Genomic DNA, 288,358 nt, shown 5'->3' on the forward strand with positions numbered 1-288,358 from the left:
TTATTACAACAGAGATGAAGAACATTTAAGATAAGGCAATATAGAAGTCTAGGCATCTACAGGGCTTATTTATGACCTGTCAATGGCTGGTTTAAGTGGCCACTTTGTGTAACATTCACCATTCTGCCTATATTTGAACATCTATATTCCTTCCATTCTTTCATCTGTTGATGTTTGTGAAGTTAAAGAGCTGAAACCTTTATTTATGCGGGTGAGATTCATCTAATTAAATTATTTCACCTACATACTAGGCAACGCCTGAAAATATTATTTTTTCAATTTCTATACTTCTTCATGGACCAGGTAATTTATCAACAATATTTTGAGTTTGTCCAAATTTTTGTAGACAAGGACTGGATTCAACTCCCTGGGGAGCTGTTTATATTAACATATTACAACAGAGATGAAGAACATTTAAGAGAAGGCAATATGGAAGTCTAGGCATCTACAGGGCTTATGACCTGTCAATGGCTGGTTTAAGTGGCTACTTTGCACACTGTGTAACATTCACCATTCTGCCTATATTTGAACATCTATATTCCTTCAATTCTTTCATCTGTTGATGTTTGTGAAGTTAAAGAGCTGAAACCTTTTTAAAAGCTGAAACCTTTTTTAAGTTAAGGACGGTCACACATCTCAACAGGGAAAAATACGCAAGGGTTTGTCATGTGCATAATACTGGACACTCCAATAAGGATTAGATTCTACAGAGAGGCGTTAATACTTTTTCGGCTCAAAGGCAGCAATGTTATTTCTGGCGCCCTACCCTAACGCCGCTACTGCTTGTAAATAAAAAAAACTATTTTGGTACATAGGACACTGCCTAGTACACCAAACAAGTGTTATTAACACATCCGCAGTTATGCCGGCTATAACCATCAGTTCAAAAACAGAAGTAATTACAGTAAAACCTGGTTTTTACACTCCTCAATTTTACGTTTTCCGCTTTTTACGCCGAAACGTTTAGGTCCCATTTTTTCCATACATTCTCATTCAAATATCCCAACATTTGCGTAAAATTGAGGAACGCAAAGACGAGCTTTTACTCTAAATGAAAAATAACTAAAAACTTTGTACGTACGTTGCTACTAAGCGCAACGACTAGAGTGTATGGATCGTGCGCCATGAGGGATGAAGCGCGTCGCATTCTCTCTTTCTTGGCCACAATGGCGCCGCCTCTCTGGTACACGGGGATCTGGAAAGATTTGCATATTAGCAATTTCAAGCAAGGCATTAAAAATGTTGGGCTTTATTTTGAGAAACACAAAAAATTTCAAGTCCATCCGATAGTTGAAAATATTATACTGTTCTCTTGTAAGAAGTAATTTAGATTTTAATTCATCAATATGGTCACCCTGCTATAATGCTCATGTTTATAATATAGAAAACATTCAACATAAATTTCAACGATATATAAACTACAAACTAAACATTCCAATACAAAATGTGAATTATGACTATTTATTTACAATGCTTAACCTAACAACACTTTCTGAAAGAAGAACTATTAATGATCTCATTGTACTGTATAAAATTGTAAACTCTCTTTTTGACGCACCAAAAATACTTGAATTGATTAATTTTAGAGTACCCGCTGTCAACACTAGGAGTACTTTATTGTTTCATTGCTCCAGTACTTCTTCCAACCAACAAAACAGTTAATTGCTACCGAGACTGCATGGTGCGTAGGTTAGGTAACACTTATGGAACGGCTGCAGACATTCTGTCCAATTCTTTACTATCTTATAAGTCCACAATATCTTGTATTAAATCTAATAATATTGTATTAAAATAGTTTGTTTTGAATTTTTTTATTTTTGCATTACAACAGGCCAGGAGGCCCAATCACAGTGGTGAATTACATCACAGAACACCCAGGCTTGAGAAAAATCACATTGAATTTTAGTGTTCTCACCGGGAATTGAACCCGGAACCTTCCGTGCGTGAGTCAAGCGTCTTGACCACTACACCACGGAGGCCGCAAGCCTAAATAGTGTAGAATAAAGCTACGTTTATCGCGAATTTAATAATAATTGTTGTTTGAGTCGATTTTCACAGAACCACAGAAAAAAATCATCATCATCATTATTCCCTTTCCGCACCTAATGGTGCATAGGGCACTGCATTGGTACACCAATCGCAGCGTATCTAGATTATTTTTTTTACATGCAGGTAAGATGATCCATAGGGCGCTGCATTGGTACACCGATCGCAGCGTATCTAGATTATTTTTTTTACATGAAGGTAAGATTATCAGTCTTACGCTTTAGCTACCAGTCCAGGGACTATGAAATATTCTGGTGTGAAAACACGCTTTTTAAAAAAATATTTCATATCAACCATGTCGGGAATCGAGCCCGAGACCTCTAGCATGGTAGGCGAACGCGCTGACCATTTCACCACGAGGCCGACCAAATATAGTACTTATATAACATGTAATAATATGTAGGTACGAAATGATGGTCATTTTTTGTAGATTACCGATAAAAAAAAACACCGCTCGCCACTGGCGGCTACACAATTTTTTTTTTTTTTGTTGTAGTTTAACAGTTCATTAACAAACAAAAAAAATTAAAAGAACCTCCTCATCAGTACCTTGGATATGGTGACAGTTTGGCTGAACTTGCCCGCCTTGATGGGCTGATACGTGTCCACATCGTACCACAGTTGGTCCGACTCTCCGGGCAGAATTACACTCACAGAGGTGGCGCCCTCGTCCGTGACTGGGCATACGAGGAGCGAGTCGCCTGAAATCAAAATACACGCCTATATGACGACGCCGCAGACCCATGGATACACGGATGGACAAGGGCTCATCGGAAAAAACTTAAAATCCACTTGTTCTCTAAATCATTTGAATAAATCCGTAGCACGTGATAACCAAGTAAATTGTTTTACTTAAATTCATCATCATCATTCCCTTGCAGCACCTAATGGTGCATAGGGCATTGCATTGGTACAACAATATTTTTTTGTTAAATAAAGGTAAGATGATCAGTCTTACGCTTCGGGTACCAGTCCAGGGACAATGAAATATTCTAGTGTAAAAACACCCTTTTAAATAAATAATTCATATCAACCACGTCAGGAATCAAACCCGGGACCTCTAGCATGGTAGACAAACAAATTAAAAAAGTTTAAATTAAATTTATTTATTTAAAGAATCATCTTTGTAAAGCGCCCTTGAGGTATTGTATTGACGCTATATACGTTCACCTACACTTTTTTCTCGTGGGATCCAAATCAGCAGACACTTTTTTCTCACAGAATTCGCTCATATGGACACTTTTTTCTCATAGAATCCACTCATATGGACACTTTTTTCTCATAGAATCCACTCATCTGGACACTTTTTTCTCATAGAATCCACTCATATGGACACTTTTTTCTCATAGAATCCACTCATATGGACACTTTTTTCTCATAGAATCCACTCATCTGGACACTTTTTTCTCATAGAATCCACTCATATGGACCCTTTTTTCTAATAGAATCCACTCATCTGGACACTTTTTTCTCATAGAATCCACTCATCTGGACACTTTTTTCTCATAGAATCCACTCATATGGACACTTTTTTCTCATAGAATCCACTCATCTGGACACTTTTTTCTCATAGAATCCACTCATATGGACACTTTTTTCTCATAGAATCCACTCATATGGACACTTTTTTCTCATAGAATCCACTCATCTGGACACTTTTTTTCTCATAGAATCCACTCATATGGACCCTTTTTTCTAATAGAATCCACTCATCTGGACACTTTTTTCTCATAGAATCCACTCATCTGGACACTTTTTTCTCATAGAATCCACTCATATGGACACTTTTTTCTCATAGAATCCACTCATCTGGACACTTTTTTCTCATAGAATCCACTCATATGGACACTTTTTTCTCATAGAATCCACTCATATGGACACTTTTTTCTCATAGAATCCACTCATCTGGACACTTTTTTCTCATAGAATCCACTCATATGGACACTTTTTTCTCATAGAATCCACTCATCTGGACACTTTTTTCTCATAGAATCCACTCATATGGACACTTTTTTCTCATAGAATCCACTCATCTGGACACTTTTTTCTCATAGAATCCACTCATATGGACACTTTTTTCTCATAGAATCCACTCATCTGGACACTTTTTTCTCATAGAATCCACTCATATGGACACTTTTTTCTCATAGAATCCACTCATATGGACACTTTTTTCTCATAGAATCCACTCATCTGGACACTTTTTCTCATAGAATCCACTCATATGGACACCTTTTTCTTATAGAATCCACTTATCTGGACACTTTTTTCTCATAGAATCCTCTTATATGGACACTTTTTTCTTATAGAATTCACTTATCTGGACACTTTTTTCTCATAGAATCCACTCATATGGACACTTTTTTCTCATAGAATCCACTCATCTGGACACTTTTTTCTCATAGAATCCACTCATATGGACACCTTTTTCTCATAGAATCCACTTATCTGGACACTTTTTTCTCATAGAATCCTCTTATATGGACACTTTTTTCTTTAGAATTCACTTATCTGGACACTTTTTTCTCATAGAATCCTCTTATATGGACACTTTTTTCTTATAGAATTCACTTATCTGGACACTTTTTTCTCATAAAATCCACTCATATGGACACCTTTTTCTCATAGAATCCACTTATCTGGACACTTTTTTCTCATAGAATCCTCTTATATGGACACTTTTTTCTTATAGAATTCACTTATCTGGACACTTTTTTCTCATAGAATCCACTCATATGGACACCTTTTTCTCATAGAATCCTCTTATATGGACACTTTTTTCTTATAGAATTCACTTATCTGGACACTTTTTTCTCATAGAATCCACTCATATGGACACTTTTTTCTCATAGAATCCACTCATCTGGACACTTTTTTCTCATAGAATCCACTCATATGGACACCTTTTTCTCATAGAATCCACTTATCTGGACACTTTTTTCTCATAGAATCCTCATATATGGACACTTTTTTCTTATAGAATTCACTTATCTGGACACTTTTTTCTCATAGAATCCTCTTATATGGACACTTTTTTCTTATAGAATTCACTTATCTGGACACTTTTTTCTCATAGAATCCACTCATATGGACACCTTTTTCTCATAGAATCCACTTATCTGGACACTTTTTTCTCATAGAATCCTCTTATATGGACACTTTTTTCTTATAGAATTCACTTATCTGGACACTTTTTTCTCAAAGAATGGACTCAGTAGACACTTAGTAACGCCATATGGGTGATATTTAGATAATCCTAAAAATACAACTCGTACAAATATGCATTTTTTCCTTACATAAACAAACCATCACGCCGTTTCCCCGTAAGGGTAGGCAGAGAGGATAGAACGCCACAACACTCTATCTTTGCATACAGATCTCGCTTCCTCTACATTCATACATCTTCTCATGCACGCGCGCCGATTATTCCGACTTTTGACATGTCCATCTTTAAGTATTTGTTGGATTTGGTCATGCCATGTCTTTCTCGGTCTTCCTCTATTTCTGCATCCATCAACATTCGCATTTCCTTACATACATTTTCAAAATACTCAATGCTTCTTTTCATGTTCCCAACCGTGTCACCGGAAGTCAAAATCTGCCATTTAATAAATCTTCTAAGAGCAACCTTTGTTTCTATGCCCCAATGTCCAGAATGTGGAGATTAGTCAATTCGTCACACAACTTGGAATTCTTCGGGATAGATCTTCCGGCTTTTCGTAGAGCTCTTCGCCATCGACATAGTGTGGGATGAAGATGGGTTGGCGTGGGTTAGCTCGACGTCTTATATGTTGATTGTGTTTGTGAATATATTGTATACCATTGTTTTGTTGCCCTGTTTCTTTGCTAGATAATTGTCTTCTTTTTGTGCAGTTTCTTGTACATATGCTTTTTCGTACAACAGTTGTAATTGGCTTAGGCCGTATATTTAATAAATAAAAAAATACCTAAGAGGTACTGGGTGTCCAGAGAGAAGAGATCCTTCTGTTGGGGGAAGTGCATAAAGCACGGTCTCATGACTGGCAGTCCGCTGATGGAGTGTTCGTGGAACAGGGTGTACCTGGAAAAAAAAAGACAATGCATTAATTTATACAAATTAAATTTAACTTATACAAATTAATTTAAATTTATACAAACTAATTTTAATTTGTATAAATTATTTTAATTTATCCAAATTAATTTTAATTTGTGCATGGTTAAAAATACCTAAATCACATATGCTCGTTAATCTACTACCTCTCCTTAAATCACTTTGTTAAATTGTAAATTTTTTTGTATTTAAAAAAATATTTTACTTATTTACACAAAAATTAACAGATCTAGATCGCACCAAACTAATAATAAATAAAGGTTTATTAACACGTTTTAAATTACAGTAAAACCCCCTTTTTACGTTTTTTCACTCATCAAATAAATTACGAAAAATTTTAAGCATAAAACCGGGGTAATAAAAAATGTGAAAAACATTCATTTGGGAATATTAACATTTTACAACAGAGATGAAGAACATTTTAGAGAAGGTAATATAGAAGTCATCTACAGGGCTTATGACCTGTCATTGGCTGGTTTAAGTGGCCACTTTACACACTGTGTAACATTCACCATTCTGCCCACATTTGAACATACACATTCCTTCAATTCTTTCATATGTTGATGTTTGTGAAGTTAAAGAGCTGAAACCTTTATTCATGCGGGTGAGATTCATCTAATTGAATTATTTCACCTACACACTAGGCAACGCCTGAAAATTTATATTTTTTTCAATTTCTATACTTCACGGACCAGGTGGATTTATCAACAATATTTTGAGTTTGTCCAAATTTTTGTAGACAAGGACTGGATTCAACTCCCTGGGGAGCTGTTAACATTAACATATTACAACAGAGATGAAGAAATTTAAAAAAAAAAAGGTAATATAGAAGTCTAGGCACCTACAGGGCTTATGACTTATCTTGGGGGAATATTTGTATGTGAATGTAAGAAGAAAAAAGGGTCCTGAACATTTCGGTGTAAAAAACTGAAAAACGTAAAATTGAGGAATGTAAAAACGAGGTTTTACTGTATCATAAAAAAACAAATAAACACAAAAATAAAACTGTTAACTCGTAGATATGTTGTTGTTACCATCAACATACCTGCACTTTTCACAAATAAATATGAAATGGTCTCACCAGAGAGGGAGATACGAATATCTCCTCCTGATGGCTTCGCGGATAAGGCCTGTGGTATCAGGGTCGTATAGCCAGGGTTCCCTCCTCTTGGTGTCGATGTGAGAATGGGCTCGGAAAAATGGCTGGAAGGCAGCGGCCTAGAAATCATGTTAAAACAATACTGATAATGAAATTTCCGTGTCCGGGCGGATAAAGAATACAGTCGTGTTCAGACTTGGTTGAGAATGGTAGGAATTTCAGATTTGTGGATCCGTGGCTAATGCCGCGGTCTCACAGATCGGGAGTCTGAGATTCGAACCCTATTCTACCACAATATGATATCCAGTTTTTGAGTTTATTTATTTATTTAATAAACGCCCAAAGGGCTCTTACAATATACAGTTAAAAGTACATAAAGCAATTTTGAAAATAACATTACACTAAACATGTAAAATTAACATATTACAACAGAGATGAAGAACATTTAAGAGAAGGTAATATAGACGTCTAGGCATCTACAGGGCTTATGACCTGTCAATGGCTGGTTTAAGGGCCACTTTACACACTGTGTAACATTCACCATTCTGCCCATATTTGAACATCTATATTCCTTCAATTCTTTCATCTGTTGATATTAATTAAAATATCAATTTTAAACAAACGCTTCTTCTTTCTCACCTGGTACCATCTCGTCATCAGCTCCTTCTCCGGATACTTGAAGAATCCGCCCACATCAGCGCCACAGAAGCTGATTCCGGCCACGGATAAAGACAGACACATAGGGATGGTTATCTTGAGGTGGCCCCATTCCGCCATATTGTCACCAGTCCAAACCGCTGCGTACCTGCAGCAAAATCATTTATTTATTCGTTTCAAATTAATTAGCAGTTTATATAAGCACAACTGACTAAAAATATCAATACCCTTAAAACTCTCTTCTGTGTCCTAGTTCGCCCGCACCTAGAGTATTCCTCTGTTATCTGGTCTCCGTATTATGATATTCACAACGAAAATATTGAATCCGTTCAACATCGATTTTTGAGAAAGATAGGCTGGAAGATTGGGCTTATCCAGAAACCAATATACGTGTAATGAGTTAGAAACTAACTTAAGTATATCTTTTCTTCAAGACTGTCGAAATAAATCCGACCTTCTAGTCCTGTTTAAAATTCTCAACTCACTCTTTGATGCGCCTGAACTACTGAGCTCGATAAAATTAAATATCCCAACTAGAAACCTCAGACAAAACTTACTCTTTCACACCGATAACCATAGAACTAACTATGGTTTTCATTCCCCTATGCCCAGAATTCTCAGGTCTGCCAACAAACATACCAGTCTTGATTTCTTTGATAACGAGTTGTCTTCTTTCAAACGTTCACTGAATCGAATTCAATTATAAACACCTCTCTCCCGCTTCCACTCCCACCGAGTCTACTATATACCATTGTATCTTTCTACTTTCCTCTATAATAATTTTCTGTGTAATAAATATGTCCTTAAAAATGCCCATTGGGCGTATATATAAATAAATATAAGTACGCAATTAAAAAATAATAATACAATGTGAATTAGATCCCTTAGTTGGTCGCCATGTTTTATTCCTAAGAAAAACGACTACATTAAAACCCCTGTTTTACGTTTTTCAAGGGAGCAACAAAAAAAGTGTAAAACTGGGGTAAACTTTAAAGTGAGGAAATGAAAAATGTATGGAAAAAATCAAATTTCATTAAAATATAATTATTGTACAAGACTATACTAAATTTACTGCAGAAAAATTGTGAGAAATGTCTGATTGGGGATTATTCATATTTACCAATGATTCAATTAAAAATATTTTGTATTTTTTCAAACAAAACTGCAATGTGTTATTTTTTATTCAACTTTGAAAAAATACATGCATAAATAATTTTATCTAGGTACTTACCATTAAAAACATGAAAATAAAATTTTGAATTTGCATAAAATGCATATAACGATTTTTTCCCTGGGAAATTTTATTTTTATGGTATCACTTTTTTTAGTATGGCACCACAAAATTTCAACTGTCATTTACATCGCGGACTGTTTCATACTTTTATGATAACTGTTTAAACTAAGTACTTTTAACATCAAATTATATTTATGTTGCCATTTTGCAAATTTTCTGCATCGTAATTTATTGATGTAAGACTTTATTCTTCCATGTCACTATTTAGTAAAACGTCAAAATTAGACCTACTTTGAATTTTGAGACAATGATTTACACATTTTTTTACTTACCTTGATTTTATTCTCCATCCACGCGGCTTGTCTTTTGACAGATCGAATGAGTTTTGAAAAAAATTCGACGTAAAACCGGGATTATAAAAAAACTTTAATTGGAGGGAAAATTGAATGAGAATGTATGGCAAAAAATGAGACCTCAATATTTCTGTGTAAAAAGGGGAAAAATGTAAAATTGAGGAACATAAAAACGAGTTTTGACTGTATGTCACTTTGGCTTAGTTAGAATGTACGTTTACGGATACAATTAAACAGCGCCTTTGAGGTGATTAATCACAAAAATAGCGCTGTTTAAACCGGCCAAATATATAATACGAATAATTCAATAAATTTTAAGATCTTTTTACCTCTGGGTGCCAGCGAAGTGCGATCGTGTCAGAACAAAGGGCCTGACAGCAGCGGACGAACGGTCTATGAGTCCGCTGTAGGTCGCCATGGTGTGAACAAGTCCGTACGTGTTGTGTACGTGACGGTGTTCCCATCCTCCGTGGTGGAGGCAATCCTTGGGCATTGTCACTTCGGGACCATTGAACACCTGGAGAAGCCGATATTATCTAGTGAATTTTTGTTGGCTGCACTTTTTCTTTGTAAAAAGCGGGAAAATGAAAAATTTAAGAATGTCTACAGTACTAATGGGAAAAACGTTGACTAATGTATCAACGGAGGCATAAGATTTCCTTATACCGAGCTTGTACTATGGAATAACTACGAAGGTTGTTATTCCATTTCAAGTTTTGCGTTTCGAGAAATGTTTTTTTAAATTTATTTATTTAACTTTTTGTACATAATGTTATTTGTACATTGGCGGGCTTATTGCCAAATGGCAATTTCTTCCAACCGACCAATAAAATAAAAGTTTTATTTTTATAATTCAAGTTACAGAACATATTCAATAGAAAAAAAAAAAAGATTAAAAAGTTAAAAATATATAAAAATAGAAATAAATGTATTTGTTTATAAATTACCTTAAATCAAAACTATTACTCAATGGGAAAAAGGAAAAAGCGGAAAGAGGAAAAAGGAAAGGAGGAGAGATTAAGGAAGAGAAAGGAGATGTTTCTTCAGACGTGATTTAAACAGAGATAATGTAGTAACATCTCTGATGGTGGATGGGAGATGATTCCACAGTCGAGCCGCATGGACACTATATGAGTTAGAGAAGAAAGAGGAATTGTGTATGGGTATTAAGAGAGTGCCTTGAGAATGAGAACGAAGAGGTAAACCATGAACTGATAAGCGTTGAAATTTTTCACAAAATGTTATTATAGTTCTTTAAATATAGCTTGATTAGAATGACAGTAGTCAGCAAAAGTGACGACATAACTTTGTAGTAACGTCTAAGGAGTGATTTATATTGACACACGAAAAATCATTTGTATCTGGCATGTTAATTTATTTTCTTAATACGATTCTTGACATATAAATCAACATAATTATATAAAATCAGCTTTAAAACTAAAAAAGACTTCCATTCCGTGTGCCATCTAGACCGACAAGACAAAATCTTCTGTTTTATACTGAAAACGCGTCGACAAACTATTTTAAACAATCTACAATACCTAGAATATGCGACCAATATAACAATATATTTACCGAGGCTGATATTTTTTGTGACAATGTATGTAAATTTAGGTCAAAAATTATAGAAATTTTGAGAGAAGCAGACATTCAACTTTATTTTTATTATTATATGCATATTTTTTAATTTCGTTTCTTTTACATTTATTATATTGAGCATAATTTAAATTATTGTATTAAGTGTAAACAATTTTTTTGGTGTGTGCATGAGTTTCTTACACTAATATACAAAGAAATTGGCAATATTTGTGTACATACTGTTTGTTTACCTAATAAAATAAATAAATAAATCTTTTTTTTTTTAAATAAACCTAATTATTAACGACGTTCTTACAATGTTATATCAATTTTGCAAAAATATTAGAGATGGGACAAATTGATTGTTGATGATGATGTAAATCGATCGAATAAAAAAATAATTCCTTTGATGTCGTTCATGAAAAAAAGTATAAAATGTCTTATTTTTGGCAAATAATTGTCTTGAACACACTATTATAAGCTTGTTTTTGCATTTTTATATCAATTTTCGGAAACAGAGTTTCAGTTTGCATGAAAAAACTGATGAAATCAATTTGATCGGTACATGGTCAGTGATCAGTAATTTCCCATCACTAGTGAGATTAGTTTGGCAGCTGTCATTTTAATCAGGTTATATTTGAAGGACTATAGTAATATTTTGAGTTTGTCCAAATTTTTGTAGACAAGGACTGGATTCAACTCCCTGGGGAGCTGTTTATATTAATATATTACAACAGAGATGAAGAACATTTAAGAGAAGGTAATATGGAAGTCTAGGCATCTACAGGGCTTATGACCTGTCAATGGCTGGTTTAAGTGGCCACTTTACACACTGTGTAACATTCACCATTCTGCCTATATTTGAACATCCATATTCCTTCAATTCTTTCATCTGTTGATGTTTGTGAAGTTAAAGAGCTGAAACCTTTATTTATGCGGGTGAGATTCATCTAATTGAATTATTTCACCTACATACTAGGCAACGCCTGAAAATGTTATTTTTTCAATTTCTATACTTCTTCATGGACTAGGTGGATTTATCAACAATATTTTGAGTTTGTCCAAATTTTTGTAGACAAGGACTGGATTCAACTCCCTGGGGAGCTGTTTATATTAATATATTACAACAGAGATGAAGAACATTTAAGAGAAGGTAATATGGAAGTCTAGGCATCTACAGGGCTTATGACCTGTCAATGGCTGGTTTATATAGGCAGAATGGTGAATGTTACACAGTGTGTAAAGTGGCCACTTAAACCAGCCATTGGCAGGTCATAAGCCCTGTAGATGCCTAGACTTCCATATTACCTTCTCTTAAATGTTCTTCATCTCTGTTGTAATATATTACTATGGTAATAGATTCTTTCCATTTGATACGACTTACCGATGGCTCATTCATATCGTTCCAGATCTGCACGTTGTCCGAGGTGCCTGGGAACTTGTCAAATTTGAAGTTGGAGGAATAGTAATCACGCACCACGGGGTTGAAGAAGTCCAGGTAGCTCGACGACCCGGGCCAGCACCAACCTAAGGGAAGTTAAGGCTTGGCAGTCTTGACCAGTATTCACGTATGTTTATTTGTTTTTATTTTTTGTAAATGAATGAATAAACTATAGCCGGCATTCGGTCTTCGCCGAGTAAGAATCCGATCTCTGGACTGACCTTCGTAATCCTTGCCGTCCTTGTCCTTGACGTAGTACCCGCGGTCGGTGGCCTCGTCGTGCACGAAGTAGCCGACCTCGCGCTTGATGTGCGGGTCGATGATGACCACCATCTTGCGCCCCTTGGCCGTCATGTTGGCCACCATCTCGCTCGGGTGGCTGAACTTCATGGAGTCCCAGGTGAAGTATCTGGCGACGGGATATTATTATACTGACAATGTTTCGAGCTCGTCCAAATGTTTGCAGACAAGGCTCATCGAGATTTAAATTTATTGCAAAAGAGAGGGAAAACATTTGAGGGAATGTGGCTGGTTTAAGTAGCCACTTTACACTTTGTAAAATTCACCATTTTGCCTATGTTTGAACATCCAATTTCCTCAACTCTTCCATCTGTTGACTTTTGTGAAATAAAAGTATAAAACAAAAAAAAAGAATCTGGCATTGCCTAGTTGGTGAAATATCACATACATATTACAAATACCGATTAAAATATGTGAAATGGATTTGGAAAAATTAATTGTATTTTCAAAAATCAATATGGATATTGTGGAGAAATTTTTTCATACATAACATTCAAAATCAAATTGTTAAAAAATATGTCTCTACAAAAACGCGACATTTTTAGCCCCGAAAATAGTGACAGCATGAATCATGAGAATGTTCTATTTAAATTGAAACGGTCACAATCAAAGTTCTAAATTTAACCGAATCATGACATATTAGAGAGGCATGGACCATTTTAGCGGGAATTTCAACTTGTAAATTGAATTCTTTAACGAATTCCCACGCGGATGCGGGGCGAGAAATAGCGGGGGCGAAGCCCTAGGGCTTCTACGATATAATAGACTGTATTTTAAATTTAATATAATTTAAATTTTATTTATTCATATATATGTACATTACAAAATGGAATATCTTAATTCATACATATAGAAATAATTAAAGTAATAATGTAAAATTAGGTGTATATAAAAATAACACATAATTATACATAATATCCAGAGAAGAATATGTTAAAGAAGTAAGAAAATCTTGAAATGAAAAACTCCCTCAGAGACGTGAAAAATGTCAATGTCCAAAGTAACTTTTAACTTAATTTTAATTTAAACTTTTCATTTTAATTTTAACTTTTACTTTTAATAATTTGATTTGATTAGCTCCATTTTTAACAGATTTATTTAATACATCCATGGAGCGCAGCATTGTTCCGAGAGCCATAAAAAAAGCAAATGTAACTCCACTTTTAAAAAATTCCCAACTAGATGTGGAAGATCTTTCCAGTTTTCGCCCTATTTCAAATCTTCCCATCGTATCAAAAATACTAGAAAAAATAGTTTCTCACAGGCTCGTTAACTATATCGAGCGGAATTCTTTATTTTCGGTAAGGCAATCGGCATACCGACGTTTTCATTCCACGGAGACGGGAGTGATAAGAGTACTGTCTGACATTATAACGTCGGTGGACTCTGGTAATCTGGTGTTGATGGCTCTTCTGGACATGAGTGCTGCATTTGATACTGTAGACCATACTATTTTGCTTGAACGTCTGGAGAAAACTTATGGTATCCGTGATCAGGCACATATGTGGTTCAGTTCATATCTTAATAAAAGAGAATATGCAGTCGTGTTCCAGGGTAAAAGCTCAACCAACTTTCGGGTGTCTACAGGAGTGCCTCAAGGGTCAGTACTCGGACCACTTCTCTATCTCCTTTACACTAAAGATATAGAGAACATTATCAAAGAATGTGGATTGTGGTCGCACTGCTATGCAGATGATACGCAGATTTATTTTTATTGCAAACCAGGCGAGAGAAGTGTGCTTGTCAATTTAATTGATGGATGCATCAAGAAAATAGGAAACTGGATGGCTGAAAACAGACTAACATTAAACCCATCAAAAACTGAACAACTGTGGGTGGCTTCAGACAGACGACAGAATTTGATCCAGGATACGGCTCTACCCAATGTAGGGAGTGCCGTTTTACCCACCGTTAAACTACTGGGAGTTTTACTCAATTCTGACCTATCTCTTGACGCTCAAATTAGTAGAACGATAAGTTCATGCTTCTACCAGCTGAGACAAATTAAATGCATACGCAAAAATTTGCCGGTTGATGCCGCCCGTCAATTAATAAATGCGTTTGTAGTGTCTAGAGTCGATTATTGTAATGGTATCTATGCAGGTCTACCAATGAACAAAATGACTCGCCTACAATCTGTATTGAATGCCGCAGCGAGACTTATTTTCGGAATCTCTAAGTTCAGTCATATCACTCCACTACTTCGGGAACTACACTGGCTACGTTTTCCACAGAGGGTCGAATACAAACTCTGTTGGCTTATGTATAAGTCACTGCACAACTCGGCTCCGGAATATCTAAGGGAACTATGCATTCCAGATGAACTAGCTGACAGGCGTCTCACGCTTAGATCAGCTACGTCTACGGCGAGAGGAAAAGTTATTATACCTCTACGCAAACAGCGCACTAAATTTGGTGAGCGCGCATTTGCGGTCGCAGGCCCTATGGCATGGAATGCTCTCCCAGCAGAGGTGCGAGGCTGTGAAAGTGAAGTGATGTTTCGGAAAAAACTTAAAACCCACTTGTTCTCTAAATCATTTGAATAAATCCGTACCACGTGACAACAAAATAAATTATTTTAATCAAATTACAAATTTAAAGCTTCAATTAAATTAACTTAACAGTAGAATCACCATGTAAAGCGCCCTTGAGGTATTTTATTACGAAAATGGCGCTATATAAGTTATCCACAATAAATAAATAAAATAAATTCAACTCTTAATTTATACTTACCTACATCTACTACCTGCATCGAATAATTTATTGTTAGTTGTGATTTTTTTACAATTAAATTGAAATGTTCATGGAAGCAGAGAGAGAGGGAGGAAAGTAGAGTAGCTTTACAATGTCTTCTCCTTTTTATGAACTTTTTATGTAATATTTTTATTTTTACTTTTTTAGAATTAAATTATTTTTCCCCTCTCCTCCTGCATTCATTAGTGTGAAATCTGTAATTGGTCTTACTTTTTAAAATTGTTCTTTTGTACCTTGTTTTTTATATAAAGACTGTATGATTTCATTAATAAATAAATAAATAAGTAATATTGTTCAACATAGAGATAGCCTAAGATATATATAAGTGAATTTCGTCGATATGCGGTATGCAGTGTCAATCGGTCACAACCCCAACAAATGAGATGGATTAGGAATGGATGCCACTAACCTGGTTCGTTCTTGATGGAAATGCGGTGGTCCGACTGGTCGATTGCGAGCGGCACCAACACTAGGACAGGCCCCCGATCTGGAGCTGAACACTGGTGGTTGGTGGAACCAAGGTCTATGATGCGGCACACGTTCAACAAAATAAACGCGCGATTCACTGCCCGAGGTCTTGCTGGGGCAGGTTATCAAAGGATACTGAAGGCGGGAAGTGAACAGATGTTGTGGGTAAAAGTAAAGGATGTAGAAATTGTGACAATAATTGACAAATGCACACCCACATAATTTGCAACCAAATGTTATGTATGAAAACATTTCTCCACAATATCCATATTAATTTTTGTAAATCCATTTCATGTATTTTTATTGGTATTCATAGTTTCTTATATTTCCCTATTATTTAAATAAATAAAGATAATTCGGGTTGGTTTGATATGGGAGTTTTGGAGCGGAGACGACATAGTGACTTGATCGAAACATTGAGCAGCGTTGAATTTTCTTACTTTTTCTGATCTGTGTATTCAATGTCCAACCAGATAACATCCATGGGTATGTCGTGCTGGTCAAATCCTGCGTCAATTCCTGCCACATCCTCTTCATCATTGTAGTTCCATCTACTTTGGTGGTACGCCAGCGCAAACATCTATGAACAAAAAATATATATAATTACTAACTCTCCCATCTTACTCACTCTTCCATTCTTGTTCTCACTTACTTCTCTTCTACTCCTAATTTTCTCTCCCTTTCCTCTTGCCCTGCTCTCTCTCTTATCTCTCTCTCTCCATAATCTCTCTCTCTCTCCATAATCTCTCTCTCTCCATAATCTCTTTCTCCCATACATCTCATCAAGCTCTCTCTCCCGTTCCTCTCCCTACTCTCTCTCTCCGTTCCTCTCCCTACTCTCTCTCTCCGTTCCTCTGCCTACTCTCTCGCTCTTCTCCTCTCCTACCACCCCCCACCTGCGGAAGCGGCGCGGCGCCCGTCAGCGCAGCGTACTGGCGGAAGCAGTCGGCGGGGCGCGCGCCCAGCAGCACATACGCCTCCAGCGCGCCCGCCTCGGCCATGAAACGCGCGCGGGCGCCCGCCCCGGCGCGCGCGCCCGACACAAAGCTCACGATGGAGGAGACCATGTCCGCGTCGCGCTCCGTCTCCACGTCCACCCAGGTCTCGGCCGCGTTCAGGAAGAACACGCCCACCGTGCGCTCCGCCCTGGAAAGTAAATATACCTCATTTTATTTTAGAAATATTTATGCTTTAACTTATATGCTAATTACACTCATATATTTACTATTAATATCATTTTACATACTCACTCTCTCTCTCTCTTTTCCGTTCCTCTCTCACTCTCTCCCTCTTTTGTTCCTCTCTCTCTCTTTTGTTCCTCTCTCTCCCATTCCTCTCTCTCTCCCATTCCCCTCTCTCTCCCATTCCTCTCTCTCTTCCATTCCTCTCTCTCCCACCTTCATCAGGGATGGAACATTTCTAATTACCTAACCTGAAGATGTATCGACAGTGTTCAGGTTCATGGCTTAAAACCACAGTTCTAAAATAAGGAGTTTTGCGATTTTAAAATCAATTGCGTGGGTCTTATACACATTCTCGCAAAACGATTTAAGTCAATAGAAGTTTGTATTTCAAATCGTTTTGCTAGAATATGTATAAGATCTACATATTTAGTCTTCGACCTGAACACAGTGGATATATTTTAGGCGTTTCTTAAAGCTGATTAAACAAACTGCATTATACACATGAAGAGGTACTACTACTACTAATACCATCACGCCATTTCCCCGTAGGGGTAGGCAGAGAGAATGGACCGCCACACACGTCTATCCTGGCATACAATCCAAGCCTCTTCCACATTCATACATCTTGTCATACATGCCCTTCGGTTATGTCTGCTTTTGACATGACCAGACTTAAGATTTTGGTTTATTTGATCATGCCACGTCTTCCTCGGTCTTCCTCGGTCGTCCTCGTCTCACGTTGCCGTTCATTTTCGCCATATATACTTGTTTTGCCATTCTTTCGTCGTCCATTCGTTCTACGTGACCAAACCATCTCAGAGACTCTTTCTTAATCTTATTAATTATACTTGACTCAGATTTACACTCTCGCCTGATTTCATCATTTGTAACCCTGTCATACATTGATTTCCCACACATTTGTCTAAGAGATCGCATTTCAACCGCGTTCGCATGAAGAGGTAGCGTAATCCAAAGTCTGGCGCTTTGGACAGAAAGGGAATTGACGAAGAATGCTGATTTGACAATTTCACCTTCATCTAACACCAAGAGTCTACCGCATATTTACAGAACAACATACCCGTGAGCGTAGATCACGGGAACGGCACCATAGAGAGCCATGGTCTGCTGAAGTTCGTACTCGAAAACGTCCAAGTTGTAGAGTCTGTACGGGTCTGCCCCTTTGGTTGACCTAAGGGCAAAACTGTCCGCGTGCTCGGGGATACCTGGAAAAGAAAATAATACTTATAATAATAGTAATGTTTGGATAATTTATATAGCGCCATTTTTGTGAAAATCACCTCAAGGGCACTGTACAATAAATAAATATCCCAACACGTCTTGCGGCTACAGAGCGCCTGGACGGTTGGGATTCTAGTTCCTTGTCTCCAATTATGATATATATGGGCTAGATAACAGAACGTCTTGCAGCTACAGAGCGCATGGACAGTAAGAAATTTAGCCCCTATTTACATTTTTATTTTTTTATTTGAAAATGAAGTTTAGAGTTTAAGTGATATTTTAAAAACGAAATAAAAAGCAAATGCATAAAATTAAAATTTAGAAGAATTTTACGAAGAGTTGACATATTTAGTGTACATAATAAATTATCGTAATCAATATTTTCAGTGGGTATATTAAGTTTGTAATTGATGAATCTAAGGAATTTACGTTGTACTCTTTCTAACTTAAAAATATGAACATTGTAATAAGGTGACCAATTTTGACTGAGTTCAGCCTGCTTTCGTCATTATTTTTAAAATTTCATAATAGTAACGGTAGGCACCAGGACTCCATTGTGAACTGCAAATTTTGTCTGGTTGAAAAGGTTGATTCAAGTGCATCGTGGATATCCTAAATAAATAAAACAAATTAATAAATGATCTCACCATACAAGTGTGTTGCCTTGGGGAAGGTGATATCAAGAGACAGTCCTTCTGGACCACGGAGTTTACTATCATGATGGGACTTGTAATTTTCTTCCCACGCACCGGGATCCTTTTCTTCGGGCTAAAAATATTAGAAAGTTCTATTTCACACACAGAACGGTATTTAAGAGTATAATTATAAATAACTAAATATTGGGAAATTTCATTTATATGGTATCACTTTTTTTAGTATATGGCACCACAAAATTACAGCTGTCATTTACATCGCGGCAAAACTGATTCACACTTTTATAATAACTGTTTAAACTATCTCCTTTTCACATTATGTTTATAACATCAAATAATATTTCTATTGCCAATTTTTAAAACTTTCTGCATCGTAATTTATTGATGTAGACTTTATTCTTCCTAAACATGCGTCCACCGCATGTCACTATTTAGTAAAATGTCAAAATTAGACACTTGAACAAAATGGTCAATTACACTGCACCTACTTTGAATTTAGTTTGAGACAATAATTTACGCATTTTTTTATTTACCTCGATTTTATTCTCCATTCACGCGGCGGCGCGCGGCTCGTCTTTCGACAGATCAAATGAGTTGTGAAAAAATTTCGACGTAAAACCGGGGTTATGAAGAACGCAAGAAACGTTGATTGGGGGGAATATTTGAATGAGAATATATGGAAAAAAATAGAACCTAACTATTTCGGTGTAAAAAGCGGGAAAACGTAAAATCAAGGAACTTAAAAACGATGTTTTACTGTATCTCATACATGGACATAAAAGGTCATTTAATTTTCTTGAAGTCTCCTATGTTTTCAAATGAATGTGCTAGTCTTTTTGCAACTGCAACTACTACCACTACCACTACCACTACCACTACCACTACCACTACCACTACCACTACCACTACCACTACCACTACCACTACCACTACCACTACCACTACCACTATCACTACCACTACCACTACCACTATCACTACCACTACCACTACCACTACTACTACTACTACCATCACGCCATTTCTCCGTAGGGGTAGGCAGAGTAAATGGACCGCCACACATGTCTATCTTGGCATACATTCCTAGCTTCTTCCACATTCATACATCTTGTCATACATGCCCTTCGGTTCTGTCTGCTTTTGACATGACCAGACTTAAGATTTTGGTTTATCTGATCATGCCACGTTGCCGTTCATTTTCGCCATATATACTTGTTTTACCATTCTTTCGTTGTCCATTCGTTCTACGTGACCAAACTAACTCAGATACCTTTTCTTAATCTTATCAATTATACTTGACACAGATTTACACTCTCGCCTGATTTCATCATTCGTAACCCTGTCATACATTGATTTCCCACACATTCGTCTAAGAGATCGCATTTCAACCACGTTCACTCGGCTTTCATCCTTCCTCTGCCAGTTCCATGTTTCACTTCCATACATAAGAAAGTCTTATTGCAAAGTATTTAGTAATACGTCTTTTGTCTGAATCTTACCCCATTATTGGCGTTCTCGTCCTCTTCAGCTCCCTCGTGAGGTTCCTTCTTCTCCCGCAGATGTTCCATGGTGGTAAGTCCCCTGTCGTTGATGATGGCCGCCAGACCCCCGTCGGCGTCGAAGAACTCGGCCCTGAAGGGCTGGGCGCGAAGGACAACGGCATTGCCCAGAGTATTTGAAACGCGAACGAAGCCCTTCTCCAGGTCTGTCTCCAAGATGGTTAACCTGAAATAATCATCATCAACATTTCATTATTCAACTACTCCAATGAGGAAATTCAGTGCTACGGGAAAAAAATTCTTACACACGGCATTTAATTGTACGGCGAAGTATCTCGAAAATGTGCAAAAAAAAAAAATATAAAAATAAATTACATCACAAATTCTTCCGAATCAAGCAATGATAGTGTTGTGATAGATTTCCGACTAACGGGAAGCCAACTGACCAATCAGCAGAACTCACCAAAGAGAACTTGTGACGTCACACGCGGAGTAATCATAAAACCATAGAATCAAGAATAGTCCAGAAGGAGCGTAGAATCATATTTGAATACATCGGACTGTGTCCAATAATACCCCCACTATGCCCCACTTTCGCCGCGCGCATTCGTGATGTCACCACGATGGGAAAAAATATCATCATAACACGAATGTAAGGTATAAATGAAGCAATTTGTTAATTTCTCTAAAATTTTATTGTGCACACGGAAACATTGATTGACAAACCATGAAAATATATAAATATGTCTATAAAAATATTTTGAAACTCAGTAAAATGCGAAATAAAAACAGAATACATAGTAAGAAACATATTTAAAGTCATAATAAAAAAATAAAAATGTATGTTGTATAGCAAAAAGCATATTTAAAGAAAGATTATTAAAAAATAAAGTAAAAGATGTAATAAATTAATTTTTTTTTAAATACATAGTTAAAACAAGTTAAAAAGTCATGAGGATCTTAAAAATTAAATCAGTAAAAAAACTAAAAATATATAATAACAATTTAAATTAAAACATGTGTCGGCCATCTAACAGCCACCATTAACCCCTCAGACTCCCTGCGACCAATTTCTCCAAGGAAAGTAGTCAGCAACCTCTTTAGCTTGTGGTTCTTGCAACGTTTCCATGACTCTGGCATTATATTATATGGCTTTTGTCCTATGTAGGAGTATTGTCTCTGTGCTAAGGAAGTTCTAACCATTTGTCGAGAAATCGGATCGTTACTGGAACTCCGAGTCTCACATTGATAGGCAACTGATGGATGTATATCTCTGTTGATGTGAGTGACCACCACTGCTCTCAGTAAATATCGCTGTCTAATATCAAGCACTGCAAACTCCTTGAATAAAGAAGCACTCTGATATCTGCATAATATTTTTCAGTCTACACTCACTTAGAAGGTTGCAAAAATTCTTACCCATTAATACTAAATGCACTCTCGTACAAGCATTACTACTGCCCATTCTAGATTACGCTGATGTTTCCATGACTGATTTAAGCTGTGAGCAACTCGATAAACTTGAACGACTTCAGAATACATGCAAAAGGTACATTTTTGGTCTTAGGAAATATGACCACATTTCTGATTATCGTAGGCAACTGAAATGGCTTAAAATTAGACAGCGGAGAGACTATCACTCCCTCTCACTTCTGTTCAATGTACTTCATAGTCCTAACGCTCCTATATACCTGTGTGAAAAATTTCAACGCTTATCAGTTCATGGTTTACCTCTTCGTTCTCATTCTCAAGGCACTCTCTTAATACCCATACACAATTCCTCTTTCTTCTCTAACTCATATAGTGTCCGTGCGGCTCGACTGTGGAATCATCTCCCATCCACCATCAAAGATGTTACTACATTATCTCTGTTTAAATCACGTCTGAAGAAACATCTCCTTTCTCTTCCTTAATCTCTCCTCCTTTCGTTTTTCCCATTGAGTAATAGTTTTGATTTAAGGTAATTTATAAACAAATACGTTTATTTCTATTTTTATATATTTTTAACTTTTTAATCTTTTTTTTTTCTATTGAATATGTTCTGTAACTTGAATTATAAAAATAAAACTTTTATTTTATTGGTTGGTTGGAAGAAATTGCCATTTGGCAATAAGCCCGCCAATGTACAAATAACATTATGTACAAACAGTTAAATAAATAAATAAATCTAAAAGGCTTTTTTAGAATGGTTCTTATCAAACTGTACTGTATGTTTCCTAAATAAAAAAAAAACAACACGGCATAGTTGAATTCAAATTGGGAGTTGCGTACTGAGCGACGCCTACAAAGAAACTAATGGTCAAAACGTAAAACTACTCATTTATGAGTAATTTAGTCGCCTTCAGTTTGATGTGCGTATGCGGTTTCTAAACTATTCTTAATTCTATGGATTTGAATTTAACTTACACATCTGTTTTGGGTTCCCCGTCAAGGGCATGCTCCACTCGGTAGCGTGGTTTAAGTGGCTGCTTTTCGTCCACCAAGAACCTGAAGGTGCTATCAGCTAGGGCCGTCAGCTTCAAGATGAAGGAAACCTAAAAAAAAATATAAATTAACACTACTTCTCTAAATCAAACAAATTTACTTGTGATATAGACATTTTTAATACGACAATTATCCATTTTGAAACGTTCTTAAATGCACTGTTTAAAACTAATTATCAATGTCGTAATAAAACTTTCTTTTTCATACAATTTTTTCTCTGTTTTTGATGTGTATTATTATTTATTATTTTTTTTCTGAAATTAATGTATCAATTAATTTTACAAGTCATTCTACAGGGAAAGATTGAAGGGAGACGCAGTGCAGGTAGAAGGCGCATCTCTTGGCTTAAAAACTTGCGCGACTGGTTCCATTGCAGCACTCGGTCCTTGTTCAGGGCAGTTGCCAATAAAGTAAGAATCGCAATGATGATTTCCAACCTCCATCGGGGAGAGGAACCATTAGAAGAAGAAGAAATGTATCAAATATTTTTGTGTACCAGATATTATGTTATTATATATACTTACTGTAAACTAATTTTTATTATTTGTTTTTAATAATAATTTGTTAATACCTTTTTTTTATACGTATAAGTATATGTATATATTTATATATTTTTTTGTTTAAATTCTTTACAAGTTATTAACAATTTGCTTTTTAATTCAATTACTTTTCTTATATCCATATTTTTTTTTTCTTTTTTTCTATGTAAAGTTTCACTTTTTATTTTGCATGGCAGTATGCTTTTTATTGTTTCTACATGTATGCAAAAAAGCGTTGTTTATCTTTGAAATTATTACTTACTTTGTTTGTACTTACCTGTATATTTTTGTAAATGCCCCTTGGGCGTATTGTAAAATTAAATAAAAATAAATAAATAAATCATTTGAATAAATCCTTAGCATGTGATGACAAAGTACATTGTTTTTTTTTAAATTAGAAATTAAAGAGGCTGAAATTTAATTTATTTCTCAGTATAATCACTTTGTAAAGCGCCCTTGAGGTATTAATATTACGAAAACGGCTCTATATAAGTTATCCATAATAATAATAATTGAATCCAGTTCTCGCCTACAAAAATTTGGACCAACTCAAAACATTGCTGGTATAATATATTGTTCTGATATTTATTTATTTAATTGGGTAAACAAACAGTACGTACAGAAATATTGACAATTTCTTTGTATATTAGTGTAGGACACTCATGCACACACCAAAAAATAGTTTTAATTATGAAAAAAAGACAATAATATTATGTCAAATACAGTCGAACTCGGTTATAGCGATCACGGAAATAGCAAAATCTCGGATGTAACGAGGAAACATTAGTTGACATTTTAGTTCATGGTTTTTTCCATACAATTATTTACTGTTATAACGAGCTACTTCTCCGACATACCGTACAAAAGTATTGTCAAAAATTACACAAAAAATCTTCAGTTGTTAAAAACATCATTCTCAAAATAAGGACCTAAGTAATAAGATCTAAACGGCCGGCTAATTAATATTTTATTTATTTATTTATGCTTTATTAAGTTAGTTCATAACATCTTAAGAACTAATATAAACTTTTAATAATATTACAATTTTTTTATCAAAATTTCTCAATAACATATTTTTTCAAATTAATTTTAAATATTTAAATTTTTTCTATTTCCTTTATTTCTTCAGGTAACTCATTGTACAGCTTCAATCCCTTGTACAATGAGTTTTGAGATTCTGTTTTTCTCCTCATTGGTAATCTTATCTTTTTTTTACCCCTTGTTTCATATGTATGGCATTGTTGGTTAAATTTTATTATTGTTTTTATTTTATTCATCCCCTTAATTATTTTATGTATAAATAAAATATATATTTATGCTTATTTCAAAACACAAAAAATATTACAAGTGGGTGATATCAAATTAATTCTAGAGCAGATCAGTTAAAAGTTTTTACAATTAAATTGAAATGTTCATGGAAGCAGAGAGAGAGGGAGGAAAGTAGAGTAGCTTTACAATGTCTTCTCCTTTTTATGAACTTTTTATGTAATATTTTTATTATTACTATAAAAATATTATATAAAAAGTTGTGGTATAGTGGGGTTCCCAACCCAATTTGAATATTAAACTTATTTGGTGCATTTATTTTTTTTTTCTTTAGGAAACAATTTTAAGAAAGAAAATATCATTAGAAGGTCGTGGATGTTTTTAAATAACATATTTTTTTGGATTACTGATAAGCATGCATCGTTGCGCTTGATTAAAATTAATTTAGATTAGCTGATATTATTTAATTTATAAAAATCAACTTTGTTGATTGAACAACTTAGCATGAAAATAGATTCAATTGATTGATGGGAGTTCGTTATTGATTAGCTGAAAAGCGTCAGAAGAAATTGATAAGCAGTGAGGGGAGAAATGAAGCGACCGAACCAAACCGAAATCAAAGTAAAAAAAACTAACTGGCATAAGCAGCATAAATATTAAAAAATCGTTTCCAGGGCCCCGATGACAATGGGAAGTTAACATTTATCTTCAATTTTATCTACAAAGTAAAATTAAGATTTCTGTATGAAAAGCAGAATATGCATACACTTTTTTCTTTAAAATCCCCCTTCCCGGTGATTTGTAGCCACTACACATTGCATCTAATAACTTTAATATCTCCATAAATATAATTAATTAGGGGTTGAGATTTTCGTTATTCCTTCGTTATACATTTACGAAAATATTGTTGATAAATTACCCGGTCCATGAAGAAGTATAGAAATTGAAAAAATAATATTTTCAGGCGTTGCCTAGTATGTAGGTGAAATAATTCAATTAGAGGAATCTCACCCGCATAAATAAAGGTTTCAGCTCTTTAACTTCACAAACATCAACAGATGAAAGAATCGAAGGAATATAGATGTTCAAATATGGGCAGAATGGTGAATGTTACACAGTGTGTAAAGTGGCCACTTAAATCAGCCATCAACAGGTCATAAGCCCTGTAGATGCCTAGACTTCTATAATACCTTCTCTTAAATGTTCTTCATCTCTGTTGTAATATGTTAATATAAACAGCTCCCCAGGGAGTTGAATCCAGTCCTTGTCTACAAAAATTTGGACAAACTCAAAATATTGTTAATGTAATAGGTACTGTAGATCAAATGATTAAATAACTTTTTTAATTAAAAAATAATAACATTTCACACAATGTGACTTCAATTTGAATTTCTTACTGTGGTATTATGTACAGCGAAAATGCAGTCATGTCAATCAACTATTATTTTGAAAAAAATGTTATAAAAGTTCAGTTATTATTTGTTAAACTATTGAATAAAATGTAGTAAATAGATCAATTTACCATTTTTTCAAGATGGCTTAGTAATGTTTAGGATTTAAAAAAAAAATATTTCGTTACGAACTTTGAACTTCAATTATCTCAGACGTAGTAATTTTGACTCGGTGCTTTTTCGCAGAATACCCATGATATGTTTGTCCACTCCCAGACAGTGGCGAGCGGTGAGTTTTTAAGTTGGTAAGCTATGAAAATTCTGATAAAATGTCCATAGCGGTAGAACGGCATATAAAAAACAAGTCTATTTTATATTTAATAAATAATTCCCAACAAATTTAAAAAAATATAATTGCAAAAAAAAAATTGGAACCCCTATGGACTCGAACCCCCGCCTACGTCATTAGGAAGCAACGACCCATCCGCGCAACTATTTCGCGTTTTGGGCTAAGCGTCGAAAAAGTAATTAATTAACTGGATAATTCATTAGCGCACCGGTGCATCTTTGGTTAAGTCAGACTATTATAACTTGTCTTGAAAGAAAACACTATTTCTTAATAAATTATAATAATTAAATAATTTAAATGTATACCTTACCAAGTACGATAGTTCACCAAACAAAACATAAATTACGTTTTAAGAATCATTGTTTCATCGACTTTTATATCACATTATTATTCACAAAACGACATAAGTTATACATATTACAATTCTTCATATATATTTATTCTTAACACTATACACTAGTAACGTTTTTATCATAACTCTAACTAAATTTTAAAAGTTTAAATGGATACTGAAGAATAACCTACAATATTCAACTGTAATCGTATGCACAAAAACGAATTACAATTAAAAAACAATTAGCGAATCTTTGTTTTTTAAAACCCACTAAAGGATTTATACTATATTATGGATTAAAATATCAATTCGTTTCGATTAAAATATCTCAATATTGATTTATTTTAAAGCAAATTTACTTTCAAACCACCGAAACATAAGTATGCTAAATTACTTACTTATTATTGTAACGACATACAAAATATATTCGTTATCTCTATCTTACACATAATGAGTGCGTATATTGTCACCTCCCTTAGACTGTCGTAAGTCAAATTAATGTAATTTAAAGAATACTAGCTTTATTGTTTATTGTGGATAACTTATATAGCGCCATTTTCGTAATAAAATACCTCAAGGGCGCTTTACATTATGATTCTATTGTTAAGTTAATTTAATTGAAGCTTTTAAATTTGTAATTTAATTAAAATAATTTATTTTGTTGTCACGTGCTACGGATTTATTCAAATGATTTAGAGAACAAGTGGGTTTTAAGTTTTTTCCGAAACATCACTTCACTTTCACAGCCTCGCACCTCTGCTGGGAGAGCATTCCATGCCATAGGGCCTGCGACCGCAAATGCGCGCTCACCAAATTTAGTGCGCTGTTTGCGTAGAGGTATAATAACTTTTCCTCTCGCCGTAGACGTAGCTGATCTAAGCGTGAGACGCCTGTCAGCTAGTTCATCTGGAATGCATAGTTCCCTTAGATATTCCGGAGCCGAGTTGTGCAGTGACTTATACATAAGCCAACAGAGTTTGTATTCGACCCTCTGTGGAAAACGTAGCCAGTGTAGTTCCCGAAGTAGTGGAGTGATATGACTGAACTTAGAGATTCCGAAAATAAGTCTATGCTCTTATGAAAAAGTATTGAAAGACTAAATTGCATTAATGAAAGCTGCAAGATTTTACTGTAATCGCAAGTGTAATTTTTCGAACGAGATTCTAAAGTTTTAGGTTAAAGACGTATTTGAATTAGTGATTTTAAAGGGAGCAGAGTAATCTCGTGTAATCCAGTAGTAATAATTTTGGCCAATAGAGGCGCAACTGGTCGCTGTATGGAATAAAGGAATATGATATAAATTTAACAACCAAAGAAAAGTAATATATTTTTTTGGTGATGTGTTTTTTCCTAATAATACTACAGTATTATAAAACATTACTTACGATGTCAAAAAAATATGGTAAGCTGCATGTAATCGATTATAAGGAGCATTCGCCCCTGCTCCCGGAGTACGCCTACCAAATCTGGAGTCCCTATTTTAAAAAGACAGAGTTGTCGGAGAAAGTCCAGAGAAGAGCAACTAAAATGGCAGTTTCTCTAAGAAATAAATCATATGAGGACCGCTTAAGGGAGCTCGGGTTAAGTTCACTGGAAGAGCGGAGGCAGCGTGGTGACTTGATCTTAACTGAGCAATATAATGTACCCGAGTTGAAATCAATGTTCACTATGAATGAAAACCGCCATCTCAGAGGTCATTCATTGAAACTAAACACTGCCTCCTTCTCATCCAACCCCGGGAAGAACTTCCTGACAAACCGAGTTGTGGAGAAATGGAATGGCCTTCCCGAGAAAGCGATCGTTGCTAGTTCAGTTAATGTTAACTAGATGCACACATCAATTTATAATGTTTAATAACCATGTACACTTGGTATGCACGCATCAGCTTAATAGCTGCTCGCGTATTATTAATAATAATAACAATACCTGGTATTCATTATTGACTAGTTCAGCCTGCAGGGTGTGTTTATTTTCTAAGCTGATGGACTTCAGGAGCAGTTCGTAGGGAGATTTGTCCGGAGTCATGGCCCTCAGGCGTCTACAGAAGCTGCTCTGATCGCAGGTCTTGAAGATATTGTGGTCCACGGAAGAGCAATACTCCAGCAGCATCAGGCCGCAGAGCACTGTAAAGACGGAACGCGGAGACCCCATCTGTAAAATACATATGTATTTGAGACATTATTTGAAATGATCTTTTTCATTACAATAAATACATTTTAATATGCTAATCTAGTTGGGTTTACGAGTAAGGCAACTTACTCGTAAACCCTAGGCACGCTACTGTGTCTAAAAATCTAATTGGTGTTTCACCGACAGCATTGACAAAGTACCACACATATGGATGAAATTGCAAGTAAAAAATCCAAGCTTTGTCAATTTAGTAAGTATGGGCTCGGCACCTCATTACAATTTACAACTTCTTTTGTAGTTTATGAACGACATCCTTGTTTCGGGGGTTTTTTAAATGTTTTTCTTTTTTTAATGTTCTATCATCATCAGTGGCGCTACAGCCCGTTGTGGGCCCTGGCCTCCTCCAGAATGAGGAACTTCAGCCCTACGGGAAATCGGATACAAAAAATGTTTTCTGGCGCGCGGTAAAAATTAGAGCATTTATTTATTTATTTAGTATTTCACAGTTTTAAAATGTACAGAGTTTATTTGTTTCAGGTCCCGACTAGCTAGGAAATTCCTGTGTTTAGGAAGGACCTTATTTTATTCATGTGTTTTTTTTATTTTTAATTTCATTAAATGATGCTTAATAAATTCAAAGAATAATAATAACATTATAAAAAATCAATATAAATTTAAATTAGAAAACATGCAAGTAATAATAATAAAAATTGAATCATAAAAATAGATTAGAAAATATGCCATTAATAGTAAATAAATGAGACACAATTATTATAAATTATAAAACATACCGATAATAATAAAAATTGAACCACAAATACACATTATAATATATAAAATGAGTAATTAAGAAATTAAACAAAAATATAAATTGGAAAACATACCGATAATAATAAAAATTGAAGAACAAAAATAAATTACAGAATATACCATTTATAATTTTTTTTTAAAATAAGATACGGTTAAAATACTAGTTTTAAAAAGAAAAAAAAAACATATGTAAATGAATAAACATAAAAAGTAAAAATGAAATATACATAAAAACAATAAGAGATTTTTTTCAATTAAAAGCAACACAATTTTTAGTCATGAAAATAATTACAGGATATAAAAAATCGTACGGCAAAGTTTCTTGAAAATGTACAAGTAAAAAATAAAAACGCACTACTTTGATTGACGTCACTGGTTCATATGAACCAACCAATGATGTGGCAGCTGTGAAGGATATCCGGTTAGCTTACCGTAAACGGACCAATAGGAAGAACAAACAGTGAACAAACTCTGACGTCACACGCGGAGTTATTTCAGAAATACAAAACTTTAAAAAATCATAGCGCTGATAATACAATATGTAAAAAAAATATTTTTTTTTTGCTTAATTTAATAGCCTATTAACAAACAAAAAAAAGACACTGAACTTCCTCGTTTGTCTCTATTCATCCCTTTGGCTCTTCTCCAGTTCGTCAGGCCAATCGCTCTTATGTCACTTTCCACATTATCCAGCCATCTTAATTTTGGCCTGCCTCTGCTTCGTCTGCCTTCCGGAGTGGTATAAAGAATCTTTTTTGGGGTGCGGTTATCATTTATTCTGTGCACATGGCCCAACCATTGTAATCGTCTTATTTTGATGAATTGTGTAATGTTGGCTTCGCCATTCAGTACCTCTAATTCATGATTAAACTGTCTCCTCCACGCTCTAATTAATGTTCTATGGTCAATGCATAATGAACATTACAAGTGGGTGATGTCAGATAAGTTCAAACCTAACCCTTGAATTGTAAACATGACTACTAACAAGCGGAAGTGTTTCAAAAGTGGCAATTATTTGTAAAATGGAACGTTGCAAGAAAATTTTTGAAGTGTGTAAAAAGTTTTCTCAATCCTTATCCTCAGTGTCAACATTGTAAAAGAATACAAAAGTTTATTTATCTGCAATTGAAATTTAGAAAGTGGTATGTTGTAAGCATTCATTATAATTTTCAATAGTGACAATATGCAATGGCGATTGGATTTAAAAAACCTTCCTCTGGTATAACGAGTAATTTTTTTATTTTATTTTATTTCATTGGAAAGCCAACAGATATTTATACATTTATAAGAATCAATTATACCTTAAATACATATCATAAAGTCCAATTAGAGGCTTCCACATAATATTGTTATTGTAAATGTTGTCACATAAAAATTATACATAACATAAAATAACTAATCATACAAAACTTATAATATTACTAGAAATGTCAACGAATATTGGTCACACAGTTGCACATTACAATAAATAATACAACTATAGTTGACCATACAGCGTTCATTTATTATGTGCCTACATACAGAACTGCACATCACCTGCATAATATAGGCTGCGGATTCAAGGCTCAACATCATAACTTGAATTATTTTTGGAAATTTCACTTTTAAAGGAAGTTAAAGATATGTTATTAATATCAATACAATTTAATTTTTGATTACACATATGGCAGGTTCTTATTTACAAATGAATTTTGAAAAGATTTAGTTTTACATTTAGAAATTTCAAAAAGAGTTTGGTTTCTGGTCTGCGTTACTGGGACTCTAAAATTAATAAGTGACAGAATCTTAGGGCAATCTATCATGTTATTCAAAGTTTTATACATAAAAATGGCATCAGCCATGTTCCTTCGAGTTTGGAGTTTAGGTAAGTTTATAGACTCATCTGGACCTGTATTCTGAGTCAACCGTCTTAAATTGCAATACGATAAAAAATTTTATTTTATAGATTCAATTCGGTTAATGTATTTTTTGTAGTAATGCTAATAACGAGCAAATTCAGTCTTCCCGTCCTTCTCCCGTCCCGTCTTCCTCGTAATAACCAAGTTTGACTGTATATATAATAATTGTTTCCTTTGAATCTGGAGGTTCAGCGACCATCTGCAAACCACCTAAAAAGAAGGCATTCCTCTGTTATTGGTGGCGTCCGTCTACTCCCAACTGAAGGAATGTCTCGATCGAATATTAAACAAATCACTTTAAATGCTCTTCTTGATGCTTGGCAATCGCGATGGGAATCTTCCCTTTCAGGGAGGGTTACCTTTCTTTTTTTTCCTTCAATCCGTCAGCGCTTAGAATCTTCTCGGATTATCCCCGATCACTGGACTACGCAGTTTTTATCAGGTCATGGTAAATTTAATAAAAAAATATTTGTTTTTAATATTGTTGACTCCCCTTCGTGCTGCTGCGGATATCCTAACCAATCTTCTGAACACATCCTATGGTCTTGTTCCTTTCCCCTTCTCAATGATTACCGAATGGAGCTTCTCGCTACTATCCGTGGCCCTGTTATAGGTCCTGTCGGATATACAGATCTGGTGACTTCCAAAAAAAATTTCGTAATCATTTCGGCGAATTGATCATGTCCGATCAATTTAATCCCAGTCAGTGAAGAATTCACTTCCCTCTTTTCTCAATCCAATGAAATACATATTATGTACTTCTGGATTACTTTCTTTCAGCACAAAGATGCTAAGGCTACCAGATTTCAGAGAGCTCCTTCGGGCAGCTTTTCTCGTTTGGCAACGAGCAAATTTTCCGTGTGTGTGGGCTCCGCCAAGGAGACTTGGAGATGTCCTCAGATGCGGTGTGCGGTATGTGGTGGGTAAGCTGTATATGTAATAATTTCACAGATATTCAACACAAAAATTCGAATGCGCGCTTGTACGAATATCACTGTGAGTCATTGTATATTATGCTATAAATATTACAAATATTTCGTATGTATATAAACCCTTTATCATTATTTTAATAAAATAACAAATGCTGTCGTTCGACTGCAATAAAAAGATTTAAACGGAGTGATAAAGTTACGAAACAATACACCGTAAAAGATTCATAAAATCCAGTATTTTCTAGAAGCAATAACTGAAAATCTCGATAAATTTTCGAGATATCTGAAATAAAAAAGGTTATTGTCACAGACAATGTTATAAGTCAATATGTAATATATATTTTACGCGTAAGCTATTGATTTACAAGAGATTGAAGTCTGATCTGTTCCGTACACAAATAAACACATATTTTATTAATAAATATTATGAAAACACATCAAAATGCAAACTCAGAACGCCGGTGGAGCGATGAAGGTTCGTGAAATTATATCAAAATACCTACCTTAAAAGTTTAAGAGACAGACCGAATCGAAGTATTATTTTCTCCGATGTTTAAACTATTATTCAAACACCGTTTTACGTAGGAGTTTCTGCATCTAATTGAGAAAATACAAGATTTTCCTTGTGATAAATGCGCAATGACACGCTGGAGTTTTATACGTTTTGTAACTTTCCGACAAGTGCCAAGATACTAGATGTATAAAAAATATAAATACTTCAAGGGAAAATGATATTCGATATCACCTCATTGCTTAATTCAATAGGTGTTATTTTTGAATGGAGATTCGAGGTGACATTGAAATTCAGTAAAGTACTGTCAAACATATGGGATGTATTTTTTCAAATAACCACACTGCGTATGATAGTGATGTCCATAAATAGATACTAATCGATAGGTACTATCACGGCACAATATTTTTATTTATTTATTTTGAATCTTTAAGTAGAGCACACAAGCATATTATGATATGTGCTATACTAATAAAATTTATATGTATGGCGTCTATAATTTTTTTAACCAATACCTACTGTGTTGAACAAATATTCATGTCATTTATGTTTGAAATTTTATATATTTTTTATTTTCATCTTTTAATGTGTTTTTCTATGTGCAGGTGCAGATAAGTCCGCCTCGTAGCATAGTGGTTGTGCGTTCGTTAACCATGCTTTAGATTTTGGGTTCGACTCCTGAGAGGGCTGCTGAAGTGATTTTACACTGCTATATTTTTATTGTCCCCGGGCTGGCGCTTAAAGAGTAAAACTGATCACGGTTACCTTCCTGTAACAGATAATTGAGATACGCTAAATTCATTTTACCAATGCAGCTGCATAGGCAACATGATGTGAAGATAAGTGTCTTTTCTTCTTCTTCTTCGTTTTTCAATGGCTTTTTCACCTCTCAACTCGGGTGTTCTGGCCAGTGTCGAGTTTTTTTTTTATATTTTATGTTTTTACACATGTGTTAGTAATATAATATATACAAGTTATTATGTAATATAATATATACATATAAGGATATATCATATTTACAGCTCAACACCATTTATTTCTTGCGAATGGTTTTCGAACGCTTCGTGATTGGTTGTCGTGTTTATGACGTCATTTATCTTGTTCTACACCTGGTACGCCAAGAAAAAGTCGATAATTTCTTTCAATACCCGTTACAGTAGCTTGTCGTAAAATAACATTAAGTTTTTGAGTTTCAAAAACATCAGCATTATTGTCAGTCAGTAAAAAGTTCTAGTCATCGGAAGTGCTTTTCCATTCTAGCATTTCATCATTATCTGGCATAACTGAAGCATAGCCTGTTGTTAGATCTTTCACTGGTGAAGGAAAAATGATAGGAGATGTAGCTCTCGTCACCATTAGAAACATGGTGTCAGTTGATGTTCCCTTGCTGCGAACAATGACTTTATTTGCCCTTAGACTTGCTTGAGTCATCTTACTAACTTTTTCAACTGCGGAAGAGGACAAGGCAAATTGGAGATCAACTGCCTCCGTTACTTCTTAGATGAAGATGTGCAGGGTTCTTCCTCCGTGACTTCAGCCGTCCTTGCTCTTTTAAGAATTTCTAAATAGTTTCTTCTGCGTCCCGTTTGTCGTGAAAAAATAATGTTTTTCTTTTGACACTCGAAAAGGTGTGGAACAACATTTTTTTAGAGACACTCTTCCTCCCATAAGCTTAAATCTGATAATTATCAGCATCTTCTTCAAGCTGTGAAATGACATAAACATAATTAGAGTAATATTTTGAGTTTGTCCAAATTTATTAATTTACACGCCCTACGGGCTTTTACATTTATTAGAAATACATTCAAGTGCAATAGTGAAACATAAGTATGTACCAATAATATTTTGATTTTGTCCAAATTCCTGTAGACAAGGACTGGATTCAACTCCCTGGGGAGCTGTTTATATTAACATATTACAACAGAGATGAAGAACGTGTTCTTCAGATGTTCTTCATCTCTGTTGTAATATGTTAATATAAACAGGTCCCCAGGGAGTTGAATCCAGTCCTTGTCTACAGGAATTTGAACAAAATCAAAATATTGTTGATAAATCCACCTGGTCCATGAAGAAGTATGGTAATTGAAAAAATAACATTTTCAGGCGTTGCCTAGTATGTAGGTGAAATAATTCAATTAGATGTATCTCACCCGCATAAATAAAGGTTTCAGCTCTTTAACTTCATAAACATCAACAGATGAAAGAAGTGAAGGAATATAGATATTCAAATATGGGCAGAATGGTGAATGTTACACAGTGTGTAAAGTGGCCCTTAAACCAGCCATTGACAGGTCATAAGCCTTGTAGATGCCTAGACTTGTATATAACCTTCTCTTAAATGTTCTTCATCTCTGTTGTAATATGTTAATAATAAGAATACTTTTATCAACAAATGGCTAACCATCAAAATAAGTTTACGCTTTGATTACAATTATCTATTGTACTTATTAAACAAATAATATTTATTATAATATGTAAATATTATGTATTACCAATTAATAAATAAAAGTATAGAATGAATAAAATATAAATTTGAACGAACGTTGAAATGGTCCTCGCAACAATAAATTCCAGATTGACAGCTGAATTTGTAAAACTGTCTTTTCATCGCCACAAACCATTTCCGTCTCAGCTTAGTGTCTCGTGGAATAGTGACAAACTTCTTTCCCAGTGTTGTACGCGCCGTATTAACATATCTGGGAACTGAACAATATTTGTACCCAGCCATTGTTCGATAATTACAACACAGTAAGCTTTCATTTTAATATCACGGCAGTAAAAACAAAACAACTCGACTGTACTCAACAACTCCCAGGCAAATAGTTCCGTTTTTAGTTTTGACGGATACGATGATACGATACAACACGCGATAAATGACGTCACACAACGAAAATTTGCAAAAGTGTCCGTTTCGGAGCGAAATCAAAAATATTAAATTTTAAACCGCGGTACGTTGCTAAAAGTAATACAAAAAAAAAGTATACCCTTAGAGTATCGATGGATATACTCTTAGAGTATGCCCGTGTTTTTCTTTTTCCCCCCTCTTTTTTATTGATAAAAAAAAATATCTGCATAGAGCCCTAGAGTATAATCTCTAAACATAGAGCCCATTCGTGTTTGTGTTTCTATGCATTTCAACGTTTCTATGGTAAAGAAACTAAAAAATCTGACTTGTGAAATAGCGGTATTTCAGTTTGGGCTGTCAATTTTGATTTTCTTTATAGCGGGCTGGATATCTCGTTCGGTGTAATTGTGTAGTTATATAAATAATGCGTGTGATACTGTCAATGCTATTAATGTAATCCTTAGCGCATAATTTACTGCCCGAAATGGCGGCCAAAATAGACCAAAAGGCATATTTACAAAAATATCTGAGCGGTTCCTCCAAAACTGAAAAAAAGAAGAAAAAGAAGCACTCGAAAGCGAAGGGTACCGGGTGAGCATCGCTGTATTGATCGTATTCTCTTCCCAGTGTCAAGATTGACTTTATAATCTGAATTAAAGTGTTTTTGAAACGTTTTCAATGTGCCATACATAATGTGTTTTTTTCAGTATCAAAATTATTGACGACGATGTTGATATTAGCAAGCTGCGGTCTCTCGATGAGGACGAATTAGATTTGTTGGGTTACAGCGAAGATGCCCCACAGATAGCGGGAATTATCGACGAAAGACCGGATGAAGTTAAACGATTGGAACAATTCAGCAAGGAGAAGTGGAAAGTCATCGCCGAGGTAGGATTTTTTAAATTTTTTTGACGTACTTTCGCCATTTTCTTGTCCGCCATGTTTTTTGAAAATTCAGTCTAGTACTGAGCCGACGCCGACGCCGGGCGGCCAGACTTTGCTTCTAGTTCGAAATTATAGTAAAGTTGCAAAGTGGATCGGGTATTTGAATATGTGTGTGATGTTTTAAACAAACGTTTGAGCTTTGCCATTGTTTATAGGTTTAGCCACATTAGTACTTGAGAGGATATATCGAAATGTCTACGCCTTCATTGGAAAAAAAATTCCTCAACTCTTATCACTTTTGGATCAGTGTTTCTCTGGTATGTTCCAAGCGGTTTTTTAGTATTTGCAGAAGTGCAATGCACTTAGGGTTACAATCTGACCGGATTTTAAGAGCTTAGACTGGACTCTGCCCGGATTTCATTAGAGATCGGATTTTTTACTGACAAGACTTAACACAAAGCAAACTGACTTTTGCGAAGAACTAGCCGAACAGCAATGGGCCTAGCGATGAGACCACGCCGTGCGTATTGCAAAATTGTAGTACTACAGTGTGTGTGAATGAGCTCCACGCACACTTTTTACTATGCGGACACTACAAACGTGCTTTAACACACCGACACAGTTTGTTATCAGACACATTGGCACAATTGTAGCTTTCACGGAGTGTGGCATATGAAGATAGCTCCAATTTAACATGTTTTGAAAAGTTTGCCTGAGTCTTTTGTTTAGTTTTAGTCTGGTAGTTTATTGTATAATTTCAGTCCCCGGTTTATTAGTCTCTACTGTCCTTGTCTCGTTTTATAAGATTGTATATATCTATTTTGGCGAGATCGAGGTATATCAATAAACACAAAAAAGCAGTTGATGGAAGCCCTGGTATTCTCCGTTTTCCTATATGGGGCTGAAACGTGGACAATGCGTGCCTACGAGAGGAAGAGGATCGATGCATTCAAGATGTGGTGTTGGAGAAGGCTGATGCGAGTGCCTTGGACAGCCAGAAGGGCGAATGCATCGATACTGGAAGAGCTCCATATTACAACTCGTCTATCAGTGGTGTGTTTGAGAAGGATACTGTCCTTCTTTGGACATATTGCTAGACGTGAGCCAGACAATCTAGAAAAGACAATAATGTCTGGCCGAGTTGAAGGTAGGAGAAGCCGGGGTAGAACCCCATATAGATGGACTGACCAAATAAAGGTGGCTACGGGGCTAAAATTTGATGAGTCAGTACGTCGGGCTGAGGACAGACTGGAGTGGAACAGACTAATCAGAAGTGTTCATGGTGATCACGATCCTCAGCATTGAGGGACCGACTTGGAAGAAGAAGATATTTATTTATTTGACGGACTTATGCAGTCCATTCTAACGATGGTAAATACAATTTCTTATAATAAATACAGGCACTAATCAAATAAAATACAACTAAATAAAATTAAATCTAGGACAAAAAAAATAAAACTTACTACCTCAAGGCAAGATCCGGCCTATCTTAGTGAATTTTTAAATCTTTAGAGACTTGCACCAAAAAAGTCCAAATCTTGTCTCGAGTTTACAATACGACACAATCAGGACATTGGTGCATGCAAGCCATAGTCTGTGCCGTGTTGATCGAGGAACAGCACATTATTATTTCGCAACCGCCGGATTGAAACATTGAATGCCACTTGTTCCAGTAACGAAGGTACATCAATTAAGCCATTCAGCAAATTAAACATAAATATGGAGCCAATGTTATTTCTATGTTTTTGTAGACTTGAGATTTATAACATTGACTCCATTTCTCCGTAAGCGAGTCTCCTCTCTCGAGGCCAATCATCCATGCTACTTTTCTTAGCAAACAATGTTGCACCGATTCGATATGATTTATCTGGCCTACATATTGTTCTGATATTCTCGTATTGTATCCATGTTTACTACAATATTTTTCAAGTTTTAGTTATTCGTCTACAATTACATCAGTGGCCAATTTATGAATAAATTTTAAGGATTCTAGTTAAAAGAGTTCGGTTATATTGACATATTAATTAATGATATAAGAGAATTATTTGAAAACAGTTTTAAAAGAAAAGTTATTGCTGTGTTAGTTTGAACGTACATAAGGTTTCAAAGGATGTTTTTTTTTATAATATAAATAAATACCATTGTTTTGAGTATGTCCAAATGCTTGCAGACTAGCTGGATTATCTCCCTAGGGAGTTGTTCATATTTAAATTAGTTGCAACAGAGAGGGAAAACATTTTCGAGAAGGGAATATGGGAGGCATTTACTGGGCTTATGACCTGTCATTGGCTAGTTTAAGTGTGTAAAGTGGCCACTTAAATCAGCCAATGACAGGTCATAAGCTTTGTAAATGCCTATACTACCATATTCCCTTCTCGAAAATGTTTTCCCTCTCTGTTGCAACTAATTTAAATATGAACAACTCCCTAGGGAGAAAATCCAGCTAGTCTGCAAGCATTTGGACATACTCAAAACAATGGTATTTATTTATATTATAAAAAAAAACATCCTTTGAAACCTTATTTATGTTCAAACTAACACAGCAATAACTTTTCTTTTAAAACTGTTTTTAAATAATTCTCTTATATCATTAATTAATATGTCAATATAACCGAACTCTTTTAACTAGAATCCTTAAAATTTATTCATAAATTGGCCACTGATGTAATTGTAGACGAATAACTAAAACTTGTAATAAATTGTAGTCAACATGGACATAATACGAGAATATCTGAAAAATATCACATGTAACTTTCTAAAACAAGACAAGGACAGTCGAGACTAATGGACCAGGGACTGAAGTTATACAATAAACTACCAGACAAAACTAAACAAAAGACTCAGACAAACTTTTCGAAAGATGTAAAAAATATTATTTTGAACAACAGAGTATGAATAAAAAATGTAGAAATATTATTTTTTGAAAAATGGGTATTATAATATAAATGAATTTTCAAATAAAAAAACTATGTTTTATTTCTAAAAATTAATAGATTAATTTTGGGGTGCGTCTTACGGTCCGATGCGTCTTCTCATCCGCAAAATACCGTACATACGGTCTCAAAGCATTGAAACAGTTTTTAGGTATGTGGAGGGGATACAGTAGGGGGTGCAGTATTTCACTGTCTTCGGACTGGCCACCTGAAAGTCCAGGTCTGAATCATCATAATCCCCGATCTGCACCCAGTGGGGCACTAGTACCCTATGCTCCTTGAAATATGGTGATGATTTGTAATATTTTTTTTTTAGGATGATGGCTTTACTTCCACACTCTCAGTTCAACAAACAAATAGAAAAATTCCGAATATTGCAAATAAAAACTCAGATGGAAGTGACTCAGATTTAAATCCATCGAGGGACACTCGGGATGTTGACTCAGATCTGAGTCCCCCTAGAAATAGTAAAAAAGATAACTCAGACTCTAATAATTTTCGTAAACAACATGACAGTGATTCTAGTCCGCAACGCCTCCGTAAAAAACATCATTCAGACTCAGATTTGAGTCCCTCTAGAAACAATAGTAAGAGAAGTACTGTTTCAGATTCCAGAGCATCTCGTAAAACAAAAGACGATGATTCTGACTTGAGTCCACCTAGAAAAACCAAGCACTACGACTCAGATTTAAGTCCCCCGAGGAACAAAAGAGATATTCCTAATTCAAAACTAGAAAATGATGACTCAGATTTGAGTCCTCCAAGAGAAAGAGGGGACATTTCTAATTCAAGAAATAAATATAGTAAAAAAAATGACTCCGACATGAGTCCTACTAGACAAAGAGGTGGTGTTTCTAATTCGAGGAATAAATACGGTAAAAATTATGACTCAGATTTGAGTCCTAGGAACAAAAAAGATGTTCATAATTCAAGAATGAGAGACAACAACTCTGATTTGAGTCCTCCTAGAGAAAAAGATGACGTTTCTAACTCGAGAAATAGACATGGTAAAACTTATGACTCAGATTTGAGTTTTCATAAGAATAAACATAAAGTCAGTAGTTCGAGACTGCACAACAGTAAAAATTACGACTCGGACTTAAATCCACCTAGGAATAACGATGCTTCTAACTCGAGAAAGAATGATGCGTTTGACTCGCAAAAAAGTAAATCAAGTGATACTATTTGGAGAATAAAAAGCGCAAAAAAATACGATTCTGATTTGATTCCGCCTGGAGACAGTAAGAGAATTGATTTAAATAGCCGAGAACATGATTCTGATTCTTATAAAGTTCAGAAGAAAAAGAGCCGTTGGTCCGATCCCGATGAGGAACTCGGAGAAAAAATCCTCAAAAACCTGGGCAAAAGCGAGCGTAAAAGCAAAGACGATCGCAGCAGTAGACGAAGCAGCGACCGAAACGATAGATACGGCAGCAAGAAATTCATCGACGAACGGTCGTCTACCAATCGCCAGAGAGCCGACAGAAGTCTAGGGAGGAACGACGAAGAAGGCCGACTGCCGAAGAGGATGGAGCGCACGCTGGATGGGAAGAAAGCCGGGCTGCAGAATGCGAAGCAGATGATGGAGGAAAATTTGGAATTCAAAAGAAGGGAAGCGGAAGTCTTCGATAATCTTTCTGAGGAAGTTTCCGGGAAAAACGCCCAAACCGTGAAAAGAAATCTAGGTAAGTCATTGACTCTCAACCTTAATACCTTAAATACTGTATTAAGGTTCATTCCACGTGTTTGTCGTGACCAGACCAACACAGTGTCCTAAGTGTATCGTACATAGTTTTACCACACATTCGCCTGTGTGATCGATGATTTTGACAGCATTCAGCCTACTTTCATCCCTGTTTTTCCAAGTTCATACTTCGCTCCCATGCATCAAGGTCGGGACCAGGACTCCACTTTGAACTGCTAACTTTGCCTCTTGCGATAAACTTTTCAAAAAAAATTTAAAGCTTTCCTAGTGTGAAATATTTCCACATTATTTACTTTTTTTCTTTATTATTTGAATGTAAGATTTTAACTCCTGTATCTTTATAAAAGCCGTGACTGAAATTGATTAGATGATTTGCAAATTTGAAGAAATCGTAACTGTGACGAAGAGACGGGTATGTCTCAAAACTGGTAGACATGTATACAAATGTTTACCATTTATTGATTGATTTGGTGTTTATTTTGTAGAACTCCATATTTAAACTTATTATAATGCGATCCCTCAGGCGAATGTGTGGTAAAACGATGTATGATAGGTGCACAAATGTCGAGATCCGTGATGTGTGTAAGGCTGAGACATGCATTATTGACAGAATCAAGAAAGGGGTGCTGCGTTGGTTTGGACATGTAGAGCGAATGGACAGCGAAAGAACGGCTGAAAGGATCTACGATGCAAATGTTGATGGATGCAGAAAACGAGGAAGACCGAGAAAGACATGGCACGGTCAAGTCCATCAAATACTTGAAGATGGACATGTCAAAAGCAGGAATAATCGGCATGCGTGCATGAGAAGATGTATGAATGTAGAGGAAGCGAGATCTGTATGCCAAGATAGAGTGTTATGGCGTTCTATCCTCTCTGCCTACCCCTACGGGGAAACGGCGTGATGGTTTGTTTTTTTTTTTTTTTTAAATATATTTGGACCCCTGTATTTAGTAGCCTTACGTGTCATGTACAAGGCTAAGGTACTCGGAAAAAATCGTTTTTGTTTGTCTTGGAAATGGGATGTTCGATCACTGATTTTGGTTTATTGCCTTTATGAGTCCAATCACCATTGTTGCAAAGTTCAAGAACAATGGCGCGTGATAACTACTTTTTACTACAGTGTGGATATCTGTTAAGGATATTCCATCTTTCCTGCATTCTGCTTCAAGATTATGGCGTTGCAAACTGAAAAATGGGCACTGAAATAACAGATGTTCTATACTCTGTGAAGAAATATCATCGCATGGACAATAGTCATCATTCCTTAATTTAAACCTATATAGGTAACTTCTCATAGCTCCGTGTCCGGTAAAAATTTGGGTCGTTTCGAAAGTACTTTGGTGATGATGACGGAAGTTTGCTGCATCAGCCAGCGTTGGGAAAAACATTTTAGTGATTTTACCTGCAGAAGAAGCGCGGTAATGATCCTCCCAACGCTGCTGATGGTTTGTTGTTGTTATATTAGAAATCAGACACTGATTTTTTTGAGACAAAAATTTCGTGACAGTTGTTTTTTGAAAATGCCCTAACAAGGCGAAACAATTGTCACGAAATTTGTTTTTATATTTGTAAAAATAAAATAAAGTGTTCAGTAGACTCAAATCAGTGTTTGATTTCTAATATTATAAACCATTTATTTTTACTTTTGGTACTCATTTTTAAATTTGGAAAAAAACGGACACAACTTATATTAATACCCAATAGGTTCATTCCGAATTTGACATAACCTAATAGAGTCGCCCATATGGAGAAAAACCATTCTATGATTATTGAACACGAAGTTGGCTACAGACTACGGCAAAACAACGGGCCGTAGGTACATGCGTTGAGAACTGCGAGCGCAAACCGAAACCGTCCATTACACATTTGTTGTTAAACTAAAAACCAAACTTAAACCAAACCAAAAATTTGGTTCTATGCAATAGAGCTTAAGGGCATCTCTAGAGAATTATTACCCTGAGGAAAATACCCTATTATTATGATATAACTTTGTCAATCAAATTTTAATGTTTAAATATTTTATGTCTTGGGTTTTTACCCCTTTTTTAGGTAAAAAGGAAACAGAAGAGGACAAGCAGAAAAGGATAGAAAAAGAAGCCAAGGATAAAGAATTAGCGGCTAAATATCACCAGTGGGGAAAAGGGTGAGGCCATTTTTTTGCCATTTGACACGGAAATTTGTCAACCACGCTTTAACTTTTGAGATCTGAGACAAATTTGGGGTGTATTCTGAATGGTGTTATTATTATCATTCGTAATAGGCAGGCAGCCTTTGCTGATGCGCCCATATCTCGTGTACTGCTTTTTGTCCAAGTTCTTCTTCCATCAAAAAAGCATCCAAACGTTCGCCCGCATCTCCCAAATTTTTTCCTCAAAATTTATAAAACATGTTTGTCCACTCAATTTTTTTAAAACTATACGAGTAATTAACCATTTTTTTTTAAGTGTCTAATTTTGACGTTTTACTAAATAGTAACATGCAGTTGACGCATGTTTAGGGAGAACAGTCTTTACATCAATAAATTATGATGCAGAAAGTTTAAAAAAATGGGAATATAAATATTATAACACACATAATGTGAAAAGGAGATAGTTTAAACAGTTATCATAAAAGTGTGAAACAGTCCGCGATGTAGATGACAGTTGAAATTTTGTGGTGCCATGCTAAAAAAAGTGATACCATATAAATAAAATTTCCCAATATTTAAGGGAAAAAATCATTGTATGCATTTTATGCAAATTCAAATTTACATTTTCATTTCAATATTTTTTTTTTCATTAAATTTTTTTGCACCACAACAGGCCAGGAGGCCCAATTACAGTGGTGAATTACATTACAGACCAACCAGGCTTGAGAAAAATCACATTTTAATTTTTTGTGTTCTCACCGGGAATCGAACCCGGAACCTTCCGTGCGTGAGTCAAGCGTCTTGACCACTACACCACGGAGGCCGCATTTTCGTGATTTCAAGGTTAAGTACCTAGATAAAATTATTTAAATATGTGTTTTTTTAACTTCAATAAAAAATAGCACATTGTAGTATTGCTTGAAAAAATGCAAAATATTTTTAATGAAATCATTTGTAAATATGAGTAATCCTCAATCATGATAGTTCTTACAATATTTCTGCAGTATATTGTAACGTTGTAGAAAACAAGTCCAACGTACCCCGTTTTGAAAGCATTTTAGTACTAGATTATAATTCTATGTTGCCTGATTTAGCGCCATCTGACGGCCGCGGTAGTAACTCATCCATACGATATCCGTGCGTTAAAAATAAATTCCTTTTCCATTTGAAAACTCGGGACGAACAGTCCAGCTGTCGCGCAAGGACTCGAAGAGAGGCGACCGCACATTTCAAAAATGTAGTCCTTCACGAAAGGGAACGTTCAACGTAACGTAAGCCTGTTTGTTTTAAATTTATTAGCGAAATTCTTGTAGAGAGAGATATCATATTCTAATGAGATTGTATTTTATACAGGTTCCCCTTTTTCTACCTTTTTTAAATCTTTTTCCATTTTTCCACCTTATTCTATTTTTATTTATTCCACCTTTTATCTTCTTTGTCCGATGACAAAGATTTTACGATGTAGTATATTTACTCCATGATTTGAATGGATCACTAATTATTACGAAGTTTATTCGTAAATACTTGGAAAAGTCGGTGTCAGACTTTAAAGTTTTCTTCAAGATCATGAGACACAAATTAACAAATGCAATGAAGCAGACGATCATTTACTGAATTAAAATGTCGACAAACAATCTTCTGGGAAATCATCAGCTGAGCCAACCATGAGTCCAAATTATATCAACCGAAGACGTCGCATATCGAGTTCCATCTGCGGATTTTATTTTGTAAAATCAACATTATTTCATATCATCTCGAGAAGAAAACAATCAAGAATATATTTCAGTTGTCATTATTATCACGAATATTTTTTTATTTTTTTATTTATTTAAATATTAAAGTAGGGCACACACATCATACATATTGTTATGTGTGTTCTAATAATAACATTGCAAATATATTTAATTTATAAATTGTTTATCACATATGTCTTGACCATTATTTTAAATTTTGATATGTTTTTTTCTTCATAAATATTTTTTTCCATTTCGTAATACTTTTTAATTGTCTAGGCATCTACAGGGTTTATGACCTGTCAATGGCTGGTTTAAGTGGCCGGTTTAAATAAATGTTTCAGCTCTTTAACTTCACAAACATCAACAGATGAAAGAATTGAAGGAATATAGATGTTCAAATATAGGCAGAATGGTGAATGTTACACAGTGTGTAAAGTGGCCGCTTAAACCAGCCATTGACAGGTCATAAGCCCTGTAGATGCCTAGACTTCTATATTACCTTCTCTTAAATGTTCTTCATCTCTGTTGTAATATGTTAATTTAAACAGCTCCCCAGGGAGTTGAATCCAGTCCTTGTCTACAAAAATTTGGACAAACTCAAAATATTGCTGTCAAAGAGTGAGTTGAGAATTTTAAATAGGACTATAAGGTCGGATTTATTTCGACGGTCTTGAAGAAAAGATATATTCAATATATGGCGGCCTCCGTGGTGTAGTGGTCAAGACGCTTGACTCACACACGAAAGGTTCCGGGTTCGATTCCCGGTGAGAACACAAAAATTAAAGTGTGTAATTTCTTAAGCCTGGGTGTTCTGTGATGTAATTCACCACTGTAATTGGGCCTCCTGGCCTGTTGTGGTGCAAAAATAAATAAAATAAAAAATAAACTCTTATAAAAAACAATAAACAACTACAACAGTGTAAGTCACTCTCCAAGAACAAGAGTTAGTCTCTATTTTTGGAGAGTTACAGTGATAACATTTACTAGATGTGTAAAAGTAGATACACCGCAAGACAAATAAATTTACGAGTTCTCAAAAAAAACTAAAATTGACATATAATGAATTATTCTTGATATTTAATTAGTTTTTTTTATATTGTTTGACATATGTGATGACTACTCGTTATTTCAAGGTTAAAATAAAAAATCTTACTCATGAATTGTACTTAGAAATTGCCATTATATATCAGGTATCAGATTACCCGAACCTTAGAGACCCATAACGGTTCATTTATGGTCGAGTGTTTGTGATGGAATAATAAAAGACATGTTATTTTTTAATTCATATTTAAGAAGTAGGTTCTTATCGCTTTATTTTAAATTAAAGTATTTTACATTTAAACATATTTATAACATTTAAAAATATTTAGTACTTAGTGAATTCACCTTTATTTTTTATAACATGTAAAATTCTATTATTTAGAGAAGCGTTAAGCGAATCTAAAATTTCTGATGTTATTTCTTCTTCCCAAACATGAATTAAGTTTTTTTTTAATTCCTCAATGTTTTTTGATTTTTTTTTCCCGACTTTTTTTTTCATAATCGCCCATAAATTTTCTATCGGGTTCAAATCAGGGCTATTCCCGGGCCACGTCAACGATTTTAAGCCAATTTTCTCCTTGAATTCATTGATCTATAAAAAAACAATAAATTATTTATCATGTGGTCACAAAATGCATTTAAATATATATATATTTGTACTCACAGTGCGGGCTCTATGGCACGGCGCAGAATCGTCCTGAAAAATTGGGTCCGCGGTATACTGCGTAATGTCCTCGATTGTTGGAATAATATGTTTTTTTAACACTTTTTTGTACTGAATGGCATTCATCGTACCCTGTACAAAATTTAGAGGTCCTAAACCGTATGCTGTCATGCACCCCCAAATCATCACGTAGGGTGAATGTTTAACGGTTCGAGTGACGCACGACGGATGATATCTTTCCCCACGTTTTCGTCGAACTATCTTTCTGCCGTCTGGACCAAAAAGGTTGAATTTTGATTCATCAGAGAAAACAACATTTTGCCAATCCTCCAAGGTCCAATTCTGGTGCTCTTTCGCCCAATCCAGTCTAGCCTTCTTCATTTTGTCCGTGAGTAATGGTTTCTTTGCGGGACTCCGTGCTTGGAAACCATGCTCCAACAGCCGCCTGGACACTGTTTTTACTGAAAATGTTGATGTGCTGGTAGACTGCACCTCTGCGTGTATTTCAGGTGCCGTTAAAAATCGATCGCGCATAACAATTTTTTTTATTAAGCGATCATCTCGGGCAGATGTCACGCGCCCCCGTCCGCTTCCTTTTTTCCGTTCTATGGATCCAGTTTCTTGGATTTTTTAAAATAAAAACCTCACTGCACCTTCTGAATACCCAACTCGACGAGATATTTCACAATTAGATATGTTTTCTTGCGACAATGTGATTATTTTGGATTTTATCGCAATCGACATTTGCTTTGCACTTTCCATGATTGTTGTGTTATGTTCACTCAAACGCGGGTAAAACAAGACTGTTGAGACATTTAAAAATGTAAATATTGTAGAAAGGTGACACATAGTGTCCTTAATTTATTAAACAAAAGAAAGAGGTATCGATAAAGGATTTCTTAGAAAAAGGGTTCAGTAAAGTCAAGGGGCGCGGTAGCAGGTAAACTCGTATTTTTTTTTGTCTTGCGGTGTATGTGTAGAATTTTTAAAAAACGTACTTTTTATTAAATTTATTGATATATATATATTTTTTTTTTAATGTGCGATATGTGTACTCGGGGACGCCGGAGATTATACGGCTTCTACTATAGCGGCAATTAAAATGCTATTATTTATTCCAGATTGAAGCAAGTGGAAGATCACGAGGCCAATGTTCGCGACTACATGCACGAAGCGGCCAAGCCCCTGGCCAGGCACAGGGACGATCGCGACTTGGAAGACGCCCTGCGCCAGAAGGAGAGGGACGGGGACCCGATGCTCGAGTACATGAGGAAGAAGGAGATGGAGAAAGGGACGCGGGAAGGAGCGCCAGGTATGTATTGTCATATTTTACGTACTGTGAATCCCCTAAATTACGTTTTTTAAGGGAGGACAAACAAAAATGTAAATGGAGGGTTGTGAAAAAAATTAATTCAACAAATTTTTTAAAAATTTATTTTTATTTATTACAACAGCGAGGGAAAACATTTTTGAAGGGTAAATGGAAGTCTAGGCATTTACAGGGCTTATTGACCTGTCATTGGCGGGTTTAAGTGGCGACAGGCGCCGTGGCGCAGTTGGTTAAACGGCCAACTGTGAAACTGGCGTTGCGGGTTCGATTCCCGCCAGTTGCAAGAAAAAAAGTCCAAGAAAGATTTTTTTCTCAATTGGTCTGGGTGTTGTGGTGTATTTTTCATTACCTCCTTCCAAATCCCCTCTATCCCACCTGCTGACAAGCCTCAAAGTAGAGGCTTAGAGGGTTATTCCTTTTGAAAAGAAAAAGTGGTTACTTAACACACTGTGTAACATTCACCATTCTGCCCATGTTTCAACATCCACATTTCCTCAACTCTTCCATCTGTTGACTTTTGTGAAGTAAAAGAGCTGAAACCTTTATCACGTGGGTGAGATTTATCCGACTGAACCAAATCACCTACTAGGCAACGCCTGAATACGCCCTGTAAATAAATGTCTAGACTTCCATATTCCCTTCTCAAAAATGTTTTCCCTCTCTGTTGTAATAAATTTAAATATGAATAACTCCCTAGGAAGGAAACCCAGCCAGTCTGCAAGCATTTGGACATACTCAAACATTGTTGAATTATTTTTTGTTAAAAACATTATGGAGCACTGTTTGAACCATTTTTTTATTGCAACATTTTGAATATCATATTCACAAATAATAAATGGCTGTAAAATGCCCGTCGGCCTCGTGGTGTAATGGTCAGCGCGTTTGCCTAGCAAGCAAGAGGTTGGTAGAGACGTTGGTTGATATGAAATATTTATTTTTAAATCCGCGTTTTCACACTAGAATATTTCATCGTCCCTGGACTGGTACGTTAAGCGTAGGACTGATTACCTTACCTTGTAACAAAATTGATCGAGATATGCCGCGATTGGTGTGCCAATCCAGTGCCCTATGCACCATTAGGTGTGGAAAGGAAATGATGATGAAACAACTTAACACAAGAATGAGAAATAATATACATTAAACCGTTTGTAAAATTAAAATTAAAAATACACAAAAAGGGCGACGATAATTTTGTTTATCAATTTAACTAACCGACAAGTTGGTATAATGATAGAGACTAACTTCAGACTCTTGTGCTGTCAGTTTTCAGTGGGGATTGCAATTTTTTCCGACCAACAAGTTGGTATAATGATTAGAGACTAACTTCAGACTCTTGAGCTGTCAGTTTTTAGTGCGGATTTCAAATTTCTCTGACGTTAATTGCAGGAAATTTTTTTTTTTTTTTTTTTTAAATGTACTAAAAAATTCCAAATTCAATGGGACGACAATCATTATACGTGAATCTTTGTGTGAATGTAGAATAAAATCGAAGTAAATGAGAAAAATGTGTAAATTATTGTCTCACACTAAATTTAAAGTACGTGCAGTGTAATTGACTATTTTGTTTAAGTGTCTAATTTTGACGTTTTACTAAATAGTAACATGCAGTTGACGCATGTTCAGGAAGAATAGTCTTTACATCAATAAATTACAATGCAGAAAGTCTAAAAAAATGGGAATATAAATATAATAACACACATAATGTGAAAAGGAGATAGTTTAAACGGTTATCATAAAAGTGTGAAACAGTCCGCGATGTAAATGACAGTTGAAATTTTGTGGTGCCATACTAAAAAAAGTGATACCATACAAATAAAATTTCCCAATATTTAGGGAAAAATAGTTGTATGCATTTTATACAAATTCAAATTTTTATTTTCGTGTTTTTAAGGTTAAGTACCTAGATAAAATTATTTATGCATGAATTTTTTTAAAATTCAATAAAAAAATAACACATTACTGTTTTGTTTGAAAAAATACAAAATATTTTTAATTATGTCATTGGTAAATATGAATAATCCCCAATCATGACAGTTCTTACAATTTTCTTGCAGTAAATTTAGTATAGTCTTGTACAATAATTATATTTTAACGAAGCTAAATTTTTTTCCATCCATTTTTCATTTTATCACTTCAAAGTTTTCTTCAGTTTTACACTATTTTTGTTGCTCCCTTAAAAAACGTAAAACGGGGGTTTCACTGTATATCATTAATTTTTAACAAAAATAAGTAACTACTGCAGTCCATTAATCTTGCCGCACCTTTCCAGCCCGACCCGCGTACAAGGGCCCCTTCCCCCCGAACCGGTACAACATCCCCCCCGGCCACCGCTGGGACGGGGTGGACCGGTCCAACGGCCACGAGAAGGCCGTGTTCCAGGCCCGCAGCGCCCAGCAGGCCCAGGACAGCGAGCGCTACAAGTGGAGCACCGAAGACATGTAGCCGCCGAGCCGGCTCTGTCGGTCTGCCTGGAAAATACGAATCAAATTGAAACACAATTACGGGTCAGATGTTAGAAGCATCACTTCGCATCGGTCCAACAGAAGCAGTACTACTGATGATCTGATCAATAATTGTATATGGCTATTTAGGTAAATATCATGGTATAAAGGTATATACAGTGATTGAAATTTTTAAATCCCACGAGAAATAAATGCAGGAACTTACCTAAAAACTTGCAAATATGCCTTTTCTGTTATCCATTCCATTCCACTTTTAAGTCAATTTAAAAAAATTTTAAACATGGTTTGTTGATATAAATGTATACTAAAATAACAGGTAATAGTAAAAACTATCCATCTAGCTCGCTTGGGCTATGTATAGCGTGTGAGCTCGCCAATACATGACAGTAAAAAAATTATTGTCTTTGAATTTCCTAGAGTTTTAACCATCGAAAAAAAAGAAGATTGGAAATCAAAGCAACAGACAATTGAAATTTGATGAGTATTATTTTAATAGATTGTCTATTACGGAAAAAATACATCGAGAAATACGCATTTTTATTTATTGTAATAAAAACAGTACAGTAAATTAGAATAAATCATAATATGCTTTATAATGACAATATTAATTAAAATGCAAAAATAACACAAATGTAAAAAACGGGTAGCGATTAAAAATAAAAAATTCCGATAATTTTATTTTCATTTTAAAATAGGAAAATTACAGATATACAAAAAAAAAATTGTAACTAGGCAGCTACCAACACTGTTAAATTTCGAAACACCACGCAAATTTGTATCTCGGCTACGCCATGAATTTCTTATTAAATAATTTCTCACGTCACAAACTCGCCCCTGGGTAGCGCCTGCTAACGTCACTTAACAAAAACATCCTCGTTTTTATTACAATATTTCGGCTACGCCATGAATTTCTTTTTAAATAATTTCTCACGTCACAAAGTCGCCCCTGGGTAGCGCCTGCTAACGTCACTTAACAAAAACATCCTCGTTTTTATTACAATATTTCGGCTACGCCATGAATTTCTTTTTAAATAATTTCGTACGTCACAAAGTCGCCCCTGAGTAGCCCCTGCTAACGCCACTTAACAAAAACATGCTCGTTTTTATTACAATATTTCGGCTACGCCATGAATTTCTTTTTAAATAATTTCGTACGTCACAAAGTCGCCCCTGGGTAGCGCCTGCTCACGTCACTCAACAAACATTCTCTTTTTATTGCAGTATTTCGGCTACGCCATGAATTTCTCATAAAAAATGTCGTGTCACTTTTTGAATCGTCTGCTGACATCATCAACAAAAACATAGTTATTTTAGCTTTTTTCAGATACACAACAAACTTTTAAAAATACAGCGCTCCAGAAACCAAACCTATTTAAACAGTTCTCATATCAAACCTTTTGAATGAAATAATTAAATAGTTTATAATTCAATGATTATCTTTGAAACGTACTCTGCACAATTTATGGTCATTAAATTCAGTAACTTCTTGTCTATTGTAAATGTTAACTAGTGTTGTGGTGGTCAAACTGACATTTGGAAAACAATGTGACCAACCACACCCGATCACACCTAAGAACGAATTTCAAAAATATGAATTTTATTTTACAAATTTCTTGTAAGGAATACAACAATCTTCAATAATTTCTCGTATCAATCAACAAAAAAATATTGTCATGCGTTTAAATATGAAATTACATTTATTTAAAGACTGGTAGTCTACTAATGAAAAGAATAAGGTAGGTACTTTTTATTTTTGCCAATTCACTACTGTAATGTTGGCCAACATGCTTGGCAGTATAGTCACCAATTAGCGCACGAATTTTAAACGGGATATACTTATTGGACTCGCAAAACATTTACAATTTCATAGTTTACGATAACCACTGTTGTTAGCGTTTTAGTTTTTGTATTTAACCTTTATACCATGAATATAAAACGTGCAAAAAATCGCTCGCAAATCTATTATGTTAAATAAATTACGCATTTGTGTGCTCAAACTAATACCTAGCGAGCACTTTTGTTTTCGCAACGTCTTTAATTTAATTAAGCGAAGCGTCGTTCTTATTTTGTCGATCAAAACATTTATAACCTATGAAAAATTAAATGTTAACAAAACTAAATACATGAATATAGGAAACAAAAGAATAGAAATTACACCATCAATTGTAATAGAAAATGAAAAACTTAATGAAGTCACTGAAATTAAATATTTAGGTGTAATGTTGGATTCAAAACTTACATTTCACCAAAACGCTAAGATGGTAATAAATAAGATTGCAAAAAAATGGCCCGATGGAGCTCAGCATTTTCCAGCTCCCCGGCCGACCGTTCGCCGACTTCGCGGGCGCCGTCTCCTCGGCGGCGTTTTCTCACGAAGCGTAGTACCCACGCCGTTGTCCTTATCGAGCGATTCCACGATGAGAATCGCCGTGGCGTGGGTAGCGCCTCGCTGGTGGTTATCGCCAGTACCACTCGCTCGGCTTTCTTCTTCAGCATCGCGTCGTCCGGAGGGGGCGTCATCTTTTCTCGAGGCCAGGATTCTTCTCTGTGCCGGAGGTAGTCTGGCCCCTGGAACCATACTCCTTCGAGGGACAGGTCGAGCGGGCGGCCATCTTTCGCACCGATGTCGGCGGGGTTAAGTTTTGTCGGCACTCATTTCCAGTCCGCGGCGTTGGTGAGTTCGTCTATCTCACCTGACCGATTGGCCACGAACGTTGAGTAAGCGCGCGGCTCCGACCGGATCCAGCACAGGACCGTTGTGGAGTCAGTCCAGTACACCACCTTTTCTATGGCGCACTGGGTTTCTTTCCTGACGGTGGCCGCCAGTCTGGCCGCCCGCCATGAGTGCGCGCTGTAGCTCAAGGCCCGGTATCGACATCACTTTTAACGGTGTCATTTTGCATTTACTACTGATGAAGGTGGTCTTCTTGCCCTCGGTCGTGTTCTCCGCGTAGTAAGCCATTGCGCAGATCGCCACTTCAGAGGCGTCGCTGAATAAATGCAGTTCTCGGCAATTTTCAATATAGCCATTTTAAGGCAGACCTTATTCTCGTTTACAAATGCCTTTTTTAAGGCAGTCCTCGTCTCGTTAACTAAATGCAAATGCCCTTTTTAGGGCAATAATTGGTCAAACGTTAAGCTTCAGGCCCTTTTTAGGGCCTGTAACATAAAATTCTACTCTAAAGTACCCCGGTATCGCTAAAGTCAGACCCGAAAGTGGAACAATTATCCTTTATTGTAGATCCAACATTTAGCATTTATATTTATAATATTAACATATTTGAATAGAGAGAGCGACTCTTGCTGGATGAAATGTACAATTCACATATTACAGCAATGAATGCGCTTTATGTCGAAATTGTGGTTCCGTTTGCTGCAGACAGCTCATAGACTTTTTTGTGCGGTCTTCCTATTTTTCATTTGGAAACCCACAAAGGTCGGCGGCAGTTTCTACAAGGAACTGCCCACGTGTTTGTATGTTAGGGATGTTAGGAAATCTTGAAGTTTGGCGTTTGGTCATTATTTCCCAGGCAATACTTGCAAGGACCGCTTTTGAGAGACTCTTTATTGATGAAATGTACAATTCACATATTACAGCAATGAAGGCGCTATATTTTATTTTTATTTTATTTTATTAACATAAACGGCAAATCTGCCTTTTACAAATATTTATAATATTAACATATTTGAATAGAGAGAGAGACTCTTGCTGGATGAAATGTACAATTCACATATTACAGCAATGAATGCGCTTTATGTCGAAATTGTGGTTCCGTTTGCTGCAGACAGCTCATAGACTTTTTTGTGCGGTCTTCATATTTTTCATTTTGAAACCCACAAAGGTCGGCGGCAGTTTCTACAAGGAACTGCCCACGTGTTTAAAAGTTAGGGATGTTAGGAAGTCTTGAAGTTTGGCGTTTGGTCATTATTTCCCAGGCAATACTTGCAAGAACCGCTTTTGAGAGACTCTTTATTGATGAAATGTACAATTCACATATTACAGCAATGAATGCGCTTTATGTCGAAATTGTGGTTCCGTTTGCTGCAGACAGCTCATAGACTTTTTTGTGCGGTCTTCCTATTTTTCATTTGGAAACCCACAAAGGTCGGCGGCAGTTTCTACAAGGAACTGCCCACGTGTTTGTATGTTAGGGATGTTAGGAAATCTTGAAGTTTGGCGTTTGGTCATTATTTCCCAGGCAATACTTGCAAGGACCGCTTTTGAGAGACTCTTTATTGATGAAATGTACAATTCACATATTACAGCAATGAAGGCGCTATATTTTATTTTTATTTTATTTTATTAACATAAACGGCAAATCTGCCTTTTACAAATATTTATAATATTAACATATTTGAATAGAGAGAGAGACTCTTGCTGGATGAAATGTACAATTCACATATTACAGCAATGAATGCGCTTTATGTCGAAATTGTGGTTCCGTTTGCTGCAGACAGCTCATAGACTTTTTTGTGCGGTCTTCATATTTTTCATTTTGAAACCCACAAAGGTCGGCGGCAGTTTCTACAAGGAACTGCCCACGTGTTTAAAAGTTAGGGATGTTAGGAAGTCTTGAAGTTTGGCGTTTGGTCATTATTTCCCAGGCAATACTTGCAAGAACCGCTTTTGAGAGACTCTTTATTGATGAAATGTACAATTCACATATTACAGCAATTAATGCGCTTTATGTCGAAATTGTGGTTCCGTTTGCTGCAGACAGCTCGTAGACTTTTTTGTGCGGTCTTCCTATTTTTCATTTGGAAACCCACAAAGGTCGGCGGCAGTTTCTACAAGGAACTGCCCACGTGTTTGTATGTTAGGGATGTTAGGAAATCTTGAAGTTTGGCGTTTGGTCATTATTTCCCAGGCAATACTTGCAAGGACCGCTTTTGAGAGACTCTTTATTGATGAAATGTACAATTCACATATTACAGCAATGAAGGCGCTATATTTTATTTTTATTTTATTTTATTAACATAAACGGCAAATCTGCCTTTTACAAATATTTATAATATTAACATATTTGAATCGAGAGAGCGACTCTTGCTGGATGAAATGTACAATTCACATATTACAGCAATGAATGCGCTTTATGTCGAAATTGTGGTTCCGTTTGCTGCAGACAGCTCATAGACTTTTTTGTGCGGTCTTCATATTTTTCATTTTGAAACCCACAAAGGTCGGCGGCAGTTTCTACAAGGAACTGCCCACGTGTTTAAAAGCTAGGGATGTTAGGAAGTCTTGAAGTTTGGCGTTTGGTCATAATTTCCCAGGCAATACTTGCAAGGACCGCTTTTGAGAGACTCTTTATTGATGAAATGTACAATTCACATATTACAGCAATGAAGGCGCTTTATGTCGAAATTGTGGTTCTGTTTGCTGCAGACAGCTCATAGACTTTTTTGTGCGGTCTTCATATTTTTCATTTTGAAACCCACAAAGGTCGGCGGCAGTTTCTACAAGGAACTGCCCACGTGTTTGTATGTTAGGGATGTTAGGAAATCTTGAAGTTTGGCGTTTGGTCATAATTTCCCAGGCAATACTTGCAAGGACCGCTTTTGAGAGACTTTATTGATGAAATGTACAATTCACATATTACAGCAATGAAGGCGCTATATTTTATTTTTTATTTTATTTTATTAACATAAACGGCAAATCTGCCTTTTACAAATATTTATAATATTAACATATTTGAATAGAGAGAGAGACTCTTGCTGGATGAAATGTACAATTCACATATTACAGCAATGAATGCGCTTTATGTCGAAATTGTGATTCCGTTTGCTGCAGACAGCTCATAGACTTTTTTGTGCGTTCTTCATATTTTTCATTTTGAAACCCACAAAGGTCGGCGGCAGTTTCTACAAGGAACTGCCCACGTGTTTGTACGTTAGGGATTTTCGGAAATCTTGAAGTTTGGCGTTTGGTCATTATTTCCCAGGCAATACTTGCAAGGACCGCTTTTGAGAGACTCTTTATTGATGAAATGAACAATTCACAAATTACAGCAATAAATGAGCTATATGTCGAAATCGTGGTTCCGTTTGCTGCAGACAGCTCATAGACTTTTTTGTGCGGTCTTCATATTTTTCATTTTGAAACCCACAAAGGTCGGCGGCAGTTTCTACAAGGAACTGCCCACGTGTTTGTCTGTCAGTGATGAAGAGAGATCTTGAAGTTTGGCGTTTGGTCATAATTTCCCAGGCAATACTTGCAAGGACCGCTTTTGAGAGACTCTTTATTGATGAAATGTACAATTCACATATTACAGCAATGAAGGCGCTATATTTTATTTTTATTTTATTTTATTAACATAAACGGCAAATCTGCCTTTTACAAATATTTATAATATTAACATATTTGAAAAGAGAGAGAGACTCTTGCTGGATGAAATGTACAATTCACATATTACAGCAATGAATGCGCTTTATGTCGAAATTGTGGTTCCGTTTGCTGCAGACAGCTCGTAGACTTTTTTGTGCGGTCTTCATATTTTTCATTTTGAAACCCACAAAGGTCGGCGGCAGTTTCTACAAGGAACTGCCCACGTGTTTGAAGGTTAGGGATGTTAGGAAGTCTTGAAGTTTGGCGTTTGGTCATTATTTCCCAGGCAATACTTGCAAGGACCGCTTTTGAGAGACTCTTTATTGATGAAATGTACAATTCACATATTACAGCAATAAATGCGCTTTATGTCGAAATTGTGGTTCCGTTTGCTGCAGACAGCTCGTAGACTTTTTTGTGCGGTCTTCATATTTTTCATTTTGAAACCCACAAAGGTCGGCGGCAGTTTCTACAAGGAACTGCCCACGTGTTTGAAGGTTAGGGATGTTAGGAAGTCTTGAAGTTTGGCGTTTGGTCATTATTTCCCAGGCAATACTTGCAAGCACCGCTTTTGAGAGACTCTTTATTGATGAAATGTACAATTCACATATTACAGCAATGAATGCGCTTTATGTCGAAATTGTGGTTCCGTTTGCTGCAGACAGCTCGTAGACTTTTTTGTGCGGTCTTCATATTTTTCATTTTGAAACCCACAAAGGTCGACGGCAGTTTCTACAAGGAACTGCCCACGTGTTTGAATGTTAGGGATGTTAGGAAGTCTTGAAGTTTGGCGTTTGGTCATTATTTCCCAGGCAATACTTGCAAGGACCGCTTTTGAGAGACTCTTTATTGATGAAATGTACAATTCACATATTACAGCAATAAATGCGCTTTATGTCGAAATTGTGGTTCCGTTTGCTGCAGACAGCTCATAGACTTTTTTGTGCGGTCTTCATATTTTTCATTTTGAAACCCACAAAGGTCGGCGGCAGTTTCTACAAGGAACTGCCCACGTGTTTGAAGGTTAGGGATGTTAGGAAGTCTTGAAGTTTGGCGTTTGGTCATTATTTCCCAGGCAATACTTGCAAGAACCGCTTTTGAGAGACTCTTTATTGATGAAATGTACAATTCACATATTACAGCAATGAATGCGCTTTATGTCGAAATTGTGGTTCCGTTTGCTGCAGACAGCTCGTAGACTTTTTTGTGCGGTCTTCATATTTTTCATTTTGAAACCCAAAAAGGTCGGCGGCAGTTTCTACAAGGAACTGCCCACGTGTTTGAAGGTTAGGGATGTTAGGAAGTCTTGAAGTTTGGCGTTTGGTCATTATTTCCCAGGCAATACTTGCAAGGACCGCTTTTGAGAGACTCTTTATTGATGAAATGTACAATTCACATATTACAGCAATGAATGCGCTTTATGTCGAAATTGTGGTTCCGTTTGCTGCAGACAGCTCATAGACTTTTTTGTGCGGTCTTCATATTTTTCATTTTGAAACCCACAAAGGTTGGCGGCAGTTTCTACAAGGAACTGCCCACGTGTTTAAAAGTTAGGGATGTTAGGAAGTCTTGAAGTTTGGCGTTTGGTCATTATTTCCCAGGCAATACTTGCAAGGACCGCTTTTGAGAGACTCTTTATTGATGAAATGTACAATTCACATATTACAGCAATGAATGCGCTTTATGTCGAAATTGTGGTTCCGTTTGCTGCAGACAGCTCATAGACTTTTTTGTGCGGTCTTCATATTTTTCATTTTGAAACCCACAAAGGTCAGCGGCAGTTTCTACAAGGAACTGCCCACGTGTTTGTACGTCAGGGATGTTAGGAAATCTTGAAGTTTGGCGTTTGGTCATTATTTCCCAGGCAATACTTGCAAGGACCGCTTTTGAGAGACTCTTTATTGATGAAATGTACAATTCACAAATTACAGCAATGAAGGCGCTTTATTTTATTTTTATTTTATTTTATTAACATAAACGGCAAATCTGCCTTTTACAAATATTTATAATATTAACATATTTGAATAGAGAGAGCGACTCTTGCTGGATGAAATGTACAATTCACATATTACAGCAATGAATGCGCTTTATGTCGAAATTGTGGTTCCGTTTGCTGCAGACAGCTCATAGACTTTTTTGTGCGGTCTTCATATTTTTCATTTTGAAACCCACAAAGGTCGGCGGCAGTTTCTACAAGGAACTGCCCACGTGTTTGTCTGTCAGTGATGAAGAGAGATCTTGAAGTTTGGCGTTTGGTCATAATTTCCCAGGCAATACTTGCAAGGACCGCTTTTGAGAGACTCTTTATTGATGAAATGTACAATTCACATATTACAGCAATAAATGCGCTTTATGTCGAAATTGTGGTTCCGTTTGCTGCAGACAGCTCGTAGACTTTTTTGTGCGGTCTTCATATTTTTCATTTTGAAACCCACAAAGGTCGGCGGCAGTTTCTACAAGGAACTGCCCACGTGTTTGAAGGTTAGGGATGTTAGGAAGTCTTGAAGTTTGGCGTTTGGTCATTATTTCCCAGGCAATACTTGCAAGAACCGCTTTTGAGAGACTCTTTATTGATGAAATGTACAATTCACATATTACAGCAATGAATGCGCTTTATGTCGAAATTGTGGTTCCGTTTGCTGCAGACAGCTCGTAGACTTTTTTGTGCGGTCTTCATATTTTTCATTTTGAAACCCACAAAGGTCGACGGCAGTTTCTACAAGGAACTGCCCACGTGTTTGAATGTTAGGGATGTTAGGAAGTCTTGAAGTTTGGCGTTTGGTCATTATTTCCCAGGCAATACTTGCAAGGACCGCTTTTGAGAGACTCTTTATTGATGAAATGTACAATTCACATATTACAGCAATAAATGCGCTTTATGTCGAAATTGTGGTTCCGTTTGCTGCAGACAGCTCGTAGACTTTTTTGTGCGGTCTTCATATTTTTCATTTTGAAACCCACAAAGGTCGGCGGCAGTTTCTACAAGGAACTGCCCACGTGTTTGTCTGTCAGTGATGAAGAGAGATCTTGAAGTTTGGCGTTTGGTCATAATTTCCCAGGCAATACTTGCAAGGACCGCTTTTGAGAGACTCTTTATTGATGAAATGTACAATTCACATATTACAGCAATAAATGCGCTTTATGTCGAAATTGTGGTTCCGTTTGCTGCAGACAGCTCGTAGACTTTTTTGTGCGGTCTTCATATTTTTCATTTTGAAACCCACAAAGGTCGGCGGCAGTTTCTACAAGGAACTGCCCACGTGTTTGAAGGTTAGGGATGTTAGGAAGTCTTGAAGTTTGGCGTTTGGTCATTATTTCCCAGGCAATACTTGCAAGAACCGCTTTTGAGAGACTCTTTATTGATGAAATGTACAATTCACATATTACAGCAATGAATGCGCTTTATGTCGAAATTGTGGTTCCGTTTGCTGCAGACAGCTCGTAGACTTTTTTGTGCGGTCTTCATATTTTTCATTTTGAAACCCACAAAGGTCGACGGCAGTTTCTACAAGGAACTGCCCACGTGTTTGAATGTTAGGGATGTTAGGAAGTCTTGAAGTTTGGCGTTTGGTCATTATTTCCCAGGCAATACTTGCAAGGACCGCTTTTGAGAGACTCTTTATTGATGAAATGTACAATTCACATATTACAGCAATAAATGCGCTTTATGTCGAAATTGTGGTTCCGTTTGCTGCAGACAGCTCATAGACTTTTTTGTGCGGTCTTCATATTTTTCATTTTGAAACCCACAAAGGTCGGCGGCAGTTTCTACAAGGAACTGCCCACGTGTTTGAAGGTTAGGGATGTTAGGAAGTCTTGAAGTTTGGCGTTTGGTCATTATTTCCCAGGCAATACTTGCAAGAACCGCTTTTGAGAGACTCTTTATTGATGAAATGTACAATTCACATATTACAGCAATGAATGCGCTTTATGTCGAAATTGTGGTTCCGTTTGCTGCAGACAGCTCGTAGACTTTTTTGTGCGGTCTTCATATTTTTCATTTTGAAACCCAAAAAGGTCGGCGGCAGTTTCTACAAGGAACTGCCCACGTGTTTGAAGGTTAGGGATGTTAGGAAGTCTTGAAGTTTGGCGTTTGGTCATTATTTCCCAGGCAATACTTGCAAGGACCGCTTTTGAGAGACTCTTTATTGATGAAATGTACAATTCACATATTACAGCAATGAATGCGCTTTATGTCGAAATTGTGGTTCCGTTTGCTGCAGACAGCTCATAGACTTTTTTGTGCGGTCTTCATATTTTTCATTTTGAAACCCACAAAGGTTGGCGGCAGTTTCTACAAGGAACTGCCCACGTGTTTAAAAGTTAGGGATGTTAGGAAGTCTTGAAGTTTGGCGTTTGGTCATTATTTCCCAGGCAATACTTGCAAGGACCGCTTTTGAGAGACTCTTTATTGATGAAATGTACAATTCACATATTACAGCAATGAATGCGCTTTATGTCGAAATTGTGGTTCCGTTTGCTGCAGACAGCTCATAGACTTTTTTGTGCGGTCTTCATATTTTTCATTTTGAAACCCACAAAGGTCAGCGGCAGTTTCTACAAGGAACTGCCCACGTGTTTGTACGTCAGGGATGTTAGGAAATCTTGAAGTTTGGCGTTTGGTCATTATTTCCCAGGCAATACTTGCAAGGACCGCTTTTGAGAGACTCTTTATTGATGAAATGTACAATTCACAAATTACAGCAATGAAGGCGCTTTATTTTATTTTTATTTTATTTTATTAACATAAACGGCAAATCTGCCTTTTACAAATATTTATAATATTAACATATTTGAATAGAGAGAGCGACTCTTGCTGGATGAAATGTACAATTCACATATTACAGCAATGAATGCGCTTTATGTCGAAATTGTGGTTCCGTTTGCTGCAGACAGCTCATAGACTTTTTTGTGCGGTCTTCATATTTTTCATTTTGAAACCCACAAAGGTCGGCGGCAGTTTCTACAAGGAACTGCCCACGTGTTTGTCTGTCAGTGATGAAGAGAGATCTTGAAGTTTGGCGTTTGGTCATAATTTCCCAGGCAATACTTGCAAGGACCGCTTTTGAGAGACTCTTTATTGATGAAATGTACAATTCACATATTACAGCAATAAATGCGCTTTATGTCGAAATTGTGGTTCCGTTTGCTGCAGACAGCTCGTAGACTTTTTTGTGCGGTCTTCATATTTTTCATTTTGAAACCCACAAAGGTCGGCGGCAGTTTCTACAAGGAACTGCCCACGTGTTTGAAGGTTAGGGATGTTAGGAAGTCTTGAAGTTTGGCGTTTGGTCATTATTTCCCAGGCAATACTTGCAAGAACCGCTTTTGAGAGACTCTTTATTGATGAAATGTACAATTCACATATTACAGCAATGAATGCGCTTTATGTCGAAATTGTGGTTCCGTTTGCTGCAGACAGCTCGTAGACTTTTTTGTGCGGTCTTCATATTTTTCATTTTGAAACCCACAAAGGTCGGCGGCAGTTTCTACAAGGAACTGCCCACGTGTTTGTACGTCAGGGATGTTAGGAAATCTTGAAGTTTGGCGTTTGGTCATTATTTCCCAGGCAATACTTGCAAGGACCGCTTTTGAGAGACTCTTTATTGATGAAATGTACAATTCACATATTACAGCAATGAATGCGCTTTATGTCGAAATTGTGGTTCTGTTTGCTGCAGACAGCTCATAGACTTTTTTGTGCGGTCTTCATATTTTTCATTTTGAAACCCACAAAGGTCGGCGGCAGTTTCTACAAGGAACTGCCCACGTGTTTGTATGTTAGGGATGTTAGGAAATCTTGAAGTTTGGCGCTTGGTCATTATTTCCCAGGCAATACTTGCAAGGACCGCTTTTGAGAGACTCTTTATTGATGAAATGTACAATTCACATATTACAGCAATGAATGCGCTTTATTTTATTTTTATTTTATTTTATTAACATAAACGGCAAATCTGCCTTTTACAAATATTTATAATATTAACATATTTGAATAGAGAGAGCGACTCTTGCTGGATGAAATGTACAATTCACATATTACAGCAATGAATGCGCTTTATGTCGAAATTGTGGTTCCGTTTGCTGCAGACAGCTCGTAGACTTTTTTGTGCGGTCTTCATATTTTTCATTTTGAAACCCACAAAGGTCGGCGGCAGTTTCTACAAGGAACTGCCCACGTGTTTGTCTGTCAGTGATGAAGAGAGATCTTGAAGTTTGGCGTTTGGTCATAATTTCCCAGGCAATACTTGCAAGGACCGCTTTTGAGAGACTCTTTATTGATGAAATGTACAATTCACATATTACAGCAATAAATGCGCTTTATGTCGAAATTGTGGTTCCGTTTGCTGCAGACAGCTCGTAGACTTTTTTGTGCGGTCTTCATATTTTTCATTTTGAAACCCACAAAGGTCGGCGGCAGTTTCTACAAGGAACTGCCCACGTGTTTGAAGGTTAGGGATGTTAGGAAGTCTTGAAGTTTGGCGTTTGGTCATTATTTCCCAGGCAATACTTGCAAGAACCGCTTTTGAGAGACTCTTTATTGATGAAATGTACAATTCACATATTACAGCAATGAATGCGCTTTATGTTGAAATTGTGGTTCCGTTTGCTGCAGACAGCTCGTAGACTTTTTTGTGCGGTCTTCATATTTTTCATTTTGAAACCCACAAAGGTCGGCGGCAGTTTCTACAAGGAACTGCCCACGTGTTTGAAGGTTAGGGATGTTAGGAAGTCTTGAAGTTTGGCGTTTGGTCATTATTTCCCAGGCAATACTTGCAAGAACCGCTTTTGAGAGACTCTTTATTGATGAAATGTACAATTCACATATTACAGCAATGAATGCGCTTTATGTCGAAATCGTGGTTCCGTTTGCTGCAGACAGCTCGTAGACTTTTTTGTGCGGTCTTCATATTTTTCATTTTGAAACCCACAAAGGTCGGCGGCAGTTTCTACAAGGAACTGCCCACGTGTTTGTATGTTAGGGATGTTAGGAAATCTTGAAGTTTGGCGTTTGGTCATTATTTCCCAGGCAATACTTGCAAGGACCGCTTTTGAGAGACTCTTTATTGATGAAATGTACAATTCACAAATTACAGCAATGAAGGCGCTTTATTTTATTTTATTAACATAAACGGCAAATCTGCCTTTTACAAATATTTATAATATTAACATATTTGAATAGAGAGAGCGACTCTTGCTGGATGAAATGTACAATTCACATATTACAGCAATGAATGCGCTTTATGTCGAAATTGTGGTTCCGTTTGCTGCAGACAGCTCGTAGACTTTTTTGTGCGGTCTTCATATTTTTCATTTTGAAACCCACAAAGGTCGGCGGCAGTTTCTACAAGGAACTGCCCACGTGTTTGTCTGTCAGTGATGAAGAGAGATCTTGAAGTTTGGCGTTTGGTCATAATTTCCCAGGCAATACTTGCAAGGACCGCTTTTGAGAGACTCTTTATTGATGAAATGTACAATTCACATATTACAGCAATAAATGCGCTTTATGTCGAAATTGTGGTTCCGTTTGCTGCAGACAGCTCGTAGACTTTTTTGTGCGGTCTTCATATTTTTCATTTTGAAACCCACAAAGTTCGGCGGCAGTTTCTACAAGGAACTGCCCACGTGTTTGAAGGTTAGGGATGTTAGGAAGTCTTGAAGTTTGGCGTTTGGTCATTATTTCCCAGGCAATACTTGCAAGAACCGCTTTTGAGAGACTCTTTATTGATGAAATGTACAATTCACATATTACAGCAATGAATGCGCTTTATGTTGAAATTGTGGTTCCGTTTGCTGCAGACAGCTCGTAGACTTTTTTGTGCGGTCTTCATATTTTTCATTTTGAAACCCACAAAGGTCGGCGGCAGTTTCTACAAGGAACTGCCCACGTGTTTGAAGGTTAGGGATGTTAGGAAGTCTTGAAGTTTGGCGTTTGGTCATTATTTCCCAGGCAATACTTGCAAGAACCGCTTTTGAGAGACTCTTTATTGATGAAATGTACAATTCACATATTACAGCAATGAATGCGCTTTATGTCGAAATCGTGGTTCCGTTTGCTGCAGACAGCTCGTAGACTTTTTTGTGCGGTCTTCATATTTTTCATTTTGAAACCCACAAAGGTCGGCGGCAGTTTCTACAAGGAACTGCCCACGTGTTTGTATGTTAGGGATGTTAGGAAATCTTGAAGTTTGGCGTTTGGTCATTATTTCCCAGGCAATACTTGCAAGGACCGCTTTTGAGAGACTCTTTATTGATGAAATGTACAATTCACAAATTACAGCAATGAAGGCGCTTTATTTTATTTTATTAACATAAACGGCAAATCTGCCTTTTACAAATATTTATAATATTAACATATTTGAATAGAAAGAGCGACTCTTGCTGGATGAAATGTACAATTCACATATTACAGCAATGAATGCGCTTTATGTCGAAATTGTGGTTCCGTTTGCTGCAGACAGCTCGTAGACTTTTTTGTGCGGTCTTCATATTTTTCATTTTGAAACCCACAAAGGTCGGCGGCAGTTTCTACAAGGAACTGCCCACGTGTTTGTCTGTCAGTGATGAAGAGAGATCTTGAAGTTTGGCGTTTGGTCATAATTTCCCAGGCAATACTTGCAAGGACCGCTTTTGAGAGACTCTTTATTGATGAAATGTACAATTCACATATTACAGCAATAAATGCGCTTTATGTCGGAATTGTGGTTCCGTTTGCTGCAGACAGCTCGTAGACTTTTTTGTGCGGTCTTCATATTTTTCATTTTGAAACCCACAAAGGTCGGCGGCAGTTTCTACAAGGAACTGCCCACGTGTTTGAAGGTTAGGGATGTTAGGAAGTCTTGAAGTTTGGCGTTTGGTCATTATTTCCCAGGCAATACTTGCAAGAACCGCTTTTGAGAGACTCTTTATTGATGAAATGTACAATTCACATATTACAGCAATGAATGCGCTTTATGTCGAAATTGTGGTTCCGTTTGCTGCAGACTGCTCGTAGACTTTTTTGTGCGGTCTTCATATTTTTCATTTTGAAACCCACAAAGGTCGGCGGCAGTTTCTACAAGGAACTGCCCACGTGTTTGAAGGTTAGGGATGTTAGGAAGTCTTGAAGTTTGGCGTTTGGTCATTATTTCCCAGGCAATACTTGCAAGAACCGCTTTTGAGAGACTCTTTATTGATGAAATGTACAATTCACATATTACAGCAATGAATGCGCTTTATGTCGAAATTGTGGTTCCGTTTGCTGCAGACAGCTCGTAGACTTTTTTGTGCGGTCTTCATATTTTTCATTTTGAAACCCACAAAGGTCGGCGGCAGTTTCTACAAGGAACTGCCCACGTGTTTGAAGGTTAGGGATGTTAGGAAGTCTTGAAGTTTGGCGTTTGGTCATTATTTCCCAGGCAATACTTGCAAGGACCGCTTTTGAGAGACTCTTTATTGATGAAATGTACAATTCACATATTACAGCAATAAATGCGCTTTATGTCGAAATTGTGGTTCCGTTTGCTGCAGACAGCTCATAGACTTTTTTGTGCGGTCTTCATATTTTTCATTTTGAAACCCACAAAGGTCGGCGGCAGTTTCTACAAGGAACTGCCCACGTGTTTGAAGGTTAGGGATGTTAGGAAGTCTTGAAGTTTGGCGTTTGGTCATTATTTCCCAGGCAATACTTGCAAGAACCGCTTTTGAGAGACTCTTTATTGATGAAATGTACAATTCACATATTACAGCAATGAATGCGCTTTATGTCGAAATTGTGGTTCCGTTTGCTGCAGACAGCTCGTAGACTTTTTTGTGCGGTCTTCATATTTTTCATTTTGAAACCCACAAAGGTCGGCGGCAGTTTCTACAAGGATCTGCCCACGTGTTTGAAGGTTAGGGATGTTAGGAAGTCTTGAAGTTTGGCGTTTGGTCATTATTTCCCAGGCAATACTTGCAAGGACCGCTTTTGAGAGACTCTTTATTGATGAAATGTACAATTCACATATTACAGCAATGAATGCGCTTTATGTCGAAATTGTGGTTCCGTTTGCTGCAGACAGCTCATAGACTTTTTTGTGCGGTCTTCATATTTTTCATTTTGAAACCCACAAAGGTTGGCGGCAGTTTCTACAAGGAACTGCCCACGTGTTTAAAAGTTAGGGATGTTAGGAAGTCTTGAAGTTTGGCGTTTGGTCATTATTTCCCAGGCAATACTTGCAAGGACCGCTTTTGAGAGACTCTTTATTGATGAAATGTACAATTCACAAATTACAGCAATGAAGGCGCTTTATTTTATTTTATTAACATAAACGGCAAATCTGCCTTTTACAAATATTTATAATATTAACATATTTGAATAGAGAGAGCGACTCTTGCTGGATGAAATGTACAATTCACATATTACAGCAATGAATGCGCTTTATGTCGAAATTGTGGTTCCGTTTGCTGCAGACAGCTCGTAGACTTTTTTGTGCGGTCTTCATATTTTTCATTTTGAAACCCACAAAGGTCGGCGGCAGTTTCTACAAGGAACTGCCCACGTGTTTGTCTGTCAGTGATGAAGAGAGATCTTGAAGTTTGGCGTTTGGTCATAATTTCCCAGGCAATACTTGCAAGGACCGCTTTTGAGAGACTCTTTATTGATGAAATGTACAATTCACATATTACAGCAATAAATGCGCTTTATGTCGAAATTGTGGTTCCGTTTGCTGCAGACAGCTCGTAGACTTTTTTGTGCGGTCTTCATATTTTTCATTTTGAAACCCACAAAGGTCGGCGGCAGTTTCTACAAGGAACTGCCCACGTGTTTGAAGGTTAGGGATGTTAGGAAGTCTTGAAGTTTGGCGTTTGGTCATTATTTCCCAGGCAATACTTGCAAGAACCGCTTTTGAGAGACTCTTTATTGATGAAATGTACAATTCACATATTACAGCAATGAATGCGCTTTATGTTGAAATTGTGGTTCCGTTTGCTGCAGACAGCTCGTAGACTTTTTTGTGCGGTCTTCATATTTTTCATTTTGAAACCCACAAAGGTCGGCGGCAGTTTCTACAAGGAACTGCCCACGTGTTTGAAGGTTAGGGATGTTAGGAAGTCTTGAAGTTTGGCGTTTGGTCATTATTTCCCAGGCAATACTTGCAAGAACCGCTTTTGAGAGACTCTTTATTGATGAAATGTACAATTCACATATTACAGCAATGAATGCGCTTTATGTCGAAATCGTGGTTCCGTTTGCTGCAGACAGCTCGTAGACTTTTTTGTGCGGTCTTCATATTTTTCATTTTGAAACCCACAAAGGTTGGCGGCAGTTTCTACAAGGAACTGCCCACGTGTTTAAAAGTTAGGGATGTTAGGAAGTCTTGAAGTTTGGCGTTTGGTCATTATTTCCCAGGCAATACTTGCAAGGACCGCTTTTGAGAGACTCTTTATTGATGAAATGTACAATTCACATATTACAGCAATGAATGCGCTTTATGTCGAAATTGTGGTTCCGTTTGCTGCAGACAGCTCATAGACTTTTTTGTGCGGTCTTCATATTTTTCATTTTGAAACCCACAAAGGTCAGCGGCAGTTTCTACAAGGAACTGCCCACGTGTTTGTACGTCAGGGATGTTAGGAAATCTTGAAGTTTGGCGTTTGGTCATTATTTCCCAGGCAATACTTGCAAGGACCGCTTTTGAGAGACTCTTTATTGATGAAATGTACAATTCACAAATTACAGCAATGAAGGCGCTTTATTTTATTTTTATTTTATTTTATTAACATAAACGGCAAATCTGCCTTTTACAAATATTTATAATATTAACATATTTGAATAGAGAGAGCGACTCTTGCTGGATGAAATGTACAATTCACATATTACAGCAATGAATGCGCTTTATGTCGAAATTGTGGTTCCGTTTGCTGCAGACAGCTCATAGACTTTTTTGTGCGGTCTTCATATTTTTCATTTTGAAACCCACAAAGGTCGGCGGCAGTTTCTACAAGGAACTGCCCACGTGTTTGTCTGTCAGTGATGAAGAGAGATCTTGAAGTTTGGCGTTTGGTCATAATTTCCCAGGCAATACTTGCAAGGACCGCTTTTGAGAGACTCTTTATTGATGAAATGTACAATTCACATATTACAGCAATAAATGCGCTTTATGTCGAAATTGTGGTTCCGTTTGCTGCAGACAGCTCGTAGACTTTTTTGTGCGGTCTTCATATTTTTCATTTTGAAACCCACAAAGGTCGGCGGCAGTTTCTACAAGGAACTGCCCACGTGTTTGAAGGTTAGGGATGTTAGGAAGTCTTGAAGTTTGGCGTTTGGTCATTATTTCCCAGGCAATACTTGCAAGAACCGCTTTTGAGAGACTCTTTATTGATGAAATGTACAATTCACATATTACAGCAATGAATGCGCTTTATGTCGAAATTGTGGTTCCGTTTGCTGCAGACAGCTCGTAGACTTTTTTGTGCGGTCTTCATATTTTTCATTTTGAAACCCACAAAGGTCGGCGGCAGTTTCTACAAGGAACTGCCCACGTGTTTGTACGTCAGGGATGTTAGGAAATCTTGAAGTTTGGCGTTTGGTCATTATTTCCCAGGCAATACTTGCAAGGACCGCTTTTGAGAGACTCTTTATTGATAAAACTAACTAACTAACCATCACGCCATTTCCCCAGAGGGGTAGGCAGAGAGGATAGAACGCCACACCACTCTGTCCTGGCACACTTCCTTTGCTTCCTTCACATTCATACATCTTCTCATGCACGCACGTCGATTATTCCGACTTTTCACATGACCACTTTCAAGAATTTGTTGTACTTGATCATGCCATGTCTTTCTCGGCCTTCCTCGACTTCTACAACCAGACACATTCGCATCATAAATCTTTTTAGTTTAGGTCTCTTTATTGATGAAATGTACAATTCACATATTACAGCAATGAATGCGCTTTATGTCGAAATTGTGGTTCTGTTTGCTGCAGACAGCTCATAGACTTTTTTGTGCGGTCTTCATATTTTTCATTTTGAAACCCACAAAGGTCGGCGGCAGTTTCTACAAGGAACTGCCCACGTGTTTGTATGTTAGGGATGTTAGGAAATCTTGAAGTTTGGCGCTTGGTCATTATTTCCCAGGCAATACTTGCAAGGACCGCTTTTGAGAGACTCTTTATTGATGAAATGTACAATTCACATATTACAGCAATGAATGCGCTTTATTTTATTTTTATTTTATTTTATTAACATAAACGGCAAATCTGCCTTTTACAAATATTTATAATATTAACATATTTGAATAGAGAGAGCGACTCTTGCTGGATGAAATGTACAATTCACATATTACAGCAATGAATGCGCTTTATGTCGAAATTGTGGTTCCGTTTGCTGCAGACAGCTCGTAGACTTTTTTGTGCGGTCTTCATATTTTTCATTTTGAAACCCACAAAGGTCGGCGGCAGTTTCTACAAGGAACTGCCCACGTGTTTGTCTGTCAGTGATGAAGAGAGATCTTGAAGTTTGGCGTTTGGTCATAATTTCCCAGGCAATACTTGCAAGGACCGCTTTTGAGAGACTCTTTATTGATGAAATGTACAATTCACATATTACAGCAATAAATGCGCTTTATGTCGAAATTGTGGTTCCGTTTGCTGCAGACAGCTCGTAGACTTTTTTGTGCGGTCTTCATATTTTTCATTTTGAAACCCACAAAGGTCGGCGGCAGTTTCTACAAGGAACTGCCCACGTGTTTGAAGGTTAGGGATGTTAGGAAGTCTTGAAGTTTGGCGTTTGGTCATTATTTCCCAGGCAATACTTGCAAGAACCGCTTTTGAGAGACTCTTTATTGATGAAATGTACAATTCACATATTACAGCAATGAATGCGCTTTATGTTGAAATTGTGGTTCCGTTTGCTGCAGACAGCTCGTAGACTTTTTTGTGCGGTCTTCATATTTTTCATTTTGAAACCCACAAAGGTCGGCGGCAGTTTCTACAAGGAACTGCCCACGTGTTTGAAGGTTAGGGATGTTAGGAAGTCTTGAAGTTTGGCGTTTGGTCATTATTTCCCAGGCAATACTTGCAAGAACCGCTTTTGAGAGACTCTTTATTGATGAAATGTACAATTCACATATTACAGCAATGAATGCGCTTTATGTCGAAATCGTGGTTCCGTTTGCTGCAGACAGCTCGTAGACTTTTTTGTGCGGTCTTCATATTTTTCATTTTGAAACCCACAAAGGTCGGCGGCAGTTTCTACAAGGAACTGCCCACGTGTTTGTATGTTAGGGATGTTAGGAAATCTTGAAGTTTGGCGTTTGGTCATTATTTCCCAGGCAATACTTGCAAGGACCGCTTTTGAGAGACTCTTTATTGATGAAATGTACAATTCACAAATTACAGCAATGAAGGCGCTTTATTTTATTTTATTAACATAAACGGCAAATCTGCCTTTTACAAATATTTATAATATTAACATATTTGAATAGAGAGAGCGACTCTTGCTGGATGAAATGTACAATTCACATATTACAGCAATGAATGCGCTTTATGTCGAAATTGTGGTTCCGTTTGCTGCAGACAGCTCGTAGACTTTTTTGTGCGGTCTTCATATTTTTCATTTTGAAACCCACAAAGGTCGGCGGCAGTTTCTACAAGGAACTGCCCACGTGTTTGTCTGTCAGTGATGAAGAGAGATCTTGAAGTTTGGCGTTTGGTCATAATTTCCCAGGCAATACTTGCAAGGACCGCTTTTGAGAGACTCTTTATTGATGAAATGTACAATTCACATATTACAGCAATAAATGCGCTTTATGTCGAAATTGTGGTTCCGTTTGCTGCAGACAGCTCGTAGACTTTTTTGTGCGGTCTTCATATTTTTCATTTTGAAACCCACAAAGGTCGGCGGCAGTTTCTACAAGGAACTGCCCACGTGTTTGAAGGTTAGGGATGTTAGGAAGTCTTGAAGTTTGGCGTTTGGTCATTATTTCCCAGGCAATACTTGCAAGAACCGCTTTTGAGAGACTCTTTATTGATGAAATGTACAATTCACATATTACAGCAATGAATGCGCTTTATGTTGAAATTGTGGTTCCGTTTGCTGCAGACAGCTCGTAGACTTTTTTGTGCGGTCTTCATATTTTTCATTTTGAAACCCACAAAGGTCGGCGGCAGTTTCTACAAGGAACTGCCCACGTGTTTGAAGGTTAGGGATGTTAGGAAGTCTTGAAGTTTGGCGTTTGGTCATTATTTCCCAGGCAATACTTGCAAGAACCGCTTTTGAGAGACTCTTTATTGATGAAATGTACAATTCACATATTACAGCAATGAATGCGCTTTATGTCGAAATCGTGGTTCCGTTTGCTGCAGACAGCTCGTAGACTTTTTTGTGCGGTCTTCATATTTTTCATTTTGAAACCCACAAAGGTCGGCGGCAGTTTCTACAAGGAACTGCCCACGTGTTTGTATGTTAGGGATGTTAGGAAATCTTGAAGTTTGGCGTTTGGTCATTATTTCCCAGGCAATACTTGCAAGGACCGCTTTTGAGAGACTCTTTATTGATGAAATGTACAATTCACAAATTACAGCAATGAAGGCGCTTTATTTTATTTTATTAACATAAACGGCAAATCTGCCTTTTACAAATATTTATAATATTAACATATTTGAATAGAGAGAGCGACTCTTGCTGGATGAAATGTACAATTCACATATTACAGCAATGAATGCGCTTTATGTCGAAATTGTGGTTCCGTTTGCTGCAGACAGCTCGTAGACTTTTTTGTGCGGTCTTCATATTTTTCATTTTGAAACCCACAAAGGTCGGCGGCAGTTTCTACAAGGAACTGCCCACGTGTTTGTCTGTCAGTGATGAAGAGAGATCTTGAAGTTTGGCGTTTGGTCATAATTTCCCAGGCAATACTTGCAAGGACCGCTTTTGAGAGACTCTTTATTGATGAAATGTACAATTCACATATTACAGCAATAAATGCGCTTTATGTCGGAATTGTGGTTCCGTTTGCTGCAGACAGCTCGTAGACTTTTTTGTGCGGTCTTCATATTTTTCATTTTGAAACCCACAAAGGTCGGCGGCAGTTTCTACAAGGAACTGCCCACGTGTTTGAAGGTTAGGGATGTTAGGAAGTCTTGAAGTTTGGCGTTTGGTCATTATTTCCCAGGCAATACTTGCAAGAACCGCTTTTGAGAGACTCTTTATTGATGAAATGTACAATTCACATATTACAGCAATGAATGCGCTTTATGTCGAAATTGTGGTTCCGTTTGCTGCAGACTGCTCGTAGACTTTTTTGTGCGGTCTTCATATTTTTCATTTTGAAACCCACAAAGGTCGGCGGCAGTTTCTACAAGGAACTGCCCACGTGTTTGAAGGTTAGGGATGTTAGGAAGTCTTGAAGTTTGGCGTTTGGTCATTATTTCCCAGGCAATACTTGCAAGAACCGCTTTTGAGAGACTCTTTATTGATGAAATGTACAATTCACATATTACAGCAATGAATGCGCTTTATGTCGAAATCGTGGTTCCGTTTGCTGCAGACAGCTCGTAGACTTTTTTGTGCGGTCTTCATATTTTTCATTTTGAAACCCACAAAGGTCGGCGGCAGTTTCTACAAGGAACTGCCCACGTGTTTGAAGGTTAGGGATGTTAGGAAGTCTTGAAGTTTGGCGTTTGGTCATTATTTCCCAGGCAATACTTGCAAGGACCGCTTTTGAGAGACTCTTTATTGATGAAATGTACAATTCACATATTACAGCAATAAATGCGCTTTATGTCGAAATTGTGGTTCCGTTTGCTGCAGACAGCTCATAGACTTTTTTGTGCGGTCTTCATATTTTTCATTTTGAAACCCACAAAGGTCGGCGGCAGTTTCTACAAGGAACTGCCCACGTGTTTGAAGGTTAGGGATGTTAGGAAGTCTTGAAGTTTGGCGTTTGGTCATTATTTCCCAGGCAATACTTGCAAGAACCGCTTTTGAGAGACTCTTTATTGATGAAATGTACAATTCACATATTACAGCAATGAATGCGCTTTATGTCGAAATTGTGGTTCCGTTTGCTGCAGACAGCTCGTAGACTTTTTTGTGCGGTCTTCATATTTTTCATTTTGAAACCCACAAAGGTCGGCGGCAGTTTCTACAAGGATCTGCCCACGTGTTTGAAGGTTAGGGATGTTAGGAAGTCTTGAAGTTTGGCGTTTGGTCATTATTTCCCAGGCAATACTTGCAAGGACCGCTTTTGAGAGACTCTTTATTGATGAAATGTACAATTCACATATTACAGCAATGAATGCGCTTTATGTCGAAATTGTGGTTCCGTTTGCTGCAGACAGCTCATAGACTTTTTTGTGCGGTCTTCATATTTTTCATTTTGAAACCCACAAAGGTTGGCGGCAGTTTCTACAAGGAACTGCCCACGTGTTTAAAAGTTAGGGATGTTAGGAAGTCTTGAAGTTTGGCGTTTGGTCATTATTTCCCAGGCAATACTTGCAAGGACCGCTTTTGAGAGACTCTTTATTGATGAAATGTACAATTCACAAATTACAGCAATGAAGGCGCTTTATTTTATTTTATTAACATAAACGGCAAATCTGCCTTTTACAAATATTTATAATATTAACATATTTGAATAGAGAGAGCGACTCTTGCTGGATGAAATGTACAATTCACATATTACAGCAATGAATGCGCTTTATGTCGAAATTGTGGTTCCGTTTGCTGCAGACAGCTCGTAGACTTTTTTGTGCGGTCTTCATATTTTTCATTTTGAAACCCACAAAGGTCGGCGGCAGTTTCTACAAGGAACTGCCCACGTGTTTGTCTGTCAGTGATGAAGAGAGATCTTGAAGTTTGGCGTTTGGTCATAATTTCCCAGGCAATACTTGCAAGGACCGCTTTTGAGAGACTCTTTATTGATGAAATGTACAATTCACATATTACAGCAATAAATGCGCTTTATGTCGAAATTGTGGTTCCGTTTGCTGCAGACAGCTCGTAGACTTTTTTGTGCGGTCTTCATATTTTTCATTTTGAAACCCACAAAGGTCGGCGGCAGTTTCTACAAGGAACTGCCCACGTGTTTGAAGGTTAGGGATGTTAGGAAGTCTTGAAGTTTGGCGTTTGGTCATTATTTCCCAGGCAATACTTGCAAGAACCGCTTTTGAGAGACTCTTTATTGATGAAATGTACAATTCACATATTACAGCAATGAATGCGCTTTATGTTGAAATTGTGGTTCCGTTTGCTGCAGACAGCTCGTAGACTTTTTTGTGCGGTCTTCATATTTTTCATTTTGAAACCCACAAAGGTCGGCGGCAGTTTCTACAAGGAACTGCCCACGTGTTTGAAGGTTAGGGATGTTAGGAAGTCTTGAAGTTTGGCGTTTGGTCATTATTTCCCAGGCAATACTTGCAAGAACCGCTTTTGAGAGACTCTTTATTGATGAAATGTACAATTCACATATTACAGCAATGAATGCGCTTTATGTCGAAATCGTGGTTCCGTTTGCTGCAGACAGCTCGTAGACTTTTTTGTGCGGTCTTCATATTTTTCATTTTGAAACCCACAAAGGTCGGCGGCAGTTTCTACAAGGAACTGCCCACGTGTTTGTATGTTAGGGATGTTAGGAAATCTTGAAGTTTGGCGTTTGGTCATTATTTCCCAGGCAATACTTGCAAGGACCGCTTTTGAGAGACTCTTTATTGATGAAATGTACAATTCACAAATTACAGCAATGAAGGCGCTTTATTTTATTTTATTAACATAAACGGCAAATCTGCCTTTTACAAATATTTATAATATTAACATATTTGAATAGAGAGAGCGACTCTTGCTGGATGAAATGTACAATTCACATATTACAGCAATGAATGCGCTTTATGTCGAAATTGTGGTTCCGTTTGCTGCAGACAGCTCGTAGACTTTTTTGTGCGGTCTTCATATTTTTCATTTTGAAACCCACAAAGGTCGGCGGCAGTTTCTACAAGGAACTGCCCACGTGTTTGTCTGTCAGTGATGAAGAGAGATCTTGAAGTTTGGCGTTTGGTCATAATTTCCCAGGCAATACTTGCAAGGACCGCTTTTGAGAGACTCTTTATTGATGAAATGTACAATTCACATATTACAGCAATAAATGCGCTTTATGTCGGAATTGTGGTTCCGTTTGCTGCAGACAGCTCGTAGACTTTTTTGTGCGGTCTTCATATTTTTCATTTTGAAACCCACAAAGGTCGGCGGCAGTTTCTACAAGGAACTGCCCACGTGTTTGAAGGTTAGGGATGTTAGGAAGTCTTGAAGTTTGGCGTTTGGTCATTATTTCCCAGGCAATACTTGCAAGAACCGCTTTTGAGAGACTCTTTATTGATGAAATGTACAATTCACATATTACAGCAATGAATGCGCTTTATGTCGAAATTGTGGTTCCGTTTGCTGCAGACAGCTCATAGACTTTTTTGTGCGGTCTTCATATTTTTCATTTTGAAACCCACAAAGGTCAGCGGCAGTTTCTACAAGGAACTGCCCACGTGTTTGTACGTCAGGGATGTTAGGAAATCTTGAAGTTTGGCGTTTGGTCATTATTTCCCAGGCAATACTTGCAAGGACCGCTTTTGAGAGACTCTTTATTGATGAAATGTACAATTCACATATTACAGCAATGAATGCGCTTTATGTCGAAATTGTGGTTCTGTTTGCTGCAGACAGCTCATAGACTTTTTTGTGCGGTCTTCATATTTTTCATTTTGAAACCCACAAAGGTCAGCGGCAGTTTCTACAAGGAACTGCCCACGTGTTTGTACGTCAGGGATGTTAGGAAATCTTGAAGTTTGGCGTTTGGTCATTATTTCCCAGGCAATACTTGCAAGGACCGCTTTTGAGAGACTCTTTATTGATGAAATGTACAATTCACAAATTACAGCAATGAAGGCGCTTTATTTTATTTTTATTTTATTTTATTAACATAAACGGCAAATCTGCCTTTTACAAATATTTATAATATTAACATATTTGAATAGAGAGAGCGACTCTTGCTGGATGAAATGTACAATTCACATATTACAGCAATGAATGCGCTTTATGTCGAAATTGTGGTTCCGTTTGCTGCAGACAGCTCATAGACTTTTTTGTGCGGTCTTCATATTTTTCATTTTGAAACCCACAAAGGTCGGCGGCAGTTTCTACAAGGAACTGCCCACGTGTTTGTCTGTCAGTGATGAAGAGAGATCTTGAAGTTTGGCGTTTGGTCATAATTTCCCAGGCAATACTTGCAAGGACCGCTTTTGAGAGACTCTTTATTGATGAAATGTACAATTCACATATTACAGCAATAAATGCGCTTTATGTCGAAATTGTGGTTCCGTTTGCTGCAGACAGCTCGTAGACTTTTTTGTGCGGTCTTCATATTTTTCATTTTGAAACCCACAAAGGTCGGCGGCAGTTTCTACAAGGAACTGCCCACGTGTTTGAAGGTTAGGGATGTTAGGAAGTCTTGAAGTTTGGCGTTTGGTCATTATTTCCCAGGCAATACTTGCAAGAACCGCTTTTGAGAGACTCTTTATTGATGAAATGTACAATTCACATATTACAGCAATGAATGCGCTTTATGTCGAAATTGTGGTTCCGTTTGCTGCAGACAGCTCGTAGACTTTTTTGTGCGGTCTTCATATTTTTCATTTTGAAACCCACAAAGGTCGGCGGCAGTTTCTACAAGGAACTGCCCACGTGTTTGAAGGTTAGGGATGTTAGGAAGTCTTGAAGTTTGGCGTTTGGTCATTATTTCCCAGGCAATACTTGCAAGAACCGCTTTTGAGAGACTCTTTATTGATGAAATGTACAATTCACATATTACAGCAATGAATGCGCTTTATGTCGAAATCGTGGTTCCGTTTGCTGCAGACAGCTCGTAGACTTTTTTGTGCGGTCTTCATATTTTTCATTTTGAAACCCACAAAGGTCGGCGGCAGTTTCTACAAGGAACTGCCCACGTGTTTGAAGGTTAGGGATGTTAGGAAGTCTTGAAGTTTGGCGTTTGGTCATTATTTCCCAGGCAATACTTGCAAGAACCGCTTTTGAGAGACTCTTTATTGATGAAATGTACAATTCACATATTACAGCAATGAATGCGCTTTATGTCGAAATTGTGGTTCCGTTTGCTGCAGACAGCTCGTAGACTTTTTTGTGCGGTCTTCATATTTTTCATTTTGAAACCCACAAAGGTCGGCGGCAGTTTCTACAAGGAACTGCCCACGTGTTTGAAGGTTAGGGATGTTAGGAAGTCTTGAAGTTTGGCGTTTGGTCATTATTTCCCAGGCAATACTTGCAAGAACCGCTTTTGAGAGACTCTTTATTGATGAAATGTACAATTCACATATTACAGCAATGAATGCGCTTTATGTCGAAATCGTGGTTCCGTTTGCTGCAGACAGCTCGTAGACTTTTTTGTGCGGTCTTCATATTTTTCATTTTGAAACCCACAAAGGTCGGCGGCAGTTTCTACAAGGAACTGCCCACGTGTTTGAAGGTTAGGGATGTTAGGAAGTCTTGAAGTTTGGCGTTTGGTCATTATTTCCCAGGCAATACTTGCAAGAACCGCTTTTGAGAGACTCTTTATTGATGAAATGTACAATTCACATATTACAGCAATAAATGCGCTTTATGTCGAAATTGTGGTTCCGTTTGCTGCAGACAGCTCATAGACTTTTTTGTGCGGTCTTCATATTTTTCATTTTGAAACCCACAAAGGTCAGCGGCAGTTTCTACAAGGAACTGCCCACGTGTTTGTACGTCAGGGATGTTAGGAAATCTTGAAGTTTGGCGTTTGGTCATTATTTCCCAGGCAATACTTGCAAGGACCGCTTTTGAGAGACTCTTTATTGATGAAATGTACAATTCACATATTACAGCAATAAATGCGCTTTATGTCGAAATTGTGGTTCCATTTGCTGCAGACAGCTCATAGACTTTTTTGTGCGGTCTTCATATTTTTCATTTTGAAACCCACAAAGGTCGGCGGCAGTTTCTACAAGGAACTGCCCACGTGTTTGAAGGTTAGGGATGTTAGGAAGTCTTGAAGTTTGGCGTTTGGTCATTATTTCCCAGGCAATACTTGCAAGAACCGCTTTTGAGAGACTCTTTATTGATGAAATGTACAATTCACATATTACAGCAATGAAGGCGCTATATTTTATTTTTATTTTATTTTATTAACATAAACGGCAAATCTGCCTTTTACAAATATTTATAATATTAACATATTTGAAAAGAGAGAGAGACTCTTGCTGGATGAAATGTACAATTCACATATTACAGCAATGAATGCGCTTTATGTCGAAATTGTGGTTCCGTTTGCTGCAGACAGCTCAAATACTTTTTTGTGCTGTCTTCATATTTTTCATTTTGAAACCCACAAAGGTCAGCGGCAGTTTCTACAAGGAACTGCCCACGTGTTTGAAGGTTAGGGATGTTAGGAAGTCTTGAAGTTTGGCGTTTGGTCATTATTTCCCAGGCAATACTTGCAAGAACCGCTTTTGAGAGACTCTTTATTGATGAAATGTACAATTCACATATTACAGCAATGAATGCGCTTTATGTCGAAATTGTGGTTCCGTTTGCTGCAGACAGCTCGTAGACTTTTTTGTGCGGTCTTCATATTTTTCATTTTGAAACCCACAAAGGTCGGCGGCAGTTTCTACAAGGAACTGCCCACGTGTTCGAATGTTAGGGATGTTAGGAAGTCTTGAAGTTTGGCGTTTGGTCATTATTTCCCAGGCAATACTTGCAAGGACCGCTTTTGAGAGACTCTTTATTGATGAAATGTACAATTCACATATTACAGCAATGAATGCGCTTTATGTCGAAATTGTGGTTCCGTTTGCTGCAGACAGCTCGTAGACTTTTTTGTGCGGTCTTCATATTTTTCATTTTGAAACCCACAAAGGTCGGCGGCAGTTTCTACAAGGAACTGCCCACGTGTTTGAAGGTTAGGGATGTTAGGAAGTCTTGAAGTTTGGCGTTTGGTCATTATTTCCCAGGCAATACTTGCAAGAACCGCTTTTGAGAGACTCTTTATTGATGAAATGTACAATTCACATATTACAGCAATGAATGCGCTTTATGTCGAAATTGTGATTCCGTTTGCTGCAGACAGCTCGTAGACTTTTTTGTGCGGTCTTCATATTTTTCATTTTGAAACCCACAAAGGTCGGCGGCAGTTTCTACAAGGAACTGCCCACGTGTTTGAAGGTTAGGGATGTTAAGAAGTCTTGAAGTTTGGCGTTTGGTCATTATTTCCCAGGCAATACTTGCAAGAACCGCTTTTGAGAGACTCTTTATTGATGAAATGTACAATTCACATATTACAGCAATGAATGCGCTTTATGTCGAAATTGTGGTTCCGTTTGCTGCAGACAGCTCATAGACTTTTTTGTGCGGTCTTCATATTTTTCATTTTGAAACCCACAAAGGTCAGCGGCAGTTTCTACAAGGAACTGCCCACGTGTTTGTACGTCAGGGATGTTAGGAAATCTTGAAGTTTGGCGTTTGGTCATTATTTCCCAGGCAATACTTGCAAGGACCGCTTTTGAGAGACTCTTTATTGATGAAATGTACAATTCACATATTACAGCAATGAATGCGCTTTATGTCGAAATTGTGGTTCTGTTTGCTGCAGACAGCTCATAGACTTTTTTGTGCGGTCTTCATATTTTTCATTTTGAAACCCACAAAGGTCAGCGGCAGTTTCTACAAGGAACTGCCCACGTGTTTGTACGTCAGGGATGTTAGGAAATCTTGAAGTTTGGCGTTTGGTCATTATTTCCCAGGCAATACTTGCAAGGACCGCTTTTGAGAGACTCTTTATTGATGAAATGTACAATTCACAAATTACAGCAATGAAGGCGCTTTATTTTATTTTTATTTTATTTTATTAACATAAACGGCAAATCTGCCTTTTACAAATATTTATAATATTAACATATTTGAATAGAGAGAGCGACTCTTGCTGGATGAAATGTACAATTCACATATTACAGCAATGAATGCGCTTTATGTCGAAATTGTGGTTCCGTTTGCTGCAGACAGCTCATAGACTTTTTTGTGCGGTCTTCATATTTTTCATTTTGAAACCCACAAAGGTCGGCGGCAGTTTCTACAAGGAACTGCCCACGTGTTTGTCTGTCAGTGATGAAGAGAGATCTTGAAGTTTGGCGTTTGGTCATAATTTCCCAGGCAATACTTGCAAGGACCGCTTTTGAGAGACTCTTTATTGATGAAATGTACAATTCACATATTACAGCAATAAATGCGCTTTATGTCGAAATTGTGGTTCCGTTTGCTGCAGACAGCTCGTAGACTTTTTTGTGCGGTCTTCATATTTTTCATTTTGAAACCCACAAAGGTCGGCGGCAGTTTCTACAAGGAACTGCCCACGTGTTTGAAGGTTAGGGATGTTAGGAAGTCTTGAAGTTTGGCGTTTGGTCATTATTTCCCAGGCAATACTTGCAAGAACCGCTTTTGAGAGACTCTTTATTGATGAAATGTACAATTCACATATTACAGCAATGAATGCGCTTTATGTCGAAATTGTGGTTCCGTTTGCTGCAGACAGCTCGTAGACTTTTTTGTGCGGTCTTCATATTTTTCATTTTGAAACCCACAAAGGTCGGGGGCAGTTTCTACAAGGAACTGCCCACGTGTTTGAAGGTTAGGGATGTTAGGAAGTCTTGAAGTTTGGCGTTTGGTCATTATTTCCCAGGCAATACTTGCAAGAACCGCTTTTGAGAGACTCTTTATTGATGAAATGTACAATTCACATATTACAGCAATGAATGCGCTTTATGTCGAAATCGTGGTTCCGTTTGCTGCAGACAGCTCGTAGACTTTTTTGTGCGGTCTTCATATTTTTCATTTTGAAACCCACAAAGGTCGGCGGCAGTTTCTACAAGGAACTGCCCACGTGTTTGAAGGTTAGGGATGTTAGGAAGTCTTGAAGTTTGGCGTTTGGTCATTATTTCCCAGGCAATACTTGCAAGAACCGCTTTTGAGAGACTCTTTATTGATGAAATGTACAATTCACATATTACAGCAATGAATGCGCTTTATGTCGAAATTGTGGTTCCGTTTGCTGCAGACAGCTCGTAGACTTTTTTGTGCGGTCTTCATATTTTTCATTTTGAAACCCACAAAGGTCGGCGGCAGTTTCTACAAGGAACTGCCCACGTGTTTGAAGGTTAGGGATGTTAGGAAGTCTTGAAGTTTGGCGTTTGGTCATTATTTCCCAGGCAATACTTGCAAGAACCGCTTTTGAGAGACTCTTTATTGATGAAATGTACAATTCACATATTACAGCAATGAATGCGCTTTATGTCGAAATCGTGGTTCCGTTTGCTGCAGACAGCTCGTAGACTTTTTTGTGCGGTCTTCATATTTTTCATTTTGAAACCCACAAAGGTCGGCGGCAGTTTCTACAAGGAACTGCCCACGTGTTTGAAGGTTAGGGATGTTAGGAAGTCTTGAAGTTTGGCGTTTGGTCATTTTTTCCCAGGCAATACTTGCAAGAACCGCTTTTGAGAGACTCTTTATTGATGAAATGTACAATTCACATATTACAGCAATAAATGCGCTTTATGTCGAAATTGTGGTTCCGTTTGCTGCAGACAGCTCATAGACTTTTTTGTGCGGTCTTCATATTTTTCATTTTGAAACCCACAAAGGTCAGCGGCAGTTTCTACAAGGAACTGCCCACGTGTTTGTACGTCAGGGATGTTAGGAAATCTTGAAGTTTGGCGTTTGGTCATTATTTCCCAGGCAATACTTGCAAGGACCGCTTTTGAGAGACTCTTTATTGATGAAATGTACAATTCACATATTACAGCAATAAATGCGCTTTATGTCGAAATTGTGGTTCCATTTGCTGCAGACAGCTCATAGACTTTTTTGTGCGGTCTTCATATTTTTCATTTTGAAACCCACAAAGGTCGGCGGCAGTTTCTACAAGGAACTGCCCACGTGTTTGAAGGTTAGGGATGTTAGGAAGTCTTGAAGTTTGGCGTTTGGTCATTATTTCCCAGGCAATACTTGCAAGAACCGCTTTTAAGAGACTCTTTATTGATGAAATGTACAATTCACATATTACAGCAATGAAGGCGCTATATTTTATTTTTATTTTATTTTATTAACATAAACGGCAAATCTGCCTTTTACAAATATTTATAATATTAACATATTTGAAAAGAGAGAGAGACTCTTGCTGGATGAAATGTACAATTCACATATTACAGCAATGAATGCGCTTTATGTCGAAATTGTGGTTCTGTTTGCTGCAGACAGCTCATAGACTTTTTTGTGCGGTCTTCATATTTTTCATTTTGAAACCCACAAAGGTCGGCGGCAGTTTCTACAAGGAACTGCCCACGTGTTTGTATGTTAGGGATGTTAGGAAATCTTGAAGTTTGGCGCTTGGTCATTATTTCCCAGGCAATACTTGCAAGGACCGCTTTTGAGAGACTCTTTATTGATGAAATGTACAATTCACATATTACAGCAATGAATGCGCTTTATTTTATTTTTATTTTATTTTATTAACATAAACGGCAAATCTGCCTTTTACAAATATTTATAATATTAACATATTTGAATAGAGAGAGCGACTCTTGCTGGATGAAATGTACAATTCACATATTACAGCAATGAATGCGCTTTATGTCGAAATTGTGGTTCCGTTTGCTGCAGACAGATCGTAGACTTTTTTGTGCGGTCTTCATATTTTTCATTTTGAAACCCACAAAGGTCGGCGGCAGTTTCTACAAGGAACTGCCCACGTGTTTGTCTGTCAGTGATGAAGAGAGATCTTGAAGTTTGGCGTTTGGTCATAATTTCCCAGGCAATACTTGCAAGGACCGCTTTTGAGAGACTCTTTATTGATGAAATGTACAATTCACATATTACAGCAATAAATGCGCTTTATGTCGAAATTGTGGTTCCGTTTGCTGCAGACAGCTCGTAGACTTTTTTGTGCGGTCTTCATATTTTTCATTTTGAAACCCACAAAGGTCGGCGGCAGTTTCTACAAGGAACTGCCCACGTGTTTGAAGGTTAGGGATGTTAGGAAGTCTTGAAGTTTGGCGTTTGGTCATTATTTCCCAGGCAATACTTGCAAGAACCGCTTTTGAGAGACTCTTTATTGATGAAATGTACAATTCACATATTACAGCAATGAATGCGCTTTATGTTGAAATTGTGGTTCCGTTTGCTGCAGACAGCTCGTAGACTTTTTTGTGCGGTCTTCATATTTTTCATTTTGAAACCCACAAAGGTCGGCGGCAGTTTCTACAAGGAACTGCCCACGTGTTTGAAGGTTAGGGATGTTAGGAAGTCTTGAAGTTTGGCGTTTGGTCATTATTTCCCAGGCAATACTTGCAAGAACCGCTTTTGAGAGACTCTTTATTGATGAAATGTACAATTCACATATTACAGCAATGAATGCGCTTTATGTCGAAATCGTGGTTCCGTTTGCTGCAGACAGCTCGTAGACTTTTTTGTGCGGTCTTCATATTTTTCATTTTGAAACCCACAAAGGTCGGCGGCAGTTTCTACAAGGAACTGCCCACGTGTTTGTATGTTAGGGATGTTAGGAAATCTTGAAGTTTGGCGTTTGGTCATTATTTCCCAGGCAATACTTGCAAGGACCGCTTTTGAGAGACTCTTTATTGATGAAATGTACAATTCACAAATTACAGCAATGAAGGCGCTTTATTTTATTTTATTAACATAAACGGCAAATCTGCCTTTTACAAATATTTATAATATTAACATATTTGAATAGAGAGAGCGACTCTTGCTGGATGAAATGTACAATTCACATATTACAGCAATGAATGCGCTTTATGTCGAAATTGTGGTTCCGTTTGCTGCAGACAGCTCGTAGACTTTTTTGTGCGGTCTTCATATTTTTCATTTTGAAACCCACAAAGGTCGGCGGCAGTTTCTACAAGGAACTGCCCACGTGTTTGTCTGTCAGTGATGAAGAGAGATCTTGAAGTTTGGCGTTTGGTCATAATTTCCCAGGCAATACTTGCAAGGACCGCTTTTGAGAGACTCTTTATTGATGAAATGTACAATTCACATATTACAGCAATAAATGCGCTTTATGTCGGAATTGTGGTTCCGTTTGCTGCAGACAGCTCGTAGACTTTTTTGTGCGGTCTTCATATTTTTCATTTTGAAACCCACAAAGGTCGGCGGCAGTTTCTACAAGGAACTGCCCACGTGTTTGAAGGTTAGGGATGTTAGGAAGTCTTGAAGTTTGGCGTTTGGTCATTATTTCCCAGGCAATACTTGCAAGAACCGCTTTTGAGAGACTCTTTATTGATGAAATGTACAATTCACATATTACAGCAATGAATGCGCTTTATGTCGAAATTGTGGTTCCGTTTGCTGCAGACAGCTCGTAGACTTTTTTGTGCGGTCTTCATATTTTTCATTTTGAAACCCACAAAGGTCGGCGGCAGTTTCTACAAGGAACTGCCCACGTGTTTGAAGGTTAGGGATGTTAGGAAGTCTTGAAGTTTGGCGTTTGGTCATTATTTCCCAGGCAATACTTGCAAGAACCGCTTTTGAGAGACTCTTTATTGATGAAATGTACAATTCACATATTACAGCAATGAATGCGCTTTATGTCGAAATCGTGGTTCCGTTTGCTGCAGACAGCTCGTAGACTTTTTTGTGCGGTCTTCATATTTTTCATTTTGAAACCCACAAAGGTCGGCGGCAGTTTCTACAAGGAACTGCCCACGTGTTTGAAGGTTAGGGATGTTAGGAAGTCTTGAAGTTTGGCGTTTGGTCATTATTTCCCAGGCAATACTTGCAAGGACCGCTTTTGAGAGACTCTTTATTGATGAAATGTACAATTCACATATTACAGCAATAAATGCGCTTTATGTCGAAATTGTGGTTCCGTTTGCTGCAGACAGCTCATAGACTTTTTTGTGCGGTCTTCATATTTTTCATTTTGAAACCCACAAAGGTCGGCGGCAGTTTCTACAAGGAACTGCCCACGTGTTTGAAGGTTAGGGATGTTAGGAAGTCTTGAAGTTTGGCGTTTGGTCATTATTTCCCAGGCAATACTTGCAAGAACCGCTTTTGAGAGACTCTTTATTGATGAAATGTACAATTCACATATTACAGCAATGAATGCGCTTTATGTCGAAATTGTGGTTCCGTTTGCTGCAGACAGCTCATAGACTTTTTTGTGCGGTCTTCATATTTTTCATTTTGAAACCCACAAAGGTTGGCGGCAGTTTCTACAAGGAACTGCCCACGTGTTTAAAAGTTAGGGATGTTAGGAAGTCTTGAAGTTTGGCGTTTGGTCATTATTTCCCAGGCAATACTTGCAAGGACCGCTTTTGAGAGACTCTTTATTGATGAAATGTACAATTCACATATTACAGCAATGAATGCGCTTTATGTCGAAATTGTGGTTCCGTTTGCTGCAGACAGCTCATAGACTTTTTTGTGCGGTCTTCATATTTTTCATTTTGAAACCCACAAAGGTCAGCGGCAGTTTCTACAAGGAACTGCCCACGTGTTTGTACGTCAGGGATGTTAGGAAATCTTGAAGTTTGGCGTTTGGTCATTATTTCCCAGGCAATACTTGCAAGGACCGCTTTTGAGAGACTCTTTATTGATGAAATGTACAATTCACATATTACAGCAATGAATGCGCTTTATGTCGAAATTGTGGTTCTGTTTGCTGCAGACAGCTCATAGACTTTTTTGTGCGGTCTTCATATTTTTCATTTTGAAACCCACAAAGGTCAGCGGCAGTTTCTACAAGGAACTGCCCACGTGTTTGTACGTCAGGGATGTTAGGAAATCTTGAAGTTTGGCGTTTGGTCATTATTTCCCAGGCAATACTTGCAAGGACCGCTTTTGAGAGACTCTTTATTGATGAAATGTACAATTCACAAATTACAGCAATGAAGGCGCTTTATTTTATTTTTATTTTATTTTATTAACATAAACGGCAAATCTGCCTTTTACAAATATTTATAATATTAACATATTTGAATAGAGAGAGCGACTCTTGCTGGATGAAATGTACAATTCACATATTACAGCAATGAATGCGCTTTATGTCGAAATTGTGGTTCCGTTTGCTGCAGACAGCTCATAGACTTTTTTGTGCGGTCTTCATATTTTTCATTTTGAAACCCACAAAGGTCGGCGGCAGTTTCTACAAGGAACTGCCCACGTGTTTGTCTGTCAGTGATGAAGAGAGATCTTGAAGTTTGGCGTTTGGTCATAATTTCCCAGGCAATACTTGCAAGGACCGCTTTTGAGAGACTCTTTATTGATGAAATGTACAATTCACATATTACAGCAATAAATGCGCTTTATGTCGAAATTCTGGTTCCGTTTGCTGCAGACAGCTCGTAGACTTTTTTGTGCGGTCTTCATATTTTTCATTTTGAAACCCACAAAGGTCGGCGGCAGTTTCTACAAGGAACTGCCCACGTGTTTGAAGGTTAGGGATGTTAGGAAGTCTTGAAGTTTGGCGTTTGGTCATTATTTCCCAGGCAATACTTGCAAGAACCGCTTTTGAGAGACTCTTTATTGATGAAATGTACAATTCACATATTACAGCAATGAATGCGCTTTATGTCGAAATCGTGGTTCCGTTTGCTGCAGACAGCTCGTAGACTTTTTTGTGCGGTCTTTATATTTTTCATTTTGAAACCCACAAAGGTCGGCGGCAGTTTCTACAAGGAACTGCCCACGTGTTTGAAGGTTAGGGATGTTAGGAAGTCTTGAAGTTTGGCGTTTGGTCATTATTTCCCAGGCAATACTTGCAAGAACCGCTTTTGAGAGACTCTTTATTGATGAAATGTACAATTCACATATTACAGCAATGAATGCGCTTTATGTCGAAATTGTGGTTCCGTTTGCTGCAGACAGCTCGTAGACTTTTTTGTGCGGTCTTCATATTTTTCATTTTGAAACCCACAAAGGTCGGCGGCAGTTTCTACAAGGAACTGCCCACGTGTTTGAAGGTTAGGGATGTTAGGAAGTCTTGAAGTTTGGCGTTTGGTCATTATTTCCCAGGCAATACTTGCAAGAACCGCTTTTGAGAGACTCTTTATTGATGAAATGTACAATTCACATATTACAGCAATGAATGCGCTTTATGTCGAAATCGTGGTTCCGTTTGCTGCAGACAGCTCGTAGACTTTTTTGTGCGGTCTTCATATTTTTCATTTTGAAACCCACAAAGGTCGGCGGCAGTTTCTACAAGGAACTGCCCACGTGTTTGAAGGTTAGGGATGTTAGGAAGTCTTGAAGTTTGGCGTTTGGTCATTATTTCCCAGGCAATACTTGCAAGAACCGCTTTTGAGAGACTCTTTATTGATGAAATGTACAATTCACATATTACAGCAATAAATGCGCTTTATGTCGAAATTGTGGTTCCGTTTGCTGCAGACAGCTCATAGACTTTTTTGTGCGGTCTTCATATTTTTCATTTTGAAACCCACAAAGGTCAGCGGCAGTTTCTACAAGGAACTGCCCACGTGTTTGTACGTCAGGGATGTTAGGAAATCTTGAAGTTTGGCGTTTGGTCATTATTTCCCAGGCAATACTTGCAAGGACCGCTTTTGAGAGACTCTTTATTGATGAAATGTACAATTCACATATTACAGCAATAAATGCGCTTTATGTCGAAATTGTGGTTCCATTTGCTGCAGACAGCTCATAGACTTTTTTGTGCGGTCTTCATATTTTTCATTTTGAAACCCACAAAGGTCGGCGGCAGTTTCTACAAGGAACTGCCCACGTGTTTGTATGTTAGGGATGTTAGGAAATCTTGAAGTTTGGCGTTTGGTCATTATTTCCCAGGCAATACTCGCAAGAACCGCTTTTGAGAGACTCTTTATTGATGAAATGTACAATTCACATATTACAGCAATGAAGGCGCTATATTTTATTTTTATTTTATTTTATTAACATAAACGGCAAATCTGCCTTTTACAAATATTTATAATATTAACATATTTGAAAAGAGAGAGAGACTCTTGCTGGATGAAATGTACAATTCACATATTACAGCAATGAATGCGCTTTATGTCGAAATTGTGGTTCCGTTTGCTGCAGACAGCTCAAATACTTTTTTGTGCGGTCTTCATATTTTTCATTTTGAAACCCACAAAGGTCAGCGGCAGTTTCTACAAGGAACTGCCCACGTGTTTGAAGGTTAGGGATGTTAGGAAGTCTTGAAGTTTGGCGTTTGGTCATTATTTCCCAGGCAATACTTGCAAGAACCGCTTTTGAGAGACTCTTTATTGATGAAATGTACAATTCACATATTACAGCAATGAATGCGCTTTATGTCGAAATTGTGGTTCCGTTTGCTGCAGACAGCTCGTAGACTTTTTTGTGCGGTCTTCATATTTTTCATTTTGAAACCCACAAAGGTCGGCGGCATTTTCTACAAGGAACTGCCCACGTGTTCGAATGTTAGGGATGTTAGGAAGTCTTGAAGTTTGGCGTTTGGTCATTATTTCCCAGGCAATACTTGCAAGGACCGCTTTTGAGAGACTCTTTATTGATGAAATGTACAATTCACATATTACAGCAATGAATGCGCTTTATGTCGAAATTGTGGTTCCGTTTGCTGCAGACAGCTCGTAGACTTTTTTGTGCGGTCTTCATATTTTTCATTTTGAAACCCACAAAGGTCGGCGGCAGTTTCTACAAGGAACTGCCCACGTGTTTGAAGGTTAGGGATGTTAGGAAGTCTTGAAGTTTGGCGTTTGGTCATTATTTCCCAGGCAATACTTGCAAGAACCGCTTTTGAGAGACTCTTTATTGATGAAATGTACAATTCACATATTACAGCAATGAATGCGCTTTATGTCGAAATTGTGATTCCGTTTGCTGCAGACAGCTCGTAGACTTTTTTGTGCGGTCTTCATATTTTTCATTTTGAAACCCACAAAGGTCGGCGGCAGTTTCTACAAGGAACTGCCCACGTGTTTGAAGGTTAGGGATGTTAAGAAGTCTTGAAGTTTGGCGTTTGGTCATTATTTCCCAGGCAATACTTGCAAGAACCGCTTTTGAGAGACTCTTTATTGATGAAATGTACAATTCACATATTACAGCAATGAATGCGCTTTATGTCGAAATTGTGGTTCCGTTTGCTGCAGACAGCTCATATACTTTTTTGTGCGGTCTTCATATTTTTCATTTTGAAACCCACAAAGGTCAGCGGCAGTTTCTACAAGGAACTGCCCACGTGTTTGTACGTCAGGGATGTTAGGAAATCTTGAAGTTTGGCGTTTGGTCATTATTTCCCAGGCAATACTTGCAAGGACCGCTTTTGAGAGACTCTTTATTGATGAAATGTACAATTCACATATTACAGCAATGAATGCGCTTTATGTCGAAATTGTGGTTCTGTTTGCTGCAGACAGCTCATAGACTTTTTTGTGCGGTCTTCATATTTTTCATTTTGAAACCCACAAAGGTCAGCGGCAGTTTCTACAAGGAACTGCCCACGTGTTTGTACGTCAGGGATGTTAGGAAATCTTGAAGTTTGGCGTTTGGTCATTATTTCCCAGGCAATACTTGCAAGGACCGCTTTTGAGAGACTCTTTATTGATGAAATGTACAATTCACAAATTACAGCAATGAAGGCGCTTTATTTTATTTTTATTTTATTTTATTAACATAAACGGCAAATCTGCCTTTTACAAATATTTATAATATTAACATATTTGAATAGAGAGAGCGACTCTTGCTGGATGAAATGTACAATTCACATATTACAGCAATGAATGCGCTTTATGTCGAAATTGTGGTTCCGTTTGCTGCAGACAGCTCATAGACTTTTTTGTGCGGTCTTCATATTTTTCATTTTGAAACCCACAAAGGTCGGCGGCAGTTTCTACAAGGAACTGCCCACGTGTTTGTCTGTCAGTGATGAAGAGAGATCTTGAAGTTTGGCGTTTGGTCATAATTTCCCAGGCAATACTTGCAAGGACCGCTTTTGAGAGACTCTTTATTGATGAAATGTACAATTCACATATTACAGCAATAAATGCGCTTTATGTCGAAATTGTGGTTCCGTTTGCTGCAGACAGCTCGTAGACTTTTTTGTGCGGTCTTCATATTTTTCATTTTGAAACCCACAAAGGTCGGCGGCAGTTTCTACAAGGAACTGCCCACGTGTTTGAAGGTTAGGGATGTTAGGAAGTCTTGAAGTTTGGCGTTTGGTCATTATTTCCCAGGCAATACTTGCAAGAACCGCTTTTGAGAGACTCTTTATTGATGAAATGTACAATTCACATATTACAGCAATGAATGCGCTTTATGTCGAAATTGTGGTTCCGTTTGCTGCAGACAGCTCGTAGACTTTTTTGTGCGGTCTTCATATTTTTCATTTTGAAACCCACAAAGGTCGGCGGCAGTTTCTACAAGGAACTGCCCACGTGTTCGAATGTTAGGGATGTTAGGAAGTCTTGAAGTTTGGCGTTTGGTCATTATTTCCCAGGCAATACTTGCAAGGACCGCTTTTGAGAGACTCTTTATTGATGAAATGTACAATTCACATATTACAGCAATGAATGCGCTTTATGTCGAAATTGTGGTTCCGTTTGCTGCAGACAGCTCGTAGACTTTTTTGTGCGGTCTTCATATTTTTCATTTTGAAACCCACAAAGGTCGGCGGCAGTTTCTACAAGGAACTGCCCACGTGTTTGAAGGTTAGGGATGTTAGGAAGTCTTGAAGTTTGGCGTTTGGTCATTATTTCCCAGGCAATACTTGCAAGAACCGCTTTTGAGAGACTCTTTATTGATGAAATGTACAATTCACATATTACAGCAATGAATGCGCTTTATGTCGAAATTGTGATTCCGTTTGCTGCAGACAGCTCGTAGACTTTTTTGTGCGGTCTTCATATTTTTCATTTTGAAACCCACAAAGGTCGGCGGCAGTTTCTACAAGGAACTGCCCACGTGTTTGAAGGTTAGGGATGTTAGGAAGTCTTGAAGTTTGGCGTTTGGTCATTATTTCCCAGGCAATACTTGCAAGAACCGCTTTTGAGAGACTCTTTATTGATGAAATGTACAATTCACATATTACAGCAATAAATGCGCTTTATGTCGAAATTGTGGTTCCGTTTGCTGCAGACAGCTCATAGACTTTTTTGTGCGGTCTTCATATTTTTCATTTTGAAACCCACAAAGGTCAGCGGCAGTTTCTACAAGGAACTGCCCACGTGTTTGTACGTCAGGGATGTTAGGAAATCTTGAAGTTTGGCGTTTGGTCATTATTTCCCAGGCAATACTTGCAAGGACCGCTTTTGAGAGACTCTTTATTGATGAAATGTACAATTCACATATTACAGCAATAAATGCGCTTTATGTCGAAATTGTGGTTCCATTTGCTGCAGACAGCTCATAGACTTTTTTGTGCGGTCTTCATATTTTTCATTTTGAAACCCACAAAGGTCGGCGGCAGTTTCTACAAGGAACTGCCCACGTGTTTGTATGTTAGGGATGTTAGGAAATCTTGAAGTTTGGCGTTTGGTCATTATTTCCCAGGCAATACTCGCAAGAACCGCTTTTGAGAGACTCTTTATTGATGAAATGTACAATTCACATATTACAGCAATGAAGGCGCTATATTTTATTTTTATTTTATTTTATTAACATAAACGGCAAATCTGCCTTTTACAAATATTTATAATATTAACATATTTGAAAAGAGAGAGAGACTCTTGCTGGATGAAATGTACAATTCACATATTACAGCAATGAATGCGCTTTATGTCGAAATTGTGGTTCCGTTTGCTGCAGACAGCTCAAATACTTTTTTGTGCGGTCTTCATATTTTTCATTTTGAAACCCACAAAGGTCAGCGGCAGTTTCTACAAGGAACTGCCCACGTGTTTGAAGGTTAGGGATGTTAGGAAGTCTTGAAGTTTGGCGTTTGGTCATTATTTCCCAGGCAATACTTGCAAGAACCGCTTTTGAGAGACTCTTTATTGATGAAATGTACAATTCACATATTACAGCAATGAATGCGCTTTATGTCGAAATTGTGGTTCCGTTTGCTGCAGACAGCTCGTAGACTTTTTTGTGCGGTCTTCATATTTTTCATTTTGAAACCCACAAAGGTCGGCGGCATTTTCTACAAGGAACTGCCCACGTGTTCGAATGTTAGGGATGTTAGGAAGTCTTGAAGTTTGGCGTTTGGTCATTATTTCCCAGGCAATACTTGCAAGGACCGCTTTTGAGAGACTCTTTATTGATGAAATGTACAATTCACATATTACAGCAATGAATGCGCTTTATGTCGAAATTGTGGTTCCGTTTGCTGCAGACAGCTCGTAGACTTTTTTGTGCGGTCTTCATATTTTTCATTTTGAAACCCACAAAGGTCGGCGGCAGTTTCTACAAGGAACTGCCCACGTGTTTGAAGGTTAGGGATGTTAGGAAGTCTTGAAGTTTGGCGTTTGGTCATTATTTCCCAGGCAATACTTGCAAGAACCGCTTTTGAGAGACTCTTTATTGATGAAATGTACAATTCACATATTACAGCAATGAATGCGCTTTATGTCGAAATTGTGATTCCGTTTGCTGCAGACAGCTCGTAGACTTTTTTGTGCGGTCTTCATATTTTTCATTTTGAAACCCACAAAGGTCGGCGGCAGTTTCTACAAGGAACTGCCCACGTGTTTGAAGGTTAGGGATGTTAAGAAGTCTTGAAGTTTGGCGTTTGGTCATTATTTCCCAGGCAATACTTGCAAGAACCGCTTTTGAGAGACTCTTTATTGATGAAATGTACAATTCACATATTACAGCAATGAATGCGCTTTATGTCGAAATTGTGGTTCCGTTTGCTGCAGACAGCTCATATACTTTTTTGTGCGGTCTTCATATTTTTCATTTTGAAACCCACAAAGGTCAGCGGCAGTTTCTACAAGGAACTGCCCACGTGTTTGTACGTCAGGGATGTTAGGAAATCTTGAAGTTTGGCGTTTGGTCATTATTTCCCAGGCAATACTTGCAAGGACCGCTTTTGAGAGACTCTTTATTGATGAAATGTACAATTCACATATTACAGCAATGAATGCGCTTTATGTCGAAATTGTGGTTCTGTTTGCTGCAGACAGCTCATAGACTTTTTTGTGCGGTCTTCATATTTTTCATTTTGAAACCCACAAAGGTCAGCGGCAGTTTCTACAAGGAACTGCCCACGTGTTTGTACGTCAGGGATGTTAGGAAATCTTGAAGTTTGGCGTTTGGTCATTATTTCCCAGGCAATACTTGCAAGGACCGCTTTTGAGAGACTCTTTATTGATGAAATGTACAATTCACAAATTACAGCAATGAAGGCGCTTTATTTTATTTTTATTTTATTTTATTAACATAAACGGCAAATCTGCCTTTTACAAATATTTATAATATTAACATATTTGAATAGAGAGAGCGACTCTTGCTGGATGAAATGTACAATTCACATATTACAGCAATGAATGCGCTTTATGTCGAAATTGTGGTTCCGTTTGCTGCAGACAGCTCATAGACTTTTTTGTGCGGTCTTCATATTTTTCATTTTGAAACCCACAAAGGTCGGCGGCAGTTTCTACAAGGAACTGCCCACGTGTTTGTCTGTCAGTGATGAAGAGAGATCTTGAAGTTTGGCGTTTGGTCATAATTTCCCAGGCAATACTTGCAAGGACCGCTTTTGAGAGACTCTTTATTGATGAAATGTACAATTCACATATTACAGCAATAAATGCGCTTTATGTCGAAATTGTGGTTCCGTTTGCTGCAGACAGCTCGTAGACTTTTTTGTGCGGTCTTCATATTTTTCATTTTGAAACCCACAAAGGTCGGCGGCAGTTTCTACAAGGAACTGCCCACGTGTTTGAAGGTTAGGGATGTTAGGAAGTCTTGAAGTTTGGCGTTTGGTCATTATTTCCCAGGCAATACTTGCAAGAACCGCTTTTGAGAGACTCTTTATTGATGAAATGTACAATTCACATATTACAGCAATGAATGCGCTTTATGTCGAAATTGTGGTTCCGTTTGCTGCAGACAGCTCGTAGACTTTTTTGTGCGGTCTTCATATTTTTCATTTTGAAACCCACAAAGGTCGGCGGCAGTTTCTACAAGGAACTGCCCACGTGTTCGAATGTTAGGGATGTTAGGAAGTCTTGAAGTTTGGCGTTTGGTCATTATTTCCCAGGCAATACTTGCAAGGACCGCTTTTGAGAGACTCTTTATTGATGAAATGTACAATTCACATATTACAGCAATGAATGCGCTTTATGTCGAAATTGTGGTTCCGTTTGCTGCAGACAGCTCGTAGACTTTTTTGTGCGGTCTTCATATTTTTCATTTTGAAACCCACAAAGGTCGGCGGCAGTTTCTACAAGGAACTGCCCACGTGTTTGAAGGTTAGGGATGTTAGGAAGTCTTGAAGTTTGGCGTTTGGTCATTATTTCCCAGGCAATACTTGCAAGAACCGCTTTTGAGAGACTCTTTATTGATGAAATGTACAATTCACATATTACAGCAATGAATGCGCTTTATGTCGAAATTGTGATTCCGTTTGCTGCAGACAGCTCGTAGACTTTTTTGTGCGGTCTTCATATTTTTCATTTTGAAACCCACAAAGGTCGGCGGCAGTTTCTACAAGGAACTGCCCACGTGTTTGAAGGTTAGGGATGTTAAGAAGTCTTGAAGTTTGGCGTTTGGTCATTATTTCCCAGGCAATACTTGCAAGAACCGCTTTTGAGAGACTCTTTATTGATGAAATGTACAATTCACATATTACAGCAATAAATGCGCTTTATGTCGAAATTGTGGTTCCGTTTGCTGCAGACAGCTCATAGACTTTTTTGTGCGGTCTTCATATTTTTCATTTTGAAACCCACAAAGGTCAGCGGCAGTTTCTACAAGGAACTGCCCACGTGTTTGTACGTCAGGGATGTTAGGAAATCTTGAAGTTTGGCGTTTGGTCATTATTTCCCAGGCAATACTTGCAAGGACCGCTTTTGAGAGACTCTTTATTGATGAAATGTACAATTCACATATTACAGCAATAAATGCGCTTTATGTCGAAATTGTGGTTCCATTTGCTGCAGACAGCTCATAGACTTTTTTGTGCGGTCTTCATATTTTTCATTTTGAAACCCACAAAGGTCGGCGGCAGTTTCTACAAGGAACTGCCCACGTGTTTGAAGGTTAGGGATGTTAGGAAGTCTTGAAGTTTGGCGTTTGGTCATTATTTCCCAGGCAATACTTGCAAGAACCGCTTTTGAGAGACTCTTTATTGATGAAATGTACAATTCACATATTACAGCAATGAAGGCGCTATATTTTATTTTTATTTTATTTTATTAACATAAACGGCAAATCTGCCTTTTACAAATATTTATAATATTAACATATTTGAAAAGAGAGAGAGACTCTTGCTGGATGAAATGTACAATTCACATATTACAGCAATGAATGCGCTTTATGTCGAAATTGTGGTTCCGTTTGCTGCAGACAGCTCATATACTTTTTTGTGCGGTCTTCATATTTTTCATTTTGAAACCCACAAAGGTCAGCGGCAGTTTCTACAAGGAACTGCCCACGTGTTTGAAGGTTAGGGATGTTAGGAAGTCTTGAAGTTTGGCGTTTGGTCATTATTTCCCAGGCAATACTTGCAAGAACCGCTTTTGAGAGACTCTTTATTGATGAAATGTACAATTCACATATTACAGCAATGAATGCGCTTTATGTCGAAATTGTGGTTCCGTTTGCTGCAGACAGCTCGTAGACTTTTTTGTGCGGTCTTCATATTTTTCATTTTGAAACCCACAAAGGTCGGCGGCAGTTTCTACAAGGAACTGCCCACGTGTTTGTATGTTAGGGATGTTAGGAAATCTTGAAGTTTGGCGTTTGGTCATTATTTCCCAGGCAATACTTGCAAGGACCGCTTTTGAGAGACTCTTTATTGATGAAATGTACAATTCACATATTACAGCAATGAAGGCGCTATATTTTATTTTTATTTTATTTTATTAACATAAACGGCAAATCTGCCTTTTACAAATATTTATAATATTAACATATTTGAAAAGAGAGAGAGACTCTTGCTGGATGAAATGTACAATTCACATATTACAGCAATGAATGCGCTTTATGTCGAAATTGTGGTTCCGTTTGCTGCAGACAGCTCAAATACTTTTTTGTGCGGTCTTCATATTTTTCATTTTGAAACCCACAAAGGTCAGCGGCAGTTTCTACAAGGAACTGCCCACGTGTTTGAAGGTTAGGGATGTTAGGAAGTCTTGAAGTTTGGCGTTTGGTCATTATTTCCCAGGCAATACTTGCAAGAACCGCTTTTGAGAGACTCTTTATTGATGAAATGTACAATTCACATATTACAGCAATGAATGCGCTTTATGTCGAAATTGTGGTTCCGTTTGCTGCAGACAGCTCGTAGACTTTTTTGTGCGGTCTTCATATTTTTCATTTTGAAACCCACAAAGGTCGGCGGCAGTTTCTACAAGGAACTGCCCACGTGTTTGAAGGTTAGGGATGTTAGGAAGTCTTGAAGTTTGGCGTTTGGTCATTATTTCCCAGGCAATACTTGCAAGGACCGCTTTTGAGAGACTCTTTATTGATGAAATGAACAATTCACATATTACAGCAATAAATGCGCTTTATGTCGAAATTGTGGTTCCATTTGCTGCAGACAGCTCATAGACTTTTTTGTGCGGTCTTCATATTTTTCATTTTGAAACCCACAAAGGTCGGCGGCAGTTTCTACAAGGAACTGCCCACGTGTTTGAAGGTTAGGGATGTTAAGAAGTCTTGAAGTTTGGCGTTTGGTCATTATTTCCCAGGCAATACTTGCAAGAACCGCTTTTGAGAGACTCTTTATTGATGAAATGTACAATTCACATATTACAGCAATAAATGCGCTTTATGTCGAAATTGTGGTTCCGTTTGCTGCAGACAGCTCATAGACTTTTTTGTGCGGTCTTCATATTTTTCATTTTGAAACCCACAAAGGTCAGCGGCAGTTTCTACAAGGAACTGCCCACGTGTTTGTACGTCAGGGATGTTAGGAAATCTTGAAGTTTGGCGTTTGGTCATTATTTCCCAGGCAATACTTGCAAGGACCGCTTTTGAGAGACTCTTTATTGATGAAATGTACAATTCACATATTACAGCAATAAATGCGCTTTATGTCGAAATTGTGGTTCCATTTGCTGCAGACAGCTCATAGACTTTTTTGTGCGGTCTTCATATTTTTCATTTTGAAACCCACAAAGGTCGGCGGCAGTTTCTACAAGGAACTGCCCACGTGTTTGAAGGTTAGGGATGTTAGGAAGTCTTGAAGTTTGGCGTTTGGTCATTATTTCCCAGGCAATACTTGCAAGAACCGCTTTTGAGAGACTCTTTATTGATGAAATGTACAATTCACATATTACAGCAATGAAGGCGCTATATTTTATTTTTATTTTATTTTATTAACATAAACGGCAAATCTGCCTTTTACAAATATTTATAATATTAACATATTTGAAAAGAGAGAGAGACTCTTGCTGGATGAAATGTACAATTCACATATTACAGCAATGAATGCGCTTTATGTCGAAATTGTGGTTCCGTTTGCTGCAGACAGCTCATATACTTTTTTGTGCGGTCTTCATATTTTTCATTTTGAAACCCACAAAGGTCAGCGGCAGTTTCTACAAGGAACTGCCCACGTGTTTGAAGGTTAGGGATGTTAGGAAGTCTTGAAGTTTGGCGTTTGGTCATTATTTCCCAGGCAATACTTGCAAGAACCGCTTTTGAGAGACTCTTTATTGATGAAATGTACAATTCACATATTACAGCAATGAATGCGCTTTATGTCGAAATTGTGGTTCCGTTTGCTGCAGACAGCTCGTAGACTTTTTTGTGCGGTCTTCATATTTTTCATTTTGAAACCCACAAAGGTCGGCGGCAGTTTCTACAAGGAACTGCCCACGTGTTTGAAGGTTAGGGATGTTAGGAAGTCTTGAAGTTTGGCGTTTGGTCATTATTTCCCAGGCAATACTTGCAAGAACCGCTTTTGAGAGACTCTTTATTGATGAAATGTACAATTCACATATTACAGCAATGAATGCGCTTTATGTCGAAATTGTGGTTCCGTTTGCTGCAGACAGCTCGTAGACTTTTTTGTGCGGTCTTCATATTTTTCATTTTGAAACCCACAAAGGTCGGCGGCAGTTTCTACAAGGAACTGCCCACGTGTTTGAATGTTAGGGATGTTAGGAAGTCTTGAAGTTTGGCGTTTGGTCATTATTTCCCAGGCAATACTTGCAAGGACCGCTTTTGAGAGACTCTTTATTGATGAAATGTACAATTCACATATTACAGCAATGAATGCGCTTTATGTCGAAATTGTGGTTCCGTTTGCTGCAGACAGCTCGTAGACTTTTTTGTGCGGTCTTCATATTTTTCATTTTGAAACCCACAAAGGTCGGCGGCAGTTTCTACAAGGAACTGCCCACGTGTTTGAAGGTTAGGGATGTTAGGAAGTCTTGAAGTTTGGCGTTTGGTCATTATTTCCCAGGCAATACTTGCAAGAACCGCTTTTGAGAGACTCTTTATTGATGAAATGTACAATTCACATATTACAGCAATGAATGCGCTTTATGTCGAATTTGTGATTCCGTTTGCTGCAGACAGCTCGTAGACTTTTTTGTGCGGTCTTCATATTTTTCATTTTGAAACCCACAAAGGTCGGCGGCAGTTTCTACAAGGAACTGCCCACGTGTTTGAAGGTTAGGGATGTTAGGAAGTCTTGAAGTTTGGCGTTTGGTCATTATTTCCCAGGCAATACTTGCAAGGACCGCTTTTGAGAGACTCTTTATTGATGAAATGAACAATTCACATATTACAGCAATAAATGCGCTTTATGTCGAAATTGTGGTTCCATTTGCTGCAGACAGCTCATAGACTTTTTTGTGCGGTCTTCATATTTTTCATTTTGAAACCCACAAAGGTCGGCGGCAGTTTCTACAAGGAACTGCCCACGTGTTTGAAGGTTAGGGATGTTAGGAAGTCTTGAAGTTTGGCGTTTGGTCATTATTTCCCAGGCAATACTTGCAAGGACCGCTTTTGAGAGACTCTTGCTGGATGAAATGTACAATTCACATATTACAGCAATGAATGCGCTTTATGTCGAAATTGTGGTTCCGTTTGCTGCAGACAGCTCATAGACTTTTTTGTGCGGTCTTCATATTTTTCATTTTGAAACCCACAAAGGTCGGCGGCAGTTTCTACAAGGAACTGCCCACGTGTTTGTCTGTCAGTGATGAAGAGAGGACTTGAAATTAGGCATCTGGTTATGAAATACAACAAAGGAAATTAAACTGTTGAATTTAATTTTTCTTTCTAATCCTTCTACAATGGCGAAAGCTTATTCTTCACTTAGTTGGAGATTTGCGTTATGATCTAGTATACAAATCTATGAAGGTAATATGGAAGTCTAGGCATCTACAGGGCTTATGACCTGTCAATGGCTGGTTTTAGTGGCCACTTTACACACTGTGTAACATTCACCATTCTGCCTATATTTGAACATCTATATTCCTTCAATTCTTTCATCCGTTGATGTTTGTGAAGTTAAAGAGCTGAAACCTTTATTTATGCGGGTGAGATTCATCTAATTGAATTATTTCACCTACGTACTAGGCAACGCCTGGAAATATTATTTTTTGAATTTCTATACTTCTTCATGGACCAGGTCATTCATCAACAAATACAAACAGCTCCCCGGGGAATTGAATCCAGTCCTTGTCTACGAAAATTTGTACAAGCTCAAAATATTGTCAAGTAATATCACATAATATCGTTTTGTTATAAGTAATTACATGTCATATTAATGACAAAAATATTTAATTTTAATAAAATATACTTTAAATCTCTTTCTTCCCATTCCTTTTTATATATTTTCGGAATATAATTTCTATATCTCAAGTGATTCCATTTTTACTTTAACTTTTGACAGATCGTTTAAAAGTAGCTAGTATTTATTTGTCAATAAAAAAGTTGTTTAATCTAGCGACAAAGTCGCTAAATTGGCAACACTGGGGAGACCAGTTCTCTAAAAGTTTTGCTCCCACGAGAGAGAGCGAATTGTTCCGTTAGGTTGTTCACCCTTAGTTCGTAATGGACAGTTCTGACGACCTAGCAAATGCTTCGGAATTAATTTGTTACAAAATACAGGTAAACGCCGTTTCACGCCGGGGTTCCGTTCCGAGAGACGGTGTAAAATGAACACAAATATAATGCAAGATATAGGGTTAGGTTCCGTGTCAAAATCCTAAGAACAATCTAAGATGTTTATTATATTCCAAATAAATTATAAATGTATTTAATAAATAAAACAGAATTTTGGAAAAAAATTGATTGGAACCAGCATGAACACGATCACAATACTAGAGAAAAGAACAAAATTAGACTTCCATTTAGGAAAAAGGCAAAGTCACAAAATTCCATTTTATTTAAAGCAATTAAAAAGTATTACGAAATGGAAAAAAATATTTATGAAGAAAAAAACATATCAATATTTAAAATAATGGTCAAGACATATGTGATAAACAGTTTATAAATTAAATATATTTGCAATGTTATTATTAGAACACGCATAACAATATGTATGATATGTGTGCCCTACTTTAAGATTAAAAAAAAAAAAAAAATACAGTTTAAATTCATTTACAAATTAAATAATAATATTTTGATGTAAATAATGTTTTTTTTATAATAAATACTAACCTCACCAGTTCGTAGGTACTAAAAATGTCACACGTTTTTGAAAAAAACATCCAATTTCATTTGCTTTGATTGTTGCTTCCTTTCTTGATTATGATTATTCACACACACAATAGGCTGCTCGCGTACACGGTAATAGAATAAAACAACGTGTAAAAGTGTGTCTGCTATCAGAATCGCGGCGCCTACTGTCGTCTGGTGTCGGCCGGACCGGGGAATCCCACGCCGGCACCAATCGGCGTAAATCGAACCGGTGCCAAACGACGTTTACCTGTACATTGAAAATTCAATTACCTTGAAGTGGTTTTGATGCATTTTGATTCATTATTCGACTGATTATATTTAAAAGGATTTTCTAACAAAACGTCTAGACTTTGTATTTTCATCATTGGGTGGAAAAAATCTGGGGGCGTGCCGGAGCAATAAATTCTGTAAAATCTCAATGTATCGCTCTGTGTCGACTGTTAGTCTGATCTTCATAAAAATATGGACCAATGATTCCTAATGTAGTTGCAAGGACTGCTTCTGAGCGGCGGCTGCTGGATAAAATTCAGCCAATAAAATAACACACGTTAAACCGAATATGACGATTTTCATTCAGAACATTGCGACTTTGCAAATTTCTACCGAGACAGGCGACTTTAGCGTTATAAAATATTCCCAAAGTCTGAAATACAGTGAAAACTCAATTACTTTGAAACAAACAAACAAACCATCACGCCGTTTCCCCGTATGGGTAGGCAGAGAGGATAGAACGCCATATCAATCTGTCTTTGCATACAGACCTCGCTTCCTCTACATTCATACATCTTCTCATGCACGCACGCCGATTATTCCTACTTTTGACATGTCCATCTTCAAGTGGACTCGATCGTGCCGTGTCTTTCTCGTTCTTCCTCGTTTTCTGCATCCATCAACATTCGCATCGTAGATCCTTTTAGCCGTTCGTTCGCTGTCCGTTCGCTCTACGTGTCCAAACCAACGCAGCGCCCCTTTCTTGATTCCGTCGATAATGCATGTCTCAGCCTTTACACGTTCACGGATCTCGACATTTGGCACTTACCGTACATCGTTTTAACACACATTTGCCTGAGGGATCGCATTTCGACAGCATTTAACATAGTTTCATCATTATTTGTTCAATTCCATACATTGGAGTTGGCACTAGAACTCCATTGTGAACTGCTAGTTTTGCCTCCTGCGATAAACATTTGTTTGCCAATCAGTGCACCATTCACCCTGCTCCCGGCACTCACTCTCCTTTCCATCCCTGGTAAACATACTTCCCAAATACACAAATTCTTCTACCTGATTCAGAATATCTCCGTTCTCGCTGATCTCACATTTAGTCATATTTTAATTCCTTTCAAAAACCATCACTTTGGATTTATCAACATTCATAAGCAAATGCCTTTAGTACTTTCATCTCTGACGTTCTGAGCAGTTATTTGGTTTTTCTATTTAGTTTTTCTACTTGGTTTTTCGTATTTTTTTTTATCTCTATCTATCCTCGCCTCTGTTGTATACACCATGATTTGGTCTGACACACGTTTTGTATATCCGAATTATGTTTCCAATAATCATGTGTTCATTGTACTATACGACATTTCTTGGGCATCCAGAAGTTTACTAACTGAGATGGATACGTTCTCATCATCACTATGGCAGCATCATCTGCATGGCATGTGATGTTAATGACCTTATCTCCCTTAGTAGATTCACATTTTTTTTTTAAATCTTAAAAGCGTTTTTTTTAAATATATTTATTCTGCTTGTGTAAGAAAAGGTTTTAGGCGTATACAAGGTGTTCTTTAAACCCTGTCACATCCGAAACCACAATGATCAGTATGGGCAAGAAGACATATTAGCGTATTTAAAAAATATTTTAATGTGCCAATATGTCTTCTTGCTCATACTGATCATCGTGGTTTCGGATGTGACAGGGTTTAAAGAACACCCTGTAAATTGTTGTGCTATATTTAGTTATAGAGGTGCTAAACTTGCTTTGTTTCTTTGTTGTTCTCAATATGTGTTATTTTCTAAATGCTAATATTATTTATGTCCCGAATTGAGTTGTTGTAACTCCTGGGAATGTAATTCAACGTATTACACTTGTAAAATACTTTGTGTTATATGATTTATAAATAGAAAAAAAAAAATATCTTTTCTTGCATACATCGTAGACTTTTGTTAGCAAGAATAGCGAGTCTTCTTTGCTTGAATACAATTTCTAATAAGTTCCTGCATTTATTTCTTGTGCGATTGAAATTAAATTAAATTTGAGATTTCAATCACCTAAGATATTTACCTGACTATATGTATAGAACCAACAGTTCAATCATCAGTAATATTGCTTCTGTCGGAATGATGCAAAATGATGTTTCTAATATCTGGGGTGCTATTCTGAACCGCTCTCGTGGCACGAGAAGACAGTTTTTACACAAAATACGCGAGATAATACGGCCGCGAGAGCGTTTGGAATACCACAGATCCTTAAAGGGCTAAAAGAATGGTTATTTTGAACGACTTTCTCGTGCGTACCTCATTTTGATCAAAATCCCAAAGGCGCTACACTATGTTCCTTAAAATGTAAGATGATTAGAATGTCAGTTTTCAGAAAAACTGACGACATAACTTTGTAGTAACGTCTAAGGATTGATTTATATTGACACACGAAAAATCATTCGTATTTGGTAAGTTTATTTCATCACCGCATCGTTCCCTTTCCGCACCTAATGGTACATAGGGCACTGCATTGGTACACCAATCGCAGCGTATCTTGATCATTTTTGTTGCATGAAGGTAAGATGATCAGTCTTACGCTTCAGGTACCAGTCCAGGGACTATGAAATATTATAATGTGAAAACACCCTTTTAAATAAATATTTCATATGAACCATGTCGGGAATCGAACCCGAGACCTCTTGCATGGCAGGCTAACGCACTGACCATTACACCACGAGGCCGACAAATTAAGTTAATTTATTTTTTTAATACAATTCTTGACATAAATCAACATAAATATATAAAATCCGCTTTAAAACTATTAACAATGTAAATTGATCGAATAAAAAAATAACTAGTTTGATAATGTTCACGAAAAAAGTATAAATGTCTTATTTTTGTGAATAATTGTATTCAACACACTATGATAGGCTTGTTTTTGCGTTTTTTTAATCAATTTTCGGAAACAGAGTTTAATGTTTGCATGTAAAAACTGACAAAATCGATTTGATCGGTACATGATCGGTGATCAGTAATTTCCCATCACTATTGATTTGAGTTTGACAGCTGTCATTCTAATCGTCTTACATTTTAAGGACTTTAGGGTAAATTCCCCCGGAAATAAATAAAAAACAAAATGATTCAAAGCCCTGCCCTACGGGTGTTTATAAATTCTAAGTTAATTTTACATTCCTGAAGATTGTAAATAATATATCAAATAATAAAAAAGTTCAATGTTTTTTTATTTATTTGTTTATACGCATATGTATGTATAATAATAAAACAACGTATATAGCATAGAATTAAGAATAGTCCAGAAGGAGCGTAGAATCATATTTGAATACATCGGACTGTGTCCAACAATTCCCCCACTTAGACACACTTTCGCCGCGCGCATACTTGAAGTCACCGAGTAATATTGCCAGATCGCGAAGAAAATAACCATAACACAAATGTAAAGTAAAAAAAAAGCAATTTGTTAATTTTTCTAAAATTTTATTGCGCACTCGAAAATATTGATTGACACAACAGAGTAGATAATCAAAGGGTCATTTAATAAGAGTAATTGAATTAATTAACTTTGAACTTAAAATATAAAACAAATTTTATTTTACATAAAACGGATATTTTTATATCATGTTAAATAATATTTTATGTTTTAGAGATAATGTCGGCCAAATGTCCACCACGGCTTTGTTTAATCCGAGGTTCAATTTTTATTATTTCTCTTATTATATGAGAAAAGTAGGGTAAATTTTTTTACTACTCTGGCAACACTTGCAAAATTTCCATTTTGTTTCTTCGACAATCTGACAGATGGAAAAATAATTCAATTTTTAAGTGATGCATTTGTGACAAACACATTCATTTGATAATTACACATGAAATATGATTGCATCCTGTTTCTTTAAGATCCTAGCAGTATTTCTACACTTTAAAAGGACACAACACGGCATGGTTAAATTCCAATCAGGAGTTGCGTACTGAGCGACGTCTACAAAGAAACTAATGGGTCAAAATGTAAACCTACTCATTTATGAGTAGTTGAGTCGCTTTCTGTTTAATGTGCGTATGCGGTTTCTGGACTATTCTTAATTCTATGGTATATAGTTTTATTCCACTTTTATTTCATATAATTTATAGTAAGTAAGCATAATTTTTCAGTAAGCTGCTTGTTGTATGCTGATGATGCAGTTCTGTTAGCAAGCAGCAAGGATGATTTGGTTCAAAGAGGATTGGCCTACTACTCGGTTTAAGTGTACAATCTACTTCCATTATCCGTAAGGATAATTAGTAAGTTTTCATAATATAAAATTGCTATTAAGAAATGGATAGTGGAGGTGGGTTGCGCACGGATCGATGAGTGGATCAAGCCAAATAGTTAAAATGTGTGTACTATTTATGAAATTTGTTCTATTGGTCTATATAAATTGGTTATGTTTTTTATGATTATTTTAGTTTTATATTGTTTATTATGTTAATTATAATTAGGTGAATTGGATTAATTACATTTTTTTTATTGTTATTATTATGTTAACTTTGTTAAATAGCTAATCTTAGGCATGTTTCACATTTTGTAAAATGTTTCCCTCGGCACGGGACACCCCAGTGACGGAACATTCTGTATAAAAAAGAATACTATGTAAAAGTATTGTTCCGGACGCGTAAAATCGAATAAATTAAAATAATACAATAATTAGAAAGGATCCCCGGTAAATGTATAGAACTGATGGCTGGGCTCTCAATAAAGATAAAATGGTCACTTTCGAGCCTGGCCTCAGTATTACCGGGGAAAAATAGCTAGGTTAAAATGAATAAAATGTATAAAAATATATTATGTAAATGTCATGTTGCGCGCGTCGCGGCTGCCGACGAAATGGCCCGTACGGGCATTGAGCGCCCGTATTTACGCCACCTGCGGCCGGCGGCATGTAGCGAGTGGCGGGGAAAGATTACCCCCACCACTCCGAGGCAGCCGGCGCGGGTGGGATGGCCGACTCACGGAGCTCGACGCGCACCGCTTTATAAGGCGGTCAAATGGAAATATTAAATCAGTTGAGTTCCTAACTCTGAACAGTTCACACGTGTTTTATTCCGTTCTCCGTCCTGTTCGCCTTCCTGCACTTCGCTCTTCGCTCCGCTCTGCCTGCTGACTGCCTTCGCCTCTCTGCACCACTTGGACCGGGTGGAAAGTCCTTTTCAGGGCTATTGAGGTTGACTTGCGGTCGGCGCAGCTGTGCTCCTACCTTCCGACTTTGTCTTTGGCTCTGTCTGGGAGGGCGGCTTCCCACTTACGCCGGGAAGCTTGACTGCGGCAGACGCGGGTGACGAACCGGCGAAACTTTCATCGTGGTAACGCGTACGTTACATTTGGTCCTTCGGAGCTAAGGATCGTCGCCAGTGGTCTCCAGTCTACAACACACCTACAGCATGCCGGTCAACAGATCGCCTGTGTCGACGCGTTCGGGAACGCGTCGAGACGCCGGCACGGAGCACGAAGAGGAGCTTCAGGAGCCCCAACCGGGGTCTGTACGAGCACATCAGGAGGAGCCCCAGCCAGGGCCTTCACACGACTGCCAGGAGGAGCCTCATCAAGGACTTCTGGAGGAACAAAAGGACTCGGACGAGGGATCCGCACCCTCGGAGCGGTCCATCTCATCGGCGACATTTCGCCGACAGATGGAGGAACGCGAGGCGCATCACGAGAGGCAGGTGAGCAGCCTCAACGAGATCATCGCCGCGCTGAAGGCCGCCAACGCGAGAGAGGACGCCAGACGAGACATGGCAACCCCCCTCACGCCCACCATCGAGAGGGACCTCACATCGCACGGGACGTCGGAACCGGCTCACAAGCCGCTGCCGCTGACGTCAGACGCGTCTAGGACCGACGCAGCCCTCAGTACGAGGGAGGCTGCCGCCGCACGCCACGCCGCACGCTACGCCGCTGATCCGGAGGATACCGGAGCGGCGTACATCCAGCAGCCGAGCCACTACGACAGCAGCCGGGCGAGAGACGGGGCCGCTTGGAAGCGCCCTGTCACCGACGCGGAAGCAGCCTTCAGCACAAGGGAGGCCGCCGCCGCACGCCACACCACACGCTACGCCGCTGATCCGGAGGACACCGGAGCGGCGTACATCCATCCACCGAGCCACTACGACAGCGGCCGGGTGAGAGACGGGGCCGCATGGAAGCGCCCTGTCACCGACACGGAAGCAGCCTTCAGAGCAAGGGAGGCCGCCACCGCACGCTACGCCGCTGATCCGGAGGACACCGGAGCGGCGTACACACTTCCGCCGAGCCACTACGACAGCGGCCGGGTGAGAGACGGGGTGCCACGGAGGCACCCGGTCGCAGAGGCGGACTCCAGGACGAAGGAGGCCGCCAACACACGCTACGCCGCTGATCCGGAGGACACCGGAGCGGCGTACACATTTCCGCCGAGCCACTACGACAGCGGCCGGGTGAGAGACGGGGTGCCACGGAGGCACCCGGTCGCAGAGACGGACTCCAGGATGAAGGAGCCCGCCAACACACGCTACGCCGCTGAGCCGGCCTACGCCGGAGCGACAAACGCACATTTACAAGGCCGCTACAATGAGCGGCATCGGGACAATGAGGCGCCACCCGCACACAGCCGAAGGGAGGACGCCGACGTACGCTACGCCGCCGGGCCAGGCGAGCCCGTAGCGGCACGTACTATACCACTGGGGGGCTACGAGTTTCGTGACCCGGTGAGCGCGTGGGTACAAGAGGGGCTACCCACGGAATACATGCCGCCGGGTGCCACCGGCGAGCCTGTGACGAAATACAGACAGCCGCCGGAGTGGCACACGTTCATGGCGAGGCAAACCGGCGCTAGGGATCTACCGCAATTCTCCGGCGACCCGCTAGAATGGCGAATATTTAAGGCGCAATTTGATCAATCGACACAGATGTGCTCCCTTACAAACGCGGAGAACATTCTCCGTCTGCAACGAGCCCTCACAGGACGGGCCAAGGCCACAGTGTCGTCTTTGCTGGTAGATCCCCGAAATGTGCCGGACATTGTGAAGATGTTAGAGGCCGCCTTTGGACACCCGGAGATCGTCGTGGACAGAGTACTGGAGCGGATAAGAAAACTCCCTAAACTGGCCGACAACGCATCCCTGGAGGCCCTGACGGACTACGCGGTCGCGATAAGAAACGTCGTATCGACCGTAGAGGGCCTCGATGGAAGCCACCTCTCCTCCCCGAAGCTTCTGTCCGAGATGACTCAGAAGCTGCCACGAGTCGAGAGGATGATGTGGATTATGTCACGAGCGGATACCGTGAGAAAAGCTACCCCCAGGGATCTGGCACTGTGGCTAGCGAGACTGACCGGTGCAATACCGAATGCGGGTTGCATCGGGATCAGCACGGAACCCGCCCGAGTGGAGAAAAGGCGTACCCAAGAAAGGCACGTGTTTCTCACTCAGGACAAAAAATGCCTGTTCTGCGACATGAGTGGACACGCATTCGGACAATGCCGGAAGTTTCTCCGGAAAACGGTAGAGGAGAGGTGGACAATTGTGCGTGCCAAGTTCGTGTGCTACGGATGCCTAGAACCGGGACACAAAACGACCACCTGTGAAGCGGCGAAGTGCGACGAGTGCCACGGGCGGCATCATCGGTCACTACACCGCGAGAGAGTGGACAGTACGCCGAACGAGCAAGTCTTATTGACAAGGCGAACGGAAGTCCCAGTGACCTTCAAGGTAGTGCCAGTAACCTTGAAGGGCCCGCGTGGGTCAATGGAGATCCACGCACTACTAGACGAGGGTTCATCGGTAACTCTCCTCGAGGAGGATGTCGCCCGTGCAGTGGGCGCCACCGGGGCCTGCGAGGAGTTGAGACTCATCGGTGCCAGTGGGAACACGGACACGCTACAGTCACAGCGTGTATCCGTAATCCTCGTTAAAGGAAACAAAGAATTTGGTGTCCAGGCACAGACGGTGCGGGTCATGGATCTGCCGCACCGCAACCGAAAGAGCACCAAGACACACGGGCCAGGCATCAAGCCGAAGATGTTAATCGGTCTTGATTACGCCACCCTAATGGTATCTACAGGCCCGCCAGTCCTACAAGAGGACGGGCGGCTAACCATCGAGACGGCCCTAGGAGCCGTCACCTACGGCGGGGCTGTGCACCCCGCCTTTGAATTACCCCCAGACGGCCAGGGTGAAAGGGACTTAGCGGAACTGGTAAAGAAGAGCTTCGCCGTTGACTCGCTAGGTGTAACCACCCTGGAACGTTGCCGCGCCGCAGATGTGCGAGCGGCGGAGCTCATGAGCAGCTCAACCACACAACTACCATCCGGACGATGGGAGACCGGTTTACTGTGGGCGAAAGACGGAGATTCTTTGCCCTGCAACCGGCAAGCAGCCATGAAGCGGCTGCACTCCCTGGAAAATAAACTACGGAAGGATCCGATACTGGCGATCGCATATCGCGCCAAGATGGCGGACTACATTGAAAAGGGATACGCCGTCAAACTAAGCCGCGAGGAGGTAGACGCCCACCATTCGCGCAAATGGTACCTGCCCCACTTCGCGGTGACAAACCCCAACAAGCCTGGCAAGATAAGGGTCGTGTTCGACGCCGCCGCCCAGTTCCAGAGGACGGCGTTGAACGACCATCTACTGACGGGACCTGACCTGCTTTCATCCCTCCTCGGAAACGTGATCCGCTTCAGAGAGGGACGAGTAGCCATCGCGGCCGACATACGGGAGATGTTCCTGCGGATAAGAATCCGGGAAGCCGACCAGCAATCGCAGCGGTTCCTATGGCGGACGCAGGACGGGCAGGAGCCCGACACGTTTGTCTTCGCGTCCATGATGTTTGGAGCGAAGTGCTCACCCAGCAGCGCGCAATTCGTGCGAAACACAGTCGCACGAGCACACGCGAAAGAATTTCCCGCCGCAGCAGAGGCGATCGAGCACAATATGTACATGGATGACTACCTAGACGCCACAGACAGCGAAGAAACAGCTGCAAGCCTGGTACGAGATGTTACCCTCGTACTCGGCAATGGCGGGTTCCGGCTCACCGGGTGGGCTTCAAACAAACCAGATGTCCTGGAAGAAGTAAAGGCCGACGACCGGGCCAATACAGCAGTCACCATAGGGGAAGAAGTAATGACGGAGCGGGTCCTCGGGATCGTATGGGATCCCAAGAGCGACCTATTTATATTTCGGCACGGAGCCGAAAGTGCAGCCATCCCGGAGCGACCCACCAAGCGCGGCATGTTGAGCGCCGCCATGAGTATCTTCGACCCAGTAGGCTTCATTGCGTGCCTCACGATACGGGCGAAGATATTGCTGCAAGCCATCTGGAGGACAAACACAGGTTGGGACCAACCGCTGCAACCGGACCACGCCGAAAAGTGGTTGGAATGGCGCGACCTGCTGGCAGCGAACGGCTGTACAATACCGAGATGCTCGCTGCAAGGGCAGAAAGAACCCGTGACACTGCACGTGTTCTGCGACGCGTCAGAGCAGGCATGCTGCACAGTGGCATACTTTGTGGGGGCCGATACCACAAGTTTCGCAATGGCGAAGTGCAAGGTGGCCCCCCTAAAGCCTCTGTCAGTGCCTAGACTAGAACTCCAGGCAGCGCTACTAGCGGCAAGGATGGCCGCCACCATAAAAAAAGAGAGTCGAGCTCTCATCACCCAAACCGTGTTCTGGACGGACTCGAGCACGGTCCTGTGTTGGCTGCGAACCGACCCACTGCGGTACAGCACGTTCGTCGCAAACAGGCTGGGCGAGATTGACGAGCTCACAGACGTACGGGACTGGAAATGGGTCCCCACCAAGGACAACCCAGCCGACATAGGGACCCGCGACAAGGGCCCACCCGACCTTGCGAGGTCGGGACTATGGTTCGGAGGCCCCGGCTTCCTGAGAAAAGGGGAAGCCGACTGGCCGAAAGAGAAGAAGTTACTACAACAACCGGACGAGAAGACGCTGGAGCGGAAACAACCCCGCCACTTCGTGGGCCACATCAGACGGACGGAGGCCCTACCCCAGGTGCAGCGCTTCTCGTCGTGGACCCGACTCGTCAGGGCGACGGCATGGGTGCTGCGATTCATCGCACGATGCCGCCGCCACGAGTCCCTACCGTCCCCAGGGGGGACCTTTGAACTTCACGCCTCAGAAACACGGGCCGCAGAAATCATGCTGCTGAAGCGGTCCCAGGAGACGGCTTTCGGAGAAGAGCTGGAGCTCCTGAGACGAAAGGCGCCTATCCCGCCGCACAGCCGCCTCCATGCAGCGGCACCCTTCTTAGACAAAGAGGGAGTCATCCGGATGGGAACGCGCATCCAAGCGGCACAGAGCTTCGCAGAGGACTGCAGCGCGCCGCCTATCATGGACGGGACCTGCCCATACACCCGGCTGCTGATCACGCACAGCCACCGGAAGGGTGGCCACCCGGGAGTCGAGAGGACGATCGCCGACCTGAGAGCCAGCTACCTCATCCTGCGACTCCGCGGGGCTGTGAGGAAGATAACACGATGGTGCCCGCTGTGTAAAATGCTGCGCAGCCGGCCCCAACCCCCGCTGATGGGGCAACTGCCTGAGGCCCGACTGGCCTTCAGGACGCCGCCGTTCACGCACTGCGGGCTTGACTTCTTCGGGCCGATGATGATCACCAACGGCCGAAGAAAAGAAAAGCGCTATGGGGCACTGTTCACCTGCCTCACCACACGCGCGATCCACCTGGAGCTAGCGTCGTCCCTCGAAAGCGACTCCGCCATAATGGCCATAAGAAGGATGGCCGCCCGCAGAGGCTGCCCACACGCGTTATACTCGGACAACGCTACCAACTTCAGGGGAGCGGACAAAGAGCTGAAACAGGCCGTAGACGAGCTCCTGGCGGACCCCAGAATGCTCGCCGAACTTACAGTTCGCAAAATTGAGTGGAAATTCATTCCGCCCTCATCACCTCATATGGGGGGAGCGTGGGAAAGACTCGTGAGATCTGTAAAACGAGCCCTCCACGCAACCCTCAACGAGCAGGCTCCAAGAGAGGAGACCCTCAAAACCATATTGGCTGAAGCAGAGTACACCGTGAACAATCACCCGCTCACGCATGTGTCAACCAAGCCCAACGACGAAGCACCGCTGACCCCGAACCACTTCTTGCTCGGGTCAGCCAATACACAGCCAACTCTGGCATATTATAACAAAAAGGAAGAAGGGGCCTGCCTTCATAAGCAATGGAGGATCGCCCAGAAAATGGCCGACATGTTTTGGCGCCGATGGCTGAAGGAGTACCTTCCCACCTTGGCGCACAGGAAGAAATGGCGCGAGCCCGCGCCTCCAATACAGGTCGGGGACCTCGCGCTCATCATGGACCCAAATCTGCCGCGGAATTCTTGGCCTCGCGGCAGAGTCACCCGTGCAGAACCAGCAGCTGACGGACAAGTACGAGTCGTCGAGGTGCGGACCACCAACGGCACCTACACCAGACCAGCGGTGAAGATCGCCGTACTAATGAAGGAAGAGGAACAACGCGCCCAGCAGGAAAATAGTACAGACTAGCTGCACGGGGGGAGTGTTCCGGACGCGTAAAATCGAATAAATTAAAATAATACAATAATTAGAAAGGATCCCCGGTAAATGTATAGAACTGATGGCTGGGCTCTCAATAAAGATAAAATGGTCACTTTCGAGCCTGGCCTCAGTATTACCGGGGAAAAATAGCTAGGTTAAAATGAATAAAATGTATAAAAATATATTATGTAAATGTCATGTTGCGCGCGTCGCGGCTGCCGACGAAATGGCCCGTACGGGCATTGAGCGCCCGTATTTACGCCACCTGCGGCCGGCGGCATGTAGCGAGTGGCGGGGAAAGATTACCCCCACCACTCCGAGGCAGCCGGCGCGGGTGGGATGGCCGACTCACGGAGCTCGACGCGCACCGCTTTATAAGGCGGTCAAATGGAAATATTAAATCAGTTGAGTTCCTAACTCTGAACAGTTCACACGTGTTTTATTCCGTTCTCCGTCCTGTTCGCCTTCCTGCACTTCGCTCTTCGCTCCGCTCTGCCTGCTGACTGCCTTCGCCTCTCTGCACCACTTGGACCGGGTGGAAAGTCCTTTTCAGGGCTATTGAGGTTGACTTGCGGTCGGCGCAGCTGTGCTCCTACCTTCCGACTTTGTCTTTGGCTCTGTCTGGGAGGGCGGCTTCCCACTTACGCCGGGAAGCTTGACTGCGGCAGACGCGGGTGACGAACCGGCGAAACTTTCATCGTGGTAACGCGTACGTTACAAGTATAAATAAAAAAAAATCATTCCAGGGCGTAATAAATTAAATACAGCCTTAATTTGAACACAATGTTAGTAATTGTTTTCTGTATTTGAGATTATTTCCAACGTACAATGGCATCTCTCTCTGTCGTTCAAATCAAGATATTGTTTACGAAAGAGATAACACATTTTTCGAGTATGCCCAAAGAAGATGTATATTCCTTTGAATACATCGTAAGTCAGTAGTTTACATTTGTTTGGATAAAACATTTATAAATTAACGTAGATTAAATGAACATATAGTTTTTTTACTTTGACAAATGATAAATAATGCATGCATTCTTTTTTTTATAATTCAAAAAACAACTTAATTATGTATTTGACCAATTTTAATGATTTTTAAAGTCTGGCGACCGCACAGCCTAAGATGAGCATTTTGCGGAAAACAGCCAGCCCTTGTAAAAGTCTGATGTATGTTGTGTCATTATGTATTGAATGTGTTATTTTATACAGGTGTTCTTAAAACCCTGTCACATCCGGAACCACGATGATCAGTATGAGCAAGAAGACACTGGCACATTAAAATATTTTTTTAGAACGAATAAAATTTTTTAAAATAAAATATTTAAAAAACAAATGGTCGCTAACTTCTGCAGGGGTGAAACAAGGAGGGGGAGGGGGGAGTCTGATACACCGTTAACTGCGCGTCCGCGCCCCCCTCGCTTCTCCCCTGCAGAAGTAAGCAACCATTTGTTCTTTTTAATATTTGATTTTTACAAATTTTCTTCTTTCTAAATATTTTTTTAAATATGCCAATATGTCTTCTTGCCCATACTGATCATCGTGGTTTCGTATGTGACAGGGTTTAAAGAACACCCTGTATTTACATTAGGGTACTTAATTGCAAATAATAAACTAACTTTATATTTAATATGTGAATAATAAACTTACTTTATATTTAATATGTGAATAATAAACTTACTTTATATTTATATTACGGTACTTAATTGTAAAGAAATTAATTCGATAGTGTGCTGGATTTGTTTAGAATTTCTACAAAAGAACAATCTGTAAATAAACTATATTCTCTGGGCGTCATAGACTTTTGAAAGAGGATATTCAATGTAATTAATCGGAGAAAGACGATTCATAGATATTACTATTATTAAGTTTAGACTCAAATTACGTTCTCCGACTCATTACTTGCAGGAAGAACCATGCCGTATTCTTTTTGTCTATTTTCAATCAAAACAAAGCACTTCAATAACAAAAAAAAACACATCAGTTGTCGACGCAATATTCGACAGATGACAGGTAGCATTGCATTTAATATTTGTTTTATTTTCGAAGGGCTAGCCGGCTAGCTTTTAACCAATGTTGACCTATTTCAATTCATTCAACAAACGGCCGAGCCATTCGATGGAATGCCGCCATTTCATGAACAAGCAGCCACACGATTGAGTGGCCGATTTGACGGCAACATCCACATAAAGTATTTTCAAACCTTGCCGGGAATCAAACCGGAAACCTTTTGCATGGTAGGCAAATGCACCAGCCATTAACGCGTGGAGTTGTATTGAAATAAAACTCATTTTGATATTGTTAACATTTAATTTTTTTTGTACTACATAATTATACATAAAAACAGTATTGGTAATTAGAATTTGTACAATATAAAATTTAAATCTGAACTGATCGTTAGCCAAAAGGAGCTGAATAAGGGAAAAAGAATGACAGATAAAAACTGACAATATTTTTAGTATATCCAAATGTTTGCAGACTAATACAAGGTTATCTTAACAGAGATGAAAGAATTATATGAACTGTCATTGGCCAGTTTAAGTGGTCATTTTTACCTGAGAGCAATTTTTAGCATACTTCAGGGGCATGTACACCAACATAATAAAAATTCGACAATCAGACTCCCCAAACCCGCAAAGAAATCGAAAAATTCCCGTTATTTTCTTAACACACTTCAACAATATTTTGAGTTTGTCCAAATTTTTGTAGACAGCCATTGACAGGTCATAAGCCCTGTAGATGCCTAGACTTCTATATTACCTTCTCTTAAATGTTCTTCATCTCTGTTGTAATATGTTAATATAAACAGCTCCCCAGGGAGATAAATCCAGTCCTTGTCTACAAAAATTTGGACAAACTCAAAATATTGTTGATAAATTACCTGGTCCATGAAGTATAGAAATTGAAAAAAATAACATTTTCAGGTGTTGCCTAGTATGTAGGGGAAATAATTCAATCAGATGAATCTCACCCGCATAAATAAAGGTTTAAGCTCTTTAACTTCACAAACATCAACAGATAAAAGAATTGAAGGAATATGGATGTTCAAATATAGGCAGAATGGTGAATGTTACACAGTGTGTGAAGTGGCCACTTAAACCAGCCATTGACAGGTCATAAGCCCTGTAGATGCCTAGACTTCTATATTATCTTCTCTTAAATGTTCTTCATCTCTGTTGTAATATGTTAATAATTAACACACTTCATTTGTGAATGAAATAAAACCTTTAGGAATTTGTCCATAGTGTTGTAGAAGCGTTACCTGTATGTACATGATCTAGGGCAGTGATAAGTAACCTTTTTAGCTCGAGTGCCGTGTCACGTCTAGGAATATTAATATCAATGGCAAAGGACAGCAATACTTAGAAATGATAAAAAAAGTCTCCAAAGATATGAATGTTTTAAATATCTTAACTAAGGAACATGACAAACTATATTTCTGTATGCGAGAGGTAAACTACAGTATCTGTGAAAACCCAACTTTTCAGGAGAGACAAATTAGTGATGTTTTCATACTTTAAACATCCAATATTTTTTAATGAAAGGTTGTACGGTAAATTTGTTTTCTAAAATACATAAATTTTTATGTGTTTTTTATTAGTTTTTCGAATTTTTTAATGCTCAAAATGGCGATACATTTGCTTCCCCTAAATATCTTTAAATACATAAAAATGTTGTTACACGAGAGAATTTCGAGAACCGAGTCCGTAGAAAAACGTAGGGAAGATCCGCAGAGAGCGGAACTCGGTGATACTCTGGATAATCCATCCGAAAGCACAAATACCGCCCACAGTTTGGACTTCCCGACGTGGAAAGTTCTCAACAGACTGAGGTTAGCGGTGACTATAGTCCTTAAAATGTAACATGATTAGAATGACAGTTGTCAGAAAGTCATGTAAAAGCTTTGTTACATATGCACGTAAACATTATTCTCTACCTTCCGTTACAAATACAAGAGTCAATATAATTTTTAAAATGTAACACGATTAGAATGACAGTTTTCAGAAAAAGTGACGACATAACTTTGTAGTAACGTCAAAGGAGTTATTTATATTGATTGACACATGAAAAATCATTTCTATCTGGCGTGTTAATTCATATTTTTATTACAATGCTTGAAACATAAATCAACATTAATGTATAAAATCAGTTATAATAATAAAAATACTTTAGTTTTATTCCACTTTTATTTATAATTTTTTTACCAGTGACCGGGTTTCGTCGTGACCGACATCGTCAGACTGGTGGGAGACTAAACAAATTTCTATGTTATATACAAGTGCAAGCAGGGGTTGTAAATCATGATTTTATATAATTATGTAAATAAAATAATTTAAATTCTGAAAATAAATTAGTTATTATAATAGTTGAGTATTTTTATTATTATAATTGAAATGCAGTTCCAACAAGAAATGTCAGTAGAAAAACTCAATATATTATATAAAATCAGCTTTAAAACTAAAACAAAATTAAAATAAACCTAATTATTAACGACGTTCTTACAAGGTTACATCATTTTGCAAAAACGTTAGAGATGGGACAAATTGATCAATGTAAATTGATTGAATAAAAAAATTATTCATTTGATGTTGTTCATGAAAAAAGTATAAATGTCTCATTTTTTGGTGAACAATTATATTAAACACACTATAATATGCTTGTTTTTTCGTTTTTTATATCAATTTTCGGAAACAGAGTTTCATGATTACATGAAATAGCTGATAAAATCGATTTGATCAGTGATCAGTAATTTCCCATCACTAATGAAATTAGTTTGACAGCTGTCATTCTAATCAGCGATATTTTAAGGACTATGGGTGCAAATACAATCAACAGAGGCGGGGATTTCTGGAGGAAGATGACACGAGCTGCGACTGTGAAGAGGCGCAGGATGATCCTCATCTGCTGCGGAGTCCACAAATGTGGATGAATTGTGAAGAGCATTTATTTAAACACTTTACATACATACATAGTTTACATACACATAAGGGTATTAGAAGCAATCTCAGAAATCTCCATTGAAGGGGGGGGTTACTGAGATATTTGTAAAAAAAACTTTGAAAAAAGAATTATGAGATTTGTAATTACGCTTCACCAACTCAATGGAGAATGCCAAGTTTGCGGTGTCGAGTAGTATAATTGAAATCTGTTTTTGCAAGATTTGGAGACGGTTTTGAATTACGCTATTATTTAGGTATGTAGGTTTTATGTATATTTTGGCATCAATAACTAATTTTCCGTTTTTGGTGGAGATTTCTAAGTTTGCTTTAATACCCTCAAATGCATAAGGGCGGGCATATTGCCTTAAGGCTTTAGTCTGGTAAAACGAACGCAAAATTAGTAAATCATACGATTTTGCCATTTTAAAACGAATGTTTTTTTTTAATCGCGCAATAGAAAAAAAGTAGAAAAACATAAATTTGATAAAAACAATATTTTTTAAAGGTTAAAAAATATACTTAAAAGTTGTATGTAACTAAAATATAATTACTTTTAGACCGGCAGATTACGCCATTTCAAATTTAGACTAAACTCAGGTATCTGGGATCTCGATAAAGACTAAGTATCGAACTAAAATTTGTTGTAATAATTTAAACATAATAAATTGATAACATGAAAGTGGCCGAAGCAAAATTTTAATTTTTTGTTTTTGAAAAGAAATAAAAGCATTTTAAATCACATACATTTTTGTGACATTTTCCTTTATTTCTATGTAAAATCATGCTTTCAGTAATAGTAAAATTTTATTTATTAAATATTTTAATTGAAACCTTATTTAATAGAATTGTATTCTTTTTTTTTAAAAAAGAAGATAATTTTGGCTGTAATATTTAATTTATAACAACATCTTATTTACGTTTTTTTGACCTTCAGACCTTTTGCTTGCGTTTTACCAGACTACAGCCTAAAGGCAATTTCTTCCTGCCTACCCAAACCATTCAGTTTGAGAAAATCAGTGGTATGTGAACATATTGTTGGTAAGCATATACATAATATTTTCATTATAAAAGAAAATGTCGATAAACATATATATTTTTTAAGAAATAAAAATTGACTAAACATCCGAGGATGACCACTGGCAAGGCGATATCAAGGTCTGAGGCTCGGATCCAATAAGTATTCGAGTACGGGGTTTTTATTGTTTTATTAGACAATGAGCTGGCTATCTGACTTAGGGGCTCGTCGGATGTCCAGCACGCAAACTATTTACCACTACTATTCACCCCGTAATAGAAGATGAAAAATTTGGTTTTGTCATAGTAATAACTCAATTTCATCATATTTGGAGTTACTGTACTTCAGCTCTCGCATACAGATTTTACATCAGAGTAATAATAATAATAAATTAATATGACAATATTTTTAAATTCTCCCTCCTCTATTGTAAGAAGATCTACCTCTTCCAGAGTTGCCTCTTGTATAATTATTATCACTTCTGTCGTCGTGTTCGTTTTGGTAACGACCGGAACCGGCCTGGTTTTGTGAGTGGGAATCGAAGCCGGTCGATTTCTGGTTTTGGTAACCGGCCGAGGACCCCCGGCTGCCGCCTTGGTAGCCTCGGTTACCGCGGTTGTCATACCCTCCCCGGGAGTCGGAGTAGTCTGTGCGATTGTCACTGCTTCCTCTGCGATTGTCATTGTACCCTCCTCTGTTGTTGCTGTTGTCTTTATACCCTCCCCGGTTACTGTTGTCGCTGTAACCCCCTCGGTTATTACTGTTGTCGCTGTACCCCCCTCGGTTATTACTGTTGTCGCTGTACCCCCCTCGGTTATTACTGTTGTCGCTGTACCCCCCTCGGTTATTACTGTTGTCGCTGTACCCCCCTCGGTTGTTACTGTTGTCGCTGTATCCCCCTCGGTTGTTACTGTTGTCGCTGTATCCTCCTCGGTTGTTACTGTTGTACCCCCCGCGGTTCCCGTCGTTGCTAAAGCCGCCCCTGTTGTTGCCGCCGCCTTGATAACCCCTGGTCATGTCTTGGTAGTTGCTCTTGTTATCCTGCTGGAATCCTTGCCCACCTTGTCCGCCCCTGCCTCCGCGATGACCACCCCTGAAAATAAAACAATTCTCATATTAATTTGAAAAATAAAATGTTTGCATTAAGGCAATAGTCTGATAAAAAGAGAGATCATACGATTTTGCCATTAAAAACATCTTGAAAGTCTTTCATTAACCTTAATATTTGTTATAATATAAGAAATTAAACACTCAATTGAATCTACTAAACAAATTTTATTTTTACAAATATAAAAACAAAAATTTCGTGACAATTGTTTCGCTTTTCGTTTGAATTCTTACATTATGGGTTTAAATATGGAGTTCTACAAAAGAAACATCAAATCAATCAATCAATTAATATCTGTTCTTTGCTTCGTTCGTTTGGCCACCACTGTGATATAGGATGCATGTATATATTAAGCTAGTTAGTTACCTTTGATCTCCTGTTGGTGGATTCCACCCTCCTTGGACTCTGCCTCCCGGGCCCCCGAACCCTGATCCCCCTCCGCGCCCTCCACCACCGCCACCGCCACCGCGACCGCCGCCCTGTAGACAATTTAATTGATTAATTTACATATCGACGATAAAGGGGCTAAGAAATTGAAGCGCAGGGGTGAATCGTCCATATAAGCGATTATGCACAGTTAATAATGTTCAATTTTATTTATTAATATATATGTACATTAAAAAGTGGAATATCTTAATTCATACATATAGAAATAATGAAAAAATAAAAAGGTAAAATTAGGTATAAATAAAATATCACATCCACAGAATAATATGCCAAAAAAGTAAGAGAATCTTGTAACGAAAAACTCACTCAGAGACGTGAATCAAACATACCTTCAACTTGAATTTCCATCATGAAAAAACACACATCAACTAATGATTCTGAGAAATATAGAACAGTTAACAGGGTGACTAATAAGCGCACTGATTACAGTAATTAGCAGTTTTTTGGATGAACTCACTTTCGATGCCGAAATACAAATGAATCCTTTAGGAATCCTAGGTAGTTTTTATTTTTTAAAAAGTAAGAGAATCTTGTAACGAAAAACTCACTCAAGAGACGTGAATCAAACATACCTTCAACTTGAATTTCCATCACGAAAAAACACACATCAACTACTAATTCTGAGAAATATAGAACAGTTGACAGGGTGACTAATAAGCGAACTGATTACAGTAATTAGCAGTTCCTTGGATGAACTCACTTTCGATGCCGAAATACAAATGAATCCTTTAGGAATCCTAGGTAGTTTTTATTTTTTAAAAAGTAAGAGAATCTTGTAACGAAAAACTCACTCAAGAGACGTGAATAAAACATACCTTCAACTTGAATTTCCATCACAAAAAAACACACATCAACTACTAATTCTGAGAAATATAGAACAGTTGACAGGGCGACTAATAAGCGAACTGATTACAGTAATTAGCAGTTCCTTGGATGACCTCACTTTCGATGCCGAAATACAAATGAATTCTTTAGGAATCCTAGGTAGTTTTTATTTTTTAAAAAGTAAGAGAATCTTGTAACGAAAAACTCACTCAAGAAACGTGAATCAAACATACCTTCAACTTGAATTTCCATCACGAAAAAACACACATCAACTACTAATTCTGAGAAATATGGAACAGTTGACAGGGTGACTAATAAGCGAACTGATTACAGTAATTAGCAGTTCCTTGGATGACCTCACTTTCGATGCCGAAATACAAATGAACCCTTTAGGAATCCTAGGTAGTTTTTATACTTTCAGTTAATTTGACTATTAGTCACTAATTACCTGCAGTGACACATCATAATTAGCAGAGGGCTGTGACCTACGGGGGGACCACTGTGCAGAGGTGCGATATTATTTACCTGAGATCTTTGTTGCTGCCAGGAAGGCATTTCTGGGGGAGGGGGTTGCTGCTCTGACGGCCGGCCTCCTCTATCCGGAACCTAAAAAGAAATATTTAATTACATTTTTTTATTATTATATTCTCATTAGTGTTTATTGGATATGTAGATGATGATTTGTGTCCAGGCATATGAACATTACAGTTCTGTGTTTGAAATAGAATTATAATCCTGGACGAGTCTCAGTCAGCAACCTCGTGACTTCTGTTAATCTCTAACTGGGGTGGGAGCTCCAACCTCCAGCAACCAAAATCCTACAGGATTAATCAACAATATTTTGAACTTGTCCGAACATTTGTACACAAATACTGGATTTCACCCCCTAGACTTCCATACGGATGGTATTATGCAAAAATGCGTTTAGCTTGTCTACAAACATTTCGACAAACTCAAAATATCGCCGATGAAATTTTATCTTTGGTCTTACCCGTCCGATGAGTACTCGGTTGACCTCGCTCTTGGTGTTGAGCCTGACGGCCGCGTCGGACGTCTTCTTGACGGCCAACAGGGAGCTGCGAGCTGCTAGAAAATCACTCAGCTTGATGGCCGAGTGAACTCTCATCTTCTGACGAAGGGGGCGGTAAACAGCTTGGATATTTTCATTCATATTTTTCCCTCTGTCCCTTCCATTAGCTTTCCACTGGAATAAATCAATAATAACATATTAACTAACCGTCGGCCTCGTGGTGTAGTGGTCACTGCGTTTGCCTAGCATGCAAGAGGTCTCGGGTTCAATTCCCGACATGGTTGAAATGAAATATTTTATAAATATTTTTGGGTAGGTAGGAAAAAATTGCCGTAAGGAAATATGACCACCCTTTTATGTATATTAAATGTACAGTAAAACCTCGTTTTTACATTCCTCAATTTTACATTTTCCCGCTTTTTACACTGAAATATTAAGGTCCCATTTTTTCCATTGACAACAATTATTCATTTTAAAACATTCTTAAATTCACTGTTTAAAACTAATTATTAAAGTTGTAATAAAACTTTCTTTTTCATGCTATTTTTTCTTTGTTTTTGATGTGTATTATTATTGTCTTACCTCTTTCTGAAATTGATTTATCAAATATTTTTGTGTACCATATATTATATTATTATCTTATATATACTTACTGTGAACTAATTTTCATTATTTGTTTTTAGCATTAATTTGTTAATACCATTTTTTTGCTGAAATTCTTAACAAGTTATTTACAATTTGCTTTTCAATTCTAACATTTTTCTTTTATCAAATTTTTTTTTTCTTTTTTTATTTTTTCTATGCAAAGTTTCACTTTTTATTTTGCATTGCAGCGTGCTTTTTTGTTTCTACATGTATACAAAAAAAGTGTTGTTTATTTTAAAATTATTACTTACTACGTTTGTACTTACCTGTATAATTTTTGTAAATGCACCTTGGGCGTATTGTAAAATTAAATAAATAAAAAATTAAAAAATGAATAATGAAAATAAATTTTGACAATAGAACTCCCCAAACCTGAGAAATTAAAAAAATTCCTTATTATTAGTTATTTTCTGAACACACCTCGTATTAAGGTAAGATGATCAGTCTTTCACTTCAGGTACCAGTCCAGGGACTATGAAATATTCTAGTGTAAAAACACATTTTTAAATAAATATTTTTATAATTTAATCCGAGACCTCTTGCATGGTAAGCAAGCGCGCTGACCACTAAAGCACAAGGCCGACATACACTACATACGACTACAATGCAATGTAGTTATTTATTATCGTAATGGACAAGAAAATAACATTTAATCGGAATATCTCTGAATACCTCAAAACTTTGTATGGTGCAGTCTAAACGGGTGATCAGCATCTCTCTCCTCAGTCTGTACTCGTCTACCATCTGGTGATGCATATCTTCTACCTGCTTCCACTGCTTCTCTGTCAGGGACTGGTTATACAGGGGCTTCCCGGCGTAGTCTGGACCTGGAGAGAGTTCATATTGTGAGTGTAATACAAGGTACTCGCCTCCTCCTGCGTCTATCCAGCGCCCCTTAGTTCTCCCGAATATAGCATCGTGACATGTACACCTGTATCTAAATGCCACAAAATTTAACGAAAAATAGCAGAAAATTTGTGTGATTTAAAATGCTTTTATTTCTTTTAAAAATCAAAAATTTTACATTTTTCTTTAATAACTTTTTAAATTAAATTTATTATGTTAAATTATTAAAACAAATTTCATCTTTATTTGAGTACTAGTACCTAAGTTTAGTTGAAAAAAAAAAAAATATTTATAAATGAATGAAAGTGGTGGTTTTTGTTTAGAGTTTATTTAATGTTCTTTTAACCCAAAACACTTCAAAAAAGATCGAAGCCTTTGAACTGTGGTGCTACAGGAGGATATTAAAAATCTCCTGGGCGGACAGAGTCCGAAACGATGATGTTCTCCGACGGATGGAAAAAGATAAAGAGGTACTGAAGACCATAAAGAAAAGAAAACTCGAGTACTTTGGGCATGTGACGAGGGGCGAAAAATATCACATTTTACAAGTCATTCTACGGGGAAGGATTGAAGGAAGACGCAGTGCAGGTAGAAGGCGCATCTCTTGGCTTAAGAACTTGCGCGACTGGTTCCATTGCAGCACTCAGTCCTTGTTCAGGGGAGCTGCCAATAAAGTAGGAATCGCAACGATGATTTCCAACCTCCATCGGGGAGAGGAACCATAAGAAGAAGAATGTTTTTTTAATAGCACAATTTTAAAGCGGCAAAGTCGTATGATTTCCTTACTTTTTATCAGACTACAGCCTTCACTTTTTTCGGTGCTACGGTCCCTAAGAACTGTTTAGATTTCGACCTGCCATACTCAATCTGGGGCACGGCCCTTGGAATCAGGAATGTGATTTTTAAATAATCTTTCGCGACCAATTATCACTCGCTGCAAAGAAACTGGAACAGATGCTGCATCCGCGCCAGCGGCACTTACCTACCTAACCAGGGCCTCGCACTTAACTCGGGTATTGTACTCGTAATCTTTTTTATTTTACGTAATTAAAAAATATATTAGGGGTACCCGAAATTAATGTCGTTTATAGTGTTGTCCATTTTTAACGATCAGTTGCGCTCCGACCGCGCTAGTGGTTAGTTAGCTTAGGATAGGAACACGATGCTGATAACTAACAAATACTATCCTCAATCTCTTACCCTCTTGTTGCAGAGCTAATTTTAATTTCTCCCTCAGTTTTTGGAAGAGCAACTTAGCGGTTATATTTGGCGGAGGTTGGCTCATTTTCAGGGCACTCAAAATGTCGTTCAGATCTTTTGCAGTTGGCGTTTCTTGCTGAAAAAAATTATCCATAAATTAAAATTAGCCACAGGCATTTGAGAAAGTTAGCGAAGGAGAAATATTATATTTAAAATTAAAAAAAACCTTTTCAATGGAACACAGAACAAAAATTAATATTTTTTACCAGGGCCTCGATTATGATGGGAAGATAATGGGTAATAAGAACAATTTGCAGAAAACACCCACAGCACTTGAAAAATCTTAACGAATTTTAAAATGATTAAAACTGGTCAAACATATAATTAGATTCTTGTATGTAATACAAAAAAAACTAATATATTCATTGATTTTATAATTTGTTAAAGTCAAAAACATTTCAACTGTTGTGTAGATTTGTTTATTCACTCATTTCACAAAGGTGCTATTATCTCAGTTTCACTTTTCTACGGCTGGCTGCTTTCTGCATAACTATGTTCATTTCATAGTCCATGGACTGGTACCTGAAGAGTAAGACTGATCATCGATACTTTCATGTAACAAAAAAAAAAAAACAATATATGCTGCGATTGGTGTACCAATGCTGTGCCCTATGCACCATTAGGTGCGGAAAGGGAATGATGATGATTAAAGCTAATTTATTAGTATCGTAAGCTAGGGTTTCCTAGGACAGCGGTGCCCGTATCTTAACGGCCGTAGTGAACGGTAATGAGATGGACAGCCGTCGTAACGGTGACTAGAGAGTGGTTTTATTTTTTAACGGCTCTATCAACACCGTTTTCCTAGGAAACCCTAGCTTTTGAGTTTAAGTTCAGTGAAAATAACATTTCTAACATAAAGATTCATTTTTCTCAAAAACGCCAAAACGGGAGTTTGCTATCTTTGCTTCCAATGCCCTCATTTGACTCCTTGATGATTTTCCGAATGTTTGAGTTTACTGTTTACCATATTGATGTGCCATATATATGTTTTTTGAAATATCTTTTGTGTTTCTGATCCTATATTTGTGGTGATATACTCACGTGTCTGTGTCAACTAATTGCTCGTCCCATCTCAAAACAGGACTTTTAGTCCCATGGAGTTGGGACTTATGCCTCAAATAATATGCAATAAACTGATGTATGGGTGGTGCTTTTAAAACAAATATTTTACCAGTTGAAAAAATACAAAAATTAATTATAAAAGTTATTTTGAAAAAACCGTCTACTTTTCCCACTGTCCAATGAGGAACTTCAGCCCTACGGGAAATTGGATACAAAAAATGTTTTCTTACGCGGGGTAAAAATTAGAGCATTAAATTGTACGGCAAAGTTTCTTGAAAATGTACAGAAAAAATAATAAAAAATGTTTTGATAAAAACGCACTACTTTAAATGACGTCACTGGTTCATGTGAATCAACCTATGATCTGAGAGCTATGGAAGATTTCCGGTCTGCTTGTCGCTTCTGTACCAATGGGAAGAACTGAATGAGAATAAGCGGAAATGAACCTCTGACGTCACACGCGGAGTTATTTCAGAAATACAAAACTTGCGCCGATAATACGATATGTAAAAATTAAAAAATATATTTTTTGACTTAGTTTAACAGTCTATTAACAAATAAAAAATTTGAAAAAAACCACTGAACTTCCTCATTATTTAAAAAAATTAAGGTTTTAGATATAAAATTGCTATATAAAAATAATTGTTTGCTTCAAATACATGAAGATAAAATAAATAGTAGTATTTCTAGGTCTCAAAACGTAAGTATGCGACCTAGAACAGGTGGTAATATCTTAATTCCTAAATTAAAAACAACTACTGCACAACATCATTATACTTACAGAGAAATATTTTTCTTTAATGAAATGAACAAAGATAATAAAAAGTACAGTCAGGAATACAATATATTTAAGAAAGAAGTAAAAAATTACATCTATAATTCTTCTTTATGTAACACTGATTGAAAACATCGTTAATATCTTTTTAATAATCTATTGTAAGACGTCACTCCCCATTATGTACACAAGAATTGTTTATTTCTTTTACGTAATGGGAAACGTCAATGTAAATATATGTATTTGATTAATGTAAAAAATTGTATTTAGTTGTAATATTGTATTTTAATTTGTTAATAATAAATAAAAAAAAAAAATTAAAAATGTATATAAATAAATTTGATCAGATACATGTATGTAAACTGTACAAATTGGCTCAGGCCGTTAATAAATAAATAATAATGTCCAAACCATTTTGATATTGTCGATAATGCTAATAACAGCCTTACATAATGAACAGATCTTGACATTTGTCCAGTAATCTTTCATAGTTTTACCACGCATTCGCCCGGAGATCGCATTTTGACATCGTTCAGCCAACTTTCATCCCTGTTTCCAATTGCCTCCGGCGACAAACATTTGTTTGCCAGGGTTGATTAAAGTGCACCGTTCACCCTGTTCCCGCCGAGATAACTTTGGAACGTCGGAAGAACCAAGAGGTTTTGATATTCTTGAGAACGAGATGAGAGAGAGATTACTTCTCCAAATTTGCAAATCACCTAATCGGTTCCAACAAGAAAAATACTTACAATAGTAACTTCCATAGCGGAGCTCATATCCTGAGGTCTGTCTACAGCTAGCATTCTAGCCGCCATCAGCTCGGAGATCATGTAATCGAGGAGTAAAATTCGTTCCGATTTTTTCTGGAGTCGCGAAGACATGTGACCTGAAATAATGATATGAAATAAATTAACTGCTAAAGATTTACCATATTTTTCGGACCATAGATGCACTTTTTTATTCTAAAAATTCGGGGAATAAAATATTAAATTCAGAATCAAGTTCAGAAGCCCTTCTCTAAAATGTTTTCCATCTCTGTTGTAATATGTTAATATTAACAGCTTCCTAGGGGGTTGAATCCAGTTCATGTTTACAAAAATTTGGACAATCTCAAAACATTGTTAAAATCAACAAATGAAATACAAACTACAAAATTGTCTTTCATTTAAGTTATTAAAAAAAAACATCGGCCAGGATCATAAAACACACTCTGTATTAACAATATTTAGGGTGGTCAAATTTGTCTACAATAAATTAGATATACATAAAATATCATCATACGCCTGTCTACACCATATGGTTCATAGCGCACTGCATTAGTTCACCAAATGCAGTGTATATCGATAATCTGTTGCATGAAGGCAAGGTGATCACTCTTACACTTGAAGTGCCAGTCCGGGGACAGTGAAATATTGCCATCTTTCTAACGATTATTTTATATCAACCGTACCAGAAATCGAACCCGAGACTGAGTAGGGGAATGCGTCGACCCCTACACTACGAGGCAGAGTTATCTCTACTCGGTTTCCTTATTCAGAATTTTTTCCGAGGATAGGAAATTGATATTATTTTATTGATATCCGACTCAAAACTACTTTTTGAATCGCACATCAATAAAATTACCTCCAAAGCATTGAGCATGTTAGGTTTCATAATTCGAATGAGTAAACACTTTGATAATCCAAAGGCCCTTATTTCATTATATTATACATTTGTCAGAAGCCATTTGGAATACGCCTCTCAGATATGGAATCCCCAGTATGCCATATATGTAAGTAGAATAGAAAATATTCAAAACAAATTTATAAAGTACCTTAAATACAAAACCGGTATTTCTTATGTATCTACTCTCACTGCCTCCACCTTCCATAGAATCATTTCTCTACAATACCGCAGAGTGTGTGCGGACCAACTACTGCTTTACAAAATTGTGACAGGAATGGTTGACTGTACAGAGCTGCTTGGTTTAATAACAATACATGTGCCAGCCAGGATTTGTAGACGGTACCACCTGTTTCATGTACCAATAAGTAAAACATCGTATGTTAAAAATGCTTTTTTTCGTAGGACTTTTTCAATGTACAATACAAAATTTAAAAATATAGATTATACAAACATCACTCTGTCAGATTTAAAATTTACACTAAGAATGTATTATGTAACTTAGTAGACATTATAATAATAAATATGTACATCTCCCCTCCCCCCCTCCTCTCTTCAGGCATTTTTGTCCTTATCCCGCCCAATTTACAGTAACTTAATGTTCTTAAAATTAATATTTAAAAAATCTTTGATTATTGAGTACTTGAAAATAACATTTTTATATGTATAAATTGTATGTATTTATTTGATATGTAATATATATTTTCTTTACTAACTTTGTATACTATGTGGAAATCTGTTATTAGTTCTGAGTTTATACACTATATCTGTTTGTTTACTAAAAATATGTATGTAGAACTGTTGATTTCCCTAATAAAATAAAATAAAATAAAATAGCTATCTAATCAAATCATTCATCCAGGATTCTGGTTCTATTTCACACACATAAATGTATTCTTAATCTGCCCGGACACAGACGATGAATCTATACATAAAAAACACATATTTCTTACCAGTTACAAAGCATAAATATGGGCACTCTAATTCCTTAAGGAAAGAGCTCAACTCGAGTAGGAAATGGCTGGACTCATCAGGTCCGGAAGGCTTGCTGAGGGATTCTTCCAGAGAACATAAGATCCGCAGCTCCCCAGCCAGAGTGCATACGAGATCCATATAGTCTTGTGACTTGGGACCGGCTTCGATAGCTTTCTCGAAGGCCACTCCATCCTTCAATGGTCCTTCGTAGCTGAAATACAAATTGAAGATTAGACCGGATTAGACGGACCCTCCCTAGGAAGTGAGTTGGAGTCCTCCAACTCCCAACTCTCCAACTCGCTTGTGGATGGTTTCTCAAATTCATAACATAAATACAAAAATCAAAAATGTTACCGGTGTGGATATTCGCTAATAAGCGGAATGGGGAATGTTGTAGTACTTAAAGTGGCCACTTAACCCAGCCAATGACAGGTCATAAGCCCTGTAAACGCTCGAATATCCACAATCCTGTGGATATTCGATATTGGATCCTATTGTGTCATTAATTTTGAAGATGTTTTTTAAATTGACCTAAATTTAAATTTACTGTATTTAAATTTATTTCAACAGAGAGGGAAAAAGTTTTCGAGAAGGGAATATGGAAGTCTAGGCATTTACAGGGCTTATGACCTGTCATTGGCTGGTTTAAGTGGCCACTTTACACACTGCAAGCATTTGGACATAATCAAACATTGTTAAATTTACTGTCTTATATTTCAATTAAAGATTCTTCTCATCGTTTCTTTGAATCCCTTAAAATAAATATGTATTTATGTTTTTCCTTTTTTTTAAAAAACCTTATTACTATTCTATTTTACTTTTACATCTGAGCATGTTTTTCATTCTTTATTTCCATTCTTAATTCTTAATTACTCTCACAAATTTTCTTCATTTTTAATATTATTTCCATTTGTAAACACTCACTACAAACTACAAACCTTAAAATATATTTTTTCCACTTAAATTTTAATTTTTAAACAACTTTCATTTATGTTTTCTTTTTCCTTCTCTTTTTTATACTTTCATAATTAACCTTACATTTAATTGCCTTTTAATATGGAAACTTCACTGGTCCATTAGAATTAAGTCCAATTGTGTAAAATATTAGACTTTGTAACTGTACTGTATGTTTCCTGAATAAAAGAAAATAAAAATAAATAAAATCCTGAATTTGAAAAAAAAAAAAAAAAAAATTCTACCTCATCTCTGTAGGGATATAAATAAAAATACCTCCCTAGGAAGTTTACCAAGACTGCTGGGTGACATTGCATAGATTTATAAACTATTAAGCGCTTGTCCGGATGCTTCCACTTTCCATTTTGTTGTATCCCAATTCAAGACAGGGCTCTTGGCCTCGTAGAGTTAGTGATATGTAATATTTTTTTAATAATTAACGTGATTCCAATTTGCTGCATTATTAAAGCGTAGATAAACATTAATTTATTACTAGTTTGGCGCGATCTAGATATTTTTTTTTTTTGTATAAATTTGAATAAATAAATAAAAAATAAAATTTTCCAAAGCAATTAAATCTGGCACTCATTATTCCAGATAATTTGAGTTTTACTGAATGAAATAATGTTAGACCAGTTATTTTTGTACAAATTAATAGACAATAAAATTTACGCATTACAACAGAGATGAAGAACAATTTAGAGAAGGTAATATAGAGCTTATGACCTGTCACTTTACACACTGTGTAATATTCATCATTCTGCCCATATTTGAACATCTATTTTCCCGTAATTCGTTCATCTGTTGATGTTTGTGAAGTTAAAGAGCCGAAACCTTTATTTATGCGGGCGAGATTCGTGTAGTTGAATTATTTCACCTACATACTAGGCAATGCCTGAAAAATTTATTTTTTCATTTTCTGTACTTCTTTACGGGCCAGGTGGATTTATCAAAAATATTTTGGGGCAGAATTTTACAGTGTGTAAAGTGGCCACTTAAGCCAGCCAATGACAGGTCATAAGCCCTGTAGATGCCTAGACTTAAATTCTCTAAAGTGTTCTTCATCTCTGTTGTAATGTGTGAATATTAACAGCTCCCCAGGGAGTTGAATCCAGTCCATGTCTACAAAAATTTGGAAAACTCAAAATATTGTTGAAAATAAAATTGATTCCCCTAATCTACTTGAAAGACTTCCATTCGTTTTCAGAAATAAGGAAATCCCAAATAATCTGAAGGCCAAAGTCTTAATTTTGTCGATAATGTCGATAATGCTTAACTCAGCCTTGCACTCAGCCTTGCATTATCGACAAAATTAAGAAAGGTCTTTTGCGATGGTTCGGTCATGTGGAGCGAATGAATGATGAAAGAACGGCTAAAAAGATTTATGATGCGAATGTGTCTGGTTGTAGAAGTCGAGGAAGGCCGAGAAAGACATGGCATGATCAAGTACAACAAATTCTTGAAAGTGGTCATGTGAAAAGTCGGAATAATCGACGTGCGTGCATGAGAAGATGTATGAATGTGAAGGAAGCAAAGGAAGTGTGCCAGGACAGAGTGGTGTGGCGTTCTATCCTCTCTGCCTACCCCTCTGGGGAAATGGCGTGATGGTTAGTTAGTTAGCCAAAGTCTACGACTCTCGTGTTCTGCCGGTGGCAACATACAGTCTTGAAACCATGACACTCACTGCTAGAAGTGTTCACAAAATTAAGTGCACTCAGCGGTCTATGGAAAGACAAATGTCGGGCGTCTTCTTAAGAGACCGAATAAGGAATGAGGAGATAAGAATTTTTAAATTACGATTTTTCACTAAAAACATTAAGTTAAAACTTAACGATGGAAGAAAAATTATAGACCTATTAAATTTATTCAAAATTGTAAATTCAATATGGGATTGCCCTGAACTATTATCTCTCATCAACTTCAGGGTGCCTGGGAGAATGACTAGACATGTGCCACCGTTTTGTAGCAACAATTCACGGACAGTGTATACTTGTAATGCCGTATTAAATAGACTTCATGAACTCGGCAATAGTTATTCCCACGTACCTGATATATTTAGTATAGGGTATTGTTCCTATAGAACAAACCTTTTGAACTTTTTCAAAGATGGTGAATGGTAATTATATTTATTTATTCATGCATTTCATAATATTCACAGTTTTTTGTTCACTTTGCCCAGCTGTGTGAAACAGTACTTATGATGTTCTTGTTGTATTACTGTAGAATGTTTTATTATTTAAACTTTCTACTGAATATGCTGAATAATTTTTAGGTTAATTTAAAAAAAATATATTTAGCCAAATATGTAGCATTATAAATGTTAGTAAAAGGCAGATTTGCCGTTTATGTTCATAAAATAAAATAAAATAAAAAAAGACGCCGTACAAAGGCGACCGATCTCGCAGAAAGAGTGGGAAGACAAAAATGGCAGTGGGCGGGTCATGTGGCGAGACAAGAAGTCAATAGGCGAACTCAGAATACTAAACTGGAAACCCTACGAAAGGATAAGGAAAGTAGGGAGACCGCAGAAGAGATGAACTGACCACGTCGTCCAACTCGTGGGCCATGGATGGAAACAGAGTGCCCAGGACAGAAAACATAGAAAAATTTGGAAGAGGCCTATATCCAGCAGTGGAGAGAAACGGGCTGATAGGAAGAAAGAGGAAGATAACTGTAGATTTACCGAGGCTGATATTTTTCATGATAATGAATCAGGAGACAGTTAGTATTTTACCTAGGGCATTCAATATACATTGCAACAATACCAAAAAATCAATAATTTATGATTTTTGCTATTTCGAATATACCGCATTATTTTTATTATTATTAATTTTTTTTTTACCTAAGTACAGTCGAACTTCGAACGAGGAAGATGGGACCGATTGAATTTGCTCGTTATAAGCGTTACTATACAATCGCTTTAGCACATTGTCACTAAGTAAACAAGTAAATACATATGTGTACATATAATTCATACAGAATATTTTTTAAAAAATTTAGGGAAAATTGCCACTTTTTCACGAATTGAGAGACACTTCCTCTTGTAAGTAGACATGTTTATAATTCAGGGGTTCGGTTTTAACTGGTCTGGTCTTGAACTCATTTGACATCACCCACTTGTAATGTTTATTGTGTATTAAAATAAGCATAGAACATTGAAAATCTTTAAAAAAACCCGTAAAAACCCCCGAAACAAGCATGTCATTCATAAACTACAAAAGCAACTGTAAATTGTAACAATTTGCCGAACCAGCACTTACTAAGTTCACAAAGATTGGATTTTTTAAAAACCATGTGTTATCATTTTCCAATATTGTCATAGCTGTGTACATTTCAATATTGTCATGTACATAGCTATCATAAACATAATCCGATCCCAATGCACTGCGGTATTTAACTTTTACCTTAGCCGGCCATTTGGATTTTATTACTTGGGTTCTTATTTCGAGAATGATGTTTTTAACAATTGAAGATTTTTTGTGTAATTTTTAAAAATATTTTTGTTCGGTATGTCCGAGAAGTAGCTCGTTAAAACAGTAAATAATTGTATGGAGAAAACCATGAACTACAATGTCAACTAATGTTTCCTTGTTACATCCGAGACCTCGCTATTTCCGTGATCTTTATAACCGAGTTCGACTGTATGTTAAGTAATAAAATCCCAAAGTTATTATACAGAACAATGTATAACAGAACAACTGTGTAATGTGTATAGATATATTGTTTTTATATTATTTCATAATTATCCATCTTAGAACTGGCTCCATCTTAGAACAGGCTGTGCCATGTTAGATGGAGACTATCATAAACAGAGAACACTCCGTTTTCATTTTACATTAATTGATTTTATATAGATTCCCTGTTATTAAGTATGAATATTATTTTTTTTGCAATAAATTTATAAATAAATAAATAATAATTTTGTAATAGAACTCTGTTATGTAAAATGTATTTAAGTTTATGTTTATAAAAGGCATTTGTGCCGTGTACACACAATTTCTTGTGTAAAGTGTAAAAAAAATATTTGATGTGTGCATGGGTGTCCTACACTAATAAACAAAGAAATTGATCGTATATTTTGTACATACTGTTTGTTTACACAATAAAATAAATAAAAACAAAAGGTAAGAAGAGACAGACAAAAAAAAACCTTGATTTATTACAGAAAATTTTTGAAATCAAAAGTGAAGAGATATTGTATTTTTTTAAGCTTAAGTCGATAATCAACTTCTATTAGCGTAAATTTAAGTAACAAGCATAGAATTTGTGATATTAATTTGTTAATTTTATTTTAAATCTTGAAATAGGGCACAGATAAATATTCTTATATCATATGCTCTAATAATAACATTATATATTTATTTTATAATTTGTTTAAAATTATTTTAACAAAGTACAATTTGGACAATCAATTTTGTTTAAACCTGTACAAGAAAGCAGTACAATCTTAGATAAATAAATTCTATCGAAGTAACGTAGGCGACAACCTATAAAAATGGAATACGTCTTAGTTTTTCCACTTAATAAACACGGGATATATAAAGAAGTACGCGTTTGCATGATATAAACTTGGCATCTCTTAATTCATGAAGTTATCTCTGTGATTTTAACCTATCAGAAGATGCGAAATAGAACGTATGATACGAAATATTTACAATCGCGTCATATTCGACTCCGTGGATTGTGCCTAACCTCCATTATCCGGGCCGTATTCAAACGACGAGAAATGTTAAAATTTGAATGAAATACGCACCCAATGTCTGCCAAAGCCTCAATTACATCATTTTCCATGGTGAAAAGTAGTTTTTTAAACGAATTCGAAAGCGGTTATGTTAAAATTCAAATAAGCGGAGGCGGCAGAATCACAAACTGAAGTCAACTGAAGTTTCAGCTTCAGCTGGAGGACATTTAATTTGTTACCAGTGTAAAAGTAGCTACTTATTTTTTTTTTAAAATTCACGATTTCGGGGTATGTTGTTTCCAAACTCAAATGCGCATTCGAGTAAATAATTTATTCTTATTATAAATATTCTGCTAAAGATAAAAAATATTATGTGCTTTAATTTTGAACTGGCTTTTATCCACAGCTTCGCTCACGTGATAGAAAATAGCTTGTATCAATGACCGGTCCTCCAACTATCGCTATGAAAAAAAAAACAACGATCCGTTAGTCTATGTCGACGTAGCATTGTTATTCTTTTCACAAATCCAAAATCCTACTGCAATACCCTAAGAGTAATAATGCGCCAAGCTATAGAGGAGCCCAAACGTAGGAAAATCATTCTATGAACATTGGGTATTAAGTTAGCTACAGTTCGCAGCAAAACAATGGGCCGTACTCAGGTCGAGAATTGCCAAATTGATATTAATTTGAATTGTAAATATTTTTAAATATGTACCTGTGTATTTATTATTGCAGGGTTATTCCAATTTATTTTCTATAATTCACCTATATTTATTTTATAAAACAGAAAATACGTGTGGTCGTTTATTTTTTTATTTATTTATTCATTTTATTTACAACATACGTATGTTACATTTAGAGACATAAATCCCAACTCCATGGAACCAAAGTCCTGTGTTAAGTTTGTTTGTTTGTCCGTCACATCTCTGAAACGGCGAGTCTTAGCGGCCTGAAATTTTGACATGTCATTTTAGATGCGATTTCGAGGTTAACATTGCTATTTTCGAGTAAAATTTCAATCGACCTCTACTCGATAAAAACTCAAACTTTATATGGATGCCTAGTGCAGCCCCGACATATTGTCAATAATTAACTGTCATTATCAATAGTAAAAATACTTTAATTCACAAATTTATCTCCCAAATTAAGAAAAAAAAAGTTTTTAAGCAACATAATACACTGTTTATTCGTTTTACAAAATAGTTCAGAAAATAACGTTTTTTTTGTGTCTTCTTGTTCAATCATTTGGAATAACTAAAAACAATCTATTTTCTCACCAACAAATTGAACAATAAAGTATTTTTCTTAATTATTTTACAATCTATCAGTAAATAATTCAGAGCATCTTTACCCTACACTGGGTAGCTTGGACAATTTTATTTCCTTGAATGAACGCGAATAGAAGAAGGTGTCAAAATTGCTCACATTTGTCTGCTCGACATTCCATTTTGAAGGCTTTAACAAAATAAAATAATAGAAGTAACGTAAAAGCTAACACATATGTAGGGTCCATAGTCAATAGTCGATGACACACACGTGTTAAATTAGTTCACCGAAAAGAGACTAATGACCGACGATGCAATGTCATCATTTTCAATCGAATCCTATACATTTGTAAAATGCAACTCTGAGTATTTCACATGAAATCGGAGGGCATCGTTTATACAGTACATTCACACCGTCCTTACCATGAAGAAATGAACTACAAAGGAACATCGTCTATAAAGAGACCACAGGACGCAGCCAAAGTCAGTCAGTCAGTCAGTTCAGTTCACGTCAGACCAGCTCGACGACATCACACAGTTCCAGCATGTAGTTCAAGTGCAGTTTCTTCAACTCCTTATCGACGTAACACTCGTGCGACATAATTCATTATTTATTCGCCATGTAATAAATAAACATCAAACAGCAACCTCGTGTCTTCTCTGTCAATCTCTAACTGGGGTAGGAACTCCAACCAAACACCCAACTACTAAATCCTACACATATTTTGTAGAGAAGAAAATTTTCTTTGATGTATTACCGTTTATTTATTAACATTTTTTTTTAAAAATAAAAACCTTTATTAGCATAAATAAACAATACATTCAGTAAAAAAATGGAACTCTTAAGGTTGAACTTGCCAAAAAAGAGTCTGGGTCTTATGTTTGGCAAGTTTACAAAATAACATAAAAAAGAAAAAATAAAAATAAATTCAAAATTAAACAATTTAAACAATTGAGAAAATATAACACTAAAAAATATTAAATAAAAACACAAAATTTATAAACACAGGCACATATTTATTTATTTTTAAATCTTAAAGTAGGGCACACATATCATACATATTGTTATGTGTGTTCTAATAATAACATTGAAAATATATTTAATTTATAAATTGTTTATCACATATGTCTTGACCATTATTTTAAATTTTGATATGTTTTTTTCTTCATAAATATTTTTTTCCATTTCGTAATACTTTTTAATTGCTTTAAATTAAATTGAATTTTGTGACTTTGCCTTTTTCCTAAATGGAAGTCTAATTTTGTTCTTTTCTCTAGTATTGTGATCGTGTTCATGCTGGTTCCGATCAATTTTTTTCCAAAATTCTGTTTTTTTATTAGAGTTTATAATTTTATGAACAAATATCATTGTATTGTAAAATATTCTTTGTTTATATGTTAATAATTTCATTTCATTTACCATCGACTTTACCCTCGTATATCTGTTTTTTTTCAAAATGATTCTAAAGGCTTTATTTTGTAATACAGTTAGTTTATCTATGTTTTCTTTGTTTGATAAAAATAAAATGCTACTACAGTAGTTAACGTGTGGTTCAATAATTGCTTTGTAAATAGTTTTGCAGGAGTCCTTATCAATAAATCTTCTGATCCTTCCCAAAATTGATATTTTTTTTGCAATCTTATTTATTACCATCTTAGCGTTTTGGTGAAATGTAAGTTTTGAATCCAACATTACACCTAAATATTCAATTTCAGTGACTTCATTAAGTTTTTCATTTTCTATTACAATTGATGGTGTAATTTCTATTCTTTTGTTTCCTATATTCATATATTTAGTATTTCATATTAAACATACATCTCCATTTTCAAAATACAGTTAATGTTAATTATGTCAAGAAGCTTTTCTTTAATTTATCCTTAATTTTTCCGTAATTTATTTCTTGACGTAGATTTTGTGGTAAATTATTGAAAAGCTTCCGTCTTGTGTAAGTATAATGATGTTTGGCTGTGGTAGTTTTAATTCTCTGTAGAGCGAGGCATCCTGTTCTCAACCTTCCCGTAATACGGTCCGATGGGAGGCTCTCCTTATGCACCTGGAGCATACAACATACATACATAAGTTTATTACACATTATTTGAGACATAAGTCTCAACTCCATGGTAGTAAAAATCCTGTGTTGATATAGGACGAGCTATAGTTGACACAGACACATGAGTATATCACCACAAATATAGGATCATTCGGAAAATTAAGGAGTTTCCTACTCAAATCCCTCCCACTAAGGAAAATCCAGTCCTTGACTCCTCTCTTGAAATTTTTTTTTGCTCTTCCAAAATATTGACCACTCTTTTTTTTGGTTTTGGGTATGACGTATGACATAATTCGTTCCCTGGGAAAACCTCGTACGGACATTTTGCTGAGATCTCTCCTTATTGTTGGACCAGAAGTGTGTAAGTTACACTTAAAAGATTACAGAATTTCTTGCCAATTAATGTTAAGCAAACATTAGTCCAGAGTTTATTTTTTCCACTCCTTGACTACGCGGATGTATGTTATCCAGATGCTAACTCTGAATTGCTTGATAAGTTAGAACGATTGCAGAATATTTGTATTCGTTATATCTTTAATCTTCGCGAATTTGACCACATAACCGAGTATCGCACGCAACTACACTGGCTCAGTATCAGGCATAGAAGAAACATTCACATTCTATCACTTCTTCATAATATTTTAAATAATCCCACTTCGCCTGTTTATCTGAGAGAGCTCATCCAACCTCTTTCACAACACGGACTATCTCTTCGTTCTAGTAACGAGAGAACCCTTTTAATAACCCTGTCAGCGCTCTAATTTTTTTGCCTCCTCTTTCACAGTAGTAGCCGCTCGATTGTGGAATAATCTACCCACTAATGTTAGAGACGCCCCTTCTTTATTTACATTTAAGTCAAGATTGAAATGTCACTATCTACATATTTAAATTGTTCCTTTATCCTTCTTCTTTCCTTCCCATCCCCTCTCCTCTCTTCATAGTATAGTGTTATTTTTTTTTATATTTATATTTATTTTTGTTAATCTTTGCTTTTAATTTTTGTATAAAATCGTAAGATTCAATATGTCCATGTATTTATAATTTTCTCAAACTGAACGGTTTGGGTAGGTAGGAAGAAATTGCCTTAAGGCAATATGCCCGCCCTTATATGTATATTTATTGTATATGTATATAAAGTGTCAAATAAATAAATAAATAAGTGCTTCTTTTACGTACAGTTGTCTCATATCCAGCGCCTTCGCGTATTGGAACAATTGTTCTGACGGGTACGTTGGAGGGCGCTGGAATATTATTCTCAATAATAATATCTGTGAAATTATTAGAGACTCTAAGATGGATACCGCACAACCCCCCAGCCAAGTATCCCATAGATCGCAGTGGATTGAAACAGAGAAAAGTACACTTTTCTGAGAGTGCCAATATCCAGAATGTTTCTAAGAGAGCAGAATAGATGGCACAGCTTTCTTAACCTAGAGTATCAATGATAACACCGATGTATTTGTGGAATCTATCCGTTGCAGAAGTTGGTATGTTTTATCATTATCACGTTGTTTTACTTTTGGTGTTTATTAAAAAAAAATGAGCACATTTTATGTCAACACCTGATATAATGGATTCTAAGTGAAATGATGATGATGATGAAGTATCTGTCTGTTTTTTAATTTAATATCTTTGACAATGTTGTGAATAGATTTTTATTAGAATATATCAATGTGGTCTAGATTAATTTTCCGATAGAATTTACCTACACGGCCTTTTCCAAAAAGGTTCAGCAACAATGATATGAAATATGAAAGTCGGAACAATATTTGAGATTAAAACGTAGCGTAGCGAGATGACAAACGACTCCTCTCTTTACCTAAATACACGCCTTGGCCACCCTTGGACGGTTTCCTATGTGGAGCCTTATGCCGGGCTCATTCGTCTTTAGAGTCGTGGGCGACTTACGTGAATTGGCGACTGTCAATTTTATTCATTTATTTATTTAACACTGCACATACACATACATTTCATATACATATAAGGGCGGGCATATTGCCTTAAGTCAATTTCTTCCTACCTACCCAAACCGTTCAGTTTCAGAAAATTACAAGTACATGGACATATTGAATCTTACGATTTTAAACAAAATTAAAAACAAAATACAAAAATTAACACTATGCTATGAAGAGAGGAGAGGGGATAGGAAGGAAAGAAGAAGGATAAAAGAACAACTTAAATATTTAGATAGTGACATTTTAATCTTGACAATCATACATACATTTATTTACACTTTTTATAAAAATACAATTTTACGTTCACTTTGCCCAGCTAATAAGGGTACATACCCCATTCCAAGCTTGGCAATTACATTCTAATATATGAAAATAGTTAACAAATTAATAGAGAGCACAGACGAATAAAATATAAACTTATTCTATGCACATTTTGAAACATATACATACACACATACACATATATACACACATACACATATATACACACATATATACACAAACACATTTATACACAAACACATACATACACCCATGCGCATACACATACATACATTCATAAAAACATAGACAATTTATTTATGCGAAACTTCATGGTTGCCATCTAAAAATATATTTTTAAAAAAATTTCCTTGTTTTTACATTTTATTTTCGACATCCAGTAAGAATCTCCAATCCGTGGCATGCATCAACTTTTCTGACTCCCTACGACCGATGTCATGAAAGAGCGAGGTCAACACCTTCCGCAACTTGACAACACTCCCGTCTTTCCACGATTCTGGCAAAAGGTTATGGACCTTTTTGCCTACGTAATAGTGTTGTCTCGATGCCAGAACAGTGTTGACCTCTTCACTTAGTATCAGATCCCTATTAGAGTATCTTGTATTATGGTTGTGGTTGACGCTCGGGTAAATGTCTCTCTTTATGTGTGTAACCACTACCGTTCTCAACATATACTGTTGAATAATATTCAGTACTCTGAATTCTTTGAAGAGCAAGTCACTTGGATAACGAAATATTTTTTAAAAAATCACTCGGATTAAAGATTTCTGTGCAATTGCTACAGGTTCAAGGGCGGTTTTTACTGGCAATTTTTATTTTACAATTTTATCACATTTAAATTGTATCGCTAATATTTTTTTCGTGTTATGTAGGCCGTGAATATATTTTTGTAATGTACCTGCATAAACGTATTAAATTTAATAGTAGAATAATTATACATTTTTGCAATTCAAAAAAAATAATCACTTGTTATATTTTTACTAAAACTAAAATCCCACCAAGCCACTTTTTGTACCCTGTTGGTGAAGATTATATTTATACTAACTTAATATTATTATTTACATTTATAAAAACAATGAATAACAGATAAAAATTAACAGCCGGAAAGATCAGAATAAACATGTTTATACAAATAATAACATATATATTTTTTATTTTTTTTATGTCATATTTTTTATTTATTATATTGAAAACATATTATACATAATTATATACAATATTCCCAAGGAGTTTTTAAAAAAAAACTCATTTAGGGACATACAGATAATAATTTTTTTAGAGACGTTTTTAAATTTTAAACTATAATATTATTTAACAAAAGCAGAAAAATTAAAATTATGATATACTACAAATTAAAAAGGGTATGAAAAATACTTGAAAATAACAGAATAAACAGAATACTAGGCATGGAAATAAATTCAAAATAATGTTTACATTATGCAATCTGGGAAAGAAAATTGAAAAAATTTAAAAATTACATGAATGTATATATACATACTGAACTAGTACAAAATAAAATCATTTTTTTTAATTAACAAAATATGCGCACACCCAATATAAATTTATTTTTTAAATACAAGAAAATATATGAAAAATTAAAATATTTACACCTAAGCTACTATTTATATTTAAACTCTTGATCGAGTAGCCACTCTCTTATTTTGCTCTTGTTACAATGTGAGTTAAATTTAAGTTCTTTCGGTAATAAATTAAAAATTCTAGGTACTAAATATTTGAGAGTTCTATTTCCATTCTTTTGGTACTACCAAGCCATCGTTAGACGTGAAGCGTGTATTATGGTTATGTTTGAGAGGAAACTTGAATGTATTACTATTAAATTGTTCCAAAATGCTGCAAATCCACAGTAGTCCTCGAACAGGCAGAGTTTTGATTGTTTTGTACAGGAGATCATTATTACTTCTTTGTTCGTAAATCTCTGCAGGTACAATTCGCTTAATTGTAGAGTACTGTAGACCCTGGATCATTTTAATATTAGTTTTAGTCGAATGTCCCCACGACTTTATACCATATCTTATTATTGATTCTATTAAAGGAAAAAAATACATTTTAAGAGTGATTTTAGGCAAAATAAAAAATAACTTATAAAAAGTACTCACCAGAGTCCGCAATCGATCACAAAGTTTAAATATATGACGATCCCATTTAAAATTATGATCAATAAAAATACCCAAATACTTATACTCCTCCACAAATTCTATGAGTTCACAATGACATGTGTTAGAAATAAGTAATTGAATTGAAATTGAAATTATAACCGCGGCCCTGGAATTCATATGATTTATTTATTTCACAGTGCAGTTTATAATATTCAAACTCCACAGTTTGAGGCGCACAGTTCTCCAACAAATGTAATACATCTGAGTAACTAGTTAGTTCCGCGTATTGTTTTGTTTGGCCAGTTGTTGCTTTCACATAAATATTATTTTACAAGCGAAAGTATTCGCATCAACTCCATCTTGATTTATGATTCTGCGTTCTGGAACCTGTGTTTATGTTACTACGGCACTCTATCCTGCAAAGTTACGACGACACGAAGCGTAAATATAACGACTTAGGAAACATAATTAATGGAGTCAGCTAATTTATTTATTTAAACTTCCTTCCTTCGCAGACTCAATCCTGGGCTGTAGCTCAATCACAAATAACTCTCAACGTGCTTATAAAAAAATATTTTATTTTATTTGGGATTTTTACAGCTTATCTTAACAATGCTAAAGCCAATTTAAAAAATCCACTGTAAATATAATGACACATAATATATAAGAAAAGAAGTTTAGTAATTGTATTTGTGTGACGTTTGTATTCATGTGTATGCGAATGTGTGTATGCGTGAATGAATGAGGGAGAGGATACATGTGCGTGTGGGAATGAATGAGGGAGAGGATGCGTGTGTGTATGTGCGTAAGTATTAAAAAATAATTGTTTAAAACTTGTAAATTGTATTAAAAATGGTACAATAAAGAGCTTAGTAAAAAGTAAGAAACCTTTTTGTTAAAATTCAAATGACGAAATGATATAAATTGTATTTTTTTTTTAAAAGTATGTTAAATTTCAAAACCGTATTCTGAAAAAAAAGCATTTTATTTTAAAATTTAACTGATACACATCGAATGAATAATGTGCGACGAGTCCTATACAATACGGTAGGTAACCACAAAATGCAGTAAATACGAAATAATGACAACAATAAAATAAGGTTTGACAATACGCGAACGTTGATTCAAAACGAACACACAAATGCATATTATTATTAACATGCTAAGTATTTGAGCGATCACAATGAACAATAATGAACATGCTTAAGTTATCGCAGTCATAAGTCAACGCGTGAATAATCTCTAAGTCAATGTGCATATTGTGAAGAAATGTTTACATGCATACATTTCAAAAATATTTTTTTAAATACGTCACTAGAAAAACGCGACATGTTTGGCCTTGATAGTTGTGACGTCAAGATTCGTCGATCATGACTTTTTTTCATGTAGATTTGTCTCAAGTCAAGGACGTCTAAGGCTTTGAAAAGGCCTTCACCCGGATGATTGAGCGGTTTTCGCAATATTATCTTTAATATTGATTTATGTACCTTAACCAACGGATCAAGAATAGTCTTGGTTGCTCCTCCCCAACAAATATAACTAACATTACAAAGTACAAACAATAAGAATCTTTGTAACAATTTCCTCGATTTGGCAAAACTCCCGTTTTACCACAATTCTGGCAAAAAATTATGCACCTTCTTGCCAACGTAAAATTTATATAACAAATTACAATAGAGATGAAGGACATTTTAGATAAAGTAATATATAAGTCTAGGAATCTGCAGGGCTTACGACCTGTCAATGGCTGTTTTGAGTGGCCACATTACACACTGTGTAACCATCACCGTTCTACTCATATTAAACACCTTTATTCCTTCAATTATTTCATCTGTTGATGTTTGTGAAGTTAAAGAGCTGAAACCTTTATGACGTGGGTGAGATTCATTCGGCTAAACCAAATCGCCTACTAGGCAACGCCTGAAAACAATTTTCCAATTTTTATACTTCTTCTTTTACCGGGTAGTTAATTCAACAATGTTTAAGTATATACAAATGCTTGCAGATTGGCTGGATTTCCTCCCTAGGGAGTTATTCATATTTATTTTCAGAATGGTGAATGTTACACAGTGTGTTAAGTGGCCACTTAAACCAGCCAATGACAGGTCATAAGCCCTGTAAATGCCTAGACTTCCACATTCCCTTCTCAAAAATGTTTTCCCTCTCTGTTGAAATAAATTTAAATATGAATAATGAGCATGCTTAAGTTATCGCAGTCATAAGTCAACGCATGTGTAATCTCTAAGTCAACACTCGTGTCGGTTTGTTTTTTGTTTTCCTCTTAATTAAATACAGTTCACTGGCGAAAAATCGGCGTTTACTATAAAAAATAATACAATATATTGCATTTGCAAAATAGTAAGGAGTATATAATATAAAAAAGGTGAAAATTAAATTACAATTACTATGGCGACTGCTTTTTTTGATATTTGGTTTGCCAACCGCCGGCTAAATGCAATAAATAGCATAATAAAAAATAAATAAATATATTGAAATAGCAGTTTCGGAATATTTTCCATATTTACACCGGTGAATACAGGATTCAACTCCCTGGGGTTCTGTTAATATTAACATATTACAACAGAGATGAAGGACATTTTACATAAGGTTAATTTTAGGACATTTTAATAAATTAAAGGGCTGAAACCTTTATTTATTCGTGTGAGATTCATCTAATTGAATTATTTCACCTACATACATATGTCTACAAAAATTTGGACAAACTCAAAATATTGTTGATAATATTCATTTGATTTAGTAGAACTTACGACGTCATCAAAAGTAGTTCGTTTTTATTAAAATAATTTTAATTATTTTTTTTTATATGTTTCAGAGTGAAAGAAACTTCGCCGAACAATTAAATGCTAAAATTTTTGGATGGAAAGTGTTTTTTTACTTGTATAATCTAGTTACAAAAACCCGTTACTATTTTTAGATTATAATCATCATTATTTTGAAGGATTATCTAAATTTACCGACGCCCTTCGCATAAATCACCAAAATATTAATTCCTTAATCATGCTATTAACACCGCTTATTTCAAAGTTATTATCTACATCAATTTAATTTAGTCACGGTGAAAGGATTGTTAGTACTTTTCTACATTTATTAATTTTATTATATTTTATATTTGAATAATTTATAGAGCACCGTTTTTGTAAAAAGCTTATCAAGGGCGCTGTACAGTAAATAAATATCCCACCACGTATTGCAGCTACAGAGCGCATAGACAATACTAAATCTAGCTTCAATTTACATTTTTCATTTGACAATTAAGTTTAGAGTCTTAGCGATATTTAAAAAATTAAATAAAGAAACAAATTTATAAAAATAGAAGTTAGATTACAACAAGTCTTGCAGCTACTGAGCGCATAGACGGTTGGAATTCTAGACCTCATTTACTAAATTTGGATATTTGATAACATTTACCTATTGAAGCTAGATTACTAATCGCCCTGCAGCTACAAAGCGCATGGACGAGTGAAATTCTAGCAACTTAAAATTATCAATAAATTTACAAAAATAAACCTTGAGCATTATACTAAATTTGTTAAGTGTCATGCTAAAAAGTAAACATTAAAAAACTAAACAGATAAAGCACCGTTTCAACACTATGGATAACATAACAGATAAAAATATCCGAAGGGTAGCTTTCGTAGATTTTGGGTAGTCACTAGTCACTGTTGCAGTGTCGCACATGTGCAAACACATGTTGTTTGCTAAATTCCTAGAAGACGGTCCGGTCCACGTGTAGTTGCCGGAGTTATAACATGTATTTGATATATTTAATAAATTACAACAGTGGAGAAACGTGTGTACAAGAAATTAAACAAAAAAAAAACACAAAACTATGTAGCAAAGACAAACAAGGGCAATAAAATAAAAGAACACAATTTTTATTTTATTTTATTGAAATAAACGACACTTAGTGCCTTTTATATATTAGTTACCAACACAGTTGAACATACATACATGTAAGCATAATTATAAATAATACAGAGCATTTAAAACAATATTATTAATTAAGAAAGTCTAAAAAAGATAAACAATATAAAAAATATATTACCAGTTATAAAATTATTGATAAAAAATGATAATTTGAAATTAGAAATACTTAGAACCAGTTAAAAAAAACTAAAAAAACAATTTTGAATAAAAACAGCCAATGACAGGTCATAAGCCCTGTAAATGCCTAGACTTCCATATTCCCTACATTAAGGTATTCTCCATCCCTGTTGCAATTTGTTATTAATAATTGGACCTAGTTTTTTTATAACTGCTTTGATATGTTTTGTCCATGCTTTATTATCCCTTTGTAATCCGAGCAACCATGCTACTTTTCTTAGAAAACGGTGTTGGACAGACTCGATATGGTCAATATGAGTCCCGTAGAATGGAGACCAAATAGGAGAAGCGTATTCTAGATGGGGCCGAACTAGTGAGCAATAAAGAGTTTTGATGGTAGTCATATTTTTGAAGTATTTCTTTATAATATTTTAAGGATTTTTGGATGGCTCTAGTTCCCATAATAATCAATTTATCAACAAAAAAAAAATGTAGGGACACGCCAATGGTAAATACCTAAAATGTGTTAAAAAACCATTGCCCTAGTGCCATAATCTAGCGAGAAAAAACGGGAATACGTTTGTCTGGAGAAAAGTCAGACCTTGTTTCCAGTTAAAATCCACTTCGCTAAGCGTAACAATGCAGTGTCCTATGCACCAATATGTGTAGAAAGGGAATGATGGCAATGATAACCATTAAATAAAACATATTATTAGTATAGGCAATAGTTATAATATATCAATATGGTATTATTCCATGTTCCCGTGTGTACTATCTAATTTATATCGCCTTTTGCAACCAGCGCCATTTTTAATTAAAATGATAAATCACAACAGTAGTTGACTGGAAGCGGTTAGAAAATATTAATTTTAATCAGCCATTTTGTAGCGGCAACTCCGGATTTATGTTTGACAGGTGGAACCGTCCTTCCCGCGCTTTGATGTTCCATATTTAAATTGCCCTTTTTTAGGCTTTTATCTGATCAATTTACCTAGCCAGCTCATGAACGTTACCTGCCTACCTATTTTAAAAAGGGGTCAAAAGTCAAATATATTTTATTTCGTTTTTTATGTGTTTTGTGCGTGGTTTATATCAAGTTCTACCTTATCTTTTTGGGCACATAATGGTGCATAGGGTGAACATAATACATAATCTTAGCCACCCTAACGCTGTCGTTTAAAGGTATATATATTTTTTAATTTGTTGTAATAGGGAGGGAAAATGGCCACTTAAACCACCCAATGACAGGTCATAAGCCCTGCAAATGCGTATACTTCCACATTCCCTTCTCTAAAATGTTTTCTCTCTCTGTTGTAACAAATTTTAATATGAATAACAATTTAGTCTGCAAGCATTTGAACATACTCAAAACACTGTCATCTAAAATCTTTTCCAATTTACAAAGCGGCTAAACGTGGCTAGCCAAATCATAAAATTCCAAGTGTTGGCAATATGGCCAATCTTATACTTATAATAGAGAGCTGTTTTGTAATTTAGCTAGTCAATATGTATTTACCAATTTGTCGCAACAGAGAAGGAAAACATTTTTGAGAAGGGAGAAGTCTTGGCATTTACATGTCTTACTTACATGGCCACTTAAACCAGCCATTGACAGGTCATAAGCCATGTAGATGACTGGACTTCTATATTACCTTCTCTTAAATGTTCTTCATCTCTGTTGTAATATGTTAATGTTTATATTACTTTTTAAATTTACATAATTTCTCTAACGTTTTTCTTTGTAAAGGAAAAATAAAAAACCTGCTGACAAGCCGGTAAAGCGGTTAAGTGGGTTTCATTATTTTTCTTTTTGTATTTTCTGTTCATGTTTACCTTCTTAAATAAAAATAAATACAAAAAAAATGTAAATAAAAAAAGTTCAATTTTTTACGGGTCCGGCTATTTATGTTGCCGGAAGGGTATCAGGGGCGAATCGTCAAAGTAAGCGATTATGCACAGCTTACCATTATATTTGACTTCAAATTATAATCATTTATAGTAACCATGTTTATGGGAAAATATATAAAGTAATTGTTATTTATTATAAATCACCGTTTATATCTTTCTACAAAAAAATATCTATGAAGTGCGCCCAGTCCATTCTCACTGAACGATAAAACTAGCCGATTACCTCAGCTTATTCTTCCATACAAAAAAGTACTCTGTATTTTTCGTCTTTAACCCAAGTCGGCTTTTTTAGTACTAAAACAAACTCGCAAATTACAAATATTTTTAGAAGATTCTCTATTTGGAAACTAGTATTTCGAACATTTTTTCCGAAGGACTATTTTTCTTTGATGGGATACCGTTGACATATTATGTATCACATAGGACAGGTGGCGTTCGCAGTGAGTTCGCGTTTTAGGCATTATTCATTTTAAAAGAAATCGGCCAGTGCTCAAGTCTTGACAGTACTGTCAATGACAGATCATAATGAAAATATCTGTTGAATGTCATTGTGGTATGTGTTAATAAACTTTTGTACAAGTTTAGTATTCTAATAAAATAGTGTTGATAAAAGCTACGTATATCGCGTGGTTAGTAATAATTGTTGTTTGAGTTGATTTTCACAGAACCACAGAAAAAGTAGTACATTACTTGCATGTTATGTAAGTACTTATATGTAGTACAAATTAATGAACATTTTTAATAGATTACCTATAAAATAAATCACGGCTCGCCACTGGAGGGTATGCTTGTCTTGATAAAACTCCTTTAGAATATTGTATCAAATAATAATGCCCAATATTTTTCTTAAATAAAATCTTGCTTTTTATGATATAGATGATGCAATGCTAATATATTATGTTTTCTGCAAACTGATTGCATTTAGGTGTGGTTTAAAATGTTGTCACGCGAGCAAAGTGTGAGAAAGTGCATGCACGTATGAGAAGCTAGTAGAAAAAGCAGATTAAATAATTAAAAAATATTTCCTCCCATTGTTCATATTTTTACAGATATTTCGAAAAACCTGACTCGGGAAAAAATATCGGAGTCTGGCCATTTAGTGAGATAATGTTAGCTGACAGGCTCATAAGCCCTTGAACGACTTCGGAATACATGCAAAAGGTACATTTTTTGTCTTAGGAAATATGACGACATTTCTGATTATCGTAGGCAACTGAAATGGCTCAAAATTAGACAGCGGAGAGACTATCACTCCCTCTCACTTCTGTTCAATGTACTTCATAGTCCTAACGCTCCTGCATACCTGCGTGAAAAATTTCAACGCTTATCAGTTCATGGTTTACCTCTTCGTTCTCATTCTCAAGGCACTCTCTTAATACCCATCCACAATTCCTCTTTCTTTTCTAACTCACATAGTGTCCATGCGGCTCGAATGTGGAATCATCTCCCATCCACCATCAAAGATGTTGCTACATTATCTCTGTTTAAATCACGTCTTAAGAAACATCTCCTTTCTCTTCCTAAATCTCTTCTCCTTTCCTTTTTCCTCTTTTTTCTTTTTTCCCATTGCGTAATAGTTTTCGATTTAAGGTAATTTATAAACAAATAAGTTTATTTATATTTCTGTATATCTTTAGCTTTTTAATCTTTATTTTCTATTGAATATGTTCTGTAAATTGGATTATAAAAATAAAACTTTTATTTTATTGGTTGGTTGGAAGAAATTGCCATTTAGCAATAAGCCTGCTAATGTACAAATAACGTTATGTACAAAAAGTTAAAAAAATAAATCCCAAGACTTATATATGAACACTTTGTATATGGATTAATAATATGGTCGCAATGTAGTAAACAGATGCAAGAATCAATACCAAGAACAATGAATAAAGCACTTAAAGTAACATTTCATTTTAATAAATATACTAGAACAACAGGTTTACATAGAATAACAAAAATGCTCAATCTAGAGGAATTGATCTACACGGAAAAAATAAAAATGATATTTAAGATAAAAAAAAAAAAAAATAAAGACAAATTTTATATTTAATTTTAACTACAACATACATAAAATAAATACAAGAGCATCAAATAATTTAACTTGCGAACAACCTAGGACCAACAGAAAAAGAAACAGTTTTTTGTATACAGCAATCAATTTTTACAATTAAAATTCTAATGATCTAAAAAATATACAAAATATGTACGTACTTAAAAAACACCTAAATAAAACTGTTCTTACAGCCCGTGTGACGAGTGATATGTGATGTTATTTTATCGAATTTTTATTTAAACTATTGTGTTATTATAAATAATATCATACCATACTCATACCAGCACTTTTGCTGATTGGGAATATTTCGTACAAATAAAATATATAATATAATGTAATATATAAAGTTTAAAAAACCTTGTATTTTGTCATAAATAATTATTTTTTTTTAATTAAAAAAAATATATATGAGGATCTTAGTATCAACGTTGAACAATACCCATTTTCACAATTTTTCAGTAGAAATTTTATTTAAACATATAATATAAGAAATTAAACACTTTTTTAGTCTACTGAACACTTTTTTTTTTTTACAAATATAAAAACAAAAATTTCGTGACAACTTTCAAGCGAATGGGTTTCAAACGAAAATGACCTAACAAGGCGAAGCAATGAGGAACTTCAGCCCTACGGAAAATTGGATACAAAAAATGTTTTCTTGCGCGCGGTAAAAATTAGAGCATTGAATTGAACGGCAAAGTTTCTTGAAAATGTACAAAAAAATAGTAAAAATTATTTTGACAAAAACGCACTACTTTAAATGCCGTCACTGGTTCATATGAATCAACCTATGATATGAGACCCTTGGAAGATATCAGGTCTGCTTCCCGTTTCTCGACCAATGGGAAGAACTGAATGAGTATAGGCGGAAATCGAAATCTTTACGAAATCGTAGCGCTGATAATACGATATATAAAAATTAAACAAAAATAATTTTGGCTTATTTTAATAGTCTATTAACGAATAAAAAAATAAATCTGAAGTTCCTAATTGTCACGAATATTTGTAAAAATAAAATAAAGTGTTTAGTAGACTCTAATCAATGTTTGATTTCTAATATTATAAGTTTAAATATAAAGTTCTACAAAATAAACACCAAATCAATCAAGGAATTTTATTTATTTATTCACATAAAGATACATATCACAAAAAAAACGTATCCTCAACTCAATGAGGCCAAGAGCCATAAAAGCAATAAAAGCTTTAGTTCTCGTCCTCCGAGCCTGTAGCTCAATCGCAGATAACTATCGACGTGCTTAAAAACATGCTAAGCATTTTAGCGATCACAACGAACAACAATGAACATTCAACAATGTTTGAGTATGTCCAAATGCTTACAGACTGGCTGGATTTCCTCCCTAGGAGTTATTCATATTTCAATTTATTTCAACAGAGAGGGAAAACATTTTTGAGAAGGGGATATGAAAGTCCCTCACTGTTGAAATAAATTTAATTATGAATAACTCCCTAGGGAGGAAATCCAGCCAGTCTGCAAGCATTTAGACATAATCAAACATTGTTGAATTACTACCTGGTAAAAGAAGAAGTACAAAAATTGAAAAATTGTTTTCAGGCGTCGCCTAGTAGGTGATTTGGTCCAGCCGGATGAATCTCATCCACGTGATAAAGGGTTTCAGCTCTTTTACTTCACAAAAGTCAACAGATGGAAGAGTTGAGGAAATGTGAATGTTGCCAATGACAGGTCATAAGCCCTGTAAATGCCTAGACTTCCATATTCCCTTCTCAAAAATGTTTTCCCCCACTGTTAAAATAAATTTAAATAGGGATAATATGTTTTATTATTATGAAAGAGAAAATAAAATATTATAGGGTACTTTTTTATTTTAGAGTAATTAAAAAAAGAAATAAAAAATATTTAAAAAAAAACATTAAAATATTCCTTATTATTAAAGGACAACAAAATATATCATGGAAAAAAAGAGTTCATATTTTTAGTTTGAATCCAGAATAGTGCGTGTTTTTTAAAAGAAGGAAAATTTGGGATCAATGAAATATTATCAGTAAAAAAAAATTTTTTTTGGACCCATAAAATATGTATGTCTCTGTGCTCTATGCAATCTCTCGCAGCAGTCTCCTGCAATGGTCTCTTCCCTTCCACATTTTTTGCTTAAATTAGGATTTATAGGAGTTTATTAACGCTTTAAAGTGGGCACTTTTTATCACAGAAGCCAATTTTAAATATAAATGAGAACTATTTTAAATTTCAATGAAGTAAGGAACGCGAACTAAATTTTCGGGGTCATTCATTGGTTGGATTCGATGATATGACGTCGAGATGACAAGTAGGTAGAACATACCGAGGTAGATACGGATACTACAGAAGTTAAGTATACATTAACATATTACAACAGAGATGAAGAACATTTAAGAGAAGGTAATATAGAAGTCTAGGCATCTACAGGGCTTACGACCTGTCAATGGCTGGTTTAAGTGGCCACTTTACACACTGTGTAACATTTACCATTCTGCCTATATTTGAACATCTATATTCCTTCAATTCTTTCATCTGTTGATGTTTGTGAAGTTAAAGAGCTGAAATATATATTTATGCGGGTGAGATTCATTTAATTGAATTATTTCACCTACATACTTGGCAACCTAGGATAAATGAAGAAAAACTAGGATGATTAGACTTCTATATTACCTTCTCTTAAATGTTCTTCATCTCTGTTATAATATGTTAATATAAAAAGCTCCCCAGGGAGTTGAATCCAGTCCTTGCCTACAAAAATTTGGATAAACTCAAAATATTGTTAAGTATACAGTCTCGATATGTAACGATGAAGATTGCGCTCATAATTGCGGCTCTGTAGCTCAATAACAAATAACTATCGACGTGCTAATAAGCGGCGTGATAACAATTTCTCAAAAGTATTCGCGATCACAATGGAACATCCTTGAACACCTAATATTAAATGTCTAAATATTTACGTTTCGTGACGTATAATCCTGCTGCGCAATCACATATTTCAATTTCACCGGTGTAAATATGGAAAATATTCCAAAACTGCTATTTTTATTTATTTATTATTTATCACGCTATTTATTGCATCTAGACGGCGGCTGGCAAGCCAAATGTCAAGAAAAGCAGTCGCCATAGTAATTGTTATTAAAATTTCACTTTTTTGTATTAGAAACTCCTTACTATTTTGCAAATGCAATATATTGTATTATTTTTTATAGTAAACGTTGATTTTTCCCAGTGAACTGTATTTATTTACGAGGAAAACAAAAAACAAACCGACACGAGTGTTGACTTAGAGATTACACACACGTTGGCTTATGACTGCGATAACTTAAGCATGTTCATTGTGATCGCTCAAATGCTTAGAATGTTATTAAGGACGTCGATAGTTATTTGTGATTGAGCTACTGGGATGGTATTCCGAAAGCAAAAGCGCGCGCAGAAAACGCATTTTTAACGCGTATTTACTCACTAAATACACGCTAACAGAGCGATCCCCTCCTCGCGCAATTCCGTTCAGAATACCAGCTCTGGGGTGAAATTCTAAAACTTATAGCGGGATTAGAGAAGATTTCTACAGCATGTAACGCGGGGATTTTTATTTTTGCATGCTACTACACTGTGCTTCATATATGGCCACATTGATGATGAAACTTCAAATGACTTTCGCTCAGAGAATTTTTTCTTTTGTGATCCCAAGAGCGTTTAATGTCTTGGATAAACATATTTAGTTCTCAGAAACGAATGCCATTTCAATTGTACAAATATTTGTGTACCAGATATGATGTTATTATCTTATATATACTTACTGTAAACTAATTTTTATTATTTGTTTTTAACAAAAATTTGTTAATACCTTTTTTTATACGTATAAGTATATGTAAATGTATATTATTTTTTGTTTAAATTCTTTACAAGTTATTTACAATTTGCTTTTTAATTCAATTACTTTTCTTATATCCATATTTTTTTCTTCCTTTTTACTAGGTATGTAAAGTTTCACTTTTTGTTTAGCATAGCAGTATGCTTCTTATTGTTTCTACATGTATACAAAAAAGCGTTGTTTATCTTTTAAATTATTACTTACTATGTTTGTACTTATGTTTGTACGTTTTTACATTCCATTTTTCGACATGTATAAATTTTTATTATTTATATTTTTCTATTATTATTTTGTATATTGTTTTGATTATTTTGCATATTGTTTTGATTATCTGTATATTGTTTTAATATGTAAATAAATATTTTTGATTTATATATCGAAGAGTCCCGACTTAACACAGAATTTTCTAACGAGTCAGGACATAAAAACATATAATTGTGTCTATGTAAATTTGTGTATTTTGTGCATTAAATAAAAAAAATATAAAAAAATTACCTACCTGTATATTTTTTTGTAAATGCCCCTTGGGCGTATTGTAAAATTAAATAAAAAAATAAAATAAAATTAGGAAGAGACCATTGCAGGAGACTGCTGCGAGAGATTGAATAGATGATAATAACTTTAGCATGTTCATTGTGATCGCTCAAATGCTTAGCATGTTTTTAGCACGTCGGTAGTTATTTGTGATTGAGCTACTGGATAAGGAAGCTTTCTCCCGAGTGGTCGCCAGTCGAGGGGAATTAACATGTCACGTGAAGTGCATGTCTGAATTGCTTGATAAGTTAGAACGATTGCAGAATATTTGTATTCGTTATATCTTTAATCTTCGCAAATTTGACCACATAACCGAGTATCGCACGCAACTACACTGGCTCAGTATCAGGCATAGAAGAAACATTCACATTCTATCACTTCTTCACAATATTTTAAATAATCCCACCTCGCCTGTTTATCTGAGAGAGCTCATCCAACCTCTTTCACAACACGGACTATCCCCTCGTTCTAGTAACGAGAGAACCCTTTTAATTCCCTGTCATCGCTCTGATTTTCCTGCCTCCTCTTTCACAGTAGTAGCCGCTCGATTGTGGAATAATCTACCCACTAATGTTAGAGACGCCCCTTCTTTATTTACATTCGTGGGGTTCATAGTCCATAATCGATGACACACGTGCTAAAACGTTTCATCTGAAATAGTGTGAGGACCGAAGAAAGAAATGTCATCATTTTCTATAGAATCCAATGTAACATTATAATGCAACTCTAACAGTATTGCACATGAAATTGGGGGCATTACTCTGCAGTACATTAACATCGTCCCTACCATGAAAAAATTGGCAAGTCAAGATTATATACGTATATTTATTTTTGTTAATCTTTGCTTTTAATTTTTGTACAAAATTGTAAGATTCAATATGTCCGTGTATTTATAATTTTTTAAAACTGAACGGTTTGGGTAGGTAGGAAAAAATTGCCTTAAGGCAATATGCCCACCCTTATGTGTATATTTATTGTATATGTATATAGAGTGTCAAATAAAATGAATAAGAAGACGTTAGAGCTTACGCACGATACATGTTGAGAACCGGGACCATGACAATTGGCTCTTTCGCGGCATTTAACGCGTGATCCATAATCATATCCGCTCGATGGCATTATCGGAGAGCACAATTTGTGAAATATTTTCCCCAAAATGTCGAGTCACGACATCGTGCCGCCGCCATTTTGGCTGTATCTATTACCGCCGAAATGCGAATGCGTACTTTGAAATTAGTTCCATGGGCACATCTACAACTGACTTACGTCTCGTCATAACAAAATAACTGTGATATAAAAATACCCAGTGACGGATGTGACGAAGTACTAACCATTAGATTGATACACTTTTACTGTTCCAAATTTGAAATGTGTTGCAATAGAGAGGGAAAACATTATTGGAGGGGAATTCATTCAAATTCAAATACAGACATCTACTGAAGAAATATTCCACAAATCACAACTTATGACACCAAAACAATTATACGCTAAAACAATACTCACTTACAGATTCAAAAACTACTCTTACTCAAATGAAAGACATAACCCCTACAATACATCACATACAAATAATATAATCACTAGATCCTCAACACAACGACAACTTAAACAAATACAAACTAATACCACTTTCGGACAAAGGTATTTTGAGTATTATTCAATTAAAATCTATAACCTTGAATGAATGTTTTCTTTTGAATGTTTTTGTTTTATTCGTTTAGTATTTTTATTATTTTTTTTATTTATTTCTATTTTTTTTTACAGTACACATAAGAGGTAAAACAGAGTTTTACAAAAAATAAAGCATAGTAAGAATAGTAAACACAAAGGCATAGCCTGTTCGTGGGTATACAGAAAATGTTAATGAATTTTTGCTCCAATAATAAATAATGGACAGTTATAATATTTTGTGTAACAGAAGAAAGAGAAAATTAAATATTCTGTAAAAGATTATATATATTTTTTTATAGTAATTAAAAAAGGAAATAAAAAAATATAAAAGAAAACACAACAATATTCCTTATTATTAAAGGGTAACAAAATATATCATAGAAAAAAAAGAGTTCATATCTTTAGTTTGAATCCAGGATAGTGCGTGTTTTTTAAAAGAAGGAAAATTTTGAAATTTTGGAATCAATGAAATATTATCAGTAATTTTTTTAAAAATGTTTTTGGGGCTATAAAATATGCATGTCTCTGTGCAAGCCTCGTTTTACAATGTGGTGTTTCTAACACACGATTCCTTCTTTGACTTGATCTACTTCCACTATCTATTAAAACAATTAGTAACGAGAAAATGTTCAAGAAGTGTAAAATGGATTGTCTCATTCGCCCAAACCAATATTGAATCAACTGCTCCACAAGTGTATAGCATATGTTGGATTTTTTGTTCTTTCATTGTGCGTTTTGTAATATAAATAATATAGATGTATATAAATTAATTATAACATAAATATGTAGTGTTTAAACTGTCTGAACATTTTGTTAATTATCTCTGTTTATTAAGTTAGTCTTCTTTGTTTATTCTCAAATGTAAAAATATTTAAAAAAAAAAGTATATTGTTAAGTGTCCTCAGCACGGGTAACCCCAGTGAGGTCGTATTATTTAATTATTAATTATAGTTTGTAAAAGAAAAAATATGAATAAATAAAAAAAAAATAAAAAAAAACATTTTTACTGGACCAAAATAAATACATTTGTTGCGACAGAAAAGGAAAAACACTTTTAAAAGGGAATATGGAAGTCTAGGCACTTACAGGGCTTATGATCTTTCATTCTTCTTCTTCTTCACGTGTCATGTCGGGTCCCCCCGACGTTGACGATCACTTGGGAGAAAGCTTCTCTATCCCGAGCAGTGCGAAACAGCTCCTCCACAGTTCTAATCCTGGTCCATGCTCGGAAGTTTCGAAGCCAGGAAAGCTGTTTTCTTCCGACCCCTCTACGTCCCTCGATCTTCCCCTTCATGACAAGCTGAAGTATGGCATATTTATCACCTCTCAAAGCATGGCCAAAATATGAAATCTTACGGAGCTTAACAGCGGTGAATAGTTCTCTATTAGTATTGGCTCCACGTAATACTTCATTGTTGGTTATCATATCGGTCCAAGATATTCTTAACATTCTGCGGTGGATCCACATTTCAAATGCTTCAAGGCGGTTTATAATATTAACTTTTCGAGTCCTCGCCTCTACCGCGTACAGTAAGACAGACCATATATAACATTTGACCTTTCGTTGTCTCAGCTTAAGGTTTATATTATCGTCACAAAGAAGATTTTTCATTTTGTTAAATCCTGTTCGGGCTGCTTCTATTCTGCATTTTATCACAATGTCGGGGTCTAGATTTTCTGTGATGATACTGCCCAAGTACCTAAACTGTTTTACTCTCTCAATATTGATACCTTTGAGTTGGAGATTTACATTTAGATGACTCTCTCGTCTAAAAATCATAAGTTTAGTTTTGTTTCCATTAATATTTAAATCAAAACGTTCACCTACGGAGTTAATCTTATCAAGCAGTTCTTGAAAGTCTTGTATATTATCTGCAATTAGAACGGTGTCATCTGCATATTTAATTTTATTGATAGCTACACCGTTTACCTTCACACCGAAATTTGTACCAATCAGAGCTTCTTTGAAGACCAAGTCAGAGTACAGATTAAACAAAGTAGGCGAGAGAACACAACCCTGTGGGACCCCTCGCTGAATGGGAATACCTCGTGAAGTATTTCCATTTTTCAATTTAATAATAGCACCCTGGTCCCAATACAGGTATTTATTATTCTCACATCCTTTTCGTCAATACCGCAGCTTAGTAGCATTTTTATCAAATCTGAGTGTTTTACTCTGTCAAATGCTTTTTCGTAATCAATAAAACAAGCGTAGGTGTCTTTTCTTTGGTCAAAACAGTTTTGCAGCAATATATTTATTGCTGTAAGCGCTTCCTGGGTACCAAAACCATCTAGGAAGTCAAGGCATTTACAGGGCTCATGAACTGTCATTGGCTGATTTAAATTGCCACTTTATACACTGTTACATTCACTATTCTAAATATGTTTATTTTATTATTTAAATTGAAATCTTACAATGGGGTTTGTTTATATATTAGATATTAAAATATTAAAAATAAATAAATAAAGGATCTGTCAAATAATTATTTTTCTTCTGTTCAGACTCATATTTACTTAAAATATTTTCATAACACATTAATTTATTAGCATAACTTATCAAATTAATTTGCTTTGTTTGTTATTTAATAGCTTAGAATTCCCAAAATGTATTATTTAATATGTTTGATCTTACCGTGAGATTATGATTAAAGTAACAATTAATTTTTTCGTCTATCAAAACATTTGAAAAATATTAAACTTTTACCCTTTTTTCCGAATACCGCTCCATAGAAAGTAGAACCGTATTTTTATTTACAACAACAACAAACCACGATTCTTCGCTGTCCATTCGCTCTACATGTCCAAACCCACGCAGCACCCCTTTCTTGATTCTGTCGATAATGCATGTCTCAGACTTAAGCTAGGGTTTCCTAGGACAGCGGTGACCGTATCTTAACGGCCGTAGTGAACGGTGATGCGGTGAACAGCCGTCGTAACGGTGACTAGACAGTGGTTTTATTTTTTAACGATGTTATCAACACCAATTTTCTAGGAAACCACTTTCTGGTCACCGTTACGACGACTGTCCAGCGCATCACCGTTCACTACGGCCGTTAAGATACGGGCACCGCTGTCCTAGGAAACCCTAGCTTTACACAGTTCACGGATCTCGACATTTTTGCACCTATCATGCATCGTTTTTTTATTGTTTTTAAAATGTTTTAATTAGTCTTAAAATAGTACAAACATATTAAATGAATGTCCTGATATTAACTTATATCTAATTATTATTAAAACATTGACTAATTATTAACATTTCTAAACAATATACGTACACTTAAAAAGAAACTATCCAGCTAACACGAATAAGATTACTTTTTATAAACTGTCTTATCTGCTAAACACGTGTTTTTTTAACTGACATATAAATGAAATAATATTTTTTTCTCTATTATTTCTAATGGTATTTCCTTATAATATAACTTTACCACACGTTCGCCTGAGGGATCGCATTTCGACAGCATTTAACCTACTTTCATCATAATTTTTCCAATTCCATTCTTCGCTCCCATACATTAAAGTTGGCACTAGAACTCTACTGTGAACTGCTTTGCCTCCTGCGATAAACATTTGTTTGCCAAAGTAAATTTCAGTGCTCCGTTCACCCTATTCCCGGCACTTAACCTTCTTTAGATATCTTTCTCATTATTTGCATCCCTAGTAAACATACTTCCAGATGCACAAATTTTTCTAACTGATTTAGAATATCCCATTTTCTCTCTCATATTTTTAAAAGGCTTTTCAGAAAAAAATTGTCAACCTCAGAACGATTAAAAATTTAAATAAATCGTAATTTAAGAAAAATTGCTCGGCGGAACAAAATTTTTGTCACTTTTAATGCGTAGATAAACGTATCGACGGGTTCTAGACCCGCCGGTACAAACCGATGTACTTACATCAAAACATGATGTTGGGGGGATCGTTAGTGTATCTTCGTAATCGCTCTAGATAATAAATCTATTTATTTATTAACGGACATTGTCCATGCATACAATTTAAAGGGTTTAAATATAACAATATAAGAATAGTTTAAAACAGTTTTAGAAAAAAGAAAAGAAGCATTGACAAACATAAGGGACATCGAGACAAGATCTGGACTATTTATTTAGTGCTCGTTTAAATCGCTGTAAACTCAAACCAAAAAAGTCCAGATCTTGTCTTGAGTTAACAATACGGCAAAGACGGGTCGTTGGAGAATTAAGGCAATAGTTTGTTCTATGCTGATCAAAGAACAGCACTTCATTGTTTCTCAACCTACGAGTCGTAATATTGAATTTTACTTGTCCGAGTAATGATGGAACATCGATTATACCATTTTGTATGCCGAACATATATATGGAGTCAATATTAGTTCTACGTTTTTGTAGACTGGAAATATTGAACATTGACTCTATATCAGCATACGAATAATTATCTCTCTCTAGTCCAAGCATCCACGCTACTTTTCGAAGCAAGCGATGTTGGACTGATTCAATGTGATTTATGCGATTGACATATAATGGAGACCAGACCACTATTCTAGGAGGCATATTCTAGAAGAGGGCGAACAGTTGAGCAATAAAGAGTTTTGATTGTACGGACATTAGTAAAATCAGAGGATATTCTGTTAATGAAGCCAAGTAATTTCAGTGATTTATTTACTGTATTATCTATATGCTCATTGTATGTCAGTTTATAGTCCAAAACCACTCTCAAATCTCCGATGGACTTAACTACATAAATTTTGGAGTTTTTTTTTTTTTTTACTTATAACGTCAAAATGAAGCTATGTCACTTTAGTGCTTAGATATGTGTACCACGACGGACGCTTCTTCTTGTTAAAAATCGATGTACCTACCCAAGACATGAAGGGAGGGGGGATAGTGTATCTTCGTAATCGCTCGAGAGAATTTATCTTCAACTATACCGTCACGTTGATGGTATAACGTCCTTAGTTTCTCATCATAATCGCGGCCCAGGGGCCGTATTCTAACGGGAAGATAAAATTTATCTTCAATTTTGCCGAGAAAGTAAAATTAAGTTTTCTCCAAGAAAAATATAATACGTTTACATTTTTTTGTTTAATATGTTTTACAACACGGGACCGGGACACAACGCGTGGTTGTCATAATCACGTGTTTACACGGCTTCCGGGATACAAAGCACAAAAAAGGAGTGAGACGCTGTAGGCATATGTGCGAACATTGAAATGTGGCTCTCCATAAAGGCCATTGTTGGTAAAACTATCGTACGAAAATGACTTAGTAAATTATTTCAAATAAATACGAGGAGTTTCAATTGATTTCACCGAGTATTTTCATAATTATAACACGTTTAAGAAACCCTTCACAAAGCATGAAATTTCACAAAAAAGGGCCGGGCACAGGGTAAACTCTATGTGTATTCGGCCGGTACCAAAGTGTTAACATTGTTTTTAGTTTTTTCATTTTTGTATATCTAACTAACTCACTATATTTTTATATTTTATATTGTAAAAGGCACTTGTGCCGTATAATAAATAAAATAAATACCGTTTCGATATGTAGCGATGAAGATAGCGTTCGTAATCGCGGCGCAGAGACCGTGAAAATCTACGCAACCACATTACGAATCGTCAGTAGAAAGATTAGTTTTGACTACAGTATTATTTTTTTTATCTAAAACCGCGTACTTTTGCTTCCCAAAGCCTTGAGATGTTCCATTGATAATCGTTCACAATGAAAATATAAACAGTTTTAGCTATGCACTTAAACAATAGTGCTAAGGTGTCATACCCAAGTATTTTGACTGGTTACCATATATTCAGCTATTTATGTGAAATTAAATGAGCAACATACAAAAATAATGACGCTATTGAATGCATCCACCACAAACCCGAATCCGTTTTAAAGACTTTTGTCTTTCTTCGGATTTACTCATACAAACGAGCATTTTTTTTTTCATTACGAATTTATTATATTTCTTCCTCTGCCAACCAAATTCGGTAAGCAAAAGCGCAAACAAATACTTACAGGGGAAAATAATTCGATGCTGGTTTTATAATTTCCTACAGCAAAGACTGCATTGGTACGCGAGTTACGGTGAGGTACTTAAAGGTCAATCTGAGCAAGAATATCATGGGCATCTATACAGTTAGATGTTGATTTGTGCAAGAATATCAAACCAGCCAAAATCCTTCTGAATTCTAAACTGAAGATATGAAAGTACTCTAGACGATCATAATAATTAATTATGAAAGTAGGTAAGGCCAGGGGTGCTATTCTAAACCACTCTCGTGGCACGAGAAAACAGTTTTTTAGTTGTCAATACAACCACGAAAGCGTTTGGAATACCAGCCCAGGGCCTTGATTATGATGGGAAGATAAAGACGTCATACCTTCACCTTGACGGCATAGTTGAAGATAAATTCTCTCTAGCGATTACTAATATACACTACCTACCCCCCCCCCTTCAAAATTTAGGTAGGTACATCGATATGAAACAAGGGGAAGCGTACGTCACGGTTCACATATCTACGCACTCAAATGACATAGCTTCAGTATGACGTCATAGTTTAAGATAAAATTTTCCCGACCGACTACAAAGATACACTACTGATCCCGCCACCATCTTAGTTTTGATGTAAGATGTAAGTGTAGAAGTCTGGATTTTGTCTAAGGGAAGAGACCATTGCAGGAGACTGTTGCGAGATATTGCATAGATTTATATATGGTACTATTAAGCGTGTTGTCGTCCAATAGGCTCAATCACAAATAACTATTGACGTGCTTAAAAACATGCTAAGTATTTGAGCGATCACAATGAATAATAATGAACATGATTAAGTTATCGTAGTAATAAGTTAACGCGTGTGTAATCTCTAAGTCAACGCTCGTGTCGGTTCGTTTTTGTTTTCCTCGTAAACAAATACAGTTCACTGGCGAAAAATCTGCGTTTACTATAAAAAAAAAATACATTATATCGCATTTGCAAAATAGTAAGGAGTATCTAAAATATACAAAAAAGTGGAAATTAAATTACAATGACTACGGCGACAGCTTTTCTTGACATTTGGCTTGTCAACCGCCGGCTAAATGCAATAAATAGCGTGATAAATAATAAATAAATAAATAAAAATAGCAGTTTTGGAATACTTTCCATATTTACACCGATAAAATTCAAATATGTGATTGCGCAGCAGGATTATACCTCGCGAAACGTAAATTTTCATAATTATAACACGTTTAAGAAACCCTTCACAAAGCAAGAAATTTCACAAAAAAGGGCCGGGCACAGGGTAAATTTTATGTGTTTTCGGCCGGTACTCAAAGTGTAAGTTTTGAGTTAGGCATTTTCCAAAATCATAAAAAAATATCTAATAAAAAGCTTCCCGTGGAAGTAATATTTTTACATAAAAAAAACAACAATTTAAAAAATATATATATATATAGTGAAATAAACTAAAATAAAATAAAGTAAAATTAAGTAAATCTCTAATCAACCACGAGGCCGACTAACCTTCACTCGATGTCACTACATTTTTTCAACTGAAAGTAACAATCGAGTTTTGTCCAGTATGCTGGTTCTACTTCACACGCAGAACTGTATTCTTCATTCCGCCCGGACACTGGAATACATAAGTATCTCAAAACAATAATATATTCTTACGTCACTCATAAATGCACCAGCATAATAATATATTGAATGAACGAACCAGACCTATGAATCAGGGGACTTACTATAACACTAGCTCAGTACGGAACACATTTAGAAATTAATATGTATATTTTACAAAAAAAAAAAAAAAAATCGGTGCAAAAATTAACAACAGTATATCGAAATGTTTGTAGTTGTCTATAAACATTTGGATTCAAAATATGTATTTATTTATTTTATTTAAATGTACAATACACGACAGATGATAACGAAGTTCAGTGGTTTTTAGATTATAAAACTAAGCAAAAAAATATATTTTTTTAAATTATGTATTAGAGATTTTTTAAAGTTTTGTATTTTAGAAATGACTACGCGTGTGACGTCTCAAGTTCTCTTCCCCATCTTCTTAATGAGTTCTGCTGATTCGTTAGTTGACTTACCGTAAACCGGAAACCATCACAACTCTCTTATCATTGGTTGATTCGGAAGAACTAGCGACGTCATACAAAGTAGTTCGTTTTTCTTAAAATCATTTTTACTATTTTTTTCATACATTTTCAAGAAACTTTTCTTTACAATTTGATGCTCTAATTTTTATCGCGCGTAAAAATACATTTTTTATATCCAATTTGCCGTAGGGCTGAATTTCCTGATTACAATGTACAAATATAATTAGGTAATTACAAAAACATGTTTTAAAAAAAAGCGCAGTAGATTATTAAGGTCAATGAAAGCAATAATAAACAAAGACGAATAAGTCACTAAGACACATTATGATACATAGAGAGGAAGAGACTGAAGCTGGTAATCCCAGCATGGAAAAGATCCACCTCTCTTGGTAGGCTGTTCAACATATAAATAATTCTTCCCACAGGCATTATCAATGGTAAATTTGCTGGTTAAATTGTTGATAAAACTATTTATTTATTCACCTATCACGACTGATTTTTTATTTTTATGTAAAAGGTATAACCCGCAAAGTTTATATTTTAGAGTCTTGTCAGCGGATGACTAAAAGGGGAAACGTATGGAAAATACAACACCCAGACCAATTGAGAAAAAAATTTTCTTGTATTTTTTTCTTACAGCTCGCGGGAATCGAATCCGCGACGCCAATGTCACGGTAAGCCGTCTTACCAACTGCACTACGTATAGTGTGTTTTAGAGATGTTGTTTTTCGAAAACACCCTTTAAAATAAATACTTCATCAACCATGTCGGTAATCGAACCCGAGACCTCTCGCATGGTGGGCAAACGCACTGATCATTACACCATGAGGCCGACAAAAACACGAATATTTATTGTCAGCATCCGTACTGATAATATTCACCGCTCGCGCCTGGTGTGCGTATATAAATTTGTTAAAAATACTTTTTTTTTTTATTCACATCAACCCTCTACAAAGCGTTGGCAAAAAAATAAATAAATATGCCATCGGCCTTTTTAGACCCAAGGCACACAATTATTAATTTAAAGTTATTACTTTTTATTTAATATTCATATTTTTTACTTTTATGGAATTCAATTATTTTTCCCCTCTCCTCCTGCATTTATAATAAATTAGTGTGAAATCTGTAATTGGTCTTACTTTTTTTAATGGTTCTTTTGTACCTTGTATTTATATAAAGACTGTATGATTTCCTTAATAAATAAATAAATAAAAAGCAGTTGGATTCAAAACTTACATTTCACCAAAACGCTAAGATGGTAATAAATAAGATTGCAAAAAAAATATCAATTTTGGGAAGGATCAGAAGATTTATTGATAAGGACTCCTGCAAAACTATTTACAAAGCAATTATTGAACCACACGTTAACTACTGTAGTAGCATTTTATTTTTATCAAACAAAGAAAACATAGATAAACTAACTGTATTACAAAATAAAGCCTTTAGAATCATTTTGAAAAAAAACAGATATACGAGGGTAAAGTCGATGGTAAATGAAATGAAATTATTAACATATAAACAAAGAATATTTTACAATACAATGATATTTGTTCATAAAATTATAAACTCTAAGAAAAAAACAGAATTTTGGAAAAAAATTGATCGGAACCAGCATGAACACGATCACAATACTAGAGAAAAGAACAAAATTAGACTTTCATTTAGGAAAAAGGCAAAGTCACAAAATTCAATTTTATTTAAAGCAATTAAAAAGTATTACGCAATGGAAAAAAAATATTTATGAAGAAAAAAACATATCAAAATTTAAAATAATGGTCAAGACATATGTGGTAAACAATTTATAAATTAAATATATTTTCAATGTTATTATTAGAACACACATAACAATATGTATGATATGTGTGCCCTACTTTAAGATTTAAATTTAAAAAAAATAAAAAAAGTAAACATTCAAAATTTCTCCAGGGTATGCTCGGCTACAACGATTTAGAGACTAGAAGCAATGTGTATTTGACTACACATTTTTATCGATTGTTGCGCGGTACGGTCGATAATCATGAGATTATGATGAGCACTGGTTTGTATGTTCCTGATAATTACCTAAAACAGCGTCAGCATAGATTGTTTCATATTCCGATATACAGGACCACCCTGCCGTTGGAAAGGCTACCGCCATGCTAAACAACATCGCTCTGAATATTGATTTGTTTCATGTATCCGAAGGGGTTTTCCGGAGCAGGATTCTCCTACTACTTTGACACGAGTCTCTTTCATGTATTTAAAAAAAAATATGTACGTTTTGAATATATGTTTATAATGTATATGTTATATTTAAATAAATGAATTGAATAACCATTTTTTCTCAAAATGTCATGTCCCAATCACCGCTGTAGAAATCAGTCAAACTCAACTATTCCCCAGTAAAAATTCTCCAGCATCATTATACGTCTACGATTCGCTAAGACAACACTGTTCTGTGCTAAACTACGACTTGACTAACCTCGGTTCAAATTCTTACTGACAGTTTGACAGTTAACTTAAGTTAAACTACGCTCGTTACAAAGTAGTGTTTGGAAGTTTGTAAAACAGTTAGTTGGACCAGACTTGGAAAGATTTACTGAGGTATTTATTTGTAAACAGCCTTGTCTTATTTTATTTTATTTATGTTTACTTTGAATAATACATAAAACGAGAAAATAATATTTATATCCTCACTAAGGTGAACATGTTATCCAGACGCTGACTCTGAATTACTTGACAAGTTAGAACGATTGCAGAATGTTTGTATACGATATATCTTTGAACTTCGCAGTTTTTTTTTTTCTTATTTTTTTATTTTTGCGAAATATTTCCAATCAGCAAAAGTGCTGGTATGAGGGGATATTATGTATAAAAACACAATACTTTAAATAAAAATTCAATAAAATAACATCACATATCATTCGTCACACGAGCTGTAAGAATTGTTTTATTTAGGTGTTTTTTAAGTACGTACATGTTTTGTATATTTTTTAGATCATTAGAAAGTGAATTGTAAAAAAATATTGCTGTATTTCTTTTTCTGTTGGTCCTGGGTTGTTAGTAAGTTAAACTATTTAATTATTGTATGTATGTTGTGGTTAAAATTAAATTTAATATTTGTCTTTATTTTATTCTTTTCATCATAAATATAATTTTTATTTTTTCTGTGTAGATTCCTCTAGATTGAGTATTTTTGTTATTCTATATAAATCTGTGGTTCTAGTATATTTATTAAAATTAAATGTTACTTTAAGTGCTTTATTCATTGTTCTTTGTATTGATTCTTGCATTTGTTAACTATATTGCGACCATATTATTAATCCATATACGAAGTGTGGAAGTATAACAGCATTGTATATTATATATATGTAAATATATTCGACCACATAACCGAATATCGCGGCCGTTTTTAGCACTATTAATTTCTAGAACAATTCGGCCAGTTGACATTTCAATTGAATACCTAATATCGACTGAATTCATAGTGCTACAAATTATTTATTTTTTAATGAGTTGTGCATTAAAGTAATGGATAATATATCTATATAATATAATATATCACGAAGTTACGTCGTTTGAGTTGATTTCATGGATGAGAGTTGTTTTATCACACAGAAAAATATCAATTTATAGTATATGTATTACTTACATTATATTATGTACCTTCTATGTAGTTACAAATATGTGATATTTTTTTATAGCTTACCTGTAAATAAAATCACCATTCGCAACTGGTACGTTGTCGCATTCGATTGTATATTACGAACTGTGAACTACACTGGCTCAGTATCAGGCAAAGAAGAAACGTTCACATTAATCACTTCTTCACAATGTTTTAAATAATTCCACTTCGCCTGTTTATCTGAGAGAGCTCTTCCAACCTCTATCACAACGCGGACTATCTCTTCGTTCTAGTGACGAGAGAACCCTTTTAATACCCTGTCATCGCTCGAATTTTCTTGCCTCCTCTTTCACAGTAGAAGCTGCTCGATTGTGGAATAATCTATCCACTAATGTTAGAGACGCCCCTTCCTTATTTACATTTGAGTTAAGATTGAAATGTCACTATCTAAATATTTAACTTGTTCCTTTATCCTTCTTCTTTCCTTCCCATCTAGTATCCTCTTCATAGTATAGTGTTATTTTTTTATGTATTTTTATTTTCCTAATATTTGTTTTTATTTTTTTTCTAAAATTGTAAGTTTCAATATGTCCATGTACTTGTAATTTTCTTAAACTGAACGGTTTGGGTAGGTAGGAAGAAATCGCTTGCCCTTTTCTTTATATTTATAATTCCTCTGTACGTGTGATGTCACTGAACTACTCCTAAACAGCTTAACCGATTTACGTGCGGTTTTCAGAGAAATATAGATCATTGTGTGTTGTGCTGTGCGTGTTCGTAGATATTAAAATCTTCAATCTAATATGTAAAAAAGATGTTAGGAGCATAAATGTTTAATTCATCGATCTACCAGGGTTGCATTCGAGGAGAATGCATTTACAAAAAAATGGAAAGATGTTGCTTTTTTTGTATGAAAAAGTTTGTTTTTGAATGTTTACAAACAGCATTTGTTTTTTGTGGATCTCAATCAGATTTTTTCCTTAAATTCCTTATAATTTCTAGCCATTTATTTCAAGTACACCTCTCTGTTGGCGAGAAGACCGTTGACGTTTGCAAAAAAAATGCCATATTTGAAAAAATATTTATTTATGTTTTAGAATTCAACCATGAACAAGTACCTAGGTTCCTGTGTACCTATTTAAATTCAATAATTAAATATTTATAATTATAATTATAAAAATACTTTATAGTTTGATTCCACTTTTATTTATAATTATTTTATAAATTTTTTTACCAGTGACCGGGTTTCGTCGTGACCTACATCGTCAGACTCGTCATCGTCAGACTCGTCACCAGTCTGACGATGTCGGTCACGACGAAACCCGGTCACTGGTAAAAAAAATATAAAATAATTATAAATAAAAGTGGAATAAAACTATAAAGTATTTTTATTATTATAATTAAAATGCAGTTCCACCAAGAAATGTCAGTAGAAAAACTTAAAATATTTGTAATTTTTAGTTTTGGAATTCAATCATAAACAAGTACTTTGCTACCTACTTCTCAATAAAAAGAAATAATTATTAAAAAATTGAAAAAAATAGGAATAAAAGGAAAAACTATAAAATGGTTCGAAGAGTACCTTGGCGATAGATACCAAATAACGAAGGTGAATGATGAAATTTCCGAGCCCCTCAAAATTTCATTGGGTGTACCACAAGGATCGGTTCTCGGACCGGTTTTGTTTATTATATACATAAATTATATTGTCGAAACATTAAAATATTCAAAAATAAGACTCTTTGCAGACGATGCCTTAATATATACATCGGGAGAAAATTATAAAACAATTATGGACAGACTAAATCATGATCTTAATAATGTATCACTGTGGCTAAAAATTAATAAATTAAAATTAAATGTTAACAAAACTAAATATATGAATATAGGAAACAAAAGAATAGAAATTACACCATCAATTGTAATAGAAAATGAAAAACTTAATGAAGTCACTGAAATTAAATACTTAGGTGTAATGTTGGTTTCAAAACTTACATTTCACCAAAACGCTAAGATGGTAATAAATAAGATTGCAAAAAAAATATCAATTTTGGGAAGGATCAGAAGATTTATTGATAAGGACTCTTGCAAAACTATTTACAAAGCAATTATTGAACCACACGTTAACTACTGTAGTAGCATTTTATTTTTATCAAACAAAGAAAACATAGATAAACTAACTGTATTACAAAATAAAGCCTTTAGAATCGTTTTGAAAAAAAACAGATACACGAGGGTAAAGTCGATGCTCAAATATGGGCGGAATGAGGAATGTTACACAGTGTGTAAAGTGGCCACTTAAACCAGCCATTGACAGGTCATAAGCCCTGTAGATGCCTAGACTTCCATATTACCTTCTCAAAAATGTTTTTTCTCTCTGTTGAAATATTTTTTTAAAATATTTCAGCTACGAGGGAACGCCGGAAAATTCATGTCTATTTCCGTTGTTGGACAAAAACTAGCTGAAGTGATTTCATTTAAATTATTTATTGACGATTCTTGATGGAATTCCATTGTAATGATGTAATAACTTATATTACCCTTAGTCAAACCCTGTACATTGTAATAAAACAATAAATATATTTCATTACATAAAATATCCTCTTAAAGTACACCGCCAACACGTGTTTCGATCATTTGTCTCACTGTTCCATTGCAATATTGCGTATTGTATTTTTTTCAACTCATTTTTAAATGTACCTACACTTAAGATAATATTTAGTTTTATTTAAATTTTCCATACACTGTATAAAATTCACCAGTTTGCAGATGCCCATTAGAGGGTGAAATCGCTAATTGGTCAAAATAAATAAGTGGAAGTGTACCAAGTATTTTTGAAATTAATAACTTACTTAATTAGCTGAAGTGACTTTTTAGGCATCACTCGTCTTTTATTTCTGTGATAAACCACAGTGATCATTGACCAAGAGTTTTCACTAACAATCTTGAATGTTTTAGATTTATTTTGCTTTTGAATTACACAACCAGGCTTGTACATCGATCTTTAAGTAGTGTTAAGCGGCCATATTGCAGTTTCTCAGGACAAACTTAACTCTATTGTTAGCTGGCTTCTCACGTTTCATTTTCACTCAGAATATTAACTCTTGCCGCTGGTGTTATGTTTTTGCATATTATTGCGTACCGTGTGAGTTAGCTTGCATTTCGCTGTAAAAAATCATGCATTTACATAATCAAAATCCGTACTCATAAAAAAAATTCCGCCTTGTGATCTACTTCATAATCCCAACAAGTGAACATTTCGGCTCTTGTCAGATCAAAGCTTACACCAGTGATGGGCTTACATATTGTCAGATGTGATTCGTTTAGTCAGCATACAAGAGGCGTAATGATCGTAATCCAAAGTAAAATTAATTTTTAGCATTTTGAGTTTGTCTAAATGTTTGTAGACAAAAAACTCGATTTTACCCTCTAGGGGAGTATTTTTTTTTCTTAAAAAAAGATTAATAAACAAAGATTAATAATAAAAAGATTGTGAAAGTGAGGACACTTAACAATATACCTACTTTAAAAAAATATATTTTTACTTGTTTGATTTATTTTTTTGCTCTTTAATAATAAGGAATATTTTTGTGTTTTTTTTTTTTTTTAATATTTTTTATTTCCTTTTTTAATTACTATAAAAAAAGAATGCCATATAATCTTTTACAGAATATTGTACATTTTTTTTCTTATGTTACACAAAAATTATAACTGTCCATTATTTATTATAGGAGCAGAAATTCATTAACATTTTCTTGTATACCCACGAACAGGCCATGCCTTTGTGGGATTTTTTGTTTACTATTTTTACTTTTAATACGTATTTCATTGCTATGTAATTATGCTTTATTTTTTAAATACTCTCTTTTATCACTTGTGTTTATTGTAAAAAAACAAAAAAAAATAATAAAAACTAAAAAAAATAAAAAATAATAAAGAATAAACAAAAAGACTTAATAAACAGAGATAATTAATTAAATGTTTAGACAATTTTAAACACTACGTATTTAAGTTTATATTTAATCTCTATGTACACCTATATTTTTTATATTATAAAACGTACAATAAAAGAACACAAACATAACACATCACATTACATACGTTAATACATACTTAAATATTGTTATTTTTAATTGAATTTCTTAACTGCAATTTTTATTGCTGCTAATATTGCTTTAATTGAGTTTTATAAACTACCTTTGGTTGAAAATCTTCTCTTAATAATGCTTTTTCAAAATTTAAAAATTACTTAATTTATTTATTTATTTACACCTCTTATCAAAAATACAATTTTACGTTCACCCAGCTAACAAGGGTACATACCCCGTTCCAAGATAGGCAATTACATTCTAATATATGATAATAGTTAACTAATTAATAGAGAGCACAGACTAGATAAACTTACTCGTATATATTTTGATACATATGCATGCACACATACATATATACACACATATATACAAATCTACATACACACACACGTACATACACCCATGCGCGTACACATGCATACATTCATATAACATAGACAATTTATTTATAATGCGAAATTTCATGGATGCTATCTGTATTTATATATTTTAAAATTATTCTTTATTTTCATATTTTATTTTCGACATCCAGTAAGAATCTCCAATCCGTGGCATGCATCAACTTTTCTGACTCCCTACGACCAATGTCATGAAAGAGCGAGGTCAACACCTTCCGCAACTTGACAACACTCCCGTCTTTCCATAGTTCTGGCAAAAGGTTATAGACCTTTTTGCCTACGTAATAGTGTTGTCTCGATGCCATAACAGTGTTGACCCCTTCACTTAGTATCAGATCCTTATTAGAGTATCTTAATATACTTGTTATTTTTTCTTTTTTTTCAGCTACGCTTGACATGTTTTTATACTTTAACTATTTTTAATTACTTTTAGAATTGCTTCTAAAAAATTTATTTTTATTTTTATTAATAACAAATAAAAATACAATATTACAACTTAATACAATTTTTTACAATAATCAAATACATATATTTACATTAACGTTTCTCATTACGTAAGAGAAATAAACAATTCTTGTGTACATAATGGGGAGTGACGTCTTACAATAGATTATTTTATTTTAATCAATAATATTTTTAGAATAACATAAATAAATTACAAAAAAGATATTAACGATATTTTAAATCAGTGTTACATAAAGAAGAATTATAGATGTAATTTTTTACTTCTTTCTTAAATATATTGTATTCCTGACTGTACTTTTTATTATCTTTGTTCATTTCATTAAAGAAAAATATTCCTCTGTAAGTATAATGATGTTGTGCAGTAGTTGTTTTTAATTTAGGAATTAAAATATTACCACCTGTTCTAGGTCGCGGTATATATTGTTTTTCTTACTATAATGCGTCATTATTTTTGAATCAATGACATTCTTATGGAATTCAAATCCCTTAAAATATGTAGGTATATATGTATATATGTTTTTCTTTTTTGCATTTGAGTATGTTTTTTTTAATTCTTTTTTATTTTAATTCTTACCCTCTAATTACTTTTATATTATTTCCATTTATGAAAATACGTAAGTAGTAGATATTGATCGAGTCGGGTTGTGGTCCCGTGGCTAGCGTTGCGGACTCACGGATCAGAGGTCCGAGGTTCGAGCCCCACTCTACCCCAACTTGATTTCCATTTTCTAATAGTGAGTTATTTACAACTCGTTGAAAATGTTCGCCAAAATTGAAATATTTGGGCAAATTATAAGAGCGCTAATATTTATTTTTTCTAAAAAAAATAAAAAATATACAAACTTTTATAAATTACTTTTTTACTTTTTTTTGCACCACAATAGGCCAGGAGGCCCAATTACAGGGGTGAATTACATCACACACCCAGGCTTGTGAAAAATCCCATTTGATATTTGTGTTCTCACTCGTCTAATCACTAAGTCGCATACGATTCTGAAGACAAAACGGTCTAGCGTGAGGCGTTAGGAGCTTATACACAATTAAACAGCATCTAATAATTAATTTCTTTGACATTACATCTGTCAGACATGTTTCCTTTGAAGTTATTTAGTTCACGTCCTGAATCGGTAAAACGGTCAATTAATTATGATTTTGTCATTATTATTAATGTTTTTGTTTAAATAATTTATAACGTGTCATCTTAACAATATTTGGAATTAGCGTTGCCAACCTCCAGCATGCGAAAATCGGTAGATACAGAAAAAAAACCGGTAGATTTCGGAAGATTATTTATCCTAGAGGCGGGGTGGTATGGGGAAGGGGATTGGTGAATCCATCTTCTTCTTGGGGTGCCTTGTCAGGTCCCCCCGACGTTGGCGATCACTACAGCAAAAGCATCTCGGTCCTGCGCTGCTCTTGTATTCCGCAGCCAGGACAACTGCTTATTGAATTTACTCGCCATAGCGATTCCTGGGAAAAGATGACCAGAGTGGTTTCCCGTTCCCTTCTCTGGCGGATTTTTCTGTCGGGGTTACCTTCCCTTAGCCGGTTGGTTCTGGTTTGGAGGCGCCAGAAACTCGCCTCTCATCCTCTCGTTATCTGCTGTGATCACGCCGTTATGAGTGTGATCCCATTGCCCGGGGTTCGCGGCGTGGACGCTAACGAGTAGGACTAGTCAGTAGTGTTGCCGGTGGAATGCAACTGGGCATTCGCAGCATTTTATAGAATCACACCCTCCAGCAAGATGTGACTCACTGCAACCCTACTGACAGTTTGAACCCCATCCATGTAAATAGTATTTACCTTGCGTTTTAAAAATATATTTTTGATAGCGGATAGTAAATTAATTCTCCAAACTGACAATATGCGCTAGTGGATGCAGCCAACAATCTATTAGCAATGTACTCAGACCAGAGAAACTCAACATGTAATAACACTGACTAACCTGTTGTTGAGTCATCTTCCTTGTCGGCGATCAGCTAAGAAATTGGTGATCCAAAACACGCAGGCACACAATTTCGTATGGATGCGGCGGATGATGATGAACGGCGAACGACGATGGATGATGAAATATTTGCGCATTATAGGCGAAGTTCTAATAATTTTCACGGCGAATAACGAAAATACTTTTCAACTATTCGGAATGCGTGCGGACATAACTCGTCAAAAAAGTGAAGAATAAGCGCGGGGGACAAGCAGTGTAGCCAAAATAACAACGTCCCGTCAGGCATGGCTACCTCACAAAACTAAAATTAGCCAAGACAAAATAACCAAGAGGATGTATTAAAAGTTTTAAACCATTTTCATTACAAAATTTTGCTAAACATGCAAGTGGATTTTTAAAAATCAAACCAAATGGCGGCCCCCGTCGACTTATAAATGGCTGACGCTTGCCTGACACACGGGGAGTTCCGGATTCGATTTCCAGTGAGATCACAATAATTTACGTTTCCACTACAATATTTTTAGTTTGTCCAAACGTTTGTAGACGAATGACAGGATTTCACCTCAGACGGAGTCATTAAGATATTATTACAACAGAGATGAAGAACATTTTAAAGAAGGTAATATAGAAGTCAAGGCATCTACAGGGCTTATGACCTGTCATTGGCTGGTTTAAGTGGCCACTTTACACACTGTGTAACATTCACCATTCTGCCCATATTTGAACATCTATATTACTTCAATTCTTCAAATATGGGCAGAATGGTGAATGTTATATAGTGTGTAAAGTGGCCACTTAAACCAGCCAATGACAGGTCATAAGCCCTGTAGATGCTTTGACTTCTATATTACCTTCTTTAAAATGTTCTTCATCTCTGTTGTAATAATATGTTAATGTTAACAGCTCCCCAGGGAGTTAAATCCAGTCCTTGTCTACAAAAATATGGACAAACTCAAAATATTGTTGGAGTCATTAAGATTGACAAATTACAACGGGGATGGAGAACATTTTAGAGAAGGGGATATTTAGTCTAGGCGTTTAAAGGGTTTATGACCTGTCATTTTTTTCAATTCAATTTTTCTCTCTCTGTTGCAATAAATTTGATGATTTGGTTTATTCAGAGACGAATAAAATAAAAATGTTCAAAAATCAGTAAAATTTTAATCAAATTTGGTAGATCGGTAGATTTCACTCAAAATCGGTAGATCTACCAAAAAATCGGTAGGGTTGGCAGCGCTGTTTAGGATGCCCATTCAAGTGATTCGGCAAAACGGGGTAAGTCCTTATTTGGAACAATGTCGTAATAGCTTATTAAAAAATATTTCAACAGTTATGTGCGGAAGAATGCATTAATATTTATAAGATAAACAAGCGGACCCATCAGACGTTGTCCTGCCCGAACGTTGGCTTGCCTGCTATCAGCTTGGAAAAAGACTTTTCATTGATAAGGTACCTAGGTACTTTTTTGTGATTAAATTACAAAACTAAACAATTGTTAATATTCAAATATTGAATTTAAACTTGTTTATGGTTGAATTCCAAAACAAAAATGTGTTTTTTTTTTAAATATGGCATTCTTTTTGCAAATGTCAAACTCCGGTCTTCTCGCCAACAGAAGGGTGTAGGAATAAGATTTTTAAAAATGTATTGAATTTAATATAATTTTAGTGTTACCAAAAATCCAGTAAAAAGAAATAAATGGGTAGAAATCATGAAGAATTTAAGGTAAGAATCTGATCCACAAAAACAAATGCTGTTGGTAAGCATTCAAAAAAATATTTGTTTATTCACTAAAAAACAACATCTTTCATTTTTTTTATAAATGCATTCTCCTCAAAATGCAACCCTGGTAGATCGGTGAATAAAATATTTATGCTCCTTATTCCTCTTTTACATATTAGATTTTAATATCTACAAACACGCACAGCGCAAAGATCTATATTTCTCTGAAAACCGCACGTAAATCGGTTAAGCCGTTTAGGAGTTCAGTGACATCACACGTACAGAGGAATTATATACAGGGTGTTCATTAACCCCTGTCACATTCGAAACCACGATGATCAGTATGAACAAGAAGACATATTGGCACATTAAAATATTTTTTTAGAAAGAATTGCTAACTTCTGCATTGGTGATACGAGGGGGGTAGGGGGGAATCTGATACTGCGCCGTGCTCCCCTCACTTCTCCTCTGCAGAAGTAAGCGACCATTTGTTTTCTTTTAAATATTTTACTTTAAAAAAATTTATTCGTTCTAAATATTTTTTTAAATGTGCTAATATGTCTTCTAGCCCATACTGATCATTATGGTTTCGGATGTGACAAGGTTTGAAAAACATCCTGTATATTCAGATGTAGATACACTGTTTTATATTTGTACATAGATTCTCAATAGAGACGAAGTGTTTTAGTTAATAATCATAAAATGTTTTTTCTCCGTATTTATTTATTTACTTATACTTTTACATTTTTTGTATTCTTTTTTTTATACACAATAATGTTCCCTCACTGGGGTGGGGTGTCCCGTGCCGAGGGAAACATTTTACAAAATTTGAAACATGCCTAAGATTAGCTATTTAACAAAGTTAACATAATAATAACAATAAAAAAAACCTAATTAATCCAATTAATCTAATTATAATTAACATAATAAACAATAAAAAACTAAAATATTCATAAAAAAACATAAACAATTTACTCGTATATAGACCAATAGAAAAAATTTCATAAACAGTGCACACATTTTACCTATTTGGCTTGATCCACTCATCGATCCGTGCGCAACCCACCTCCACTATCCATTTCTTAATAGCAATTTTATATTGTGAGAACTTACTAATTGTCCTTATGGATAATGGAAGTAGATTGTACACTTTAACCGAGTAGTAGGCCAATCCTCTTTGACCGAATGTTCACTTGTCGAAATGGTTCTCCATCTCAAACAAAACAACAACAAACAAACCATCACACCGCTTCCCCCTAGGGGTATGCAGATAGGATAGAACGCCATATCACTCTGTCTTTGCATGCAGTCCTGGCTTCCTCTACATTCATACATCTTCTCGTGTACGCACGCCGATTATTCCTAATCTTGACAAGTCCATCTTCAAGTATTTGATGGACTCGATCGTGCCACGTCTTTCTCGGTCTTCCTCGTTTTCTGCATCCATCAACATTCGCATCGTAGATCCTTTTAGCCGTTCCTTCGCTGTCCATTCGCTCTACATGTCCAAACCGACGCAGCACCCATTTCTTGATTTTGTCGACAATGCATGTCTAAGCCTTACACACTTCACGGATTTCGACATTTGTGCACCTATCATACATAGTTTTACCACACATTTGCCTGAGGGATCACATTTCGACAGCGTTCAACCTACTTTCATCATCATTTGTCCAATTTCATACTTCGCTCGCATTTTTTTTGCAGCATCAGGGTGGACTACTCTTGTATTTGTCCATTTCCATCCATCCGTGTCCATCCACAATTCCTCTTTCTTCTCTAACTCATATAGTGTCCATGCGGCCCGACTGTGGAATCATCTCCCATCCACCATCAAAGATGTTACTACATTATCTCTGTTTAAATCACGTCTGAAGAAACATCTCCTTTCTCTTCCTTAATCTCTCCTCCTTTCCTTTTTCCTCTTTCCTCTTTTTTCCCTTTTTCCATTGAGTAATAGATTTAAGGTAATTTATAAACAAATACGTTTATTTCTATTTTTTTATATTTTTAACTTTTTAACCTTTTTTTCTATTGAATATGTTCTGTAACTTGAGTTATAAAAATAAAACTTTTATTTTATTAGTTGGTTGGAAGAAATTGCCATTTGGCAATAAGCCCGCCAATGTACAAATAACATGTACAAAAAGTTAAATAAATAAATAAAAAATAAATATTTGTAACGGAAGATAGAGAATAATGTTTACGTGCGTAGTAACAAAGTTTTTACATAAAGTTGTTTTATAGATTTGACATTAAGATTTTCAAATATACCGAGGGAGCTTGTTCTGATTGGATAAGATAATTTTTATTAAATATTTTTGTGCAATTATTATTTGCTTGATCAGTGTGTCATTTGCACATCCCCATCCAATCATCCCATATTCCATGAGTGTCTCTTTTAGGTTATTACTCTAAGATTCTGACTCGTTTTTCTCACGTCAAACCTAAATTGTTCGTACATTTGTTTATGTGGAAATAAAAAAATATTTATTTATTATTATTATTTTGAATATCGCTAATAGTATCCATTATGTATTCTGGCTTATTGTACTTTGCGTTCCCACAATTCTTAGCCACAGTATTAGCTTACTGTATGTACTAAAAACGTACCTACTTCTATGACATTAAGTGACAGATCATTTACGTAGTACAGTGGAACCAGTTTAACAGTGGTGCTTAACTGCTTGTAACTCAAAAAAGAGAGTGTAACATAGTATCTTACGAATGTAATCTAAAAGATCAGTGAATCTAAAGGTATACTCGTACCAAGTTTTTCTGTAATTTGGTTTTTAATTTTTTTTTTTATTCAGAAAACATACAGTCATACATAATAAGTATTAAAAACAACATGTTTTTAACATAAAAAGACCAATTCAGTTTTCATAAATTATGCAAAAGATAGAAACATTAAATTTGACAAAAAAAAAATAAATAAGAATTTCAAGTGAGAAAAGAATAATTGTTGACATTTGCGTTTTCCATGGAGGTAATAAATTAAAATAAATAAAAATACCGAATGTACACTCCGAGCCATCCACGCACACACATGAACGCACACATAAAACATACACAAACATATACATTACATGCGGCACATATACATAGCAAGATGCACATTCAGCAACTATCCCAAATAATCGACCCCATGAAGAAATTTTCTGTACAAATGCAACGTGCAGTTAAAAATGTCTACATCAATACTGAGTCCGTTATAATTTCTACAGGTACGTCTAATGAATGCATTCGAGATATAATTGTTTTTACAAGTTGGTACATAAAAAAGTGAATTTAATCTAGTATAGCGAAGAGGACAACGGAAACCAATATTTTGTAAAAGATACGGCGAATCAACTATATTATTGAGAATTTTAAAAAGAAAAATTCAATCACATGTAACTTAATCCCTAAAACTTAATACCTAAAATTAGTGTAATTTAATACCAAAAACACGAACGACTTTTGCTCAGAGAAATTTCTCTTTTGTGAGAGTGTCCTTTTTGAGTTGTCCCAAAAGTGTTTAATGTCCTGAATGAACATATTAAGTTCTCTAAAACGAAAGCCATTTTCAGGAGAAATGTTCAAGTTTGGAGTTTGTCGAAGGGAAGAGACCATTGCAGGAGACTGCTGCGAGATATTGCATAGATTTATATACTATTAAGCGTGTTTTTCAGATGTTCAATGAAATATCTTTTCAACGAAATAAAATATTGTTTTAAAAAACATATCAAAATTGCGATAGAGACGATACAAGGGAAAAGTTTTTAGGTACTATTTTTTATCGTTTTATTTATTAGTTTTCATTATTTTATTAATCATATATATAAATATATACGTGATATACAGGGTGTTTTTTAAACCCTGTCACGTCCGAAACCACGATAATCAGTATGAGCAAGAAGACATAATAGCCTGTTTAAAAAATATTTAGAACAAAGATTTTTTTAAAAATAAACTATTAAAAAAAACAAATGGTTGCTTAGTTCTGCAGGGGAGAAGTGAGGGAAACGCGGCGCATTATCAGATTCCCTCTTCCCTCTCCTCGCTTCTCCTATGCAGAAGTAAGCAACCATTTGCTTTTTTTGATATTTTATTTTTTTAAATTTTATTCGTTCTAAAAAATCATTTTTATGTGCCAATATGTCTTCTTGCTTATACTGATCATCGTGGTTTCGGATGTGACAGGGTTTAATGAACAACCTGTTTGTATCATGCGCGGTCCGTCCATATATTAGATGGAACCAATGCTCCCCTAAAAATTTGACGTTTACAATAAAGTTAAAACTTGCCAAGGATCCTGCGTGCAGATGAAACAAAGGATCGAGAAGAAATGCAGCAAGCTATGTCCTTTCAAGTGTCACATAGAGTGAACTTAGGTTTGTATCAGGTTTGCCAACTGAAAAAAACGTTCCAGTGTTGACGACCTGATTATTTTTACTCAAGAACTTCGCTCTCTGCTTAAGTATCACCCTTATTTTATCTTATTTATCTTATTTCTATAATACGTTACAATGAACTTCCATCAAGAATTTCCACTTACAAACTTGAATCCTTTAACTAACGATTTTGAAAGGCGCCCAAAGCGTGAGGCCTGCCCGGGACATGGCTCCGTGGCCCTAGGATAAATACGCCACTGGCAGTGCCCTATGAACCGTCAGATGCTGATAAGAGTATAATGATAACGATACAGAAGAAAAATATTACATTTCCTTTCGATAGCACGATTGACATATAACAAATCGTGGCTGTCTTTTAGCTGGGAGTATTCGAAATCGTGTCTTGACAGTAGTAATCTATGGCGAAATCAGTCGTTCCATTTTTAAAGATTTCAGTAATGGAAACCATAGAGAAAGGTCAAACATTAGAAGTGACCGACGAAAAACTAGATTTTCTACCAAAACCGAGTTTCGGCTTCTGTTCTAGTTTCGGCCGTTACCAAAAACGAAAATCATTTAAATAAGATAAAAGTCACTTCAAAACGCCCAAAATTAGTCGTTTTTATTGTAAAATTTTATGCGCTCATTAAAATAAGTGTTAAATAAAATACTAAATAAAATAAAAGGCAAAAATTAAAAAAGCAAATTTGTTTCTAAAGTGGGTAAAAACTATTTTTTTAAAAATAATCAAACCTCTTACCAAGCTCTCTCCAATCTCTCTTTGATATAAATACACATTTAAAATTAAAGTTTTTTTTATTTACGCACTCACACACACGCACCCACCCTCACATTCACATACACACGCACGAATACAAACGTCGCCCACATACAATTTATATATTATTAGATTAATAGTGGATTTTTTTAATGGCTCTAGTATTGTTAATATATTTCTACTTATTTTTAAGTAATAAGTAGGAATAATCGGCGTGCGTGCATAAGAAGATGTATGAATGTAGAGGAAGCGAGGTCTGTATGCCAAGATAGAGTGTTATGGCGTTCTATCCTCTCTGCCTACCCCTACGGGGAAACGGCGTGATGGTTTGTTGTGGTTGTTGTTGTTTTATGTAATAGCTGTAAAAATCCATAACAAAATAAAATAAAAAACAAATTTCATTCGGCTGTTCTCGGGTGCATCTTATGGCTCGTGACTCGGCCGCGTGACCTGCGACCTTTAGTTTGTTTCGGCTTTCGGCCAGTGAGTGCTGTTATTTGTCTATAGACTTGTTTTACCATTCTTTCGTCGTCCATTCGTTCTACATGTCCAAACCATCTCAGAGACCCTTTCTTAATCTTATCAATTATACATGACTCTTTTATTCTTATTTGCGAATAATCATAATGACGTGCGGCGTTTGCTTTTGAAATAATTTTGTAGTGTTTTTTTTTTTTTTTTCTTTTGGATTTATATTATTATTTATTTTGCTTGAATATAGTATGTTAACATACTAAAGTGCTATTTGTGAAAAATTGTAATTGACTTATTTATTATTTGTTTTTGTTTTATTTATTTATTTTTTATTCATAAATTTCATAAAAAGTACATGTTTTTGTAAAATTCTAAACATATCTACTTTTACACATCTAGTAAATGTTATCACTGTAACTCTCCAAAAAAAGAGACTAACTCTTGTGCTTGGAGAGTGAATTACACTGTTTTATTTGTTTATTTATAAGAGTTTATATAATTTTAAATACGAGTACAGAAAAAAGCAAAATAAAAACAAGAAAAAAAAAACATAAAACAATAATACATTCATACTAATTAAAATTTAAATACATGATAATGAGGAAGTTCAGTGGTTTTAAAAAAAAAAATTTTTTGTTAAAAGACTGTTAAACTAAGTCAAAATAATATTTTTTAAATTTTTATATATCGTATTATCGGCGCTTCGATTTTTCAAAGTCGTGTATTTCTGAAATAACTCCGCGTGTAACGTCAGAGGTTCATTTCCGCTTATTCTCATTCAGTTCTTCCCATTGGTCCATAAGCGACAAGCAGGCCGGAAATCTTCCATAGCTCTTAGATTATAGGTCGATTCACATGAACCAGTGACGTCATTTAAAGTATTGCGTTTTTATCAAAATATTTTTTTTTTTTCTGTACATTTTCAAGAAACTTTGCCGTACAATTTAATGCTCTAATTTTTACCCCGCGTAAGAAAACATTTTTTGTATCCAATTTCCCGTAGGGCTGAAGTTCCTCATTGCAGCTGTTAGATATCTAAATAAAGACTAATAAAAAAATAAAACAAATATAAGATAATTTTGCGTTATGTTATGTTTTACGAGAAAAAATATTTTACTCACTGTACAATAAAAAAAAAAACAGGTACTTTTATTCATCATCATTGCCTTTTCGCACCTAATGGCTCACAGGGCACCACATTGATACACCAATCACAGTGTATCTTAATCATTTTTTTTACATTAACGTTTTATCATTAATATGATCAGTCTTACGGTTCAGGTGTCAGTCCAGGGACTCTGAAATATTCTGGTGTAAAAACACCCTTTTACATAAATATTTTATTTTAATCTGAGACCTCTTGCATGGTAGGCAAACACACTGACCATTATAACACCACGAGAGTGACAGTAAATAAATCTATGCAATATCTCGCAGCAGTCTCTTCTCTTAGACAAAATCCAAACTTGTACCCTTCTCCTGAAAATGGCTAAAATGCTAATTAAAACGAATGAACATTTCAATCCGCCAATGACTTGTAGATGCCTAGACTTCCATATTCTTGCCTCATAAATGTTTTCTCTCTTAACAGCAACTAATTTCAATCATTTTTATTTTTTCAGATCCGTGTCTACAAGATAAAAAAAATATTTAAAAAAAAATCAATATTTGCTAAAATGGATGATACTCGAAGACTTTAACTGTTAAAAAATTCAAAAATAAAATTACAACCATAATATTTGTAGGTGCATTACAAATATAAAGCAAAAATATATTATATAAGTTTGGATTTCGAATTTAGCAAAAAAATATATAAATGATAAATTCTGAAATAAAAATTACATACAAGTGGTGGATCGAACCGCCTAAAAATTTTGTCAATTTAAGGTCGCTCCTCCTCTATTGAAATTTCAGTTTGAAATATAATTTTAATATACCCAAATGAAGCATTTTTGAATTGCAAGACACATAATACAATATGGAAAGAATATTTTTATCTACCGTCGTATTGGTGGCGTTTCTTCGTCAGGCCGACTCCTTAGAATCCACGTCACCTGAGCAATTTCTCCTGCCGAGGAATTACAACCCACATCCATACGAAAGAACTTCTGGAAGAGACGGCGAAACGGAAGCAGTCAACAGGTTTGTGGAAGAAATTGTCCAACGACAAAAGGAAAGTGAAAATTTGAGGTTAGTAATTTTAATTTTAACTAACAAGTATAAAATAATAAACAAATTACAACAGGGATGGAGAATACCTTAAATAAGGGAATATGGAAGTCTAGGGCTTAGGACCTGTCATTGGCTGGTTTAAGAGGCCAGATTACACACTGTGTAACATTCACCATTTATGTTTGAACATTTATATTTCTTCAGTTCTTCCATTTGTTGATTTTAGTGAAGTTAAAGAGCTGAAACCTTTATTGTTGTGAAGAGATTCATCTGACTGAATTATTTCACATACTAGGCAACGACTGAAAACATTTTTCCAATTTTTTAACATCTTCTTGGACCAGTTGGTTTCATTACAATATTTGATTTTGTCTAAATGTTTGTCGACAAAAGACTGGATTTCACCCCCTTGGAAGTCATTAAGATTAACAAATTACAACAGGAATGGAGAATACCTTAAATAAGGGAATATGGAAATCTAGGCATTTACGACCAATTTTAAGGTCAGTTAAGAGACAAAGTGACAGAAAAGTTGATGTTTTTAAATATACGGGGCTTATGGTGAATGTTAGACAGTGTGTAAAGTGGCCACTTAAACCAGCCAATAACAGGTCGTAAGCCCTGTAAATGCCTAGACTTCCATATTCCCTACTTTAAGGTATTCTCCGTCCCTGTTGTAATTTGTTAATCCTAATGACTCTGACTTAATGACTCTTGGTCAACAGATGGAAGAGTTGAGAAAATGTGGATGTTCAAACTTGGGCAGAACGGTATAACAGGGATGGAGAATACCTTAAATAAGGGATATGGAAGTCTAGGCATTTACGACCAATTTTAAGGTCAGTTAAGTGACAAAGTGACAGAAAAGTTGATGTTTTTAAATATACGGGGCTTATGGTGAATGTTAGACAGTGTGTAAAGTGGCCACTTAAACCAGCCAATAACAGGTCAATGCCTAGACGTCCATATTCCCTACATTAAGGTATTCTCCGTCCCTGTTGTAATTTGTTGATCCTTATGACTCTGACTTAATGACTCTTGGTCAACAGATGGAAGAGTTGAGGAAATGTGGATGTTCAAACTTGGGCAGAACGGTATAACAGGGATGGAGAATACCTTAAATAAGGGATATGGAAGTCTAGGCATTTACGACCAATTTTAAGGTCAGTTAAGAGACAAAGTGACAGAAAAGTTGATGTTTTTAAATATACGGGGCTTATGGTGAATGTTAGACAGTGTGTAAAGTGGCCACTTAAACCAGCCAATAACAGGTCAATGCCTAGACGTCCATATTCCCTACTTTAAGGTATTCTCCGTCCCTGTTGTAATTTGTTAATCTTAATGACTCTGACTTAATGAGTCTTGGTCAACAGATGGAAGAGTTGAGGAAATGTGGATGTTCAAACTTGGGCAGAACGGTACAACAGGGATGGAGAATACCTTAAATAAGGGAATATGGAAGTCTGGGCATTTACGACCAATTTTAAGGTCAGTTAAGTGACAAAGTGACAGAAAAGTTGATGTTTTTAAATATACGGGGCTTATGGTGAATGTTAGACAGTGTGTAAAGTGGCCACTTAAACCAGCCAATAACAGGTCATAAGCCCTGTAAATGCCTAGACTGCCATATTCCCTTCTTTAAGGTATTCTCCGTCCCTGTTGTAATTTGTTAATCCTAATGACTCTGACTTAATGACTCTTGATCAACAGATGGAAGAGTTGAGGAAATGTGGATGTTCAAACATGGGCAGAACGGTGAATGTTACACATCGTGTAAAGTGGCCTCTTAAACCAGCCAATGACAGGTCATAAGCCCTGTAAATGCCTAGACTTCCATATTCCCTTCTCAAAAATGTTTTACCCCTCTGTTGAAATAAATTTAAATATAAAGGTATTTTCGCTTATCAGAACCTTTGTGAGAAAATCATTAAACTTTTTAGATTAAGTGATTAAGTGCCCAATTTTAAGGTCAGTTAAGAGACTAAGTGACAGAAAAGTTGATGTTTTTAAATATAATTAAATGCCTACATAAATTTGCTGGGAAAATATTGCCTAATTCTAAGCGATGTTAGACATTCTTAGACAGTCACTTAGAGAAAAATAAACAAACGCGAGATAGGCATCTGTAACCGTTGGAATCCGAATAAATATCAAAATTCTTAGAAAGGTCAAGAAAAGTTATTTAGCCTAACACAAAAAAGTTTGAGTGGCATTACAGTTTTTTTTTGGTTTTGTTTATTTTATTTATTGATTTGACACTTTATATTCATTTACAATATATTTACATATTTTTATTTATTTATTTAAATCTTAAAGAAGGGCACACATCTCATACATATTGTTATGTGTGTTCTAATAATAACATTACAAATATATTTTATTTATAAATGGTTTATCACATATTGTCTTGACCATTATTTTAAATTTTGATATGTTTTTTTTTTCATAAATATTTTTTTCCATTTCGTAATACTTTTTAATTGCTTTAAATAAAATTGAATTTTGGCTTTTTCCTAAATGGAAGTCTAATTTTGTTCTTTTCTCTAGTATTGTGATCGTGTTCATGCTGGTTCCGATCAATTTTTTTTCCAAAATTCTGTTTTTTATTAGAGTTTATAATTTCATGAACAAATATCATTGTATTGTAAAATATTCTTTGTTTATATGTTAATAATTTCATTTCATTTACCATCGACTTAAGGGCGGGCATATTGCCTTAACGCAATTTCTTCCTACCTACCCAAACCGTTCAGTTTGAGAAAATTATAAATACATGGATATATTGAATCTTACAATTTTATACAAAAATTAAAAACAAAGATTAACAAAATATAAATATATAAAGAAAAATTAACACTATACTATGAAGATTTACGAGGAAAACAAAAAACAACCCGACACACGCGTTGACTTATGACTGCGATAACTTAAGCATGTTCATTATTGTTCATTGTGATCGCACAAATAATACTTCTAGTTATTTGTTTGAACTACTGGGCACAATGATTAAGACCATATTTTGACAATTGTTAAGGTCAAAATTTTTTAGGTTATAAACAGTTTACCTGATGGTTTTTCAAAAATTCTGAACGAAGGTAACTGAGGACCCATGTATTTAACAATGCATATTTTTCGAATAACAAATACATTAATTAAATACCTGTAATTCATAAAGACAGGGACACCATTTAAGGTAATTTAAAATTAAATACGTTTATTTCTATTTTTATATATCTTTATATATATAATACGAATATTAACATATTACAACAGAGATGAAGAACATTTAAGAGAAGGTAATATAGAAGTCCAGGCATCTACAGGGCTTATGACCTGTCAATGGCTGGTTTAAGTGGCCACTTTACACACTGTGTAACATTCACCATTCTGCCCATATTTGAACATCTATATTCCTTCAATTCTTTCATCTGTTGATGTTTGTGAAGTTAAAGAGCTGGAACCTTTATTTATGCGGGTGAGATTCGTCTAATTGAATTATTTCACCTACATACTAGGCAACGCCTGAAAATATTATTTTTTCAATCTCACCCGCATAAATAAAGGTTCCAGCTCTTTAACTTCACAAACATCAACAGATGAAAGAATTGAAGGAATATAGATGTTCAAATATGGGCAGAATGGTGAATGTTACACAGTGTGTAAAGTGGCCACTTAAACCAGCCATTGACAGGTCATAAGCCCTGTAGATGCCTGGACTTCCATATTACCTTCTCTTAAATGTTCTTCATCTCTGTTGTAATATGTTAATATAAACAGCTCCCCGGGGAGTTGAATCCAGTCCTTGTCTACAAAAATTTGGACAAACTCAAAATATTGTTAATACGAATATGTTCTGTAACTTGAATTATAAAAATAAAACTTTTATTTTTTTGGTTGGTTGGAAGAAATTTCCATTTGGAAACAAGCCCGCCAATGTACAAATAACATTATGTACAAAAAGTTAAATAAATAAATAAAATTATATTTTCGTCTAAACTCGGATATTCTTAGAACCAGACTATAGAGTCAAGAACAACAAAGGTTGTGCATACCTGAAGTACCTAATCGGAATTTCACACTAAAACAATGATTTGATAACACACTTAATGATTAAAATGATATTTTTTGTAAATTATTTTCAAACACAATACGTGCTCGTGTGAAATACCTTCAAACGCATGAATCGTAAAAATAATATTCAAACAATATGCTTTATTCCACATTATCGTAGGCGTAATGGGGAACTTTACACAATGCTTAAAATGGTCACTTAAAACGGCTTATGAAAGGTCATAAGTCATTACGAGTTTTTCTGGGTTACTGTTATTTTAAAATTGATATTTAAAGCAATAACTACGTTATATTCAATGTTAAATCTGTATATATAATTCCTCTGTACAATTTATGCCACCGTACTCCTCCTAAACGGCTTAACCAATTTACGTGCGGTTTTCAGAAAAATCTTTGCGCTGTGCGTGTTCGTAGATATTAAAATCTTCAATCGAATATGTAAAAAAGAAGTTAGGAGCATAAATGTTTTATTCATCGATCTACCAGGGTTGCATTCGAGGAGAATGTATTTGCAAAAAAATGGAAAGATGTTGTTTTTTTGTGGATAAAAAAAGTTTGTTTTTGAATGTTTACAAACAGCATTTGCTTTTTGTGGATATCAATCAGATTATTTCATTAAATTCCTTATAACTTCTACCCATTTATTTATTTTTATTGAATTTTTGGTAACACTAAAATAATATTAAATTCAATACATTTAAAAAAATCGTATTCCTACATAAGTACACCACTTTGTTGGTGAGACGACCGGAGTTTGACGTTTGCAAAAAGGATGCCATATTTGAAAAAATATTTATTTTTCGTTTTGGAATTCAACCATAAACAAGTACCTAGGTACCTACGTGAATTTAATATAAACTTTTTTTAGTTTTGAAATTCAATCACAAACAAGTACCTAGGTACCTACTAAAGCTAGGGTTTCCTAGGACAGCGGTGCCCGTATTTTAACGGCCGTAGTGAACAGTGATGCGGTTGACAGCCGTCGTAACGGTGAATAGAGAGTGGTTTCCTTTAAAAATGGTGTTGAAAACACCGTTAAAAAATAAAACCACTCTCTATTCACCGCTACGACGGCTGCCCACCGCATCACCGTTCACTACGGCCGTTAAGATACGGGCACCGCTGTCCTAGGAAACCCTAGCTTTAACAATGAAAAGTATTTTGCCAACGTTCGGGCAGAACAACATTTGTCGGGTCCGCTAGTTATAAATAAATGTAAACTTTTAAATACATTTTATTTGCCAACCGGTTTCAGAACACGATTATCAACCGTCGTCAAAGCATAAAATTAAAACTAAAACGAAAAAATTTTTTCGCATTTTTGAATTTCATCTTAAAAAAGATTTCCATATTTAAATCCATAGAATTAAGAATAGTCCAGAAGAAACGTAGAATCATATTTGAATACATCAGACTGTGTCCAATAATTCCCCCACTATGCCCTACTTTCACCGCGCGCATTCGTGAGGTCGCAGTGTAATGTTGCTGAATGGGGAAAAAAAATCATAACACAAATGTAAGTTTAAAAAAAGCAATCGGTTAATTTCTTTAAAATTCAGTTGTGCACGCGGAACATTGATTGACACAACAGAGTAGATAAGTAAAGGGTCATTTAATAAGAGTAATTGAATTAATGAACTTTGAACTTAAAATATAAAACGAACAATATGTTGAGTTTGTCCAAATTTTTGTAGACAAGGACTGGATTTAACTCCCTGGGGAGCCGTTTATATTAACATTTTACAACAGAGATGAAGAACATTCAAGAGAAGAATTCTGTTCTAAACGTCGTTATAATGTTGCATCAGTGAACCCTTTTTCTTTTTAAATACTAGGGTTGTTACCCAGAAAAATCGAATGTTGAAAATTTTGTTAAATTATGTACTTATCTTATTTTGTTCATTTAATTTACGATAGAAAATAATGCTGGGACAGGGATTCGACTTATGATTTTAAAAATAAAACTACAGTACCTATAAGTGCTTTTTCATAGTAACTTAATTCACTTCACATATATTATGTTCGAAGTCCGAGTCGATTCATTCACTTTAATCGATGTTTTTAAGCAGGTCACCTCACTATGAAGCTAAAACCGATAATGTCAAATGTGACCTATTAAATTGGCCCTACTATAGTTAGAATATTTGTATTCGTTATATCTTTGATTTTCGCAAATTTGACCACATAACCGAGTATCGCACGCAACTACACTGGCTCAGTATCTGGCATAGAAGAAACATTCACATTCTATCACTTCTTTACAATATTTTAAATAAACCCACTTCGCCTGTTTATCTGAGAGAGCTTATCCAACCTCTTTCACATCACGGACTATCTCTTCGTTCTAGTAACGAGAGAAACCTTTTAATACCCTATCATCGCTCTAATTTTCTTGCCTCCTCTTTCACAGTACTAGCCGCTCGATTGTGGAATAATCTACCCACTAATGTTAGAGACGCCCCTTCTTGATTTACATTTAAGTCAAGATTGAAATGTCACTATCTAAATATTTAAATTGTTCCTTTATCCTTCTTCTTTCCTTCCCATCCCCTCTCCTCTCTTCATAGTATAATGTTAATTTTTAATTCTTTAATTAATCTTCGTTTTTAATTTTTGTATAAAATCGTAAGATTCAATATGTCCATGTATTTATAATTTTCTCAAACCGAACGGTTTGGGTAGGTAGGAAGAAATTGCCTTAAGGCAATATGCCATAATTATGTAAGTGTCAAATAAAATAAACAGTCAAAGCAACTTTGAATAAATTATAATTTTGTGTATGTAATATAATATGATAATAAATAAATAAATAAAAAAGATACAGGTAATAAAAATTTAAGTAAACAATAAATATTTGTCTTAGATTAATAAGACTTGAATTAGCTTTCTGTTTTGTAAAAAAGTAATGAAAAAATTTTTTTTATTTGATTAATCATAGACTTTTATTTTAGTTGTCATCTGCCATAAATATATCTTTGACCACATTACAGCTTCACTAGTTCCTATACCTCTAATTAACTAAATACATGTTACAGTGTCTGGACCCTAAAATTTAGTGTTCAGACAACAAAGCTTTTATAAGTCATATTAAATATGAGTTATTAAAGCTTTGCACTAAAACAAGCGGGATTCCGCGGCATTGAACATCCTTGATCCTGCAAATACCGAGATCGCAAATCGGCTGCGGGATTAGAAGCCCTAGTCTCTATATTTATGTTTCAGACTTAAGACACTGTTAAAATTATAAAACAGGATTCTTAGTTAATTCTCAATTATACCTCGATAAAGGAGCACGTGTTACTTCCAAACCGGTCGTTTAATAATTACATAAAAATGTTTAAATTGATTGCAACAGAGAGAGAAAACATTATTGAGAAGGGAATATGGAAGTCTAGGTATTTACAGGGCTTATGACCTGGCTTTAGTAGCCACTTTACACCTTGTGTAACATTCACCATTCTGCCTATGTTTAAACATCCACGTTTCCTTAACTCTTCCATCTGTTGACTTTTGTGAAGTCAAGAAGCTAAAACCTTTATCATGCGGGTGAAATTCATCCGGTTGAACCAAATCATTTACTAGGCAACGCCTGAAAACAATTTTTCAATTTTATTCAACAATGTTTGAGTATGTCCAAATGATTGCAGACTGGACAGGTCATAAGCCCTGTAAATGCCTAGGCTTCCATATTCCCTTCTCAATAATGTTTTCTCTCGCTGTTGCAATAAATTTAAATATGAATAACTCCCTAGGGAGGTAATCCAGCCAGTATGCAAGCATTTGGACATACTCAAACATTGTTGATATAAAAATGTGGTTAAAAACAGATTGTCCTTATTTGTATGTTAGTTACAAAGCTATTTTTCATTCTAGGAATGGTCCAGTTTTGTTTCCAAACGACGCCCCGGCTCCTACCAACAGGCCTTTGATAGTCACTTCCAGACCTTTGGCAGAACAGATCGCGAGAGCCAATCAGAAGCCGATAAACCTCACACCGAGCCCAGCAACGATAGACCAAAACCTCCAGGAAATATCCTCGAAAGAATACCAAAATGCCTTGAAACCTGGACAGAGCTACGAGTATCTCCAGGACAAATTGTACCAAAATCAGCCGTATGTCGCTCAGCCAAACCAAGATTCGCAGTCATACCAAAATCCTGTTTACGTGGTGCAGAATGGATACAATCTTTTTGAACCGTACGACGAAGCCAGAGCTTCTGGATACGCTTCAACAGGCAAAGAATATCTTGATGGAACAAACTACCAGAGTTACCCAAGAAATGAATCTGTTCCAAGCCGGCACTCCTACGCTGATGCCTTGAAAAGAGCCCAGTATATCAGCACAACTCAACGACCAACATATGATGTTATAGAAGTAAGTAAACACACTTTTTTTTTATATTTTTTTATATGGGAGTTGCTTTATTATTTACCTTGCTTATAATATACAAGGTTTTTATTTCAAAAAGTGGATTTTTCTGCTATTAAATATCTTAAAAATTATCTAAACTATTGGGATCAGGAGGGATATATTAATGTGGGCTAATCAGGAACTTCTCAGCATTTGCTCAAGTGGAGAGGAAACCACTTAAAACTCTTCAGGAGAAGCCAGCCTGTTGGCAGCAGTCAACGGGCCTGCCGTTCCACTAGAGGAGTGTTCGGCATTTTGTTCCCTACTTTGGTTTATTTTACCAATTTCCTGCGCTATATTTATCATGTATGATACTACCTCTCGTGTGAGTTCTTTATTACCTATCACCGATGGGATGTCGCATAGATAGTAAACACACTGTTGAATAAAAAAATACAAGGGATTTGTGTTTTTTTTTTTGTTTTTTCCTCAGCAATAATTTCGCCTTATTCCATCAGAGGCAATATTACTGATGAATAAACTGTTAACCTTAAATAAACATATTGATACTATGATAACCAAGTCACTAAAACTCTTGGGTTTTGTTAGCGGGACATCTAGTGACTTTACTAATACAAAACACTATTTCAATTAAATTTAACAGCGAGGGAAAACATTTTTGAGAAAGAAATATGGTAGTCTAGGCATTTACAGGGCTTATGACCTGTCATTGGCTGGTTTAAGTGGCCACTTAACACACTGTGTAACATTCACCACAGCAAATGTAGATGTTGAAACATGGGCAGAATGGTGAATGTTACGGTGTGTAAAGTGGCCACCTTAACCAGCCAATGACAGGTCATAAGCCCTGTAAATGCCTAGACTTACATATTCCCTTCTCAAAAATGTTTTCCCTCTCTGTTGAAATAAATCAAAAACACTATATTGCTTACTTGTTCGTCCTCTTTTAGAATATGTATTCGTGATCTGGTCTCTTTTCTAAGTAGGCCTATCTCTGTTGGCTGCCAGCTCCTGTGCGTTCTCCCAAGTCAGGTTCTCCTAAAAAAGTTCTGACAAAAAATGCCGTCGAACTGTCAGCAGTGGACGTGCAGGACGTCGAGAACCTGATGCCTTGTAAAGTAAGCAAGCGTGGTAAAGGCTCTCAGGAGGCATCCGCAGCACATGGCCAAGCCAACCGTATCGCCTCCGCTCGACGACAGTTCTCACCGGAGTTTGTTGCATCCGTTCTCTTATTACGTCATTCCTCACAAAGTCAAACAAGCACACGCAAGATTCTTTTGAGAAACCTATTTTCAAAACTCAGAATATTGCTGTTTTGGGCCCTTCTGAGGTGCCACGATTTGCACCCGTAAAGAAGAATATCCAATATCCGATCTCCAGAGAGCCTTCATACTGTTGAATGTGGAGCCTGCTACTCCTAACCGCACTCCCAGTTCTTTTTGAAGGCTAAATACGATTCTCATTTTTAGGAACAATCAGTTCGACCTCCAATCTTCACAGCCCTTGGAAAGTTCCCCAGGAATAAGGATCTTCATGGTGAGGGGAAGAGAAAGAACGCATTGTGGCAATCCCAACACGAAACGAATACAGTAGAGAACCAAGGAGCAGACGACGAGTATTACAACGATGACGGTGTTGGTGTAAGTAACATTTTTTTACGACTGCGACACGGTACAAATAAATATTAGACACCTAATGCACATTAATAGTGTTAAAAATGAATCCACCAAGATGATAGGAGTTGTACTTCAAAATTCTAGATCTTTTAATAATGCGCCCATTGTATTTATTTATTCTCAATTTTTTGTTTATACTTTAGTACATTTTTTTTTACATACTAGGTGTGTTCAGAAAAAAATGGGTTTTTTATTTACTGATAATATTTCGTTGCTCCCAAATTTTCCTTTTTTAAAAATCACGCACTATCCTGGATTCAAACTAAAGATATTTTTTTTTCTATGATATATATTGTTACCCTTAATAAATAAATAAATAAGGAATATTTAAATGTTTTTTTAAAAATATTTTTTATTTCCTGTTTTAATTACTATAAAATAAAAAGTACCCTATAATATTTTACAGAATATTTTCTTTTCTCTTTCATAATTATAAAAAATATTATCCTTACTTAAATTTATTTCAACAGAGAGGGAAAACATTTTTGAGTAGGGAACATGGAAGTCAAGGCATTTACAGGGCTTATGACCTGTCATTGGCTGGTTTAAGTGGCAACTTTACACACTGTGTAACATTCACAATTCTGCCCATGTTTGAACATTCACATTTTCTCAACTCCTCCATCTGTTGACTTTTGTGAAGTAAAAGAGCTGAAACCTTTTTCACGCGGGTGAGATCCATCCGGCTGAACCAAATCACCTACTAGGCAACTCCTGAAAACAATTTTTCAAATTTTATGCTTCTTCTTTTACCAGGTAGTAATTCAACAATGTTTGATTATGTCCAAATGCTAACAGACTGGCTGGATTTCCTCCCTAGGGAGTTTTTCATATTTAAATTTATTTCAACAGAGAATTAAATTTATTAAATATGTCAATTTCAACAGCTCCCCCGGGAGTTGAATCCAATCTTTGTCTACGAAAATTTGGACAAACTCAAAATATTGTTGATAAGTCCACCTGGTCCATGAAGAATTAATGAAATTGAAAAAATAACATTTTCAGGCGTTGCCTAGTATGTAGGTGAAATAATTCAATTACACGAATCTCACCCGCATAAATAAATGTTTCAGCTCTTTAACTGTACAAACATCAACAGAAGAAAGAATGGAAGGAATAAAGATGCTCAAATATGGGCAGAATGGTGAATGTTACACAGTGTGTAACGTGGCCACTTAAACCAGCCATTGACAGGTCATAAGCCCTGTAGATGCCTAGACTTCCATAATTCTTTCTTTTAAATGTTCTTTATCTCTGTTGTAATATGTTTGTATAAACAGATCCCCAGGGAGTTGAATCCAGTCCTTGTCTACAAAAATTTGGACAAAATCAAAATATTGTTGACATTACTAAAAAGTTTTTTTTTTATCACACGTACAACAATTTATTCCTTTATATTGTGACAATTATTTTTGTTGTTTTGAATTGCAGATCAATAAACACTATGCTTTCTCATATTCTGTAAAAGACCGACACACAGGAGATGACTTTTCTCACTCTCAACGGAACACAGGAACCGGAACAAATGGAGAATACAGAGTAAAACTACCGGACGGAAGAACTCAAATAGTCTCCTACACCGCAGATAACGGGGGGTATAAAGCAGACGTAAGATACCAAGAAGACTCAGACGCGACTGTGACAACTCAAAAACCAGACAGACCAATTTACCAACCCGTAACAAACAGTATCTACTTGCAAACTAGAGCACCAAAGCTAGGAAGAATCGTTGTTCCAAGCCAAGAAGAAACAGACTACCAAGACCTGTATTACTATGATAACAATCCAAGCCAAAAACACGACCAAACATATAAAAGCTACGTTACAAATGAAGCAAATGAAGTCTTGATAACCAGCAGACCAGGGTACTTATATACTCCTTCACAGCACTACAGCAATGCAGATTACACAGTAACGCCGAAAACCTACGTTTACCTACAGCCTACTCCGACTAGTTTGCCTTTAAGGAATCATCAAAATACCCCCAGTTCAACAACTCAAAACCCGCACGAAGCCAGCAGAACATACTCGCACTTCTACAACGCGGAGTCTGTTAAATTTGTAAGCACCACACCCAAATACCAAAAACATTTGAAGAATTCCATCTCGCACGCAAAAAGATTAGTGTCAACAACGCCGGCGCCTGTTCGTTTTGTAAGTTCAACACCGCAAAACGGTTACCAGTCTGTTTCAAGCACGCCAGCGCCTGGTATGGATAATTACGACCATCTAGACGTACCCGAAGTGGTCAAAATTGAGCCTAGACAAAAATCAACAGTCCGGTACACAAGCCTAGCCCCAGTTTTGTACAGCTCTTTGAGTCAAAAAGACGTTACGCCTTCGCCTTACTCACAGACTGGGACCCAATCGACGCAATCGAATCTTCTCAATTTGGCCAGGTATATTGGAAACGGACACACATTAGATTTGAGGAAGTATTTTACATTTACGCAGAAAAAGTAACTGTAACGAGTTTTGCCATTAAATTTTTTATAGCAAATGTAAAAATAAGTTTAAGGGAAATGATAAACCATGTATTAATAATAAAATAGTGAAATAAAATAGAGATAATCATGTTTAGTAAAATTTGTTTTTTTTATTTATTTGATTAGTCTGAATTTTTCATTTGTATCAACGAGTCTTTTAGCAGCCGGTACTCTCCCTCCTTCATGTCAATTCTGCATCCTTAAAAAAATTTATCGATGGCTATTCTGAACCGTTCTCTTGGCCGTAGAAAACACTTTTATCTGACGTATTTTGTACCTAAATACGCGCGATAAAAGCTTTTTCTATGGCCGCTAGAGCGCGAGCGTTTGAAATATCACCCCTGAGGTTTCCGCAGCATGTGTCCAAGACTGGTACACCGCCGATCCTTCAAGACACTGAGGAGGCAGCTACATCTTTTGCACAAAATTCACCTCAAGCTCCTCTCAAAAATCATAAACAGTTCAAAAACCGTGGTAAGCGGCGGGGAGAGAGGGAAAGGCTGCTGTCGTGCCAATTTTTTTACAAATATTTACATAATAGTCTTATATTAACAGCCAAGTGGACGGAATCGCAGCGGAAAATGACAGGACGGTGGCCGCGGAGAAGAAAGAAAAGCAGGTTAAAATAATTGCGGAAGACAGAAGGTTAAGCGCCATATACGAGGCTGAACAAATCAGAACCAAAATGTGTGCATTATATTACGTCGCTGCGCCGGCAATATCTGTGAAGGGATTTTTCTTTTTACTCCTAAAAGGCTGTGCTACAAAATTCCTTGATGTTACATCTGCCTCTAGCAAAAAACAGAATATTCTGAACTTCAGACGTACTAAAAAATAGAGACATACCTTTTCCATAAGTTACAAAAAAATATCATATGATTTAGGCCTGTTATAGTCAAATAAATCAAAAATCAAAAATACGCCGGTCATATTTAGTTATAAAGGTGCTAAACTTGCTTTGTTTCTTTGTTGTTCTAAATATGTGTTATTTTCTAAATGCTAATATTATTTATGTCCCGAATTGAGTTGTTGTAACTCCTGGGAATGTAATTCAACGTATTATACTTGTAAAATACTTTGTGTTAAAAACAACAAAAAAAACAAACAAACCATCACGCTGTTTCCCCGTAGGGATAGGCAGAGAGGAAAAAACGCCATATCACTCTATCTTGGCGTACAGATCTCGCTTTCTCTACATTCATACATCTTCTCATGCATGCACGCACGCCGATTATTCCTACTTTTGACATGTCCATCTTCAAGTATTTGATGGACTTGATCGTGCCATGTCTTTCTCGGTCGTCCTCGTTTTCTGCATCCATCAACATTCGCATCGTAGTTCCGTTTAGTCGTTCTTTCGCTGTCCATTCGCTCTACATGTCTAAACCGACGCAGCACCCCTTTCTTGATTCTGTCGATAATGCATGTCTCAGCCTTCCACACTTGACGGATCTCGACATTTGTGCACCTATCATACATCGTTTTACCACACATTCGCCTGAAGGATCGCATTTCGACAGCGTTCAACCTACTTTCATCATCATTTTTCCAATTTCATACTTCGCTCCCATCCATTAGAGTTGGCACTAGAACTCTGTTGTGAACTGCTAGTTTAGCCTCCTGAAATAAACATTTGTTTGCCAAAGTAGATTTTAGTCCACCGTTCACCCTGTTCCCGGCACTCACCCTCCTTTCAATATCTTTCTCGGTCTTTCCATCCCTAGTAAACATACTTCCCAGGTACAAAAATTCTTCTACTTGTTTTAGTATAACTCCATTCAGAGTGATTTCACATTTAGTCATACTTTCATTTCTTTCAAAAACCATCACATTCGATTTATCGACATTCATCAGCAAATCGCTTCTTTTGCATACATCGTAGACCTTTGTTACCAAGAATTGCAGTTCCTCTTTGTTGTTAGCAAGAAGTACAGCATCGTCAGCATACAAAAGACAATTGACATTTAAATCACCAATGCAGTTATCGATATACACGTTTCAGACGTTCATCACTGATTCAGAATACCTCCGTTCACACTGATCTCACATTTAGTTATATTTTCATCCCTTTCAAAGACCATCACTTTCGATTTATCAACATTAATTCATTCATTCAACTTTGTGTTATATGATTTATAAATAAATAAAATAAAAATTGAAGTCCTGCTAAGTTGTATACATACATCAGCAGGTTCTTATAAATTGCTTGATTATTCAAACTCAACCTACGTCAATAGAAATTTGACTTGAAAAACATTACAGTTTAATAATATAAACACATTAAAATACTTTTTTGGTTCGTGTACCTGCACACAAATCTGGATTTTCTCCCAAGACGGGAGTAGGTATATATCGCTAAATAAGCGTAATGGGGAATGTTGTAGTACCTACATAAAGTGGCCACTTAACCCAGCCAATGACAGGTCATAAACCCTGTAAACGCTCGAATATCCATAATCCTGAATCTTGAATTTGAAAAAATTCTACCTCATCTCTGTAGGGATATAAATAAAAAAAAAACATTAAAATATCTTTACACATCTCTAGTTAGAAGCCAACTAGATTATAATTCTCAAATATGGTCATATTATCAAAATATTTGATTATTAAATGAAACCAATTTTTGATACCCCTAATCTACTGAAATTAATTTCTTTCTATGTACCACCTAGGTTAAGCAGAACATCTACAATATTTTATTGTCCAAATTCTCGAACGGTAGCTCAATTAACTCATCCATTGTTAGATTACAAAATACCGGGAATGAATATGCATCACATTTTGATATATTTAGTTTATCTCTGCCTAACTTAAAAAATAAAGTGACCAACATATTTTTATCAAAAAGAGCAAATCATCTTCAGAAGATTGGGTTGGAATAGTTATAATTTGATTGATTAATGTACTTTGCTATTGTATAATTTCTTAAAAATATATATATATATTTCAAGTAATTACTAACGTGTACAGTACGAGTATATTAACATTTCATACTCGATTTTTTAAAATATTTTTATTTTTAAGCACTCTTTATACCACATTTATGTAAATGGCAGAAATGCCGTGTATAAATAAATAAATATAACATATTTTATTACCAAAAATTAAAAATAATCACCAAAAAAATAACTTTTTTCGATAATCATAATTTGAGCAAACGTCTCACTCCTGTATTTAACTCAGTATTTTTAATATTGTTTGGTAACATGTTAAATATTTTATGTATACTGTATTGCAGTGTCCTTTTGCCATATTTATTGCAATATCTAGGAACAGCTAGCCCTTCCATACTAGTAAACCTGGTGTTGTAATCATGTACCAACTTGTGTTTATACTCGGAGTGCGACGCGTGCTGACAAACATCAATGGTATTGAAATATTGTGTCCCTGGCGGTATACATCTTTATGTAGTAGCATTATAATATAATATAATATACAACAATAATATGTCAACAAATAAATTACTGTTCTCCCATAATTTTTTTTATGTAATGAAGGAGAAATTAAAAATATACAAATTCTTCAAAATAAGGCGATGAGAATTATTCTCAAAAGAATTCTCTATTCTAATGTAGAAAGAATGCACAAAGGAATTGGCTTGCTCACAGTAAAGCAGGGAAATAATATTATGTAGCAGTTTTTATACATAAAATAATTAAGGGAATGAATAAAATAAAAACAATAATAAAATTTAACCAACAATGTCATTCACATGAAACAAGGGGTAAAAAAAAGATAAGATGAGGAAAAAAACAGAATCTCAAAACTCATTGTACAAGGGGTTGAAGCTGTACAATGAGTTACCTGAAGAAATAAAGGAAATAGAAAAAATAGAAATATTTTTAATTAATTTTTAAAAAAAATGTTATTGAGAAATTTTGATAAAAAAATTGTAATGTTATTAAAAGATTATATTAGTTCTTAAGATGTTTTGAACTAACTTTATAAAGCATAAATAAATAAAACAAATTTGACAAATAAAACAAATAAAACAAATAAAACAAATAAAACAAATAAAACGAATAAAACGAATAGAACGAATAGAACGAATAGAACGAATAGAACGAATAGAACGATTAGAACGAATAGAATGAATAGTATGAATAGAATGAATAGAATGAATAGAATGAATAGAATGAATAGAATTAATAGAATGAATAGAATGAATAGAATGAATAGAATGAATAGGATGAATAGGATGAATAGGATGAATAGGATGAATAGGACGAATAGGACGAATAGGACGAATAGGACGAATAGGACGAATAGGATGAATAGGATGAATAGGATGAATAGGATGAATAGGATGAATAGGATGAATAGGATGAATAGGATGAATAGGATGAATAGGATGAATAGGATGAATAGGATGAGTAGGATGAATAGGATGAGTAGGATGAGTAAGATGAGTAGGATGAGTAGAATGAGTAAATTAAATAAACGAATTATTGTTTAAAAAAATTCAAAATTGGTAGAATTTCCATCGAAATCAATAGATCGGTATATTGCTCTAAAATCGGTAGAGTTGGCAACAAAATATTATAATACGCAAAGTCAGGCTGTTTTTTTTCCGAGTCAATTTATTTGATTACATTACACAAGTTTAAAATATTAGCATTGAAAGATGGCGTGTTGAAAAAGCAAAGAATATAAGTTGTATGTGACAAACCAATGCAGTTTGCATAGAAATGCACATATTTGTATCGGAATGAAAAGTATTTATACGTAACATGAGATTTCTCTGAAGAGGAAGAGTCTTATAAGAAGTTCACGTTCAATCTCTCCGTATCAGGAAGTCGCAATGGTGACTTCTATTTAAATCATGTAATCATCGGTCAGTAGGTAGACGTTTTATAAAACATGATGTGAAAAATTCTCGCAATTTATTTATTTATTTGACGGACTTATGCAGTCCATTCTAACGACGGTAAATACAATTTCTTATAATAAATACAGGCACTAATCAAATAAAATACAACAAAATAAAATTAAAGCTAGAACAAAAAAAAAATTACATTTTTTTTTTTACATTTTACATTTTTTTTTTGCACCACAACAGGCCAGGAGGCCTAATTACAGTGGTGAATTACATCACAGAGCACCCAGGCTTGAGAAAAATCACATTTTAATTTTTGTGTTCTCACCGGGAATCGAACCCGGAACCTTCCGTGCGTGAGTCAAGCGTCTTGACCACTTGATTATTCCCACATTGATTATTGCTCCATTTTTTTATACTTAAGTAATGAAGGAGATCTAAAAAGACTCCAAATAATACAAAACAAAGCGATGAGGATAATATTAAGATGTGGGAGACGAACAAATGTTAAGAAAATGATTCAACTTCTAGATATCATGACAATTGATCAAAGAATCAAATTCAATGTTGCCAATGAAATAAACAAAATTATTAAAGGAATAGTTCCGAGATATTTTCAAAATAAACTAAAAAATAATGAGTTCTTTCATAGAAACTATGCAACAAGAGGATCTAAGAATATAAGACTGGAAAAGAAATCAAAAGCAATGTCCCAGAACTGCCTTATGTACAAGGGAATAAAACTATTTGAAGAAATGCCAGAAAGCATAAAAAATTAAATTAATGTAAATATATTTAAAATTAAATGTAAAAAGTATATATGTGAAAAATATTAGGTAGTAAATAGTGTAAATAGTGAATATAATTAATGAAAATGTACATATGAAACAGTTAATATTATAAATTAGGATACTAAGTGTATAATAGTGATAAATAATGTTAGAATAAGTATAGATGTAAATATTGTGTTGTAAATATATATTAGACTATGTAATACATAGAACTAAATAAATAAATAATAAAAAAAATTTAAAAAAAACTACACCACGGAGGCCGCCTCACCATTACCACCTCAAGACAACAAGATCCGGTCTATCTTAGTAATTTTTTAAATCACTAAGATAGACCCACCGAAAAAGTTCAGATCTTGTCTCGAGTTTACAATACGACACAATCGGGACATTGGTCCATGCGAGCCATACTCTGTGCCGTGTTGATCGAGGAACAGCACATTATTATTTCGCAACCGGCGGATCGGAACATTGAATGCCACTTGTTCCAGTAACGACGGTACATCAATTAAACCATTCAGCAAATTAAACATAAATATGGAGTCAATGTTATTTCTACGTTTTTGTAGACTTGAGATTTTGAACATTGACTCCATTTCTCCGTAAGTGTAGTCTCCCCTCTCGAGGCCAATCATCCATGCTACTTTTCTTAGCAAACGATGTTGCACCGATTCGATATGATTTATCCGGCCCACATAGAAGGGAGACCAGATCACGGATGCATAATCTAGAAGAGGACGAACAAGTGAGCAATATAGTGTTTTAACTTAACATATTGCAACAGACATAAAGAACATTTCAGAGAAGGTAATATAGAAGTCTAGGCATCTACAGGTGAAAGAATCAAACATCAACAAATGAAAGAATTGAAGGAATATAGATCTTCAAATATAGGCAGAATGGTGAATGTTACACAGTGTGTAAAGTGGCCACTTAAACTAGCCATGGACAGGTTATAAGCCCTGTAGATGCCTAGACTTCTATATTACCATCTCTAAAATGTTCTTTATATCTGTTGCAATATGTTAATATAAACATCTCCCCAGGGAGTTGAATCCAGTCCATGTCTACAAAAATTTGGACAAACTCAAAATATTGTTAGTGTTTTAACCGTGAATATATTAGTAAAGTCACTAGATGTCCCGCTAACAAAACCCAAGAGTTTTAGGGACTTGTTAATCATAGTATCAATATGTTCATTAAAGGTAAGTTTACTGTCCAATGCTTAAAAAATCGGGTTATGGTCCCGTGGCTAGTGTCGTGGACTCATGGATCAAAGATCCGAGGATCGCACCCCACTCTACCGCAACTTGATTTCCATTTTCTAATAGTGAGTTATTTACAACTCGTTAAAAATAGCTACCAAAATTGAAATATTTGGATAAATCATAAGAACCCAAAGATTTCTTTTAAAAAAATAAAATAAAATAAATGTAAAATAATGCTTTATAATGTGTTAAATGTACATTAAACAACATTTCGTATATTTTTAGGAAAATTTATATAGTGCTGTTTTTTGTAAAAAGCCACCTCAAGGACGCTGTATAATCAACACATCTTAATTTTTTTCTAAATTAATTAAGGGGTATGTAAAATATATCTACAGATGAAAAAAAAGCATAATAGTTAGAGCAAGAACGATAGAGGAAAGAGTGTTGTAATACTATGTACCTAGCTGCTTTAAATTGTATTTATTTAATATGTTTGTATTTTATTTGTTTATCTATTTTTTTTTATAAAGCTTCAATACCTTCTTTTTTTTGAAAAAAAAACAACTACACTTCTAAACACTGTTTATTTCCTTATATTGTATATTTTAAAATTTGTGCTGTTTATTTGTTTATTTATTCACACTCTTTATCAAAATACAATTCCATGTTCACTTTGCCCAGCTAACAAGGGTACATACCTCGTTCCAAGCTAGGCAATTACATTTTAATATATTATAATAGTTAACAAATTAATATAGAGCACAGACAAACAAAATAAAAACTTATTCGGATACACATTTTGATTCATATACATACAGACATACACATATATACACACATATATATACACATATATACACATGTACATACACACACGTACATACACCGTACGGCGCGTACACTCATAAATACATTCATAAAAACATAGACAATTTATTTATAATGCGAAATTTCATGGTTGTCATCTATAAATATATTTTTTTTAATTATTCCTTATTTTTATATTTTATTTTCGACATCCAGTAAGAATCTCCAATCCGTGGCATGCATCAACTTTTCTGACTCCCTACGACCAATGTCACGAAAGAGCGAGGTCAACACCTTCCGCAACTTGACAACACTCCCGTCTTTCCACGATTCTGGCAAAAGGTTATGGACGTTTTTGCCTACGTAATAGTGTTGTCTCGATGCCAGAACAGTGTTGACCCCTTCACTTAGTATCAGATCCCTATAAGAGTATCTTGTATTATGGTTGTGGTTGACGCTTGGGTAAATGTCTCTATTTATGTGTGTAACCACTACCGTTCTCAATATATACTGTTGAATAATATGTTTATATACTCATTTTCTTTATTTTATACCAAGTTTACTTCTCAACACTGTTTTATCTTTTATTTTAACTTTAAATTGAATTTTAAAATTTTATGTTGTTTAAATGCTCATGTTTATATAACTTCCATGTATGTTAAAGCCTTATGGGCGTGAAAAATAATAAAATAAAATAAATAATTACACACTGACAAATTTTTGATATATTTGAGTTTAAATATATAATATAATAAAATAAATGAGTTATTTTACACCAGGACAAAACTGTACCGCCAGGGAACAAACGGTTGGTAAAATATTTATAATATAAACATTCTTCCTTATTTTCACAAAATAAATTTTGCGAAATGTTCTATGGAAGTCTGAATAAAGACATTACGCAGTTAGAAAAGTAATTTAATTCCCGTTGTCCGAGGCATGCCAACGTGGGGTGTTACTACTAAAATGCAATTGTAAATAACTGAAATTGTTTAGAAACTTCTATGCGCGTTATCAAAACAGGGTGACTATGCTTTTCATAATCAAATATCAAAAATAATATTTGATTTCTGAATCGTGGCCTAATCGCCGAGACGTTTGTCTAACACAAGAAAGATTTTTTTTATTTTTTAATTTTTTTTTTTTCAGCCACGTAAATATACATTTTACAAAAAAAAATGGGTTGAACTTGATAAGTTTGAACGATTACAAAATGTTTGTATGCTTTATATCTTTCTTCTTCTTCTTCACGTGTCATGTCGGGTCCTCCCGACGTTGACAATCACTTGGGAGAAAGCTTCCCTATCCTGAGCAGTGCGAAACAGCTCCTCCACAGTTCTAATCATGGTCCATGATCGGATGTCTCGAAGCCAGGAAAGCTGTTTTCTTCCAACCCCTCTACGTCCCTCGATCTTCCCCTTCATGACAAGCTGAAGTATGGCATATTTATCACCTCTCAACACATGGACAAAATATGAAATCTTACGGAGCTTAACAGTGGTGAATAGTTCTCTATTAGTATTGGCTCTACGTAATACTTCATTGTTGGTTATCATATCGGTCCAAGATATTCTTAACCATTTTCACATTTCAAATGCTTCAAATGTATATCTTTAACCTTCGCAAATTTCACCACACAACCGAATATCGCACGCAACTACACTGGCTCAGTATCAGGCATAGAAGAAACATTCACATTCTATCACTTCTTCACAATATTTTAAATAATCCCACTTCGCCTGTTTATCTGAGAGAGCTCTTCCAACCTCTATTACAACATGGACTATCTCTTCGTTCTAGTAACGAGAGAACACTTTTAATATCCTTTCACCGCTCTAATTTTCTTCCCTCTTCTTTCAAAGTTGTAGCTGCTCGATTATGAAATAATCTAACCATTAATGTCAGAAACGCTCCTTTTTTATTTACATTTAAATCAAGAATGAAATATCACTATCTAAATGTTTGAGTTGTTCCTTTCCCCTTCTTCTTTCCTTCCCATTACCTCTTCTCTCCTCTCCCCATAGTATAGTGTAAATTTTTATCTATTTTTTTTTTAAATTTTAGTATAAAATTATAAGATTCTGCATAATTATCTAGAATATGTCCATGTACTTGTAATTTTCTCAAACTAAACGGTTTGAGTGGGTAGGAAGAAATTTCTTTAAGGCAATATGCCCGCCCTTTTATGTATATATATTGTATATGTGTATAAAGTGTTAAATAAATCAATAATAAATTGACGGATCGTGGTATTTTTTTTTCATAACAATAGTTTGAAGACCGGCAATCTATACAAGACACTTTCTTTCCCGAAAAATATACCATTCCATCGAGAAAGTTCTTATTGCTAAACGAAAAAAATATTTAATTACTTAACTAATTTTTACCTAATATTGCATGAGGAAAGTCGCCGGTAAAAGCTAGTAATTAATAAAAACATTTTAGAATCACAGAACAAAACACGTTAAATATACATAACAATATACTCTTTTTAATATTTTTACATGTGAGAATATACAGAAAAGACTTAATATACAGAGATATTTAACAAAATGTTCAGACAGTTTTAAACTCTACGTATTTATGTTTATAACTAATTTATGTATCCCTATGTTATTTAGATTATAAAACGCACAATAAAAGAACAAAAACTTAACATAAACTATACATTTATGGAGCAGTTGATCCAATATTGGTTTGGGCGAATGAGACAATCTATTTTACTTCTACCCAGCTCCACTATCCATTTTTTATAGCCTTTTTGAGCATTTTCTCGTTACTAATTGTTTTAATGGGCAGTGGAAGTAGGTTATAGATTTAATCGAAATAATACTCAAAATCCCTTTGTCTGAAAGTGGTATTAGTTTGTATTTGTTTAAGTTGTATTTGTCTTTGTCAGCACGGGTAACCCCAGTGAGGTCACATTATTTGTATTACAAGCCATTGTTTATAACGGAAAAAAATTAATAAATATGTATATAATAAACAATAATTTTTGTTCTTTGTTATATAGTAGTACTAGCGGACCCGACAGACGTTGTTCTGCCCGAACGTTGGCTTGCCTGCTATCGTCTTGGAAAAATACTTTTCATCTAGGTACTTGATTGTGATTAAATTCCAAGACTAAAAATTGTTGATATTCAAAAAATATTGAATTAAAGTAGGTACTTATTTATGGTTGAATTCCAAAACAAAAAATATAAATTTTTGAAATATGGCATCCTTTTTGTAAACGTCAAACTCCGGGCGTCTCACCAACAAAGTGGTGAACTTATTTAGGAATACGATTTTTAAAAATGTATTGAATTTAATATTATTTTAGTGTTACCAAAAATCCAATAAAAATAAATAAATGGGTAGAAATTAAAAGGAATTCCAGGAAAGAATCTGATTGAGATCTACAAAAAACAAATGCTGTTTGTAAACATTCAAAAATATTTTTTTTTCCACAAAAAAACAACATCTTTCCATTTTTTTGGAAATGCATTCTCCTCGAATGCAACCCTGGTAGATCGATGAATAAAACATTTATGCTCCTAACCCTTTTTTTACACATTCGATTGAAGATTTTAATATCTACGAACACTCACAGCGCCAAGATCCATATTTCTCTGAAAACCGCACGTAAATCGGTTAAGCCTTTTAGGGGAGTACGGTGACATTACACGTACTGAGGAATTATATATATAAAGATAAAATCAACCAATTAATGATATATTTTTCAACGTTGGAATATTTTCATAAAATTTATAACTCATTCAATTTACTAAGTAGCTGTGTATTCAAATTTGACAAAGCAAGTACTTTGGAAGTGATTCTTTATTGGAGCAATAATACATTATGGCAAATGGATACTCCTGTCACTTTGACAGGTAAATGACGGCTGACAGGTGAATTTATTCCAAATTCGAAAACTTGAAACTTTCAAACTTGAAATCCCCCTGATTGGTTTATCTGCAATTGATTCGAAATTGGAACACTAAACCAACTGCCATTACTCGCGGCTTATTGGTTAAGAGAAGTAGACTGTCAAACTGACTAACTCCGGGTTCGATACTTCTAAATACGTTTTAAATATTTTACTCTGTAAGTTGTTTTTAATAAGGATTGATTAATATTAAAGATTGATCTTCCATTTTGTCTCTCTCTGTATTCTGTAATAAGCATTATTGAGCGTTATTTTTATTATTTTTGATTTATTTATTAAGTTAGCTTATTATATAACAATTAGTACATAAATTTGTCGGTCTCGTGGTGTAATGGTCAGCGCGTTTGCCTAGCATGTAAGAGGTCATATTTATTATTGCAGGGTTTTTCCAATTTATTTTTCTATAATTTGCCCATATTTTTTTGATAAAACTGAAAATAGTATTTGACGAAGTATTTGATTTTTATACATTTGACAATATTTACATTTTTTTACTAGAAACCTATTTCTTGTACCTATGTTATAATGTTACATAATATGCATGTTTGTTCAGTTATCTGCTACAGCACAGCATGAGTTAGGGTCAACGGATCATACACATCGTGGTTTGATATTCATAAAGGAGTCAAGCAGGGATGTGTGATGTCACCATGGCTGTTCAACGCGTATATCGATAACTGCATGAAAGAACTGAAATGCTTAAATTGGGAGTAAAAATGGGTGATTTAAATGTCAATTGCCTTTTGTATGCTGATGATGCCGTGTTTCTTGCTAACAACAAAGAGGAACAGCAACTCTTGGTAACAAAGGTCTACGATGTATGCAAGGGAAGCGATTTGCTGATGAATGTCGATAAATCGAATGTGATGGTTTTTGAAAGAAATGAAAAGTATGACTAAATTTGAAATCACTGTGAATGGAGTTATACTAAAAAAAGTAGAGGAATTTGTGTATCTGGGAAGTATGTTTACTCGGGATGCAATGACTGTGAAAGATATTGAAAGGAGGGTGAGTGCTGGGAACAGAGTGAACGGAGCACTCAAATCAACCTTGGCAAATAAATGTTTAACGCAAGAGGCAAAATTAGCAGTTCACAACGGAGTCCTGGTCCCGACCCTGTATGGACTGGAAAAACAGGGATGAAAGTAGGCTAAATGCTGTCGAAATGCGTTCTCTCAGGCGAATATGTGGTAAAACTATGTACGATAGATGCACAAATGTTGAGATCCGTACCTTATGTAAGGCTGAGACAAGCATTATCGACAAAATCAAGAAAGGAGTTTTGCGCCGGTTTGGACATGTACAGCGAAAGAACGGCTAAGAATATTTACAATGCGAATGTTGATGGATGCAGAAATAGATGTAGACCAAAAAAGACATGGCATGACCAAATCCAACAAATATATATATATTTTTTATTATTTAATGCACAAATTACACAATTTTATCATAGACACAATTATACGTTTTTTATGTCCTAACTTGTTAAAAAATTTCGTGTTAAGTCGGGACTCTTCGATATATAAATCAAAAATATTTATTTGCATATTAAAACAATATACAAGTAATCAAAATAATATGCAAAATAATCAAAACAATGCACAAAATAATAAAAGAAAAATATAAATAATAAGAATTAAAATAGAAAAAAAAAAACTTGAAGATGAGCATGTCAAAAGTCGGAATAATCGGCACGCGTGCATGAGAAGATGTATGAATGTAGAAGAAGCAGGATCTGTATGCAAATATAGAGTGATGTGGCGTTCTATCCTCTCTGCCTACCCTTACGGGGAAACGGCGTGATGGTTTGTTGTTGTTGTTATTTTTGCTATTATTTAATTATGTACGTGCTTCCACTTTCCATTATGTTGTAGCCAAACACAACACAGGGCCCTTGGCCTCACAGAGTTTGGGATACATTATTATTCTATTTTTTTTTGTTTATTTATTTATTTACATATACGCCCAATGGGCATTTTTATGGACACATCTATACACAGAAAATTATTATAAAAAAAATTAGAAAGACTCAATGATTTATAGTAGGCTCGGTGGGAGTGGAAGCGTTCTATCCTCTCTGCCTACCCTTACGGAGAAACGGCGTGATGGTTTGTTGTTGTTTGTTGTATAAAATAAATAAATAAATAAAACACACCCCATTAATTATATCATAAATAACACACCTAGAACCAGTCTCAAAAACCGTTGATAAGGATCTATTCGCTGAATATTAGTTTACAACGCAATTTTTGACAACTCAACAGCTCTGACGTCACAGACAATCGTCAGCTGGCAATTTTCTCGAAACTATAAATCGCCTTATTGATATATTTCCTACTTTCGAAAATTATCGTAAAACGTTATGGATAGTCGCGAGAATCCAACCTCAGGGTCATAAAAATATTTTTTAAATGGAAGAAACATATTGAAGTCTTTATTTAAGAAATTTTTATATTTGTGCGGTCCATCAATTGGAAAAAACGAGGTAAATAAAAATACGATATATGGACTTCGGCTCTAGCTAATCCTTCCGAGCTTTGCCGATCCATCCCGCTGTATTTATTCAGGAGAAGAGGTTAATAGGGGCCTTTCGGTTTAAATAGTGGAGCAAATTTGGTAAGGATTTATGGCATCGGCGTCGCGACGCCGAAGGCTCTCCTAATCTTAAAGTAAACAAGCCTAGACAATGCAAACACGGGCCGAGGGATGACTAAGGCTTTGATTTTGGTTTTAATAACGTCCCGAAACCTAAAAATAATCTTAATTTGATGCAACAGAGAGGGAAAACATTTTAAAGAAGGGAAAGTGGAAGTCTAGGCATTTACAGGGCTTGTGACCCGTCATTGACTGGTTTTTGAAATATATTTTTTGAATTTATTTATTTTATTTTTATTTTTCATCATTATTTTTTATTTTATTTGGGATTTTCACAGCTATTACATAAACTAAATAAGTAGAAAAAGACAATGCTACAGCCAATTAAAAAAATCCACTGTAAATCTAATGACACGTAATATATAAGAAAAGAGTTTCCGTAATTGTATGTGTGTGACGTTTGTATTCATGTGTATGTGAATGTGTGTATTCGTGAATGAATGAGGGGAGGGTGCATGTGCGTGTGGGAATGAATGAGGGAGAGGGTGCGTGTGTGTGGGTGCGTAAGTATAAAAAATAATTGTGTAAAACTTGTAATTATATTAAAAATGGTACAAGAAAGAGCTTGGTAAAAAGTTTAAAACATTTTTGATAAAATTTAAATCAAGAAATTTTATAAATTGTATTTTTTAAAAGTATGTTGAATTTCAAAACCGTATTCTGAAAAAAAATAAAATATTTTAAAATTGAACTGATACACACTGAATGAATAATGTGCGACGAGTCCCATACAATACGAGTACGGTAAGTAGCCACAAAATGCAGTAAATGCGATAAAATGTCAACAATAAAAAGAGGTTTGACAATACGCGAACGTTGATTCAAAACGAACATACAAATACATATTATATGCACCTACGTAATATATAAATAAGAATAACTTATAAGTTTGATAGAAATTATTCTAATTATAAAAGTCAGGTGTCACAAACAATTGGCCCGCAGTACGGGGATACATAACTATATTAAAAGATCTTCTCACTATAAAACTTATATTTATTCAGGAATAGTGAGCAAGGGAGAAGAGGATGCTGACAGACAATTTATTACCTATGGAAGTTTTGATAAATTTAATATTTTTGGTAAATATATCTACGTCGTTAAATTTCCTGTTATACGTATCCATAATACGGTTAATCGTAGCGTTTTTTGACGAATTTGTTCTGCATTTAGTTAGTTAGTATGTGGAAAAGTTATGTATAACACGTTTGTCTCTGTGAATGAAAAGATGAATGCGGGTAACCAATTCGGGGGAATCTATTTTATCAGATATTATGTTGGTGAGCAACACTACATCAGCCGTGGTTCGTCTATCAGCGAGAGTTTGAATATTATGAAAAATGCACGCTTGGCGATAATCTGGAAAATTGAGATGCATTTACAATAGGTATACATTAGTTACAAATACACAAAAAAACTATTACAACATTTAAGTTTGTAAGTGAAAATTCTTGATGGAAGCATTGTAATTTATTATAAAAATAAAAGACGAGTGATACTTTAATCCACAAATTTGGAATATCCAGTGAGCGGTTTCATCGCTTTCGCGACATCTTCGAGACTGGTATCTTTATTAAGGAGTTCAATGTATTTATACAAAACAGAGGTAAGGATAGATAATTCAAAGTTATAGGAAAGTAAATTGATAAAGTTTTTTTATCTTAAGGATCATTTTCATCGGGTTCAAAAAACTCATTAATATAGCATTATATCAATTCATTAGTTAACCCGAAAAGAAAAAAAAATTGATAATGATCCTTAAGATAAAAACAATTTAATTTAATTTACTTTCATACAACTTTGAATTATCTATCCTTACCTCTGTTTTGTATAAATACCTGAACTCCTTAATAAAGATACCAGTCTCGAAGATGTCGCGAAAGCGATGAAACCGGTCACTGGATATTTCAAATTTGTGGATTAAAGTATCACTCGTCTTTTATTTATATTATAAAAAACTATTACATTAACACAAATAAAATCCCACAAAGGCATGGCCGGTGTGTGGGTATACATTTTATTTTTAATTAAATAAAGGCTACTGGAAGAATACAAAAATAATAATAACAATAAAAATGGTTTATTAACAAAAATAACAATTACTTTATCTACTACATACACACTCAGGTAATAAATTTCTCTGGATCATGTCTAGTCTGCCTAACTAGGTACAACCTGTTTTAAGGCAGACATTTTAATGCATTTTTTTGGATATCAATAAGTTAAAAAATGAGTGGTGATATTAGAAGACAATTTTTTTGTCACTAAAAATGACAAAATTATAGTAAAAGTATGTACTATTCATTAAAAAAAGAAGGTAGTTAAATCCGTTTTTTATTCATAATTTCAACACAAATTTAATTCGAAATACTTTTGGTGGCCTCCGTGGTGTAGTGGTCAAGACGCTTGACTCACACACGAAAGGTTCCGGGTTCGATTCCCGGTGAGAAGACAAACATGAAAATGTGATTTTTCTCAAGCCTAGGTGTTCTGTGATGTAATTCACCACACTAATTGGGCCTCCTGGCCTGTTGTGTTGCAAAAAAAAAATGCAAATAATTCATATCTATCATTCTTTGGCTGAGTCTGGATTTACAATAAGGGATTTTGAGTAAACTATTCAATCTTTGATTGGATCTATTAATTTTTGTAGGGAATAAATGTGGCCACTTTACACACTGACTAACATTCACCATTCTGAATGTGATTTTCATTCACATTTCCCCAAACTCATCCGTTGACTTTATTGACAAAAATGTTTTCTCTGCTGCAAAAAATGGATACAATAATTACAGATTATCAGCATTGAAACTGCCACATGCCAGAAATGCACGTGCGAAATATGCAGTTTTTCAAAAGTTTTAAGTATTTTTGTGTACAGAGATGGAGTCGTTATTTATACGGGGGATTTTGAGAATTCCAATTTCTGGTTTTGACAAGCGACGCCGACGCCTACTCGAAATGCATTTCCGGTGGCAAAATATCAGATATTATTGGCCGAGGCGTATGTTAATTCTGAAACTTTTCTATTTTCAGAATATCAGAGAATTCCAGATTTTACATACCGTTATGGCTAAAGATATCTCCTTGAGTACTTTTTTATGCCAATTGTTAGTTGTAGTGTTTTTATTCGTCACCATTTTCCTTTCCCCTATTGGTGCCTAGGGCACTGCAATAATATGTTACATGAAGGCGAGGTGATTAGTCTTCCGCTTCTTTAAACTGGAGGCGCGATGCAGAAGTCTGTAGGGTCCATAGTCCATAGTCGATGACACACACGTGTTAAATTAGTTCACCTAAAAGAGACTAATGACAGACGATGCAATGTCATCATTTTCAATCGAATCCTATACATTTGTAAAATGCAACTCTGAGTATTTCACATGAAATCAGAGGGCATCGATCTACAGTACATTCACACGGTCCCTACCATGAATAAATGAACTACAAAAGAACATCGTCTATAAAGAGACCACAAGACGCAGCCAACATCAGTCAGTCAGTCAGTCAGCTTGTTCAGCCTGCCCAACAAAGTCAGTCAGTCAGCCAAAGTCAGTTCAGTTCACGTCATACCAGCTCGACGACATCACACAGTTCCAGCATGTAGTTCGAGTGCAGTTACTTCAACCCATCATCGCTGCTACGCTCCTGCTACTCAACCAAGTGTCGTATATTTATTCAACATGTAATAAATAAACATCAAACAGCAATCTCGTGTCTTCTCTGTCAATCTCTAACTGGGGTAGGAACTCCAACCAAAACCCTCAACAACATTATCCTACAAGTCTAAATGAGGATTTACGCTATGTTCATATAGTGATCAGTCATGAGGACTTGTCAAGAGAGGCAACATAATACATGATACTTGACATTCACAAAAAAAGGAGCACTCAGGTGATTGTGAGTCACGCGCACTCAACCAGAAGTTCAGTAAGAAACGATTTGGTCATTCCAATAGCATGTACAGCGGTATTCCAAAAATAGTTTTATATTGTAACGTACTTTTGTGAAATTTTATGTTTTTAAGAAAGCGTTGAACAGCAATGAAAGAGGCCTGAAGATCAATGGAGTTGTAATCAAAAATATCAGGTACGCCGACGACACTGTTTTGCTGGCAGATACCATTGCCGATGTTCAGGAGTTGTTAAATAGTGTGGATGCACTTGGCGAACAACTGGGTTTAACAATTAATTTTGGTAAAACAAAACGGATAACATTTGGCCGCCTTGATTACTCCGCATTTTCTCTCAAATTAAAGGGTATTGACATTGAAAAGGTGGACAAATTTAAATACCTCGGCAGCATTTTAACAGAGACCCTCGACCCAGATATAGAAATTAAATGCAGAATTGAGACAGCAAGAGCTGCTTTTAATAAAATGAAATCCCTCTTCTGCAATGCTAATCTCAACTTGAAAATAAGGCAAAGATTGGTAAAATGTTATGTGTGGTCTGTATTATTGTATGGCTGTGAGACTTGGACTCTGAAAGTGAACACTATGAATAGGCTGGAGACTTTTGAGATGTGGTTGCATCGCAGAATGCTTGAGATATCTTGGACAGACCTAATAACGAACTCAGAAGTCTTAAGTCGAGCTAGAACGAACAGAGAACTCTTAACCACCATAAAAGTTCGTAAAATTTTATATCTGGGGCATACAGTACCACTTGCTTCATTTAATTTTGAAAGGCAAGATTAAGGGTCACAGAGGGGCTGGAAGAAGACATATGTCCTGGCTGCGAATATACGAGACTGGACTGGCTTCAGGACTGTGGAGCAGATTTTCCGGGCAGCACAGAACAGGGAGACTTTTGCCAGAGTGATTGCCAACGTTGAGGATACCTGACAGGGCACTAAGAGAAGAAGAAGAATGACAGGTCATAAGCCCTGTAGATGCCTAGACTTCTATATTCCCTTCTCTAACTAATAATAATTATTAATATTTCGTGACACGTACAGAAAATAATGTATACGGCTGGTATATTGAATTTTTTAATTTTGCTTAGGGCAACAGCAAATCACCCAATGACGAAACGAAAATATTGAAATGTCGAACTCAATAAAATTAAAAACAAATAAACAACCATCGACAGGTCATTATCAAATAAATGCCTAGGAATCCAAACCCCCTTGTCTTAAAAGATCTCCGTCTCATTTATGTGTCCTTATACCTCGAATTCATTCATTAGACGTACCTGTAGAAATTATAACGGACTCAGTATTGATGTAGACATTTTTAACTGCACGTTGCATTTGTACAGAAAATTTCTTCATGTGGTCGATTATTTGGGATAGTTGCTGAATGTGCATCTTGAGTGGTTTATGCTATGTATATGTGTCGCGTGTAATGTATATGTTTGTGTATGTTTTATATGTGCGTTCATGTGTGTGCGTGGATGGCTCGGAGTGTACATTCGGTATTTTTATTTATTTTAATTTATTACCTCCATGGAAAACGCAAATGTCAACAATTATCCTTTTTTCACTTAAAATTCTTATTTATTTTTTATTTTTTGTCACATTTAATGTTTATATCTTTTTAATTTATGAAAACTTAATTGGTCTTTTTATGTTAAAAAATTGTTGTTTTTAATACTGATTTTGTATGACTGTATGTTTTCTAAATAAAATAAAATGAAAAAATAAAAAAATAAAATTATCTACAATTTCTTAAGCTCTCACTTGCCGAATTCAAATTGAATTACATATAAATTGTTTCCAAGTGTCAAAGAACCTTTATATTCTATCGAACTTATGTGGAACTTGGCTGTGCTGGAAGTTCTACTTTGAATTCAAATAGAATTATTGGGAACTTGGATGAACTTAGTAACTAAGTACCTATTTATAAAGAGACATCGTTAGACAGAAAAGTTATTACTGAAAAGGTAATTCGTGTACTTTAGTTCATTTCTAAATACCGACGTTAGTTTCAATGTTTGGAATATGATTACCTTTTCCAAAAACATTTTATCACCGAACAACTGATTCTAGTACTACATTTGTGAGGAAACGCAGGCTGGCTTTTGTGAATATCGCTGGCTGGCGAATACACATAGAATTTACCCTGTGCCCGGACCATTTTTGTGAATTTTATGCTTTGTGATGGGTTTCTTAAAAGTGTCATAATTATTTTTATTTATTTTATTGAAATAAACGGCACTTAGTGCCTTTTACATATTAGTTACAAATACAATTAAATATACATACATGTAAGCATAATTATAAGTAATACAGAGCAATTAAAACAATATGATTAATTTAGAAAGTCTAAGAAATATAAACTATATAAAATAATAAAATATTACCAGTTGTAGAATTATGGATAAAAAAAGATAATTTGGTATTAGAAATACTTTGAACCAATTAAAAAAATAACTAAGAAGTAAATTTTGAATAACATTAAAAATATATATATTTATATATGTATTATTATTGAAAACTAATATTTAGGTAAATAGTATATGTTTATGTATAAAAATATATAATGATGTAAAAAAAAATGATAAAGAGAAATATTTTTTACTTATAAAATAATTAAGAAAAGAGACGAAAAAAGAAAAAAAAACACTAATAAAGAAGTTTAAAACAAATTTTTAACAAAAGTAACAAATAGTTACCTAGAACTATTACCAATAAAATAAAGAAGAAGAGCCGTTCTATATGTAATAAATTTCATGTGAAATGAGTCACCAATGTCCTGGTACTTATTGCCTAGAGAGTGAAGTCTATTGATGACTGCATTTTTACCATATGATGTCGAAGTATTGTTGCCACAGTATTGGTAGGTTTGCCGAGTTGTCCTTTTTGGTACATTAAAACTAATTAGTGATAAAAGTGCAGGGGTGTCAAACATGGAATGGATTATTTTATATAAATTTAATAAATCAGTTATAACTCTCCTGTCACTTAGTCTTAATAATTTCAAAATAAACAGTAACAAATCATAATTTAAAAATTCAATACCAACACCTAATTTAAAATTTATAAACCGTAAAAACTTATTTTGGACCTTTTCTATACAATATTGGTGCCTAGAATAATGAGGAGCCCAGATTGTAGAGTTGTACTCCAAAATGCTTCATACAAGTGACGTGTACATTATTTTAAGTACACCAATATCTTTAAAATATTTAGTGGTTCTGATAATGAAACCCAACATTCTTAGAGATCTATTACTAATGCTATTAATGTGACCAATAAATGATAATTTGGTATCGAAAATAACACCTAAATCACGTATTTCGGAAACGGATAAAAGTTCAGAATTGCCAATAGAATAATTAAACATTATTGGAAACTTAGTCCTGTGAAATCTCATGATTTGGCATTTCTTTACATTTAGTTGGAGTTTATTTGTTGAGCACCACGAAAATAGTTTATTTAAGTTATGTTGGATAGTAATACAATCATCAATAGTGTTAATTACTCTAAAAATTTTCATGTCGTCAGCAAACAACAAAACTTCGACACCATTAAATATGTCTACAATATCGTTGATAAAAATGTTAAAAAGTATCGGACCCAAGTGGGATCCTTGCGGAACTCCACTAGTCGCCTCAATGGTACTGGATGTGGTGTCACAAATTTTTACTGCCAATGATCTACTAAAAGTATCGGACCCAAGTGGGATCCTTGCGGAACTCCACTAGTCGCCTCAATGGTACTGGATGTGGTGTCACAAATTTTTACTGCCAATGATCTACCACTTAGATAACTCTGAAACCATTTTAAAATCGATCCACAGAAACCCAACTTGGATAATTAATCGATCATGATTCCATGGTTCACCTTATCAAACGCTTTGGAGCTATAAAAAAAAATTAGTTAAATCAATTGAAACTTCTCTATTTATTTAAAACGATTTAATAAGTCGTTTTTGTATGATAGTTTTGCCAACATTGGCCTTTATGGAGAGCCACATTGCAATGTTCGCACATATACCTACAGCGTCTCAGTCCTTTTTTTGTGCTTTTTTTTACAATAAACATAATAATAAAACAGAGTATAAAAAAATAAAGCATAATTACATATCAACGAAATACATATTAATAGAAAAATAGTCAACAAAAAATCCCACAAAGACATGGCCTGTTCGTGGGTACACAAAAAAAATGTTAATGAATTTTTGCTCCTATAATAAATAATGGACAGTTAAAATATTTTTGTATAACATAAAAAAGAAAAAATAAAATATTCTGTGAAAGATAATATGGTATTTTTTTAATAATAATTAAAAAAATATTTGAAAAAAAACACAAAACATTCCTTAATATTAAAGGGCAACAAAATAAATCATAGAAAAAAAGAGTTCGTATCTTTAGTTTGAATCCAGGATAGTGCATGTTTTTTAAAAGAAGGAATATTTTGAAAGTTTGGAATTAATGAAATATTATCAGAAAAAAAGAATTAAACATTTTTGGGCCTATAAAATATGCATGTCTCTGTGCGAGCCTCGTTTTACAATGTGGTATTTCTAACACACGATTCCTTCTTTGACTTGATCTATTTGAATTACTTGTAAATAAATTTTGGTTCTTAAATATATATTTTAAACATTGAAAACAATATATTTGTCTTAGATCTAAAAGTTTAGCTTCTTGGAGCAATTGGAAAGAGGGAAAAGTGCGATTTTTGTGAAGCATTATTTTTGATATAAATTTTTGAACAGTTTCTAATGGTTTAATGTGATTGTTGTAAATTCCTCCCATCCAATTATTTCATAGGAAAGCGATGACTGTACAAGTGCATAATCTACCATTTTAATCGAATTTAGCTGGGCGTAAATACGTAGTCTTTTGAACACATAGGTTAAATATCTGAGTTTATAAACAATTACTTCAAGATGATTAGTCCATTTAAGTTGACATTCAATGATTACTCCCGGGTATTTTATGCACCTTTCAGACTTCATGTTTTCGCAGTTATTACATATGTCAAGATTACAATATTTATTATGAAACATTACATTAAGGGAAGAAGGGAAGATGATTTTGAGTTGTAAAATGGAAAAAACAGTGTTTTATTACAATTTAGCGAGAGAAGATTTCGATCTAACCACTCCTTGATAATAGCTTCCTTTGTATCCCGGAGCCGTGTAAACACGTGAATAATAACCACGCGTTGTGTCCCGGTTCCGTGTTTTCATGTAGTTTATTAACCGCGAAAAAATACTAATAAAAGTCACTAGATGTTAATAAAATGCACATTTTTGAACAGCTGGTAAATCACGTGAAAACACGGGACCAAGACACAACGCGTGGTTATATAATATAATACAAAGTGTTAATACAATCGTATTCGCGTATTTTCCCCCTGATGGTACTAGAGCAGTGATTTACCATTTTGCTTTATTTTTTTAAATCTTTTTTATTTCTTTTTCAAAAATATTTACATCTTCTTTTCCACATCCGTTCCTGGTGGAGCATGTGGACATCACCAGTTGCCTCCAGGAGACCCTATCGCCAGCCAGCACTCTCGCTTCTTCCCAAGCCAATCCAGCGCCCCTTAATTCCGCCGAATAAAGTCTAAAGATCGTCGTTGACGGCCTTCCAGGACGGCGTGAGCCCGCAGGTTTAAATGAGAGGCAACTAGGGTTTAGGTTCTCCTGAGGCATACGCAGCTCGTGTCCAAGCCAGATCCACCGCCGCATCCTCAAGACGATCGTTATAGGAGACTGCTGCGTCCGTTCTCACTTCAACGTTAGTTATAAAATCGAACCACCTTATCTAATATTCTTCTCTCAAGCACTTACTCTCAAAACTCAGAAGTTTGGTGTTTTGAGCTTTGGTAAGGTGCCAAGATTCGCACCCATATAGCAGTGGCGAGCCGTGATTTATTTTATAGGTAATCTATAAAAAAAAATTATGAATTTGTACTACATATGACATAACATGTAAGTAATGTAATTATAAATGTAAATGTTTTTGTGGTTCTGTGAAAATCAACTCAAACAACAATAATTATTTACCACGCCATATACGTAGCTTTATTTTACACTATTTTAAAAGAATACTAAACTTGTACAAAAGTTTATTAACAAATACCACAATGACATTCAGCAGATATTTCCATTATGATATGTCATTGACAGTACTGTCAAGACTTGAGCACCGGCCGATTTCTTTTAAAATGAATAATGCCTAAAACGGCCACTGCGAACGCCACCTGTCCTATGTGGTACATAATATGTCAACGGTATCCTATCAAAGAAAAATGGTCCTTCGGCAAATATGTTCGAAATACTAGTTTCCAAATAGAGAATCTTCTAATAATATTTGTAATCTGCAAGTTTGTTTTAGTACTAAAAAAGCCGACTTGGGTTAAAGACGAAAAATACAGTGTACTTTTTTGTATGGAAGAATAAGCTGAGGTAATCAGCTAGTTTCATCGTTCAGTGAGAATGGGCTGGGCGCTGGCGCTGATATGATATATAGATATGAACGGTGATTTATAATATATAACATTTTTTAAATTTATTTTCCATAAACATGGTTACTATAAATTATTATTATTAAAATTCAATATAATGGTAAGCTGTGCATAATCGCTTATTTTGACGATTCGCCCCTGCCATATAGGAGAACTGGCATTATACAAGAGTTGAATAATCGGGATTTTGTTTTGACCGAGTATAGACTAGAGTTCCAGACAACACGCATCATGTTAAAAATATTTACATAATAGTTATTTATAAATTAAAGTCCTGCTGAGTTGTATACATGCAACTCTTAAAAATGAAATGTAAATAAAATATAATATATATATATATATATACCAACAATATTTTGAGTTTGTCCAAATTTTTGTAGACAAGGACTGGATTCAACTCCCTGGGGAGCTGTTTATATTAACATATTACAACAGAGATGAAGAACATTTAAGAGTAGGTAATATAGAAGTCCAGGCACTTCTATATTGACTTCTATATTACCTACTCTTAAATGTTCTTCATCTCTGTTGTAATATGTTAATATAAACAGCTCCCCAGGGAGTTGAATCCAGTCCTTGTCTACAAAAATTTGGACAAACTCAAAATATTGTTGATAAATTACCTGGTCCATGAAGAAGTATAGAAATTGAAAAAATAATATTTTCAGGCGTTGCCTAGTATGTAGGTGAAATAATTCAATTAGATGAATCTCACCCGCATAAATAAAGGTTTCAGCTCTTTAACTTCACAAACATCAACAGATGAAAGAATTGAAGGAATATAGATGTTCAAATATAGGCAGAATTGTGAATGTTATACAGTGTGTAAAGTGGCCACTTAAACCAGCCATTGACAGGTCATAAGCCCTGTAGATGCCTGGACTTCTATATTACCTACTCTTATATGTTCTTCATCTCTGTTGTAATATGTTAATATATATATACTTTAATATAATATATATATAAATAAATTATCACTTTGAGCACCGGCCGAATACACATAGAATTTACTCTGTGCCCGGCCCATTTTTGTGAAATTTCAGTCTTTGTGAAGGATTTCTTAAAAGTGTTAAAATTATGAAAATGCTGGGTTAAATCAATTCAAACTTCTCATACTTATTTTAAATAATTTAATAAGTCATTTTTGTATGATAGTTTTGCCAACATTGGCCTTTATGGAGAGCCACGTTGCAATGTTCGCACATATACAGGGTCTCACTCCTTTTATTGTGTTTTGTATCCCCGTGGTTGTCATAACCATGCCTTGTGTCCCGGTCCCGTGTTTTCACGTGGTTTTTAACAGCAGCGAAAAAGTACTAATAAAAGTCACTAGATGCCAATAAGATGCACTTTTTTCGACAGCTGGTAAACCACGTAAAAACACGGGACCGGGACACAACGCGTGGTTATATAATCACGTGTTTACATGGCTCTGGGATACAAAGTGCTATTAACTACATCTATACCAATAATTTTGTAATTTTATACTTTTTTCGTCAAGATTTCTCAAAAGGATTTTTTTTAATGTCTAAAAAACTACACTATAAGCATTGCTATAGTACATAGGTTAAAACAAGTGTGATGGATTAAAAAAAAGAAAGAGAAAATATGATATTAAATAAATAATAAAAATATATCCTAGGTATTGCAATGAATACAGAGAACTATGAGAGAAGAGTAAATGACAATACTTTAGATTAAAACAATTATAATGCAAATGATGAAGACGACAATATTGCATGTCAAAATCCCAAGCGATTTGTTGAAAGCAACCTTTGTTAGGAGAAAAAATCCGACAACAGCTCTGCCAATTTGTTCCGAAGGTAGTAAAAAGAAATGATATACCGCAGGGAAAGCACTGAGATTTTCTAAGGGACGCCAGGTTTTAAAAGACCCCACAATCAAAATATTTGCTTACTCTCTAGCGAATACATTTCAGTCTAAAAATGAAATGAAATCTGTGCAAAGGAAAACACGATATGTTTTCCTTAGTCAGGTAAAAATAAATACGACTTTTTAATAAATTCAAATCGTCTACACCGCAAGACAAAAAAAATTACGAGTTTACCTGCTACCGCGCCCCTTGACTTTACTGAACCCTTTTTCTAAGAAATCCTTTATCGATACCTCTTTCTTTTGTTTAATAAATTAAGGACACTATGTGTCACCTTTCTACAATATTTACATTTTAAAATGTCTCAACAGTCTTGTTTTACCCGCGTTTGAGTGAACATAACACAACAATCATGGAAAGTGCAAAGCAAATGTCGATTGCGATAAAATCCAAAATAATCACATTGTCGCAAGAAAACATATCTAATTGTGAAATATCTCGTCGAGTTGGGTGCAGAAAAGGTGCAGTGAGGTTTTTATTTAAAAAAATCCAAGAAACTGGATCCATAGAACGGAAAAAAGGAAGCGGACGGGGGCGCGTGACATCTGCCCGAGATGATCGCTTAATAAAAAAAATTGTTATGCGCGATCGATTTTTAACGGCACCTGAAATACACGCAGAGGTGCAGTCTACCAGCACATCAACATTTTCAGTAAAAACAGTGTCCAGGCGGCTGTTGGAGCATGGTTTCCAAGCACGGAGTCCCGCAAAGAAACCATTACTCACGGACAAAATGAAGAAGGCTAGACTGGATTGGGCGAAAGAGCACCAGAATTGGACCTTGGAGGATTGGCAAAATGTTGTTTTCTCTGATGAATCAAAATTCAACCTTTTTGGTCCAGACGGCAGAAAGATAGTTCGACGAAAACGTGGGGAAAGATATCATCCGTCGTGCGTCACTCGAACCGTTAAACATTCACCCTACGTGATGATTTGGGGGTGCACGACAGCATACGGTTTAGGACCTCTAAATTTTGTACAGGGTACGATGAATGCCATTCAGTACAAAAAAGTGTTGAAAAAACATATTATTCCAACAATCGAGGACATTACGCAGTATACCGCGGACCCAATTTTTCAGGACGATTCTGCGCCGTGCCATAGAGTCCGCACTGTGAGTACAAATATATATATTTTTAAATGCATTTTGTGACCACATGATAAATAATTTATTGTTTTTTTATAGATCAATGAATTTAAGGAGAAAATTGGCTTAAAATCGTTGACGTGGCCCGGGAATAGCCCTGATTTGAACCCGATAGAAAATTTATGGGCGATTATGAAAAAAAAAGTCGGGAAAAAAAAATCAAAAAACATTGAGGAATTAAAAAAAAACTTAATTCAAGTTTGGGAAGAAGAAATAACATCAGAAATTTTAGATTCGCTTTACGCTTCTCTAAATAATAGAATTTTACATGTTATAAAAAATAAAGGTGAATTCACTAAGTACTAAATATTTTTAAATGTTATAAATATGTTTAAATGTAAAATACTTTAATTTAAAATAAAGCGATAAGAACCTACTTCTTAAATATGAATTAAAAAATAACATGTATTTTATTATTCCATCACAAACACTCGACCATAAATGAACCGTTATGGGTCTCTAAGGTTCGGGTAATCTGATACCTGATATATAATGGCAATTTCTAAGTACAATTCATGAGTAAGATTTTTTATTTTAACCTTGAAATAACGAGTAGTCATCACATATGTCAAACAATATAAAAAAAACTAATTAAATATCAAGAATAATTCATTATATGTCAATTTTAGTTTTTTTTGAGAACTCGTAAATTTATTTGTCTTGCGGTGTATGTGTAAACATAAGCAGAGTGAACGCGGTCGAAATGCGATCTCTTTGAATGCGTGGGAAATCAATGTAGGACAGGGTTACGAATGATGAAATCAGGCAAAAGTGTAAATCTGAGACGGGAATAATTGATAAGATTAAGAAAGGGTCTATGAGATGGTTTGATCATGTAGAACGAGTGGATGACGAAAAAATGGTAAAACAGGAGGTGGGAAAACGAGAAATAGCAGAAATAGCTAGGAGTTCTACGATATTATTTAGCGAAGTGGAATGTTCTTAATTTTAATGAAATAACTGAGTATTCTCAATACGCAGTATGCAGTGTCAATCGGTCACAACACCAAAAAATGAGATGCCACTAACGTTCAACAAAATAAACGCGCGATGTGTGACACGAGGTCTTAATGTGGCGGATGATCAAAGGATACTGAGGTTAGGAGTGAACCGTGGTACAAAGGATGTAGAAGTTGTGACAATACCTGACCAATGCATACCAACATAATTTTCAACCAACAGGTTTATATGGCGAGAATGAACAAAAGAAGATGTGGCATGACAGTCTAGTCATGTCAAAAGCAAGCAGAACCAAAAGGCATGTACAAGATGTATGAATGTGGAAGAAGCTGGGAATGTATGCCAGGATAGACGTGTGTGGCGGTCCATTCTCTCCGCCTGCGCCTACGGGAAAATGGCGCGATGGTAGCAGTAGTCTTATTCTTATTCTTAGTGGTGGGGGTTAGTGCAATGCAAGCTCCTGACGTCACTGCGACCTGGGATAATCTATTGTGACGGGTCCCTGTGAGTAGTTCTCGTCCTACAAGCCCAAGTTGCCGCCCTCCAATTGGTTGATGAGTGGATCAGGCCAAATAGGTAGAAAAATGTTTTTATTTGTGAGTTTTACGTGTTTTTATTGTTTGATTTTTTTTTTCAATTCAATTCATTACTTTTAATATATTACATACATTACAAACATATATTCAATACGTGCATATTATGAAAAAGAAAAAAAATACACGAAAGATACTCATGTCAAAGTAGTAGGAGAATCCTGCTCCGGAAAACCCCTTCGGATACATGGAACAGATCAATATTCAGAGCGATGTTGTTCAGCATAGCGGTAGCCCTTCCAACAGGCATAACCATAGGCAGGTTGGTCCTGAATATCAGAATATGAAACAATCTATGCTGACGCTGTCTTAGGTAATTATCAGGAACATACAAATCAATGCTCATCATAATCTCAGAATTATCGATCATACCGCGCAACAATCGATAAAAATGTGTAGTCAAATACACATTTCTTCTATTCTCTAAACTGTTGTAGCCGAGCATACCCTGGAGAAACTCCAAACCAAGGATAATACCCGCACTCTCTCATGTAGTGATATCGCAGAAACTTCTTTTGGATTTTCTCTATCATAAGAGAGTACTTCAGTTCATGTAGCCCCCAAATCATCGAGCTACTCTCAAGTTCATATGTATTTTAGATTATTATTTATATACGTTCAATAAGGCATGCTACAAAATTACACTGAATGTCTGCCTCGGCACGGAAACCTAAAAAAAGAAATGCATAAATTGTAAAAGAACAAATAAATATTAAAATAGCATATCAAGGACTACTGATGATTTCTGCATTAAATCAAAGTGGACCTCAGATTTTTATTCCAACTCAAAAATGCATTTTTATAAACGTCGAAATGGCAAAAAGTGGACTATCGTATCCTTTTATTATCCTCAAAGATACTTGTCTTTTCTTCTCCCGCTGGATGGCGGCCGCAGCCTCTTCCAAACGTCTTCATTTCTTCCTATCACCCGCTTGCATCATCCATGTTTTACCGGCTAATGAGGCAATGTCATCGACCCATATTTTCGCAGATAGACATGACTTTTTGCGAACAAGTATCACAAGTTCATACACACGTTTGAGAAATATTCATGTAAAAAAAAGAATTGAACAGGAATGTTGCGTCTCATAAAATAAAATAAAACGGACTAAAATGGACACCAAGTCGTTGGAACAATAGGCATAATCCTTCAGTCAACACACGTGCGTATCCAGAAATTATCAAGCAGCCAGTGGGCCACATGGTTACGGTATCTACCTACTGTCTACAAAAGATTCTCTTCGGACATCTATGTATCTCCCTTTGTTAACCATGGAGTTGATACAGTGCTTTATTTATTTAGTTTTTTATTGCTTACTTCTTGGCATGAACACTTGACAAACTTACTGCTATGCTATATTTTTTGTAAATTTATTGATATCATTTTAACTTTGCTAGAATTTCACTCGTCCATGCGCTTTGTAGCTGCACGGTGATTGGTTATCTAGCTTTCATATATCAACTTGAAAAGACCTAAATTTTGTAAATGGGGTCTAGAATTCAAATCGTCTATGCGCTTAGTAGCTGCAAGACGTGCTGTAATCTTGCTCCTTTTATTATTCAGATTAATTTTTTTATTTAGTATCATTGATACACTAAATTTATTTGTCAATTTTTAAAATGTGTAAATAAGGGCTAAGTTTCTAACTGTCAATGCGCTCTGTAGCTACAAGACGTCCTGTAATCTAGCTCCTATCTGTTAAAATTTTTGATTGATCTTAATTGAAAACGAGGAACTAGAATCCCAACTGTCCATGCGCTCTGTAGCTGCAAGATGTACTGGGATATTTATTAATTGTACTGCGCCCTTGAGGTGATTTTCACAAAAATGGCGCTATATAAATTATCCAACTACGTATATATATATATATATATAAGTTGCTTTTCACCACAAAAATTCCAATGGAAAAAAAAATAGAATAACGATGTTACGTCGACATAGACTTATCGAAAGTCGTTTTTCTTTAAATAGCAACAGTTTCGAACAAAAGCTCGTAAATTCATAAATCAACATTGGATACAGCAGATAATGTCAAATACTTAGGAGCAATTATTGATATAAATTTAAGTGGAAATATTATTCAAAACAATTCGAAATAAAATTTATGTAAAATAACTTTTTAAGATTTACTCTGCAATGTGCCAATCAATTTTAGAGTATGGTATAATCGGATGGGGTGGTGCGAGTGACACAGTTTTAAATAGTGTATTTGTTGCACAAAAATCCATAATTCTAATAATACTCATCCCGATACAGACATCTACTGAAGAAATATTCCACAAATCACAACTTATAACACCAAAGCAATTATACGCTAAAACAATACTCGCTTACAGATTCAAAAACTATTCTTACTCAAACGCAAGACATAACCCCAACAATAAATATTACGTGTACAAATAATATAATCACTAAATCCTCAACACAAAGAAAATTTAAACAAATACAAACTAATAACACTTTCGGACAAAGGGATTTTGAGTATCATTTTATTTAAATCTATAACCTACTTCCACTGTCCATTAAAACCATTAGTAACGAGAAAATGTTTGAAAAGGCTATAAAAATTGATAGTACAGCTGTAAAGTAAAATGGATTGTTTCATTCGCCCAAACCAATATTGAATCAACTGCTCCACAAATGTATAGTTTATGTTAAGTTTTTGTTCTTTTATTGTGCGTTTTATAATATAAATAATACAGGTATACATTAATTAAATAAAACCATAAATACGTAGTGTTCAAAACTGTCTGAAAATTTTAAAAATAGTACTTTGTTTAGTGTCCTCGGCACGGGTAACCCCAGTGAGGTCCCATTATTTTTATTATTTATCATTGTTTGTATTGGAAAAATAATAATAATAATTAGTAAAAAATACAGTCTTGTCGACGATATATTCAGGAATCAAGTCATAGAATTAAAAAGCGTTAACCATTATACCACGAAAATGACAAACCGGAAAGACGTTTTAAATTTTATGGAGCGTGCCCGAATTTAAATTGTTTTTTATGCCTGTTCTGAATAATTTCAGCCAAACCATTATTTTTTTCAAAACCCAATCTCCGTAGCAATAATTAAATAAATGAATGATTCTAGGCTTAACATTATCGCGCGAGAAAGAATTGGCGCCGTTTGAATTTGAATTAAGATTCAGAACAGCAAGATTTTGAAAGCTGTCAAAAATATGCACTCATTGGATATTCTCGCGACGTTCTGCGATCCTATTGGAGCGTTCTATTGGAGGTGGCTACCCTGTCAAGAGGAGGGGGGAGAAAACTAGTGATGGGATCACCAAAAAAATCAGTTTCGGTGTGTCCAACATAATCAGCTCTCGATCGAAACATTTTTTATTTTTTTACACAAAATACACAATTTTATCATAGCACAATTAAAAAAAAATATGTCCAGTCTTGTAAGAAAATTCCGTGTTAAGTCGGGACTCTTCTATATATAAATCAAAAACATATATAAACATATTAAACAATATTTAAAATGATCAAAACAATATACAAAATAAAATAAATAAATATATCGTTTTATATATAATTCCTCTGTACGTGTGATGTCACTGAACTCCTTCTAAACGACTTAACCGATTTACGTGCGGTTTTCAGAGAAATATAGATATTTGCGCTGTGCGTGTTCGTAGATATTAAAATCATCAATCAATCAAAGAAGTAAGGAGCATAAATGTTTTATTTATCGATCTACCGGGGCTGCATTCGAGGAGAATGCATTTACAGAAAAATGGAAAGATGTTGTTTTATTATGTGTAAAAAAGTTTGTTTTTGAATGTTTACAAACAGCATATATTTTTTGGGAAGTCAATCAGATTGTTTCCTTATATTCCATATAATTTCTACCCATTTATTTACTTTTAAGGGAATTTTGAAAATAATAATTAATTGAGTACACAATATTATTTTTGGTATGTGTATATATATTTACATATTTATACACACACAAATATCAAATACATAGATGGCGCTCCAAACGCGCTAGCGAAAGCTTTCCTTGTTTCATGACATATATACAAAAACCAAAAATGTCACCGATATGGATATTCGCTAATAAGCGGAATGGGGAATGTTGTAGAGTATCTACATAAAAGTGGCCACTTGAACCCAACCTATGACAGGTCATAAGCCCTGTAAACGCTCGAATATCCATAATCTTGAAACAAAAATTCTACCCATCTCTGTAGTGATATAAATAAAAATAATTGAGTACATTTAAAAAAATCGTATTCCTACATAAGTACACACCTCTGTTGGTGAAAAGACCGGAGTTCGACGTTTGCAAAAAGAATGCTATATTTGAAAAAATATTTGATGTTTTGGAATTCAACCATAAACAAGTACTTAGGTACCTACTTAGATTTAATATTTGAACGTAATTAATTTTTAGTTTAAGAATTAAACTATAAACAAGTACCTAGGTACCTACTTATCAATGAAAAGTCTTTTTCTAAACTAATAGCAGGCAAGCCAACGTTCGGGCAGAACAAAGTCTGTCGGCTTCACTAGTAAATAATACAAATTTATACTTGTCAAGAAATGGAATACAGAAAATTTATTTAAAAATACATGGCAATATGTTATTAATTTATACTCATTTTATAATTCAATTCGGTAAATTAATTGATAGTAAAAAAAATACAAAATAATACAATAGAGAAATAATAGTAACACATCTACATATATGGTAGAATATGTAATTTAATAAACGTAAAATAACATTGATAGTGTTTTTCTTTACATTTTTCAAGTTTGTATAATATTATTGATTAAGTTTTTCTACTGACATTTTTTGGTGGAACTGCATTTTATTTATAATAATAAAAATACGTACGTATACTAGGCAACGGTGAAGATACGTCTATCATGGTAGTGCGGATAGCGAAATTATTATGATAAGGAATAATTGAACGTCCGAATTATTTATTTCTAATCCAAATAATCGAATATATCATAACGAGTATCGGACAACACTAGTAAAAGCGAATATTTTTATTCTAGAAACGTTTGTGACGACTATCTTAGAATTTATTTACAACACTGTCCTCTCCTCGAAGTGACGTCATCATAAGCATTGAAGTGTCGGTCACGTCAACATTTTTTGGGTTGCAAATCAAGTGAAGAATACACTAATGTCCCATCAAAATAATACCGATAGAAAGACATGCTTAGTAGAAAAGGAAGCATGCATATTTTCAAGAATACAAAAATAACAATTATAACTTTTTTTTTTTCTTTTTTTTTGCACCACAACAGTACAGTGGTGAATTACATCACATAACACCCAGGCTTGAGAAAAATCGCATTTTAATTTTTGTGTTCTCACCGGGAATCGAACCCGGAACCTTCCGTGCGTGAGTCAAGCGTCTTGACCACTACACCACGGAGGCCGCCATCCTTGAACATCCATTTTATTCAATATCTGGACAAAACGAAAATAGTATATAAATCTATGTAATATCTCGCAGCAGTCTCCTGCAATGGTCTCTTCCCTTAGACAAAATCCAAATTTGTACACCAGTAGCTCAATCACAAATAACTATCGACGTGATTAAAAACATGCTAAGATTTGAGTAATCGCAAAGAACAATAATGAACACGCTTAAGTTATCGCAGTCATAAGTCAACGCGTGTGTAATCTCTAAGTCAACGCGTGTGTAATCTCTAAGTCAACGCTCGTGTCGGTTTGTTTTTTGTTTTCCTTGTAAATAAATATAGTTCACTGGCGTAAAATCGGCGTTTATTATAAACAATAATACAATATATTGCATTTGCTAAATAGTAAGAAGTATCTTACACAAAAATGTGAAAATTAAGGTACAATTACTATGCCGACTGCTATTTTTGGCATTTGGATTTTTCAATTTTAAATTTAAATTTTATTTTTTAACATATGTTTTGTTCCAATCTTAATTCATACGTATTAAATAATTAAAATAACAAGGTAAAATTAGGTATATATAAAAATAACACATATAGTAAGTATACATAATATCCAGATAATAATATGTTAAAAAGTAAGACAATCTTGTAACGAAAAACTCCCTCAGAGACGTGAAAAATGTCAATGTCCAAGGTGATATTGTTCAAAATAGAGATAGCCCTTCCAACAGGCATAACCATTGGCAGGTTGGTCCTGTATATTGGAATGTGAAGCAGTCTATGCTGACGCTGTCTAAGGTAACTATCCGGAACATAAAAGCTAATGCTCCCCATAATTACAGGGTTGTCAATAATACCGCGCAACAATCGAAAGAAGTGAGTTGTTAAATACACATTCCTTCTAGTCTTCAATCAGCTTGCCAACCGCCGGCTAAATGCAATGAATAGCATGATAAATAATACATAAATCTTCTTTGATCAATTTTAATATAGAATCACTACAAAAAAGGCGCCTTAGATATGATTTAATTTTTCTTTTCAAAATTCTCAATAACATTCGCCGTATCTTTTACAAAATATTGGTTTCCGTTGTCCTCTTCGCTATACTAGATTAAATTCCCTTTTTTATGTACCAACTTGTAAAAACAATTATACCTCGAATTCATTCATTAGACGTACCTGTAGAAATTATAACGGACTCAGTATTGATGTAGACATTTTTAACTGCACGTTGCATTTGTACAGAAAATTTCTTCATGGGGTCGATTATTTGGGATAGTTGCTGAATGTACATCTTGAGTGGTTTATGCTATGTATATGTGCCGCATGTAATGTATATGTTCGTGTATGTTTTATATGTGCGTTCATGTGTGTGCGTGGATGGCTCGGAGTGTACATTCGGTATTTTTATTTATTTTAATTTATTACCTCCATGGAAAACGCAAATGTCAACAATTATCCTTTTTTCACTTAAAATTCTTATTTATTTTTTATTTTTTGTCACATTTAATGTTTATATCTTTTTAATTTATGAAAACTTAATTGGTCTTTTTATGTTAAAAAATTGTTGTTTTTAATACTGATTTTGTATGACTGTATGTTTTCTAAATAAAATAAAATAAAAAAATAAAAAATAAATAAATAGAAATAGCCGTTTTGGAATATTTCCCATATTCACACCGGTAAAATTCAAATATGTGATTGCGCAGCAGGATTATGCGTCGCGAAACGTACATATTTTGACATTTAATATTAGGTGTTCACGTATGTTTTATTTAGTGAGACAGAACACTCTCGGGTCCACAAAAGAGAAATTTCTCTGAGCGAAAGTTATTGGAATAAAAATTTGGTTAAGTGTGCACTCTTTGCCTGCTTTGCCCTATTTATCAAAGGAAAGGGTCACGGACCATACAAAATTTACCCAGGCCCGACACGAGAGAGACCTATGCAAGAAATATGTAACTTTTTTTATTGAATATCAGTGGCTAACTTAAAAATATAATGCCTTCGTTTTTCGTCAGAGTAAATATTAAATTTATTTTTTACCCCCATATACTAGTGCGAGGGTTGCTACTTAAGTTTTAAGATATGGCAACACCAGTGTGAATATGTCGAATCTGACATTGTCATCGTAAAGTTTGCCATTTTCGATGGTAAACGCACTCAGAACGTTTTTTCATACGAGTGATATTTGTGTGGTTTACAAATACTTAAAAAAACAATTTTGTTAAAAAAATGGTAATAAATCGTAAACATTTTCGTGCGATGATTTTCTATGACTTTCGAAGTGAATTAAACCAACAACAGTGTGCCGATCAACTCGTTGTGACTTTTAGTGATGATGCACCATCTCGAGCCACCGTGTTTCGTTGGTTTTCTGAATTCAATCGTGGTCGCACTTTGTTATGGGACGAATTTCTTGAAGGTCGTCCAAAATCGGCTGTTGTGCCAGAAAAAATCGATGCTTCGACTGATAGTGCAAGATCGTCGCGTGACATACCGTGAGATTAGGGCATGCTTAGGCATTAGTTCCTTTTGCATGCATTCAATATTCGTCAATGGTCGTCAAAAAGATTTGTTCGCGTTGGATACCGCATAATTTGACAATCGCTTAAAAAAAGGCTGGTGTCGATTGGTGCAAACAAATGTTTAAAAAATTCCATTGCGACGCTTCTAAAGACGTTTATGAGATTGTGATAGGTGACGTATCATGGATCTATGCATATGAACCCGAAACTAAACAAAAATCGATTGTATGGGTCTTTCAAGACGAGTCAAGTCCAACGAAAGTTGTTCGCGCACGAAGCACTTCGAAGCAAATGGTCGCCTGTTTTTCAGAATAACTGGACATGTGCCACTGTTCCATTAGAGCAACGTAGAAAGGTCAGTCTGAATGGTACACAACCATTTTTTTGCCAGAAATGTTCGAAAAAATAAGGGAAACCAATTGCAGACGACGAATCATTCTCCACCGCGACAATGCAAGCTGTCAAACATAAGCTCAAACAAGTGATTTTTTGAGCATTTAAAACATCGAATTTATGGGTCATCTGCCGTACAGCTCTGATTTAGCACCCAATGTTTTTTTCTTATTCCCGCATATCAAAAATAGATGAGAAAGTTCAACGTTTTTGGACGCCTGAAGAAGCGGTTAATACGTTCAAATCACATGTTTTGGAGGTACCTCAATCGGACTGGAAAAAGTGCTTCGAAAATTGGTTCTAACGCATGCAAAAGTGTATTGATCTTCAAAGAGAATATTTTTAAAAACAATAAAGCCATTTTCGATTAAAATTTATTATTATTATTCGCTTCTCCTATTTGGTCTCCATTCTACAGGACTCATATTGACCATATCAAGTCTGTCCAACACCGTTTTTTAAGAAAAGTGGCATGGTTGCTCGGATTACAAAGGGGTAATTATTCCTATTTTGAAATAGAGCAATCTCTTAATCTGTCTTCATTGGAGAGACGTAGAACTGAGATGGACCTTATATGCATTTTCAAAATACTTAATGCTTTAAGTGATATCCCACCTCTGTTGCAATCAATTTATTTTCATGTTCCCAACCGCGTCACCAGAAGTCAAAATCAGCTATTTACAAAATCTCCTAAGAGCAACTTTGGTTTTTATGCCCCAATGTCCAGAATGTGTAGATTAGTCAATTCATCACACGACTTGGAATTCTTTGGGATAGATCTTCCGGCTTTTCGTAGATCTCTTCGCGACTAAACAGTGTGGGATGAAGTTGGATTGGCATGGTTTAGCTCAAAGTTTTAGGTCTTTCGTTTTTTTGAATATATTGTATCCAATTATTGTTCTGCCCTTGTTTGTCTTTGCTTAATAGTTTTATGTTCTTTTTGTTTAGTTTCTTGCATTTATGTTTCTTTTCTTGAGCTCTTTAGAATCATCCAGGGCCTTGATTATGAACGCTATATTCATTTGTACATATCGAGACGGAATACTAAACTTCTGAAGAAAAATACAAGGCAATATATTTTTATGTTGGCCACTGATATTAAATATAAAAATAACATATTTTTGTAACATTTCATATAACAAAAAAAAATAGGATATGTCTCTTTCGTGTCGGGCCTGGGTCACAAACGAAAATGACCATTCTCCTTTAATACTGAATTCTTGAATTCATCCATTTATTGGCTTTCTAACTGGCCATGTATGTTTTCGTAGGGGGTTGGTACTAAGTATGCCCCCCGCTGAAGTTTGTAGGTAAACAGCCCCTTCAGGTTTACCTTTCGACTTTGCTGTGTTAACAACAAAATGAACAAACAAATTTGTTGTAAAACTAATTAAAAGTCTACCCTACAACAAAGGTCAGATTGCGCAGTTGCCAATGAGGCACACGAATATACAATTAATCAAAGAAATTCTCCATTTGTTGGTAAAGATCATTATATACCCATTTTCCAAATTTTCATACCTACAGGTTTATATTTATTTTATTTTATTTTATTTTATTTTATTTTATTTTATTTTATTTTATTTTATTTTATTTTATTAGGGAAATCAACAGTTCTACATACATATTTTTAGTGAACAAACAGATATAGTGTATAAACTCAGAACTAATAACAGATTTCCACATAGTATACAAAGTAAGTAAAGAAAATATATTACATATCAAATGAATACATACAATTTATACATATAAAAATGTTATTTTCATGCACTCAATAATCAAAGATTTTTTAAATATTTATTTTAAGAACATTAAGTTACTGCAAATTGGGCGGGATAAGGACAAAAATGCTTGAAGAGAGGATAAGGAGGGGAGGGGAGATGTACATATGTATTATTATAATGTCTACTAAGTTACATAATACATTTTTAATGTAAATTTTAAATCTGACAGAGTGATGTTTGTGTAATCTATATTTTTAAATTTTGTATTGTACATTGAAAAAGTCCTACGAAAAAAAGCATTTTTAACATACGATGTTTTACTTATTGGTACATGAAACAGGTGGTACCGTCTACAAATCCTGGCTGGCACATGTATTGTTATTAAACCAAGCAGCTCTGTACAGTCAACCATTCCTGTCATAATTTTGTAAAGCAGTAGTTGGTCCGCACACACTCTGCGGTAGTGTAGAGAAATGATTCCATGGAAGGTGGAGGCAGTGAGAGTAGATACATAAGAAATACCGGTTTTGTATTTAAGGTACTTTATAAATTTGTTTTGAATATTTTCTATTCTACTTATATATATGGCATACTGGGGATTCCATGTCTGAGAGGCGTATTCTAAATGGCTTCTGACAAATAGTATAATATAATGAAATAAGGGCCTTTGGATTATCAAAGTGTTTACTCATTCGAATTATAAAACCTAACATGCTCAATGCTTTGTAGGTAATTTTATTGATATGCGATTCAAAAAGTAAGTAAGTAAGTATGCGGTTTGATATTTAAAAGTATTATCGTTCCCCACATTGATTATTGCTCCAGTATTTTATATTTAAGTAATGAAGGAGATCTAAAGAGACTCCAAATAATACAAAACAAAGCGATGAAGATAACATTAAGATGTGGGAGATGAACAAAAGTTAAGAAAATGATTCAACTTCTAGATATCACGACAATTGATCAAAGAATCAAATCCAATGTTGCCAATGAAATAAACAAAATTATTCAAGGAATAGTTCCGAGATATTTTCAAAATAAACTAAAAAATAATTAGTTCTTTCATAGAAACTATGCAACAAGAGGATCTGAAAATATAAGACTGGAAAAGAAATCAAAAGCAATGTCCCAGAACTGCCGCATGTACAAGGGAATACAATTGTTTGAGGAAATGCCAGAAAGCATAAAAAAATAAATATATTTGAAATTAAATGTAAAAGTATAAATGTGAAAAATTTTACGTAATATATAGTGTAAATAGTGAATATAATTAACAAAAATGTGCATATGAAACAGTGAATATTATAAATTAGGATTAACATATTACAACAGAGATGAAGAAAATTTAAGAGAAGGTAATATAGAAGTCTAGGCATCTACAGGGCTAATGACCTGTCAATGGTTGGTTCAAGTGGCCACTTTACACACCGTGTAACATTCACCATTCTGTCTATATTTGAACTTCTATATTACCTTCTCTTAAATGTTCTTCATCTCTGTTGTAATCTGTTAATATAAACAGCTCCCCAGGGAGTTGAATCCAGTCCTTGTCTACAAAAATTTGGACAAACTCAAAATATTGTTGATAAATTAGGATATCAAGTGTATAATAGTGATAAATAATGTTAGAATAAGTATAGATGTAAATGTTGTGTTGTAAATATATACATGACTATGTTAATCATAGAACTAAATAAAATAAATAATAATTTTAAAAAAAATATGAACCTATGTAAAAATACCTCTTTAAATAAATATTGCATGTCAAACGTGTCGGAAATCGAACCCTTGACCTCTTGCATGGTAGGCATACGCGGTGACCATTAGACATTAGACCACAAGGCGGACATATGATATTATCATGAACGAAAAAGTTTATGCGTCATCATAATAAATTTATTATGATATTGGATTTTTTTATTTAATATTATACTTTTCATAATCATTCCATGTCCGCTCCCTAGTTGGATGATATGGTATCCACAAATGCATCTCTATCAGCTGCCAACTCCTTTGCGTCCTCCTAAGTCAAGTTCTCGTCCCGAAGTTCTGACATAAACTGCCGACGAACAGTCAGCAGTGGACATCCAGGACGTCGAGAACGTTGTAAAGTAGGCAAGCGTGGTTAAGGCTCTCAGCAACCGCATCGCCTCCGTTTGATGACAGTTGACACCGGAATTTGCTGCATCCGTTCTCTCATTACTTCATTCCTCACAAAGTCAAACACCCGAGATTCTTAAAACTCAGAATTTTACTGTTTTGGGCCCAAGTGAGGTGCCACGAATCGCATCCATAGAGGAGAATAGGTGCTATGCAGGCGTTATAAAGGTGGCATTTGGTTTTCACTGAGTAAATATCCGATCTCTGGACAGCCTTCATACTGTTGAATGTGGCGCCCGCTACTCCTAAACGCACTCATAGTTCTTTTTGAAAGCTGCCATACTAGAACTATGTAAATATAAGAAAATGAAACAATTACGACTAAGATTACATTTTTGCTCAGAGGCACCTCTCCTCCATCGCATGGATGGTGTTTAAAATTTTGGAATGTATATTTGATGCGAAAGTATTCCCGAATTTTCTCCCTAGATTATGACACTAGAGGAGTGACTTTTTTACACAATATAAATATTTAAGGAGGGTCTACTTTGGCAAACAGATGTTTATCGCAGGAGGCTAAACTGGCAGTTCACAACGGAGTTCTAGTGCCAACTCTAATGTATGGGAGCAAAGTATGGAATTGGAAAAATGATGATGAAAGTAGGTTGAATGCTGTCAAAATGCGATCCCTCAGGCGAATGTGTGGTAAAACTATGTATGACAGGTGCACAAATGTCGAGATCCGTGAAGTGTGTAAGGCTGAGACATGCATTATCGACAGAATCAAGATGGGGGTGCTGCGTTGGTTTGGACATGTAGAGCGAATGGACAGCGAAAGAACGGCTAAAAGGATCTACGATGCAGAAAACGAGGAAGACCGAGAAAGACATGGCACGATCAAGTCCATCAAATATTTGAAGATGGACATGTCAAAAGTAGGAATAATCGGCTTGCGTGCTTGAGAAGATATATGAATGTAGAGGAAGCGTCTGTATGCCAAGATAGAATGTTATGGCGTTCTATCTTCTCTGCCTACTCCTACGGTGAAACGGCGTGATGGTTTGTTTGGAAATATTTAACACTGGCGTATTTATATGGTTTTGGTTTTTTGATAAATTGTTTATTCTGGGAACTAGAACCTTCTCAAAGCCCAAAAAAGCACCCAGTTTTATCCGTCTTCGGGCGTACGGTACGGTAAGAAAATAGAAAAAATACGTCGTTAGAAAAATGCGACATGATAGTTGTGACGTCAAGATTCGTAACGATGTTCAATGAAAATTTTAATGGTTTGGAACAAAGTTGAAAATGAACATGAATCGTGACGTATTAGGGGCGTGGCCAATGCAATGCAATGGCCTTTTTTTGCGGGAATTCAAAATTACAAATTAGAAAATATTTTTTATGATACTAAGTAGCAAATGAAGTATTTCAAAGACCCGTATAAAAGTGTAAAACAAAGTGATATTTTTCAACAATTTTATTTTGAAATTTATGCATGAAAACTTTTGTCCACAATTGAACGTAGTTATGCAGAAAGCAGCCCGTCCACAATTTCGGAAAAATGAGATATTTATGTTATCGGGTGCAGTAAGGTCGATTCTATGTTCTGCTAAAAACAGCCAGACCGCTTTATATAAAAAAAAAACTGTATTAATCACCTCCGGAAAAAGGTGTCGATCACAAAAACGGCATTTCTCAATTTGCAGAAAACACCCACAAAACTAGAAAAATCTTATGGTAATGTAAAAATCTTTTAAACTGGTCAAATACACAATAAAATTATTGTTTGTAATATATAAAAAAACTAATGTATTCATTGTTAATCGTTTGTTAAAGTCAAAAACATTCAAAGTATTGTGTAGATTTTATAATTCCCTATTTTCACAAAATGGCTATTATCTCAGTTTTACTTTTCTATGGCTGGCTGCTTTCTGTATTACGTTCAATTATCATACTAATTTAAAAAGTACAATACATTTTTATTAATTCATTAAACATGTTATTATTAGTATTCATAGTACACAATATTTCCCTATTACGATGTTTGATTTTCTTTACCTTAGACTTGAAAGTTGTTTCCCAATAAATGTTAATAAAATTATATTGTGAGTAAGTAAATAAATATATGTACATATGTTTTCTTCACACTCTTAAACGTGTGATTATTTTCACACGAGGTAAACAAATTGTACATAATTTGCTGATTCATTTGGTACAAAGGATTAGTAATTTCATAGCGCCCTGCTAGCTATTAATTTCAGGATACTTCTAAAGAAAATGGAGCTAATAACTTAGCGCTGGAGACTCCTTTGTGTTATATCCTCTGCGGCACATTATTCTAAGATACCAAACTTTTGTAGGTAATATTAATATTAACATTATTTATAAACAGGTGCTTTATTGTGCGTTAAAATATGCCTAGAAGCGTTTCACGTTGAGAAAAATCTAGTAGTTACATTAATTTACATATTTTAAATCGCATAAAAATACATAAAATTTGTTAAAAAGCATGTTACGAAAAATGTATAAAAAGCTTTGAAAAAATTGATCAGAGACGAGTAAAAATAAAATAAAAGGTTTTGTTTGGATTTAACCCAGGGACGAAGGAGCATATGATGCAAGTGAGGCTGAGCCTCATTAAGAAATCATTGCTATTCACCAGCACCTAATATGTATTTTAATTCGCTTTATATCAACACATCATGAAGATAAAAAAACAAGCAACCAATATAAATATGCTCAAAGATGCCTACAAACATGGACCGTACAGTGTTATTTACTGTAGGGACCTACTTAACATTTACGCATTTTATACTTGTCCTTAAAATCTGAGCTTCACTAGAAATTTGGTATCAAAGACGCCACTGATTTAACCTAACCTTTATTTTTACGTGGGAGTTTAATTTATTATTTACCTCGCTCATTATGTACTTTTTCTTCTTCAGCCTTGTTCTCTCCACTGCTGGATGAAAGTCTCTTCCAAACGTCTCCATTCCTTCCTATCACCCGCTTTCATCATCCATGTTTTACCGGCTATCGAGGCAATGTCGTCGACCCATCTTTTTTCTGGCGTTCCAACACATCTTTTGTTTGCCCATGGTCTCCATTTTATTATTCTGGGTGTCCACCTGCTATCATTTTGCCTCGCCATTCAGAGGAGAGACATTCAAAAGTGGGCCAATTAGGAATTTCTCAGCATTTGATCTAGTGAAGAGCAAACCACTTAAACCACTTCGGAGGACAGTCATCAACAGGCTTTCCGTTCCACTAGAAGAGTATTCATTTTGAGTCCAACTATGGTTCACCCTGACTTCTGCATCGTGCCTACAGCTGTTGTCTCTAAAAGCTAAAAGAGGGCAATGTTTCAACAGGTGAGGGACATCTTGAGGTGCTTTATCGTCACATGGGCAGCGGTTGATTTCGAATAGTTTAAAGCAATGCAGATAGCTCATGAACTCACCGTGACCCGTAAGGATTTGGGTTAGCTCAAAGCCAGTATTCTGCATTCTCCTACAATCAACGGCATGGTCAATTGAAGGGAAACACATTTTAGTAATTTCATACAAAAAACGTTCCAAAAAATTTTAAGAGACTTGCTTCTTATTTTCCTTTTGGCAAAACAGAGGGTGATATTGGCAAAATCGGGGGCTGTTTTTTTGAGTGTAGAGTCTTCCGAGCCATTTTGTCCACCTTTATGATGCCAAGGATTCCGCAGTGTCCCCTTATCCAGCCGATTTACACTTTCGATGTCTGCATCGTAGCTCCTGATTATATATTCATGTTACAATTAGGTGAGCCGAATGTCGGTCGGTTTTTGCATGGACGCCAAATTTGCAATCTATCACGGTCGTTATTTGTTTACACGTAGTGATTACCTCAAAACATCGGAGCTTCTCTGATCTCAAAGAGTTCTGCCTGAAACACAGAGCAGAAATCATAGAGTTTCAACTTCCTCGACGACAACTCTCTCTCGCTATCGAAAGGTATAAATGCTGAACTGAGTATTTGCCCCTAAACATAGTTTCACTGATGTGAAAGATGTCCATCTCCAAAGCGTTCATGTTCAGCTGTCTGCCTGCTCTTCCAATTGACATAACCAGAAGGCAGGTTGGTTCTGGAACCCGGGAGGTAAAACTGTCTGTCCTGACGCTATCGGAGATAACCATCAGGAGCATGAAAATTGATACTCTCTAAAATGGATGAGTTCCCGATCAAACCTCTTATCAGTCTGAAAAAATGGGCCAGTGTGAAGCCATCCCTTCTAAGTTGCAAACTGTTGATCCCAAGCACGCCCAAAATAAATGCAGTGGTATAGAGCCACGGGTAACTACAATACCAGTAAAAACCTCTAATTTTTTTCTGAACCCTCTTCAACATGGGGCAATATCTTGCCACGTGCAGACTCCATATCACCGAGGCTCTCTCAAGCCTAGTCCGAAGCAACGAGTGGTATGGGATTCTGAGTGCACAAAAATCATTGTAAACCCTACCAACTCAGAGAATAAAATCCAACATCTTCAGTACAAGGTTACATGTTCTCTCGATGTGAGCATGAAAAGTCAATCTGCTTTCATAGATGACCCCAAGCTTAGTTGTCAAAAGACGCGTTGGCAGTCATTCCTTGTGTATCTGTGATATACAATACGCAATGCTCTAGCGAAAGATAAAATTACGCATTTTGAAACATTGAAATACATTTAAAAAGAGACTGCCATCAGTGAAGATTCTCAACGCCTCCAGCACTGCCTCAGGCAGAGTCTGGTCATCGTAACCGTGATCTACCAGGAAAACTATTATGTTCGAAATAACACGGTCCCGGCTGTATTTAAAACATTCACTAAACAATCCGTAATAAAAATATAATTATACTATTCGCTATCAGAATGCCCTGCATCGCTTTTTTATTGATGTAGTTAATGTGTGTTATATATTATGATATTAACAGTTTTCTTGCTCAGAATGACTTCATTTGAATAACCATCGAGTCCAAAACACTAGGGTTCTATTTCGCAAACAGGATGGTATTATTTATTCCACCTCGACCCGGGGATAACAATAATTATTATAAATAAATCGATCAGTTTTTATTAAAAAATTATATCTTTGATAAGCACCATCTATCGTTGAAAATCCAAACTATTTAAATGAGTAATCCTTGGCAATCATATATTTAAAGATGTATTCCACAGATGGCAGTAACAACTAATAACCAATTACTCTACGTTTAACCAAATTTTGATTTTTTTCTGTAAAATTTAATAGCGCGTTCAAATAAAAATTGAGCTTATACATCATCATTATCATTCCAATAAAAAATATTTTTTTAAATATCACTGAACTTCCTCATTGCGTTGAATTGGTTTATACACAATTTGACGTTTTATCTTTAACCTATTTCCATTATCTATAAAAACAATTAGTTACGAGAAAATGTTCAAAAAGGCTATAAAAAAATGGATAGTGGAGCTAGGTAGAAGTAAAATAGATTATCTCATTCGCCCAAACCAATATTGAATCAACTGATCCACAGGTGTATAGCTTATATTAGGTTTTTGTTCTTTCATTGTGCGTTTAGGAATACAAATAATATAGATGTACATAAATTAATTATAAACATAACACTAAACACTTTGTTAATTATCTCTGTTTATTAAGTTAGTCTTCTTTGTTTATTCTCAAATGTAAAAATATATATTTTTTAAAAGTATATTGTTAAGTGTCCTCGGCACGGGTAACCCAGTGAGGTCACATTATGTTTTTTATTAATTATAGTTTGTAAGAGAAAAAATATTAATAAATAAATAAAATCATCAGTGTAGCCATTCTTGAAAGCAAAGTAACGTCGCATTAAAAAAATAAAAATCTTCAAATTAATCACTCTCTAGTGGGAGAGAAGATTCAGAATACCACTTCTGGTGCTGATAAAGGTATGACGATGTTTCGGTTTGGAGATTGTCTCTTCGTCAGGACGCTAATTAAACTAAGCCGCAAATTCCACTGCTCCCGCAAACAGTAGAAAACTCGACTATTTTTTCCGGCTATTATTGTCCTTACACAGTGCACACATGTGACGTGTGTCGATGTTGAACTCTTCGTTCCATATTCAAACGCGTCAGACCAGTTTGGACCAATCAGAGGCCGAGATTTCATTGCACCTGTTCGAAAATAAACCATTTCAAAAATCGTTCTTCCCCGGTCCGACCTGTTCTGGGAACGGAATGTATGGAAATGTGACCAGCCACTTTGGGACCACTCGAAGGTACGTAACCCTTTCGTTGACCAAAAAATGCGGCGATTAAATATTTCAAATAAAGTGAATTAAAAAAGAAATGATACTTAATAAAACTATTAATATAAATAATACGTAAATTACAAAAAGAACGCAAAGAAAAAATAATTAAAAACAGCAATAATTATAGAATTTATGTCAAATGAAATTTAAAAAATTTGCCATTTCACTCACCGTATAACATTCATTAATGTGCTTATGTAAAAGCCTGTCTACAAACATTTGGACTTACTCAAAACTTTGTTGATTAAACTTACCGGACAGAAATGTTTTTTATGGAGTTGATTATTTGGGATAGTTGCTGAATGTACATCTTGAGTGGCTTGTGCTATGTATATGTACCGCATGTGTGTGTGCGTGGATGGCTCGGGGTGTGCATTCGGTGTTTTTATTTATTACCTCCATAGAAAACGCAAATTTTCAAATTATTGTTTTCTCACTTGAAATTCTTATTTATTTATTTTTTTGTCAAATTTAATGTTTCTATCTTTTGCATAATTTATGAAAACTTAATTGGTCTTTTTATGTAAGAAAATCGTTGTTTTTAATACTTTTTAAGTATGACTGTATGTTTTCTGAATAAAATATAAAAAAATAGGTAGAATTATGAATATCACACGGTGTGTAAAATGACCAAATATCCAAGGGTTTCAAATCCCACTTTACCACAAATAGATTCAAAATTATTAGCGATATTTAGGAAATTTTTAATTAATTGTTTATTTTATTAGGTAATTCAACAAATATACATACTAGAAAACATACAATTTAAAGCATTCGTCGAAATAATTCAACATGCATATATATCTTCAATTATAGAATTACACAAAATAGATTTATACGTTAAGTTGTAATACATATTTTTTAATAGTTTTGTTTATATAGGATACAATGCAATAAAAAATAAGTTGTACGTGTGTACTTATTGAATAAGATTTATTCCTAAGAGATTATTCGCAAAAGCTGAGAGAGTATCATGAAAAATGTCAATTTTATTGTTTCGGCAGTATATATTATATTCCCGACACATGCGGGCCATAGGTGTGTGGTATGTAGCATTATTTGAAAACAAAGGCAGTTTAAATATTTCCCGATGTCTGAGTGTTCTCAATCCTGAATTTATTTGTATTTTATTTAGAAGGTTAGTATCTATTTTGTAGTTTAATATTTTATACAGAAATTTTATATCGAAAACTACGCGGCTTTTTATCAGATAATTAAAATGAAAAAGAATTAGAAGTTGCTCGTAATTTGAATTTGAACGTGGGTTAGAAATTTGGAACTTATACAAAAGGTATTTTTAATTATTATTATTATTATTATTATTTATTTATTTACGGACAAAGTCCATTATAAACATTACAATTAAAAGAAATTTTTACAAAGGAATAAAAAAATATAAGGAACAGAAATAAGCAGCAAAGACAGATGATAGATTTTTTAGATTAAGTAAAAAGCATAGGCTAACTATACAGATTCTTTAGCTGATTTGTAAAGAAAGACATCCTTACACCATAATAATCAAGATCTTGATGATCGTTCACCCGCCTGATCATTCTGGGCAAAGGCGACTGTGCACCATAATTGGTCCTGTAGTGACCGAGGAAAAGCATTTCATTATTTCTTAGTCTACGGGTGGGAACGTTAAAAAGAATCTTTTGCAAAATTTCAGGGGCATCAATGAGACAGTTCATAATTTTATACATGCAGATTATATCTGCAATGCATCTGCGTTTATCAAGACTTGATATGCTTAAAAACCTCTCCATATCAGAATATGAATAGTCTCCTCTTTCCAATCCCATCTTCCATGCAATTTTTCTTATAAAACGATGTTGAACTGATTCAAGGCGCTTGATATGAACAGCATAATGAGGGGACCAGATTACAGATGCATATTCAAGAATAGGGCGAACTAAAGAGCAATAAAGTGTTTTAAGTGTAAGCATACTTTGGAAATCAGACGTAGTTCTATTAATAAAGCCTAAAATTTTTAAGGATCTGTTTACTATATTATCAAAGTGTTCCAGAAAAGTTAGTTTATTATCTAGGATCACTCCAAGATCTCTTATAGAGGTGACAATCGAAAGAACTTGGCCATTAAGTTTATAATCAAAAATAAAAGGATGTTTACATTTATGGTATGAAATAATTTTGCATTTATCGATGTTAAGTTCCATGTTATTAGTTTTGCACCAAGTATGAAATGCATTTATGTCTTCTTGGAGTCTGACACAGTCATCAATATTTTTAATTAGCTTAAGTATCTTGTTATCGTCAGCAAAAAGCCAGAATTTTGTAAAAGAAAAAACATTAGTAGCATCATTAACAAACAGATTAAATAGAAGAGGGGCCAAGTGGGCACCCTGTGGTACACCAGAAGTTACTAGGAAGCTATTTGATATGAAGTTATTGATTTTTACACTTTGTTTTCTATGTGAGAGGTAGGATTTTAAAAACGATAAAAAGGGATCTCTAATGCCTACAGCACGAAGTTTAGCACATAAAATGTTGTGATCAACTTTGTCAAAGGCCTTGGAGAAGTCTGTATACAGTACATCAGCTTGAAGATTAATGGTGTCAAATAAAAAAGATTTGGGTATATAATAAGAACTCAAATATTTCTTATACACGTATTTATACATACACAGTTGTTGGTCAGTTGCACTAAAAAAATGTGCATTTTAATCTTATGCGGATTGCGAAGGTTAAAAATCACTTTTGTGAGTTCCCTGACATTTCATAATCAGATCGAAACAGTTTGTAGTAGTTCGTTGAAGATGTTGGGATTCGTCTTGCGTACTGCCAGGGTTTTTGGTAGTACACGAGTACTGAGAATTCTTGATAACTCGTTGGTGCGAAGTAGACTCGAGAGTGGGTCGATGATTTGGGGACCGCGTGAGTTGAAGTACTCTCTTATGGTGAAGAGGGTTCAGAAGAAATTTCTTCGGTTTCTCTACACGAGGGAGTGCGGATATTATCCATGGCTTTATCCCACTGAGTTTCTCCAGGGTATGCTTGGTTACAGCAGTTTGAAGATTAGAAGGAATGTTTATTTAACAACGCACTTCTTTCGATTGTTGCGCGGTATTATTGACAACCCTGAAATTATCCGGAGCATTCGCTTTTATGTTCCGGATAATTACCTTAGACAGCGTCAGCATAGACTGTTTCACATTCCAATATACAGGACCAACCTGCCAATGTTGGAAGGGCTATCTCTATGTTGAACAATATTACTTTGGACATTGACATTTTTTACGTCTCTGAAGGAGTTTTTCGTTACAAGATTCTCTTACTTTTTTAACATATTATTATCTGGATATTATGATTACTTGCGTGTTTTTTTTTTATATATACCCAATTTTACCTAATTATTTTTATTATTTCTATATGTATGAATTAAGATATTCTATTTTGTAATGTACATATATATGATTAAATAAAATTGAAAATTGAAATTGAAATCACTGTTTTGTTATTCAAAATTCGGTAGTTTTTTATATGTATATTTTTTTGTTAGTAGACTATTTTCTATATAAAATAGCAAAAACTGAGTTTTAAAAATAGGTGTCTCAGAAGAATCTTAGGTGTGCGGTGGTTTGACTTTGTGAATGAGGTAATAAGAGAACGGACTCAGCTAACTCCGGTGACAACTGTCGTCAAGCGGAAGCAATGCGGTTGGCTAGGCCATACACTGCGGGCGCCTCCTGAGGGCCTTAACCACGCCTACCTACTTTACAAGGCCTCCGGTTCTCGACGTCTTGGACGTCCACTGCTGACAGTTCGTCGGCAGTTTATGTCAGAACTTCGGGTCGAGAACCTGACTTGGGAGCTGGCAGCCGACAGAGGTGCATGGAGGCTCTTTGTGGATACCATATGCTACAACTAAGAAGCGGGCATAGAATGATGATAATGATGAAATTACTCCGCTCGTGACGCCACTAGTTCTCGTCAGTGAGTAGTGACATTTAAAAGAAGAGCCCCGTAGCTATCAAAATATACTAAACGTTGGAAAAAATGGCTTTACGGAATCTGGAAATTTATCACAACACGTGTCGACGCTGTAATTGATCGGTCACAACAATTTTAACATAAAAACTTGTGATGTGATTCAAAGTAGTTCATTTTTATAAAAAACATTTTTCTTAATTTTTTCATACATTTCCGACTAACTTTTTATCCGATTTCCCGTAGCGTTGAACTTCCTCATTCGCAATGCACAACAACAGGTTTCAAGTAAACATTACCTGGTAACCAAAGGTGAAGGTACGCATTTTGTCAATTAAAAAAAAAATTGACATTAACTTTTTTCTGTGCGACTAAATTCAAGCAGGTAAAAAAAGGTCCGACAAGCAAAAACAACGTGTTTTTTTACATTCGTATTAAATTGATTGATTGGGGGTTGAAGGGTTAAAATCTCTGGTCAATTTTACGAGGAAGCGTTAACATTACTAGGACCTTAGCAAGAGTTTACCCATAATAGGACCGGATTGAGAATTTAAAATTTTTATCTTAATTTGTTGCGTCAGAGAGGGATATCATTTTTAAGAACAGTCGATCTGATGAGAAGTCGGCGCGTTTGTCCGACATGTAAAAGGTCTTGGATTCGACTCCCGACATGGCATGAAATATTTATTTAAAAGGCTGTTTTTACATTTACTATTTCATAGTTACATACATTAATATTGTTAGTTTTAACCAAATTTTTCTACTGAAATTTGTATTACTGCGAAAATCGCTTTACTGAAATTTTATCAACTACCTTTGGTTTAAAATCTTCTCCTTATATTGCTTTTTCAAATTTTAAATATTACTTGCTATACCTGTTATTCCTCCTTTTTTCTCTGCTTCATTGACGTGTTTTTATACTTTTAAACTACTTTTAATTACTTATATTGTATATGTATATGAAATCAATATATTGCTGCTCTTACTATGTGTCATCAATTTTGAAGATGTTTTTTAAATTGACATAAATTTATTTTCTTATTTAAAGATTCTTCTCATCGTTTCTTTCAATTCCTTAAAAAATGTATGTGTATATTTATGTTTTTCCTTTAAATTTATTTTTATTTTTACATCTAAGCATGTTTTTCATTCTTTATTTTAATTCTTAACTTTTAATTACTTTTACAAATTTTCTTCATTTTTTACTTTAATTGTATTTTTTAAACAACTTCTTTTTATTACAATATTTGAGTTTGTCCAAATGTTCGTAGATAAAAAACTGGATTTCACCCCCTCGGGAGTCATTAAGATTAACAAATCACAACAGGGATGGAGAATACCTTAAATAAGGGAATATGGAAGTCTAGGTATTTACAGGGCTTATGACCTGTCATTGGCTGGTTTAAGTGGCCACTTTACACACTGTGTAACATTCACCATTTTGCCTATGTTAGATCATACATATTTCTTCAATTCTTCCATTTGTTGATTTTAGTGAAGTTAAAGAGCTGAAACCTTTAATGTTGTGAAAAAATATTAGTTCATGCTATTTAATACGTTATATTTTCTTTTTGTTTTCTGTTGACCTTTTTCTTCTTTAATTTGACATTAATTCTTTTGACCTACGGTGTAAGGTCAACAGATTAGAACTAAATATGAAAAAATGCAAAATAATGTTATTTCATAGAACAAAACAACCGATTTCCTTCGAGTACCTAAAAGCAAACTCCAAAATTGATGTAGTTAAGTCTATCAGAGATTTAGGAGTTGTTTTGTACCATAAACTGACATACAAAGTGGTTGAGCCGATATTTTTTTCAGCCTTTCCAAATACAATATCTCATGAGCGTCCTTGAGATTAAAACATTTAAGTTTGTAGGTGAAAATTATTGATGGAAGTTCATTGTAATTTATTATATAAATAAAACACGAGTGATACTTTAATCCACAAATTTGGAATATCCAGCGACCGGTTTCATCGCTTTCGCGACATCTTCGAGACTGGTATCTTTATTAAAAAGTTAAATGTATTTATACAGAACAGAAGTAAGGATACATAATTTTAAGTTATATGTAAGTAAATTAAATAAAGTTATTTTTATCTTAAGGATCATTACCAACAAATTTTCTTTGGGTTAACTAATGAATTGATATAATGCTATTTTAATGAGTTTAAGTATTTTATTTTATTTTTAGCGTCCCATCCTTCGTGAGTGTGGTTTTGTAAAGCTAGGGTTTCCTAGGACAGCGGTGCCCGTATTTTAACGGCTGTAGTGAACGGTGATGCGGTGAACAGCCGTCGTAACGATGACTAGAGTGTGGTTTCCTATGAAAACGGTGTTATCAACACCATTTAACACCATTTCCCTATGAAACCACTCTCTAGACGACGTTACGACGGCTTCCCACCGCATCACCGTTCACTACGGCCGTTAAGATACGGGCACCGCTGTCCTAGGAAACCCTAGCTTAAATAATGATTTCTGAAAAACAAAGGGTAAAAAGTCATTAGTAAAATTTTATTACAATGGGTTTACCCATTACTTTAGTAATGGAGAATGCACGTGTGTTATCTGTTCATTAAGTAATTCTACGTCGGGTTTATTTTTTAATCTATTAATTTCGAGAATTTCTAATTTGTCAAGTTTATGGCCTTTAGGTGCAATATGAATTATTTTTAGAAGATGTCGCGAAAGCGATGAAACCGGTCACTGGATATTCCAAATTTGTGGATTAAAGTATCACTCGTGTTTTATTTATATAATTAATCCTTGAGATTATAAAAAAGCGTGCTATTTCTATTACTCATCATATATCATAATAATCTGTTCCCAGTTCTCTCCTGGTTATTTAATTTTGTACCTGAACCCGACTACAACATATTCAAACACAGATGATTTGAGAGGCATGCCTTGGTATACCTACCATTTACCTGTAAAATACTCCAGTTTGTATTTTGTACCCAATAAAAATATTAATAATAATTATAATTAAAAAATATTCATAAATAATAAATAGTGCAAAGCCAATTCTACCATATAAAACAAAACATATTTAATTTCAAATAACAATTTAAAAGTAACTCACAAAATATGTTTTAATTAAAAAAATAAACCATAAAAACTTAGTACGAAACAAAAATAATCAACTTGAAAGGAGAGAAATGAAAAAAGTTGTTCATATTAAAATTTGTTACAACAGAGAGGGAAAACATTTTTGGGAAGGGAATATGGGAGTCTAGGCAATTACAGGGCTTATGACCTGTCATTGGCTGGTTTAAGTAGCCACAAATTTAAATATAAACAACTCCCTAAGGAGAAAATCCAGCCAGTCTACAAGCATTTGGACATACTCATAACACTGTTGAATTAACTACCTGGTAAAAGAAGAAGTATACAAAATTGGGAAATTGTTTTCAGGCATTGCCTAGTAGGTGAATTGGTTCAGCCGGATGAATCTCACCCGCATGATAAAGTTTTCCGCTCTTTTACTTCACAAAAGTCAACAGATGGAAGAGTTGAGGAAATGTGGATGTGGATGTTCAAACATAGGCAGAATGGTGAAGGTTACACAGTGTGTAAAGTGACCACTTAAATCATCCAATAACAGGTCATAAGCCCTGTAGATGCCTAGAATTCTATATTACCTTCTCTAAAATGTTCTTCATCTCTATTGCAACAAATATATACCATACCATATTTAATCGTAATGGATGATTACAATTAAAAAGGATTTAAAAATATCATGATATTTATTTATTTATTTATTAACGGACATTGTCCATGTATACAATTTATAAGGTTATTACAATAAAAGAATAGTTTAAAACATTTTTTAAAAAAGAAAGAAGCATTGACAAACATAAGGGACATCGAGACAAGATCTGGACTATTTATTTAGTGCTCGTTTAAATCGTTGTAAACTTAAACCAAAAAAGTCCAGATCTTGTCTTGAGTTAACAATACGACAAAGGTGGGTCATTGGAGAATTTAGGCCATAGTTTGTTCTATGCTGATCAGTACTTCATTGTTTCTCAATCCACGAGTCGATATATTGAATTTTACTTGTCCCAGTAATGATGGAACACCGATTATACCATTTAGTATGCCGAACATATATATGGAGTCAATATTAGTTCTACGTTTTTGTATACTAGAAACATTTAACATTGACTCTGAGATTTCTTGTAACGTAGTTACGTAGATTGTTGGCAGAGCCAATCTACTACAACCATCGACTAGACTCTAAAGCTAGGGTTTCCTAGGACAGCGGTGCCCGTATCTTAACGGCCGTAGTGAACGGTGATGCGGTGGATAGCCGTCGTAACGGTGATTATAACGAGAGAGTGGTTTCCTATGAAAACGGTGTTATCAACACCGTTTAACACTGTTTTCCTAGGAAACCACACTCTAGTCACCGTTAAAACGGCAGTCCACCGCATCACCGTTCACTATGGCCGTTAAGATACGGGCACCGCTGTCCTAGGAAACCCTAGCTTAACTGTGATAGGAACTGCAAACGTCAATTCCATATTTCCTACACTTACCTTCAAAATAGAAGCTAACCGGATTATTCCTTTAAACACATATAACGAAAGGTTATTGATGTTACATCATTTGACACAAAAAATCGTATATATTCCTGTATCATTCTGAAAATGAATAAGGGCTGCGAAAATTCGGTCGCAATTTTCCGTCTTTTGTCAATTTCGAATCCGAAAGGGTTCTCGGGTCCATAGAATCCTTGATACAAAATGAACGTAAAGCGATCGTTAACACAATCGATCGTATTCGACTCAAGTTTCGGGGTTTGCTTTCGTGTCACCCTCACCGAATAAAACTTGTTTTTCTACATTTTCATAATGTATAAATAAACTTTTATGTCCCGGATTGAGTTAAAGTAATCACGTGTTTTATTTTTATTTATTTATTGAATGAAAACAACAGCCATCGCAACAAGAAAATAACAATATTAACAAATAAACCAATATTATAGGCCTGAAAAGCTCCAACGGCACGCTTCTCCAAGCCACTGCAGGGTGGATCTTTTCACCCCTGTTCGAGCAATAGCTGGAAATACTGAAACCACCATAATGACTTAATATCTTTGATGGGTGGACATAAGAGTAGAATCGCAAAAGTACAACTTTTCGAGAGAGCAAAAAAACGTTATTATGAACCTAATTGTTTAGCTATAGAACTCATATTTTGCAAAACGGGTCATTATTTACAGATAATTTCATTTGCGTATTTATATCAAATTAATTTATACAAAAAACGATTCCAGATTTACTACTTGAACCATTTAAGTTGGGTCAGAAATGAGTCTACTTATTTTATTTTATTAACATAAACGGCAAATCTGCCTTTTTTTTTTAAACATTAATTTTCGTTAAACCCAAGATTTACAAAAAAAAATTAAACCTAAAAGTTATACAAGATTTATATTTAAAAAATTAACCTAAAAATTAAACAGCATATTCAGTAGAAAGTTTAAATAATAAAACATTCTACAGTAATACAACAAGAAAATCATAAGTACTGTTTCATACAGCTGGGCAAAGTGAAAAATAAACTGTATATATTATGAAATGCATGAATAAATAAATACAATTACCATTCACCATCTTTGAAAAAGTTCAAAAGGTTTGTTCCATAGGAACAATACCCTACACTAAATATATCAGATCCGTGAGAATAACTATTGCCGAGTTCATGAAGTCTATTTAATACGGCATTACAAGTATACACTGTCCGTGAATTGTTGCTACAAAACGGTGGCACCTGTCTAGTCATTCTTCCAGGCACCCTGAAATTGATGAGAGATGATAGTTCAGGACAATCCCATATTGAATTTACAATTTCGAATAAATTTAAAAGGTCTATAATTTTTCTTCTGTCGTTAAGTTTTAACAAATTTAATGTATACTTCTAGAACTAACTAATGCTATTTGTACCACTCAATGAATGATGGAAATGAGTTTACTTATATTACAGAGCATACTATTTGTGCTACAGAAGATATGACACAAATGCGCATAATTATTTTTTAAAACCAAAGTTTAATAAGCACAAAATTGTTTATTTGTGTTTTGAGTAGTCATAAAAGTGTACTGTTAATACCATTGATGCAAGCGTGTACAAGGAACATTTTCGCATTTAAATCACAAAATAAACAAAAATGCAGTTTTACTCTATATGTTCCCCCATCAAAGACATTTATTTATTTGACAAATTTACGGACAATGTCCGATTCAAACAAATCAAATAACGAAAAACAATAATAATACAAATAATAGAAGGAATACAACAAAAAAAAGAAAATACAAGTTAATACATTAGACAGGCATTATGGAATCCAGGTTCATTCTACAAATATACAGTCAATTTATTGCGAATGTTTTTTCAGTCTATTTGTAAAAAAACTCAATTTACAATCAAAATAATTAAGATCTCGGATTTTCATTTACAAATCTAAACATTCTGGGTAGAGGCGCATGGAAACCATAATTAGTCTTATGATGACCGAGGTTTCGAATTTCATTATTTTTGAGTCGGCGTGAAGGAACATTAAGAGATATTTGTTGGAGAATAGTCAGGACATCAAATAAACTATTAAGTATCTTAAACATGCAAATTAAATCTGCATTAATTCGTGGACGCCTCGTTGGGGTTGCGGGAGGCTGGAAGGTACACCCGGGTGTGATAATCAGTGATCACAGACTTATTACATTCAGCGTCGGGAAACGCATAGAGCCAGAGGCCCGTTCCACGTGGCATTTTAGAACCGGGGGAGCCGATTGGGAGAAGTTTGGTAGTTGCCTTCAGAATGAGTTGTATGATTTTTATGAATGTGCCGCAGAAACACCTGAAGAATTAGGCGACTTTTTCAATAAAGCAGTTGTCCGATCGGCTGAAGATCGGCTGACCACGCCCTGGGACGCACTAACGCCTGGTGCTCTCATTAAGTCAACATGGTGGACTGTTCCTGTAGGATGCTCATTCAGTATGGGTCTGTGCTTCCTTCCGAGCGGAACGCACACGGTTCTTTTGTTTTGTCCTCCCCTTACGGGGGTGGTATTCGGATCCACTGCCTCTGACCACCCAGGGAGTCCTTCTTTATCCAACGTCGTTCTCTTAATGTAAATATCCGTGTTTTTACTTATGTTTTGAGTAAGTTATGTTTGTTATGTTACTATAGTTTAAGAAAATGTTTTTGGATATTTGGATAAGTTTATTTGCGTAAATTATTTGTTAACATATTTTTTTGAATAAAAAAAAACAGAGGCATTGAGGGATCCTGAGGGGTAGGGACGACGTGTTGGCCTCTGTCCATACGTCCTCCTCCCCCCTCCTTAATCTGAATAGAGTTTGTATTCTTTAGGAATATTTATAATAACTTTCCTATGCGCAGCTGACAGAGAGTCCCTCAGGACTCTATAACAGCTGCGGGTGGATGGTGGGTTTAAGGGTCTCAATGCATTAATGTGTCGTTGTTAGAGACTGGATATATTCAGGAAAAGTTCCATGTCGGTATGGTTATAGTGATCTCTTGTGATTCCTAGTTTGTACGCGATTTTTCTTTAACATTTATGCTGAACGGGTCGATGCGATTTATATGAGTAACATATGAAGGAGACCATATTACTGAGGCGTATTCAAGAATGGACGAACCAATGACCATAAGATATATATTTTTTTTAATCTCATTTATGCTAAAAATCATTCAATTGTTAATTTATTTTTATTCTCTATGTTTTGAGTATGTCCGAATGCTTGCAGGCTGGCTGGATTTTCTCCCTAGGGAGTTGTTCAAATTAAATTTGTTGCAATGGAGATGAAGAACATTTTAGAGACGGTAATATTGAAGTCTAGGCATCTACGGGGCTTATGACCTGTCATTGGATGATTTAAGTGGTCACTTTACACAATGTGTAACCTTCACCATTCTGCCTATGTTTGAACCTCCACATTCACATCCACATTTCCTCAACTCTTCCATCTGTTGACTTTTGTGAAGTAAAAGAGCTGAAAACTTTATCATACGGGTGAGATTCATCCGGCTGAACCAATTCACCTACTAGGCAATCCCTTAACACAATTTCCCAATTTTGTATCTTCTTCTTTTACCAGGTAGTTAATTCAACAATGTTATGAGTATGTCCAAATGCTTGTAGACTGGCTGGATTTTCTCCTTAGGGAGTTGTTCATATTTAAATTTGTGGCTACTTAAACCAGCCAATGACAGGTCATAAGCCCTGTAATTGCCTAGACTCCCATATTCCCTTCCCAAAAATGTTTTTCCTCTCTGTTGTAACAAATTTTAATACGAACAACTTTTTTCATTTCTCTCCTTTCAAGTTGATTATTTTTGTTTCGTACTAAGTTTTAATGGTTTATTTTTTTAATTAAAACATATCTTGTGAGTTACCTTTAAATTGTTATTTGAAATTAAATATGTTTTGTTGAATATGGTAGAATTGGCTTTGCACTATTTACTATTTAGGAATATTTTTTAATTATAATTATTATTTATATTTTCATTTATTTTTTGCACCCCAACAAGCCAGGGTGCCCAATTACAATGATGAATTACATCACAGAATACCCAGGCTTGAGAAAAATCACATTTTAAATTTTTGTGTTCTCACCGGGAATTGAACCCGGAACCTTCCGGGCGTGAGTCAAGCGTCTTGACAACTACACCACGGAGGCCGCCTTTATTACTTAGATATGCTGTTTATTTAAATACCGCTGCATGTGTTTGACACGTACGAGCTTTGGAAAAATTCAAGTAATGAGATTAGTTCTTAAGGACATGAAAAACAATGGAACTCCCGCAACAACATATTTATTTCTGTACAGCCTCTTGAATAAGCAAACAAATATATTTTTTTATTGCGTTCGTATTAACGATCGCGAATACATGCGTTCGTTCGAATTCTCGCATACGACAGACCCCGTCGTGAAAAGGTTTCCAGGTCCGAAAAAGGTTCGCCAGGGTCAGAAAAGGTTGGCAGGGAGTTTGGACAGGAGAGAAGTAGAAAGGAGAGAAAAGATATCGAGCAGAGGTCAAAGGTGCCTAAAAGTCCAATCTAAACCTACACAATTTAAAACAGGGGTTTCGGAGCTATAGAAAAAGCTTTCAAACGACTTTAAATAGAAACGTATATTAAATAGACACATAACTCTCTTACAGGCTGCGTGTTAGTAAATACATTTTTTTAATAATACGTTGTAATCAAAAACTTAACAACAAAAATCTGGGCATATCACGTCTTTTTTTCAGAATCGCGAAACTAATTTTTTTAAATAAAAGTATTTCATTTATTTTGCAGTATTGGGCCCTAGGTTTTTTTAACATTTTGGACTCTGACATAAAGGCGTCTGTCAGTTACAATGTATATAAGAAGAAGGTGAGCAAGTGGATAAGGGGTAGATCTTTTTACATCCTGTAATTATTTTCATGACTAAAAATTGTATTGCTTTTAATTGACAAATATCTTCTTATTGTTTTTATGTATATTTTATTTTTACTTTTTATGTTTATTCATTTACATATATTTTAATTTTCTTATTATTACTAGTATTTACACGTATCTTTAATTTTCTAATTATAAATGGTATATTCTGTAATTTATTTTTGTTCTTCAATTTTCAATTACCAACGATATTTTTTCAAATTTTTATTTATGCTTCAATTTTTATTATTATCGGTATTTTATTTTATTTTATTAGGGAAATCAACAGTTCCACATACATATTTTTTAGTAAACAAACAGATATAGTGTATAAACTCAGAACTAATTACATATTTCCACATAGTATACAAAGTTAATAAAGAATATATATTACATATCAAATAAATACATACAATTTATACATATAAAAATGTTATTTTCATGTACTTAATAATCAAAGATTTTTAAAATATTAATTTTAAGAACATTAAGTTACTCTAAATTGGGCGGGATAAGGACAAAAATGCTTGAAGAGAGGATAAGGAGGGGAGGGGAGATGTACATATTTATTATTATAATGCCTACTAAGTTACATAATACATTTTTAGTGTAAATTTTGAATCTGACAGAGGGATGTTTGTGTAATCTATATTTTTAAATTTTGTATTGTACATTGAAAAAGTCCTACGAAAAAAAGCATTTTTAACATACGATGTTTTACTTATTGGTACATGAAACAGGTGGTACCGTCTACAAATCCTGGCTGGCACATGTATTGTTATTAAACCAAGCAGCTCTGTACAGTCAACCATTCCTGTCATAATTTTGTAAAGCAGTAGTTGGTCCGCACACAGTCTGCGGTATTGTAGAGAAATTATTCCATGGAAGGTGGAGGCAGTGAGAGTAGATACATAAGAAATACCGGTTTTGTATGTTTTCTAATTTAAAATAATTATGTCTCATTTCTTTACTATTAATGGCATATTTTCTAATTTATTTTTATGATTATATTTTTATTGTTATTATTTGCATGTTTTCTAATTTATATTTATATTGATTTTTTCTTATGTTATTATTATTCTTTGAATTTATTAAGCATCATTTAATGAAATTAAAAAAAAACACACGTAAAAAATTAGGTCCTTCCTAAACACAGGAATTTCCTAGCTAGTCGGGACCTGAAACAAAGAAACTCTGTACATTTTAAAACTGTGAAATACATAAACAAATAAATTTGTAGTCAAAGCATTAAATTTGTGGTCGAAAATTTTAATCAATGTTACTAAATATTAGTAAACAACAAATTACTGACTTTTCATGGCTACCGGTTTCATCAGGACAATCACGAGACTTAAAATTTATCATTCAAATATTAAAACAGGACTTAAATGAAATAGCATGGATGTGTTTCACATTAGCCTGGCATATCGTTTTGGCAACATTGAAAATGATTACGACGCATCTTTGATCAATTTTAATATAGAATCACTACAAAAAAGGCGCCTTACATGTGATTTAATTTTACTTTTCAAAATTCTAAATAATATAGTTGATTCGTTGTATCTTTTACAAAATATTGGTTTCCGTTGACCTCTTCGATATACCAGATTAAATTCCCTTTTGTACCAATTTGTAAAAACAATTCTACCTCGAATTTTATTTATTTATTTAAATCTTAAAGTAGGGCACACATATCATACATATTGTTATGTGTGTTCTAATAATAACATTACAAATATATTTAATTTATAAATTGTTTATCACATATGTCTTGACCATTATTTTAAATTTTGATATGTTTTTTTCTTCATAAATATTTTTTTCCATTTCGTAATACTTTTTAATTGCTTTAAATAAAATTGAATTTTGTGACTTTGCCTTTTTCCTAAATGGAAGTCTAATTTTGTTCTTTTCTCTAGTATTGTGATCGTGTTCATGCTGGTTCAGATCAATTTTTTTCCAAAATTCTGTTTTTTTATTAGAGTTTATAATTTTATGAACAAATATCATTGTATTGTAAAATATTCTTTGTTTATATGTTAATAATTTCATTTCATTTACCATCGACTTTACCCTCGTATATCTGTTTTTTTTCAAAATGATTCTCAAGGCTTTATTTTGTAATACAGTTAGTTTATCTATGTTTTCTTTGTTTGATAAAAATAAAATGCTACTACAGTAGTTATTCATTCATTAGACGTACCTGTAGAAATTATAACGGACTCAGTATTGATGTAGACAATTTTAACTGCACGTTGCATTTGTACAGAAAATTTCTTCATGGGGTCAATTATTTGGGATAGTTGCGGAATGTGCATCTTGAGTGGTTTATTCTATGTATATGTGCCGCATGTAATGTATATGTTTGTGTATGTTTTATATGTGCGTTCATGTGTGTGCGTGGATGGCTCGGAGTGTACATTCGGTATTTTTATTTATTACCTCCATGGAAAACGCAAATGTTAACAATTATTCTTTTCTCACTTGAAATTCTTATTTATTTATTTTTTTGTCACATTTAATGGTTGTATCTTTTGCATAATTTATGAAAATTTAATTGGTCTTTTTATGTTAAAAAAAATGTTGTTTTTAATACTTATTATGTATGACTGTATGTTTTCTGAATAAAATAAAAAAAAATAAAAAAAGCTTTGATTGATCAACTAACTTTCAACCCTCTGGCTCTCCGCTTCCTAACCCCCACGCCCGCACATTCTGCAACATATCACTAAATATATTTAAAAAACCTTATATTCAGAGTAAAATCAAGCATCTAAAATAAGAGTAATGATTATTCAAATAAGCTGGATAAGAGGACACGCTGGTACCGTAGGAAATGAGAGAGCGGATGAACGAGCCATAGCCGCAACTTGTAAAAGGCACCTTTTTTCTCAGAATTCCCTCTTAGCTTTCCTAAACGCTGTATAAAACAAATTACGCAGTAGCGTTGGAGGATCATTACCGCGCTTCTTCTACAGGTAAAATCACTAAACCCAACGCTGGCTGATGCAGCAAACTTCCGTCGTCATCACCAAAGTACTTTCGAAACGACCCAAATCTTTACCGGACACAGAGCTATGAGAAGTTACATGTATCAGTGGCGAGCCGTGATTTATTTTATAGGTAATCTATTAAAAATGCTCATTAGTTTGCACTACATATAAGTACTTACATAACATGTAAGTAATGTAATTATAAATGCTTTTTTTTGTAATTCTGTGAAAATCAACTCAAACAACAATTATTATTAACCACGCGATAAACGTAATTTTATTCTACACTATTTTAATACAATACTTGCACAAAAGTTTATTAACAAATACCACAATGACATTCCGCAGATATTTCCATTATGATCTGTCATTGACAGTACTGTCAAGACTTGAGCACTGGCCTCAGAGTATTTATATCTTAGAGTCCGTACTATTTCAAATTTTGTAAGAATTTTTGAAAAGGGGGCGTGGTCGTTTGTTAAGTGAAGACGTTTTTCGTTTCCAGATGTTTATAAAACAGGGTTGTCACAAATGCACGACTTAGGCGATTTTTTACAGAGATTGGTAGGGAGTAGAAAGTACAATAAAAACGTTTATTTTAATTTAGTAACAAATTTACTAAAAACATTTTTAATACATTAAAGTAAGCAATAATAAACATTAAAAATGACATTGTTGGGTACATAAATTATTTTTATAAACAAATATGCATTTACATATAATAAACAAGTAAAACTGCCATAAAGTAAATTTATTGATTTTGAAAATTAACCAATTTGTTAAAATATTGGCTTACTCTGACGGCAGGTTGTAACTTACATCTTTAAAAACTGGTTAAACGGGGTCTCCAATTCCAAAATATTTTCCGAATTCGTTGTTTGATTTGAAAACTGAAAACAGTAATCTCTATTAGTTTTTTTATTTAAACTTGTATCTTTGTATAGAGTGAAGATACCACTTCCAATTTGGTGATTTGGAAAAATCACGCCGTTTCACTGAAGAGGTAAGCAGAGAGGATAGAATACCATATCACTCTGTCTTTGCATGTAGATCTCGCTTCCTCTACATTTATACATCTTCTCATGCACGTACACTGATTTTTCCGACTTTATGGTATATAAATATGAAATAAATGTATGTTTACCCATAGCGAGTTAGGTTTTTGAAAACATGGGATGGGGGGGGGGGGTACGGCACCATTTATTACACGTACCAAATAATTTGTTTTTGTCCAAATTAATGGATAGAAAGTGGTTGGAACACACCCAATTGTTATTTTCAGGGGACAATTGTTCCGCCGTGTTTTATGGATCCATTTATTTCGCCTTATTTCATCTATCGGGAATCCAAAAAATAAACCTTAAATTACTATATTATGCTTATAAATTTAATGATAAAATGATAACACTAATAAATAACATTTAAGTGAATACGAAATATTTTAAGGTAATGCACAGCCCTGGCATTCTTAATTATAAGAGCCGCCCAAAAAGTGGTCATAAAAATACCATTTAAAATTGGCGCAGATGTATTGTCATCTCTTTTAGTTACATTCAATAAACGACAATTTCATATTCTTTCAGTGATATAAAAAGAGAAAGAATTATTTCTAGATGTCGGTTGACTCGGTAAAAGGTCGTCGAGTTTGCATGTTTTGAACATTTTAAGATATATTTGGATTAAAACGTTTGAAAAAAAAATTAAATCACAGAAATCCAATGTATAAGGTATTTGAATTACACAGAAATAAATACTATAATAATTGCTCAAATGATAGTACAAAAATAGTGGTGCATTTATGTTAAAAACGTATTAATTTGAAAATGTATAATATTTGATAAATACCTGTGATAACTGAAGCGTTTTCTCCCTTTTCCATTTCTATTTGAACATCCTTTCATGGCACAAGTCGGCATTATTAATTTTGATGTAATTAGCACTAAATACGTTAAGTAATCATCAAAATACCGACAGAGCGTTTGACAGTTCGAAACAATACTGGCCGCGTACTTAAAAAAAGAGCATCGTAAAATTCTAAAATCGTCTACAAAACAAAAAATGAGAACCGTACCCACAGATTTTTTTTCTTATTTAGAACATATTGTAAAAAATGAGTCCGCTATAACCGGCAACATGCATTGGATTGGTAAAATGTTTTGTTATCCCTCTATATATGTATATACTCTAAGGCACTGGCCGATTTCTTTTAAATGAATAATGCCTAAAACGGCCACTGCGAACGCCACCTGTCCTATGTAATACATAATATGTCAACGGTATCCCATCAAAGAAAAATAGTCCTCCGGAAAAAATGTTCGAAATACCAGTTTCCAAATAGAGAATCTTCTAAAAATATTTGTAATCTGCAAGTTTGTTTTAGTACTAAAAAAGCCGACTTGGGTTAAAAACGAAAAATACAGTGTACTTTTTGTATGGAAGAATAAGCTGAGGTAATCGGCTAGTTTCATCGTTCAGTAAGAATGGGCTGGGCGCATATATATTTTTATATATCATATATATATATCATAGATATTTTTTTGTAGAAAGATATAAACGGTGATTTATAATAAATGACAATTACTTTATTTTTTTCCCATAAACATGGTTACTAATATTTATTATTATTTAAAGTCAAATATAATGGTAAGCTGTGCATAATCGCTTACTTTGACGATAAAATAAAATAAAATATTGACATAACTAGTAAATTTTTATTTATTATGTAAATCGTGCTTCAAATAACCATTATATTAACGAGGCAAATTGTTTTGTATTACCTTCAAACTTCAAAGATATTATTTAAAAATTATACTCTTGTGATTTCACTTTATAAAATATCTTGATAATATTCTAGTGACATTTCCTATTTTTCGTTGTTACATAACATAAGCTCTGTTTAGCAATATTCTACTTATGTCATCTCATTCAATATTTATTTAGTTACAATAAATACTTTAACTTTCTAAATCAAAGTTAAATCTTGTGATAGTCAAATATGGTGTCCAATTTGTGTTTTATGAATTCAGAAACAAATATTACATCGTACATTTTAAATTATGGTTCCTTAAACAAGCACATTAAAAAAATCATGGAGAATGAAAATACGCCGTGGAATTTAAAAAATCTAATTCCTATGTAATCTATAACTAATTAATTCGCTCCTGCTATGTTTATAGGTTTAAATGAAGAAATGATTACTATTGTCCATGCGATGATATTTCTTCACAGAGTATCGAACAAAATATGGTATTTCAGTGCCCATTTTTCAGTTTACAACGCCATAATCTTGAAGCAGAATGCAGGAAAGATGGAATATCCTTAACAAATATTCACATTGTCATTAATAGTAGTTATCACGCGCCATTGTTCTTAGACTTAGCAACAATGGTGATTAGACTAAAAAATGTAATAAACCAAAATCAGTGATCGAACATCCCATTTCCAAGACAAACAATAACTAAATAAGTTATAGACTAACGTTTACGAACATTGATTATGAAGAAGTATTTATATTAATATATATCAGCACCAGGGCTGGTATTCCGAACGCGTTTACAGCGCGCTATAATGCGTATTTAGTACGTAAAAACGCGCTATACCGCGCTATAATTTCGATTGGAATACCAGCCCAGGACCCGCCCCGGTAACTGTGGAATGCCTTTAAATTAAAATTTAATTTTCAGTATGAAAAGTTTTGTCTATATATGTATATATTATATACTGATCATCTTTCCTTCATGTAACAAAAATGATCAAGATACGCAGCGATTGGTATACCAATGCCGTCCCCTATGCACCATTAGGTGCGGAAAGGGAATTATGATGATATTTTATATTTAAAAATTTATGTTCTGTAATTTTGTGGCCGTAGATCTCCGAAAGTAATGGATGGATTGACTCTTTATTTTTACAGAACGTTGCATTTTAGCAGAAAAGCGTTTCAATATAATTTTTATCCGAAAGTTCCACGAAAATAGAAATTACTCTTCATTTTAAATTGTCTTATTATTTGTCTAAATGCAAAGACTGAGTGATATGGCGTACTATCCTCTCCGCCTTAAAAGGCTGTAGTCTGGTAAAACGAACGAAAAATTAGGAAATCATACAATTTTGCCTTTTTAAAACAAATGTTTTTTTTTTAATCGCGCAATAATAAAAAATATATTTATATAAATTAGATAAACACAATATTTTTTAAAGGTATTTCTGTCAAAAGATATACCTCAAAATTTTTTGTAACTAAAATATAATTACTTTTAGACCGGCAGATTACGCCATTTCAAATTTAGACTAAACTTAGGTATCTATATCTCAACAAAGACTAAGTGTTGAACTAAAATTTGTTATAATTATTTGAATATAAATAATCATAAAAAGTCAATAAAATACTGTTTACAATTGAATATTACAACCAGAATTATCTTCTTTAAAAAAAAAGAATACAATTCTATAAAAAAATGTTTCAACTAAAGTATTTCAATATTATTTTTTTTAAGTATTACTAAAGGCATAATTTTAAGTAGAAATAAAGGAAAATGTCACAAAAATGTATGTGATTTAAATTACTTGTATTTTTTTTCAAAACCAAAAAAATTTCATTTGGCTGCAGACACTTTCATGTTTAATTTATTATCTTCAAATTTTTAGTTCAATACTTAGTCTTTATTGAGATCCCAGATACCTAAGTTTAGTCTAAATTTAAAATGGCGTAATCTGCCGGTCTAAAAGTAATTATATTTTAGTTACATAAAACTTTTAAATATATTTTTTAACAGAAATACCTTTAAAAATATTGTGTTTTTCTAATTTATGTTTATTTATTTTTTTATTATTGCGCGGTTAAAAAAAAAATTCGTTTTAAAATGGCGTAATTTTATGATTTCCTCATTTTGCGCTTGTTTTACCAGACTACAGTCTAAACCTTTGGGGAAAGGGCATGATGGTATATATATATTTTATATTAATTTAAATTACAAAAACAGCTTCTTTAAAGTTACATTCTGGATCCAACATTTAAACTTAAATTGAAAATAAGTAATCTGATTTAAGATTTTGATAAGACGGATTCCATATTCTGTAAAATATTACTCAAAGTGAATAAGATCAAATTGAAAAATAACATAGATTTATTTGCCACATTAAAAACATTTTAGACCAGAGATTATCTCTCATCCACTATCAAAGACATTTCTACGGCAATATATCTTATCTTTTTGAGACCGTTGTCCGATAAAACTTAAGGAAATCTTACAATTTAACAACTTTAAACCTTTCTAACTCAACTTTCTTAAAATACAAAAATACCGGGTGTATCGAACACTGTTTGACGCGTTATTTACATTTAATGGACTAATTAAATTGTTAACAAATTGAGATATTTGGACCTATGTTTTCAAACGTTTTACTAGTTATGTTCTTCCAATATGGTTTATCAGATATAGATTTCAGTGCACCGTTCCCCCTGTTACCGGCACTCGCCCTCCTTTCAATATCTTTCTCGGTCTTTCCATCCCTAGTAAACATACTTCCCAGATACACAAATTCTTCTACCTGTTTTAGAATATCTCCGTTCACACTGATCTCACATTACAGTACATTACTTGTTAGTACAGAATACACAAATCAACTATCTTAAGTTATATGTATTGTTGCATTGAAAAAGACTTACATATTGAAGTCTAGGCATTGACAGGGCTAGCAGGTTATTATCTTCAAAAATGTTTCATGTCTGTAAACAGATTTAAATAATGCTCGAATTATTTCAATAAATGTAATAAACTTTATATAACATTTGACAAAGTGCCACCAATATTTTATTCCCCGGCTTATGAGATTATAATGTATCATATCTCCCTGTAGTATGTACCATGTGCCCCCTCTCTTATTCAATCCCCTCCACTTTTCCTTTTCCCCCACTCCTGCATGTAGATCCTACTTCGGCCTCGCATTAATCATAGCGATGTGCGTCGTTTTTACATTTTTTCACAGCCATCAATACCTGAGGTTTGGAATACCGGAATCAAAATTCAACATAAATCTATTTGTTGATTTTAGTGAAGTCAGAGAGCTGTGCCTCGATTATGAACGCTATCTTCATCTGTATATATCGAGACGGTATACTTAACTTCTGTACTATCTGTATCTTACCTCGGTATGTTTATTTAGTTTTTTTTTTGTTTTTTACAATAAACATAATAATAAAACAGAGTATTAAAAAAATAAAGCATAATTACATATCAATGAAATACATATTAATAGTAAAAATAGTAATCAAAAAATCCCACAAAGGCATGGCCTATTCGTGGGTATACAAGAAAATGTGAATGAATTTTTGCTCCTATAATAAATAATGGACAGTTATAATATTTTTGTAAAACATACGAACGAAAAAATAAAATATTCTGTAAAAGATAATATGGTATTTTTTTATAGTAATTAAAAAAGGAAATAAAAAATATTTAAAAAAAAACACAAAAGTATTCCTTATTATAAAGGGCAACAAAATAAATCATAGAAAAAAAGAGTTCATATCTTTAGTTTGAATCCAGGATAGTGCATGTTTTTTAAAAGAAGGAAAATTTTGAAAGTTTTGGAATCAATGAAATATTATCAGTAAAAAAAGAGTTAAAAATTTTTGGGCCTATAAAATATGTATGTCTCTGTGCGAGCCTCGTTTTACAATGTGGTATGTTCTATTGTCATATCGACATCATATTTATTTATTTATAGTTTTACATTGTTTGTATTTTTTATTTAGAATAATGTTCCCTTCACTGGGGTGTCCCGTGCCGAGGGAAACATTTTACAAAATGTGAAACATGCCTTAAATTTAATACATTAAAATCACTTTGTTTTTATGTACCACTTATATTTTTTATAATTTGACAACCAACTAGTTTCGGCAATACTATCCCTTCTTCAGGGTTAATTACGAACTAACATAACATATATAAATTTTTCACAGTGAAGGTAGAGTGGGCGTGGCTACGGGGGTAGAGAAGAGAGGGGGTTTGTGTGTGGATTTAGGGAGAGGGGGCATATTTAAAATGGGACTATTACTAAGATTTATTTGATAATTAATAATATTTTATTTTTTTATTTACAGCCTTTCTTAACTCCAATATTTCAAAATAATCAAGTTCATATCCGCGCAGACACTTAATATTATAGAAAAATATATTATTAGGTGTCCTCGGCACGGGTAACCAATGTGAGGTCATATTATTGAAATTATTAATCATAGTTTACAATGGAAAAAATATGAATAAATAAATAAATACATACAAGGTGTGAATTTCAAAGGCGTGAGAAACTAGATAGTGTGGCAAGGTACGTCGATGATAGAATTTTTAAGTGGTTTCGCCTATCAATATGTCAAAAATTAAGGGATGATCCTCACGACCCCTCACTTTGGCAAGTCGAGGAATGTGTAATATTCTCCAACCCCCCGAGGTATTTGCTCCCCTAATTCCTCGCGTAGAATTACAGGCGAGCAAACTTGAGTTAAACCTCTATCGACACTTTGGAAACGCTGAAACGGCTTTGGCAAGCCTACATACATATGTACAGCCTTCTTTACAAGTATAGAACCAACTACATAACCATAAGCAAAGGTACACGTATGTATGAATTATACATATTTAAGGGTGATTATACTCTGTTCAGTGAAAATTAACAAAACGTGAAATTTGCGATTTTGAAATTTGACTTTATAGGAAATTAAGTAATAAGAGAACGGACGCAGCAACTCCGGTGACAACTGTCACCAAGCGGGGGCTAAACGGTTAGGGGCCATACACTGCGGATACCCCTTGAGAGCCTTAACCACGATTGCCTACTTTACAGGGCATCAGGTTCTCGAAGCCCAGTAGCTCCAATAGACCTGTGGTAATTTTATCTATACCTGCGAAGGTATTTGAGTGGTCAATACACCATTTTATCAATCCCAAAAAGAGCCATCCGTAACAAATGAACAGCATGGACTTCGGTCAGGGCGCTCAACCATTACAAATTTGATGGTATTTACGAATTTTGTCACAAAATCACTTGACAAGGGTGCTCAGGTAGACTGCTAGTACAACGACTTCGAGAGTAGATCACCAGATGTTGCTTCAGAAACTTCATAGGATTGGCTTCAGTGACATTCTTCTGAGGTTTTTCTCAAGCGATCTTATAGGTTGAAAGCAGTACGTGTCATATCTGCAGCTTTTCACACCTCCTCGGGAGTGCCCCAGGGGTCTAATTTAGGACCAATGTTGTTCACAATATTTATAAATGACATTAGCAATGAAATAAAAAATTCCAAATTTTTATTATTTGCTGACGGCTTGAAAATTTTCTGTGAAATACAAACTCCTTTGGACTGTTTGAAACTTCAGAATGACATTCAAAATATTATACAATGCAGTTAACGAAACAAACTTTTCTTCAATGTCTCAAAACATTTTGTCATGTCGTACACAAGAGCGTCCAAAACAATTTATTTCCGTTATATCATGGATGGAGTAAAGCTTGAACGAGCGTTGACGTCCAGGGATCTCGGGGTGCTGTTTGACGCTAAGTTATCATTTAATCTACATATAATATCATTACGTTGTAACTCCCTTAAAATGCTTGGATTTGTTCTTAGAAATGCCAAGATTTTTTCAAATATTCAGTTTCTGACAATATTGGTTAATTCCTTGGTAAGAAGTCGCTTGGAATTTAGTTCCATCATTTGGTCGCCAAATGAAACCACGTATTCCCTAATGATGAAGAGGGTGCAGAAAAAATTTCTGCGTTATCTGTATCTGTGTGTATGGATTTTACCCGTGGCTTTTTCCGACTGACTTCTTACAAGGAATACTGGGCTACCAATCATTGTTAGGGAGAAGGGATATTCATTTGGCTCTTTACTTTTTTCAACTGATTGGTGGTCGCATACATAATTCCTATATTCCGAATGAATTCGGTCTATTTGTTCCTTTTTTTGCTCTTCGACATAGGCAACACAGGTTGTTCTACCTAATACGATGCAGAACCAACCTGCCAATGCTTATTTTATTTATTTATTTATTTAACTTTTTGTACATAATGTAATTTGTACATTGGCGGGCTTATTGCCAAATGGCAATTTCTTCCAACCAACCAATAAAATAAAAGTTTTATTTTTATAATTCAAGTTACAGAACATATTCGATAGAAAAAAAAAGATTAAAAAGTTAAAAATATATAAAAATAGAAATAAACGTATTTGTTTATAAATTACCTTAAATCAAAACTATTACTCAATGGGAAAAAGGAAAAAAGCGGAAAGAGGAAAAAGGAAAGGAGGAGAGATTAAGGAAGAGAAAGGAGATGTTTCTTCAGACGTGATTTAAACAGAGATAATGTAGTAACATCTTTGATGGTGGATGGGAGATGATTCCACAATCGAGCCGCATGGACACTATGAGTTAGAGAAGAAAGAGGAATTGTGTATGGGTATTAAGAGAGTGCCTTGAGAATGAGAACGAAGAGGTAAACCATGAACTGATAAGCGTTGAAATTTTTCACGCAGGTATATAGGAGCGTTAGGACTATGAAGTACATTGAACAGAAGTGAGAGGGAGTGATAGTCTCTCCGCTGTCTAATTTTGAGCCATTTCAGTTGCCTACGATAATCAGAAATGTGGTCATATTTCCTAAGACCAAAAATGTACCTTATGCATGTATTGCTTATGTCGGTAGGTAGAGCAATCGTGTTATTCAATCGTATCGCCTCGGATGTCTATATATTTCATGACAGTGGGATTTCTCTTCGGAGGGCAATATCCAAATTGTAATGTGTGTCAATTTTACATGACTTTTTTATACATAAATCTGATATGTATATTTTTCAATGTGTCGAAAACTGATTGGATACTCTGTAGTGTTTTCAATGTAACTAAAAATAAATAAATGAACGTTTATACTTTATCCTCCGAAAAGCGGACAAATTTTATCGGCGATGGAACGAGGTATACGATTAGGATAAATGCGGTTAGAAATACTTGACTGTAGGGTAGAAAAGGGGAAAGTTAGGTGAGGTTTGGGCATAAATTTTATATTAGAGCGACAAATAGTTCAGTGAGTAGGTCGCTGATAGATCGGGATATGTTCTAATCCGGATCACCGTACCAAAACTGTGAATGTAAGGAAAATTAAGGGCCACACAACACGCTTTACTGCGAGGAAGCGAGTTATAAGAAAATACCTTTATTATTTCAACTACACCAACTCTGTGGATATTCGTTATTTTATTTATTTTATTTTATTAGGGAAATCAACAGTTCTACATACATATTTTTAGTAAACAAACAGATATAGTGTATAAACTCAGAACTAATAACAGATTTCCACATAGTATACAAAGTTAGTAAAGAAAATATATATTACATATCAAATAAATACATACAATTTATACATATAAAAATGTTATTTTCATATACTCAATAATCAAAGATTTTTTAAATATTAATTTTAAGAACATTAAGTTACTGTAAATTGGGCGGGATAAGGACAAAAATGGTTGAAGAGTGGATAAGGAGGGGGGGGGAGATGTACATATTTATTATTATAATGTCTACTAAGTTACATAATACATTTTTAGTGTAAATTTTAAATCTGACAGAGTGATGTTTGTATAATCTATATTTTTAAATTTTGTATTGTACATTGAAAAAGTCCTACGAAAAAAAGCATTTTTAACATACGATGTTTTACTTATTGGTACATGAAACAGGTGGTACCGTCTACAAATCCTGACTGGCACATGTATTGTTATTAAACCAAGCAGCTCTGTACAGTCAACCATTCCTGTCACAATTTTGTAAAGCAGTAGTTGGTCCGCACACACTCTGCGGTATTGTAGAGAAATTATTCCATGGAAGGTGGAGGCAGTGAGAGTAGATACATAAGAAATACCGGTTTTGTATTTAAGGTACTTTATAAATTTGTTTTGAATATTTTCTATTCTACTTATATATATGGCATACTGGGGATTCCATATCTGAGAGGCGTATTCCAAATGGCTTCTGACAAATGTATAATATAATGAAATAAGGGCCTTTGGATTATCAAAGTGTTTACTCATTCGAATTATGAAACCTAACATGCTCAATGCTTTGTAGGTAATTTTATTGATATGCGATTCAAAAAGTAGTTTTGAGTCTAAAACAATCCCAAGATCTTTAATTTCGTGCTTTCTTAATTCAAATTAAAATAAGAGAGCTGATAGATTTGACAGAGAAAAATTATGGAAGGTGTTATCGGAGTACGGATTGAGCGGAAATCTGACACAAGCTATTGCTTCTACAAAGCTCTTTTTTTTTTTTTTTTTAACAGAGAAAGAATTGTTTATTTATTTTATTTTATTTCATTGGAAAGCCAACAGACATTTATACATTTATAAGAATCAATTATACCATAAATACATATCATAAAGTCCAATTAGAGGCTTCCACATAATATTGTTATTGTAAATGTTGTCACATAAAAATTATACATAACATAAAATAACTAATCATACAAAACTTATAATATTACTAGAAATGTAAATGAATATTGGTCACACAGTTGCACATTACAATAAATAATACAACTATAGTTGACCATACAGTGTTCATTTATTATGTGCCTACATACAGAACTGCACATCACCTGCATAATATAGGCTGCGGATTCAAGGCGCAACATCATAACTTGAATTATTTTTGGAAATTTCACTTTTAAACGAAGTTAAAGATATGTTATTAATATCAATACTTCTTCTTACAGAGACAGTACAGCATGCGTTAGGGTAAATAGATCATACACATCGTGGTATGACATTCATTAAAGAGTCAAGCAAGGATGTATGAGGTCACCATGGCTGTTAAACGTGTATATCAATAACCGCATGAAAGAACTGCAGGCTTAAGAATGGGAGCAAAAATGGGTGATTTAAATGTCTCACTTGGGTGTCCCCTGCCGAGGGAAACATTTTACGAAATGTGAAACATACCTTAAATTAGTTATTTAACGAAGTATAATAATAATAAAAATACGTGATTAATCTTATCAATCTAATTCTCATTAACATAATAAACAATAAAAACTAAAATAATCATAAGATGCATAACCAATTTGTACAAACCAATAGAACAAATTTCATAAACAGTACACACATTTTACCTATTTGGCTTGATTCACTCATCGATCCGTGCGCAACCCACCTCCACTATCCATTTCTTAATAGCAATTTAATATTGTGAGAACTTACTAATTGTCCTTATGGATAATGGAAGAAGATTGTAAACTTGAACCGAGTAGTAGGCCAATCACCGAATCTTTAACCGAAGGTTGTATTAAATTTTTTTTTGCAGCATCAGGGTGGAGTATCTAGTAACTCTTGTATTTGTAACCAATATACCATTGCGTATTTCTACTTTCTTTTATAATAATTTTCTATGTATAAATATGTCCTTAAAAATGTCCATTGGGCGTATGTATATAAAAAAATAACTCAATGAATAAATCATTTTGTTAACTAAAAACATTACATCAAAATATATCTATTACTAGCGGACCCGACAGACGTTGTCCTGCCCAAACGTTGGCTTGCCTGCTATTCTTGGAAAAATACTTTTCATCTAGTAACTTGTTTGTGATCCAAAACTAAAAATTGTTGAGATTCAAAAAATATTGAATTTAAGTAGGTACTTGTTTATGGTTGATTTCCGAAACATAAAATAAATATTAATAAGGAATTATTTTTGCAAACGTTAAACTCCGGTCGTCTCACCAACAAAGGGGTGTTCTTATGTAGGAATACGATTTTTAAAAATGTATAGAATTTAATAAATTTTTAGTGTCACCAAAAATCCAATTAAAAGAAATAAATGGGTAGAAATTATAAGGAATTTAAGGAAAGAGTCTGATTGAAATCCACAAAAAACAAATGCTGTTTGTAAACATTCAAAAACAAACTTTTTTTAGACACAAAAAAAAAATATTTATATTTTTTTGCTAATGCATTCTCCTCGAATGCAACCCTGGTAGATCAATAAATAAAACATTTATGCTCTTACTTTTTTTTTACATATTCGATTGAAGGTTTATTTATTTTAATATTATTTTAATAAAATTTGTATAAAACCACTCACCGACTTATCTGTCTACCGGTTTCGAGACGTAACCCGTCTCTTCGTCAGGACAACAACACTACACCAACATGCAAACCTTCACCATAGTAGATTTGCAAAAATATAAAATCGACATGCAGGTTAGACCCATGCTTCACTACGGGTTTTATACAAATTTTATTAACATGATATTAAAATGTTGGACCACAAAGTTAATGCTTTGAATATTAATAATAATTTATTTATTTTATTTATTTGACACTTTATATACATAAACAATAAATATACACATAAGGGCGGGCATATTGCCTGAAGGCAATTTCTTCCTACCAACCAAACCGTTCAGTTTGAGAAAATTATAAATACATGGACATATTGAATCTTACAATTTTATACAAAAAATTAAAAGCAAAGATTACCAAAAATAAATATAAATAAAACAAAAATTAACACTATACTATGAAGAGAGGAGAGGGGATGGGAAGGAGAGAAGAAGGATAAAGGAACAATTTAAATATTTAGATAGTGACATTTCAATCTTGACTTAAATGTAAATAAAGAAGGGGCGTCTCTAACATTAGTAGGTAGATTATTCCACAGTCGAACGGCTACTACTGTAAAGGGGAGGCAAGAAAATGAGAACAAGAAAGGTTTTAATAGATACAAACACGCACGGTGCAAAGATCTATATTTTTCTGAAAACCGCACGTAAATCGGTTAAGCCGTTTAGGAGGGGTACGGTGACATCACACATACAGAGGAATTATATGTGTAAAGATATATATTGTTTTAATGGACAGTATATTTATTTTACTACAACGAATAACCACAAAAATACTGTTTCAAATATAATTTTTATTATACTATTTCCCTCCAACTTTTTGAACCCTGAGTATTGATTTCAAAAGATACGTCCGTACTCTCTCGCATCATAGAATAAGAATAGTCCAGGAGCGTAGAATCATATTTAAATACATCGGACTGTGCCCAATGATCCCCCCACTATGCCCCACTTTTGCCGCGCGTATTTGTGATGTCGCCACGTAATGTTGCACGATGGGAAAAAATATAATCATAACACAAATGTAAGGTAAAAAAAAAAAAGCAATCTGTTAATTTCTCTAAAATTTTATTGTGCACGCGGAAATATTGATTGACACAACAGAGTAGATAAGTAAAGGGTCATTTAATAAGAGTTATTGAATTAATGAACTCATATATAAAATAAATTTATTTTACATAAAACGGATATTTTTTTATCATGTTAAGTAATATTTGATGGTTTAAAGATAATGTCCACCACAGAGTTGTATAATCCGAGGTCAAATTTTCATTTGTTCTCTCATTAGATGAGCAAAGTAGGGTAAAAAAATTACTACCCAGGCAACACTAACGAAATGTCCATTTTGTTTCTTCGACAATCTGACAGATGGTAAAATAATTCAATTTTTAAGTTATGTATTTGCAACTTACACATTCATTTGCTAATTACACATGAAATGTGATCCCATCCTGTTTCTTTAAGATCCTAGCAGTATTTCTACGCTTTAAACGGATACAACACGGCATAGTTGAATTTAAATCAGGAGTTGCATACTGAGCGACGTCTACAAAGAAACTTATGGGTCAAAACGTAAACCTACTAATTTATGAGTCGTTTAGTCGCCTTCTGTTTGATGCTTGAATGCGGTTTCTGGACTATTCTTAATTCTATGGCTTCAAATATAAATTTTATAATTCTATTTCCCTCCAACTTTTTGAACCCTGTGTATTGATTTCAAAAGATACGACCGTACTCTCTCGCATCACCGTATTCATTTATTGGTTTCATACTTCTGCTCCACAAGTTGCCGTTCTACTTCGCTGCCGTACGCACGGCGGTTACATTACCGCCACACTTGATTGGCCTGAGCCTTCGGAGGCTGTGTACGGGTACAGTATCTTGTCTGTGTCAGACGAGTAGGAAAAGGGGGAAATGGTCGAATATGGACCAGGGGGCACATCCGAAAACACACGACGCGCTATCCGTTCGGGATCTTTCGGAATCCACCCGAAGTGGCTCCGTAAATAGCAGACGTGTCGGGTGGAGATGCTCGACGCATTATCCTCACCAGGGCCGCGATTATGAACGACTATCTTCATCGGTATATTTTCTGAGACGGATAAACTAATATCAATATTTATTTATTCATATTGTTTGCTTACAAACTATAATTAATAATAAAAATAATGTGACCTCACTGGGGTTTCTCGTGTCAAGGACACTTAACAATATACTTTTTTTTAAATTAAATTTGAGAATAAACAAAAAAGACTAACTTAAAAAAACGAAGATGATTAACAAATATTCAGACAGTTTTAAAAACAAGGTATTTATGTACATTTATAATATTTATATTACAAAACACACAATGAAAATAACAAAAACCTAACATAAGCTGTACACTTGTGGAGCAGTTGATTCAATATTGGTATGGGCGAATGAGACAATTTTTTTTCTTCTACCTAGCTCCACTATCCATTTTTTATAGCCTTATATTAAGATTAATAAATTACAACAGGGATGGAGAATACCTTAAATAAGGGATTATGGAAGTCTAGGCATTTACAGGGCTTATGACTTGTTCCAAACTGGTCCAAGAAGAAATTTGAAAATTGGAAAATTGTTTTCAGGCGTTGCCTTGTATGTGAAATAATTCAGTCAGATGAATCTCTGCACAACAATAAAGGTTTCAGCTCTTTTACTTCACTAAAATCAACGAATGGAAGAATTGAAGAAATATGGATGTGCTAACATAGGCAAAATGGTGAATGTTACACGGTGCGTAAAGTGGCCACTTAAACCAGCCAATGACAGGTCATAAGCCCTGTAAATTCCTAGACTTCCATATTCCCTTATTTAAGGTATTCTCCATCCCTGTTGTAATTTGTTAATCTAAATGACTCCCGAGGGAGTGAAATCCAGTCTTTTGCCTACGAACATTTGGACAAACTCAAATATTGTAATGAAACCAACTGGTCCAAGAAGAAGTTTAAAAATTGAAAAATTGTTTTCAGGCGTTGCCTAGTATGTGAAATAATTCAGTCAGATGAATCTCTTCACAACAATAAAGGTTTCAGCTCTTTAACTTCACTAAAATCAACAAATGGAAGAACTGAAGAAATATAAATGTTCAAACATAAATTGTGAATGTTACACAGTGTGTAATGTGGCCTCTTAAACCAGCCAATGACAGGTCATAAGCCCTAGACTTCCATATTCCTACAAACATTTGGACAAACTCAAATATTGTAATCGATATTAAGTACAAAAGTGTGTATATTTGTATGAAACCTTAAAGTACCTTCGTCGGTAACCAGTAATTGAACATGTTTAGAAAAAAATATATAAATTTATTATATTTTTCATGCAGAAAACTTAATTTTACTTTTTAGATAAAATTAAAGATAAATTTTAACTTCCCACCAGAAAACGTACCCAGTAGCTCAATCAAAAATAACTATCGACATGCTGAGAAACGTGCTAAGCATTTGAGCGATCACAATGAACAACTTTAGTTATCGCAGTCATACGTCAACGCGTGTGTAATCTCTAAAGCTAGGGTTTCCTAGGACAGCGGTGCCCGCATCTTAACGGCCGTAGTGAACGGTGATGCGGTGGACAGCCGTCGTAACGTCAACTAGAGAGTGGTTTTCTAGGAAAACGGTGTTAAATGGTGTTGACAACAACGTTTTCTTAGGAAACCACACTCTAGTCACCGTTACGACGGCTGTCCACCGCATCACCGTTCACTACGGCTGTTAAAATACGGGCACCGCTGTCCTAGGAAACCCTAGCTTAAGTCAACGCTCGTGTCGATTTGTTTTTTGTTTTCCTCGTAAATAAATACCGTTCATTGGCGAAAAATCGGCGTTTACTATAAAAAATAATACAATATATTGCATTTGCAAAATAGTAAGGAGTATCTAATACAATTTTTTTTAATGAAATAACAAATATTATTCCGACTGTTTTTCTTGACATTTGGCTTACCAACCGCCGGCTAAATGCAATAATAGCACGATAAATAATAAATAAATAAATAAAAATAGCAGTTTTGGAATATTTTCCATATTTACACCGGTGAAATTCAAATATATGATTGTGCAGCAGGATTATACGTTGCGAAACGTGAATATTATGACATTTAATATTAGGTGTTCACAGATGTTGCATTGTGATGTCGAATACGATAATAACTTTGAGATATACGTAACTTTATTCTACATTATTTTTATGCAACACTTTACAAAAGTTTACTAAAAAATACCTAGAACCTATGGCCAGAACCCCTCGATTCGTTTACCTACGCATTAAAAGTGTCAAAAATTTTGTTCCTTCCGAGCAATTTTTCCTTTAATTATGATCTATTAAAATTTTTAATCGTTTCGAGCTGGGCACTTTTTCTCTTAAAATCCTATTAAAAATACGAGAGAGACATAAGTATGTTTTGAAGTCGAATTCAATTCCGATAAAACTGTCACTTTAATAAAACGAACGCCTAGATGTGAAAATAATGTCGCTAGGTTCTGTTCTATTAACAAATAAGAGTATCTAGGCGTAAGGAAGTTACCATTGTAAAAAATAAATTAAGTTATTATATTTTTTTCCATCTGTTTTACTATCTTTCCGAGTGTATGTATCGAAACGTTAAAGAAGCCGGCTTCGTTTGATTTTGCTTCGACTGATCGGTAGATACACACAGACGAATGTTAAGCGTACGTCTAGTTGATTTCCAAAAGTCATTTCAAGCAAGCATTTTTTCTTGAATTGGGATTTATTGAAGTTTATAATCGCTTTGATGTGAGCACTTTTTATTACAGAAGCCTATTTAAACTATAAATGAGAACTATTTTAAATGTTAAATGCGTAATTGTTTGCGGTCATTCCATTAGCTTGTTTCGATCATATGATGTCGATATGACAAGAGAGAGTAAGATACAGATACAATGAAAGCATCCACCCCTTTCCCGAAACTGTTCATAAAGACTTGAGTCTTTCTTCAGTTTCGCATATCAATATCAATTTTTTTTTTTTTTTTTAAACTAATTAAGCGAAAATTTAATATTTCTTTACAATCAAACCGCGAAAATAACAAAATAAATATACTTTAAAAACTTTCATTGTACCCCTCACTGCAGTTTTGTCAGTTTGTGATCAATCAAATACACATGGTCAGCACAATCACCCTTTTCTAATTTCCCAGTATTACAGTGGAGGAATACAGGTGTTAGTTCTAAATTGAGACCGATACAGATTATTAAGATACAGATAGTACAGAAGTTAAGTATACCGTCTCGATATATACAGATGAATATTGCGATCATAATCGAAGCACTGGGCTGATCTTTTTTTTCAAGCCAATCAACATTGGCATTATGGAGTATATATAACACTTTATCTAAACAGTCCTAAAATCTATTTAAAATTCAAAAGATATAAATACGCATAATCTAGGCGGACATGGAAAGTGTGTCATCGCGAGTAACAACACCGCTTGCTTCTTGAATGCTTGCCTTCACTGTAGGAACACATCGCAGTACCGTTTAATGAGATTTTTTTCACTGTTCTGAGGATCCTTTGCATAGGGGAAAAGTATCCGATGTTGGTTTTTTTTATTTTCCACAGCAAAGATTTGGTCTGACACACGTTTTGTATATCCGAATTATGTTTCCAATAATCATGTGTTCATTGTACTATACGACATTTCTTAGGCATCCAGATGTTTACTAACTGAGGTGGATATGCTCTCATCATCACTATGGCAGCATCATCTGCATGGCATGTGATGTTAATGACCTTATCTCCCTTAGTAGATTCACATTTTTTTTTTATTCTTAAAAGCGTTTTTTTAAATATATTTATTCTGTTTGTGTAAGAAAAGGTTTTTGCCGTATATATTGTTGTGCTATATTTAGTTATAAAGGTGCTAAACTTGCTTTGTTTGTTTGTTATTCTCAATATGTGTTATTTTCTAACTAACTAACTAACTAACCATCACGCCATTTCCCCGAAGGGGTAGGCAGAGAGGATAGAACGCCACACCACTCTGTCCTGGCACACTTCCTTTGCTTCCTTCACATTCATACACATTCTCATGCACGCACGTCGATTATTCCGACTTTTCACATGACCACTTTCAAGAATTTTTTGTACTTGATCATGCCATGTCTTTCTCGGCCTTCCTCGACTTCTACAACCAGACACATTCTCATCATAAATCTTTTTAGCCGTTCTTTCATCATTCATTCGCTCCACATGACCGAACCATCGCAAAAGACCTTTCTTAATTTTGTCGATAATGCTTAAAGACTCAGCCTTGCATTCTGCTCTAATTTCGACATTAGGGCACCTATCATACATTGTTTTTCCGCACATTCGCCTGAGGGATCGCATTTCAACAGCATTCAGTCAACTTTCGTCCCTTTTTTTCCAATTCCATGCTTCGCTTCCATAAATTAGGGTTGGTACCAGAACTCCATTATGAACTGCTAATTTAGCCTCTTGCGATAGACACTTATTTGCTACGACAGACTTTAAGGCACCATTAACTTTGTTACCGGCACTAACCCTCCTTTCAATATCCTTGTCCATATTTCCATCTCTAGTAAACATACTACCCAGATATACAAATTCTGTTGATAGAACGCATAAAAATGTCTAATAACCAAAATGTTGATATTATTTATGTCCCGAATTGAGTTGTTGTAACTCCTGCGAATGTAATTCAACGTATTATACTTGTAAAATACTTTGTGTTATATGATTTATAAATAAATAAATAAATAAATAAAGATAGCATTGTATGCTAGTTACGGTGAGGTTCATGAAGGTCAATCTGAGCAAGAATATCATGGGCATCTAAACAGTTAGATATTAATTTGTGCAAGAATATCAAACCAACCTAAAATATGCAATGACCACAATATGATATACGAGAGATTCTATAAAATCTATGAGATTCTATAAAATAAAATATCCGATTCTATTTAATTACATGTTAATCAAATTAAAATTACTGATGTTTCTACCGTGAGCGATCTGGGTGTTTTGTTCGATTCAAAATTATTATTTAAAGAGCACATTATAAAATATCTAACAAAGCTGTAAAATTATTAGGATTTGTACTTAGAACCGGAAAGATTTTAATAATATAAACACATTAAAATATCTTTACACATCTCTAGTTAGAAGCCAACTAGATTATAATTCTCCAATATGGTCACCTTATCAAATCACTTTCTCAGATTTCTATGAGAGAATTCAGAATAAATTTCTTAGATATATTCATTTTAAGATGGGTTTTTCTACTAATCAATTAAATTATAACAAAATTTTAGACTCTCTTAAATTAACTAAATTGCAAGAATGAAGAACATCGACCGATCTTACGACTTTATATAAAATAATAAAACCAATGTTTGATACCCCCGATCTACTGAAATTGATTTCATTCTATGTACCACCTAGATTAAGCAGAACATCTACAATATTTTACTGTCAAAATTCTCGAACGGTAGCTCAATATAACTCACCTATTGTTAGATTACAGAATACCGGGAATGAATATGCATCACATTTTGATATATTTAGTTTATCTCTGCCTAACTTAAAAAATAAAGTGACCAACATATTTTTATCAAAAAGAGCAAATCATCTTCAGAAGATTGGGTTGGAATAGTTATAATTTGATTGATTAATGTATTTTGTTATTGTATAATTTCTTTAAAATATGTATGTATTTCAAGTAATTAATAATGTGTACAGTACAAGTATATTAATATTTCACACTCGATTTTTTTTTATTTTTTATTTTTATTTCTAAGCACTCTTTATACCACATATATGTAAATGGCAGAAATGCCGTATATAAATAAATAAATACAATGCAAAAAAATCTGCCGTACTTATATTTAAACACAAGACGTCACTTTCTGAGTTCGTGCACCCATTACCACCTGTACTCCTAGACAACAACAGTTTAACGGTAACTGCGAAAGTCAAATATCTAGGGCACATACTGACTGATGATTGTAAAGACGATCAGGACATAGAGAGACAGAGAAGAGCCATTAATGTCAGGGCCTCTATGCTAGCGAGACGCTTCTTTCAATGCAGTAACGAAGTGAAGAAAATCATATTTACTTCGTATTTGACGTCCATGTATACATCGGAACTTTGGAACAACTATACGCAACGAGCGTGGAATAAATTAAGGATCACGTATAACAACTCATACCGACAATTATTCGGATTGCCTAGGTACTGCAGTGCCTCTGAAATGTTTACAGCTGGACGAATAAACACCTTCGCTGCCCTACTTCGCCAAAGAGCCTGGAGCCTATGGGAACGCCTAAAAAAGTCTAATAACGAAATTCTCCAAGCCACTGCAGAGTGGATCCAATCACCGTTGTTCAAGCGATGGCGCGATATGTTAAGACCACCATAAGTGCTGCAATATAAAATTTTATTTTATGTTTATATTTATGTTTATTGTTATATTTATGTTTATTGTTATATTTTTGTTTATATTTATATTTATGTTCATGTTTATATGTTTATATGGTAGAATTGGCTCTGCACTTTATAGCCATTTTACTGGAATAAAAATTTAAATAAATAATAAATCCTTCTGAATTCCTAACTGAAGATATGAAAGTCTAAATTTTATCGTTTTTTTTCTAAATATCAACGATTTTAAAAATTTACGTTGTACCGATTCAATCCGCGTTACATTAATATAATAATTAGGAGACCATATCTTTGATCTTTCACGATACAGCTCCGATTTGTCCAGAACTCCCCTTTCTACAGGTTCTACAAGATCAAGTACTCAATGATTTTATTTTATACGTTCATTGTAAACGCATCGAATAGACGAAGTCCATTTTTTTATAAATCTCATGCGCGCGATTCGCATTTATTATTTTAAGCGAAAGGAAACGGCCAGACAATAATGTTTTATATATAAATTATATCAAGTTTATTGCCAGCAGACTGCGCAATTCTGCAAATCAAATGTCAAATACGAGGATGTATATGTGATATTGGCAAGCGGTGATTTTTTATAGGTAATCTACAAAAAAATGTTCATTAACTTGTGCCTACAGTCCTTAAAATATAGCTTGCTTAGAATTACAGCTGTCAAACTAATTTCATCAGTGATGGGAAATTACTGATCACTGATCAAATCGATTTTATCAATTATTTCATGCAATCATGAAACTCTGTTTCCGAAAATTGATTTAAAAAACGCAAAAACAAGCCTATTATAGTGTGTTTAACACAATTCGGTAGTCAGATGGCAGAAGGGACCATCTGTAAATTTCAATAATGTTCAGGAGAGCTGAAATACGTCTCAATTTCAAGACTTTCATCCACAAACTAAAATATTTGAGTGTTGCTTTTCAATAATAAATTACCATTCTAAATAATATTTTTTTTTTCTGCGTGTATTTACTGAAATATTAATTTAAACTTTTGAAAACTTAAACATAGACAAAAATACAGATGGTCCCTTCTGCCACCTGACTACCGAATTATTCACCAAAAAATGAGACATTTATACTTTTTTCATGAACAACATCAAATGAATTATTTTTTTTATTGGATTAATTTACATTGATCAATTTGTCCCATCTCTAACGTTTTAGCAAAATAATGTAACCTTGTAAGAACGTCGTTAATAATTGGGTTTATTTTTGTTTTAAAGCTGATGTTATATATTAATGTTGATTTGTGTTTCAAGAATTGTATTAAAAAAATAAATTAACACGCCAGATACAAATGATTTTTCGTGTGCCAATAAAAATAACTCCTTTGACGTTACTACAAAGTTGTGTCGTCACTTTTTCTGACAATTGTCATTTTAATCATGTGACATTTTAAGGACTTTAGATATAAGCACATAATATATAAGTAATAATTATAATCAAAAATGACTATTTTTTCTGTAGTCCTATGAAAATCAACTCAAACAACAATCATTATTCACTACGCGATATACGTAGATTTAACACTTATATTATTAAAGCTTTTAATACAATACTTGTACATAGTTTATTAAAAGAATACCAGAATGACATTCAGCAGATTTTTCCATAATTTATTTATTTATTTATTATATATATACGGCCTAAGCCAATTACAACAGTTACATGAAGAAACATAAATGCAAGAAACTGAACAAAAAGAACATAAAACTATTTAGCAAAGACAAACAAGGGCAATACAATAATAGTATACAATTTATTAAAAAAAACGAAAGACCTAAAATTTTGAGCTAAACCATGCCAATCCAACTTCATCCGACACTGTTTAGTCGCGAAGAGAACTACGAAAAGCCGGAAGATCTATCCCAAAGAATTCCAAGTCGTATGATGAATTTACTAATCTACACATTCTGGACATTGAGGAATAAAAACCAAAGTTGCCCTTAGAAGATTTTATAAATGGCGGATTTTGACTTCTGGTGACACGGTTAGGAACATGAAAAGAAATTGATTGCAACAGAGATGGGACATCACTTAAAGCATTAAGTATTTTGAAAATGCATATAAGGTCCATATCAGTTCTACGTCTCTCCAATGAAGACAGATTAAGAGATTGCTCTTTTTCAAAATAGGAATAATAAGCCCTTGGTAATCCGAGCAACCATGCCACTTTTCTTAAAAATTGGTGTTGGACAGACTCGATATGGTCAATATGAGTCCTGTAGAATGGAGACCAAATAGGAGAAGCGTATTCTAGATGGGATCGAACTAGGGAGCAATAAAGAGTTTTGATGGTATTAATATTTTTGATAATGATTTAAATGTCAACACTGAGCACTGGCCGATTCCTTTTTATTTATTTATTTATTATTTTATTCATTAAAAGAAAAAAAGCAGCCATTGAAACAAATAAAAAACGATATTTACCAATAAACCAAAATTATAGGTCAATTATAGTAATATAATAATAATAATAATAATAATAACAATAAAAGATAAATAAATAAAATAATAAAAATAATTCTATTGATTATAATAAATCTTTACCAACCATAAGATATGCTAAGACCACCATAAGTGCTGCAAATATATATTTTTATTTTATGTTTATAATTATGTTTATGTTTATATGGTAGAATTTTCTCTGCACTGTGTAGCCATTTTACTGGAATAAAATAAAATAATAATAATAATAATGTACAATGTTTTAAATACAAAAATAAAAACAAATGTATACATGGGTAAACGGCGGACTTATTGTCACTATCCTTTTTTATTTTAACCATAACTAAATTTAAAAAAAACAAAAGTAAAAATTAACACCTAAAATTAAAATAAAATTCATAAAAATCGATACCTTCCAATCTAGAAGAATCATCAATGATACTGTGTTCCTTTACAAACTATGCAATAACAATTTAGATTGCCCTCAACTGCTTGAGAAAAATAAAATTCGCATCCCTCAACGTCCAACTCGGCTGCAACAATTGTTTCATGTTGGTATTTCAAGCACGAATAAAAATGATAATGCAATAATATGCAATAATATGTAAAGCAATAAGAATGCATCTTTTCCCAGAATTCTAAATAATTATAACACGTTTTTTACTGAAATCGATATATACATTCAATACGGAAAGTCTATTTAAATTATGTAAGGTTCATACAGTAGACACTCTTTATAAAATTAATTCCATTATACAAATTTATAAAGAAGAAAAAATAAAAGAATTTGAGATAAATAAGTCACTCAGATACCAACATAATATTAAAATTCCTAAACTCTACGAGTCATGGTCAAAATAGCTTTGTCTTCAAAGATGTAAAAAATTATAATAATCTTCCCAATGAACTAAAAGCTATTAAAAATGATATATCAATAAATAAATTTAAAGTTAATCTGTAGAAATTTTTTGAACACGTGTAAAAACAACATTAAATTTTAATCAGTATAAAAGTATTGTTGTGTTATGTTTTTTCTTCATATATCCTATGTTTTTATTTTTCCTTCTCATGTACTCCTATTTAAAATGATATAAACTCTTATAATAAACAATAAACAACTAAAACAGTGTAAGTCACTCTCCAAGCACAAGAATTAGTCTCTTTTTTGAAGAGTTAGTGATAACATTAACTAGATGTGTAGAAGTAGATATGTATAGAATTTTTTTAAAAACATGTAACGTTTTTTGGTCTATATTTTTTTGCGATGTGTTAAAGATGTTTAACTTACTTTTTTATTCGTTGTTCTGAAAATGTAAAAAAATGTATTTCTTTTCTCCATAATTAAGTTAGTTGGCGGCCTCGATGGCTTAGTGGTTAAGACACTTGACTTAAGCACGGAAGGTTCCGGGTTCGATTCCCGGTCAGAACACAAAAATTCAATTTGCTTTTTCTCAAGCCTGGGTGTTCGGTGTTCTAGTTCACAGCTGTAATTGGGTCACCTGACCTGCTGTAATGCAAAAAAATGTAATAAAAATAGTCCCTGGACTGGTACCTGAAGCGTAAGACTAATCATCTTACCTTCATGTAACATTTTTTAAATCAAGATACGCTGCGCTTGCG

General features: G+C 35.1%; 5 protein-coding genes and 1 long non-coding RNA gene across 6 annotated transcripts; 3 read left to right on the top strand and 3 right to left on the bottom strand.

Annotated features, from left to right (window-relative positions):
- Positions 1–1,081: 1,081 nt before the first annotated feature.
- Positions 1,082–33,448, bottom strand: GCS2alpha (glucosidase 2 subunit alpha; the record flags this gene model as incomplete). Its single annotated transcript, XM_088238494.1, has 16 exons — positions 33,232–33,448; positions 28,885–29,109; positions 23,002–23,129; positions 20,596–20,821; positions 19,091–19,211; positions 18,283–18,427; positions 16,917–17,166; positions 16,461–16,600; positions 12,720–12,907; positions 12,442–12,584; positions 9,809–9,996; positions 7,875–8,040; positions 7,218–7,354; positions 5,994–6,106; positions 2,596–2,747; positions 1,082–1,195 (listed from the first exon to the last, which is right to left on the bottom strand). Coding segments are annotated over exons 2-16 (2,436 nt in total), but the record flags the coding sequence as incomplete, so codon positions are not given.
- A 2,959-nt stretch (positions 33,449–36,407) lies between these two features.
- On the top strand, positions 36,408–51,191 carry LOC148284547 (uncharacterized). Its single transcript, XM_088238481.1, has 6 exons — positions 36,408–36,675; positions 36,792–36,972; positions 40,219–41,587; positions 43,660–43,753; positions 48,301–48,491; positions 50,779–51,191. Exons 1-6 carry the CDS (start codon positions 36,569–36,571, stop codon positions 50,949–50,951), a joined length of 2,115 nt encoding a protein of 704 aa, XP_088094607.1. The 5' UTR covers positions 36,408–36,568; the 3' UTR covers positions 50,952–51,191.
- Positions 51,192–107,743: 56,552 nt separating this feature from the next.
- On the top strand, positions 107,744–113,875 carry LOC148284548 (uncharacterized). Its single transcript, XM_088238439.1, has 2 exons — positions 107,744–108,212; positions 108,813–113,875. The coding sequence occupies exons 1-2, from the start codon at positions 107,744–107,746 to the stop codon at positions 113,873–113,875; spliced, it is 5,532 nt and encodes a 1,843-aa protein (XP_088094565.1).
- Positions 113,876–120,007: 6,132 nt separating this feature from the next.
- LOC148284549 (protein FAM98A) lies at positions 120,008–136,319 on the bottom strand. Its single transcript, XM_088238466.1, has 9 exons — positions 136,182–136,319; positions 130,453–130,685; positions 128,587–128,723; positions 125,941–126,076; positions 124,567–124,721; positions 123,211–123,423; positions 122,745–122,825; positions 121,314–121,426; positions 120,008–120,932 (listed from the first exon to the last, which is right to left on the bottom strand). Exons 1-9 carry the CDS (start codon positions 136,217–136,219, stop codon positions 120,248–120,250), a joined length of 1,791 nt encoding a protein of 596 aa, XP_088094592.1. The 5' UTR covers positions 136,220–136,319; the 3' UTR covers positions 120,008–120,247.
- A 32,051-nt stretch (positions 136,320–168,370) lies between these two features.
- On the top strand, positions 168,371–198,672 carry LOC148284550 (uncharacterized). The gene is made up of 5 exons (XM_088238449.1): positions 168,371–168,525; positions 185,418–185,985; positions 193,912–194,413; positions 195,880–196,050; positions 197,518–198,672. Exons 2-5 carry the CDS (start codon positions 185,774–185,776, stop codon positions 198,547–198,549), a joined length of 1,917 nt encoding a protein of 638 aa, XP_088094575.1. The 5' UTR covers positions 168,371–168,525; positions 185,418–185,773; the 3' UTR covers positions 198,550–198,672.
- A 64,619-nt stretch (positions 198,673–263,291) lies between these two features.
- On the bottom strand, positions 263,292–264,631 carry LOC148284551 (uncharacterized). Its single transcript, XR_015824537.1, has 3 exons — positions 264,486–264,631; positions 263,785–263,975; positions 263,292–263,530 (listed from the first exon to the last, which is right to left on the bottom strand). It is a non-coding gene; the product is annotated as an uncharacterized LOC148284551 (long non-coding RNA).
- Between the last annotated feature and the right edge of the window lie 23,727 nt (positions 264,632–288,358).

This window comes from Micrasema longulum, unplaced genomic scaffold (genome assembly GCF_059751315.1).
Source record: "Micrasema longulum isolate JH-2025_06_02 unplaced genomic scaffold, ASM5975131v1 h1tg000111l, whole genome shotgun sequence".
NCBI classification, from domain to species: Eukaryota; Metazoa; Arthropoda; class Insecta; order Trichoptera; family Brachycentridae; genus Micrasema; species Micrasema longulum.

Bases quoted from the DNA above. Each gene is read 5' to 3' on its own strand.
- LOC148284550 (XM_088238449.1), top strand. From the start codon at position 185,774: ATGGAAAGAATATTTTTATCTACCGTCGTATTGGTGGCGTTTCTTCGT. The intron at 194,414-195,879 runs GTAAGTAAACAC...TCTCATTTTTAG, and splicing joins CAACATATGATGTTATAGAA to GAACAATCAGTTCGACCTCC. The intron at 196,051-197,517 runs GTAAGTAACATT...TTTGAATTGCAG, and splicing joins ACAACGATGACGGTGTTGGT to ATCAATAAACACTATGCTTT.
- LOC148284549 (XM_088238466.1), bottom strand. From the start codon at position 136,219: ATGGAAAATGATGTAATTGAGGCTTTGGCAGACATTGG. The intron at 124,722-125,940 runs GTAAGAGATTGA...AACTCTCTCCAG, and splicing joins ATTAGCTCTGCAACAAGAGG to GTCCAGACTACGCCGGGAAG. The intron at 120,933-121,313 runs GTAACTAACTAG...TTTTATTTTCAG, and splicing joins CCACCAACAGGAGATCAAAG to GGGTGGTCATCGCGGAGGCA.
- LOC148284548 (XM_088238439.1), top strand. From the start codon at position 107,744: ATGCCGGTCAACAGATCGCCTGTGTCGACGCGTTCGGGAACGCGTCGA. The intron at 108,213-108,812 runs GTACGAGGGAGG...ACCCGGTCGCAG, and splicing joins TAGGACCGACGCAGCCCTCA to AGACGGACTCCAGGATGAAG.
- LOC148284547 (XM_088238481.1), top strand. From the start codon at position 36,569: ATGGCGGCCAAAATAGACCAAAAGGCATATTTACAAAAATATCTGAGC. The intron at 36,676-36,791 runs GTGAGCATCGCT...TGTTTTTTTCAG, and splicing joins TCGAAAGCGAAGGGTACCGG to TATCAAAATTATTGACGACG. The intron at 36,973-40,218 runs GTAGGATTTTTT...TTTTTTTTTTAG, and splicing joins AGTGGAAAGTCATCGCCGAG to GATGATGGCTTTACTTCCAC.